Raw genomic sequence first — 288,358 nt, 5'->3', positions numbered from 1 at the left:
GACTTGAATCCTATTCCAAGAAAATAAGATATAAAGACTTTGGTAATACCCTGAGTTTTCCTCATGTTTTCATTCTTGAAAGCAGTGATAAGAACTCAGTCACACTTTTTAAAGTGTTTTACAGTGTTATGATACAGCCTCAACAAACTACTGTGAGTAGGAGCAACTCACACCAAAACAAATGTAACTAAAACCACAAGTGAAACCTACGGTGCAGCCAGATTATAAACCTTTGTATCTTGGATTAAACAAGCCAATTTAGAATGAAATAGATTAGCTTGAAGCACTTGTGCCTAAAACATGACTGAACTGTCTCCAAACAATAGTTAAAAGTTAACAGTAACAGTAAGCACGAGGCAGGCAGCAGGAAACAGGCTGTGCGTTGTGGTAGAAACATTAATACACCATAAGCATCTTTACATCGTAAGTAGTAGCTGCCAATATAAGGTTTAACAATTGTAAATTGGAACTTTAATGCTGAAACATTCACAGTATTACAACTTATTTTCCAAAAAAGTAGGGAACCTTTGACAAAATCTGTGTAATCAAATAGATATTTCAGTAGTTGATAACTCATGAGAATTATTATCAATGTTTTAAAGTTGTGCTTTTCTCTAATGCCTTTATTCAGGTGTGCAGGATCTTTTTACCAAACAAAAGATAGATTTATATGAGATGTTATTTATCATGTTTTTGTTTTTTTTCATTTGATTATTCATTTATTTTCTGATATGAAGGATTTGAATAAATAATGTTAGTGTGACTGTAAAGTCCCTCTGTTTCAATGGCAAGTCAAAGGCATAGATTGAGGGTTAAAGATGTATAAGTCAATAAGAAAAATACCTTTTTTTCTCATTATTACGTGAATAAAATGTCATCATGAGTTTGTGATCTCAGCTGCTTGTGAACATCTTCTTTACTACAGCATGATTCTCACTTTGAAAATGGCCCCCTCCAAGTCATTTTTAGACATGAGACACAGCACGCTCATTGGTTAAAGAGTGGCCATTCTGTCATGCAGACATTGGGCACTCTAGTGTTAATGTTCCCGATGTCCTCATTCAGACCTGCTTGTGAAAGTGACATAAATTGCCACAGTGTGAGAGTGGGTTTTCCATTAGCATGAGACTGGACCGTACATGACGTCAAGTGTTATTTAAAGGACTTTATAAAGTCACAGTTTTCTCACAGCAAGGTGTTGTATTGCAATAACAATTCATATTAGCTTTCCAAGTGTGCAATGAGCAGCTGAAATATTAGATATATAAATCTGAGAATATTACTTTTTTACCTTGACAAAGGTGCTGAGTACAAACTTCTATACAGTGTCTATTTTGTTTTGACATAAAACCAGATTAAGGAAGACCAATGTGAAAGGGGGTTAAGAATAGGATTATAAATTAAGGAATGCTGTGGGGCACGCCTACCTGACTATTGACAAGCATTGCCAATCAGTTTGTGTAGTTTTTTGCGATGTCATGTCAGCTGCATTGAGTGTGACTTCAATGCTTACTTACTTTATTATTTATAATAGAAAACTAAATGTGTGCTTGGGCAAGAATAACTGTAAATAAATAAATAAAAATCTCCAAAAGGTGTAGAGAGATTTGTATTTAATAGCCTGAGAGAAAAATGTGTTAATTTTGGCTGCAGAGACCACTGAAAAAGCCTGAGAGAAAAAATTGTTAATTTTGGCTGCAGAGACCACTGAAAAAGATAACCGGTATGTAGATGATGAAACTGTAACCTAATCTGTGTGCTCCTGTGACAGGCTGACAGGCTGACAGGCTGGAGGTTGTAGGGAGGGGCTTTGGAGTTGAGAGGAGGTTTTGTTCTAATATAAAATGTTATAAAAAACTATAAGATTTATAAGTGTGGGGTCATTTTTCTCTACTGGAATTTGACATAAATTTGATATTTAACATAATTTCCAGGTTATATTATCAATATAAATATGAATGATTCCCAACTCTTGTTGAAGTCACATTTTGCCCTGAGCTCATTTCCCCACATAAGGTCAATTAACTGAAAGTAATCACCTGCTTGGTGGCTGGGAAAGTTGATTGTTGTTCACTAAATCTTATCGCAGTGTGACAAAGAAGCCTCATGTCATAGAGCTAAGTGTTCAGCCTGCTTGTATGTAGTAATTGGTCCTAGAGAGAGGAAAATCCCAGAGACTGAGCCATGGGACACTTAAAGCCCCTCAAGTCCAAAGCTGCCCTGCCCTATACATATTGAACAGTGGAGTCAGGGGGCTAAGAAGATTATGACAATGGGATGAAGAGGCTTTAAGAGCCTTTGTAGCCTCTATGTTGTGTACGTGTCTGTGTGTGTGTGTGTGTGTGTGTGTGTGTGTGTGTGTGTGTGTGTGTGTGTGGTGAGTGGGGGTGTTAGAGGTACACAATGAAAGTTATGGCAGTGCTCAAGCCCTTAAACTGCTTGGCCTTAAAAGGTCTAGTTTTGAGCTTTCAGTGAAAAAGCTGTGTGAAGAGAAGCAAATAAAAAACACAATATACAAAATTGCAAACAAAAGGCTCCTAATTCTAAATGCTGTATAATTATGATGACCTGAAGCAAATGCAGCTTTATCTTCTGTTAAAGTGTAAAAATCCTTCATCTGCCTGCCCTGTTCTGCGAGGGATGGTTTCATGTGTGTTTGTGTGTGTGTGTGTGTGTGCGTGTGTGTGTATGTGTATGTGTGTGTTGAAAGGGACTGAAGCATTGAAATGACATGAAGAGTTATTTGGGCTGTAATGAAGCTGCTTAATGAAATCAGTGCCCTTGAAAGTTCTTCATCAATTCTAGCTCCCTTGCTCACATGCTTGCATTCCACCATTCCGGCCTGTCAGCTAATCCACGTGCAGGACACAATATTAATTAAAGACAGCGTTTCCTGAAGTACTTAAGTGAAGCGCTATCATTGATAATGAGCAGGTTTAAAGGAGTCACATCCCTCCAAAATTACTTTTTAAACCGGCCTTATTAAGCAGAAAATGAGCCCCAAATCAGTCTACAAGCTCCTCATTAAAAGCCACTGATCCTTGGCCACGTGCATGTTCCAGTGGTTTTAATTAGGCTAGTGCAAGATCGTCTGCGACAGGAAGTGCCATTAATCTTGTCTTTTCATCCAGAAGGCGGGGGAGGTGGTGGTGGGAGTAACAGCATGTTGCAGTGTGTTGCTCCAACCCAGGCCCATTGGAGCCTCGAACAGTCCAACAAGCTGAGAATCAGAGGATCAAGCGACATACTTTGTATTGTCCTTTATTTGTGCGGAATCCAGTTGAAGTAATAGAAATACATTGTGGCAAGTGTCCTCTCTTTTATCACTTTGTAATTATATACCAGCCTTGCGGTTTAAGCGCACCATTAGCCTGCATGCACGCACACACACACACACACACACACACACACACTAAAACAGGACGAAACGTATCTTCATTTTGTCTGTGTGTGTTTATGAGTTGCTCTTGCTGTAGAGGATGGTCCCAGCCCTGCCTGTCACACCATCTCCGCATGGAGGATTATGGATGGCCAATTACATCGCTTTTGTCATTAATTAATGAGGATAACGAGCTCCCCCTGCTCCCCACAAAACCATGGTGCTCCTCAGCTGGTACTAAACAGGAAAAGGGGTACTGAGTCTCCTGTGTGTAAGTGTGTGTGTGTATACTTGGATTAGTTATGTTGTGGGTACCTCTGCTTGTTAAGATAGTGACATTGTGAGCAGCAGCCTCTCTCCAATTTATCAAAAATGAGGGTGAAGACTCAGTTTAAGATTACAGTAATGCATTGGGTTTGGCAAGTAGTGGTTAGGGTAAATCTTGAAGAAACTAGTTCACAGTAGTGATTGAAAGAGGACACAGTGTCTGTGTGTGTGTGTGTGTGTGTGTGTGTGTGTGTGTGTGTGTGTGTGTGTGTGTGTCTGTGCGTGCGTGTGCGTGCATGTGTGAGAGATACAGTCAGAGAAAAGGACATACTGAGAGTAGTGTATTTATGTAAGGGAAGGAGTTTACAATGTGTGCAAAAGCCTTAACAGGGAGATGTCTGTTGACCTCAGGGCTCTTGCATGTACAGTACATTAGTCCATTGAGTTGAGGTGTATTTTTGTGTGTGTGTCTGTGTCTATGTCTTTGAATGTTTGCACACCACCAGCCCTGTGTCTGTGAGACCATTACAGAGATTAGGCAGTGCTACCATAACGGATGCCCCTGTTTGTCAGCTCATATCCTCTGTCAAGATGAAACAAGCTAAAAGAGAAAGTGTGAGTGTGATGGGCACGGGGATTTTCGGAGTGTATGGTGGGGGGGGGTTCTGGGAGCAGGATAAACACAGAGGCATGTCAGTTGCAGAAAAAAGGGGGGAATAAAGGTTTTTAACATTGTAAAAGGGGAGCCTAGCTATAACATTAGGTACTTGAGAATCGCGATGGCATGAGATCAGCTGCTCAAACTGCACCTATAAAGGGTAAAAAGGACTGAGGACTGCCTTCATCCAGTGCTGTCTATCCTTCCTCCATCTCCAGTCTCTTCCACCAGGCCCAGTTTGGCCCTGCCACACTGTCTGGGTTCACCATGCATAGTGTCAGGTGCCTTGTGGCGATAGGCAAAACGCTTTGCGTGGCTGCCATGTTTCGAGGGTTTTCAGCCATATGAGCACAAATCACAGGCACACTTACACACAATGCACAAGCACACAGACACATACAAACAGACATCCCCTCTCCACACCCCCTTTGGACATCTGATTAACAAATGAAGGGCCCTGGCCCATCCCGCTGCACTTGCAGCAACGTCGCCCTGAATCACATGGCTCCTCAGAACCAACTGACTCGCCTGCTCATCGCTTCCGACAGGGCGGGGCTGGGAGGGACGACGAAGTGTGATGTCATAGTGAAGCAGAGAAGTTGTGGGGGTCCGTGGGTGGATGGATGTGTTTGGGGGGGGGAATCCTTGCGGAGCCACCGCCGGCAGTTTCTTTTCTTCAGCATGCCACCTCTTCCTCCATGTCATTTGACCTCTTTTTTTTTCTTTTTTACCACCTCTCTCGCACAAACACACATTTGTCTAGGTGTATTGTTTATCTCAGCCACTGCCTTGTGAACCTGGCCAAGAAAAAGGAGAAAAAAGAAAGAAAGGAAAAACAAGTTGTCTGTGCCACTTCCCATCCAAAGCTGTGTTTCTGTGAACAAATTGCAATGAAAAAAAATAGAAATAATCTGAATTTTTTTTTTTTGTTTACCCCTTGGTCCCCAACTGTAAGCATAATCAGAGTTGAAGTATGTTCATTTTCCTCTAAGGCCCCTGTTGTAAGAGCAGTCTGAGTGTGGGGCTGTGTGTGTGAGAGCGATGGAGTGCCGCAATGTGTATCAGACACATGAGCTTGCACATGAAGAGAACTTAATTAGAGAAAACAGTGCTGTCATATGCATTAGGCAGAGGTACACACTTAAGGGCATATGGTTTTAGTGCTATACCATCGGGTTTGAGAAAAGCACACAAACATACCTCAAAGCTCCCAGCCATGCTAATGAAATCACTCCCTTTCTATCCCACTGAGAGCCAACACAAATGTTTACAGACATCACACAGTCTGTCCATACTCCTGCACCACACTGGGCTGTCGTGAGAGTGGCAGAGCACTGACACTAGTGCAGGGTGTTTGTCTGAATAAAAACACTGTCAGCAAGAGACAAAAGGTGAGAACAGGCAGCAAGATGTTAGTCTGTAATAGTTTGTAATGTTGCACTATATGATTTATTCCATGCTATTTAGTATGTATTTGGGCCTCCTGACAATATTGTTATTCAGTAGCTTTGACTGTAAATTTGTATTTTATAAAAACCTTTCAGTGAACAAAAATTAGAAACCATGTGATTGGAATATAATTACAGCTGGAATTCTGCTTATTTCATTGTTTTTGCGTGGAGAGAACAGTAATGATGAAGGTTAAGTGTGTTTGCATTTTTCATAATCTGCATTTCAGGTGATTCCACATTCGGCCACGGTGGAGCGGATCAGTCAGATGCAGCTGAGATATTTGTGTTATATATCTTAAGTAAACACAACTGTCTTTCTCTTCAGTTCAACAACGGCTTTTGATTATTCATTTATTTAATATTGTGTTGTCATGGTGGAGTACTTATTCAGCGTGATTGCTTTTTGATACACATAACAGGCTTTTATTCATCAATTCCCTTGACATATTCAAGCATTGATCTTCTTTTGTATCCAGAAATCTTTTCTAATGATATTGACAAAATATCTTCTCATATGTTTTTTTTAAGCCTTTCTTTTATTATGTGTTGTAAACATTGAGTTTCTGAATAGTTACATCTATTATTATGTCAGATTATAGTCATCTGATATTGCACTGGAACTCAAATACATGAACTCACATTATTTGTTTTCACTAGAAATAAAGTGAATCAAAATCATTCAATTTAACTCTCTCCTCCTGCATGTCAAACGTGTGTCAACACACACATTCACACATTTGGCATTTTGTACCTCTTTCGCTGTTATTAACAAGTATTTGTCTTCATCAGAGAAAATGTAAAAAAGAAAATTTCAACAAAAGTTGTATTTTAAATGTTTCTAGCTGGTAAAATGATCCGAATCATCCTAAATTAGTCTCTGCTGCCTGGTAAAGAGGCCACGGATCACAACTAAATGACCAGCAAAATCACAGATCTGTCGTAATGCATTGATGCAGTCTTCTGCTACCATGTTTACTGACAGCCATTAAGACAATGCAGTGACACAGTAAACCATATATCTGAGCAGCTCGACATCAGAAGCCTATAGGGAGGAAAGTGACCACCCAAGCATCTCTATGGGAAAGCAACTACCTCATTTGTGGTAATTAGGCTGTTCTGAGACTGATGGAGTGCAGGGCTCCAGACCTCACATCATTTTCAGTGTTTGTCACATTTCTTCCCTGCTGCCCTAAGAGTCTTGTGGGGCCTCAGACAAGGCATGTGTCATCAGAGGGCTAATTTATGATGCCATGGGAGTCCTGTTGTTGTGACATGTATCTAAACTGTAAGAAAGTCACTTGGGAGGGCCACTTGGTCAATCCCTGACTGGCATAAACTGACTCGCTGAGTGTAAATATCTGACCTAATATCTCTGATTTGCAACTAAGTTTAAAATGAAAACAGATATTGAATGTGATTATTTCGAAAAAGGGAGAGCATCTGTGACATTAGAAGTAATGGTTTCATAAGGTTTAGCTTATCTAATTCATTTGAAAAGATAGATTGTTGTTAATTACTAAATGATTCACCTTTAAGGACTGGTGGCGATGAACAAAAAGCACATTTACTGGTCTGTTTGACAATGTAATCAATGTGATGTCAAAATGATTCAAATCAATGATACTAATACTCAATGATTATAGAAGAAAATTATTTCCATGTCTCTAGCGTTGATTTGCAGGCTAAGCACTGATCATGATTTATTATTATTATTATTATTTTTTTGTCAAGTCTAAAGAGTGAAATGATAAAAGAAGAGACATAAAATATGTCTCTTCTTAAAATGAAATAAGGGTATGTTCCCCTGACTGGTATTTAAAAAAAAGGTCGACCAAGTGCCGTTTTCCAGGTAAAGGTGTCTACTCTCAGACAAATGTAAATGTAAAGGATTTAACAGACACAAAATATTGCTGCGTTACGATCACTTCACATACAAACCACAAATCTACAACAAACACCCTTCTCCAAACCTGCAAGAAGAAAAAAAATGTCCCCTGTAACGTTCATTGAATTAATTCTCCCAGGGTGACAGGAGCAGAAATCGCGTTAATAGCTGTCCAGCCTATAAGAGCCCGCCAAAGAAGCCTACAATCACCCAAATACCCAGAGACAGGTCGTGGTTGCCCCAGGCGGCTCGTGCGCCCTTCCCCTCAGCGCCACCGACCCCAGTACGTGGCAAACGGGCCCCACCAGCCCCACTGAGCTCGTTGAGACGTATCTTCTCATGTCAGAAGCTTCTCAAGCAAGGAAAGAAAGTTGCCAACTCATTTTTGGAGGCACTCTGAGAGGGTGAAAGAGGGGAAACATTTTAGAAGCGCGAGAGATAGCTCTTTGATATTTACATGATTTTTCCATGGCTACTATTTTAGGTTAATTTGGGCCAAAAAACATAATTATGTCTATGATCAAAGACTATCTGTTTGAAATAATCATTTAACATAAAATAAGTTGCAGCTGTAATCTTAAGTACAATTGTCATGCATTATATGTGTTTGATGTGAAAATGAAGCAAACCGGGTCCGAGCATAGATATGTGTTTTAATTATAAAGACATATAAACAATATATGAAATCCATGTTGCAACACAACCAGAATGCTTATTCAGTTAATAGACTGCAGTTATGTAACCATTAGTATAACCGGGTTTGAAGCAAGAGATTCTTCAAAGTTGTACATTACAATCATGGGAGATGTGCAATAACTTGAACCGAAAACAAACACGTTGTATCAGAAAATAAAACAACACATCAGATTTTCTTTCCCCACATTGATCACGCAGTCAGCCATGGGAATCAATTCAAAATAGCGACATTTGATCGCATTTATTGGCGTTTAGAATTTTTGTGTTATCGTTACTGAATGTTGCATAGATTACAAATGAAAACAGAAGCTTACTATAAAATAAAATAAAAATAGCTAAAGTCATAATTTGGCCATGGCCTGTGGTTTCTGTAAAGCGCCACAGTGACAGGGACGTCATCTTACAATAAGGCCTTAACAGTTTATTTTCTATCGCGTGAGTTAATTCTGGATGTAACACTGTAGTATGTATACTTAACCATATTTTAAGATTATGAATCAGACTAAAATCGTGTCATTTTCCACAGAATAATTTTCAAATTAACTAGAGTGGGAGAGAGAGAGACCAACATGGGTGAAGTACATTTAAAAGTTCAGGAAAGAGAGTTAAATCAAATCAAGGCTTGTCGTTACAATGTTTGAAGAGGCTCGACGGTGCCCCGGAATAAGTAGTGCACTTTTCGGCACAGGTGGCGAGTGCGGAACCCGAGAATGGATAGACGGCAGCCTGTCCAAAGGGCGCCAGAGCAGTGGGGATTGGTGAAGTTATGGTCTGTCCCTGGTTCAGATACGCCACCAGCCGCCTCATTTCCTCCAGAGCCTGAGCCTGCATGAGGATATAGTTCTTGGCCAAGAGAAGAGTGGCTATTTTGGAGAGTTTTCTCACCGAGGGGCTGTGGGCGTATGGAATAACGGCGCGCAGGCCGTCCAGCGCGTCGTTCAGGTCATGCATCCTCCTCCTCTCCCGGGCGTTGATGCTGAGCCGCAGGGACCTCTGCTCCTTGGACTTTTTGGCGAGGGGCCCCCCGGGCTTGTCGTCCCCAAACGAGGAGACTCTCTTACGGGACTCCAATGAGTCGAATGCGTCTTCGTCGTCGCTCGTGTGCTCCCCGCCGCTCTCGTTGGACTTCGTTGTCTGCCCGGAGAGAAAGTCGTTGGTCGGTGTGAGCGGGTACCGGCCGGGACTTCCAGTACCATGGCCAGCGCCAAACCCGAAAGCTGACTGGCCGTAGCGCTGCGTCAGGTCGAGGAGCGCGTCGTTGCTGATTGATTTGAGCAGATTCTCTTCGCTGACATTCATTTTCTCTTCCAGAGCAGGTTCTGACCAGTAATAGTCTACTCTTTCTTGCTGTCCCTTTATCCAAGCTTTTGTTTTGAGAACTGCAGCGTAGTTCTGCCCAAGAGTTGCAGTTTTCTAGGAGTTCCTTTCGCTCCTTTCCTCTGCTTGTGCTGTGACTCTTCAGGAAAGAGGCTGTGAATCCGAAGCAGAGCCTCTACATGCATTCACCTCCTCTGTACACTGCGCTCCCCCCTTGTTGCGCGCATAGCCCACGTTCAACAACACTTCTCTAATTGAGCTCAGCGAGACCAGAGCGCTCGTGTCCCCTTTGTACAGTGGTTTTCCTCTCGCGCGTCTTCCTTGCCCTCCCTCGCCTTGGGCAGATTGTGACTGGCGCTCTGCCCTGCTTGCAAGTTAGTAGGAGCATGCGGCCCGCCGGGATTATCTGTCCGTCCAATCAGGGGGGCGTTTTAATTAACTCGGCAAGAGCGCAGGTCTGCTCCCAGTTTCTTTCATAAAACGACAACTACAACACAGACTAACACAGAGCCACAGGATTGTGTCATACACACCCCCCAGCACCACCACTACCACCGTTTTTAAGGAAATTAACTTAACATGAAACAAGAAGAGGAATCCATGACCTCAACACAAACCTTGACGTGACAGTTGGTCCAGAAATGTAACTTAGAGCTTGAACAAGACTGAGAAAAACAAAGTTTAGATGCGATACGTTCACGAGTGGAGGGGCACGACCAGGGTCCTTAAAGGTTGGGGGTGTGCTCTCCAATTTTCGTTCTGACAGAGGTTTTGCGGTTGAATCTGTACATTGAAACAACGTTTTTAGAACGTTTAATGGCAACAATTACGACTTTTTATCTAAATGATCAAAATGACAGATGAAAATGTATACTCATTCCACATTTGAAAATATTTATTGGGAACTCAATGCTGAAAACCTGAAAATTACGAGCCAAAGTGAGATCATATGTAAAAGCCTAATAAGCCTTTGCTCTACAAACAGTTGCTGAAGTTAAGAAACAGGTAGGCCGACTGTCACCAAAAAGCAACTCAAAAGTGAAATCAAGAGTGCCACCTGCAGTCTAATATAGAGCATTACACGATAATGAAGCCTCAGCTCAATTTTCTAGATACTGTATAAACTTTTTTTTTTGCACTTCTTGATCTTCTTTAGGTAATGGTGCCACCTTGTGGAGGAAGCTTAAAATGTTGTAAAATAAGATAAGATAAGATAGACTTTCATTTAACCCTCAAAAGAGAAGAACAGCACACAGTATTGAAATATCCACCCATCCATTTATTCATGTATATGTATTGGAATATATATTGGAAGTATCAAACAAAATATTGAAGCAATAAAAAGATAGATTGTTTTGTTGCTTTACTTGAAGGTTTGAACTTCATTTGCAGCTAATCTGAAGTTTGACGCAAAAAGGTTGTACCTTCATTTGCAAAGGATGGTTTCACTCTAACTATCTCTTTAATCTTAGTTAAAATGTACCAATATGATCAATATGTAAATTTCATTATCATCATGTATTTAACGAAGTGTTAAAATGTTTTTGCAAATGTTTATTATTTTTATTATTATATTATTAGGTTTATTAGGTTTGAAACAATGTTGTAAAACTGTAATCAGGCCCTTTTATCAAAATTGTCAAAACTTGCTGGTGTTAAATTTATACTAATGACTTGGATTAATAAATAAACGAACATGATCTACATGACTTCTAGTAATTGTCACAAACCTCAAGTCCTTCCCAACATGTTTAACTCTGTTGTTAACCGCTGTTCCCTTGGACACCTCAAATGTACTTTGTGGCAGTTTTTTCATTAAATACTTTGTTGACAGACATCCAGAGTCTGTTTTAGATCAGTTATTATCTCCGAAATGCTCTGCTGTTTTTCAGCAGTTTGATCCCATGACTTCTTCTGTCTTAAAGGAAATAGTCTTGAATATAAGACCTTTTAATTCTCTTCACATTATTGTGCCTAGTATTTTACTTTTAATAAATGCTTCCACTGTCATCAGGCTGTATACCAGCTGCTTTTAAACACACTGCTGTGCAGCCTTTAATCATCAAGGAAATTCTTGATTTAAATGTTCTAGCTAACTAGCTGACATCTAAACTCCCTTTCATGTGAAAAAAGATCGGAAAAAGTTATTTTTAATCAACTTCAGACCTTTTTAGACACTCAGGGAATTATTGAAAAGTTTTGGTGTGGGTTCAAATCCCGCCACAGCACTGAGACAGCTTCTTTTAACTGCTGACTCAACTGTTGTCAGCAAACTGTTGACTCAGGATGCTCTGCTTTTTTAGTTCTTCTGGATTTAACGGTGGTCTTTGACACAGTCAATCACAACATTCTTTTACAGAGACCTGAACATTTTGTTGGTCTTAAAGGCACAGTTTTGTCATGGTTTAAATGTTATTTGTCAGAGACGTTGTTTAATGTATCCGTTGGAGAATACTTCTCTCCCTCATCCCCTATTCCTTGTGGTGTACCTCAAGGGTCAATTTTGGGTCCTACTCTGTTTTCATTATGCTGCCTTTGGGATCAATTTTCAAGATGTACAATATTTCTTTTCATTGTGATGCTGATAACTCCAAATTTATTTCCCTTTTAAATTGGATGTCTTTGTCCCACTGCAGCATCTGTTCAACTGTCTTCAAGATGTCAAAGACTGGTTAACTCTGAACTTTCTCACCTTGAATGAAAACAAGACAAAAACAGATAACTTTGGAACAGATAACAGCTGCACTTGGCCCTCTTGATTTCTCACAGTTTCCCAACTGTGAGAAATCCGGTTTAGATGGTTCCTTTAAACTGGGGAAGCAAGTGACCACAGCAAACAAGTCAAGTTTTTATCAGATACATCTTAATACCAAAGCAAAATCCTATCTGCCTCCAAAAGACCTTAAAAAGCTAATTCATGCATTTATCACCAATTCCTTGGTCTTGAGCACTCGTCGCTCCATCACCTGCAGTAAGTCCAGAATGCTGCTCCACGTATTTTAACAGGTCACAGAAGGCATGATCACATCACTTGAGTTTTAGCAGGTTTACACTGACTGCCTGTCTGTTTTTGTATTGATAACTTTTAAAGTTTTAAATGGTCCGGCACCCAGTTAAAGAGCACTGAGATCATCTAGCCAGCTGCTCTTAATGCAGCCAAGGACCTATTTAAGGGATAGAAAGAGGGTATTGGGCTTCCGCAGTGTTAGCCCCAAAACTCTGGAATAACCTGACACTCAATATTCACACTGCAGAGTCTGTAGAGTCTTTTCAATCCTGTCTGAAAATTATTTTTATTTACCTTGGCTTGAATTAAAGTTCAATTAGAGTCCCATCAGGTCTTTGTTGAGGTGTCTCTTTGTTTTGAATTGTTCTTAGTTGATCTTATTTTAGTTTGTTTTTATGTTTTATTTCGTTTTTAAATGAATGTGTTGGTCAACCTTTGAAATTGACATTGACAGTGACTTAACTGTGTGTTAAGCAGCTGTTCAGATTCTGATTAGTAATATTTTAAAATGGAAACTGATTTTGACACATAGTAATGCATTTATCACATTTATTATTATGTGGCAGTCCAACAGTGAACCCAGCAGGAAGACAGCAAACAAAACATGAAACAGTGAACGTAACTAAGAAAAAGAAACACATGATCAATGGATTTATTTAGAAGAGATCAAAACTCGTCAGTTGTTAAGCTGCAAGAAAGGTGTGATTTCAGACATAAAGCAACTGGACACGGCAGAAATTTGTAGATTCTGGTATCTGTAGAATTTTTTTGACCAAAAGCGAAATAGCTTATACTGAGGAAAAAAGCGTGGACCAATAGATTTTATTTTATTATCACACCAATAGCAACAACAACATAAAGATGGTAGACTTTTTTAATTTGAACCTGTCTAGGAGAAGCTCTGGTTTTAAATGTAACATTCAAGAGACTTGGGAGCAGCTAAATGGAATGAAGATATTTATTTTACTATTTACATTTGTGCCTTTCCCACTGTTGCATGTCAACTCCAAACTACAGTGTAAAACACAACAGGGCATACAGAATTTTGACTGGATTTACATACAGCTTATCATGCTTAGTCATACATGACTTCTCAATTTTGAGGGCAATGGGTAAGCTTTAGATCTGCAAGGTTAATTGATCACAAACTGCAGCATGCAGTTGTTGTTGTGGTTGCAAATGTATCTATCAGTCGTTCACGTTTTATTTTTGATATCTAAAGATTAACACAAGGTTATGTCTTCCAGTGTAGAAACAAGTACATCACACAGCACTACTGTACAGTATAATGTATCCATGTAATGTTTGCTCACCGATACTCACATGTGAACATTTAACACTTTAGCCAGCAGGTGGCAGAAAAGTCCATGAATTGTGAAAAATCTTTAAGATGTTGAAGTTCAACACACTCTGCAAGGCCAATTCACTGTTATCAACTATAATTATTTTTTCTATTTACTGGATAGAGTTGATCACCTCAAAGTTTATAGTTCTAGCATAATCTAAAGAAAGGCTTTAGTTAATGAGATGTACACAAATAAAAATGAAAAAAATGGAAGAAAAAAAAAGGCAACTTGCTAACTTTTAAAGTATAAATTTAGAAATGTATGTAGGGCAAAATGTGATGGTTCAGTTGTACTTGACTTGTACTTTAGCTGACCATCACCTTATTCATGCAGGACGAGGCACTAAAAGCTTCTGATTCACAGAGAATTGAAGAAACACAAAAGTGTCAACCTGCAAACTAATAATACACAATGCTTTAAAAGCCTCTGCGGCAGCCCCATGTCACCATGGCAACTGCAGGCTCAGCTGCTATGCAATTGTGGCACATCACAGTCAGTTGTGAATGTGAACACTGGTCTTGCAATGCAGTACGATAACAGGACCACCATGGGGCAGGAGAGTATTTTCTATTACTCTCTCGCATTTGACAGGAATGACACATTTGAATTCAGACACATATGTATAAATTAACAGACGTGTAGCAGCAAGCACTCATACCATACACGTACTGTGTTAACTCTGCACTGCTGCCCATAAATGTATTTTTTAGCTGTTTGTATCATTCTGCTGTTGATTTAGAGTATTTTGTTTGGGGATGTTTTAAGTTTTAACCAATGCGGAAAGTTATAAAAAGTCTTGATTGTCACTAACATGATGCAGCCTCTATCATAGCCCAACAGGATCCACACATGAGTTTTCTCTTTAGGCTGTCTCTCATATCCTAATTTTCAGCCCTGCTCCCTCTGTCTGACTTACTCCTCCTTTTTTTCTCCCTGTTTCCAACACACACACACACACACACACACACACACACATACACATACAAACATCAAAGTGCTGCTCTGAGTAAAGATGGAACAGGCTCCTTTGATCTCTCCTTGCCGACTCTGATTAATGTGTGGATTTACAGTGCAGACCTACGGGGACCTGGCAGCCTTGACATCCCTCTGCTGCACTGGAATCTATTTTTCTTTGCAAATAAGTACAGCTCTTTATTTTTTTCATTGCCCCAGTCAGGATGCTTTCAGTATAGACATTCATGAAACAAACCAGATGCTCACATTCACTCAACCTTAAGCACCAAGTCTCCTTACTCCCAGACAACATCCTCCATACCTGCGCGATATGAGATTTTGCTTTGCTTTTCATTCTTTCCCCAAATTCAAATAGTTTTATCTTCAGATAGACAGGAAGTTTGTTATTACGAGAGAACTGAGACCAATGTGATATAGTACAGCCAGTCCTGCTTGTCAGTTGCAATTGTGGTACATGTTGGTGTTTTGTGGGAGGATTGCTGATGATGGCGGAGCAAATGTTGGGAAAATCTAACATGGAGCTTCAAAGGAAGTGTTTTCAGAGCACACTTTGTACACTGACTTTTGTTCACTGCTTATTGCACCCACGTTTCATCACAAGCCAAGCCAAAATAAGCAAACAACACTTATGACTTTTCGCTTCACTTTTTTCCCCAGATTCTCCCCCTCATGTCTCCACTCTCTCCAAATCTCTTTCTCTCTCCATTTGGTCTCCCCACACTGCAGTGCGATGCAGATTTTTCACAGGGTGGAGGTGTTTTAGAGATAGGCGGGGTCCCATGAATAATTGTTGAAGATATTTTTACTCTGACCCACTTTAGAGTTCCATTCCTTAAAGGTACCACAGGTCGGATGTGCATTATGTCAAAGTAGAACATTTAATTGCTTCACAAAAAGCAAAACGTGTGGCCTCAATGTGAAAATGCATATTCACATTTAACAATACTATCACAATGACCGTTCACCAGCTTCACTGAAAGATGCCTTGGATTCATCCAAAATGATCCTCTGGAAAGCCAAAGGTGGACTTTCAGCCTTGCGATGCTCCACTTCAAAAGAAGGGAATGGTTTAAAGCACAGGTCTTTACTACGTGTGATAATGAATCAGTCAATCCTCAAACTAAACTGACCTTACTGAATTTAGAGATAGGAAGGAGAGTTGTGTTGCTTTCATGAACCTAATAAAAAAAAGAAATGTGTAGAAGCTACATATACATACAGTCATGAAAAAGCAAGTGCACAATCTATCAATTCTAAGAACGTAATTGAAAAATCATGCGGTCCTTATCAGGTTGTAAAATAGGAGAAGATGGACAGGATAACAGGAAACAGTGGTGGGACCCAATAAATTGTTGAAGTGCAGAAAGTTTCTGTGGCCCCCAACGTAAATCTAATATGCTTATGTGAAATATTACAATGTTATCTAAAAGACAGTACTGACTGGGTTTTACAATATTTCATAACTTCATTGATGAATATCCAAAACCTGGTGATGCAGCACCCCATGACCTCTTTGCCCCTCAACTAAGGATACCTGATAATCTGAAATGCCAACTCTATTCTCTATCTTTTTTTGTCTTCACTCTCTGTTACAACAGTTTTACAATGAGTTTTTATGTTCAGTTGGTCCCATTCATGGAACTAACTAGCCTGGTACTAAAAGCAAATAGTGCCCTTTACATAAGTAAACTGAAGGTCAAATTTTATGCACTGGATTTCATTTTTTGTTTTTGCTATGATAGCATCCTCAGTACGTTGCACTATTGTACATTTTGTTCTTCCTCCACTTACTCTAAAGGTATATGTTTTACATTGATCGAGTAGGTGCATAAATATGTTGTTGCCTGTCATCTGTCAGGCAAAATAAAGAGTAGCTTCAGGTAGCCCAATATGAAATTTGAAATTATATTGAACTAAAACATTTGATCATTTTTAGTGCAATTAACTCAAAAATATCAATCCTTATTTATCTCTAAAGTGAATTATGAATGAAGATCAAGCCTGAATTGACTTTACACTATGTATTCTTTTTTATATAGTTTTTATATACTATCATTTCTCTGCAGGGTATAGTCTAATTTTGTGGGATTCATAGAAACTGCCACTTTGTCATGTGTGATTCATAACAAGACAGTCACTTGAATTTGAATTTGATGACTTGTGAAATATCTCAGGGTGAAAAGTCTGCACTTATTATATATTCTTTGGTTACTACTGGTTTATTCACAGTCCAACATTGAGATTGAACTCAATATTTTTTTTCAAAAATCTCTGAAAGAAAACAGTTTGTGGCAAGTTAGATTTCAAGTTTAAGAATTTTGATTGTCACTAGGCTGATCACAGAGCTTCAACTCTTTTTCTTCCCGCTGCTGCCTCCCACAGCATCTTTATTTTATTCTGTTTCACTTCTTTGTCAAGTTTCATTCTTCATCTCTGTAACAATTTTATGACATTTGTTTGCTGTCAAGATTTAGATTTTAGATAAAAATGTCCAAAAACATAAAAAAAACAAAAAAACATGCTATGAATGCAAAACTGAACTGATGCTTACTGCGTGCATATTTAAAGAGATCTGACAGGTCTTCACCAATTTCCACCTCAGTGCTCTCGTTATCTTGCCTTGCTATTTTTTTTTTCTCCAGTTCGGCTATATTTCTCTCTTTGTCTCTGAGCGCTATAGTTTGTCTTTCTCTCTCAATCTCCCATGCAAGCCCCCCTCGATCCCAACCTTCTTCCCTACATTTCACAATGTGAAAAGTCATTCTGAGTATTCCTTCCAGGGATTTTGTGGACAGGAAGTCCATATTTAATGAAGTGACTCTCTTGTTAAAATGCTTTTAAGTGCTCCTGTGCTGGGCTTCGGGGAGGAGAGGAGGGGAGGAGGGAGCTGAGGCTTTTATTTATTCATTGGGCGGTTCAGTGCCTCTTCCCCGCTTCTGTTCTGTGAAGAAGGGAGAGGATTAGAGGAATGAATCCCCCCCCCCCACCCCCAGCCCAACTCACACACACATGCACAAGCACACACCCGTCTTCCCTTGCTGGCCATGTTCCCTCCCTCGGGGGACACCCCTGCGTCAGTCCACATTAACATCCATCAGAGCATGATGCTCTGGAGGGGGACGAGCCTCTGTCCCACTGAGTCGCACAAACATGCATGAATGCATGTAAGCTTGTGCAAACTCTGGCACACCCACATACACAAATGTGGACAGTAAGTTCTAAAATAGGATGACAGGACAACAGTGGTGGGCCCAATAAATTGGTGAGGTACAGAAAGCTTCTGCTTGTGTGAAATATTACAATGATATTTAAAAGACAGCACTGACTGGCTTCCTGTGCACATACAAGAACATGAACAGAGTGGCAATAGACACAAAAATCAACACAGGTTTGAGTCACGGACTCAGTGTCTCCTTAACCCTACTGCTTTTGCCACCTTGAGCTACACTCAAATACAATTTTGCATATACACTCCATTCAAATTGGACTTAAAGCCCTCCAGCATGTAAGTTACACAAGTGTTGCCATCCCCTACTTGATCAGTAGGTATGGGCATCTGACGACAGTCAGGAAACAGATAAAAGAGAAAAAAAGTCTGAGGAGAAGAGAAAGTTTCTCAGAGTCAAAGCTGAGATGGTGTGCTGTGCTCATTCTTCTCTCTGTGTGAAGTTTTGGGCTGTCTGCTCCCCTTTCGCTTGCAGGGTGGGAGGGGAGCGCAGACTCAGGATAGATGACAGAGGCATATCATTAACCAAGAGTGATTCTACAAGAAATCGCAGACTCCACCAAATCACATTCCTACACACAATGCTGTTATTCTAATGCAAAAAACCACAATGTGAAAAACTGCCCTGATTTGCTGTAGATAATGTCTTTTTTTCTTTTTTTTCCCAGCAGGGATAATTATTATTCCTTAATATTTTCCTCTCAAATTGTTGCGAATGTATGAAAAACATGTTCAGACCTAAAACAGGGTGATATTTGTTACAGCTTGATTAATGTGTCACTGTATGTTTATTTTGTGTGGTGTGTACATGCACATTATTGGTTTGCTTCTCTGTGGTGGTCATGCAGAGGGATGCAGATAGTTTCTAATTCACCACTCTGACCTAGATTCCAAAACCACATCGCCTGCGTCTCACCCTAATTAGTTTCAACATGTATAATGAAACATCGGAATACTAATGCACATCTGTAACCCCATGCTCCTCACTTTTCATGTGAGAGCTTTCCCTTCATCTTCCTCATCTCGGAATAATTCAACATTCACCTGAATTGTAAAAATGCAATTTCTTTTTGCCCTGCTAGCTTAGTTCACACAAACTCGTAATTGGATTCTGCCTATTAATATGAAAGCTTTCGTCTCCCTCATCTTTGGATCTCACATTAGCAATACACATGAACCAACGTCATTTCATGATAAGTCTGAGAAAGAGATGCAGAGGAGGACAGAGAGGACACTTGTTTCATAAGCACTGAGAGCCCGAGTCATGGCAGCACAGTTAGGAAATAGCCTGCTACATAATCAAAGTGTACACATCTGACTGTTTAAGATTCTTCCTTGTGGCAACATTAACTCCCCTGTTTCTCTTCCTGATCAGATGCTGTGTTTTGTGGTGGAGGGGAGATATGAAACTCTGACAGAAAGACGGTGAAAGAGCATGCTCCAACTCAGCAGATTAAAAGAAAAAAGCAATGTTTCTAATCCATAGAAAGAGGTAAAAGAGAGAGAAGCAGAGAATTAGTGCGATGGTCTGCAAAGAGACAGACGGCCTGAGAGAGAGCACCAGATGCTGTGTGGGAGGGTTATTTAATTGATGATATCACACCTCTCTCTCTCTCTCCTGCTTTCTCTTGTTCTCCCTGCTTTCTTCCTCTAACACACACATGCACTTTCACAAGCACAGAGACAGATACATTAACACTTATGTGCACTGTATTTGCTCTGTCACCTTCTTATCCTTGCATGACAAACCACCCACACTTCTTTCTGTTTCCTCCTGCCCACCTTGGACTCCCCGAAGATTTGTGATTCTTGCAGTCTGTGTGAACCCTAAAACAAACCGAATGAGTTGCGTCCGTCAGAGCAACAGCATAATGTTAGGTACCTTTATCTAAGATGATTAAAGATCTGTTGTAGGCTTTTTTGCAAAGCAGAAAACATGCAAAGACTGGAAAAAAAAAACCAAAAAACATTTCGATTGCATGTCTTTTAACTGTGTGCTTTCGGTCATTTGAAAATGTGTAACAGCATCAGTTTGGTTGATACTTTCAAGAGCGGCTTCGATTTATCTTTTTCTCGACATGCAGGTAGGACCTGTTCCACATGCTTCCTGCTAAACTAGAAAAGCCCCAGAAAATGAGTCTCATTAATTAGCTTCTCATTTGTAAATGCAAATGAGCTTAATTAGAAAATAGACTCTCCTTTTGCAGGCTTCAAAGGGAGACAGTGAGGGCTAATCAGGAGGTTTGTTCAGCTGTGGCACTAATGAGACATATTTGGCCAAACGAGGGAGCGATGCCCTAATTTGTTTATGCTAATGGTATGAATCAGTGCTTGTCCTTTTGGTGTATCTTGGAAGGGATCAGTCTCTCAGACATGCACGCCTGTGTGTGAGACCTACCTTTAGGGTTTCATTCAGTGTTGGCAAGGTGGTGCTGTGGCCTTGCTGAATTGTTTCAGTAGGTTAATTGGCTTAATTAGCATAATAGAGATCATTGGGGCTATGACTCAATGTCAAAGTGTGTATGCATTTAAAAGGCCTCTGCATAACTATTGTGCGATTGAAATTGGGTTAATTTACCAAATTTTCTTGCCCTAGACATTATTACAAGAATAAACAGAAATTGTTCAGGTTAAGTCTCAAGTCTGTAGCTTAAGGACACACAATGCAACACCTTCAGACATATAACTCATACCAAAGGTAATCCTCCTCATTACTGTTTTAAGACCCTCAGGAGAGAGTGTAAATCAGATTTTCTGAAGAGACACGTGCCTGTGCTGGTATTTCTATTCTTATTTTGTTGTGTCTCAGGGCTGTAGCCTTTGGGCAAAGCATGTGTGGACAATGACGGCATGTGGCTGGAAGAACTGAAAAACAGCGATTAGATGAAAATCCCCCTCACATACTCCCTCACACAAACAAGGTCGGTAGAAAGTGGACTTTCACATATAAGACAGTGGAACAACAGCTTACAAGGGATTGTGTGGAGGTGTGGATGTGTTTGTTTGTGTTCTAGAACATGACTCCTGTGAAACAGTCAGTAAATGTTGTTTCATTTTTCTGATTTATTGCAGTCCTCCATATGACTGCAGTCTCTGTCACACTTATTACTTATTACTGCAAAGTCTTTTCCGATCTCTCACAAAGACAGATCAAAGGAAACACCAAAAGAGATTGGAATTCTGAGTTTGTTACTGGGGTAAAGTAACTTAAAAAAAGTTGCTCATCAGCTTGTTTTTCCTTTCTTAATTCCAGCAGCACAGGAGAGGAAGGACCAACTTTAAAAGGCTGCTTTTACTAACGACAACAGCCAAGAAGCCTTTAAAGGATAGTCATCCTCTACAACTCTACAGCCTGTATGTTTTGTTAAGATTTCAGATTATACATTAAACACATGTTTTCAACTATACCTCTAACACCAATATGTTTTTTACAACCGCTGCTTACTTGAAATGCAAATATTATTGTCAGGGCAATAAAAATAGTTAGAAAATTACACTATAAGGACTCGGGCTGTGTTTGTCAGCCTTATCCTTCTTTCTTAACCCACTGTTCAGTGTCAACTAAATAGACGACTCACTAAGGTTAATCAATACTCAGCTATCCATGCATTTTGGACAATAATTTGGATGCAAAGGTCCTTCATAAATACGAGATATTGATGTTATTAGTTCATGTCCAATGTATTGTGTGGACTGAAGAGAATATTGTTTCTGTTTGAAAAAATATCATTAACATTTTCCTCCACAAAAAAATGATATAAAACCTTATGACTATCTGTAAGCACCCATATCCTTTATAGGTTACATTGTATCCACCCACACAATCATGGACTTCAGTTGTTACTGCTGTATAAAATAATATTCATTAAGTGTTTTTAGAGCCACAAAATCAAGCTACATTACAATATAGACCATACATTTACTACTTGGATTACTGACATAATAGATATAGTATTGCTTAATATTTTTCAAATAATTCTGAAATCCTGCAATTCAGGCAGAGCAGAGGACAAACCACTACAGAGAGGAGGCATCTGCAAAGTATTGCTATGCTGTCTTAGCATTCTCATTGGGTAAGAAAGTCAAAATGAGCTGTTGATGCTAACATTAGCACAATGTCAGGATTTTAGCTCTAACCACTTTGTCTTTGTTTTTTTTAAACCAACCAGAAAGGCCCTTGGCTGAAAATGCAGCGTTTAGCTGATCTATCAATTTGCTGTATGTCCCAATGTGCAAAAAAAATACCTGTTTATGTTCGTTAATCTTTAATGTTAGTGTCGGGTCTTTGATTATAAGACACTCTCACTTGGGCGACACAGCCAGAGCTGATCAGTTTCCCTGTCAATTCCTTCAGCACTTGTCATTGTGCCACCTATACCTTCCCTCTCTCGGGGCTTTTGGGTAGCAGAGTAAGATATGTTACGAAGAACCTCTACCCTGGCACAAAGGTCATACATGGGTGTAGACAAAGCCCCAACATTAATGGCTGGATGAGCTTGGCAGGACATCCTACACTGCCTGGATCAGAAATTTAAATTTAGCTTGTTCTTACTTCCAAAGCTTTGTCCATGTGAACTTGGGTGCAGTTGTATTCATAGTTAGTCCAGGCTTCCCTGCCTGCTCAGTGTCCCGGTTTTGCATTCTTCTTCAACCTCTACATGGATCTCCCTTCAGAACATCTGGTTTCTCTCACTTACTTTAGCCTTGCCATGGCAAAGTTATTGACACTGCCAATCCCAGCTTCGCTACAGAGCCTACAAAGACATTGTAGCCTCCTTTTACACACTGTTGCGCCACTGGTCAGTACTTACAGTACCTGTTAAACCAAGGTTAACCAACTGCCAAGTTATCCTGCTAATCAGTCTATTCCCTCACAGAGCCGCAGTCCCGCCACAATACTCACATCACGGACCAGAGTAAAACACTCCCTCCGGTTTTGCACGATCAAAGTTCATAACTGTGGATAAACCTCTTACCTTTTACTCACCTGTTCCATCTCTGCTTCCATTTTGTGTCCTGCCTAGCTGGGATTTGATTTTTGATGAGAAAAAGACATATTTGTTAACCTGCTGCTGTTCCTCCTGCCTGACAGAGGCAGTTCAGCCCGCATTGCTGTGCCTTTACACACACCAAGCTGGCGTCGTTGAATCAGCTGAGTGTTAACTGCACTGTTGATTAAAGTGGCACGTTCCACTATGATGGCTTGATGGCCTGTGTAAGCACTCACGAGGCAGGATCGTTTTGCTTCTTTTAGTACCTCCCTGTGCTGGCTCAGAGATGAATCAGCAACTAAATCGACTTTGACCCCTCGTTCTACCCCTGTACTGTCACACATGACACAATGTGCAACGAAGGCACATCATTTGACTTGATAAGGCATATGTGAAAAAGGCGTGTTTCTCAACCTTGCTTCAGTCTGGTCAGCAGCCTTGTATGCCCACCACCTTCTCCCGGTTTCCACTGTAATGCCTGCTTAGGTGACCTACATGTCAGATGAGTCCCTGTGGAGTAGTACCTCTTTTGGTCATGTTACCTTGAATTCTTTCACAAGGCTGAAGATAGGGAGCTGCAGCTTGAAGCTGTGCCCTTTAATTGCAGTGCTGCTGAGGCTCCTGGGAAAGCCCAGGCACCTGTGTAGGAAATTGCAGGTATTGTGTTTAAAGCAGTATAACGCCCAAAATACACAAAAGACAAGTGCATGAACAGCAAATGCAAATGTGAAAAGCCACAACATAAGTATGCAGAAGCAACACCAGTGTATGCCACAATAAAAATTTAAAAGCCAAAGTGGAAAGCATACATCAACATATGCTGAAAATAAAAGGCGAGGACTGTTAACGTCTAATGTACACCTCCTAAGACATATGGAAATTGTGGTTCACTTAAATATAGTGCTATTATTATGTGATTGTCACAAATAAGCAATGTTTCTCAGTGTTTCAGCTCTGCCGTTTAATGTCTGTCCATAGTGGTAGTAGCTATGTCGAAATGTAAGTTACATTAGTACAAAGAGCAGTCAGAGTTTGTACATCCACTAAGGCTGTATTTAAATCAAGGTTGACATGAAATTTAATCGCATCTTTGAAATTCTTGGGCCATGTCCCGGCTGCAGTAAAATGTTCAAGTAAAAAATTGTACCAACTACAACTTCTTTGGCGGTTGTTATTGTTAGGGTGTAATCAATATTTCTCCTACTTGTCAAACTATCCTCTTCCACAGCTGGGGGCAATAAACATATGTTTTATTATCAACATGTGCTTATTCTCATTTGTGTTGTGTTTCGTGTATTTCATGCTATTGTGCGTCTAATTGAAACTGTATATGGGAAAGTTTGTAGGCCTTCAGTTTGATGAGCTCTCCCAGTCAATGTCACTGCAGGTACATGGAAGCAACTACTTACATGCTTACAGTGTAATATCTCGATGATGAGTTTTAATTTCACTTTGTTGCCCTAAGTAGTTTTAAAATCAATGAATGTCTTTTAAAACTAAATTTCAACTTGTAAAATAAAGTTATATTAGCAAAGTGTTATTACCAACACATGGGTGTGGGCTCCCTTGTGGGCTTACGAAATCTGGCTAGAAACCTGAGCATTATAAATGACTGGGTTAATTCTTATCTTATTGCACAAATAATGGCCCGAAACATGGAAATTCGACCAAGAAATTCCTCAGAGTAACTTCATCTTTGAGTAAATGGATTAAAAATTTTGAGCATGTCCTCAGATTTTCTTCTTCTTTTCTTACCAGCAGTCATCTCTAGTCATATTCAATAATAGTTGCATTTGCTTTTGTGTATACTCTACATCCATACATGTGCACGTGCGTGTGAGTGACGGGTTTCTGTCTGCTGTTTAGTTCACTGTTGACTGAGTGTGAGGCCGAGTGAAACGGCAGCGTGGCTGGCCCTCACTGATAACTATGCACAGGCAGAGTCCTGTGCTCCGAGCTTTCATTCAAAACACGCATGCACACAGGCACACGTTAATTAATCCAAAAAATGGAAGGGAAATCGAAGAAACACTGTCTCCACTTTTAATTGGACTGACTGTCGTCCAACCATAAAGACAAAACAAGCTCAATCATTCCCCTCCATCTTGTCGCTTGTTGAATTATTGATAGACAAAGCACACTGCTGTAGAAAATTAAATGAGAAAAAGAGTACAAGGCTCAAATGTGTTTGAATGCAGTGATAAAATTTGACTATTCATAAGTGATGCGTACTGTGGGGATTTTTGTAACAGAGCGAGGAGTTTCTCCATAGTGACGGTGGAGAACTTGAATGTGCCAGACAAGGCAGCTGGTATCATGTTGTTCAAGGACACAATGCTCCAAAAAGAAGGAAAAACAACAGATTTATGATAAGTTGTGACAGAAAAATGGTGTTCATTATTGAGTTGTATTTTAACCTCAAATTAATCTATTAGCCGCCAGCAAATATTGTCTTTATAACATTTTTCCTTTTTGCTCCACCTGATTATTTTCCCTAGTTCAAACACTCAGAATCATCTCTGAGCAGATCTTGCTGAAAGGCTGATAAAAATACATTAGATTGGCTCTTTTCCAACAGCCTCTTTGAGATTTTCTTCAGTAAAGTTAGTGGCATGTGAGCTTTCCATTTCTAGAGGTTTTTGCCCTCTCGTAAGTCAGGGTGACAGGACCCAAAAGGCTCTTTCTCCAAGTTCACTTAACAGTTGTGCTTCTCCAGAATTAGATAAAGTCAAAGTCCATTAGGACTGGCAAAAAATTGCATTACACAGGTGATCTTGAACATGGTGCAATAAATTTGCCATTAAATTCATATTGTTGATATTAATAACATGCTGTTTTATGGACTTTTTTAGTGCCCAGCACCTTAACACAAAAGATCATTGAATTTTTTTACCTCCAATGTTTTGATACCTTTACCATATAATGAGAACTGGGAAATCCCTGAATAGTCTTCTGTGCTTTGACAGTGACAAAACATGTTCAGCCTAAACTTCAAGAGGCCAAATAGAGACCTTGAAATATTCCCCTCATCAATTAATCTCCATTCACTGACACACTGCTTTACTTAGCCAACCATTCAACCTCCTCTGACTGCTATAATTGTCCCAGTTAATTGCTTTTCAACTCTCTTTGATTACAAGGTCGGATCTGAATGGCTGGTGTATATGGCTCAAAGTTGGGTGCTAAACGCCTTTCTCTCCGCCCTCCTTCTTTACCATCCTTCCCCTTATGTCCTTTGCTTTCCCTCCAGTTCTCTGTGGCCCCAAGGTATCTGTGCTGTCAGAGACGTGATTTTCATTTAGCAATTCATCATGGTGATATGCCTTTATAACGATGTCCCATATCTTTGATGTTCTGATAAACCTTTCCATTTTGAAGATAGTCATTGCAAGAAAATAAATTAGTCTTTGTTGGGGAGGCAGTTGATATGTAATCGGTGAAAATTATTTTTACCAGCACAAGAACATTTAGAGGAACATATATATATATATATATATATATATATATGCAAAATATGTTGTATTTAAAAAATAAGTTTATTACCAAACATGACAAATACTGATGTCACTTTTGAGTGAAAACAGCGGAACTGAACAAATGCAAACTGTTACAAGAAATACAGATATATGGATATTACATCTTGAAAATATCTAATAACCATCTCTTAATTTATGGACTGATGAGGACAGTTGAGGAAGCAGAACCTATAATTCTAAAATAGACAAGGCTTCTATGTGTGTGCGGGTGTGTGTGTGTGAGTGTGTTAGTCCTGTGTGTTTTTTCCTCTCCCTCCACAGCTCACATGGAGGCGACAGAGTCCCTCTCATTACAAAACAGCACAGTGCCCAGACAAAGGTTCACACACTGAGGGTGGCGGGTGTTTAAAACCGATAACTAGAGTGGCCTCTCATTTGAATGAGCGTGCTTGTACAGGTCTTAGCATATATTCACACTATTATGCAGACAAACACAAACATAAATATAGGAAAGCATTCATATCCAAATAGATGAAACAACACAAAATGCACGCAGGCATAGGAGGTCAACACTTATATGCATTTATTCAAACAGGCGCACATATGCTTGTCATCCAAAGTCTTGGGTCAAGCAGATAGTGATTACTGGATGACTCCTGAATATGCATTCAAGCTTTGCATTGTCAGCATTGGCTTTTGTTCTTCATGTAGAGAAGAGCCATACAAAGCCTGTCTGACATCAAAGGCGCGCAACAGAAATGGCAAATTGCAAAATACTAAGTGTGGTTATAAGGGACTCTGATGGGGTTGGTTCACAGAAGAATTCAGCAAATTATCAGCGCAGCATTATTTCTGCCCCACTTGAATGTAGTTCTCTCCTCATCTGGCCCTCTCCACGGTTCACACCTGGCTGGTTAAATGTGCCACTGGACCTGCAGATGTCTGCTGCGGGGCAAGCAGGCAATGAGTCAGTCACCACACACACATGCACTTACATATTGAATAGTGAACAGTAAAATGCTGTGTGAGATCATCATACATTTTTTAAAAAGGAAGCCATTAGTTGTGCTCACTGCTATAAACAAATGCTGCTCTCCTTTTGTGATGATCATGTGTTAAAAGTAAGGCTACAGAAATGTTACCTCCTGTTGTGACTAATAACTGCAATCTCTCTGTGTCTTTATCGCACACACTTACAATGACTTGTGTATCTTGCTGTCTCAACATGAAAAGGAATAACAGCAGGGACTCAAAAGGAGGGACTTCAAATCATTTTATGTTCTTGTGCATACAGACATAAGTTACGTCAAATGTAGAAGATTGGGAAGCACTGATTTTTTTTTTTCTATTGGTTGTACTGTCTCTATGCCAGAAAACACCTTGATGTAGGTGGGAGTGGCCCGTTTTTCCAATGACTTCAAGGATGAGGAACATTTACAGGTAGATTTCAGCTCACAAACTGATAATTAGGGAGAAATGAGAGGGAGGAGAACACAGATAAGGAGAAGTGGAGGAGGATAAGGGACGAGGGGAGGAATGCAGAAAAGGAAACCTACCTAAAATATGCATGTCATAATGCATATGTGGGTGACTGATAGGTTTATGTGAAAGCTTCGCTTGATGGGTGCACAAGGAAGGCCTCTAATTGAGCTCTGCTGCCAATCACAAATGCTTGCAAGTGTGTGTGAGTGAGTGTATGGGTGTGCTTATTTTTAGCGTTACATTCCCCCAATGGAGCATTAACCAACATACAGAAGTCTGTGTCTTTGATCATCAGAGTGAAACTGTTCTCTACATGTTGTAATTAGTTTGGTATTCAATGGGAAAGAGAAGAGAGATCAAGCAGCAAACTCAACAGATGAGCGGCGTATTTAACGATCACAGTCAACTATCAATACTCGCCTGCTGCACTGACCATCTACCATTACTTACATTTTTACTACACACACATAGCTAAAGTTTCCTTCTACTTGAGCCCTTGTTGCATATCTTTAGAAGCCTCTGCCATATCTTACATTTAGGCACTGATGTTAATCTCTACTTGAAATGTGAACAACCAAACCAACTGGAAGCACGCTATAAGCTTAATATGGCAGAAACCATTTCTGCACATTTTGATGCCTTTTTGTTCATAAGTCTGTCTCTGAGACATGAAAGTGATCAAAAGACATTGTAGCAAGCCCACAGATTCGTTTTGATGCCAAATCAAGACTTGATTTGAACCTAAAAACATTTAAAAGAGTTTTACTGATGTTTTGCACATATTTCACATTTTGTTCTATAAGTTTTTACTCAAGTTAAACACCTTCGCCTTACATATATTTCTTAGATCTGCATAAAAAGAATCACAATGCAGAGACATATATTGTTTTCACTAATAAAATGCTCTTGACCTCCATTTGAAAAAAATACCTTTCTACTTAACCCTCTTGTTTACCATCCTGCCCTTCCTCCCTCTGCACATCCAAAGTTGCAGCAAATATGGACACAGGCACATGCCCACAGAGGACTAATATCAGTGTCTCCCACCTACCCACCATCCTTTATTATCCCTCTTTTTTCTGTTTCTTTCTCATGAATAAACATCTCTTACATTCACTCTGCGCGGGCATGAAATGGCCACACAGCCCCTGGCACACGCAGGAGTAATGCTCCAATCATTATTCCACTGCAGTGGTCCAACACAAGCATATTTCACCAATCATGTTGCTCTCTCCCCTGGCTTTTGTTTGGATGACTTAAACAAATGATGTGGCATCGAAGAGAGCCAGTGTAGCACAGCTCCCCCTGTTAACACGGCAACCGTTGACACAGACACAGCAAAATTTACATAAGAGTACGCTTGAGCGGTACTGACAATTCCAACAGGGGTCCACAGAATTTTCCCTCTCTTTCTGTGGAGGGTGGGGTTGAGGTTGGGGGTGTAAATGGATGGGTGTTGTGTTATTTTTAGTTCTCCTACTCTTCTCCTTCCTTTCATCCTATTCTCCCTCTCTCTCCTGCTCACTCCAACTGCCAACTCCTCTTTTCTCTGGGGTTTAGACTTGAATTGGAAGTAATGAAAGATGCCCACATGCCATGAGACTGACTGGGCGTTCAGCAATAGAGATGGAGGAAGTCTATTTGCCAGAGCTCTTAAACACATGCAGGACAATGGTGGCATCTAAGAATCGACCCACTTACACATGACTTTGACCTGATAGTGAATGGCCTTATATTCAGTGATAGTAGTACTGCGGATGCAATAGTGTGTACAAATAATTGCCTTTTATATTGACTCCAGTGCTTATTTGTAAGGCATTTTTAGCAGGATTTCTGGAGAATTTCATGACAACATCCTTGCTTAAAAACAATTATTGTTTTCTAACACTGCAAAGGCATTTTGAGGGAAGAGAAGGGTTGTTTGATACATTTAAGAAGGAGAATGCTGCAAATATAGTTGAAGAAGAAGATGATGATCATTAGAAAGATTATTTATCTTTTTACCTCCTTTTATGTTTAAGTTATGTCTGAAAATAGAACTGCTGTTTTCAGAGAAGTTAATCAAGTTGCCCGAGGGGCCGCTGCTCTGTCCTTTTATCTGCTTGTCTCTCCCTACATTTCTCTTAGCTCTAACATTTGCCTTATCGCACGATACATCTAACAGATCTATTTGTGTACTGCTCCCTTTGTTAGAAACTTCTGTCTGAATTCCATGATGTTGCTCTCGTTTGACTTTCACACATTGAGGCAGTAGCTCACAGGAATACAAAACAATGAAAACGGGCAACATCTTCCCAAATGCTTCTGCAAAGCGAGTTTGCTGCTTGGCGTGTGTCCATGCGTGTTTTAATGCATGTGCACAAGCAGCACCGAGATTGCTGAGTCCTTTGGGTGGGTGTGGCACACCACTGTTCAAAGGTTGTCTCCATGGTGATAGATGTGGGTCATCTCCATGACGATGGATTGGAGTCGATGTTGGCCTCCAAGGTCGTGGACCAAGGACAAGATGAGAGTGATTGCAGCCACCCAGACAGGAAATCGAAGAGGAGCACTTCAAGGGGGGGGGGGAGGAAAAAGGTGCAATTTCACAAGCCAAATTACTTCTGGGATGGAGGAGAGAAAAATTATCACAGCAATAACAGCACCAGGGAAGAGAGGCGAGAAGGAGAGGGTGGAGGCGAAGGCAGCGGGAAAGAGGAGGGAGGTCCCAAACAAAAGCTCAATTATCAAAGTCATCAAACATGCATGCTTAGATAAGCAAATAGAGTGACATCCTTTTACCCTGATGGTGTACAAACTTCCCTTCACTGAGATGAATTTTCAGAAGTATCTGTCAGAGTTTTGCTGGGATTTTCTGTGTGCTTTATCAAGCTTGGTTTATTTCTGAGACTGATGCCGGCTGTGACTAGAAAATATTGATTGGATTGTGCAACGTGTTCCGCTGCAGTCCTACTGATTTTTTTTTCTCTTTCTGTTCACTCTTTCTGCCTCTCCTCTGGCTCTCTGGTGAATTCACAGCATTGGTATGTGGAACAACGGCATATCAGTAAATTGTTAACGAGAGCAGGCAGTGAATAAATGATAGCAACAGTTTCAAATTTCTGTCTTGTTCTTCCTGAGCACAGGGTTTCCCCCATTCTCATTCTGTCTCAGTCAGCATGCCCTCCATTTTCTGTGTGTTTGCATGTGTGCGTGTGGTACATGAGTGTCTGTATCGGCAGACTGAGTGCATTGAATCATTAAGTCCACAGTGCCACTGAGCCCATTGCCTCGTTGCACCTAATTAAGCCCCTTTTGTCTCCCATCAATTAACATTGTAATTAAAACTGTTGTGCTTCTGTTTGCCTAGAGTCTGCTGATTCAGGGGAAGTGACACACAAATAGTGATATGCAGGAATTTGGTGAATAAGCACATGCATACACATACATGTTAAGTACACATAACTGCAAATGTGAATATGCCTGAAGTATGCAGTGTGCACACTGTCTCAAGCTTATTTCAGCATCAAATCATCTGGGCCTTTCAGTTTGTTGAAGAGTGTGATAGAACAAGTAGTGCTGATGGAGCTGGGAAATGAGAGCAAGATCTGTTAGAATGTTTGTGTTGGTCCGTGCATGTGTGTGAGTTTGCGCATGTTAACCACTGTTGACTCGTTAGCAGAACCAAGGGATTCACCTCCCAATAATCTCCCACTAATCACCTAATCCTCCATCCCTCAGGTGAACAGACAGGAAAGGAGTACTTGACATAATTGGATGCCTAACAACATGAAACCCACTCAGGCAGCTAAAGAAAAGCACACATATATTATGCTGCACATTAATGTGCATGTATGAACACACAGACAGACAGATAAATGAGAACTACTCCACCCTGTCTCTACCTCTCCTGTCTTTCTTAACACAGAAATATACATTTCACCGAAAAATGTAGAGAAAAATACACCCAATCTTCCTGTTTCCATGGCAACTGACTGTAGAGATGGGGGTATATGAGGCAGCGGGCGGCAAGTGAAATCACTGGAGTGAGAGGCGTACCAGTCTATCACCTCTGGCTCCCTAGAGAAACAACACATCATACTGTACTACTGTACTCATTTCTCTTTCCCTCCTGCCGCATGTATCGCTTCAATTTATAAGAATTTAACTCTACACACACTGACAACCCATTCTCTATGTTGGTTCCGGTTGGTAGCTCATGGCAGAGGATGATAAGGACACCAAACACTTGTTTCAAAAACACTTGTGATTTTATTCAAACATGTTCATGAACTGCCACCCAAACACTCCACCTTTCCCCTTTCCCCCTTCTGTCGGGGGTGACTGCTGCTGCTGCTGGTGGAGGCCAACCTGTTCTTGTGTGCAGTAAAGGATTACAACGGCACACACCATGTGACCTTAATTCCACTCTGCCTGCTTCTACTGTGCTCAGCCAATCAGGATTAAGGATGAGCAGTGTATGTATGTTGCATATATCTGTGTGTCTTTATAAAGAACGTCATGTTTGTCAAGTCTAGCTTTTATACTTGAATAGATGGATTAAGTGAAGGGGGAAAAAAAGTGTACATATGTGTGTGCTTGTGCCATGCCAGCTTGTGTTTTTAAAGAGGCGGTGATAGTATGAATCAGCAGCAGCAGGTTCAGCACCCGCCCCGGCACGTGTCACAGGTTCAGACGGCCTCATTCATCCCCGGCAACCCCCAAAATCCCTCTGCTCCTTCCCCTCACCCACAAGCAGACCTCAACCCGGACACTGCCACCACCATCAGCAGGCTCAGCTGGTGGCGGAGGGAGGAGGAGGGGTGAGCAAAAAAATGGAGTCGTGTTGGGTGGCGCACGCCATTAAGGATCCCTTTTTTTTTTCTCATCGGTTATGTTTCAAAGATTGAGAGGTGTAGCTAAAACAAAAGAAGAAAAAAATGGAAGAAAGTCTGGAAATGTGTACGGGGGGTGGGGGACAGGGTTTGTGCATGTGCATGGGTGTGTGTTGGCGGGGTGTCAATTAGATATGGAGATCAGACAGAATAAGCAGCAGTTTAAACACGAGCATTACATTAGGGGGAGACGTCTAGCTGTTCCTGTCGGTTTGCACCCGCCAGATAAGGGCCACAAAGCTTTGTGTGCGCCTAAGCAAGCGCATGTGTGTTTCTTTGTGTCTGTGACGCAGCAGACGCAACAGACGCAGCACCTTCCCTCATAAGACACCCGCTGTTGTTGGTGACCTCTGGCCTTAACTAAACCTTGACCCTGGCAGAAGGCAACTGATTTACCCAACAAAGACAGACGACACAGCAGAGCCTGAAGCAGGCGCTACACTCTGACCCCCAGCCCTGTAGTCCTGACCCAAACTCTATCTGAAGCCAAACACAACCCACCCTGTCGACACAAGCGCACACGTTCAGATAATGAAGCGGGACCAAAGCTACACTCATCCATCAAAGCAGCAGAAAACCAATAACTTAAAGAAACATACATATGCAAATGAAGCCATCATTATAATTAATATGCCAACAAGCTTAACTGAAATTAGTCTTTTTGAGTAGTTAATGTTCTGTGTGTTGAGGTTGCATATGCAGCATCACAGTTTTCAGAAAAGATGAGCACAAATGAGTGAAATGTATTGGCTCAAAACTGTTTGGAAAATTTGAAAACTTCGACAATTATGGTTAATTTAAAATTTTCATATCGTCTTCCACGTTTGAAAACACACAGCAATTTATTCACAGGCATACAAAAAACACATAAAAATGATGTACTCCATTTGTCATTCTCTACACAGAATAAACCATCTCCTTTGACGTGACTGATCATATGTCTTGGGGTTTAAACCAAACCCATTGTTTGTTTTACATACAAGCGATCTGAAAAACATTCCGAAAGGTTGTAGCTTAGATGACGTGTGGTGTAATTTGATTACCTTAAGTTTTCTAAAAACATTTGTTGTTCATTTTGTTCAATTTAAAAAGAGATTTAACTAGACATACAGGACATGAAGAATATTGTAAAAGAAAGCAAAGCTGTTAGATATCATTTACCTATTTGTTTGTTTATCTGTTTACCAGGCCATTATTAAAAGACTGTATGTATTTCACAATACATGTCAGAGTTGTCCCACCTCTTGATTGTGAGGTATTTAATACATAAAGTATGTGGCCATGTCATGCTTTATAACTTTACATAGTATCTGGTTATATTTCTGAGTCATGTGAAGTAAATGTGTCTGGTGTCTGAACTCTGAATGTGTGTCTGTAACAGATGGTGTGTACATGTGTGTTTCCTACAAAGTCTGGCAGTAGCACCTTGTCGCTCTGTGGTGCATCTTGCCAACTGCTTTCAGCACTTTCCAATCGGACCTGTTCTTGCTTTTATTACCAGACTTTCAGTATCTTTTCTTTGTTCCCATCTTAAAATAAAATAAAGAGCTTCATTAAGTGTAATTTTTGTTTATTTCAGTGACTTTGACTTAAATTTGACTTAAACAATAGGTAAGAGTGGATTCTACCCATTATACTTTTCCTTAACGTCTTTGTTAAGGAGGACCTATTATGCATATTTCTAGCTTTCCATTGTTACTCTGGGACTCCACTTGAGTCTCTTTGTCTATTTTATTTTGGATGTTTATGCTGTCTCTCAGTGAATCGTTTGTCTGAAATAGCGCCAGTCTATTCAAAGCCACAAATCGTTTTTTGCCTCTTTCTTCAAATTTTTCTTTGTCGAAGCCTTTACATATGCGCCCATCTCAATCACTTGCCGATCTGGAGGGTTTGATAGCAAACTGTAAAACTGTACTGTATAATTTTTGGATTGCAACTTCTAAGTCCCATGCAATCATGTTTCAGTGCAAAACCAATGCAGTGTGTGAAAGAGAATGACATGAACATCCAGAGGAACACATTGTAGTTTACACCAGGGCTACAATTAGTTTGGTAAATATTGCACTCATTATATCTTAATTGTGTGACAAAACATATGGTTTTGTGAAAATGTGTTCAGGCATTTACCCAGAAGACCAGAATTTGAATATGTGGGCATGGTGTGCCATGAGCATTTGATCATACAAAGAAATATGTTATGAGCCAATGTTTTTTTCAGATTGTGTTATATATCATTTGAAATCACAGGTCTGTTATGTTTTCTTTTTCTTTTTCTTTTTTTTTTTAAACTAATTTTTAATTTTTAATTTAGAAAGTGGATCATACAAAACAACATGCAAACAGTGCAAATCAGGGTGTGAAATTATCTTTAATGGTGGGAGAAAGATGCATCTGAATAAAATACGTGATCGCTGAATGCATGACTAATATGTGTTACAAAACAAGAAAGGAATATTTTCAATATTACTGTTAGTGTTTCCTCCAGACTACAGATAGAGATCTATTCCAAAACATATTTGAAATTAAAACCCTGCCATGTCATGGACGCCACAACTCGACATGTAATGACAGGAAAAATGATAGTGTCCTTTATTGCTCTTGTTCAGTGATATTTAATAACTGTCCTAACCAGGCTTGTAGAAATGACAAACACAAGAGGTTTGACATTTCCAGATCATTTTCTCACACAGAGGCATGGAGAGTGTGAGAGAAAAAGAGAAAAAGAGATAGATAGATAGATAGATAGATAGATAGATAGATAGATAGATAGATAGATAGATAGATAGATAGATAGATAGATAGATAGATAGATAGATAGATAGATAGATAGATAGATAGATAGATAGATAGATAGATAGATAGAGAGTAATCTAAAACAGATCCTACTTCAAAATGTGTGTGAAATTGTAAAAAAGGGAGTTGAGGATAATAAGAAGGAACTTACAAAAAAGACCCTTCGCACTTCTGAAAACCTGTGAAAGTTCTAAATCATGAGTGTTTTGTGAGGAAGCTACGCACACAGATTCAATTTCATAAAAGCAGAAAATGGGAAATCCAGCTGATAAGCCACAGCACTGCAGAACTCTTTCTGGCATCACTTTGGTACCATCAGGGGCTGACTTCAAACAGCTAAACAATACTGATTTTACACCTGTCATGGATGTTTTCCACCCCCAAATTAAACTTTTGCTGTCAGCTATCACAACTATCACTGCTGCTGTTTATGTCACAAATAATCCAAAAGATTTTTTTTTTCAAAATAGCAAAAAGCCTTTTATAATTTTAATGTGCAAGAACAAATATTGCATTGATTTGTCAAGGACGGACCGGATTATCAAAAGATTAAATGTGGATTTCCACCACATATCTTCCACAGCTTCCTCTCTCTTGTCTGTATGCATACTTTGTCTGCAGGTTCTCATGCTGCTGCTGCTGCTGCTGCTGCTGCTGCTGGGGTGGGAGCAGTGGGGTGGGTGACAGGGCAGCATCCGTGCACAGACAGACACAACCTCTCCTGGGCTGATGTTACTGACGCTTTTTGCTTTTGGAGACACGCACTGATGAGCCCTGCCTTAAAGCACCACTGCAGCCATGAAGTGTGTGTGTGTGTTTAAACTGTCAGTGAGGGAAAGTAAGGCAAGGCAAGGCAATTTTATTTATAGAGCACAATTCATACACAGGGCAATTCAAAGTGCAAAGTAACAAAGTACATCAATATTTTTTGAAAAATGATATGCAAGCAGTATCATGTTTATCATCACTGTACAATTTATTGCTACAAATGTGCAAACAATAGAAAATATCAATGATTGTGAGTACAAGTTTAGATGTATTTGTACCTAAAACGTACTTTTAACTCCACCACAGTTTGTATCTTGATTCAAGATTCAAGATTCAAAAAGCTTTATTTATCCCGAGGGAAATTGCCGTGCAACAGTTAAGGTACAAGGGGGAAAGTACAAAAGTAAAATAAAATAAGATAAAAATTAAATAAAATAAAATAAAGCTAACATTAAATATCATAAGTAACTAAATACAATACTGCATGTGCAATGTGCAAATTAGCAGCCACAATAAAAAAACAGTATATGCAACAAAGTGAACTTGAGAAAGTGACATTGCATAAAGTGGTATTGGATAAAGTGACATTTGGCCTCAGAACGTAGCGTTTCCACTGAACCTCTCTCGCCCTGAGGAGGATTAATTAAACAGTCTGATGGCCACAAGCAGAAATGACTTCCTCTGGCGTTCAGTCTGTTGCTGAAGGTGCTTCTGCACAAGGTTAAGGGTGAGTGAGGGTGAGTGTTGTTGTCCAGGATACTATGCAGTTTACACAGCATCCTCCTCCTCTCAGACACCACACGCAAAGAGTCAAGCTGGACCCCCAGGACGGAGCCAACCTTCCTGATGATCTTGTTGATCTTGTTGGCGTCTGCTACCCTCAGCCTGCTGCCCCAGTGCACCAAAACCAAAGAAGATGGCACTGGCTACCACCAACTGGTAGAACATCCTCAGCATGATGTTACATACATCGAAGGACCGGAGCCTCCTCAGGAAATAGAACTGGCTCTGACCCTTCTTGTACACAGCCTCTGTGTTCTTGGCCCAGTTCAGTTTATTGTCCAGGTGTACTCCAAGTACTCCTGGGTAATCCTGGACCACTTCCACAGTCTCACTGTTGATGGAAATGGGTGTGGGGGCAGATTTCCTCCTGGTCTTAAGATGCAGATGGTTAGTCTCACACCACCCGCCGAAGGAGTCCACAACACCCCTGTACTCCTCCTCCCTCCCCTCACTGACACAGCCAACAATTGCAGAGTTGTCCGAGAACTTCTGCAGGTGGCTGGACTCAGAGTTGAACTGGAAGTTAGAGGTTTACATGGTGAACAGAAAAGGGGAGAGAACAGTTCCCTGTGGGACCCCTGTGCTGCTGACCACAGTTTCAAACACACAGTCCTGCAGTCTGACATACTGAGGACGACCTGTCAGATAGTCTGTGATCCAGGAAACTAAGGAGGGGTCCACCTGCATCGCCGTCAGCCTACTCCCCAGCAAGGCAGGCCGGATGGTGTTGAACGCACTGGAGAAATAAAAAAACATGATTCTCACAGTGCTTCCCAGTTTGTGCAAGTGGGAACAGGCACGGTGGAGAAGGACGATGATGGCGTCCTCCACTCCAAGTCTCGGCTGGTAGGCAAACTGAAGACGATCCAGTGATGAGCTGACCTGGGGCCGAAGAAGTGACAGGACCAGCCTCTCCAGGGACTTCATCAGGTGGGACGTCACACCACCAGTCTGTAGTCATTGGAGGTGCTGGGACGTGCCTTCTTTGGTATACTGGAACCAGGCAGGATGTCTTCCACAGCACAGAGACCCTCTCCAGACTCAGGCTCAGGTTGAAGATGTGTTGCAAGACTCCACTCAGCTGGGCTGCACATGTTTTGAGGACCCTTGGGCTGTTGTTTAAATAGATTTGGGACAGTAACAACAAAATACAGACCAGAAAGAAGAAATAAATCATCTCAAAATTAATAAGGTGGATTAGCAACAGCTCAGTAAACTATTTTGGGATAAAAAGAAAGAAAGATCTTTCAGAGGTAAGGATGAGGAGGGGTCTCTGTGAAAGAGTGTGTAGGTACAAAGTTCAGCAAGTTAAGAACAACATTGCTTAATGTAGAATTACAGGGAACCTGATAATATAATCATCTACGGTTATGCTGCATAGAAAAAAAAACAAATTCATGCTATCAGCGAGTGTCAGGGAGCCCTCAAGCAGCACTGAATTAAAAACAGACATGATTGTGTTGTGGAAATCACTGTGTTGTAGGCACACCTCTGAAAAACGTATCAGATCATCATTTCATCTGTAAATGCAAATTCTACCTCTACAATGTGAAGAAAATCTGTAGACTTTACATAAACAAGATGCTGAAAACTTCCATGTTCGGTTTGAGCTCAACCGTCCTGTGGTCGTAATGATCAAATCAAATCGAGGACATGCGTCCTCCAGGCTGATCAGGAGAGGGGCCATTATGCTTCTTATCAACGGGCAGTGTATGGTATGTCGGTGCATTAGTAAAGATGACATGACCTTGGCTGATCTAACCGAAAACATTTGAAACATTATGGAAAATCATTATGAAAAGGCCATGTCAACCAAAAAAGTTGAAGAGGAGTTCTCAACAGTTCAAATCAACAGAAATAACAGTTCTCTAACAGCATGTACAGTCTGTATTTTTGTATGCAGTAGTACAACTGCCTAATGCAAACTTGAACTCTAAATGTGGTATTTTAACTTTTAGGAGAATGTAATCATGTCTGCTTTCACTTAAGACACTAAAGTCTTCCAACAACAGGCTGCTGTAGCTTCAGAATAAACACGGACCACTCAGTGCAGACATTTGCACAAAAAGGTGCCTCTTTAAAGATCATTAACCTCACTAGAGAATGAGAGGTGGAGCTGTAGGTGAGGTGAGATATGGCAGCAACAGTGAGCAGCAAAGATAGGAGGACATTAGGGTCAAATGGAGAAAAGAGACGATGGATACAATGCCGCAGGGTCTTGGCAATGCCTCCTTTTAATGACATTACAGTGGAAAAGAACAAGTGGCAATGAGCGACACCGTCATTAACCTCTGGCTGGGCTATAAATCAACAACAGTTCATGCAAATTAGGCCAATTCCCCTCGATCTGCCTCCAAAGGCCTTGCTAAGACTATGCCATTATAAATCACAGGGGAAGAAGACACACACACAAACACACATATATAAATACATATAGAGAGCATGGACACATTTTTATTGGTAGTGTTCTACAGAGAGTCATATCAGCAAAAAGAATGAAATTTTCCGGCTTGCCCTTGGTGATTCATACATATTTTCATCATGCCTGCTTATTACAGATAGCTTTTGATTCTGTCTGGGGGCTCAAAGAATTAACATTTCTTGTACCCTTGTTATATTAGAGGGGAGAAAAAGAGAGGAGAAACTTTCTCAATAAAGATGACATAGGTTATGCAATTTTAGATTCATTTGCACAGAGCAGTTCTGGGGACTGATTTTATGCAAATATGAAAGCAAACACCACAACAAAGGCTGATTTCAACAGAAGCCAAAAATAACCACAAATAGAATACTCTAATTCACTGTGAATATTCTCCGGATTCTCACAGATATATCATTTTTGCACATCATCCATCGGCGCTGTTTCGTAAATATTTTGATGGAAATGTTCAGCTACATTTGGACTGGGTAAACTGTGTGTCCTTCCATGGCAGTGTGGGGCGAGGGATGGACAGCTGCCGTCTCTCTGTGGTCGTCTGTTGGAAAGAGTACACATTGCACGTCACTCGGAAAGGTAACACATACGGCAGTATGTCCCTGCCATCTGTCACGAGAGCCTCACACAGGACAAAGGAGAGCCAGTCTGCCGAGATGGCAACATGGCCCCAGCCAACTATTGTCCTTCAGGCTTGTGGGTGAATGTAGGGCCCCTTATCATCAGGCCTCGCTGAAGTGAAAAAGCCTGGCTATGGGCAGCATTGTTCATCACACATACACAAAGCAAAATGGGCCAAACAGCATTTTATTATATTCTTGAAGAATGCATTTTTACTTTTACAAATAAAGGTGTTCTCACTGTGGTCCAGTTTGATTTGGCCCTAATTTCAATACTCTCCATTTTTATTCATATCTTTTGAGTGACACCTCAGATACACACACTCATGTGAGAACACACCCACATCCAGTGAAGCATCCTACTGATAAGGCCCCAAGCTTAGAGGACATGGTCGATTTTCCATTTTTGAATTTTGAAATGAAGTGTCACAGCATTCGTAGCATCACTTCAAGCTGTCCTAATCCAAACCTCTGTCCTCCATTTCCACAAGCATTCTCCTCAATCCTCAAAGCACTACAGATCCTCCAAAACTCTCATCTTTTCCTATATCGATCCCTCAGAAAAAAAGAAAAAATAAGGCCAAAACTTCCAAAACGGCAAAAAAATCTTTTCCTGTATCAACCCTCAAAAGGAAAAAATAGGAAACATGAAGGTCGTGAAACTGTCTGAAATAGAAGACGAATCAAGAGAAGGATTCATGCATGTTGAAATCTAAGGAAGAATTTTGAATTTTATATGTTTTGCTCTGGAAAGAACATATATGGATAACTAGTCTCACTGCACTAGTTGGTCCAGGATGCAAAAAAATTGCCATTGATCATTAAAGGCTCAAAAATTATAAAGATTTACATCACTTTCTGGGCTCCATAATTATACATTTTGTATTACTTGAAACTTTTAAAAAATTGATAGTACGCAACTATAACACATACAAAAATGCTTATAAGTCATGGTTAGGTATTATCATCATGTCATGTCTCACCATTTCTGCTTTAAACAAACAACAGGCAACATAAACCGTTACCATCTCCTATTTTCTGCACTACCTATATCTAGGTATATATAGGTATATACCTATACCTATTCATTTGTGGACAAATGTACCTGTAATACATTTTGGCATTTTTTTGTGAGAGTGGACTGGGATAACGTGATGTCATACTATGTTTCTGTGAGTTTCTGGCTATTGTGGATTTATTCATAAGATGTTTGGATATTTGTCTTTCAAGAGCAATCATTTGCCAGTGTACTGGTAAGAGCCATTGGATTCTTTTTTATTTTTTTTCTTATAGCAACAAAAATTTGTGATTAACATTGCAGCCAAGTTACACATCTGCAGAGACATCCGTAGTTATTTTTTAGTAGGACTTTAACACCCCAAACCCCAACAAATCTACTCATATTAGAGCTGTGAGACTAAATTAACACATGACTGTCTCTGGACTGTTTGAATTGTTGCTCAGCTGTGGCTCAGAAACAGAGAATAAATTAAAAGAAAAATAACTCAAATTGATGGAAACATGAAGTAACCAAACTGTCAAACCTTTGGCACCACTTAGTAAGAAGCTGTAGAAAATGCTATTGTGAAAGGGGGCGGTTGGTAAGGGGAGAGGTTACGGTGTAGCTGAATGGACGAGCTTCTGAAATGGTCAGGGTATAACCCCCATGTTAGTTCCCAGCTCCCTTTGGGCAAGGTGGTTCCTTCATGTTTTCAACTATATGTTTCCAATCAAACAGATTGGTCTTGAGGCCCCATTTGACACAAGGGGGCCAAGTGTTGCTTCAAATCCTGGTTGGCCAACTGGCAGCCTCTCTGAAAAATCTATTTCAATTACCATAAGAGTCTTGGCTTGTATCCATTCAACCTATTTTTTTAATGGAGTATGCATGTAACATCTTGTACAAATCACCTATAGAAATAGCCTTTTTCATCATTGTTGTTTTTCATACACTTTGCATGTCTTTACCAGACTCTGCGGATTCACTTGTGTGTCTTTGCGTGAGTGTGATTATTTAAAAAAGACAGCCGATCATATGTGCAATGCATTTCTGCCCCTGTGGCTGAGGTGTTTTGGGAAAGTCGGTGAAAGGAAAAAGTCAAGAAAGTCGAAGAACATGTTAACCGCTGCGGCAGTATGTGTTGAAATTTCACACAAGCCACAGTGATATCAATAAAGCGACCACAATTGTGCATTAGAAGCTGGAGAGCAGACACAAGTCATATCTCTGTTTTCCTTTGAGGCAGTGGGGAAGAGGATGGGGGCGAGAGGAAGACAGAGGAAGAGCTCGAAGGAGTGGGAAGATAGACAAAAGTGTAACTATTGCTTGTTTGTGTTTGTGTGTTTAACACAGACATAGGATGAGTCATCAGCCAGTAATATGTCTCTTGCAGCATAGTTTTATGAACATATTTCTTCGATAAATGGCTCTGATTCTTATGCAGAGTCTTAAACAAACGGGAATGATTTAAAGTTTTTTAATCAGGTAGGAACTTGACAATATGGGAATGACTCTTGCTGTAAATTCATTAGGCCATTTATAAAATATTCTCAAAGTCCCAGGATGGGGTTTATGACTTACTGGAGCCACTGCGACTGTGAATGCTGATATTTTTGGGGGAGAGGGTAGAGGAAAAAAAAAAAAAAATGTAATATATAAATGAAAAGTGAATAACAAAGTGTTGGATGTCAGATTCTATATTGATGCAAACACATATGAAAGCACACAAACACTTTGTGGAAGAAAAATTACTTTTATGGATTTTGAGGTTACGGCATAATGAGTGATTATTCTGGAGATTTCTGGTGGCCCTACAGCTTTAAATAGTGTGTTTTTGGATATTCCAACTGTACCATGTGCTGGTCGTCCAAGAGAGTTCTGTTTAATTTCCTTTTTTATATTGGCACAGAGAAGCTACATGATGCAGTCAGTCATGATCACGTACAGGAAGTTAGAGGTCTTGGTAAGTTAAAATGGGTTTTGTAACTATCACAGCTACGGAATTTATAATCCGAGTCAGTGTATGTACATTTTTAAGATTTGTACATTTTACTGTAAAATATAACTGCAACTACATTTTTTTTCTAAATATGTGTTAAACCCCCAAACATAGCCATCCCCCAAAAAGAGACAGCTCAAGTTTTTTTGCCATGCTCAAGATGTATGTAAACTTCTAACAGGCACTGTATGATTAAGAAAATTAGACATTAATATGATCCATGTTTGCCCATGTTTCAGTCCCTCAAATTTAGTAGAAAGCCAGATGGAATTCTCTAAAGATGGAATGAAGGCAGCTGAACACACATTGAAATAAGTTAATGTATTCATGATTCATGTTTGTGTATGCTCTCATCAGAAATCAATATTGAAACTGCACAGAGGGTAGAAAACAGACAGCTCACTGATGGCTTGGTAGAGGCCTTCACACGGTTGTTATCTGGTGTGTTCTCACTTCACCCCTGTGGGAAGTGAGAACAAACTCAAACTTTGGACTTGTACACGTGTATAAGAGCGTCATATAAGAGGTGAAGGGCAAATTCGTGCCCTCCCAGGACAGGTTGTGTGATTCCCAGACAATGGGTTTGTTTCCTAGACTGTATGACAAAGTCTAGCATCTAAGTAATCTTCTCCTGTAAAAATAGTTGGACAACCACTAGGACAGTTGTGGTGTTTATTGTTGAATGGGTGTGTGTGTGTTTGTCCATCTATCTAGTATTTCTGATTAGTATGCTTAGACCATGAGGCTTCTCTGACAGTGGGGCCTCTGAGAGCAGCAGTACCATGAATTCTTTAGCTTGCGCTTGCATGTACCCTTCCACTCATCACGCCTGAGAGGACAAGTCCACACAACAGGAGACAAAAAGACACACACATGTATATAAAGCTGAATTTGGTGCATACACTGATGCCTTCCAGCTAACTCTGGCATTAACTGAAGGTCCCTATGGCCCACATGCAAACACAGGCTGCATTTAACCATCTCATGGGCTCACTCAACACATTTCCTTTTGACACAGAAGGGACAACAAACATAACCATGTATGACATACACATACACATACACACACACACACACACACACACACACACACACACACACACACACACACACACCAAAACAATCTAAGGGAATTTTCTATCTCTTCTTCTCCCTTTCTCTCTCCCTCTGCCTGTGGAGAACACTGGCAGGAATCAGGGAGAAGAGCAGCGTTGCTAGGCGACAGGTTGTGGTTGCCATGGTGAATTTAAGTGGAACAGCTGGTCCAATCAGCATAAAGTGCGGGCAGGCAGGGGCAGAGCCAGCGAAGCTCATGCCAACGCAGACAGACAGGAAGAAGAGGCTGCTGAGGCATGCAGGAAAAAGAGGAGAGGAGGATAAAGTAGGCTAATAGGTAAAATGAATGTTAAAAGGACTAAAAATGGAGGAAAAAGAAGTACAAGGTCAGGAAGACAAGACCAGGCTTAATGAGAAAAAAAAAGCCAGGCTGGTAGATGAATATATCTAAAGAAATAGTTGGATAACAGACACAGATTAAAGAAGTACAAAAATAGGTTTGCACATCTACTTAGATGGATTCATGAAGTTAGGAATCCATTCTTTCAGAGATTATTCTTCCCATAAGAGCAACAACAAACAGCAAATGAATCTCATTAAATGTGCTGTAGGTTTGTTTGAGAGAGCAGTATCACACCTAATGCAGCGGCCACAGTAATCAAAACCAAATCGAACACGTTTGATGGCACAGCACAAACTGCAATATGAGAAAACAACACAGGCACCATTAGAGGCAGCTAATGACAAAGTGGTGATGAGATGCTGATAATGATAATGGGGTGGGAAAATGTGTGGATGTGGGGGGATTTGTGATTAATGGAGCATTTGTTAAAAAAAAAAAAAAAAAAAATCAAATGTGGCTTTGGGAGGGTGAGAAGTTTACATGTGTTTGCTGCGATCCAAAAGTTTTCTGTCAAGTGCAATCAACAGCTATGAGAGATCAATACGTCGTGTTAAGGCAGGGGTAGGAGTACTAAAGGTGAGATCTAATTAACGTGTAACAATTTTTGTGTATTTGTGGATGCTGTTGTTTACATCATGCTTGTGTCACCCTGTCATTGCTGATAGGTGGTAATGTTGTACTTTGAGAAATGCGCAACATTTACAGCTCAATTAAAGTTTTTGTTTTTTAAAAAAGGACATAAAAGGCTCTACACACAAACTAAAACTGGAGAGTTTATAGCAAGTATCAGCAAGACCTAACAACTGTTCCCTGGAGTCTGTTATGTCTGATTTTGCTTATCTGGTCAGTGTTCAGGAAATGTCCATTTCCAGGTCCTTGCTGGACTGCTGTCTGATACTTTATCTGTTATTGGTTTCACAGTTTATCAGGTTTCTGAAACTGAAACCTGAGCAGTCACACAAACGCATACATTCATACAAAACATTTTGCAAGCAGTGTTGATGTCTGTGCACACAAGCACTTGCATATATTTACTGCAGAATCCAAACTACAACTGTGCCCTTAAGTTCATCAGGTGAAAAAAAACAACACAAAGATGTGGTAAGATTGAAAGCTATCTTCAGTATTGCACTTATTCACGGGGGACCTCTGTGCTCTGGACACAGATAGAGGGACACACATGTCTTTTTCAAGGAAGACACTCTCGGATCGTCTCGTATGAGCGAGCACAGAGGGGAGTGAGATGAACACAGGCTGCCACTGCTGTAACCAATCATGGCAGTCACTTATCTTGCTTCTTTCCCTCAAAAGCAACATTACATTGCAGATATTGTCATTTTTTAAAAAATGCACTTTTTGTCACTGAGAATAAAAATTTAAACATGAAAAGCAAAAGATAATTCCAATGTGTTTACAATTCAGTCTTTCAATTCACTACAGACAGAGTGATACCACAGAACTGACAGCATATATGGTTGATAATAAAAAAAATATTTCTTTCAGAGTGGTAAAATATGTAAAGCAACATTTAGGTGCCACTGGTTGGTTTAAAAAAAAAATCTTTATTTCCTGGTCCAGCTCACAAGATGTCCATTCAGACAAAGCTCTCACTCGGTCACACCTTTCTCCTGTCACTTACACAAAGCATGCTGGGAGGCATGGTTTCCAGGGCGACCGAGAGGCACCTTTCCTTGACGACGGTTCAGAATGCAGAGATGGAAGACATTAGCTTGCACCTCAGGTGTGGCAATATTGGTGCCTATAGCTTGACCATGAGCAGCACAAAGCAACCGTGATCACTTCACCCACAAAGAATAAGTGAGTTAAACAAAAAGCAGCAAAAATATACAAAAAAAATAATAATAACAGGCATAGACAAAGCAAAAAAAAAAACTGCTTCTTGATGAACTTTGTAGTTTTAGGTCTTGATGCTTGTTAGGAAACTCTAAAGTGGTGTCACAGAGGACATACTGGGAATTGAAGCATATCTCTTGGTATCCTCTCAGTGCTAAATGAACTAAGCAGCTTCACACATATAGTGTGAATTAAAATTTCACACACGCTTTCTGTCTCAAAAGACCCTCGCACACTGTCCTAAATATGAAATAACACACTCCGCAATCCCCCACCTCTAGGCTCCAAAATACATCTTCAAAGAAAACCCTCAATCTGCTTAGCACATTTCACACTGTACACACAAATGCTCACACACGATGGTCATAGCTCCACACAAGCATGCACAAAAAAATATATTCAGACACACAGCACACAGATCAATGCAATAAATGGGCAACTTTGTGATTTCGTGTTGCGTTCAGTGCAGGCCAGAGCCATGAAATCCATGTACAGAAGACTTGGGTAGAGACGGGTGTGTTGTCTGAATGAAAAGCACGCTGAATACCGGAAGAAGTCAACAGTCACTGACATATCTCAACGGAAACACACGGACGACCGGACAGCAAAAGGGAGAAGAAAACCGGTGTGTGTTTTTAGGTGTATGTGTTTGTGTGAGAGAGTAGGAGAGAAGGAGAGAAGGAGAGAAGGAGATTGAGTGCATAGAGAATTGAGAGCAGTTAGTAGTGTTTCCCCCTCGGCTGAGGCATTAACAAGCCTATAATGGACCCTCTTTAAAAGCCGACCAGGATCTCCTCCAAAACTAACTGATTTAGAGTGGCCCGGGCCCCCATGGGCAGTGGCCAAGTCCCCCTCTGTCCCTCCCCAGCACAGCTATAGCCAACCCCCGGTGGCAGGCAGCACAGACACACATTGTGTTTGTCTACTGAACCACAAGCAATAGCAGTTTATAACACAATAAAACACCATGAGGAGGCATTAATTGGATATAATAGCCAGGGAATGATTTTGATGATTTAACACCTTTTCTCCAAGACGAGTACATAAAAGGGAGAGAAAAGGAGGAGAGGAATAAAAGGGAATTAGAAAAAGACTTACACACCATTTCTAACTTTGATTCCAAATGGCAGGCTGACTCAAGCCCATGCACACAAATACAGAGGGCATAAATACAGATGTGAACACGTACTCACAAACAAGTGCACATATCACGCATATGAATTTTATAATGGCCTGGGGTCAGTGAAATGCAGGGCAAGTTAAATGCATATGATTTCAATTTATGATCGTGAAAAATAAGTGTGTACGCCATTTTCAAATATAACTATTTCAGCCAATGAATGCATAGATGGAGGTACAGTAAAAGTAATCAATCTAACAAGTGAATCACAGGGAAAAATCTTAAAAGTGTTATCGATGCTACAATAAAATTAAATTACTGTAATTTTCCTGTTTTGTGTACATTCACAACCTTCTAACTGGTCATACCAATCAGTCCATCACAGATCCAGCTGATGTTGATGAGATATGACAGGAAGACAGGGTGAAAAATAACCACACAGACATAGCCTCTTTATCACTCATCAATATTTCAATGTCAGCGTTTTATTAACAATACAAGGATTAGAAAAATAACAGACTCCGTATTCTTGCTGCAGATTAAGCCTAAGACCTGCTCGCTAACCCTTGAAGCTATTCCTCAACCTTATCTCTCATGCCGTTCCTCCCTCGCGTCCCTGTCTTTTCTTTCCACATAGAGTTAAAAAGGAGCAAGGGCCTTGCACGTATGTACATAATTGGCACTTTACTGTCATATCAAATTCATATCAGCGCAGGGTCTTAGTCTGGGAAGAACAATGAGGGCCAGACAAAAGCGTAGCTCCGTGTTCTGAGAGTCGCCCTGATAACCGCAGCATAGACCGGTCAATAAAACCAATCATCTCTAATCTTCTTATGGGGGACTAAACAGTTCCCCCAGATACTCCACAATACCCACAAGACAGAATGTGCACTGCACTGCACCAGCATAAGCACAGCATCAACAGAGAGGAAAACAATGGCTGAACCGTAACCTCAGTGTACGACTTCATCAGCTTTATCTGCAGCAGCATTAGTGTCAGCTAAGTTCCTTAGGATATGAAATCAGGTCATGTTTATGGGATTTATAGAGGCATGGGGAAAAAACGCGTGTGATAATTTCACCTATGATGAGCAGTTTTGCAAAATGCATTTCTATGAGTAATGTCTCAATAAAAACAAATATCTAACGTATTCAACAATTAATCTTCTCGAAGGGGCTGGGGAATTTTTAGTACTCTGTAGGTAACTCCCCCTCGTATTCTTTGCTTTCAGATTCTGTTGTGACGAATGATGTACAGAAACATCTACATCCCCCGGACTCCGTTCTGCTATTTGTTTGAAAGCAACTACTGCAACACAAAAAAAGATATGGTTAAATGCCAGCAGAAATTTCTTTTAGCATTAAGCCTACGCAATTTAAAAAAACTTCCATTCTGATGTTAAGTGCTACAGTAATTCTACTATTTTGGTTACTTTGACTATAAATTCAATACTTTGATAGATATAATCATACAAAATGTTGTGAGGTTATGTTTTGTTTAATTTCTAAAACCCTCATCCATCAGCCTGTCAGAGATTCCCCGGACTTGAATACAGCTGTATGCAAAACCTCCCTGATGCCCCAACGCCCAAACCTCTCTACTGTGAACTACCCAATCTGGAATAAAAAAAAAAGAAAAAGGTGGGGGGATGGGAGAGGTCATAGGGTGATGCTGTATGGTTACTGTAATTTAATCATTCCCAACCAAAAATTCATGGGGAAAATTTCAACGATATGAAATGGTTATAAGATATATTAGACACGGTGCACTGACAAAGGCAAAATATTTATAAAACCCAAAGAAAATAATTGCAGGAACAATACGAATCCAGCAAATTTGCAAAGAAACAAAACTAAACAAAAAACTTCTATGAACGATTTCTAGTGCCATGCTTAAATATCCCACATATGCATGTCACTATGTCTCACTCTGTCCATTTATCTTTTCTTCATCTTTCTCAATCTCCATCTCTGTTCCCCCTCTTTCTCTCCCTAATGATGTTTGGCAGTGGTGCGGGTTAATTGCAGGGTTAACTGACAGCGTTGAGGAGCAGTGTGCTGTGAATATGAGACGAAAGTGAGGTTTAGTCACAGTATTTGCAAGGGAAGGCTGTGTATGAGTTCACTGAATTGTTGCAGGTTTGCATGCTGTGAGTGTCATCTGCTGCGTATGAATGGGCATCAGTAAGAGCAATGCTTTGAAGGGAGGGTAAGCGTGTGCCTTTGTTTTCATATGAACGGCTGACACAGAAGATTTGAGTGCAACTCACCTCAGCACTGTTGTCACCTCTGCCCTCTGCGTCAAAAGGAAGCAGAAAAAAATGTCTGCTGCCACAGAGTAACATTTAATGGAATTTGGCTTGGGCTAATAATGAACATCAGTTAATGTTACCTGTTTTGCAGTGTGTCCTGTCCAGTAGTCTATTTTGTTTCCAGTGCCCTGACTGTTCAGGCTGAAGTACGTGACTTAGAAACAGCTGTAGGCCAGGAGCAAGATTTATAAATTTATAGCAAATATGTGTATTTTAAAATCTTATTGCCATATGGACACAACATTGCACCACTGCTATATCAGTCTTTACCCCACAGTACAAAACATGAAATACATCATTCACACACTTTTTTAAAGAAGCAATAATCCAATACTTCTACCTTTTTGGTGAAACCACAGAAGACACAAAGATGTCCACATACGGGCACAGTCCTTCAAGGACAGGCAGATCAATGCAAACAGCTCATGACATTTATCAGATAGAGTCAAGGACCTCTACATTAGTGCTGACGTTCACCTCGCTAGTCAAGTGACCCAGTATTATTGATAAGGAGTCCGCAAAGAAAGAGACAAATACAATTTATCAATCGACAAAACATCCAAATGAGGAATTGTCAGTGTTTATGAAATGATAAGTTGAGGAACTGAACTTTCAAAACATGACAAAAGGGTGTTTGCATGAGACGTTGGTCTGGCTTTGTAACACTGAAAGCGACACTCCATCAGTCCATCTCTCAACAAATGTGCAGTGTAATGATAAAATGATAAACAGTGACAGGTAGGATTGTGAGAGTGTCAGGGTTGTGTAGAGAAAATTAAAACAAAGACGATATGCATAGAGACAACCTGCTATGGAAACACATAAACCTTTAGCTGTTGTGTAAATATTAACAAATATCATATATATATATATATATATATATATATATACACACTTATGTATATACATATGTGTGTGTGTGTGTGTGTATGTGTAGATATTAAATAAAATTAATAAGAATAAAATGAAATAAAAATTAAGACGATAATATTTCTAACTCAAAAATGATTAGTAAGTAATAAACTATGTGAAACTGATTAATTTTACTTTATTGCTAAAATAGATTGCCACACCTTAATTTAATTAGCGATTATATTCTATTATTCAATCAAATTTAATTTAATTTATATAGCGCCAAATCACAAACAGATGAGATGTAATGTTACTTCAAGATACAGTCCAAAATTATCATGACGATTAATGATATTTCATGTAACATTGGGGACACAATCAAAAGTAAATAGAAAAGTTTACAATGTATACTGACACATAATGGACTCAATTGTATAGGAGCACAATTGACGTGATTGGTCATACCGAGGGGTATAAATTAACGATTAATACCACCATTTCAGTCGGACGACTGGGGTAGCACTTCTGCGTCCATACGAGCTCAACCGTTACCACGTGGACCTCAGCAGCATTACTGAGGGCTCAAAACATAAAAGTGGTTTATCCCTGGAGCAGGTGCAACATGCTGCAGATAAAACACATCAAAGATTCTTCCAGCTCCGGCTAAACTCACCTGTCTGCGGTCTTAGCATGTGTTTACAGAAGTTGGCAATAGCCGACTTGCGTGGTTTAATATTGGCCAGTGTTTGCGGTATCTTGCCATATATTACCATTTCTCCTTGGAGTGGCCCCTTGCATTCAAATCAGCGGCCGGCTGCCTGATCGCAGAGGACAGCTTACTAGGCCCCTTGAATTGTTCACCATGAACAATGGATTCCTTTGTCAACGTGTTTCTCTTTCTCTCGGTGGACAATACTAGAGGGTCCTTCTGGCTCTCTGCACTTAAGAAATGTTTGCAAAGTTACACCTCTTTATATGGCTCTCAAAACAAGTAGCAGCGCCAATATAAAAGTCTGGGAGGTTTTGGGGGGGGAATGCATCGGATATTCGTTTATTTTCTCTTTGATTAAGTTCCGCCACTGTTTTACTTGATATTTCCTGCATTTAGGGATGGCTTCGCAGCAATTATTTGTCTCGTTTCCACTGGCCCCGCTCATTCATTTTGCTAATACTTGAGCAAAAAAAAAAAAAAAAAAAAAGTTTGCCAAATTGATTTAAAACAGCAAAAATAGAAACACAAAACCAACGTGAATGTAAATTTTATTGAAAATTGGTTGAGAGAATTTGTTTATAGTAAAAAAAAAACAGTGTATGCACTTTAACGCAATACTTGTAACTAACGTACACAACTATAAAAGAAACCAAGTAAAGCATAAATTCTTACGAGCTTTCTGTCTATCTGATCAGAGTGGTTTATCTTGACTTTGTAGCTCTCTTTACTGAGTTAGACGAGAGTTCGGTTATAAATATGAGCTGTGTGCGCATAACGAGCTCATAGTGCAGAGCTGCCCACCGGGCTCTAGCTCTGACCTCTCCCTCCTCCTAATGAATGGGCCCATAAGCAGATGCCCAGCTGTGCCTATTCGGGCCTTCAACAGCATTTCGGAAATCAGTATGATTTTCCTGGGAAACTTGTCTCTTTGGATCGTGACAATTTCACTCTGTTTCACCTGGACTTTGATGGACGATTATTATTTTCAATTATTACTGCTATCGTCATTATTTTCAATAAGACATTAGGCTACATTGAATTAATTTGAAAATGTTGTTTGGATGTAGGGTGCTTACACGACACTGAAACACAACGGCACGTAGAAAAAAAAAGAAATCACAATTTTCGAAAGAAATATTTGAATGACTCCCTTTTTTTTATTGGGTCGGTGCTCATTGTTTGTACAGTTTATGTAAAGTTTCATTAAGAGATTTAAGAACGTGTTTAGCAAAGCTTGCAAATGCACTGCCCGAAATAGCCTAAATCGTATAGAATATATTTCCATGTTGTGAATTTGCGCTTGAGAATAACCTGTGTTTGGTTCTCTGCCTCTTTGTGCGCATCGCCATGTACATTATTTGTCTGCACGAACTTTATGAAAACAGTGCAAATGTGTTACTTGGCATGCACACCGCGGTGAGCGGAGACAATGCTTTGCACCTTAGGCTACATCTCACCTGATTCCAACCTTCTTGGGAAATCTCGCTGCACCTGCTGCAGGCATGTAGGGTCTGGATCTCATAAAGACCGGCACGGGGAAATGACCAACATAAAACATCTTTCTTTTTTCTAAATGTTGGTAACTTCACAATCAATGTTTCTTTATGTAATTCAAATGCACAGGGGACAAAAAAATTCCCAGCATCCCTCATAAATCCAGGGGCCGCATCTAGCACAACTGGGGCCGACTCTCCTCTCTCTTTTGTTGGGGCTTTTGTGGGGGGCTGCGTGTTGGGATTGGGGGTGTAATGAGGGGGCTGCGACCCCCCGATGGGGGTGCATTTGCTGTCCAAAGACCGTTAGACAGTGGCTGAATGAATGGGGCCTGAATGTCATTGTAATGCACAGGGACAACTCCCCCTTCATTCAGCTTAAGATGTGGAGGCCGCGCTGCTCGGCTGAGGGAGAGACGAGGAGAGAGAAAAAACAACTGCAATTCAACTCACAATCTCTCTTTCTCTCTGGCTCATCGTGCATGTGGAGAGACGCGGAGGGTATCTTTGCTTAAGTTTGAGTGTTTAGCTGCCGCATACGCATATTTTCTTTTTTGTTGTTGTTGTTGTTGTTTTTAGCACAGATGAAAGCCTCCGGTTGGACAAAATGGAGAAAAGATATGATGGAGCCACAGTATGGTGCATAACTGGAGGATGCCAGCAACGACGAGAGTAAGACACTGAACAAAGGATTTTGAATCCAAGCCGGTGTGGATTTATCAGTACAGGCTATATTTGGAAAGAGGACGCATCTCCTGTAGCAGCTGGTCGCGGTGCAGCATGGGTTATTGCATGCTTCTCCACTTTGGCAGCAGGAACCAACAGACTTCCAGGCCTAACAAATGACTTGCATTAATGTAAATGCAGTATAAGCCGTATTGAGATGCAGATTGCTACGGGGGCTGAAACGAGCCAATATTCATGCTTGCTGAAATAGTTAATAATTGCATTTGTTTGGGGGGTTAAAAACGTATTTGTGATTGTATGGACTCAGGTATTGAGAGCAAAGAGCAGAGGTTTTCATCCTAAACACCGCCAACGGTTCCTCCTCTCCATCTCTTTGTTCAGCCAACAGTGGGAGGTAGGCACAAGCCAAGAAGAGGGAAACATTTGTAAAATCCAATTACATTTTCTTCCGGGATAGAGATCAATAGGACATAATTGGAACGATGTCTACATACGCAACATTAAAAACATTAAGATTCACTGCAGTTTAAAGAGGTCTTATCTGTTTAAGAAGTACCTCATGAAAACAATTATAAAGGTGTAAACAAACAAATTGTTCTTGAACCAAAGTGCCGGCAAAAAATCTCGTTGAATACATAGTCTACAAAAAAATGTGTCTACCAAGCAAAAAGTTACATCTAAAACTAACAATCTTAAAATAAGAACTAGAATCACGACAATAGACAAGTCACAAACAGGAAAACTATCCACTTTCAGCTTTTGAAAAAGAAAAAAAATAATGCATCTTAGACAGATGACAAATACACACCAAAATGGCAAACAACCTATTATGTCAACACCTCTTTATCAAACACCTTCCGGTGATAATAGGAGACTACATATACCGACAATCATTTATCACACAATCAGTTCGCAAGTAGTTGTGCACAGTGCATCATATAGGCCTATGTATTCAGGTAGGTTGCACAACTGGAGCACATATGTACTCTAATCTATGAGAAGTGCCAGTTATGCTCAATATTTAGTAGCTTGATATAGTATGCAGCACCCTGTAATGGTGGCCGTGACCCTCTGGGATCATAGGCCACAGATCTTAGAGAAAGAACCGTGAACATAGTCACAGTTCTGTTTAGCAAATTGACAAACGTGCAGCAGATATGGATTTATATACATATATATACATGTGTATATAAATGTATGTGTGCGTGTGTGTGTGTACATGTATGCACTGTACACATATATACTGTACATTTAGTTTTAAAGGGAAAAGGACCCTATGCTGATGCGAGCCTGAACGAGGAATATCGCATAATTGACATGCTTGCAACACGCTCTTCAGAAAACTGATGCTTAATTTGCAAAATACTAATGCTCTTCATTTTGTCTAATCTAAGCGTATAGGCCAGTGGAGTGTGCTTTTGGCTTTGGAGGCTAGTAAAACTTTGTTCTGTGCGTTGGATAATTAGGCTTGTCTCATAATGATAAAAGCGCAGGTCACAGCTGAGCCTGTTCACCTTATTATTTATTACCAGCCCCCACTTGAAGCGGGTAAAATGCTTTTGGCAGGCAAAACCTTCAAGAAGTCCAGGTATACACAAGCCAGGTTGCAACTCCAATGTCTTTTTTCCTTCTTCTTCTTCTTCTTCTTCTTTTCTTTTTCTACATCGTGGTAACTCGTTAATTCCAACCTTCGGCTTCTACAGAGCTATTATATGTAAGCTTAAAAGTGTAGGCTGCACCGAAGCATGACTGCATGACGCGTTGCAGAAAGTCGGGTCGGTGGTTTCAAGGACGTTTGGGGCTGATGAGGATTTGGTTTTAATGGGGGGGATGTGGTGGTTGTGTTGGGAGGGTGGCTTGGGCCCTGGGCCATGACGTCATTGTGCGCCCATGTAATCCTCTTGCGCTGAAGTCCAATCAGCAGAGACTGGCAATTGTCTAGGATGGGAAGAGAGGGGCGCTCTAATCTGGGAGACAGAGGATCACACAGCCCGCAAAAGAGGAGAGCGAGAGAGGGGGGTATACATCCTGAGCTGGATTCTGCTTGAAATGGGTCCGATTAAAGACCTGAAACCGAACGGAACCGACTAACTGTCGTTGAAGAAAGGACCATATTGAAGACGAATGCGCTATTTCCCCACTTTACGGAGGAAAACCAACCTCCGGACTGCACCAGCTGTAGGCACATGCTAGAGTGCTGTAGGAGAACGACTTGGGTTTTGAAGATATACACTAGCCTAACGTAAAACTAGCCTTCTGTAGTGTCAGCTGCATGAGGGGAGAGGAGGCATCGCGCGTTTTGTCCGAGGGCGTTGATCGTGGACAAGTTGAGGAACTGCATTCAAGACATGTTAAATGGAACATACAGTGCTCTTCGCATGGGATGTATGACTTGAGACAAATAGCCTGGCGACGCTGTGCCATCGTTGCTTTCTTTGCCCGTTCATTCTTGTCTTTGTGTTTTGGATCAGGCTCTTGTAGTAAACTGAGCGCTTTTGGGGGAAGGACAATGCGAGAGGATGCGTAGTTTGAGCTGTCCCCCTCTGTGGTAACCTGCCAAGAGATGCGTAAAGGCGCACAACCACCGAATCAAAGATTAGAGTGTTTGCAGATGGCATGCTCGGGTTTTGCAGGTTCAAGCTTGCTCTACATCCTTTAAATACGGGCCGTATACTGATTGGGGTTTTTATGTCGAGCTGTTGGCGCAGTGTTATCAATATTTATTTGCGTGGGTTCCTTAGAGGCGCGGGAGACGAATGTGGCGGCTCACATTATTGCTGATGTAGGCTTTAAATCGGCTTTATATTGGAGTGTCCGATTGAGTGTTTGTGTGCGTGCGCGCGTGATTGTGTTGCAAATCGGCTTTGGTTTTGTGTGCGTGTGTGTATGCACGCCCGAGAGCGCGCACGGAAACGGGAGCTGTAGGCTACTTAAATCGCAGGCATGCAGTCTTAACATCCTCCTTGACGGAAGATGCTGGGGTTCGAGCGTGCGGAAGTCAGAGAGGGTTAGGAGCTGCTCGCTGGGCTTCATCCTGCTCCATCAGCAGGGTGAGAAGGCGACTTCTTAAAGGGTTGTCACTCTGCGTGTTCACAGCGGACCTTGATTTAATGTCCATACAATTAAGGCACGCGGTGAATGCCAAGAGAGGAATCTACACAGCATCATGCTTCGCATTTTATTCCATCGTGATTTCATCAGGCCACAGGCTTTCGTTGACCCTTAATACCAGCGAAACAAGGCCCTGACTGCCAATTCCAGCAGCATAAAGCTCACGGTTGTTCTGTCACTCAAGTCCGCTTGTGTGCGCGCACGCGGAAGCAAGTGCAGCTTATGCCTGCAAATGTACCCATTTGTGTGTGTGTGTGTGTGTGTGTGTGTGTGTATGTGTGTGTGTGTGTGTGTGTGTGTGTGTGTGTGTGTGTGTGTGTGTGTGTGTGTGTGTGTTTCTTGGACTGGATGGACGCAATGCGTAAGTGTATTACAGGCTACAGTAGTATGCAATTACTCAAGTCCAGTGAACGTTAATTTCACGTCTGTTGTCAGAAATCCTGATTTTAAATTTCGGTTTTGTCACTTAATGTGTAAGCGGAGAGGTGACAAGAAAGGTTTAGAAAACTAGACTCCTGCACACCGGGATTGGTGGTTCATCTCGAGGTTTTACAAGAACATCCTCGGGAATAATTTCAATGTATGGCCTTATTTTTTTGTGTAATACTTAAGCTACAATCAGTTTATTGGCAGGTGTAACACAAAACATAAAAAAAAAAATAAATAGAAGCGAGTCAATTATCGAAAATATGGGGTCAAATTATAAGAAATATATATAGAAAAAAATATACAGACTAAATGACCAAATGTAGAACCCAACTGAAAGAGAGGATTAATGGCTTTGATCCACCTACAATTTCAACCCAAACCAGCTATGGTAACTAAAATGGTTCCATTATCAGGCAAAAATGGTGGCAAACTTATATCTTTTGTAGCCTGTGCGATCGTTTCTATGGTCTGCTCCCGTCCTTTTTTTTCGACAATTTGAAAGGTTTTTACCAAATGTAAGGCCACCGTTAAGGTGCTTGGTTTGACATTTTGTCATCCATTTAAGTAGGCCAGCAGTTCCTGTTCGCCACATCCTCACTGTGTGGCTCAAACCTCAGGCCCACAGAAGAAGCTGAAGAGCCATGATGGGATACAAACTGACAACGGCCGCAGTGTAGGCTATATTCTGTTGGAGTGCACATATAGAACTATAAGTGATTTAATGCCACCTACAGGCGTCCTTCTGAAAGCGCAGCGTTGAAGCTTTAGACCACTGAAGGCCATGGCGATGAATACTAAATTACATAATATCAATATGCTTGAAAAATTATTACTTTTTAGACTTGTTCGGATTTAACCATTTTTTTTTTTAAATTGTTATCATGATATACTGGCATATCATGCCTACGGAATTGAGTCCCTTCTAAATGTTTTGCGGGTTTTTTGGGGGAGAAACCATAGATCAGGAAGTTGGATTTAACAAGAAACTCAAAGTCTACACATATGTCTAAAATGACCTATATTAGTTTCGAACCAAAGGTTCAACCAAATGAACCATAGATACATCATTAGTTCATCTAACGTCTCTACCCATAACTCAATAACATACTTTCTTGAAAATGACACACTATTCAATGAAAACTGAAAACAATTCATTATTCAATATATTCATGTTTCAATGAATATTTGAAATTATTTTGTGATGAAGTTGTCAGGCAAAACTGTGCATCTGATTTTTGCGAGCACTTGGTTTGGATTAGTCGACGCTGCACAGAGCACCAAATCAACGAGTCCACAGAGAACGTACATGTTTGGCCATTATCTGTCCGAGTTTTCATATCTGCTTTGTAATCATGTGAGAATTAGAATAAAGTCTGAGCTGCAATAAAGTGTCTTCTTGTATTTGTGATTATTTTTCAAAAGATGTGTTTCGGCAGTGCGTGAAACCGGAGTTGATGGGAATCATGTAATTGTACGACTGATCTGACAGATCAGGAGTCCTGTGACATACATTCGTGCCATTAAACGTCCATGTGTATCTGTAGTCAACCTAGCCCGCACGAAAATCCTTGTGCGACATAAAAAAAAATCTTTAAAAATGAATGCAGGATAAAAGAAAATTTCAATCTCCTTTTCTCTCTCTCTCTCTCTCTCTCTTTTCAATAAAAGATCATTTTGCATATTTTCTTCGGAAAGTTTTCTTTACCTCATTTTATTTATCCAAACATCAGTTCCTCCCAGTCAGGAAATCAGCACCACGGAGAGCTCCTGTCAAGGAACGTAAAGGAAATCTATTGTGGATGAATTATGAGTTATATCAATCAGTGTTGAATACCAAAACAGTCCTTCATTTTCGGTGCCTAAATCAAGCTTCTCCTAACCAGCAAACGGATTCAAAACGTTTTGAGGTCAGGTCTACGGTTTGATATTCTTTATTTAAAGTTACAATGACAACTAAAATTTTCAAAAACTACTTTATAAATCGTTAGTCCTGACAACCGCAAGCACTCACACCCATGCACTCCTGTAATTGGAAACAGATGTTTTTCTAACAAGTTCAGTATTTACAGACAGTTTAAAGAGCTGGAAAAAAAGGAAACATTTAGAAAACATTACAGTAACGCCCTGCAGAGCCTCCTCTCTTTGTACGGGATTACTTGGGTGTTTGTTAGGTACTCAAAATGAGAATTCATGAAATCAAGACAAAGTAATTTCTGAACGGAGAGTTTATTAAGGCTTGATTTCTTCTATAAAGAAAAACCAATATAGATACTTTGAACAAGGTACGTCCACTACAACTGTGGCCTATAAGATAATCAGTTTATTATTTCATGTCATTGATCCTTTTGTGGTTGTTGACTTTCATGGCTGACCTGATGTCCCTCTTGCAGCAAGCATTTTTTCTCTCTCTCTCTCTTTACAGTTATCATTAACGTGCAGATAAGCCCTGTGCTAAAATCACAACCAGTTCATGCTTCCTGAGGCAAAAAACGGCTGTGGCTGCGACACAGTCTTCAGTGACATCTTTTAGCTTCTCACCTCCACCCTCACTCTACGCTGCATGTAGAGAGGGTGGAGTTAATGAAGGCAAACGTCCGGGGCGTCCACCGTATTGCTTGATCAGCCTAGCTATTGGTTAGTGCAGGTAAAAACAGGAGATGAAGAAGCAAGGCTACTGGTTAGAGGTCAGCTCTCTTTCATTACAGGGCACACACTGGCCAGGTAAGAATACAATGCAGCTTCGCACATCTGGAAATACTTCTGTGAGGCATGAAGTTCATACTCGGGTGCCCTCAGCAAAGTGCATCATTTACGCCATTTCACCATTACAATGGGGTAAAGACAGATCATAGAATATACATTGTCTAACATAACCTGAAAATACTAACATCTAGTCCAGGCCACATTACCTAAACAGGTTTCAGTTCATATAGTTCAAACAGAAAATTGTGAATTGGAATATGAAGACTGAATTTAGTTCATGTGAGGCTACAACAAACTTTTAACTCTTACTCAAAGACACAAATGAGACACCCTTGAAACAAAAGGCAGCCATGACTATTAGCAGTATTTCTCTCTGCTAAACAATACACAAATCTCCTAGGTAACAACCTCAAAATAAACAAGGGGAGAGACACCACTGATCTCAGATGCTGCATTCTGGCTTTAAATGTTCCAAAATGAGTGAGACACAAACAGGGACACCCTACTTTTTAAACCGTTAAACAAAAGCAATGTCACCTTAAAAGAGGGCTGCAAGGAGAACACTTTTATCATCTCCAGCAGATTTACTGTATCACAGCTTGCCCCGAATGAGCAAAACATCACTTACTGATGGTAGTTGATCATCTTTTTTTTTCTTTTTCTTTCCTTTTTACTCCTCTTAACATACTTCAGAACTTACTGTATCATAATCAACAGTTTCAGGCAAAAACAAACTATAGGTGCAACAACCAAAAAACACACAGAAACCACATTTCATTCTTATTATTTTCTTACTTGATAGTAAATCAGTTACATTAATTTTAAGGTTATACATTTTAGGCTTTCTCCATGAATATATAGGCTCCTACGTTAAAGCTTAGCATTACGACCAACATGACAGACTTAGCAAAATCAAATTAAAGAAACAAAAAAACAAAACAAAACAGAGGATTAAGACAGAATGATGGTGAATGGACAAATATGTGAAACTTCCCCCTTTTTTTTGTGGAACAGAAAAAGCAACAACAACAAATCGTTCAACTTAGCAGTGACACGTCATTACATAATTGTGACAAAGCAATTTAAAATGATGGATGCGACAATTCTCAGACTGGGTTGTGTACACAAGCAGAATCTCCTGATGAAACGTACAAAAGACCCCTTCAGGACAAACATTTAAAGAAAAAAAAAAAAAAAAAGGAAAAAATACGTGTGGGGGGGTGTGAAAGGTGTCAATAGTACAATTTTTTTTATTTAAATGGTGCGAGTTCTGGTAGTGGAGGATACATCCGTTATCTCTTTCCCAGAAGCCTTAGCAAATCCTCCCCTGAAATGTCTCGAGTCCCGTGTGCGACTTCACACTATCCCTGATTTCTCCAGCAGTGTCACTGTTTGAGCAGTTCTTTTGAGAAGTCATCAATAATTAGAAAAAAAACCCAAAAAAAACAAGAAACTAAAACATTAAGGCTCCAGAAAACAGGTTTCTGAAATGAACATTGTCAGTAGTAAGCCAAAAAAATAGAGACTTTGTCGATTTGAATGAAAAATAGATAAACCACTGAAGTTTTAGTATCACACAGTTCCAAGTCTGACAATTGCCTTTGGGATCCTCCAACCCTGTTGGCACGGTTAAATCTATGAAACATGGCAATGTTGCCCCCGAATGGACAAAAAGGGGCAGGACACATCTGTTCCTGATTGTACTGAAATATAAAGTGGCAGATTTTTTATTTTTTTCCCCCTCCATGTTGCAGTCAAACCCTGATTCAATTGGAAATAGGAGGGGATGGGGGCAAGAGAGAGAAAGCCAGTCTGGTGAGAGAAGAGTATGTGATGGAACGGGAAGAAAAGTATGTTAAAAAACAACAAAAAAAAAAAAAAAAAAAAAAAAAAAGAAATACAGAGTGTGGTGGCCACTAGGTAATACATTTAATCAGCTTGTTATCCCTGCACAAGAATTGGTGGTGGATGGGGCAAAAAAGCACAAGTCACAATGGCAGAGATTCACCAGGATTAAATAGAAAACAAAAATGAAGGGCTTCGTTGCATTTTCATATTCTTCTGTCTTTGAATCAAGTCCTAGTGTAACTGTTGATCAAGCCAAGGATCAATGTCTTCTATTGTTTATTCCTGTTTTGGCGCTCCTGTTTGAAAAAAACAACAACAAAAAAACATAAAATTAAATTAGACATAATTTTTTTTTTACAAATCATCACAGAAGAGTGCAAAACTTCTTGAGGTCTATCTATTTCTAACAGTGATCAGATACCAGATATGGTGAGAGTTCTTCTTTAAACAGCACAAGAAAAAGCAATCATCAATAAGATGTAATACTCTTTGGAAGGTCAACGCCCTATCAAGAAAATATGGAAGTTGAATTACCTGATCCAACCGAGAGCGGTTCTGTATCTGAGCAGGTTCAAAGGTCTGTCAAAGGAACGAATAAGAGACAGAAAATCTGTTAACCTCCTAACAAATCAGATACAAACCAGCAGTCAAATGGTGCCTACAACAGAAATTGAAATATTGGGCATGGAACTACCACTGTACACCCAGTTTCATTTACTGATGAGTTGATTGGACACACCTTGCGCACCTCCTCCTCTTCTTCCTGCCTCTTCTCATAATGAGAGAAATCATCAAAGATGGAGGTGGTATGTTTGTAGGTGGCAATGATCTTGAGCACTTGTTTGGCCTTCTCCAGAGGAACCTCCTGTGTGTCACGGGAGTTGGTCACTGGCTTGTTGTCGTTGTTCTCCAGGCGGATGTGGCGCAGCTGGCTATTAGGCACGTCCTTAACAAACAACCAGCCCACATCAAATTTGCCCTTCCACTTGTCCTGTGCCCAAACACCAGCACTGGTCCCATAGTCCACTGGCGAACGCATTTCTGCCACGCCGCAGAAGTGACCACTGCCATTGACACTGAAAAGCAGATACACAGGACCTTTCCCATTCATAGCCCGGAAGGCTGAGTCCAGCCGCTTGTTGCCATGTTCCGTGCTGCACCAGATGGAGTACTTGATGGAGCGATGAATATCATCCTCAGAGTAGCTCTTAATGATGAAAACACGACCATTCTTGAGGTTCCATTCAAAGTCCTTGGGGTTGTAGCTATGGGAGGCACGCAGCTTTTCCAGCACTGGGTGGGACTCCCCACCAGGCCCCTGATTAGCAGACATTTGGGGGCCATTGTTCCCACCACAAACCACACCCATCACTCCACTCCCATCATGGCCAGGGCCACCCTGCCCATAACCTTGGTTGCGGTTGCGTGGTGCAACCCAACGGGTCTGGGGTTGTGGGGGCTGGGTGTGATTTTGGTAGGGCTGAGGTGGTGGCTGATGATGCTGGTGATGGAGGGGCTGGGGCTGTAAGGCCATAGGTTGCATCTGGGGTTGAACTAGGGACTGGGGAGGAGGGGGTTGCATGGGGCCTTGAGGTGGCATGGCATGAGGCAGGCCAAGAGGCTGCTGCTGTTGCTGCAGTGGGGCTGTGGCTACTTTAGTCACTGGGCCCTTGTCCCAGGTCCCAATGTTCATGTTGTGTTTGATAGGGGGTGGGGGAAGCGCTCCCCCTGGATTGGGCATCCCTGGCTTCACCTTAGCTTTCAGCTGCTGTGGTTTGGCAGGCTTGCTGGCAATGGCTGCCCAGGAGGTGGGTTTAGGTGGAGGCATTCCTATAGGTGTGGCTCCATTTCCTGTGGCTGCCACTGCCGGTCCACCAATCACAGATCCCACAGCCTTGACTCCCGAACCCTGACCAGGGACATCTCCTCCGATCTTCAACCCAACCATACCTTGCTCCAAGCTGTTCATACCAGGGGCCTTGTTTAGGGTGTCATTGTGAAAGCCTGTCTGACCATCAGGCACGAGAGTGCCTCCCAGAGAGCTGGGAGGATAGCTATAGCTGCCACCATAAGCTGAACTTTGAGTCTGCTGGCCCTGGGAGCCACTTGTGCCCCAAGCAGAGAAGGCAGGGTTTTCAGGGAAAAAGTTAAACCTGTGCGGGTAGATACTGCTTCCCAGGCCCCCTGGTTGGCCAAACACTGTGTCGGGCATGAAGTGATGGTCTCCGTTACTCAAAGGTCCATAGGGTGTGAGGTATGGAATAGGAGGGTCCCCACCTGTGGACCAGGGAGCTTCACTTAGGGGGTATGGAAATCCAATGGAAGGAGCATAGTAGCTGGACAGGTAAGGATCTGTGATGGACTGGTAGCTGTTGTTCTGGATGAATATGGAGACACAAAAATTGCAAGTGACTTGATTAAAAAACGAAACAGTAAAAGAAATTAAACTATTCCAATTGTACTTCATGTTATGTACGTCAGGATTATTGTTTCAGATTATGCTTAATAGTGGAACACAGTCTACTGCTCAGAACAGAAGTCTGACCGTTTCATAGATAACTGCACAGTTGCACTATTGTGGCACCAGATAAACAATATTCTTACAAACAATGTTGGAAAAGTAGTAGACTTTACCTGAGTTGATTGACTAGTGAGGTATGGCTCAAAGTCATTGTCATGGACAGTCTCCTTCTGATGCAGTGAACCATTTTGCACTGCAAAGATAACAAAAAAAATACATATAAGAACATTTTAATTACTTGTTTGAGTGTCAAAGTTATATTTAGGAGAAACAGTAATGGCTGTTTAGATTTTTAGTTGTGGTGCAATACCAATAAAGAATATTGCATTTTTAAGGATAACTATGTAGTTATTTAAAGCCACTGAACTATTTCAGTCATATTATTTCACAATACAATAGTTTGTGTCACCATTATATAAATGTATATTAAGACAGACTGACTGAAGGATTCATAGAATACTAATCTCACAGGTAAAGTATTTTAACTTATTTTTTTCTCGTCTCAAATGGTTTCCCAAAAAAATTTGTCAGTCATGTTCGACATTTGGTCCTGCAGACTGTCGTTATTCTGGAGGAGAATCAGCCTTTGGCCTGCCGCTAGACAGAGCTGAAGGAGAAGAATACTTGTCTGTCACTCCACCAATCCTACAACATAGAGGATGCCACGACTCTAACATCACAACAAATGCTAATGTTGACAAGGAAAGATGAACTATCAGTAAAGGTGGTGACAGGACTGAGAAAAGCTCTCAAGAATTCTATTTGCCAATTCAATTTTTAAAGTGGTACCCCACATATTTTGGGTCAGAAAAACTCAAAATCCGAGACACAGTGAGTGGCTATCAGTTTCTGCAGTTTGCTCTTTGAGATGAACAGAGGCCGTGGTTTTGTTTTAAAGCACCAGTACACCAGAGCTACAAGGAATTCTGATTGTTACAAGATTCAGTGGAATATGACATGATAGTCCAGTTTCCCTTTGTACCACTGCATGTACATTGATCCCTAACATACAAGTGTTTGTCTAAAATGTTGATAGAGAAAATATGCCATAAAATTGAGAATCTCAACAGCATCTCATTTTCCTCCTTGACTGCCTGTCAGACTCATCAACTTACGCCAGACAAACTTCCACAGGAAAAAAAAAAACATATATAGTTGTTATTGTAACTTAAATTCTGACACGGCATTATTCATTGACAAAAATGAACAAAATAAAAATATATGTGTATAACCTGTAGAGGAAAAACTAAGTCTTGAGCAGCAACGTTTAACAACTTGTCATAATGGATACCATCATTCTAAACACTGGTGTTGATTCATAAATCTGGGCCATAACTCTTATTGTAAATAAACCAAAATCAAACAGATTTCTTCAATTCTGACCTCCCTTTCTCAACAGCTTTAATGACTCGTCCAACACCCACCTTTAGATGCTTGTCCCTTTGATCTCTGCATCCATGTTGCATCAGAAAAAAGAAAAGACATAGTTATAATCAGACATTTCACATGCAGTTTGAGGATTAAGTGAAACCCATAATGTTACCTATTTATTGCCCAAAAGTTGTACGGAAAGACTACTTATAGGTAAGAGGCATTGCAAAACTTTTATCAAACGTTACTGAACAGTGAAAGGTATAAATGCTTACAAATAGCTGGTGGTGCTGCACATTATTTCCTCAATTACGCAATTCAGTGCAAAACTAATGTCAATTAACCAGCCACTGCTCGCATTAATTCACGCACAACTTTGCTATCTAACGTAGCTACCTTAAAATGGCCTTCTAAACGCTAACAGTGTTTATACAGCTTTTATCCAAGTTCCTCACTATAAAGTCCAAATACTTTTGTCGGTAAACACATTACAAGACATTTTAGTAGAAGTTACTATTCACAATCTAAGTTAGCTTGAGCCCTTATGTAAATCTGTTTACGTTAACTAGCTTTAGGTTTCACGTACTCAGCCATAGGTTTGGACTTTATTTTTCTGCAACGAACATTACAAAACACATCATTTCTGCAACAGATGCGTGTGACAACGCGATGTATTCTGAGGAATCAATGCCATCTTACTTACAGGTCCACAAAAACCTTTATCAATTTCACGGAATGTAGCCAACTTGCTAGCTGCATTCACCGGCCAACGCTAGTGGCTAGCTAGCACCTCCGAGGAATAGCCTTAGCCCAATAAATCGTTAACGTTAGCTAGTAGCTAGCAGGCTCTACATTTTCGAGATAAGTCATTCTTCATACCTGAGGGTCAATGCTTGTGGCAGACATAATTCATCAAGCAAGTCCCTGGATTTTCACGGAGCCTGAGCTTGAGACTGAATTTCACCCCCCGTGATTTGGAAGCAAGTTCACAGCTCAGTTGCAGTTAGCTATATGGCTAGCAGTTGTAGCGCAGGCTCAGCTGAGTATTTTCCGCTGTGTGGACGTATCCCAACTTCCACAGTTCAAGTCAGTCGCCTCGGATACTGTGTCCCAAAGCAGTAAAGTCCTTGTTAAGGTTTTCAGGGCTACGATATGTGTCACCGAGTGGTACCCGTGGGATCTCGAATATTTCTGTCTTCAGTCGCCTCTTACTTAGTCTTTTTTTATTCCACAGAGAGAGCCCTCCTCGGTTACGTTAAAGCCCTGTACACTTCCCCAATGGCTGCTCCATCCGGGCTCTGAGCCACTGCTGTAGTTCACGTCGCTCCCCGCCGGGTGGCAAAAGTTTTAGCATCTTCAACTGAATATAGGAAAGGGCTCTATTTTATTAAAGCAAAAATAGGATAAGGCTAACTCACGAAGGCTGGTAAAGCTAAACAACTTAATATTTCAACCTCTACTACATCAGCGTGATGAGACTGAGGTGTAAAACACACAGAGGAGGACAAAACTACAAAACCAAATAACACAAGTTGGAATAATGTAACAATGTAACAGGAAAATATTTAACGACAAAACAACATCTCAGAAATGACAACTGAACCAAAAGTCGCGAAATTTGATTTAAAAAAAATCCATACAAAGACAAAGCACAGCAATAAAACGCCAAAGATTTCACAAAACAAAAAATAATACAGTTCACAAGCCCCCCAAAACACACCCCAAACACACAATTTCAGCAAAAACAACATTTCAGAAGAACATAACATGTTAGACAACACATAAAAACAGGAAACAGCATTTGTGAAATAAGACGAACAAATTTCCTGAAGGGCTGTTTAGTATTGTGTTTTCTGAAATCTTCTATTCTCTCGTCACGTTTTCTGAAAGGTGGTGTGTTAGTTTTCATTGCTGTTTTTTTTTTTTTTAGAAAATATTGATGCATTTTCTGAAATGCTGTATTTTCTATTTCCAGAGGAATTTGTTTTGAGAATGCTGTGTTTTGCTTTTTGATTCATTCTTGCTGTACATTAGTGCTGTTTTCTGTAGTATCTGTGGGTGTAAATGGGGCAAACGAGGTGTCAGTAGACTGTTTGTTGTATCTGCAAGGCCACCTAGATCTGACAGTTTAGTTCAGCTCAGTTCTCATGAGAGACTGGCTGAAATCTAAAAGATGACATGGGGTACAATAAAGCCACAGTACACATCAATGAGATCCCTCGTGTGCCTAGTATCTGGCCTAATTTCAGATGTTTTATGGGAGGCAAAAATGACAGATACAGGCTCTGACACCTGTATCTTGTCTTGTGAGTCGTTTAGTGCCATGCCTGCGACATCAGATTAAAACTAAATGCAGATCAACTCTTATGTCATTGTAATTTCAGAATGCCTTTGCATACATCTTCAGATGGTTAAATGTTTTCAAAGTCTGAGGGAATAAGCTTCCTCCAGGTTGTTAGCTTACTTTTGTTAATTTTGCTCAGTTCCAGGGTGTTTATAGATTCATTGTTGTATTCAGAATCCCATAGATACTGAAAAAGATAGCCTGTTTAATTCTAACCAAAATAGATTTTGACAATGGTGAATGCTTAAAATAACAAAAATAACAATAGCTAAGTATATGGCCATTTCCCAAAACTTTAAAAACAAATCAAATCATAGCTATTAGACCTGGTCTCTTTTCCTTAGCTAATAATATTGTTCTCCTCTTTTATTCACCATGCCTCCCTGAATCTTCCTCCTCTCAGGGCCACAAACTGTAACCTGGTAAACATTGCTTCCATTTCACCACTAGGTGGTAGCAAAGAAACAAAAAAAAAATATAAAAAAACACTCAAACTCAACTAAATATGGAACTTCTTTCTGTACATGGCATACATAAGTATCTATGCATACCATTAATACGGACAGTTATTGGCAGATTAAATCTTTTTATCTGTAAAACCAACACTAACAGAACAGATTTAATTTCCTATCATTTGCCAGTTTTTATTTTTACTTGGCTTCTTTAGCTGGCTATTTATGATTTTAACATCCTAAACTTGGCAAACCATGAAAGTATTACAGCTACTATACAAATTGAGACTTCGTAAATATTGAAATGCACCTAACCAATACCAAACTCAAACATAACAATGATATTTTTTCTTACAATTTTATAGAAGACCACTCAATTTATTATTATTAAGTGGCATTTTTTAGGCATTTTCAACCTAAAGTTCAAGTGTGAAATCTACTAAATAAAACTTTCTCTCATGTACTCTATGAACATCTATTGTGAACCAGCTGTTTCACAGCTGTTGGTTTTAAATTTTTCTTCTTGCCCAATTTGATTTTGAACTATTCTGTAAAATCCATTTAAGAGTCACATTCTTTAGTAGGCTATTGTGTGCTTCAGAAATGATTTACCTTCTTTTTTCTAAGAGGTGGAGCAACATAGCATTTTCAGGCTGTCATTCATTCAAGGATCAATGAGCAAACATTCTGGCAGTTGGGGGATTTTCTGGAAAGCAATCTCTTGTAGGCTGCTGTGCAGGCCCCCACACCTGATCATATTATTTCAGCTGTTGTTCAGCACTCACCTTCAGTGTGCGCTCCACTATGGACCGCAAAAGGAATGACTGCCACAGGACACAAAGGGAGAGGAAAGTCCACATGCTGCAGAATGATGGATGACAGGATAACTACGCTGCGAATCCTTGAGGAGCCTCAGATGAGAGTTGAAGGCGAGAGACTTCGAACTTTTCAGCACTGGCCAGGAGATGCTCCTGTCACGTGTGGAGACCTGGCCAAAGCAGGCTTTTTCTTTTTAGGCCCTGGAGACAAAGTTCAGTGTTTCTGCTGTGGAGGAGTTCTAAGATACTGGGTACACGGGGACAGCCCAGCTGCTGAGCATAAGCGGCATTTCCCTACTTGCAGTTTCATACTGGGTCAAGCGGTTGGGAATATTCCACTCCAAGCAGGCTCCTCGGACTCTGTGGATGGACAGCTTGTAAGCCAGCTTCAGAGGATGACTATGGATGACCAGGGAACAGCTGGACAGGCAGTGTACCCTGAGATGGAAACGCAGGATTCTCGGCTCACTACTTTCCACAACTGGCCCACTGAGGCCTCGGTCCAGCCAGACGCCCTTGCCAGAGCAGGATTTTTCTACACAGGTTTTCTACACTCAATGTCTTACTATAAAAATGAAAACATTTATACTCTGTTCAGCAATATTTGAGTGTCCATGTTTCATGGAAATATTCAGCATGGACCCGGTCACAGCTAGAGTGGTCTACTCTATGTGAGAGAGTTCATGCTACAATTGTCCAGCTGAGTCATGATGTTGTGGACAGAACAACCTGGACAAAGCTGGGGCTGCTAAAGGAGTATAGCTTCAGGCAATACACAGTGTGGGCACTATATTATAAAACATTATGCAAACCAATTCAAAATGAAATATTCTTACCAGTTTTTTGGGATGTAGCATCTCATTGAGACAGTGTCAGAGAAAGGTTAGTTAATCGTTGTTGCTATTCTTTTTACTGCTTAGCCCCTATAACTTCTTTTTTTTTCTTCTCTCACTTTGAAAATTGGACAAAATTGCAGCTTAAAAGGTTTCTCTGTGTTTGCTTGAGAAGCTGCTAAGATTCATTGGGTCTGTGTCATCACAGCCTTTTTATATTAATCATTTATTCTATCTCAGGTCACGGCGACAACGTCAAATGCTTCTTCTGTGATGGAGGGCTGAGGAACTGGGAGCCAGGTGATGACCCCTGGCAGGAACATGCCAAATGGTTTCCACGGTAACATTTGGACTTTCACAGGAAGATCACCAATGCATTGCAAAATTTAAATTTCGTTATATAGATTAAGGTGCAAATGTCATCAAATCCACCAGAAATCTGAGAAATTCCAAAGTACTTCTGAGATAAGAGTCACAATCTCCACAGGGAGCCTTGTTCTTAGTACCACAGAGTTACTTCGGGCTCAGATGAAGAGGCACAAGCAAATATGAATGCAAATTCTATACCAGCTAAATACTTAAAACACTGTGAACAGGTTTAGCTGTGTGAACCAATGTTGTCTTAAGGATAAATAGGGCTCACAGCATATATTGATTTGATTTGGAGTTTTTGATATACAGTGATTTATATCGCATCATCTTCTCAACAAAAACTCTACTGACATTATTTCCCACAGCATGTTTTTACTTTTAGATTTTGGAGTTAAAAGTTGGCACAATTCATCATCTGTACATGTGTACTGTTCATGCACTGTAGCTCTATAAAGCCGTCTGTTTGTATTTGTCAGATGTGAGTTTTTAATCCAGTCGAGAGGGCAGGAGTACATCAGCAACATACAAGATGCTCATTTCCAGATGGGTGACACTATGGTAAGACCCTTATTCCTTATATCTGCTTAGGATAAAATCTATTTGGAATATTGAAGGCATTATAACCACACATTAATGGATGTCAGTTTTTAAATTCTGCACTTAAATCATTCATGTCTTTGAAGGCAAATTAAAGCAAAACACTTGTTTTCCCAGGGAGGATCACAGACTTCCACGGGAAGAGATATTGGGTCCAGAAATGGTACGTCAGATACAATTCAAACATCACAACAAACATTATTCCTACCAGGTAGCCATGACAAACAATACAGTGGCCTTTTTCTTTGATGCAAGTAATTATCATTGTATATTCTGTACTTAGAATAAAAGAGTGCACATGCCTTCTTGTTTTCAAGGAAAATGGGAAAGGATGAACAAATATGTTGAATTGTGCTGCGGGTTGCACAAATGGAGAAAATTCAAATATGTAAACCCCTGATGGAATTACTCTTCGCTCAATCAGGGAGCACAAATGATAGATTTAATGGATGAAAGCATACCTGGCATGAGCTCTAGCTAAAACCTCAAATTAGCCACTGGACAGATCCTATTTGGAAGATAGCAGGTCTATTCCTTTTGTTTGTGAGGCTGCTGAAAATGAAATTATTTGATGTTCAATTACCTGAGTTGCTACTTAGCAAACACTATGAAAACTGGCAATTATCCTGTAGAGTAATTGAAGCACAGTTGTTCTCTGTTTCATACATACAGAAGACAACTGTGGTTTGAAATTTCTAATATATTGACATACAAAGGTAATCTTCAAGATTTGTCAAACATTCTCCCACTTCTGTTCTACACTGTACACTGTCTGGTGCTTTACATTGAAACTGGCTGCCTTTATCTGTCTCACGTCTCTATTCTTCGTATCCTCCAGATGTGGTCGGAGGTCTGGGAGTTTCATCGGCCATGCTTTCTCCTGTGGTACAAACTGCGATCCAGATGGGCTTTGAAGCCAGCCTGGTGGAGAGTCTGGTCCAGTCCAAGTACCTCTTGACTGGCCAGTACTACACATCTGTATCTGACCTGGTAACTGATGTGCTGCAAGCTGAGGAGGAGGACAGACATACGGGGCCAAACAGCAGAGGTAACAGCAAGTGCGGGAAAGGAACCGTGAATAAGTACTGTGTTGTAGTACTGTTGTTGAGTATTTGTATTGTACATGTACATGAGTTGTATATTTCTGCTTCTCTCTACTTCTGCTCCACTACTGTTCAGATGAGCAAACATTCCTCTATTGAATAGGTCCTCATTTTTCTGCTACAGTTTACATAAAATTAACTATGCTAAAGATTAAAACAGGTATCACACTACTTTACAATGTAAGCCTCTACAAAAATGATCTCAATGTGCCTTGACTTGTCTGAGATGGGAGTTGTTATTACTTACAGGGAATATTAGGTCAGATTGTTCTATAGTTTTTGAGATTTTTCTTACTTTCTTACTCCTTGAACCGTCCCAAAACCCATCAGATTTAATTTGCTACCCATCAGAGGAGGCCTACCCCTCATATGCTAGCATTAAAAAGATTGGGCACCCCCAGTCTATTGTCTGTCGCTGTGAATACTTTAGTGAGGAAACTGAAGAAAACATAATGGAAAGGCATAATGTTGACACAGAAATGGCAGTGAACAGAAATAGTGGATGGTGAGTTCAGTTCTAGAAGAACATAAACGAGAGAACGGCTTGATAGTTCGCTTAAAAAAAGATCATCAGGCCCTCAGTGATCTGCACATATACTACCTTTATGGATGACAAATCAGAGGAAAACATTTTTGATTTTTTTTTTTGAGTTCTCACCACAAAACTCTGTGTCAAAAGATTGCAAATGAAAACCTAAACAAGCTTGATGCAGTTTGGGAAAAAGTCTTATCAATTAGTAGACTTACAATAGAACTTTCAGGTTACATTAAGCAAAGGTATGTTTAATGAAAAAAGTATGTTTAATCTAATGTGAAGACATCTATAAGTTCTATATAAGAAACTGAAGAGAATCAACTGACACAACTCTAAGCTGGCTTTAAAAAGCCGTTAACATGATGTCTTATAATCACTGACCATGCAGAGATTCGAAAGCTTTTGCTCTGTGCCTTTTATTTATCTATTTATTTATTCTGAAACTTCTAAGGATGGAAATAAAATAATCACGCATAAGATATCAAAGCAATGTGTCATCATTTTGATGTCTCTTGGAAATCTTGTTCTCGCCAAGTGTCAGAACAACAGATGTTTTGGCCAGTGAGGCTCAAACTCATGTAAAGTAGTGAATGTTAGTCTCAGATTGACCATCTACTGCATTAAACTGTTTCTTGCATTAGAAATGAATCGATAATAACAAATAAATTATATGTCATACCAGTCAGAGCCAGTCCTGTGCAGAACCAGTTTCACTTCTTGAAAAACAATTTTCTTAAAACTTTAAAATCCCCATCTTTATTTGCAATATTGCATTTTTGCATCATTGGACTGATGTTTCTGTACTTTTACTCAATAAAGCATCTAAATATATTTCTTTCTACACCAATGACCGCTAAACCTAAAATTTTTCACAAGAGATCTATTGAAATTCAAACTGCCGAAACATAAGTACAGTTATGCTTTGGGAAGAGTTGTTTCTCTTGTTTCTGTGAGATAACAATTGTTCACCCACACTTTTGCGTTGCAATGGATGTCTGAGTTCATAAGTCTGATGATTATCGTTTGTGTGCTTCAGAGCCAGAGATGAGGCAGGGCTCCAGTGCAGGAAATGCGAGGACACAGACACCCGTCCGACAGAAAGGTCAGTGTTCTTGTAAAAAAAACCAAAAAACTTTTCATTTGGAAACTGTGAAAAAAATCGTTGCTGTATTCTGCAGTAACCAAGATTCAGTAAGAGTACATAGCTTGAACAAATAAGACATTCTTTGATTTTGTTTTCTTTAAACAGTGGTGGACCCCAGTCCTGAGGAGCTGCTAAGGCAGCTGCAGGAAGAGAGGACCTGTAAAGTGTGCATGGACAAGCTGGTGTCCATCGTCTTCATCCCCTGTGGTCACCTGGTGGTTTGTGGTGACTGTGCTGCCAGCCTGCGTCACTGCCCGATCTGCAGAGCTGTCATCAGAGGCAGCGTTCGTGCTTTTATGTCTTAAGGTTGTAGTGAAACTACACCCTTGTACAGGTGTTGCATGAATGCTCTTTAGTTCCCACTTACCTCAATTTCCCCTAAACTGAATAAAATATAGAGTGCCGACTGCTTGTTTGTCATATCTTGCGGAGTTTTTTTTTCTATAATAAACTAGTTAAAGTTCCATTTGTGCACTGTCATCATTAGACTTCGGTATTTATTGTTACAGTAACACACAGGATCAGTAAAAGAGCATGTTCTTTTATTAACAAACACATATTTACATGAACACAAAGCACACTTCTGGATAAATAAGGTTACACCATCAGGTCACATGGGATTGGAGCAATAGGGGTGAGAAAAAAGGAAGAGAAAAAAAAAATCCTTTCCACTTCCAATACACAGAAGAAAGAATTATCTCCAAAGAGGTAAGATCGTTAAGTACAAACAGCCATAACAGGTTAACTAATACCACTGACCAGGGTTTAGGAAAAGCCTGTATTGCACTGAGAGGAAGACTAGTTTACACATTTTAGTAGCATGTTACTACTTATACTGATGATGCAACAATAGGTGGTGGTTTTCTTTTTTAGTCCTGTTAACTAGCAAGGAAGAAGAAGTTTAAATTATGATAATGACATCTGAAGTATTGCATCTCTTCTGCAAATATGTAACCAATGAAATCCAAACAGTTCACTTCATCACACTGAAGTAAGCCAGCTGAAGTGGTCAGGTGGATTTCAATATCATCACAGTTTGGCAAACTGTCTGGCAGTGACGTCCACTTAATTTCACAGGGGAACTTGACACTCACGCAGTATGTGTAGATGCTGACAACAGACAAAAATAACTAAAAAACTAAACAAACAAAAAGCAGTTCCTGTGTGCATTTTTCTTTCGATAAAATGATACATTGAAAATGGTATACCAACAGTTCTCTGGATTCATATTCAAACTGACGAATGTGGAGTGAACTAACTGAATGACTTCTCCATAGGAACACTCATTTAAGATGTACTATCTGCAAACAAAAAAATGGCTTCAAGACAAAAAAGTATGGAGATTTCTGTAGGGGTTGGTAGAAGCTTTGCACATTGTACATGAACACTCTGAACAAGAGAGGGCAGTAGTAATTCACATAAGCAGTAAGGCAACAGAGGATCTGACAATATCTGACTTAGTCCTGATAGTTTCAACATGAACAAAAAAGAAAAAGTGCTACCTACCTGTTTAAGATACATGACCCATGTGTATACCTTTGCAGAGAAAAGGTTATAATGATGCTGGGTCGGAATAAAAGACATCAGAGTATGACACAAGTCACCAGAAGCTTTCAGTTACAGTTTGACCGGCTTACATACAGCCAGTTAAAGACACCAGTTTTATGTTTTTTTGTTTTTTTCATCATCTAATGCTATACATATAATTACAATATAAACCTTGTTAAAAACATGCTACAATCAAACACAGCTGAGGCTATCACCATTTAAAGAAATCAATTCAAACTGATGATCTGACAGGAGACAAAGCTCTGATCCATTCAGGTACAGGTGTGCTGCTTCTACACTTAATACCCATATAGCTTGCACATTGTAGCGTTCAACTGGAAAAGTACAATAACTTTCATTGTTTTCAAGTTAAAAATATGCCGTGTAACCTTTTGTTAAATGATGGCCCTTGCCGGATCTTTCAGCTGATGGGGGAGAAGACTTGAAGTGAAACCAAAGCTTTCATGTCATCTGCTAACACAAACGCCTGACACTTCAGAAATACTGACTTTGCTGCTGGTAAAAATAATCACAAAAATAAGACTCCAGACATAAAAGTAACACTTGCATGCCATTCCTTGTTTTTGAACACCTCTCGCAGACTAACTCTCTTTTGCATTCTTGATCATTCACATTTCAAACTCTGCATTTCAATTATTTATATTTTCTATTTTTGGCAGATGCCCCTGTAGGTTTGGTGCTTTTGTTTCCTCCCCACCCTCTACCTCTACACTCCCCTGCCTCTTCCTGCTTAGCTTCTGTATTTTTGCACACAGATCCTAAAGTAAACAGGCAGCACACAATAGCTCATTCCACAGACTCCACTGTAATTCAGCCCCACGGCCAAGATCTGAACCAAACCAGTAATAATATGCTAAATCAGAGTCATCTAAGAGAAAGTACCACATACTTGGAATGTTGGGCACTCTGTGATTACATATGCAATGTATATATTAGCTATACATGTTCTATGCCGTTATTACACAGTATTAGCCCATGGTCAAAATTCACAGCGAGAAAAGGAATGATTTTCCTGTAAAAACAAAAATACACACTTTGTTACGCTGTAATTCCCCCTGTTACCAAATCCCGTCACAATGGACTCTGACTGAGAAATGTTGGGTTTTCTAGGCAGCAAACCAGAAAATAACATGTTGGAAATACTGAAATCAAAAAGGGGAGCAATGTCTGGTGTGCTGATATACAGTGCTATGTTTGTGTGTAAACAGCTATTTTGGCTCCGTGGGAATTTGATGCATCACCTCCTTCGCTGGATGTTTTTCTATTTACGTAGACCTGAAGAGGACAGAAAAATTAAAAGAGAGGGCAGAGGATTAGCAACTCCTAGTTCCTCATACACACACACACACACACACACACACGAAGAGTATTTAGGATATAACTCTGTATATTGAGACAAAAACTTCCTCCATCCTATTAGAGACAGAGCTGATTAAACTGTCATGAAGCTAATGAAATATTCATTTCATATTGGCTGAGAGTTATTACATGACATCACAGGCTCATTGTTATTCTGTATAAGTTAATTGAATAATCCAATTTTAGACACAATTTTGTATGTTTTTCTTATTTAAATGTGCAACCTGTAAATTCTTGTGTTGTGGACACACACATAATGCACAAATAGTCCCTTCAGTGGACTAATAGCATGTTTTAGCACTTAATTTCCCAATTGAATCTAAGTATCAAATGTATCTATCCAGACACCAACCAAGCCACTCCACTAACTTTATTAACCAATTGTGTGTTATAACTTGCTGGATTAATATCCTGAAAAATATACAAAAAAAATAAAACACACATACATATGGGGTGAATATGCAAGAACTTCTAAAGAAAACAAATGTTTTCATAAATTGTTTGACATATATACAAATGTTCACACGAACCTGCTCTCACAAACACATTTTAAATGCGGAAGGGACAAACATATACGGGGACTGGATGCAATACTTACAGGTACATGGGCTTTAGGGGGAGATGAGATGGTTTCTCATTGACATGGTAGAGTGGGAATGGATCAAATCCACCAATAAAATCAACTGAAAACAAAAAATTAAAGACATGATTTATGGAGTAAATCAAAAGATGGATAAAACACAAGAAGATATTGAAGTAATTGAAAGGTAACATGAATGGTGTTCCAAAAAAGGAAATAAAACATGAATGGGGAATGAAATGGGAATAAAAGCATCAAACAGTGGTAGCAGATGTGATGCAGATTTTGAAAGGAAGGCAGCTTGCCAAGAACAGTTCACGCTTCAAGTCTTTTCTTAGTTTGAACTTTTTTAAGTTTGAAAAAGTGCATAAAAGAAAAGGAAAAAAACAAAAAAACATCCTTGCTTGATAAGCTTTATTCATCTGTGCATCTGCCTAGAGCCAATGGGAAAGCTTGGGAACAGGTTAAAGCTTGCCAGCTGTCAAAATAGCCTAAGCCTTTTTATCGCTCAGGAACAGAGGCGACCTTCAGCAACCAAACAAATGTCCAGCCCTTTCTGTTTATTTTCTCACTTAAGAATTCACTCTTGGCAGGGTGCAGATGTGCCCACAATTGTCATGTGATGCGAGAGCGAGCGAAGGACACATGGGTAGTGATATTTCTAAGATGGAAGAAAAGGCTAGCAGCCTTTGAGGAGACACAATGGGAAAGCTGGAGAGAGGCGAGAAAGAAAGGGGAGGATAGGGTGCGTCACGCTTGTCGGTCTGACTGACTGGGGCTGAGCAGATTAAGTTGAAGGAGTGCATGAGAAAGAGGACAGTGTGTCCAGGACCTGCAAGTCTCCTGTAAACATCATAAGGGGAGGAAAAGGAAAAACTGAGACCAAACCCGATTCAGTAGGAAAAGACACACAAATACCAAAAAGATCTGTTACTTGCTGGGAGCCAACAGCTGTGGGGAAAAATATACCCAAGCCATCCATGGAAACTACTGTAAATCGGCTCCATCCTGATAAGAAGAGGCAGGGATGGTCTGCTGAATACTGATAGTCGCAGGATGAGTGCAGGGCGCCAGGAGGGGTTGTGCTGTGCTGCCCTTTTCCTCTGACCCTGCCCTGCTTTCCTGGGATTCACTGTTATCCATAACACACGCCACCCACACACACTCAAGGCCTCTCCCGTTCCATAACTGTAAAAAACATTTTCTCATCACAAGCAGGTGGGGATCCATACCCCGCTATGACAAACTATGGTGAGGAATACAGTTAGATGATGATGATAGTTGCCATTTTTAGATACACTCAGTGGGGTTACATGGCACTGACAGGATCAGATAATTGGCTAAATTATAATAAGATTGAGTTATTAAGTGCATGTATACACCTTAATCTGACAAGAAATTGGATCGGATCGGATTACTCGCGATCGGATTAAGACCCCGAGATGACTCGGTTGAAAGTTAAATTAAACGTGTTTGCAGACGGGTGAAGCACGTGGTGAATTAGACTTTGCGTTCTGCGTATGCTTGAGATTTTTTCCCGGGGTCATGAACCGGAAGTCGGAAGAGACAATATTGCAATTGTTGTCGCCATCAGAAAGAAAGAAACAATGCGATGGAGAATGCGCCGTTGTGCAATAAGCATGCTCACCACAAACGAAATGTAGAGGGACATACCTTCATCTTGCTCTTCATTCGCCATTTTCTCAAATGCCTGAGTTTTATTCGATTCATTCACGCTGATCCATCCATCAGTCTGACAATCGAAGACTTTAGTTCAGAGTGTCATATCATGACAACTGCTGAATGCATTCGATTTGCAGATATTAAACGGCTAGCCGATGGGGAATCCCCTGATTTATTATCTTGCGCTAAAAACAGGTCAACTTTTCCACACATGGGCTAATTATTGTCATGCATCTTGTTCATAATTCACAGAACTACCAGTCTTCAGGTTTGAAAATCTGAGCCGCTGATGCTCATGTGCCACCAGCTGTTTCTTGAGTGTGTCAAAACATTTTTCAGCACCTTGTCAAATGCTGCAGCTCTGATCGCCATCCCCAAAGCAGAGTAGCCAGTGCCTTGTTTAACCTTTTATCTATTAATTACTACATGCATTGCTTTGACCCTGACCCCTAACATTGATCTGTTAAGCAGGTCAATGAACCTGAATGGCTGAATGACTGAGGAAAATGGTGAAAATATGCATGAGACTGTGTATTTAACAGTAAAAACAGAGCCTTTTGAAAACTAAAGACATGTCAGTTGATGTTAAAGATTGCACAATCATGTGCTTTACTTTTTGGGAGATGTTAAGACTGAAGAAACCTACGACTATCATGCAACAATTAGAAAAAGAAAGTTGCAAGATCAAGTGGTTTGTTATTCTGAAAAGATAGTTTACACACTTTTCCGATCTTTGTCAACAAGCTCTTAAAAAGATCTGAAAACCAACAACATGATATATAGATAAGGGCAGTAGAAACCTATTTTTGCAGATGATTGGTATTTGTCACTCTCTAAAAAAATCTGATTTTCCCTTGTGAGGACACATGCAACGAAGGAAGAGTATGCAGGTCAGTTGTTAAGGCATCTATATGTTGCGGGGAGTAATGTAAGATGCTTGTGTTTCAGTTCAAGTGAAACTGGTTCATATCAGAGGACCTGTTCTGAATTGGTGTGCACTACTCTGCTGCAACTCTCACCATATGAGTGTCTGGTTTGGAGAGCTGACACTGAAATGAAACACAGGCCACAAGATAAAGGGAAAAAAAAGTGGGGAGGGTAAAGTGGGGCTGATGAGTAAAGAGCACAGCTAGGTGAAGACCAAGAAAAACAAACGAGAGACGGTGCACGGATAAAGACAGCAAGCAAGATAAGGGCAGACAGATAGTTCAAGACTTCATAGCCTGTCTGTTTAGCTGGCTCTGCATGTCTGCATCTCAGTTCTCACACACCATTATGCAGCCATCATTGCAACAGGGACTACTCATTTACTTTAAAGACCGGTTGAGCTGTTTTATGCTTTGTTATTTTGCAAATGAAAAGTATTTGATTGAGAGTCTATTTAAAGTTAGTTATGCAGGCAGGCATGAGAGAAGGAAAAAGATAGATCAAGAAAATCTTCAGAAAATTTGTTTACAAGAATAATGTTGTCAACATGCTATTTGTCTAACAGTAACTTGCACCACCTGCATTATATTCTTTATACTTTGTGAATAACTCGTATTACAAACTGGGCAAAAAATAACTGTCTGTGTACATTTAAACTTCTATTATACAGAGTAGATGTGAAGTTAGGAATGCTTTAAAAGATGCTGCTGCTGCTGCTGCTGCTGATGATCTGTATCTAAAATACATCTCCATACTAATGTGTGATGGATAAGACGATACTTCGCAGCATTAGCGATGCTAATTATTCTGACTTCATTTCCAGCTCAACTTACAGAAATGAATCCCAAACTTGAAAGCACCCTCATCGTGCTTTACTGCTGCCTGCAGACACTTATCCCTGAATCTGTTCCCAGCCCTTCAGCAATCAAACAGTCTTCTGTTAGAGCCAAATATTCAAATTCAGTCCAGAACATCTGCACTTGCTTTTTATTGGTTTCACTGTTTTCTCGGCCAACCAACACTGTTTCTCTGTGCCCCTGCATAATAGCTTGGACAGCACATACAGAAACACCAATCCACTGTACATTTTCTAATTTGGTTGAAGGAGAATGGCCAGCTTTTACCTTGGCGCTCTGCTCACATTTGACACAGTGTTAACCCATCCACCCATTTTCTATACCCCCTTAATCCAATTCAGGTTTTCTTTTTAAATTCGACTGACACATGGCAACTTTTCAGCATGGCTTCGTTCTTTGGTTGTTTTATTAGCCAACACATAATATATTTGCCAAACTGTTGGTTGGCTAGCACAAGTCCCAAATCTTCACTCTCTTACATCATTTTTGGCCTTTAAGTTTCCCAAAGTCTAACCAACCCAGTTAGGGCTCATGATCATATTGTAAACAAAACTTTACATTTTGAAATCTTGGCAAAATGGCTTTGTAGCTGCTTGAGACCTAGGGAAGATGGGCTCTTTCATGTTATGTCTTGGCCTCTCCTCGGTAAACATAATGTTCATCCATCAATCCATCCATACAGTTGCTCTGTCTGCTCTAGAGGATTTTCTGCAGATGTGACTCAGCACGGCGACAGTATAATTAGCCGACACGCTAAAGAGAGCTTATCCCAGTGCTAGGCAGCTAACTCCATGACCTACTTTGCAAAGAGGATTTTCCCCACCACTCACTCTGTCTGTGTCTGCTCACCACTGATAACTGTACAACAAATTCATATACACAAGTACACACAACACCTACACCCAAACAGTCAGTCACACACGAATAGGCTATGTGCAGAACACATGTACGAGCAAGTGCATGTACATAGACTCATGCACTCGCTAAGTGACAGAGGGAGACAGAGTTGCATCAAAAGGGAGATTGCGCACACACAAACTTACTCACAGTATAAGTAATAAGGCCTGAAATCCTTGTCAGACCCTGAGCTGCTGGTATATGATGCTTGTTATTCTTCACATTGTGTCTTGGCCTCTTGCGAGTTTGAGTGAATGTGTGTGTGTGTGTGTTTCATTTTGTCATTCTGTACACAAGTTTGAGCACTTGTGTCTGACTCCAACTTCTCCCTAGAGACTGAGACCGTGCACACCGTGAGAGGAATTCCCGTTTTATCTCCTTATTCGTGAGAAGCTCGTAGTGTCTCATGTTGCTTGTTCCTGCACATTGCCTCATCTCTTCTTTCTCTACTTGCTCCCAATAAACCTCTCATCTGCTCCCCTCGTGTACTCTTCCTCTCATCTTTCTCCTTCCCATCTTTCTGTCCCTCCTGAGAATTCCTTCTACCTTTCTTCTCTTAGTGCGGTGCAATCAGCCGTGGAAGTTATTGACCAGCAAGGTGCTTAATGAGGCTGATAAAACAAGTGACCAGAGACCTGTAACTTTTTACAAGCACACTTCATTAAGGCTTGGAAGCTAGAGATAGGAAAACAGACAGAAATTGGATTCAGATACAAGAACATTTCATCTTCCTGTTAGGAAATCTGCAGTTGAACGGTAGCAAATAAAAGAGAGATGTAGAGAAAAGTAGGAGGAGAGATTCTGAGGCAGCCAGGCAGTTCAATGTGGCAGTTCAAATTTTCTTTAATGTACACATCAAATGAGAGGAGAAAATGAGAGCAGATATGTGCCTTAGCTGGTTTTGTATGGGGTGTATGTGCCGGTGCACCTGTGTCTGAACAAATATATGTAAAAGAAATGGGCTGATTACAATAACAAAGAGCTAGCACTTGGGTGCAGTGTAGCAGCCTTTCACTTTGGCACAGCCCGTATCAGAGAAGAGCTGCAGGATAATTAAAACCAATAAAAATCACACCACCTTCTACTTTCACCCAAAGCTTTCGTTGTTCCTCGTTTGTTTTTTTTCATCCTTGCAATTGAGAGTGGTCATTTTAAAGAAATGCAGTCCAAAAAAATCTCACGGAGAATGAGTGGAGCTCAGTCACTAAAAAACAAAAAGAACTGAACGTAAGGAAAAGTATTTTTTTCTAGTTGACTGAAATGCTGTTGCCTTCAAGGATTACTGCAGAGTCACTGGTGATTAAATGGTACCCTCCAAAGCTGAGGGGGGTGGGGCAGCTGGGTGGTGATGCTAAGCACTCACAACCAGTGAGTCTCTGGTATGTGACCACCTAAGAACTGCCTGGACCTCTGTAATACTGGTCTGCAGAATACACACAGGAGGAAACCACATCCCAATTCTCTCAAATTACAAGAGTCTGCTGTTTAAGATGCAATTAGTGCATGCAATGTGTTGTTCAAAACTCTATTTTCAGATCCAAATAAAGCTTGGCTGTCACAGGAAAATAGCCAGGCTCCTGACACTTGATAACTACTATTTTACAGGGAGTATGAATAAGCTGGTACACTGGGGAGCCACATATCATCCTAACTAATCCTTACTGAGTGCCTGTCCGTTCAGCCTTTATTTAATTACCTCAAGCCAAGGCCTTGGCCTCCATGTCCATGTCTAAAATCCAGGGTAAAGTAAGATTCATGTGCATGTGGGCATACCAATGCAACCTGGAGAGTCACTGCTGCACAAATCAGATATTTATGACTACCACTGACCCTTGAGATCAGCTGTTTCCTGACCTCTGATTGGCTAACCTCCAGCAGTACCTCTGCCCTGCTGTCTGTGAGGTCAGGAGCTCAGTCATTTATCACAAGTGTCCGTCTCTGGTTTCCTCATCTTCTCCCATGACTCATTCTATGGTCACCCCTGCTGTTATTTCCCACACCCTTCCCTTAGAATTTGCCTATCAATGCATGACAGGGTTAGAATGAGAGAAAGTCTAGTCGCGATCGTCTGACTTTATATTAAAGGACTAACACAGACCAAAGTGCAGAGTGCAAAAGGAGCTGGCAACACACGAGAGAGACGCTTCAGAGAGAGAATCTACATGTTTTAGAAGCTCTACAAGGGAGATGTGCACGTGTTTGTGAACAAGAGAGCGATGGAGGTGTAGCCCTGGAGTATAAAAGCACAGCACCCACCCAACTCTGGCAACAGACAGCTGTAGGAGCAAAACATGGGGCACATGTAGAAAAGAAGGTGAGAAAAGTAAAAGCCAAAGTACATAAAAAGGGTTTTACAGCAACAATAGAAAGTGAGGTGGAGGAATGCTTTACAAGTGTTAATGTGAAAGAACAAAAAAATGAGAATGGGCTGATGGATGTGTGGAAAAGGAATAAATGGACCCTTTGGTAATGGTGGGGAAAAGGAGTGAGAGGACTCAGCTGGTGTGGGGGAGGAAAGACGAGGGAGTCAGGGGCCAGATGAAGCAATAAGAGTGTGGGGTGTGACAGGAAAAGAGGGAGATGAGGAAAGATGCAGCTCTATTCTCCTCAACTCAGGCCTTTTTCAACTCAGTCAATGTATCTGGGTGTGATTCATGCTTTGTTGCAGAGCTCCTTTTCAAGAATAAGTATGTGTTTGTGTGTGTTTTAAGTCACTCACAGCTGTCCTCCTCCTCAGTGATAGCACTGACAACATAGCAGGCGTACACGAAGCCGAGGAGCTGTGAACACAAGCAGACAAGAGAGGTTAGACTCCACAGAACTGACAATGTGCAGTTAGACAGCTGTGTGCTTTCTCTGCTGGACAATAAGACAACATGAGAGGGGAAATGTGTGTGTTCTCTTCCATTGGGTGGATGATGTGACACACAGAACTTCAGTTGAGACAATTCAGTGGATAACTGATTTAAAAAAAAAAAAAAAAAAAACTGCCAACATGTTTAATAACCCAAGTAATGACTCAAAGACATTGATTTGATTGAATGCCATTTTCAGTTTTCTAATGAAGATGTCATCATTTGTAATGAAAAATTTAAATGAAATCTAATTTTTTCCAAAAAAAAAATAATCAGTCATCCCATTAATGAACAAATCAAATTTGTATCTTGCGAAATTGGTAATTTATATGATGCAACCAGAGATAGTTATCATATATACTACACTTCTACTCAGCTCTGTTTTAGTTCAGAACTTTACTGTCCAAACTCACTCTCACTGCACTTCGGGACCAGAGAAACATTTTCATATTTCTCCTAACTGTTGAAGGAAGTACCACCATTTTTGTGCCCAAACTGCAGGAAGTGAACACAATAACAGCTCCTAGAACCTTTGTTTTATGAAAATTTCTTTATTTCCTTCTTAGGTACACTCCCTGCATATAAGGAACCATGAGTGATTTAGTGTGAGGCAACTGTATTATGCATGCACAATTATGAGCCACATGAGTATTCTAAGCTTACAATTATTTCTATGCACATTTTACAAATTCAAACGATACAGACTTGATTACTTATAGAATGTGTTCATTTCTAGTAGATGTGCACTTATGTCATCATGGATGGCGTGGTGTAAAGTCATCAACACATCCTGTTCAGCTGAGTACAATTATCAGCCTAAATTCCACATGTACAATAAGTCAATTGAGAAATTGAACTGACATTGAGGAATCCAAATTGCCTTTGGGATGGATGCAATGTTCTAAGGTGTGAACTCAAGATCAAATGTTGTGTAAATTCAATTCAACTTTATCCCTTTTCAAGTGTAACCCAAAGTGCTTTACAGAGCAAAACAACAGCCAAGGCAAAAAGATGAATATTAGAAACAAAATACATTAAGACCTCTCTATAAAAGCAAATAAATTGGCAATAAAAGCAAAAAGTGAAAACTAATAGGCTCTTTCAAAAATGTAAGTTTTACGTTTGTTTTAAAAGCAGAGTGTGTGTGTCCCGCAGCCAAGCTGTTGCGAAGGAGAGGAGACTTCAGTAACTGTCTCCCATTCTCGTCCTGGGAAGAAGAGGTAGACCTGATATTAAAAGTGAAATGTTCTTATGGGACAGTAGGTTATAATGAGACATTTCAGATAGGTTAAAGTTTGGCCAGTAAGGGCTTTGCATGCAATGAGACGGATGTTGAATTCTTCTCTAAACTTTACAAAGAAACAGTGGAGAGAGGCCAAAAGTGCAATCACTCTTGTCAGTAATTTGTTTAATGTTGTGGTGCAGTCAGATAGACCTAATAACTGAGAGCTGTGCACACTTATATGTCATATATAAGTGTAAAGGGTATATGTATATTTATGTATATATATCAAATTATTTGCATACGTATCACTGTATAACTGAGAAATACAAAACTCAGTTTTTCTTTGGTGAACATTCATGTAGTTTAATAAAAATTAGGATTGACACAGAGCATTTTATTTGTTCAACTATAAAATGAACTCCAGTGAACACAATCTGACTAATAGCAGCACAAGTTCATACTGACATATGGGTGCAGCACCATAAACTGCCATTTAAAAACTCATTTAGAAAGTGGGAAGGCATTAGTTGCTTAAACAACAGCTCTAGCCTTTAAAGTGGAACAAAGCAGAGACAAATGCTGACAGAAAGATCCAGGCTTTATTAAGCTCACAGACTGTAGTGTGTTAAAGAGTTTCTCTGTGCTTCAGTGTAGGATGAGGCTTGGGTGCTGGAGGGTTCATACGGTAGATGCTTATATGAAAAAACAGACCAGAAAGTGACAAGTCAAGCACACAAGCATGAGGAGGACACACATGTGGGCAAACACACAGCACTGAGAATAGCCCATGGCAATGGCAGATGGCTGCCATCGACTCAGAAACAGACACAGTGAGTCCCTCCACCCATCCATCCATCATCTGGCCCTCTGCCACACCAATTAAAGCAGCGTCGAACACACTGCCCTCCTCAAACACAGGGTTCACAAACACAGAGCCCAAAGAGGTAATGACTGTCTGATGATGACAATTTATATAACATTCACTGAATTTAAACTTTGCTTGTTCCATGTAATCATACAGAAAAGAGAACAAAGACAGTGTACACTACTAAGACATTTGGTTTTTACTCCATTTTCCAAGTGCACAATCTACAAAATTAATCTGATGTAGATTAAATATTTTATTCATGAATGAAACACAGTTGTCATATCTGGTAAAAAGAGAATGTTTCTGCCTGTGTGGGTCAGCTAAGATACACGGGTCTTCTTTCTACCTCTCACACTGGATTTTTCTTCTCCAATATCTAATTGCTGCTCTCAACCCATCCATTACAGTGGCAGTGAAATGGAGGTGAATTAGCATATGTATAAAGCCAGTGTCAAACACAAGATGGTGTTAACAGCAGGGGCATACCCTGTTTTGCCACTGTATTGTGTCTCTGTGTGTGTTCATTCCTGTATTTCCTATGCGTTAATATTAATGCATGAGCACACTTTTGTTAAATTTTTAGGGAGAAGCCTGAGGTTGACTCAAACATTGCATAGATAAAAGGGGGCAGCTTGAGCCTTTGTGTAGCATATACAGAGTACAAAAAGGGACATTTATTAGACGTCAACCTTTTTAAGTCGGGCATTGGGCCACACCTAGCTGCCAGATTCATCCATTTCATTGCTTTTGCAGGTGATAAATATCCTTCTAACACGGCTAAACACACTGCTGTTGTAACGTTGTGTATTCCCCATTAGCCTCGATCCTTCTTTATTTTATTATGAAAGAAGAAAACACTATAGGAGGTCATTTTGAAAATAACAACGATGCAGCATTGACAGGAAGTTAAAATAAAGCTGAACGTAACCAGGTTTTTGCAGAAAAAGCTGAAAATAATTTGGCCAATCTAATACAGAAATGAGCAGTTTCCTGGTCGCTGCCATTGTAATGTGTTCGGACAATTTTAGTCTTAACCCTTTTTAAGGTCGTCTCTAATGGTATCATCAAATGCTGACCAGTATTTTATGTGGTTGCTATGAAAGCAAAAGGAGGAAGCTCTTCATCAGTTTAACAACTGTCCTGTGCATAGAAACATCCATCCATTTTCCATACCCTCTTCATCCTATTCAGGGTCGCATGGGGGCTGGAGCCCATCGAAGCTGTCATTAGGCGAGTGGCAGGGTACACCCTGGACAGTTGGACAGTCCATCAAAGCGCCAACACAGAAACAAACAGGACAAACAACCATGCACCAATCACCATTTAACCTAACATACATGTTTTTGGACTGTGGGAGGAGGCCAGAGTACCCACAGTGAACCCACACATGCACAGGGAGACCATTTAAACCGATCCAATGTTTGCCAAGATTTAGCTGTCACACAGGTGGACTTACTTTGACTCTAGAATTCTTTGTTGCAGCTGGTCTTGTAGCTGCCCAAATCATCAGCACTGCGCTTGACAGATGGTATGAGGTGTTTTTGCTGGTATGCACTGTGATGCTGCACATTATGACCAAACATTTCCACTTTGGTCTCGTCTGTGCAAAGGCAACTACACACTGCAATTTTTTAAGCCAATATGCACTTGTTACCTTAAAGTCAACTGTAATAAAGTCTTTCCGCCACTATGACACTTTTCAGCAAAGGTAGGTTGCCAGTTCCAACACAAAGAATACAAATGCTGCAAAGAAATTCTTAGTCAATGTGGCAGTATTTAGGAACCGCTTTACTGATCGTCAATAAAGGGAACAGCTAGTAAAGTGTGCCTGTCAAAGGTCAGCCACAGGAAATCACTTTTATCTCTTATTCTCCTGCTTATGAATGCCGACAGTTAGAAATTTATCGTCATGCTCTGGGAGCTAATAAGATCAGAAAAGTCTCCACTTGGTGGCATTTTGCTGGAAGGGGCAGCCAATATAGGTCAATGTCCTCAATAACAAGTGACAATTCCAATAATCTATAGCTGCATAGTAAGTGCCCTGAACTGAAGATAATGAAATTACTTTCTTTAACACTCCCTCTCTCTTTAAGATATACATACACACACACTTGCACATATCCCTCCATGCTTTATTCACTGAGGTCCCCCTGTCACTGCAAGAGTTCATGGATCATTTTAGAAATGAATGTCATATTAATTAAGCTCATAAAGCCCCCGCATGTCCTTAGTGACTTATACTCAGCCCATCTATAAGGACACAATCACAGTAAGGCCAACTCATTTAGCTGCCAATCATTTTCATTTTTTCCCTTCCATTCGGAATTCTATGTATTAGTCACTTTGTCAACACAGGTCACAACTTTACTGTCACTCTGCAATCTACAAACCTCCTCAGTTGTCTTTCTGTCCAACATTTTGTGCTTTCCAGTTTAGATTCTGTTTTCTGCACCACTTTCCTCTTTGTTTCCTAAATTATGGGCCAGTAGGAATAAACAAAAAGCATCCATCCATTTTCTATACCCGCTTAATCCAACTCAGGGTCACGGGGGAGCTGGAGCCTATCCCAGCTGTCATTGGGCGAGAGGCGGGGGACACCCTGGACAGGTCATCAGTCCATCACAGAGCCACACATAGACAAACGAGATACACAACCATCCACGCTTATACTTACTCCTAGGGACAATTTAGAGTCACCAATTAACATGCATGTTTTTGGATGGTAGGAGGAAGCCGGAGGACCTGGAGAGAACCCACGCATACACGGGGAGAACATGCGAACTCCACACAGAAAGGCCCCAGCCGGGATTCAAACCAGGAACCCTCTTACTGTGAGGCGACGGTGCTAACCACCACACCACTGTGCAGCCAATGAGCAAAATCCTCACAATCAAATATATAATCAAGCACAATAAAACGTTAATTGCTGGCGGGATACTGGAAAAAAAAAACAAAGAAGTTATCTACTAGTTTGAAACTTCAGTTATAATTTATAATGCTGAAGGGAAACTAGAAAAGATATTTGCAATAGTTCAGCTTAATTTGTGCTTCTGCCCAAAGATAATGAGGCCAAAAAGAAGTTGAAGTCTCAGGCACGTATGTGTGAGTGAGAAGAGGGTTGGCTGCTGAGCTAGAAAAAAGGGTTACGTGTATTTGCATAGGCTAATGAAGGTCAGGTTTATGCTGAGTGTGCCTGCCAAATAAGACACATTACCACCTTTGACAATGCACACTCATTAATAACCATCAATCCGCTGGATATGTTGCATATCTTATGTTCTGTGCTGTCATCATAGATAAAAACTGGAAGCAAGGGAGACAGTAAAATAGTTGGATCTTTAAATCTTGAGCTATATTATTTTGCATATAAAAAGGAAAATAATTTTGACATGATTTATACTATATATCACAGCCAGATATGGCTGTGAATGACGGAACAAAACCACCATCCCTCTTTGCCACCAGCATGGCACAATATCTTGTCATTACAGTGGCTCAATGTGAAGAGATGCGAACAGCAGCTTTTTGGATTAACATATTTGTAGGTTTAGATCTGATCAATATTAAAATCAATTCATTTCACATTGAACCCCTTTATGAGATTATATGAGACGAGCAGAAGACTAAAACCATGTGACATTGATTTTTTTTAAGACACTAATCGTTACTTGCAGTCTTAGACAAATAATTTTTTAGTGTTATATCTGTCTGTCTTTTCAGCATTCTGGAGATGTCTACAGCCAAGTGGCCTCTGCATTAGTGTGTAGCGACGGATATCTGAGTCGATCTACAAGCTAATTAACACAGTATTGATTAGGGCTCAGCGTCAGGAGAAAACTCACTGGATGCACTATAATGAATGGAATTTTAGGTAAAAATATGGAAGAAAAGGGGAGGAAGGGACTCAGAGAGAGAGGGATGTTGTAGATGTCCTGTAGGTTAATTACACGGGACTTTTCCACCAGGCAATAAAGGTGCATGCATCAAATGCAGAAAATGAGATGTGTGTGTTTGTGCGTAGGCAGCTGCATGTTTAATGATAAATCATGATGAGGCAGAGACTGCTGAGACCACATCCACCTGTTCTTCTCTAACCCCCCCATCTAAATAGCAGGCCCACAAAGAACAGGGCTATACAGAGCCATGCATTTAAGACCACATGGGTTTGTTAGGTATTATTGGTGCTAATTTGCATCTACCATGTAAAAAAAATAAATAAATAAAAATAGCACACTAATATCACTCACAAGCTGTGCAAAGACGTAATTCATCTAATTTCTCATGCAGTACTACAGAGGATTTCACATGAGGTTTAAGTGAGTGAGTGAAGTGGACAAAAATGAAGCTCTCTGGGTCAATAAACTGATAGACTGAAGAAAAAACAAGATGGTAAATAAAACAACTGGTACATATTCAAAAAGAAAAAAAGAATGCACCAGAGAAGGGCTACTCCTCGAGACTTCAACTTTTTATTTAGTTCCTTCTTCTTCTTCTTCTTGCTTCCTCACAGGTGAATAAAAAAAAGCCAAACATTATATCAAAAATAATATTATAAACATTCATTTACTTCTTATGAGATTAACAATTAAAGCTGTCAATAGGGTGCCGGTTAGCTCAATGGGTTGAGCAGGCGTCCCATATGCAGAGGCTTAAGCTCCTTGACGCAGCCGTCCCCGTTTTGAGTCCCAGCTTTCCCGGCCTTTGCTGCATGTCCTTCCTTTTACTCTCTGCCCCATTTCCTGTCAAGCAACATTTGAATAAATCTTTCAGCAACTAGTGCTGAAAAATCCTTAAAAACAATTAAAGCTGTCTGAAAAGACAGCCTTTAAAGCATAATAGCAGGCAGTCTTGTTTTCGTGATACTGCATAGCCTGACACCAAACTCTGAGGTCCACTGGAGACTAATTCTCCCCCTCTAGTCTTGAGGTCTTTCACTTAAGCTCCCTGTTTTGGAAAGCAGCCCTAATTACTGCTCACAAGTCCATCAAAAGTCTCCAAATCCTAAAATCTTACAATGCAGTGTCAATGCTGACAAAGTGGTGCTTGATGCTGTTATTAAGCCAGACAACGCACAGCTATTTACTGATTCGGGACAAATTATTGTACCATTATCCTCCAGGTGGCTCACCCTGCAGCATACATAAAAACATATATTCATTCACAAACATATATTCATCCGCACCAGCGATAATTGTTCAACATTAGAGTTTGAAAATACAGCATGGACTCATCAAGGAGAGAACTCTGACCTCTTGAATGGATGGTAGCTTGGGCGAGGGGTTGTGTTGTTTTCATGCTGCTGAACTCAGTAAACCTCAACAACTTCAAAACAAGAACCAACCCTGTGGGCAAGCAAACCCTCAAGCAGTAATCACAGGGGTCAGCCCGCACTGAGCAGATACCCTCTGTAATTAACCCAGAGGGCGTTTTTAATCTCTTACACGCTCCAGCCACTGGTGCTAAACAAGTCCCACTTTAACACAGACAGCAGGGAGATTTGACAGAAAAAGGAGGCAAAGCGACAGTGAGTGAGAAAGGCAGAGAGAGAAAAAATGCACATCATCACTTAATGTCATTTAGGTTGTTGGGAATTTGACAAAGATGAAGGTCAAAAAGAGTGTAATCTGGGTATGAAAAAAAGACAGGAAGACAGACCGAGCTGAGAGACTGTGACAGGAGGAAACGGAAAAAAAAAGGAAATGAGCAATGGAAAGAGAGAGTGATGCAAACTGCATTTTCTCCCATTATCAGCTTCCGCCCAAAGCAGGTTTTCAGGGAATAAATGTGCAAAAGAAGAAAGCAATCCCTGTGGCAGCAATTCCTAAATCAAACAATACTTCTGTGTGAGCACCTTCTTTGACTGTTGGCTTACAAGCTCAGTGGGTCTGACAACCACCTGACATGCTTCACTGCTCCTTTTAGCATGTAAGAGTTACTTCTACAGATGTAAACTCAGAAGTATCACATCTTGCACCAGTTTTCTTCTTCTCACATACTATTCTTTCTGACAACCCTCCATCTCACCAGAGATGTGTCCTTTGATTCAACTGTTTTATTTAACAGTGAAAGCAGCACATACTACAGGAAGAAAGGATGATGATAAGAGGATGAAGGGAAGAAAAAAAGACAGCTACATGTTCTGCTTTCTATATTGATAGGACATTAAGTTATAATTGCAACATGGGTTAACAAAAAAACAGAGCTATTAAAATGTGCGGATTCAGCGAAGGAAATGAAAAAATAGAGGGGGAAAGATTAAAAAAAAATTTCCCTCAGTGCCTCAGTGATAAATTAATAATACAGTATACCAGTTTGAAAACGATGCTTCTGCTTCAAGCTCATCCTTTAAATTTTAAGGTTACTTTTTGCTTGAAAGATGCCGGGGGCAGGATGAAGCAACAAAACAGGTCTGACTTCAGTACATCTAAAGCTTCATTTCTGAGTCATTTCCTTCTAGGCTGTAACAAATCTCAGCAGATGGATGACAGAAATGTCTCCATTACTGGCGGATGGATACACATTTTTCATCTCATTGAAACATGGGCCTTGGAGCCCAAACTCAATATTTAACGGCCCTTTTTCTGTAACCTTGAATCCCCTTCAATAAGACAACGAGACACTTCCCTTTCTTCAGTTTCTTGACATTTATACCTTAACATCTCTCCTGTCCATCCATTTCCCTTAGTAAATGTCAGTGCTAAGTTGTTAACCCTTTCCTTATTATGCATCAAATTGGCCAGACAGCAACTACTTGGTCATTATCATCTCTGACATCATTAGACAGAGAATAACCCAGTTACATCTCTTGTGTAACTGGGTTATTATCCGAAAGGGTTCACTTTAACCCCAAACAATGATTTTACAAGTACCTTTCTCTTTGATAAAGCTTATAGTATACTTTACATTGCACATGCTCTCCTTTGGCTTCCTCTTGTACAGTGTTCTATTGGTCAGCTGGTAAGCCTCATTCTTTTTTCCACACAGTTTTCTTCTGAAACCTCCTATTGTTTAGGTGTGCCACCCTTTGTCAGTTTTGGCCATGTTGTCTGATGAGGGAATGTTGCTGCACTGTTCTACACATGTCTATAACTACATAAGTCTGTAAGTGACTTTGCGCAGTTGGGATAGTTCTATATCTGCATTATTTTTGCATGTGATTGGAGCTGATATCACTTCAAAGTTGGTGGCTTCCGCTGGAGTGCAGACACAAATTAGCATGACACATTCACTGCTGACAAGAACATTGCTCAATGCCAAGAGAAAGAGCTGCACTCACTACACATTTCTCAGTTAAAATCAGCCTTATTCCAAACAAAATGTATGCAAAATATGAATGCCATTCAGGAAAGCACCCATCAATGCCTTCATGCACAACACTGGCAATCTTGCATCTACTGGTCACAGCTATGATATTGAATAAAATGAGAATAAAATGAAAATTAACTAAATTAAAAATATTTTAGCTATCCCAACATATTTCATATCATTATATTATACGAATTAACATAATTAAATACATTTATATCATCACTGGTAAAGGCCATTTATGGCCTGACAAAGCAAGTGCTCTTCCTCTTTTCAACCAGAAAAGGAAAACGACAAACCAAAACATTTATGAACACAACAAAGTTCTATTATCTTTGTGCTCCAATTTCAGCCTGAGAGGAAGCTAGTATACAAGGGAAATGATGTCACAACTGACTCTGGAAGTGCAGCACCAGTTTCTTTTCTCCTGAAGGGAGCTGCTCTCATGGAGTCACATTTGAATGGTTGGCTGAACAATACCATGTCAAATGTAGGCAAACGGGTGCTGCAATCTCCTTATATGGAGGAGTAGAAGTCCAAGCGTGGCAAACCGTAAACCAATACATTGCCAATAGTGAAAGGGGCTAATGAGTATTGAAGCTGTAAAGTGAGGTCAGTCATTTTATTACCCTTTCTCCAGGGGGGTGATGGGATGAATAATACAATTCAGTGATTCTCACCACTGGGTCCCTCTGAAAGCACGCAGTTAACCAAATTCATAGTGCTTTCCCAGGTTTGAATTATTCCACGAATAAACCAACTGGTGTCTCTTTTGCTTTTTCGCTTATTGCCACCTACTCTACATGTAGAAACATGACACAGACTGACTGTCAGTGACTGTGATAATAGGTGGAATGCGTATGTACCTTGAAATGGAGTCTAACTGTATGAGAATGTAACTATGGATACATGTGCCATTGTGCACATCTGAACCCAAGAATCTAATGCTTTGGCACCCAACACGTGTGGGTCTTGTTGTTCATATGTGTGAGTGTGCAAATATGCATGCTGACAGGATGTAAGTTTCTGATGTATTGATAGTGACTTGTATAAACAGGATAATAACAGTCCTTCCTATGTTTAAGGAACCTGTTAGCACCTGGGATGTCTTCGTGTAAGGCAGACAAAACAACAGATCGATTTTTTTCATTCAACCTCCAGGGGCGAAGGAAGGGAGGCAGAGTTAGACAAAGCACCAGAAGAACATGGGAATATCCTGTGAGGAGAACTTTAAGGGAAAACATCACCTTCCTTTCCATCATGTTCACCTCTCATGTACATAAACCCCACAGCCTGTAATATGACTGAGTTCCTGTGATATAAGCACATATACTTTCTGTGCAGTATCCTCATTGAATGTGCCAGTGCTTTCCTCACATGGATACTGGTAACTTGTACTCACAGCAACAAGAATCTGCGTGCTGCTATGCATGACCTCGATGTACTGGTAGTCCATGAGGCAGCCCATGACAGTGATGTAGGATTGGCTCTCTGTGGTGTGGACCCCTGGAGCCTGTGGCATCTCTCTCCTCACACAACCTGGACCATGTTCGCGCCACCAGGAGTGATGGGCTGAGATGTTAAATGTCAGCAGGTCGCTGTCCTGGAACAGAAAAAAAGAACAAAAAAGACAACAACATTAACTTTTATGCATATTCATTTATTCTTCATGAAGGATATCTAGAACACGATATATATAGAATATAATTGGAACCAAATGTTGCATCACACCACAGGTTTTTTAAGATGTAAAGGTCTTTATCCTGAAAACTTGAAAGATACTGGATGCTTTTCTCATGGCTGCGCTCCTTTGCTCAAAGAGTTGGTTCATCTATTTTCAGACAGTGTTTGCATGGCTTTTGTTTCATTAGCATTTTGTTCGAAACAGTGCAAACACCAGCATTCTCATATCTCACACCAGATAGACAGAACGAATACCCCTTTCATTATCATTCATTTGTTTGTTAGCATGTTAACATCAATTTGCAATAATCACCCACTCCAGCTGAGATTGATGGAAATTGTATTTGGGGGTGTTTAGTGCGACCAGATGTTCTCGCTTTGCAGTAACAATCCCCTTATTCAGTGGCTTGTCCCCAACTGGAGCCGTTCCCAGACCCTATGATCAGCCCATTAGAAAGACCAGGCGGCGGAGCCTTCTGGTGGCACCTAGACTACCTACTCCACTCATCCCAGCTGTAAAGAAAATTGCAGAAGAAAACTCAGCCAGAGGCTAGCAAATATAATGGAATCGTCAACATCCCTCTAAATGCCTCTTCAAGTCAGGTGGAGTGGAAAAGACAGAGAGGACAAAGAAATGATAGGGAGATGATTACTGATGGGGTTATGGAATATAGTTTGAGATCTATAACTTACTCTACAACTAGAGTGTGGTGTGCATGTGGACAATGAATAAACTGTACTTTCTGATTTAGTTTTCAATAGGATTTTGGACATTTTAAGCAACATGACTGTTGAACTAATAATGTCCCCAGCTGTAATTTGTGGTAGTTTTTTCTTTTCTTTTTTGTATTTGGTCATAATTTTGAGACTTAAAGAAAGATTATTTTGATTCATCCAACTGTGGTCATGCACATCTGAGCCATGGCAAAGCATTTCACTGATGAACCTTGAAATTCAACCCTTGGCTGGCAATAGTGGTGCAGTTCATTATTTTGTACTGTAAAATTTCAGTGCAGTCCATCAAAAAGTTATACTTATTGAGATACTAATTTTCTACTAATAACACAAGTAGTGGTGGGTATCAATGTACATTGGAAAGTTGCATTTAAAATGTCTGTTTTTTTAGGGAAAAATTACAAATGCCACTTATGAAAACTCTTCACGAGATATTGTTGTCGATATGCTAAATATGTGTTTTCATAGCTGCGGGCACTATAATAGGAATTTCAGATCTTCAGTCTTTTAGGTTATGGACAAAAGTCTCCATAGACAGATATATCGATAGAAACTACATAGCTGGAAAAGTGAAATTCAAAATATTTTGGGAGGGACAACACGTGCAAATAATAGAGCACGACGTGCATTAGTCTCACCCAACAGTTTTGCTGTGATGTTTTATGCTTCGAAGCTAAAAGATGCCCCACAGATGCAATGCTAATTTTGGAGCCAGCTTTTAAAACATGTCACTCGTGTCGTGCACACCATATTGAGATTTATGTTGGGCACAGACTTATGGGCCCTGCGTACAGCTGCACTGAAGCTCATGCCAATCAATACCACAATACAGCAATCTAACCCTGCATCTGCCCCTCAGTGACAAGACATGCATTATTAACAAAACCGAGTGCTGTCAGGAAACATCTGATTCCTAACAACCCCCACTCACAAAAACGGATCAACAACCCATACACAATGACAAAGATAGCAACTACTTACAATAAGATATCTTTGCCATCAACATAAAAGTATACAATAGGAGACAAAATAATCATATTATCCCCGTTCTTTTCTTGCTAATGACCTATATTCACTCTCTGTCTCTTTCTTTCTTTGCCACATTTGTCACACAAAGTCACAAAAACAAGGACAGTTGAAGGTCAGTGTAGGACTGCAAGGACTAATGACTTGACAGATGCTTTTGATTGATGCTGCGAGCCAGGGAAACCATCTCAATCCAAGCTGTAGCTGCACTTGTGACTGCGGTACGTCTGGAGTCGATATTGAAGAGGCTTGAGGCAACTTAATGTCAGCAGTGGTATTGTTATACTCACTCACACCCCAAAGCATGAATCAATCTCTTCACATCATAGATTCAAGCTGGGTTTACTGATAATAGTTCAACTATTTTATTTCAATTAAGTCAGTGCATGTTTGGGAAAAAAATCCTATCTTGGGAGTCATAAAAAATAAGGTAAACAAAGCTAAACATCTCTTTGATTAGAATCTTTTTAACAACAACTTCTTATTTCTGAAACACAGAGATTAAAAAAAAATATGTCTGTGTGATCACAGTGGGGAACACAACTGAGTGTAAGTGGACATTGAAGTCCTTTCAGATTCTGGTGACAGCCTTGTAACTAAAAAGTTAAATTTCATTAAGAGATGCACACATACTGGTTGCTCATTAATTGAGGGGCTGGAAAGACTGTGCTCTGCGTGGTTCTATGTGGTTCTGTAAACTTCAAAACCTTCAGTCTTCAGTCACACTGCAAATGAAGCTGGAAATTATTTTTGACTACATCCAAACTAGTGTGGATGAAAATATACTAAGATTGAAATCCATACTATCTTTTTCAGATTGTTATTCAAAAAGTTCTGAACAACACAACATTCATTTTCTTGCATACAGAAACTTAGTTGGTCTAGCTTCACTAATGCTTTAACCTCGCTTGTGTTTTTACATCTAAAAACAAAATTCTATTTTTCCTTTGGAACATATTTTTCCTTTCGTCAGCTAATATAGTTTACAAACCCAACCTGATAACCCAAGTAATACAGGCAAACCCCTGCAGATTTACTCTGAGAAGCTCTGAGGCTCTCAAATGAACATATATACAGGTCAATGACAAAACCTGTTTTTCATGATCAGTGTTCAGTTTTCAATTGAAATAAAAGATCAGTGCAGATTCATGTCATCAACTCTCTTATTGTCCAACTAGTTGTAGGGTCCACTCCGCAATAGTGTTTGGATTTGACTGAATTATATCTAATTCATTTCAATCCTTTCACATCTAAACCAGATATGTTTAGGCAATTTCAGGTATCATTACTTATACAGGTTTAATCTCTGCTATCTAGATAAAGTAGTATCTGCTTTGTGCAACATTTTATACGTTGTTCTCTGCTTCTACCAAAAGAGATAAGAAAAAATGAAACTTTTAGAAGATTTGTAATAAAAAAAAATTGTAAAAGTAAATTGTTTTTTAGAAAACCAACACAACCAAAATGGTAAAAAAAAAAGAAAAAATAAGAAGCAATATCGCACACTATATCACACAAGCCAAAAGTCTCCATGTCTGCAGTCACTGCATGCACAGTGTGAGAGAGAATGAATAAAAAGAGGGGCAATGTATCAAACTGTTTAAAACAGAGGTGTGTGCAGAGTAGCAGGCGTCTATCTGTCTTGCACTGTGGGGGAGGGGATAAAGGATCAATCGGAGGTGACAGAGCATGTGGCATTTGACTCCCTGACAACCTGCCCCCTCACTCTGAGGGCCTGGCTCACACACACCCTACAGTACGTTCCTGTCAACATCTATCAAGGTGAGCCAGAAAGAATGACTTGACTTTGTTTTATGACATAATGTGTTGGGGGTCCTCACATAAGACTATGTGTCAAGTTTGGCCGTGAATGTGTGTATGGGGTGTATATGTGTGTGTACGCTCCATCAGCCAGCTTTCCTCCTGGCCACCATATGCAGAGCTCGGAGGCCAAGCTGGGTCCATCTGTCGGGTTAATGCCCAGCCTCAGCCCCAAGCAGCTGGCCCCTACAAGCCTCATTATTCTAGCAGGAACCACGCAGGAACACACAACCCCACACATATATCATATATACACACACACACACTCAACGCACATTGAATTATGCAGTGGACGACAGACACACTTGATGGAGCCAAGGACTATCACAAAATGACAAAGTTGCTATAGCCTGGAAAGGTGTTTCTGAAACTCATTTTGGCCGTGTGAGCAGGTGTCAGATAAATCCATCTACATGAATCCATTATTCTCTGTGGTCAGCATGGAGTTAGGCAAGGCAGTCATCAATAAAAAAAGCCAAGGAATAAAACAGTGAGAAATTGAATATGGATAATGTTAGTAGTTATTGAGAGGTGACAGTCGTAACACTGGCCCTTGTCTGGAACAGCAGGAGAGCCAAAGAGAATTAAAAGTGTTAATGTACGTGCATCACATAGAGCTAAGGGGGATTGTTCCTGATTATTACCCAATAAGTTTTAAGTTTGCTCTTGGAACTAAACAGAGGGCGTGACTGTCCTCCACAGGTCAACAGAAACACCCGAAAAAAAACGTTCTTCAAGGCCAAATTATAAATCTCTTGTTGCAGCTGTGAGTGTATGTGTGAGCTGCATAGGTTCCCAAAGTTAGTGAGTGATTTATTGTCCAGTGTTTGGTTTGTTCTGTGTGCTTATGTCACAAATTCATTACACTGCAAATGGTTGGATTTTCACACCAAGATATTTCTGTTTGATGCACACTGAAAAAAACCTGATGATTGACGGATTACGGCGATCATGCATGTTACGTAGTGACAAAGCTGAATAAAACTTGTTTATGTTCATACACTGTAAAACATTTTTATCGGCACAGCTGGGTGTGATTGAAAAATAAAAAAAACTGGCACAAAGCCAGGATTAAGCTGAATACTTTCCAGGAAAACATAAACTGTGAACTTGAGGCATTTTTCCGGGACAAAAACAGGCAGAAACGTAACCTGTCCATATAGAAAATTTCTTTGAAGGTATCAGCGAAAAGGAGAAGAATTCCTGTATTTTGAGTTGCAGTATTTTTCCATGAGAACAGTTTTCTCCATGTTAAAGATGGTAGCGTCCAGCTCACTTGACAAGATCTGTTTGTTTTTCAACTGTATGGGTCATCATCAGGCGACATTTCCTTGGTTAGTAGTAGCAGTAGATGTAATGCTTTTATACCCACACTTGCATAATTTGTGCATATATTTTGGACAGGAGTTCACTCTTGACAAGAACCATGTCTAAAATGCCCTGCTCTTCAAATTCAGAGGACACTTGGAAGTTAGGATAGGCATTAGGATCATTTCTGAGGCTATATTATCGGTTTTCATCTGTCATGACAGGCTTCTTGATGCCTCCAAAGACAACTGTGGTGTTATTAACAAGGCTCTTGGACACAATATAAATCAGACTTTACTCCCCAAATAGCATACATCCGTGACCTTAGAAAGAGTGTTCATCATAGTACAGACAAACCCTCTTGACTCAGCTGGCACATGCATGATGTAAGTTTCAGAGAAAAGAACACAGAAATTTTGAAACTCTTACCTTGGACAGGCCTCCTACATCCAGGTAGAAACAGATGACGAAAACATTCCAGGCTACCCAGAGTGCGGCCCATACCGTGTACTTCAAGACAAACATACAGCAAATTAGCTCAGGGGAAACTACTGTACGGTACAGAAAATAACAGCTACTTCATAAATTGAAAGCTTAACGAATAAGCTCTTAAACAAAGTAAAGCCAGAGGCCAGTGTACATGGATTACATGGAAACCCCACACTAATGTATAAATATGAAAAACTCCCTTTTACAAAGATTCCAGTAAGTTCAGCAGGTCTGTTTGAGCCCTGCGGGTGCTGCGGGTTTTTAAACTGCTGAGGCTGAATAAAGTTCATGACTCAATCGTTTAGAAAATTGTACAGTCAGACAGCCAACTGCTGACAGACAGAGTGGTACTGGGTGGTATTCACTGACAGAGTCATCAGAGTGAAGGTTGTGAAATCTTCTGACTTACATTGACATGTGTGTTTAAAATGTCAGAGGAAGAGCGGAGGGCAAAGCAGCAGCTCCATAAAAACATACATGTTGAATCATGAAACCCTTCAGCTTGCACTCTCCCATTTTCCACTTGACACGAGACAATAGCTTTAACTTCACCTCCTTCCTCTCTTCTATTCAACTCCTGCTTCCTCTGTTTTTTTCATCTTATCCTGTGTGGCTTCCTTTATGATTCTTTATCTCCCTAGTCTCTCTTTATTTACTGTTTTTTTCCTTCGCTCCAATTTCATTCTCGCCCCCACAACCTGCCTTGAACATTGCCATCTGCACATTCTTACAATGCTGCTCAAAATAGGCTTTTAATGTCTCAGATAAATGTTATGGTGTCAAATAAAAACTGAGATGCTTAAAAGCATATTTCTAAAGTTCCATGTGCACAGCAGGCAGCACATGCTTTTCTTTCTGCTGCAAAGAATGACCTTCTCTGTCCAGAAACTTCAAGCCAAGTATAAATCTGATGAGCTCCTTAAGCCCCTCCAAGACCCCACCCCCTTTAATTAGCTCTAATTACCATGGGATTAGAGTGATTTAAGGGTGTCGCACAATGAACAAAAGAGTGCAGCACAGTTTTCAATTAGAGAGGAAAAACAGCATGTCCGATCTGCAGTGCTGTATGCACTAATATAGAGGGCTGAGGGAGAAGCGATGTGTGACTGCCTAACGAAATCAGTTTGAGGAACAGGTTGTTTTTTCAAGAAAACGCACAGTCAAATATGATTTAAGATATGTGTACTCACCACTATAATGTAGCGTGGCCGGTACTGGATGGTGCCAAAGAGGCCGAGGATTACAATGATGATGTGGACGAAGTTAGCAAGAATCGGGGCCCATTGGTAACCGAGGAAGTCAAACACCTGTCTTTCTAAAGCAAACACCTAAAGAATAAAAAAAAAAGAAAAGAAAAAGAGGTTAAGAACATAAATTGAAACCAAGCAGCTTCTCCAGCAGCAGCGGTGAACTGCAAGGATGTTACTAGTGCTTCACAAGCAAGAACCAGGTCACTCAAAGAGCACGGTCCTGTCCTAATCGTAACAGAAGTGATTCACGTCTTCACCACAATTTAATGGGTTCTTCCTTTGGTCATTCTCCACCTAATTTCACAAAATTCTGATGGTCAGTTTTTGTATTATCCGACTCAAATGCAAGTAGCACTGAATTATACCTCCACCTTTCTCTCCACCGCTTGGCAGAGAACATATAGCAACATGTTGACACTAAAGACAGACCAATTAATGAGTCAGCCAATTATTTGCCATTGAAATAATTGGTGTTGGCTCTGATAAACAAAACATGAAAGCAGACAAAGCTGCACTGCAGGCGTCTTTTGTGTGAACATGTTAGGTAGGTGATAAACTACAATGCAGACAGCGATCAGAATAGATCTGCTTAAGCAACGCAATTACACACTGAATTACATAATTCAGACATAACAGAGTTAAATCATTAAAGTGAAGTAAATCGAAATACATTTGTTGATGTAATTAGATTGTATTTTATCTGATGCAAAAACAACAAAAAAAAAGATATGAAAATAGTATCGGACATGGGATGTGTTGCTGTCTAAATCATTGACATAAGCATTGGCCACTGAAAAACATGCATTTATCAACCACTCCTGGCATGGTCACATCAAACCTGTTATCATTCTCATATGATATAATTCTGCCATCCTGTGAAAGACGATGACGTCGACATCCATCAATCCATCCATTTTCTATACCCGCTTAATCCAATTCAGGGTCGCTGAGGGCTGGAGCCTATCCCAGCTACCATTGGGTGAAAGGCAGGGTACACCATTCATCACAAGTTTAGCGTCAACATATGAAATATTAATAGCTGAAGCAAATTCTGCTTTATGAACAAGCTCCAAGGTCCATATTAGGCAGGTAGGATAAGACAAAAATAATTTGTTCAAGAAACACAGATTAGATACCCATATGAAAAAGAGGCCTTTTCATTTTGTTTAGCCAGGACAAAGCATCTTACATTGAGTCCTGTAAGACACAAATGTCTTTTTAGTTTCACTGTCCATCTGTTTTTGGTTTGGTTGAAGCACATAATCTGGTTTAATTTATGCAACAAGGTTTGGTAAGGGTTAGTAAAACGTTCATAGTTTAGCTTACAATGAACTCTTTCATAACATGAATCTTAACATGACACTAAAAGTAATGTGCATTGCAGTCTAAAACCAATGGACCTTGACCAAATGGATTTTTGTCATTGAGGGACGTGTTAAAAACGCAGAGCGACAGTAAAAAGTGAACATTTAGATGCACTGATGAAGACAGTTGAAGATTAGTGTGCACGTCACAACTGGCGACTGATCCGATATTGAGGCACTCCATGTGTGAGTTGTGTGATTGTTTAGCTTTCAACAGTGGGAGCACCTGGAGGGGAAGACTAGAAGTTTTATAAAACAAGCAATGACAGATTTATCGATTCGACCCCTGCTGAGCTTAAGAGGAGATCACTATTTCCAATCCTCCTGCCAACGGCTACCAAGAATGAAAATGCTCTGGGAATTTTATGAGAGGTAAGGGCCTTCCTTATTAATACCACAGGAGCGGGCTTAGGTACTTAGAAAATATGTGTTCACCAACAACATGTTGACACACACACATACACACACACATGCATAAGCAGAGGTAAACACCCTGCAACGAACAGTCAAATTTCTCACTTCCCAGTGCTCACTCACCCTTTCCAATCATCTATAATGATTAGAGACAGATGTCTTTTTACATAATGGAGATTGATGTAATCTTTTATTAAGCAATACATGAATTCAGTTTCTATCTCCATTTCTTCCATCCTAGATATTTGTGAACAACATTTTGTGTACCAGCAGAAAACACAAAAAAGTCATTTGAACTTGTAACACTTCGAGTCCAAATTTGCATTGGCTCAATTAGAATTCCATTTGGAAAGAATACACGCAAAGGGTGTGAAACATTTAATTAATATTCAATGGCCAATCCAATTCCATTTCGTTCCAGTGTGAGCGCCTGTGTCTGTGTGTGTGTGTGTGTGTGTGTGTGTGTTCGCATGTGTCTCAAGAAACAAGCGTTTCGGGTGTGTGTTGACATGTCATTTACAGCCAAACGTTTGAAGATGGATGAGGAAGGGATGTCACTGCTGCTATGAAAGGAACACACCACTGAGCACATTCACACAAACACACACGCATCACTCACAGCGGAGGCTGCTCACCCTAACGTAATGGAAATGTTACCAGCAACTTGATGGGAAGTAGTGACAGGCAGGGTAGGGAGATGATCAAATGGTGAGCGATAATTAAAAATGAACCCTTCGTTACGTAAAGGGCAAAGGTAATAACTCCACAGGCGGGCGTGTGAAGCGACAAAGGATAAGGTCTGTGAGCTACGACACCGCTTTATCAATTCAATGTCAAGAAATGTCTTTGCCATGAAAAAATAACGCCGTTTACGATGAAAAACGAAAACAAGGCGAAGTGACATGAGACAAAACAAAAGGTGGATGTAGAATTTATTGAAACATCATAGGCAAATCGGTGCAAAAAAAAAGCCTGAAAGGAAACACATGAATGACATATCCTTAGATTAAAAAGAATACCCCTCCTCCCTCTCTTTTAATAAGAATACATCTCCTCCCTCTCTCCGTCTATCCCCTGGATAGAAAAAGGACTTAAGTAAATGAATTAAGTTGAAAGAGTTATACATCTTCTGGTCATGTGCAGGTCACAGTTAGAGAGAGTTCAATAAAATCTATGTAGGAGGACATCAACAAAGATGAGATGGAGCTACGGGGACGAGTTAATTGTTTTTTTGGGGGCGGTGACGAAAGGTCTGATCCCTTTAAAGTGATAACATTAGTGGAGTTTAGATCATCTAGATGAAGAGAAAATAATATTTTTTTTTTACTCAGTTTAATTCTTTATTTCTTTTCTTGCATTAGCCCTTCCTCTTGACAGAAAGTGTGAGAAAACAGAGTATGGTAATAAGATGAGCAATTAAGTTCAGCATCCAGGGACTAACCCGGGAACTTACTCCTGTTTGCACCCCATGTGGTATGCAGTATGACCACTCAGACATTGAGTCGTCCTAGCTATTCTTTCAAGACATAATGTGACATTTCAAAAACAAACTATATGAATCAGAATTCAGAATCAGAATTCGTTTTTATTGCCATTGTTAGTGAACAGTGTTCACTAACTAGGAATTTGCTGTGGCGTAAGGTGCAAACATGTAACATAGGGTATAATGATAAAAAATAAAGAATAAAAATATATGTATATAAAATGTACAAGGTGTGTACAACAATACACAGTAACCAATATACAGAGCAAAAACATATTGATGTAGTTTTAGATTATTATAGAACATTTCACCTACAAGGAGCAACGGATATGTGAAAGAGGCTAAAGATGCAAGGACAGCCTTCGCTGAGTCCAACAGCCTCTGGAAATAAGTCAGCTATCCTTGTAGTGATGCAAACCAAGCTCTGACTCAGGCTACAAAGAGACTGAATGATGTGTAGCAAAGGGCCTTTTACACCATACCCCCAAAGCACCCCCCCCCAAACTGTGAGCTTTCTCTAACTCTATAAAATACACGAAGACTGGTTGTGTAAAAGACATCCTCTATTAAAGAGCTGGGGAAGGAGCAAACATGACAAAATGAATTAGCATCATGTTAGTATCATGTTGTGGACGATGAGGCTTAAAACTTATAATGTCTCCTTTAAACAGCTTTTATTCTATTTGGTAAAAGAAATGTAAATAGCATTTTTACCTGGGTTTACTTGGTTAAATTTCAACATTACAGTGACAAAAAGCCTGGAAGTGTGGAGACATTACTTGTACTTTCTCAGCAAAATAGCATAAAAAAGTATATTGTCTCATCTATCCAATGCACACACCTCAAATCCCATGCTGTATTCAGTAAATACATCTATTCCTTCCTCTGAAATATTTCCCCCAATCATTGAGTTAAAGATATGTATAGGTATGAGAAATGTGAGCATGTGTGGCCATAAATGTGTGTTCTCTCCACTGAGATGCTGCAGTAAGCCTATCACGTACGCTGCTAACTCAATAATCCACCAAGATGACAACAATCAATCAAAGATAGAAAGGCCTCTGCCCACCCAGACACACATGCAGGCGCACACCATCACCCACATGGCACAATTAGCCCACAACTCATAGGAAGAGAGTTACTGGAGAGTGGGGCGGAATTTGATCAAAAGATACCAATGCTCTTCCAGGAATAGTGAGCTGGCTACATAACGGCCCGTAAAAGCTTCCAACTGACCTCCGGCAAGCACAAATGACTCCCTCTAGAGTGACGGAATCTCTTAGTGTGTGTTGTGTAGTGTAGTGTATATGTGGACAAGTATGCTGCCACAAATATGACTCCTCCCACCATAAATACTGAGCAATTAAGGGACAAGTATGGCAGCAGGATGCAACAAGCCCTGTTTGCCCCTTACTTTTGCACATCCTTCATTCTCTCTCCACTCACTCTCGATGGTTTTTTTCTTAATTTTCTTTCTTATGGCTCTCCAAAACCATCATCTGCTTTGCGCTTCAGTCTTATGATCCAAGAATAGGATGACAAAGCTCCATTCAGCTTCTTCTGATGTTAGCTGGTGTATATACTCAGGTGTGTATGAAAAAACAAGCAGGGCATTAAAGAATAAACACGTGGACACTTTTTATATGAAAATATCAAAGGTTAATAATTTTCCAAAATGAAGTCCCAAAACATTTCACCACCTTCTTGAACACCATAAGGCAAAAGAGAATGAGCCGCGTGTAAGAGGGATGAGATGATCGGAGCGCATGGTTCTTGAGAAAAAAAACATTTGATCTACATCGTTTGAGAGCTAATTAAGACGTCCCATGTATGCACAAGATAAGAAGCTGAAATCCAGGAAAAATCATTTGCTTTGCCTAAGCATCCAACCTAGATTTCAGGCAGAGACCAGAAAAATGCAGCAGACTGTGTTGCCAGGAGTTTGTTATGTGCAGAGTTAGGAAGGGTTTGTGATGAGATGTTAGCGTGTGATTCTTTCCTGGAGCGAGAGAATAGAGGTGACCCTCTCATTTCCGCACCTCGTCACCTTAGCCTCCAGATATTATAAATCACATCAGTGTTTCTCTTTCTCTGTGTGTCTTCTGTGAAATGTCTGCTAGTTACACATTACTGGATGTGTCATCGGGATGTGTGCAAGTGTGTGTGTGTGTGTGTGTGTGTGTGTGTGTGTGTGTGTGTCAATTCTATTTGACTTTAGGCTGCATGAGTCAGTATCAACTAAGTTAAGGTCTTTAACTTTGATGAGTCAAGCAAAATAGGACAAAGATGAGTAGCAGGACATGTAAAGGATGAATTGAAAACAACTGGACCTCCTTCTTTGGCTTTCTATAGCTTCACTAAAGGGTTTTAATTGCTTTTCCTTATATAAAACATACTGTATTAGCCAGTAAGGCAATTTTTTTTTGCAAAATCCAAATGATCACTTCTGGTCATGCCTGTCTTGCCGGTATGTTGCTGCCTGCCGGTAGATACTTGGTTGGGAGGGGGTTAACAAGAAGACATACAATCTAAAAAACAACTTTAAACTGCACAAGCTATGAGTGTTTTCTCAGGCTTTCTTTTTTGCATCCTTTGTTTCTTTTTGTAAAATACTTCTAATTTTGGCAAATTTATCCGAAAAGGAACACTTCTGATGCAAAGATGAGAATCTTCGTACATATAGGCTTTTTAGATCCATCCATCCAATTTCTAAGCCCGCTTAATCTAATTCAGGGTTGCGGGAGGCTGGAGTCCATCCTAGCCGCCAGAGGGCGAGATGAAAGGAACACCTTGGACAGACCGCAAGCCCGTCACAGGGTCAACTCAGAGACAAACGAGACAAACAAACATGCACACGCCTTCTTAAGGTTGATTTTGAATCACCAGTTACCCTTACATGCGTGCTTTTGGACAGTGGGAGGAAGCTGGTGTACCTGGAGAGAACCCACGCATGCACAGGGAAAAGAGGCAAACCCCAGACAGAAAGGGCCCAGCCAGAGTTTAAACCAGAAACCTTCTTGCTGTGAGGCGACCACCATACAGCCCTACAGCCTTTTTCACACACTGGAAAATGTCCAGAGAATTAGATTTAGATTACAATTTAGATGTTATGGATCTCTGTAGACATATGCAAAGGTGACAATTGATCTAGGTGGAAGGGGCAACATCAAAATTTTGTAGGGGACATTTTAAGACTTTAAAAGAAAAACTCCCAGAAATTTAAACATTTCAGTACATGTGACACATATGCAAAGTAAGGTTGTTTTAGAGCATTGTTAAAAACCATTTGTCACAAAGAAGAAGAGCGAAGAGAACAGCAGTCTCAAAAGGGCCTTTTTTTTTTTTTTTTACCAATCTCTGCTTGGGTTCAAATAAAGAGGAAGAGACAGTCAGCATGGTTACATGCACAGTTGAGTCAAACTTCACGGTGATTTTGTCTGATGAGGCTGCAGGTATAAAATGCAAGTTGACAACAACAGGCTGCTTTTCAGCCACAATCTCTGACACGTTAAGCTTTATGAAAAAAAACACGTGAGTGAGGGCAGCTTAATTGGGCATTTCGCTGTTTTGATGTACACTCATGCTTTAATGCTTTAACAAAAAGATGGAACTATGGAGCAGGTAAAGCACGTCTAAGCCTATTTGAGTCTGAGTGCACACATGCAGGGGTAAATCAAGCTACATCTGCATTATCTCAGTGTGTTAGCCCAGTTTTCAGAAGCTAGAGTCCATATGATTTTTGTTGGACAAACGTGTTTACATGTATTTCAAAAGTCCAGTCATTTGTGTTTTTCTTATGTGATGTAAATGTGTACAGTAATAGATACAACCAGTAACAGTAGCTAAATGGCGAGCAAGCCTCAGCTTTTTTGTCCCACGCTTTGCTCTGGCTTGTCTGTACTCTGTGAGTACAGAAAGTAAAGCATTTCGTAAAAAACTTTCTACAATCCTAGTTTTTCACCTCGAGCCAGGGTAAAGTTATTATACCCTGGTGAATGCCTGGTTCTCGTGAAACTGTAACTAATGGTGCCAATCTCAGTTTGTGTGTGATGGGATGTGTGTGGGGCTTTTATAGGGCACACGGGGAGTTGGATAGATATACAGCCCTTGGTGTTGCTTGGTAGTGCTTGCCCAAGCAGTGCTGACACAAGGATTAAGAGGCGGGGTGCTTTAAAAGCCACTTTCTTCTTCTTCGCTGAAATATGGTCTTCAAAGGGAAACACACATCAGCTATAGTCCCCTTAAAGTACCTCTTGCAGTGAATGGTGATGCTAAACAGACACTGAAAGAAGAGCTGGCTGTTTTTTTGCTGGCCGGTGAAGTTACCATCCAAAGCAAATTAATAAAACAGCTCTTTATTTAAGAGAAAATATGTTCAACTTCCATTGTTCTTAATGCTTAAAGCAAACTAATCTGTCACTGCTTTCTGCACACAAAAAAAACAAGAACGCTACCACAAGAACAAGAACTTAAAAAACTTTAATTTATGGTCTGTCTTGTGTTGTAAAGTTATCTTGGTTACAGCTGCTTTAAAAGCTTGAAAAATCCTCCGTAGTCAGTTATGATTTTCAGCACAGTTGATTGTAGATGATTGCACCTTTAGTTCATTTGAGTCTAATAAGTCTAGTTGAATGGAGCTCCCTTTTCTCAGTGTTAGTCTCATAATTGTTTGCATCGATGGGTAGGTGAACGTCCACTAAGGTCCACGTGTTGTGGTTTTAATTTTCGCGAAAATGCGAAACCACGAGCTAATGTCCATGTACCCTCCAATTTGTTGCTTCTGTGCCACACTTTGTTACAAGTATATGCAAAAAATAAGCAACAAACAAGAAATTAGGTAGAAATGAAAAAGAGGCTATGCAGAGAGGTCTTTTTCTACCCCTTGCTTTGCAGTTTTTATTTAAGGTAGACTAATCCACCGATTCTGGTTACAGTTTGCATACAGAGCATCTTAACTCGGACCCTCGGCCCCTACACAAGATAGAACAACAGCCAAGCTAGAGTGGGTGAAAGTTAACAACCACTCATTGTACACAGCAGTAAATCAGAGAAATAAAACATAATGACCAATTCTTTCACAGCAGTTATACAGCACAAATAACAGGACCAAACCTCTGCATACTCCTACACAGTCCTATGGGAAACTGCTGCAACAAAAGGTTTTACACGGAAATTGCTATTCTTCTGAGTGAGCTCGAATATGTGTGCACCACACATGCAAACAGAAAAGGAGAGCAGAGAAGAGGTAGGAGACAGAATTTCGACTCATTGCCACCTTTCTCTATTTCTCAGACCTGCACTAGTTGACGGGTAGACACTATTTACGCATTTCGCAAAATAAGAAACAAAAAGTTAAATATAGGCAGATGGCTCTGCACATGTGGGGAAACGAACCATCATACACTTGTAACGTATCATAAGAGACCACTGTCCGGACACACTTTTCTGGGAGTTTATAGTGGGGATGCACACGGCAAAAAGACAGCTGGCTCAATGGCCGCAGACTGACTGACCAGCTGGAAAACACAGAAAACGCTTCCAAATGGACTATACCAACGGATTCAGAATGAAATCGTTTTTTTCCTTTTTTTTTAATTTCTACAAAGTTAAGAAAAGAGAGCCAAATGAATCTCTCCCATTCAAAGAGACAACTGGAATCCAGAATGGTCTGTGAAACTGCATCACAGTTTTTACATTTGATGGAAAAACGTGTAACAATACTTCTTTTGGCCTTCAAGACTACATTGAAGTAACAATAGCAGGTCTATTCTGAGAGTGAAAATTGTGAAGAAAATAACATTAAAAGTCTGCTCTAAATATGTTCAAATTTAGTGTGTTATTGATGTTTTGATAAATGGTTAAATTTCACCTGTAAGCTGTCATTTTTATCCTGCCTCCCTGATTCTCAAGTCAAATGTTTTCCCAATGTTGTGAATATTGAAAGTTAAAAGAAAAAAGCTCACGAGTCACGATTGTGGTCACATGCAACATGGGCTGCACAGTGGATTCTATACAACAATTTCATCCATAATTACAGTTGTCATCACAAAAGTATGAATAAATTTTAAAAAACAGTTTATATAAACCGCTCTATATATAGCCAGGATGTCAACTTGGAACTTGGATACCTTCATTTTTCGACAAATCCCTCTTTATAGTACAACCAGGAATCCAGACTTTTGTATGCTTTCAGGCTTTGAATTAGCATATATATGAATTTTGCCAGTGTAGAAATGAGGAAAGCTCAATTTCTGGTTAATGTCCATGGCGCACGCATTCTTTGGAAGGTCTTGGGTCTTGTTGGTTGAGACCAACAAGCTTTAATTTAAGATGATACTCCTTTGCTCTACTCCAAATCACACACAAATAGTGTGTTTAATGTTTTTGACACTCAAGACCAAACAAGACTAACAAAACTCGAGAGAATCCTCTGCCTAACACATTTATCCAGCAAGTGCTACTCCTTGCAGGAACTTTGTTGCTCTTTGTATACATTAATATGTTTGGGGCTGAAAAAAACCTTTGACTGACCAAAGAGGATATGCAGACATCTACAGTTTCCCCTCAAATCACTCTAAATACAATGGGTTATGGAAGATAGGACATTTTTTGCTAGAAATTCTAAAAAAGTGAATAGATTGAACACATCAGGTACCAGTGAGAAAACATCCAGACTGCACTGATGATGCTCTGAGATGTGAGCACTCTGAATTGGTCGGGCCAAATATGCCAACAGCCTTTCAGCAGTGTGAACTGAAATGTATCCTTTGCCACATTGAGGGACTGCCTATTTAACTGATGCACCTCCCAGCAATTGACAAGCAACAGTGTATTTGGTGTTAGTTTGGATACACACAGTTATTATAAGCACTGTTCACAATTTGTTAGGCAGTGTCTGAATAAGGCAGTGTTTGTGTTAAATCCCATTAACAGCTCTCCTGTCAACAATGTGAGCAATGAGCCGGTTCCAGTGGTTTACTGAGCTATGTGATTGCTGGAAGATGAGGTTTTGCAAAACACTAGCTGCACTTTGACCTTTGATTATTGCAAACAGAGAAATGTGCCTGTGGATTTGAATACAGTCTGAGGTGCGGTCAAACCATGAATCATGAATGGTCAATGGATATGCAGGTGCACATGGATTCCAATGCCAGCTGGGATCTGACGCACTTCGAGTCATTCTTTCAGGAAAACAAAAGTCACATTTGGGCTCCACAGCCATTCTATGGCTTCAAGTAATATTTTGACAGTTGGCTACAATGTCAAACCTGGCTACATCTACCTGGGTCTGACTGCTTCATTTTCCCAATTTTCTGGACAAAATGGGCCTGGCAGCATCTAAAGAATTTTGCAAAAACTTCAACAAGATGATGAATTAAGGTTTCAAACAGTATGGTTACATGTCTGACTTCAGTCAACATTTACATTTCTTCGACATTTATCTGCAAAAGTGGCAACGTTTACGTGTTTGAAAGATGCTTTACTGGAGGTAGTACCTCTCATGCTTGGGATTCGAACCCCAGTCACCCAAATGAAAGGTGGCAATTGCTCACTTTGTGATGGAAAATGGGGGACAGCAGCAGGTTCCGTTACATCCCAACACATTTAAACAAAAGCATATCAGCTAACATTAAAAAAAATGGAAATCCACAAATAAAGAAGCAGAAATGAACACACGCACAGATTTTTCCCAGGAGCGACAAAAAGAAAAAAGCAGGACAAGAACCATTAAAACCCAAACACTGCAACAATGGAGAGGATGGAGGCTAAACGACAAAACGAGAGCAGCTCAAATCAGCCAATCCCCCCCCCCCCCCCCCCCCCCCCCCCGTCCCAGATTAAACAAAGAGCTGTGAAGGTTTCACCCCAATTAAGAAGTAGGCAATTTAGCTGCAACAGAAAAAATATTCTCATCAAGACTATGCTGGCAAGAACAGCAAACAGCTGTCAGCAGTTTGCATCATTCTGCTCTACTCTCCATAATTAAGTCACTAATGTTGCTCTTTTCATCATAATGCCATCACTCTTAATCTTTTATCCACCATAGAGGAAGTTGTGCTGAGTGCATTCCAGCTGTCCGACCATTTGATCACCTCAACACGTTTAGATCAAAAACAAGTGCGCTGCTTGTAAGACAAGAACTGTGCTCTAAAATTTGTTTGAGGAGAATATGCATCGCATCCTTTCAGCTGAGTGTGATCTGTCAAGATATTCATCCCAGCTGTGGAGCTCCCGAAGCAATTTATTCATTGCCACACTATAACAAATGACACCACTGGAACCATTGAAATGGAAAGAGAGAAATGGGCTTGCAAATAGTTCTAGTTTTATCTCCATTATGGTTTAATATGGCAATGTCACTGATGTGGAACACACGGAGTCACGCTAACACGAGCCTGTGCCTGGATGGGAACATGCACTGGCTCACATTTGCCAGCCCAAGGTTTTCACTATAACCACAATATTAATGATGTGTTAAATTGAAGACACTGAAATGGTGAACAGTTGTAAAAGGGGCCTTTTGGGAAACACACATATTATCATAAACCGACATGCATGTCAAAACAGTTGGGAAGGTTGAAAGAAAAAAGGAAGCAAGATCTTGCATGAAAGCTTACATGGTGGCATTAATCTGTTAAATGAGTGATCTCAGATAAAGTTGCTGAAAAAAATATTTCTAATGCAGTTGATGCCACATAAATGTAAGTATTGGTATTCTTAGTTTCTTAGTCAGTTGACAGTTGCCCTGAGCGCATGATGTAGCCCAATGTTTGTTGCTATCTAACCCCAAGAGTTCCCCTACCAGCACTTGTCTCACTTCCAAGCATGCCAGCTCACATTTGCATCATGCATTCCCAAGTCTCCTCCTGACAAGATATTTTTTTTCTTTTACCTGCAGGTTTTTTTTCAGCATCTTCTTGTGTATGTTAACATCACTCTGGTAACAAAGCACCAGAAAGAGGGGCATGGAAAATAAATGGAAAAGAGGGGTAAAAGGAAGTGAAACATGGAGATCTCAGGTCTCCAGAGTCCTGTTCATAATTAGTCCAGAATGAGAGCATCAGCCACCACCCAACCCCCACTTTCTCTCCCCACTTCCACCCACCTTTCTATCCTACCTCATCCAAATCTCCAGTGAGTCTTAGAAATCAAATGGCAATCAATAATTCAAACATATTCCAACCTGCAATTTCAGCAGGGGGAGAAAATGAGGAAGAGGGTGGGTGGAAGGGTGGACTAAAACAAAATGGGAAGAAGGGGACACCGTACAGTTTTTTTGTATTTGCACATTCATTACACGTTCATGTGTTGGCCCCCCATGCCCTGAATACCTGAATATCCAAGTTACAATGAGCACACAGGTGAGATAATGAAAAACAGGAGCTCCAAAAGTAGGAGATGTGAGTGTGAATTTATTAAAGAGTCACCTTGCCCTGTGGCTCAAAGTAAGCTGTTTAATCATCTTCTTTTGATGGGGCATCTAAGGCCAGACATGACCTGTCAGAATCTGCTCTTCCGTGGATGAGGGTCGTTCAGGCGAAGCAATCAACGCAGCCTGGACTGAGAACAGAATCAGCAGCGAACACCAGGGGTCCATTTGACAGCTGAAGCAAAGCACTGGCTAATTATGGTAACCTGCATGACCTTCAAAAAAAAAAAAAAGAAAAAAGAATAGGAACCTGGAGACAGTGTAAGACGAGGTCATTTCTGAGATCATCAAAGCTTTCTTAGCCAACAATAATCACAAACTCCTGTCTTCTGCCCTCCATACCACCTCAGGATATATAATAAACAGGCCACCATCTCAAGCCTCATGTTTAAGGGTTTGGGAGACTAATATTCCATCTTATATATTTTCCCAAAAAAGAGAGATACACAGACACAAGGTCAAAGCAAAAATGTCTTATTTTTCAGTTTGCTGGTTTCAGTAGTAGTTTGATTTTACCAGCTGACTTAATTCCATTGAGCTTGTTTGTTTAGGCATAAAAGGCTGCAATGAATAGATGGTTCATACCTGGAACACTTTTTTTGTAGGTGATACTGCCTTCCAACAGTGACTCTCCAGACACACACCATTTGGCAAGTTAGGTTGGCTTTTAATCACTGTTAACATAAAATTGTCCCAACAGCAATTTAAAGTGAATTAATCTTAATAGGTACTCATAAGTTGTGGCCAAATTTCTATCCATTATGATGCCCTTGAAGGTGTCAGCATGCTTGCCATCATGTCTGTATAAACTGCTGCAACAGTGCCTCGGGACGTGGAGTAAAATACTCCAATCTACAGCTTTACTTCTGGTTTTATCTTTCTAGGAAATGAAGGCCAAGCGATGCCATTAATAATGGAGTTTTGATACTCCACATAAAATTGGTTTATCTAGAAAGTTATTTTTGACTTCTGACTTTGATTTGTTGTTAATTTCTATTGAGATAAAAAGGCTTCATATGGGGAAACTTGGCTTTATAGCCTCATAGTGTTCATCAGAGCCCGCTATGTAACAGTTATCGATTAATGATTATCAAACAATTATGAGTTGCCTTTGGCTTAAGCCTGATTTGTACTTCAGCAAAAAAAATAAACGATAAACGCTTGCGTGGTTGTGAGAATTTAAATCTGTGTAATCATGTGCCTGCAGTACTCAGCAAACAATCCTAGGCAGTCACAGAGGAAGCATTTTGGAGGTACAGCTAAATAAGATATCCAGCCCTTTGAATTTGTTTAATCTGGATGTAGAAAACTCAGAGTGGAATAACTGATGCTTAATCTCTGGGAGACCCATAACATTCCTGTGTGGGATTTTATTGACTCACAGAGCTGCACACCCCAGAGGCTTCACTAGCCAGGAAAAATATATACACTCGTGTCCTTTTCATTTTACATTTGAAATAAGCCAACTCTTGTGAGATGAACTTCAATTCAATTTACAAAAATGGTTCATCAAAACGGGAACATTTAATAAAAATCGTGCTGGCTCTTTGCATGAAAAATACTTTTGTGTGAAATAAAGATTACTTTGTTTACTATGGAACAGAAGCGAAGGTTCAAGCGTGAAAAAAAAACAGAGAACATGGAACACAAGAAACAAAAGGCAGGTGCCAAATGAATAAGACGAAAAAGGCAAAAATCTCTGAAACGGTTTAATTTATAATTCTTCTCCTTCGAAAATCTCCTTTTCCCTATCCTCCCTTCCTCAGCTCCTGGGTTTTCATTCCCACGGGCAAAGTGTGAGGCAGACTTCGGCTCCGGTTTCAGCCGATGGAATGACTGAGTACTTTATTGCTTTTGTCTTAAAGGCAAATTTACAGTTCAAAGTGCAACTCTAGTGTTAAAATTTGAGATTAAAAGTGGTCTGTTTCACCATCCTCTTGTCTTAAAACACGTTTTTGATCAGAGGGGTCACAGATCGACTTTTAATGTAAAAAGTTTAAAAAAAAAATTTGTTTCAACAGTACTGACCCTAACCTCATGCTTGGATAATAACAAACACCGGTTTGCAGTATAACTGATACCACAACTGAAATTTGATGAGTTTTTCACAATTTGACCAAAAGACTGAAGCATCACAGTAGCACATGTAAACTAGATGTTAGGAACTTGTGCTTTGAACAGCAGTCTTCACATGCATTTGATTAGCGCTCAACTAAAGCAAGACATTATGGTTAAACTGCATATTCAGGCAGTAATGGTGATGATAAAGTTATGTTATGAATATCATCAAGGCTTGATTAGAGTTGGTTTATTTTCTTTATTTCGAGCGGGTAAACATCATATGTTCAAACTAAATTAGGAAGTTACATATTACAATTACACACATAATATTACACATAAAAGGATGTGGAAAAGAAGAAAAAAAAAACTCAGACTTTAATTTTCTCTTTGACCACAGAATACCTCTAAGATGACAGTTAGACCCAAAATGTACTTTGGTTTACAGGAGTCATACTTAACTTGTCAAGGACAGATCACATCCTCGAAACACTGGGTGGCAATTTCTTTACAGTATTTCCAGCCCACCACACTGACTTTCTGATTTTCCTTCAATCAATGACAACAAAATAGTAGTTGCTCATTTTAACCCCAGTGCAATGAGTACTTTGGTAGACCATATTGGAAAATATGGAAACTAGTCTTAGCTATTTACAATCACTGCAGAGCTTTGAAATCGAGAAAACAGCATATGGCAACACAGGAAGTGTCGCCAAGCGATTGTGAGGTCTGACTTTTTCTGGATGAACAATTTTGTGATGCAAATGTATTACTCTTTTGAACGCATATTGTTTTGAGAAGCAAAACGCTTTATTTTTTAAACCCCAGCCAACTAGCCGGACTACCTTTGTCAACGCTAAATGTCAAAAGAGGCGAACTATCCCTTTAACACACTACATTTTTGCTTCATGAAAGTTTTAGCTTTGCACAAAGCAAGAGGCCATATGGCACACAGTTACACTACACACACACACATACAGAAACACAAACATATATATATATATATACAGTATATAATCAGAACTCTTCAAAAATTACATACTAGTACTGCTTCAATGAAATCCACTCTTCCCAGACAAGCTTAAAAAGCACAACACAAATTATCATTGGTATTCAGAGAACACTTCTACCTTATGGGGAGTCCACCTCTGCATAGTACACCTTTGTCAAACACAGACAGACACCTAACTCTGCTTCCACTTGGATTATTACAATAGGTATACTATCTTAGTCTGCCACATAAGTGCAAGCCAATGCAAGAAGTAAGAAAAAAAATGTGTTTTTGCCCACAGTGATATGAATCATATGATGAACAAGCTTTATGAAAACTTAAGAGCGGGCCCAGAGAGGCAAAGACAAAGAACAAAAGGAAGAGATAAAAGAGCTGTGACCATCCACTCTATTCCTGCTGGCCTATCTCTTCCATCAACCTGGCAGTGCCAAGGAAACACGGTTCATTATCATTGATCACACCACACTCCAGGTTCACGCATGCGGTCTGAGGAAGTTGCACACCCCCTCCACAAAACACCTACCAAACAAGTTTCCCTGAACAGATGTCTGCAGCATCTGTGACTAGTAAAATTGAAATACTGTAGCTCTTGCCAAGAGCAGCTTTGATATTTATCTAGTCACCATGTTATGATGTATCACCTCCACTGAGAAGTGGCGAGGAACAACAGAATTATACAGTAGCAGTAGCACACACACAGCACTTTGTTCCAGCTGTAGTAATTACTCTTAATAACAGCTGTGTGATGCATTAACATCAAAGCTATGGACCAAGACCTGTAGCACGTGCGCCTCTGAGAGCGCGAGGACATGTAGATTGGTAAGGGGGGAAAAACAGCATGTTGATATACGTCAAGCATCTCCAGGCTCATGAATATGCAGAAGGGAATTTGCATGTTTGTGCTTTCATAAAGCAAATGAGTTTGTAGAGAAAACAGACATGATGTGATGCCTGCCAAGGGACAGCGCTGCGCTTCTGTGCTAAAACTTTCTTGAAAGCTCTTTGGTTGAACTGGGTCTTCTTCAATGAATTATTTACAAAATATTGTCCACCTATATTATGAGGAGGATAAAGAAAAAGTAGGCAGTAGTCAGAGATAACTCGCAATTACTTTGCAATTATTTACATAATCCTCTTGCACTCTGTCCTTTAAATACATTTAATACTTAATACCAGATTTTCTCACTACACCGAAGCTTTAACATCTTTCTTCACTTGTGAGCGCTTTGGATGAAAACATCTGTTAAATTACTAAAAACATACAATTCAAGTCTTGGTTTTTAAGGGTGAAGATGAGATAAGACTCCGAAGTGCACCTTGTGTCTCGGCTGTGGGTCACGTCATTGGAAGCACTTTGCCCTGTATGGGCACAAATCAAAGCCAAAAAATGTAGATTAGTTATGTCTCAAATAAGCGGAAGGGTTAGAGATCACTAACCAGCCCTATAAGATGAAGACCCAAACAAAAGCCGCCGCCTCAAAGAGAATAACCGAGGGAGGTCTTTGAGTTTCTGTCCATTGGACAGTGCTGTAATTATTCTTTTATGACAGCATTCTTTGGCCACGTTTCTTGGGCCATTTCCATTGGCTCGGTTTCTTCTCCAGAACTAGAAACATCTATGTTTTCAATCATGTGAGTTAAATTGTTGTTATATAACAAGTAACTTGCAAATTACCATCTTCCTTATGTGGACAAACACCTAAAAGAATGGCAAAACCCCCCGGAAGTAAGCAACATTTTCCAATGCAATACTTCAAACTACACATAAAACAATACTTGAAGGGACCACGATTACTGCAACAACATGGGCACCTTTTTCTTCTCGCCTATGACCACGCAAAACTCCTTTAGGCTCCTTTTTGTTAAGCTCATGTTATCAGAGCCCCACTTGTTCCCTTTACACAAAAGCTGTAATCTTTACCCAGCATCAAATCTACTAACCTATAACTCACAGAACAGAATGCGCAGCTGTGACTGTGGGTGTGTCGCAGAGTGCGAAGGGGTGCCTGAAATAGTGCATGTGTGTCTATGAGGTTACATCCATCTGTGCAACCAGCAATGCATTTTCAGGGTCAGCAATGGGCACATTAGCCTTGCTCAGCGTGATTATGTGTGCAGGTGTGTGCGTCTGTCTGCCCTTTCAAGAAAAACCGCCATGACCACTGAAGAGACCCCCCTCATCTCTCAGCTTCTGTTCATGGAGCCACACTAACCATCGGCGCCATTAAGGACAACGTCCTTGTCATGGCCAGTTGCTGACATTCACAAAACTTCTGTATTTGACCAATGAAAAGGCTCCCACTCCAGGGTCAGCTCTAGGTCAACACCTCAAACGTCCGACCCGTTGAGACAAAAAAAAAATGAGCTTCCCTGCGTCTCCGAGTACAAACAAATCATTACGCAGACAGGGCTTCCAGCCAGCGCTTGCTACTCTCTGGGGCTGATCAAGGTTCTGACAACCATCCAGCCCTACTGTCTGCAATAGTTAGGCTGTAAAGGGATGAGGCAACAGAGGTATTTCGATCAATACAGGCTCATTATCTGTTGCCTTCTGTCCCAGAGAGATGAGTCCCACCGCTCGGGCCGTTGATGAGGAGAGCGCACCACAATTCAATTAGGGAATGGCCGAGATGCCAAAGGAGGTTTGATCAAAGCACTCTGTCTGGCTAATTAGCACACACAGCGGTTCACAAGGGCTATTTTTACATCTGAGGAGGAGAGGGTGTTGTTTTGTTAATGGTAGTTTTATCCTGTAATGGACTGGGAATAACCTGGCTCATTGTCAATGCATAGGTTTAAGCCAGGAGAGAGCTGGGTTCCCTTCGGCGGCTCTACACACGCGCACATGTATATTTATGGCGACATGAACACACATACACACAGATGACCCTACGAAAGGTCACACAAGGTTAAATGCAACCTCTCTTTGCAGGTTAAACTCATCAGCGGGGAGGTGTGTGCGCTTGTAAGTGTGTGTGTGGCTCCAGACAGGAAGTGTCAGGTCATCAGGGGAAAGTGCCGGGGGAAAATGAAGCTGTTTGCAGAAGTCTCCGGGGACTTTTTAGGCAACCGGCTGACAGCTTTATAAACCTCATAACAAACGGTCGACCCCTTCCTCTCTAATGAGGCAGAAAGGTCTGAAGCCTGCAAAAGAAAAAAACAGGTGTGTGGCTCAAGTGGGTTCATAGCCCTCTGTATTCAAAATAGCGAGTGTTTGTGTTTCACCAGAGTGACACAAAATTTTAGCAGCACATCATGGTGGCCAAATCCATTCAGACACAAGTGTGCTTTCGGTCATGCACTTCACCATCCGATGCATTTGTCAGGTCAAATAGGTCCATACGTCTAACACCTGGTTCAGGATACTGGATCAGGTGAAGACGTCCTCTTACATCATGTGACATTGCAACTAGCCCCGAACTACTCAAAATACTGTTAAATTTGTGAAATTTTCAAAGGTTTTGTCTACTGAGCTGACATGTATAATTTTGAACTGATCTAATCTTATCTTAAACAGAATTGGGTTGAAAAATGTGATCTACACAAAATCATGAGATTTTTTGCAACTAACCAATAATTTTCTACCTAAACGGAGAATACGCCCCCAAAATCCCCACAAGTTTTCATTTTCTAGCTAACATATTTGTATTCCATATAGTACAGATATAGCTCTATCAGATCCAGATGTGGTTTGGTCGAATCAACACCATTTTGTCAAGGCCAGATTTTTACGAATAGAATTTGTTGTTTAACTTAAAGAATTGATTTATCTTTAGGTTTGGTGAGCACAAGTGTGACTAAGCCTAAAAAGCACCCAGTTAAACTCAATGCAAATGTGTATGTGTGAATTAAAACCACTGGGAATTTTGACATTTTTAGCTGTGATATTCATTCATGAACATTTATGTAGCAGAAACTATTCACTTGATGTTGCATGTGTAAGGTGTTGTTGATATTCAAAACACATTTAAACTATTTCTTTAGCTTATCCTTTGCAAAATTTTGTTAGTAATTCTAAAAAGAATAAACCAACGGAGCATGGACAGACCAAGCTGAAAGATAAACCCAGTAGGGACAAACAAACTCTCTTGATCGATCTTAAAATCTAAGGGGAAGGGCAATGAAAGGCCATCCAAGTCACTTTCAACTACTGTTGAAATCCATTTAAATGCCAGCGAAGAACTGATACGAATGCTTGTTTTATATTTCTTTCGATCTCAAAGGTTGCATTGCTCCCTTAATTGTAAAAAGTGACATTTACTTGAGGGATTATGGTGTGGGCAAGCTCAGTTTTAATACCATCATAAATAACGCTGTCACAGTCTGTCAAGTAAGCTTTACTCGAGGATAGTGGAAAAGGCAAGCTGCCCTGTGAGAGAGTGGAAAGCATCATCTCAGACTGCATGGTTACCATCTGTAAAATGTCACAGGCGACACGTCACGGATCAGAACTAGAAGTGCTCCGTGAACCCGTGAACCTGAGGGGAGTTTAGTTTTCACTGGACCAGCATGCCCTGCGATACAGCTGGTTTAAGTTCTTGATAAAGAAATATCTCCAAGCTTAAAACATAGAATTAAATCATGTTTGAGCAGATGTCTTAGAGGTCTCAAATCAACTGTGCCGCAGGTGCGACAGGAATTTGGACACAGACTGATGACTGGAGAAAGACTGAAGCTGTCTGTTGATAGCTTCAGCTCATGCTCCGTATGGGAACACAATACTCAGAGGAGAAGATCCACAAATTTCCAGATGCACGTCTATCCAGCATCTCACCGTTACCGCCCAATACTGTCTGTCAGTGTGCACAGCTTCAGGCTGCTGGCTTTGAGTTGAGGTTCTCTGTTTTAGCAGACCAGCATATTTCTATGGAAGTAGTGAACTTCAAACAACACTGCTTCGTTCTTTCTAAAACAAAATCCTAAAATCCAGGATTAGAATTTCTATTCATACAGGAATTCAGAAAGAAGAGGGGGTGTAAAATGAGAATTTGAAAACGTGCTTTTTGAGTAAACTTGCAGGATGTAGGCTATACTGATACTTCTTTTCTATCAAGCTGCCAGCGTTTGATTTATATTGATTTGTAAAGTATTCCAAAACCCCTTCGCTTTCACAGCAGCATTATCCGAGTTGAAACTTTTAAAACAAAAACGGATCAACTCACCAACTGTAAAGTGCAAATAAAGATGAGTGTGCATCGTCCGCTGCAGCAGCCCATTGTGTCAGCAGTGAAAACACGGCGACTCTAAAGGACTTTGAATCGAGTCAGGAGAGCTTTCGATGTGCCTTTCCAGACTCAGTCCTGATCCAAGCACCGGCTTCGTCCCATTGTCCTGCTGTTTGTCAGTCTGTCGTCTCCTCAGTGAGCCTCCAAAACAGCTACTCGGGTCCTTCGCTGCTCTGGATGTGTTTGTTTACCTCCGCTCTAACCAACCGGTCGCACTTGAGGTGACTGGCTGGGAGGATGGGTGCAATCCGGTGTGTAAAAAGGAGGAGGAGGGGGAGGAGTAGTGGGAGGGAGGTGGTCGCGGTGGTCGCGGTGTGGTGGGAGGGTTTAGGCTACTCAAGCGGAGTTGAGATGAGGCTGACTGGGGTTTCTAGAGACAGTATACGGCGTGACAGTCGAGAAAGTGCTTTTTGATAAGAGATGCTTCAAAGGGAGGTGATTCATTAATAACCTTGCTGTTGGAAAACCTACAAGTTACGTTTCATTTATAGGTAGGCTTAAAGATGTTGCAAGAATTTGGACACATGTCTCTGCAAAAGATGGTTCATGATTTGGTTAAAAACATTTTAAAATAAAAGTCACCATTTTATGACTTTTTTTTTAGCTGGGGCACGTATGAGAACTTGAAGAGAGACACCGAGTTAAATTGTTCAATTCTGCGTTTAAGGATGCTGCGGCCGATGGAGAAAGGGCGCCATCTGGTGGCCGTAAGATGACATACACACTGACACGTTTTTACAATACCTCACACCTTCATACTGGGGGCATTATTCTAAAATGTGAGCAAATTTCTATCTACACAATTCGTTTACGAAGGTTTTACAATGTGTGCTAATGTAGTTAAAGCTAATGATTCATATAAGTCCCTATAATAAGGGAAACGCCTATAAAATAGGCATTTAATCTTATTCAGGCAATTATCTAGTTAAATAGCCATGTTTGGGGTTTTTTTTTGTTTCTTTTTTAGCGTTACTCAATTTTACTACGAGTTTCCTCAAAGAAAACTTCCAATTTAAGCTTCTCGACATGATTTAAAATGGAAAAGACGTTAAAAGCAAGCCTCCCATCCTCCTCCTCCTCCTCTTTGGGAACGCGCGGAGGCTGGTCCACCTCTCCACCTCACCAGCTTGATAAATCTTTTAAGCCTCGGCGGACTGAGTGGGGGAACACTTCACATCTCATTTCATCACACACTCCTCCGTTCTTTTTCTGTTTTAAAGTGCCGCTTCTCTTCCACCTCCGCCGTCCCATACGCCGCCCTACCCACCTGAGGAGCTCCTCCCCCATCGCCCAAAATAACCGCTGGGTTTTAACGGAAAGCTGGCACGCGCTGGACATTTTTATAATGAAAAAAAAAAAAAAAAGAAGACACATGAATAAACAAAATAAGCCCGTCTTTCATCTGGAGAGTTAACAATCTGGAAAAAAAAAAGCATCGCGTCATGATGAATCCCATCATGAACCCTTGCATGCTCGTCGAAATGTATTGTATATACAGCAGTCATTGTTAAAAAAAAAAAAAAAAAAAAAACAGACAGGCACAGTGTTACATAATATGTGCATAGTTGCACCTTGCTGAGGATTTGACTCGCATTTTTCCCCATACTGCGGATCTGTAACTGTTTACATTCAGATATTGGATCAACATGTTTTAGTTCAGCCTTTTAAGTGGATCCTCTTACTGGCAAAAGGATTCCAGCTCGTGACTCATTTACTTGAAGCATCTCCATAGATAAGAGTTTACTTTATCCGCTGACGTGTAGGCGTATCTGTCTATAATGCAGCATTTTATGACAAAAATCGTTTTTTTTTACAAAATGTTATATTTTTTAGAAAGCCATTCATCTTAGCTGCCTGTCTGTGAATGATGTGGATTGGAACAAAGCCTCGCTATCCACTCGACTGAATAAAAACTGCATTTGATTGCATGCTGTTTGTCGTGTTTAAACTTGACACGTTAAACTAGGATAGACACCGACAAACATATTAGTGGCTGACCCACGCTTTTCGCATGCGTGAAGCTCACTCGCTCACAGCTGCATTTCTTATGAGAACGTCTGAATGTGTGCCAAAGGGCTGTCTGCTTGTGTGTGAGTTGGTGGTCGAGTGAAAGAAAGTGAGACTGAGATATGATGGAGGATCTGCTATATGTTCCTCGTTTTGAGCACTTCTTTAACACTTCTCTATCTCCTTACTCAGTGTGTGTGTGTGTGTGTGTGTGTGTGTGTGTGTGTGTGTGTGTGTGTGTGTGTGTGTCGACCACTTCTTTCATGACAAGGGTGGCCCTCCGGGGATGCTGTTCTCCACAAAGACACTAATGTGAAGTGACAGGACAGCCAGTGGTGCGCAGCTCGGAGAGAACCCGCATTGTGGAGGAGACCCAAGAGTCTGGCTCATAGTGGACAACAATAGAAAAAAAAAAAAACTCAAAAGGACAGGGCTTTTCTCTCTTTGAAAGAGTCTTCGGTTGTCACTTCTGCTCCCCACGCTCGTCGTCTTTCTCCCGATTTTTCTTTTCACACGTTTCAGCGCTAAAACACACCAGTCAAAACTCCTCGTGCTGACACATTCAAGAGAAATCCGTTTCATGATAATCAAACAGCCGGTTTGTCATTCCTGAGCCTGGGATATGACAGCAAAACAAATTCTATCCCTTCACACATAGGAGCTCAAATGGCTCAGTGTGCCAAATGCATCATGGCCCAGCTGCAGTAGATGATGGCATTATTCAGGCTGGAACTTGTCTCGGGGGTAACCGCTTCGGTTAATAAAAACAACGCGGGGTGTTTTGCATTGGTGCAACTAAAGTCTATTGTGTTACATAATAAATCACAACCAAAATGAGCTGCTCCGTTCAGCTTCTTGGGACATTCATCAACACCAACTTGCCTACATTGCTGGAAATTGCAGTCACCATTGGCCGTTCAACAAGCACGAGTGCCTTCTTTATTTAAGCCCATGCTCATGAAACTTTAACGGTGCACACATGCCTTTTAAGGCAGAGTCTCGTCTGATTTTTGTCCTGTATTTTGCTTTGAAAAAGTTTTAGCTTCGAAGAATTAGTACATAGGGTATTATGCGAAGCATGTCAATAATCCATAATTGGATTATGCTTTTGTGAATAAATGTCGGTCCCCAGAATAATTTTCGAACAGTTTGTGTTACTCTAAGTGTGACCGCTTGGAGGCACTCTCTGTGAGGTCGGCTTTGATTGAACGGTGCCGTCACAGGTGCGTCAAGGCAAACGCACAACGGAGACCACAGGAAATCAGGTGCATTTATTTCAGAATAAAAATCATACATTCGGGTGATCGGCGTGTTTGAGAGGTTATGGCAGGAAATGTACAGATTTGTTCATGATTGGAGCATTCATCCATGTTGCACGTGCTGCGTCATTGCCATGGGAGACACTTAAGATAACCGAGCCTTTGTTGGCTGTCATCAACTGTGCTTTTTCCCTGCTGTGCCAATTAAAATGATAAACGAGCCACTGGAGCCACTTCCCAGTTACCAACATTTTCAAATGTAATTTAACTTGGTTTGGTCAACAACAAATTTAGCTGTAATCTTGTTATCAATCGCTGTTACTTGCTGTCAACATGGCTTGAAATAAATTCAAATCAAGTTGTGTGTAAACTTATGTTTACAGTATCGCCGTCCACTTTTGCAGTGGGAATTGCTTTGACATTGTCAGATTTCTTGTCTTGAGATTTCTCAGAATTTTGACTTCAAGGATTCTGTCTTAGTGTCTCGGTGCTTCTTAAAGTCAAGAAGGACCCTTAACAGCTATAGGCTAGTTCCATGTCATGAAATATATTCAAAGCACTTCTCTTGTCCCAGTGAACAGGTTCGAAGGACTTTATTCCTTTGTTTTGTTAAATGTCAATGATGCATCTGTGTATGCTTTTCCTTCTAAAAACATATATAGGTCAATCCCTTGTGCACATATAAATGACACAGAGACCAGACTGGTCAATGTCTGTGCAATTTGCATTTGAGCATTCAAGCCCAATATGCATGTATGTTACTATCTTAATGGGTCCCCTCAAATGATGGCAAAGTACAAATTGACAAAATGAATGGCTGTTAGGTCGCCCGTTAACTCAAAAATTTGAATGAGCATTTCTAAATGTTGACTTAATATCTCTAAGTTTTGACTGTGCGTCTCAAAATGAGTTTAAAAATGTCCATGTCCAAATCTTTGATTACCAACTGTGAAACTGAGGCCTGAATTTTTCAATTAATCTTTTTTCATGCGCTTATTTCGTAAACCTGCCTTTTGGGGGCTAAACATGAGTAATCCCCCCAATAGGCGGGTAGAATTGTGTTTAATTTTGAAAGTGTTTGCCGGAAATCAAGGGTCTATTGCGTCTGCCTCGACATCGTTTTAGTCACATGGTGCTGCCTTACCAAGAGCTGATGGAGCCAGATGAAAAAGGCAGGAGGCGAGCCCCTCCGGTTGCGCGTCAGCATCCCCTCAAATAGAAATCTTCTGTCACTTCTGCACCGCACACTGGGAGACGAACGACTGCAACCCCGAAACAACAATTAAAAGCAAATCCCATTTGGCATTCAGCGATTTTTGTTCACATGATGCTAAAGAAGAAGAGTAAGGGGAGGCTGTGAGGAGGCTGGAGCGTAACGAAGAATGATAGTGAGGTTCAAGGCGCGCTGTCCCAGGAGAACTCATCTGAAGAGCTGGCCGTGAGACACCGGGATGCTCCTCTAACACCCCGGGGGCGAGTGAGTACACTGCACCCGATCTCTGCCTCCTTTATCCTCACTTTGGCGACATCTGGACAGTTTTTGACAGCTCAGAATGCTTGTCCCTCTAAATCGCCCTTGAATTAAGCCGCGCTACATCGATCCCACCTGTCTGATCAATCATTCATAGGCTTCTTAGAAAAGGGCACATAACCAGTGGGTCAACGATGTGTGAAAGTGGCCTTGTTAATTTGACAAATTGTGCATTTTCAGCCTGCACTCACCGGTGAATTACTGTAAAGCATGCACGCATCAGGCTTGAATGCCGTGCAGGGCATTCCGGTGGATGATTTGCGGGATCGATCATGTCTCTTTAAAGTTTTGATTAGAGTGAACATGTGTTGCACACAGCGGTCACAGCGGCTAATTAAAAAAAGCATTTGTAGGCGCTCTCCTATCACAGGAACTCATCATTAATCCAATGATGGCCTGGAGGGCGTGGGTTGCTGTACTGATTATAAGAGGGAGGCACCAGTCCTGCCTACACACTTGGGTTTATTAATTATGGAATCAGAACAAATTTACTCATACTTTTATGAGCACAAGAGAATGTACGCAAAACAGAGAATACCTTGACCTAATATGAGTTTATTTTTCACCATTCCTTGGTGAGATGGAATATGGCTCTATAAAAACCACATAGGCTTTAGATCTTCACCTTAACATACATTTAACTTAAATTCAGACTGTCACTGTTGGTATGATACGACCATAGGCTACAAAGTGCTGCACCTACTTATCTGATTCAGTCTTTAATGATTTTCTCACCTGGAATAAACTACAGAGTGGATGGCATGCTGTGCTGCTACATGTGTGGGTGTGAGTAGAACTTCTACATTAGGTCCAGTGCATGCAGATGAATGAAATCCACTTACTATGCTGCTAGGCTTCCCATCTCCAGTGTGAATGTGTGTGTGTGGTTCACCTCATTACACTCATTGTGTTGACTTAAGCAGGAGGGTCACCCCTGAGGCCCGTTCTCCTGGCTCACTGAGGAGTGATGCCCTGAATTACAGCTAGACTCGGAGGTGGGAGAGGCATTTTGGCTCTCGTTGTCAAGTTCACGGTTGTTATTTCGACTGAAGCATCATGTATGAATGTGGTGTGCAGTATATTTCCTCGCACAGATAAGTCAGTACATCACAAAATCATCAGTATGAGGCTGCTCCCCACTCACCACATGTCCGTTTTATTGAGAGGTGCTTAACTCTTGGATCTGGTCTTTTTCAAATTTGCAAAGGAGCTCTGGCTCTGGTTCAAATCATGGGCAAGTTTGCTGCCTGTCAACGTACACTTTGTACAAGAGCCCTCTTTTACACTTGTTTTTTTTCTACAAACATGCAAAAAGACTCTCTCCCTTAGAGTCTGTGTGCTACATTTCACCGTAGGGTTTTTCAATATTCACCCTTTGTATGTATTAAACATCTAGCATGTCGAACTGCGAATGCGGAGCCGAGCACTTTAAGGCAGAGTCAGCTTTCTGTTGAGGGTGACAGAACAGTCAGATGGCCCCCACGGGGCAGAGAACAATTCCTGCTGCTGATGCTGATGCACCCAAGGCGACAGGACTGGAGCGCTTCTTGCTCCCCAACCCATCCACCCTCCATCCTATCATCCCTTCCCACCTTTATCTCACAGAAGTGAAAATCACACTCTCTTCTGGTTCAGTTGCACACCTGCACTGTGGCGTCTGTGCTCTTTCTATCTTCCTTTCGTCTCCCTTGCATGCATGCATTCTTACACATATGAGGCACATGCACTCTTTCATAAACACGCATGCAGACATGTGCCCTAAGGAGAAAAATGTACGAGTGGCTGTTTCGGTCATAAATCAAACCTACACTCACACACAGCCTCATATTTTCAAATACAGTAGATGCTATTCATACTACCTCCTTACATCTACAGCCATGATTTCATATACTCATTATCGCAATTACACACACTACACTTCTCTATAACACGTATACATTGTGTTGGTGCTTTATTAGGTCCACTTATACAGCACAATCTAACAGATCAATACAGTTCATCTGCCATAAAGTGTGCCTGATGGGAGTGGTCTGTCTCCATGCAGAGAGCCCAAAAGCTCACTGAGTGGTTTGATAGTTATGAAAATCATCTGAATCATATGATATGTTCACAGTCACCGAACCTCCACCCAGCTGAAAGCGTATGGGTGATTTTGTGCTCACAAGTTTGACAGTGGTCTTCACCACCTGCATCAAAACACCAACGAAGAGAATATCTTTCAAGGTGCATTAAAGCATTTCACACAATTCACTTTACGTTTGGGTCTTTAAAAAAAAATTACTCAGCTGCATGTATGTTTTAACATTGAATTTGTGGTGGTGACTTTCATTTTTTTCATTGGATTACATTAAATTCAAAGGCGTTTGCTGACATTTGACCCCCTTGTATGTGAAACAAATAAGAAAAAAAACAACTTCTCTGTATGGTGTAGTTAACTGCAACACCTTCACCAATAATCTCAATATTAAGCATATAAGTAGATAATAAAAACATGAAGCTATGTAATCAAAATGCACAGATAGAATGTAAAGCGTGGCTGCCGCATTGAGCTGCATGAGACTGCATCGTTGCACTCCTGGAAGCAGCCACAGATATCCTGCACTTTTTCATACAGACCATCACAGTGTGTCTCACAACCAGCATTGATACATCTTACACATGCAGCTGTAAGCTCATATCATACTTTAAACATATTCAGACTGAAACTGAGACAAAGTTAGGAGGCGGTGAGTTAGAACTGGGGTTACTGCTCAGTCTGAGATGAATGTGAGCTGTCACACAAGTGCACTCATTGACTCACTAAAGGCTTAACAAATTGCCAATGTGTTCCTTGCTGATAGATAGATAGATAGATAGATAGATAGATAGATAGATAGATAGATAGATAGATAGATGGATTTTCTAGTGTTTTCCTATCACCATTTCCACCACTTTTTGGAATCCCTTCTTCCGCCATGTTTTAATTACAGCTCATCTCAAATTGCTTAACTTTTAATATGCAACCGACTACATTTTAGTGAGTGTCTATTTGAAATGGATTGCCTCACATGGTACAGCATAGGGGTTTAAAAAAAGCCAAATGAAAGCGTACATCCCAATCATTCAGAGGAGGCCTTTTGTCAGATCTGGAGCAAAAAAAATAACAAGAGTTAAATGAGCAAAAAAAACAACAACAGACAATTAAAGAAATCAGTCATTAACCACAGACAACTGCCACCTAAAATGTCACAATCATGACAGGTAATGACTGCATATGTCAGATTATATATATATATATATATATGAGAGTGTGATTAAAGTATAAATACTGTAGCACTCCGCTTTACAGCCCTGAAAATACGAAGTGCTGAAGGTTTCTGTAGATATTCAGTCAAAGTGTCTTGCTAGTGTTCGAACAGAACTTTATTAGTTTTAAGTTGTTCTCAAATGTTATTTTTGCCATAAACGTCTTCTAAAAATTCCTCTGGCTTTTTGTGAGCCAATCATAAACTGAGAATAGAACTGCTTTTCTGCTCGGTTAAACTACATAAACACTCTCTTACACACTCATAATTCCCACCCCATGCACAGCCATCTTTACTCACATAATCATTCCTTCATACTCAGTCCCAATACACACAGAAACGCAATTATAGTCTTCCCCTCACACTACCATGGTCTGCATATGCTTAGGCTTTATATTGCCAATCTGACTCACTCACACATGTTATAATTCTCTCTTCAAAAAAATGTAGCTCCGTGTCATGCAAGCTTTCATTTTATAGCAAAACAGAGAACAGAGCAGCTCAGAGTTATTGAGGGTTTTGAAGATGTCAGTCATTGTCCGTGGTCTTAGGTTGTTTGTAAAAGGTGCAAAAGTGTGATGAGATGAGATCACAGATCACAAAGTAAATGGTCCGTGAATGCTTAAAGTGTGTATGTGCACATGAATGTCAGCTGTTTGCATAATAGCTCAGGGATTGGGTGGCTGTAGATTGGCCAGTCAGCCAGACAGATGTGCCCTGGCCAGGACTTGGAGCGTGGGACTTCAAACTGGCCTGCCACCCAGCATTAGTGCCATGGATCTGTGACCAAAGGACTCAAGACAGCAAAACCCACTGTGCGCATGAAATGCTCTCAATTATTCATTCCCTTGTATAGAGCAATAAAACAGAATATACATTCAAAGAAAGAAGGCCTTTCAGTTTTAGCAGGCGTTGCTTCTCTTCTACTAAGCACTGCGTATAAAGTCTCTCACAAGCAAATGTGTCGCCTGTCCACATTTGAATCACAAATTGTTGAGTTTGGTATTTGTTGTCTCACTGTGCACTCAATACATTTCAATACAAGCTCGCTGTGGCAATTGCCTGCCATTAGGACAGGAGCACTGCAATTCATAATTATTGATTCATGTCTCTGCAGTATTTCAGCGTAATTTCCCTGAACACAACTACATACAGAAGCAAAAACAATGAATAAAGGCAGTGATTTACATAGATATGTTATTATCTTCCCATTTGTCTACTTGTAATGTACTCGTAGTACAAGAAAAAGAGATAATTTGTTTACTGAGAATGTTGTAGCTTTGTTATTTCATGTTCAGCAGTTTAAAAAAAAAATCCACATCCTCTGCTTCCATTTGAAAGCCCACCGTATGGTCTGAGGTGTTAAGTCCTGTACTGTGGCTTTAGCCAGCTGTTGGTGCTTTATTAACTCAAACTTTAGTCGGCACACTCAACCCACAGGTGCTCATCAGGTAAAGGAGGAGGGACCCCAGGCAGATTGCTGCAGCCTGGATTTTTTTTTGCATGTAGGGTCTATATTTATGTAAGTTGTGGAGTTCTAGTCATCAGAGCATTTTGCTTTACTTTTCGTAAGTTTGAACGTTTCTGCTGCTCTGAAATATAAATACTAATACTAATAACTCTGTAAAGCTTAAATGGAGATTGGCAGGTAAAATAAAGCCATTTCCAAAATGTGCTCCACTTTTTGCTATGAGTCTGCCAGTTTGTGCACTCCGAATGAAAATCCCAAACTTTATTATCAATTTCAGATTTAACTTGCAAAGCAGGATAAGCAAATGTCTTACTGGGCACGTGATGGAATGCTTATAGCAGATGGCTAGAAGAGTATTTTAGATTGTGAAAATGGCGAAACCAAGTCTTCATAAATACTATCTGTCTTTTACTTTTGTAAAGATGACCAAGTTTGTCATATTTTAAAAATCAGATGCCTAACTGTGTGGCTGAAACATAATTATATACATGATGTACAAGCTATGGCTAGTTTGCTACTGGCCAGTCTTTGGGTTATATCAGATTTTGTTCAGCAGTAAGGTTTAAAACTTAAAAAAAAGTCAGTAGCTGCAGATGCACATGCTAACCAGCGAATGTTCTCTCTAATTGTGCTTTATCTAAGTAATCATTTTGGACTTTATGTACCTCTGCAGAGTGTAGTGTGCAAACCGACTGTTGTATAATACAAAAACTAAATCTCTTTATATATTTATTGGCTTAAGGAAATCTGACTTGCATTGACCTTTTCCATCTCTGTGAATACAGTGTTCTCGTCGTTCTAAGTTTTCTGCTGTCTGTTGCTGAATTGCTCCACTCAATGTTCAAGGTTTCCTTGAAGAAGCCTCCCAGCTACAGTTCAGCTCAAGGAGAGGAGACTGTTTTGTTTTTCATACTTGAACTAGGAGCATGTCACTCACTGTGGGTGGAGAATGGTTTCTACCAAAAACAGTTTAATCTGCACAATCGGAGCAAAGTTTCAGGATCTCAGTAGCAGGGCTGTGCTAATCTGTCACTTTGCTTTGTGTTTTATGCTACTTCCGCATTTTGTACAAAAAAAAGCTGCCTGTTCTTGCTGAAGAAAAGGGTGCATGTTATATATATATAATTTAATGCTCTAAATTAAGGGGCCAAACCAGTCACATGCTGGCTGCAGATGTATTTCTGCAGATTTTTCTTCACACTTCACCGCAAACTTAATGCTGTTAGTCAATGGCTTCTTGCCACATGGAGTTACATTGATTATGTTGTGGTATTCCAAACCTTTTGTGAACAAATATCTCAGAAAGAAATAGTAAAGAAGTAACTATGGCTGCACAGATATTTAATAAAAATGTGTTCTGAAAATTAAAGCAGTAAAGTTCTTCAAATCAGTTTGTGGGACTAAATGTGTGTTATTAGTTGGTGATGTAGTGATCATCAAGCCGGTCATACTGTACATTAGGATGTAAGTGAGGACAAGTTGCAGCATTTAATTCATACACTTTGACCGTGTTTGTATGTTTCTGTACCTTCCTAAGCCATCTGTCTTAGTATTTATGTGTCTCTGTATTTGTATGTATATAGAATGCATGCAGTTGTATGTTTTGCTCCATGAGGACAAAACATACAACCCATCTCACAGCTATAAATGTCCCTGCTTGTTAGAGACACAGACTGGGGAAGCACAGCGTGGGCTGGTGCGCGAGTTCACCTTTGCAGCCTTTGCAGTAGCTGTTCATTGATTCCTCTGAAAGTTGCTCAGGTGTTGCCGATGGAAGATCAGCTTCTGCCCTCAAAAAGATGACAGTGGCTGTCATGCTGACTGCTATGCTTATTTATTCATTAACAGGCAGGTTGCCCCTCAGCTCTGCTCCACCAGAGGATGGGTCCCACTTGTTTCACCTCCTGAGGTTTAAGATAGCGGCATGTTTGGTTTCAGATCTGTCCTGGGTGTGCATGATCACGAAATGCAGCCACAGAAGCGCCTGCCTCACCCTGTGCTTACCGTGAATGAAAGAGACTGGGGACAGTGAGTGCTGGAAGAAGAATGAAGGGTGTAGTCGAGTGCTCAAGGGACTACGGCAAGATAGATCCCTTATTGATTGGTTTAGTAAGAGAATCCTCAAGCTTTTAGTGGTGCTGCTTAATAAGAGCGGCTTGTGGAAAGAGAGATCACATCATCTGAACTCCACTCCAGAGGCTTCCTTCAGCTTTAAAAGAGACATATTATGCTCTTTTTTTTTTTAACGAGTTGACACAATTTCCCGAGGCCTTGTTAAAACGTATGGGACATGCTTTGATTGAAATATCACTCAGTTGAAGCACAACAGCTGACTTCTCACCCCCATTGACACAACACTCCTCAGACCAGGCTGTTTTAGGGACGGGTAAGTGAGCAGCTATTCACTCCACCTCTTACTCCACCCTTCTCTTGATGGAAGGTGGAGTAAATAAGTATTGCTATATCTACAAATTATATTGACGTCTGCAAATCATTATGCTTGAAGGCCAAATTCTTCACTCATGCCAATAAACGACACAGGCGATGCACTGAGGGATGGCGTACCAGGACACAGGTAATGCCCCTTAGAGTTGTTGCAATGCTGAAAGCTTCGTGAAACACCTTATCCGCACATTTGCAAGTTGTCTGAACACAACCTTTCAACTAGAGAACATTCAATTAACAAAGCAACATCATAATAATCATGTTAATATTTCAGAAAGTGACAATGACAACTCCCTGGAAGTTACAGTACATCAACTTAATTAATTAGTTAGTGCTAGCTAGAGCTAAGTGGCAAAAAGATTTATAAAAAACCCTTTCCAAATGATTTCTCAAATACTTATAATACAGTCTATTACAGAGAGTGGGAACGGATAACTCCATTCAGCACAGTTTATTCAACAGTCCACGGTTGTGTTGGCCCAAGTTAGTAAAACTGTTCAATGGAAAGCAGTTGCTAAACATACAGTCTTTACTAACTAGATGCATGCTGCTCAGCACAGCTGACCACAGAACATTTTGATACAATGCTGGTTTCATTGTTGTAGTGGGTTAAACACAAGCAAACGAGGGCAGTCCACAAAGGTCAAAGTGATTTTTTCTCATTTAAAGAATAGTTCACAGCTAAATCAAAACATAATCAGTCTGTTTGAATTGTGGTTTCTTTCTCTTAGGAGTTAGAAATGTCTATTTACACAAAAATATAAAATGCATTAACACTTTCTGTATGAAGTCATTCAGAGAGGACTGCTCAGTTCCTTAACGTTCAGCACACTATCACATGTGATCTTTGTCAATCATAGCAGTATACAGCCATAACAGGATCACACAGAGGGAATCTTCACACCTTGCAGTTGGTTTGTGTGCATGTCTTCTTAAGTGTGGTTTTCGTTAAACTGACAAAGTCTTTTTTTTTTTTGCTTTGCGTGCCGTATCCGTTTAACTCGGGGTTAAGTCTCGAGCCTGGCTTCAGAGAAACACTGAGCTATTTCAGGAGGCTGCAGATTGTGTATAAGCGAGGAAGCGAAGTGACACAACTGGGGTTGAGATTTCTTGGTGTCTGAAAAGCTAGAAAATATCTTTATTTAGTACTGTGCTCCCCCGACACCTTGCAGATTGCACAGAGCCATCATCAGATAATGGGGGAGCTACGGAAGTAAGCTGCACATGAAAGCCTGAAGATGAACAGCCACTTTACTGAAAACAACTCTTTTACATTTAATTCTAAAATGACATTTCTAATCAGGAAGACTGCTTTCTGTATACTTTGGTTCATTTTAGATTTTGTGGAACTTGCACAAAAATATACATATTTATGTCATCCCGCTGACATCTTAGTATATAGATTATCAAATTTGAAGATTGTTAGGAGCAAATGAAACTTTGAAGAATGTGGAACACGCACTACTTTGTGCGTGTATATTATTGATAAAAGGGCTGGGACTATTTTAGGCTGTTTTTTGATGATTAAATTTCATTATTTATGTATTCACCTCCACATGAAAGGGAGCGGTCCCAAGTGGTCTCTGTCTTTTTCTAGCTCACATACTTTCCCTCTTTTTCATGTCCACACACGCATACACACAAATCCAGTTGTCTGGCCATCAATTTTGTTATAGCCATCATCACTTGTTTTCAATTGATGGGTGATCTTCACGCTTCTTCATCCTTTGAGCTAATGCACAAACTTCAATGTGGGTCAACACATTTGTGTGACAGTGCAGTTCATTTTTGTTTGTTATGTGATTGCACTTGCTTGATGAAGCACCTGCTGCCAACCTCCCCCCCCCCCCCAAAACACACAAGCACATGCACTCAAACTGACATTGTTCACGCACTCGTCTGATCAACAGCAAGTTGTTTCTGTCAGCATGGCGGCTGCCATGAAATCTCTGTTAACCCAATTAACCAAACACAAACTAAATTAGCAGAACCCCAGCACTGTGTTAACCTGACTGACTGTGGCTCACACTTATATTGCGCCGGCATTAAACATGCGAGGCCAGCAGGTCAGACATCAGTGAAATCACAATTCGTTTCATTAAGTTCTTCCATGCGGATCTGTAATTATGGTGATCCTGCTTCTAAATTTTTGTGCAGTGAATTAAAAAACAGGTGTCCATCATGTGAAATCTAAAATTATATTTACCGTCTACATTGTGGGCTGTGTTTGGTTCAGTGTTTCACGTCATTTACAGCTGCAGACAACACATGTTCTCCTTCTTTCAGTCCTCCATCTTGTAATGTTATATTATTAACAGTAACTTTGAGGGGACAAACCAAATTCATTAAAAAAACATTTGAGCTCTGTCAGATCTACTATCGTAGATGTACTGAAACCATGTACTGTTTCAAACTTTTGACACTCTCACAGATGGATATGTCTGTGTGTGTGTGTGTGTGTGTGTGTGTGTGTGTGTGCATTTGTGTGGGTGTGCAAAGGGAACACTGTCACACAGTTGCACACAGGCTCAGAGCCAGAGGTCACTCCAAAACATTTTGAAAAAGCAATTTTTATTTATGTTGTCTTTAAATAAGAAAAAAAGCTCATTTATTTTTACTGAATAATATTCAGCAAAAAACCCAAAAGAACTCAATATAATAACTAGCTATAACTTTGACCCCAGACCATGCCTTGCAAACTGCTGGTTAACTTGTCCTCGTAATGCGAGCTAGCTTCACATTTATTCAGTTCCTCAGTTCCTCCCACCTTGCAATTCCATTCAATTCAATTCAAATTCAAAATACTTTATTAATCCCCGAGGGGGAAATTACAACAAGTAGTTGCAAGTAGTCAGACAGTACACACAGGCTGTCTGACTTTATCTTTCTGAGACTGTGGATGGCACTCTGGCGATTTCCAGCCATGCCACTTATGGTCCATCTCACTCGTTATATGACAATATTAACAAAGTAAAAAAATGCATTTTGAATGGAGAGTGAATTTAGAATAACCATGTGTTTTTCTTATGCAGCTGAAGTACTAATACCCAGTATAATATGTTGTTGGTAATATCACTCATCTAGGAAAATGACATGATTTAAGTATATTTCCTTCCTAAAAGTTAGGAATCTCAGCTTTAAACACCTCATATCATTTCAGTCTAGCAGCAGGCATTTCAGCTGGATAAAATTAGTCATCTGTGACTTTTCTACAGTATCGGGGGCTGTGAGTAGTGTAATGGATGAGCAGGCGTAGTAACTTGGCAGCAGCTTTGCGAGAGTGGAGGTGTATGGTAGGTGGCCTTGGACAAGAAGTGTAAAGAAAGGCAGCATGACTCACCAAGAGAGGAGCCTGCATACTCCATTGACTAGCAACCCACAGAGCTCTCTCTGCTGTGTCCTCTCCATCTGCGGTGCTGTGTAGGATAGTCAGAGAGAGCAGGAGAGTGATGGGAAGCATGTATGTAGGTTAGCATTTTAGAATACACCTGAAGTAATGGTTTTTCCATAAGCTGCCATTGTTGAGGCTGACCTGGCTTTTAAAACTGAATCCAATCGATGGCTTCCGCGTCTTAGACTGGGAGGAGCAGGGGAGGCTCTCTGTGTCTGCACTGCAATGATAACACTGCTCAATGGGCACTAACCACCTTTCAAATGGAAATGGAGCATCCAGTGAAATTAGACACAGCCATCTGGATGATACTCAGAAGAGTTCAGTGAATGGAAGATGGTAACACAATGGTTGAGGGTGTGTCACGCTTTGACTTTGTTGTGTCAGAGCTTCGTTTTTGCAGAACATTTGAGGTTCGCGTTTCGCTTTCATCAGGACCTGATCACATGTGCACACCCAAAAACACACTAACTGAAGTTGTGTTGCACATTGAACCCTTTAAGATTTGATGCACGCTTGCAAGTGCATAGACCGCAGGGACCAAACCGCAGGGATGTGTGCGACAGCATGCTAACTTACAGTATACGCACTGTGTCTCCCCTTCTTTCTCCAAATATCCATATCTCTGACTCCCTCTGTCTCATCTTATCTTGCTTGTAAACACATGTGCACCCAGATAAACTCAGGCTAAAGGGGTGGAGTCATAAATTGCTGACACAGAAAGTGAGTGGTATGATCAGGCTGAGTACTGGCTCAATCCTGCAACACCCCCTCAGGGAATGGTTTAAAATAAATCACTCATAGATTCTGCTGACCCTAAAGATTAAACTGGGGGAGTGCGTGCAAGTGATCTCTCCAAATGTCATTTGTTTGCATATGTGCATCGCTTTGTTTGTGCATTCTGCCTGTCTATGAGTGTTACAGACTGTAAAGGTGTTGAAAAGATCTGCTGGATGGGTGCGCTGTGGTAAATGGTTGCATGGAAGTGTTGACATGTGTAACTGTTCCAATTGGCTCAGCGGAGTTGTCCTCAGGGAAATAAAGGCAGCGGCACAGACAGAGATAGACAGCCACTGATAAAGAGTTACGTGCCTGTCCTATATGTGGACATTATCACATGGTTTTTAGCAAGGATTGATGAAAGGAGAGGCAAACAACGGGCAAAATGTGCAGATAAGGGAAATAATGCCTTATTAAAAAAAAAGTTTTTGTGTGTGAGTGATGTAAAACTGTGATTGTAAACATGACAGCTTTGTCTTTGTCTTTGTTTTTTTAAATGTACAGTACGCATGTACATACGTGGACAAAATGTCTGTGTAAATTGATGTCTGTGGTATAGGCTATGTTTATGCAGTGTGTTTGCTCAGGACTTTCCAGGGCTCCACATGGTGTCAGGGGTGATAAACGGACTCTAGGGGCAGCACTCAGCAGCTGTTTGTGGACTTAGAGCAGCAGACACTGAACCATGGCCTTCACACTCTACTGTTTAAAGGTCTGTGGGCGAGTCGGAGTGTGACAATAAACTCAATGTTTAACGTAAAATAAAAGCGCTATGTTGTGTTTTCTAACCTATCCTGGTTGCCTCAGTCTCATGTGTGCTTTTGGTCTACTTGCTATTCTCTTTGCCAAAGCACAAATGAAATCAGAGCTGTTTCTCTTTCATTAGCTCCAGGTCTAGGATGGAGTTGTGCGTGTGTTGTATTGCTCAAACATGTAGTTATAACTGCCTCTGGTTTAGGCTGAAACCATTTGCTGTGTCCTGCAGAGGTCACTGTATCTGAGGTAAGATTTAAATTAATTTATTTTTTTTAGGTTATAAAGTCCATTTAGACCGCTTTCTAAAATGTTTAGTGTTCAAACGTGTATGTTCTTTTTGAAGGCAATGATTACAAAGGGAAACACGATGGGTTTGCCAACAATTTATAAAAAAATAATGACATGTATAATCAGACCTGTCCTCACCACAAATCAACTGTACACCAATACTGTACGTTTCACAAATTGTTGTTACTGCAGTATGTTTAAAGAACACGAAGGGGCGAATATGCTATGATATAATATTTAGATTCCTAACATTTACTCAACTAGTGAACCTTTTAGGAGATGTATTTGGTCAAGATGAGGTTTTCAGGTTGGAAATAAAGTAGCAGGGAGAGGGTTTCTGACTTGGTGTGGTTTATTGGTGGAATAAGTTCCATTATCAGTGTCATGTGTTTAATTATCAGACCAATAAGATAATTTTTTCATTTGTAGTGTAATCATTGACTTGTACAGCAGAGAAACTTTATACTATAATTTTTTAATATTTTTACTGTGATCATTAAGACAAAACATGGGTCAGAGTGGTAGTTATTAATCCATGCCCCTGCTGACTACATTTACTACAGATTGGAGATGTGAGCAGCATTGTACACATAACAGATTATCACAGAAAGACACAGTAGAAATGCACACAAAATTTCAAGAAACATAAAATGGCAACGTGGCAAATGTTGAGATTAAATATGACCTCTGTGATGTTACAGATGATGCAACAGTTTAGATAACATGGCTGTGACAGAGGCCATGCTCTAGAACAGTGTTTCTCAATTCCGGTCCTCAAGTACCACTGCCCTGCATGTTTTCGATGTTTCCCTCCTCCAGCACACCTGATTCAAATGAATGGCTCCTGATCAGGCCACTGCACTGAGTTGATCATTTGAATCAGGTGTGCTGGAGGAGGGAACATCGAAAACATGCAGGGCAGTGGTACTTGAGGACCGGAATTGAGAAACACTGCTCTAGAAGAACCCAGAAAACAGACTAAAAAGGCCTTGCGTCAAGATTGCACAAGGTGCTTAAAAAGCTTCCTGTGCAGAAAGGGTTGAGCACAGCTGAGTTTCAGTTTTGCAGGTAATTCAGAAAGTCTTTCTCTTTGTAACCATTGATTTAGCTCAAGAGGATTGGAAGGTGCGCAGTTGGCTTAGAGAGAAGATAAGGGAACTAATTCCCTGCCTCTTCTCCCTCTACTCTTTGATCCTCACCTCCCGCTTCATATCGCTTTGATTGCTATGTTTATGACAGCTTCTTTCCCTTTTCTCCTCTTGCCTCTTTTCTCTTTCACCGTGTGGTGTGGCGTGTCAGCAGTTCATCTTCTGTTGAAGGTGTTCTCACACGTGTGCACACACCCAGGCTCAAACGCAGGCATGCAAGTGGAACTCGCGCACGCACACACATTCAGAGCAAGACACACCCGCCTCCATCTTTACAAAAGTGAGTGCACCAGCATCAGCGATGAATAATTGAGTTATCTGGCTCCGTGCAGAAATAGCAATCTCTCCACATAAGTGTGAAAACATCACTTGCCATCAGAGACCTGGGAGCTGGTGCTACCATGTGGGTCTACACATGTACTGTGTGCACGCTTCTGTTTGCAGTCATACTTGTATGACATTTGTGAGATTTTATTTCTTCTCTTTTTTTTTAAAAGAAAATTGGAGGGTGCGTAATCTTGAGGTCCTCTGGTGTTGCAACGAGTTTGTGACATTTGCGGATCTAAGCTACATACTGACAGCTTTACACATCTAAACGTCTGTTCAATGAAAATAAGAAACAAATGGAGTCCACCTGTCCGCCGTAACAACATTAATTTAAAGTAAACACAAGAAACTTGTGCTAAAGAATAAATGGACCAGACTCAGTGAATAATTCCCTATACTCCCTATATAGATCAGTGAGCAGTGCTGACCAACATGTCTTTGGGGTCATCAGGTGGGAACCTCCTTTCATCAGTGTTTTGTCTAGTTGGGCCTACGACACCTCCAGGAGGCTAGACAGTGATCACTGGCGTCCCAGAGTCACTCCCCTAATGCCAGCCAACACTGCTCCTCACACCACAACAACCATCTTTTTTTTTCACAACCACAAGCTATCCCAGCCTCTCACCAACTGCACACCAGTCATAGCGGGGTGGGGATGCAAACCCTGGTTCGGGTAGGGGGTAGAAATAGATGAGGTAAAGATAAGTAGGAATGGGATTCAAACCCTGGTTCGGGTAGGGGGTAATGAAAGTATAGAGGGTGCCAGAAGTGGAGGCAGGGAAAGACACACTAGCAGATTTAGCAGACAAACTCACCTAAACAGTCCTTAAATCTCTAAAAATGCCAGCAAAAACAAGGCCATACAGGCCAACTCACCTAAAATGGCCGCCTGGTTTCAAAAGGCTCAAATGGGCCACACCCTCCACAATGAATTGTGATTAACTGGATGCAATAATTGATTTGTCTGCAAGTAGATTCTTGACCACGTGTCTCTGCAGTAGTTCTGAGCCCTACTTGAGCATAGAATTTTACACTTTACTTAGCCTGAAGTGTAAAAATGTGTGTTAAATTACAGTATAGTAAATAGTCAATTCATTTGTTACAGTTGTACGGTTTAATTGAATCCAGCATAATAGGTCTGCAATGATTTGAACCTTTTTTGGACTTCTTATTTACTCTGATGACACAGTTTGGATTTAAAAGTTGCAATTTTGGCAGCCATAGTTAATGGGATCACAATGTAGCTCCACAGAGAACTTATTAGAAAATTACTTGTATCTCCTTTTATGTAATATTAGACTTGACCTCAAAGTCAGCGTAATCCCTACATGTACTATAGTGTGCTAAGGTATAATATTGCATTTTCAATACTACATATAGGGTGAAACCTATTTTTACATCTCTGCAGATTATCATAGTCATTTAAATCCTCATAGTGTCACTGGTAGAGCTTATGCATTCCGTCTGTCTCTATAAAGACTGACCTGATGTAGATCAGCTACGAGACCGAGCATACACCCTTCATTTGAGTGACCCCCCAGGAGCCCTCTGAAGTGATCCAATGGTGACGCGACCAAGCTGAGGGAGCAAAATCACAGGAAACTGACAAATAAGGCCAAATCTGACAGGCGAATCCTCAGAGCAGCTCTACAGTCTGACAGATCTGTCAGCAGAGGAGCACGAGCCAACGCCCCTCACAGCAGCACCTTTCATTAATACTGTTTCACAAGTAATTACAGTTAAAAATTCTCCCATTGTTGAAAAAGTGTGAAACAATGAAGATTACATCACAAATTAGAGATTATTAAGAGGGATGTTAAAGTACAGTGTAAGAGCCATAAGCCAGAAAATATAGAATGTGGAAAAAATATGTACAATTTATAGTTGCAGTTTATATTTTATTTAATTCTTATTTCATGTCATTGTGTAATTACTAATTTCAAGAAAATGATTATTGATATAAAAAATGTTGGATGACGCTCCCTAGAGTGACGTAACTGAGAACGTGCAGCCAGTTTATTCAGAGCTGCGTTAGGCACGGGAGCATATAGTTTTCTTACCGTGCGGCAAGTGATTTTGTAACCTTTTTATTTTCTAAGTAAAGACACCTAAACCTTCAGAACTTGTCATGTCGTGCGCGTGAAGAAATTACTGTGTCTGCAGCTCTAAGTGGTATTTGGAAATTCAAGAAAGAAAGTGCCACTACATACAGTATTAATCTAAAGAGGCGTTTAGTGCACATGAAAAAATGGCCTGTTGGTCCTGAGTGTGGTGCAGTAACGGGGGCCTGGGGGGTAACCAACCAGCTGTTCGGTCTAGAAGCTCACAGGTCTGTTATGAAGAGACAGCAGCAGATTAAACAGCAATCCTTCTGATCCAGCCCACACACTTACCCTCCCCTCTCACACACACCCACATTTATTACGGTGCCACTACGAGTGACCGCTTTATTTTCAGCTGGGCTGTAATGTTGAAGAGATCTGGTCCTTGCAAGTGACAGCTGTCCGCTATCGTGGGTACCAAACCTGGACGGGCCGGGGCATGGAGGCAGGGTTAGACAGACGCAAATGTGCAGGGTTCAATCTGGGGCAGGCTGTCCCAGGATGGGCAGCCTCAGCAGCTGCCAGCGTGGAAAGGGTTGACTGGCAGAGATGCTGTGAATGATCCTTACATTGTCGAGGCTCGTGAGATAGCAAGACATGATGGCAGAGCAGAGCAAAAATGTGTGTTCCATGCTTTTGCTGGCATTTATGCTGCAGCATCTAAGACGAAGACTTAGCCAAAGTGTGCAGCGTAGCGTCCAGCTAAAAGAGCCAATCCTCGTGCCCCGGGTCTTTGCTCCCTCTGTGTTTACCACAGAGTTAAGAGTCTTTAGTTTTGAAATCGTCTTTTAATTAATCTGCTCTTTGCAGACAAATTCAAAGCTGGAAATATTATAACATGCAGGGAGAAGTCTCCCCAGATCATCTAAAATCCTGTTTGGATGTTTCACCACATTGCAGCTGAGAGACTTAGCCATTCCTGCTCCCTCTTTTCTGCATCTGTCTCACTCCTTCTTTTGTTTCAGTGATTCCAGTCTCTCTCTCTTCTCTCCTTTTTTTCTGACATTCTCGCTTCGACTTCGTTTTCTCAAGTCTGCCCATCTCTCTCTCGCTTCTTGTCTTTTTGGTGCCAGCTGGGGGATTGGGAGGGCTCCTCCAAATTGGCACACAGATGAATAATGCATCTAAGGCAAAAGCAGAGAGCTGGGGTTGGATATATCTGTCTGTCAGACTTTCTCTTTGTATAACAGTTACTTAGGTGGTTCATCTGATACTTCAGAGGAGAAAAAAATGTGTGTCGCTCTCCGCCCTGCTTCCCATTCACTTTTAAGTCAGTAATTAACTCATTTCTTCCAAATAAATGTGAGCATGCAGAGTCACAGAGCACTGTGGGTATCGTGCAGCTCGCACAGTGACACATGGTGTGAAAGATTTTTGGATTCTGGGACTTTTCTCAACAAGGCTCCTAGTTTTTGATATACAACACACATACATTATGCATGTGGGTTGTTCTGATTTCATTTGATTCTCTGTCGCTGTTTGCATGATTTTGTGTTTGTGTTTTTTTTCTTGCTATATTCAAACTGCAGTGGTAAAAAAAGCAAACTGCACTCGCGAGCATAAACTCAAGGAAGAAGCATCATTAAAGTAATGAGCAGGAAGTTAGCACTGAAGTCAACCATAAACAGAGAGAAAGAGCTGGAAAGAGGGAAAGAGAGATGCTCAATCCCATAAGGATAAATCTTAATCCTGAATGGCGCTTCTGACTCATTCTGGTTAATTAAGTCGAGTCAAGTGAGAGGAAAATGGGGTCTTGCCTTCACTGAGTGTGTAGGATCAGCAGTACACTGCATTTGTGGCTTATGAGGTCTCTCGCTGGAACTGTCCTCTGTGCGCTCAGAAAGCAGAGGTAGAACAAACTGTATCCAGTCTGTTCCACCTGTTTTTATTAGCTTGACCTGCACAGCCTTTTTATATGCAGGAAATGTTACACACACCTCCCATTAGGTCTTGAATTTACTTACACATTGTGTATGTGGCCCTGTTCAGCATTGGGTTTCAAGCTACATAGGCTAACAGTTTCATTTATCATACTTTATCATTTAGCCCGCATTTATGGTGCATGCTATTTGCACTGCACATCCGGCACTATACACACACACGCAAACACACACCTACACACAAATAGCCACATGTACATCCCAAAACTTAGAGAAAGAAAGAAATCTGTTGAGCAACCTTTGGGGTTTTCTTTGTTGTTTTATGGTGGAAAGATTTCGCTATGTGACAAAAGGATGAGGCAAACAATTGAAATGTCAAAATCCTGTGAAACTAAAAATAAGACTAGAAAAAGGTTGCCCTTTGAGAACATCTTAGGCACTCTGTTGTGTGTGGAACTGATAAAACAAATAGTTCTCTGTACCCCACAGCTGCCGAAGTAGAGCTGCAAACTGGCCTCTTCTGAGAATAGAAGGGTGGATTTTTCTAAACATTGATAAAATATTAAAGTGCTCCTAATATTATAGTTGTTTTTCTAACCCATCATTATGACTAATAAATATGGCAGACAAACAAGTAGAGTGTAAATGACCCAAAATAGCATTAGAATTGCATAACCGGTACGACTATAGTCATTATATGCAGCTTATTTACATATCTATTCCACTCTGTTTGTGGAGTTAATAGAAATGAAAATTTTGCAGATGGTAATCGCCAAATGTTTTATTCTATGACCATAACCTTAAGAAGGGTCTCTCTATTTGGAGTTTGCCCAATCTCCCTGAGCCAGCATGGTTTTGAGGTGCCCCAGATTCCCTCTAAAGTCCAAAAACGAGCACGTTAGGTTCGATAGTGATTCTAAATTGGCAATAGTTGTCACTTTGTATTGACCTAATGTTGACAAGTCCTGGATGTTTTTCTCCTCTTGCCTAATGTCAGCTGAGATAAGCTCCAGTCAGCCACAACACCCACCTGGACAAAGCAGGAAGTAGATTGATGGATGGACAACTGTTAGGTTAAAGAGATTAGTTTATTCTAATTCTTTATTCTAAAATTGTAATGAAAAAACACATCGCCCAGGGCTAGTATTTGTGCTTTTTATCCAACAGAACCAGTTTGGTTCTTGTTCCACCACAAGTTCTGTTCAGAGGCCACAAAAACAGTCTGTAGTGAACCTGTCCATTTTAACTGCAGCACTAGTCCCAAACAAGTGGCAACCTTAGTATCTGAAAAAGAACACTTAAAGTACAAATACCAAAAAAAAAAATGAAGCGCATTGAAGTGAGTTGTTAAAGCTTACAGCAGAAATAAAAGTATTTACTGCCTGTTACAAAAACCAGCTTGGGGCTTTAGCTGAATTTCCTCCTCATGACAATTACATTTTTATGTACATCATCCACTTTGCATTTAGGCTTAAATATTTGCTGTATGTGATGCGGGACCCATTACTAACATATCTTTGGTGTTTGGTTTCTCAGTTAGATGTGTCATTTCTGGTACCAAAAAACAAGATTGTAACAGTTACTTGACAAACTCAAAGCTTGAGAAGTTCCCACCACACACCAGGGGGTGACATGACAGCATCTTCCTCCATCTGACTAAGTTTTGCATGCAGATTGCTTCATAAAGTGTTTTGAATTCAACTGAAATTGAATCTCTTTTGATGACCAGGCAACATGTTTTTTCTTTTTCAATTTATTTTTGTAGTTTTCCGTGAAAATACTTTCTTTTCTTTTTTTCTGAACCAGCCTGCTTGTGATTGAAACACACAGAACAGTAAATGAGATATAAGTCTGCTCAAAAAGACTGAAGCTACTCAAAAAGATATTTTTATTTTTTAGATTGTATGTAAGATGAAAATGGTCTCTGTGACATCATCCATAGGTTTTCGTCAATTTGTAAAACTCAACTTTGACATTTGGCTTTTGCCCTCTTATTTTGAAGTCAGAAGTGACCTGATTTGGACAAGTAGAGTGGACCGGGTAGAAATACTTTAAACCTTTAAATCATTAAGCTACTAACAAGATTATGATTTAACGGAAAAAAAAATATTGATTTATAATTTCATGAGAAAAGTTGATGCTTTTTGTTTGATCGTCTGTTGGAGCCAGAAATGTTTCGGAGACATTTTTATGCAACCATCAGTGGAATTGCACTGAATGCCGCCTTTCATTGGTCTATCTTTTTGGAACTGGTGTTGAAGTTTTTAGATATATTTTGAAGTTTTTGAAGAAAAAAATTTCAAGAAATGTGCCTGGTCTGGCTTTGCGTAGTTGAATAGTCACTTATAGCTCATGTGATTCGTAGATAATGTGGATATAAATTATTACCTCCCATTAAGAGAAGGATGCGTCCAAGAGCTTTTAGCAGACTCCAAATCATATTTGTTCTGCTAATGAGATTAGAGTGTTAGTCCGGGACAAATAGCTCAGCAGGTTGTGCTCACTTGATGTGACTGCTTGTAACAGGTCACTTTGGGAAAGGCATTAAATTGCAAACTGAATTTTCAAGTGCCCGTGCAAAGTCTTTTTCTCCAGGGTGTGTGGGCGTGTGGGGCTTAGAAAAAGGATGTGCAGTGGATGGCAGAAATGTCATCAGGTTAAGCTGCACCCCCTTTGCCTCACTCCCTTTCCCATTTTACCTCTCTGTCTCCATCGCTGCGTGTTGTTATTCACGGTGCAGCGGTGTCCCGCGGGGCCACAGATCACCATGGATATGATGTGATTTCTTGTCTTATCATGTGTGCTGCACTATGTGGCCCTGATTAACTTGCAATTTTTGGAGGAGATGTTGTCCTCTATACTCTCCTCTGTCCTTCTATTACTGCCATTTCTGTCCATCACGGATTATGTGTACATCGATGACCTGTCTTCAGATAGCGTGACTGATTGATTTTGAAGTGAGGTGTAAAAAGGGCACGGCTGTTTTACAGGTTGATATTACTTACAGATCAGTGGTGAGGAGGAGATGTACCGTAAGTGAAAATATTTCATTGTACCAGTTCAGCACTGTTAACCTTGAACTAATGTCTTTACTGATTGATCACAAGTGGTGCAAAAAACACACTTGCACTTATACACAGCGATCCTCCCACCTCAAAACTCCATTGTAGCTGTTGATAATAATCAGTTAGATGGATTTGTACTAATGTGATGACTGAGACTGAAAGCTGTGCTCAGGATGATGGCAAAAAGTCTGGCTACAATTAGGAAAATTGCACTGATGGTGGCTTTGGTTATCCAAAGTGTATTTATATAGTGAGTGCAGGCAGCTTTGACTAAAAGATGCAAGGTACAGTGATCAAGACTTGTGTCGTGACAGTGGAAAAATATGCACACAGCGCCACCAGAAAAGTCAAGTCTGACATGTGATATGATGACTCAAGGAAATAAGCATTGCTGAACATTATATGGTCCTGGGAAAAATACTGTGAATCATCTTAGCACACTAAGGTTTTATGAATCAACCCATGATAAAAAAATTCAAAAATCACATGGTCCTTACAGGTCTTAAAGCCAGGTAAATACAACCTTATGAACAACAACACATGATATATTCCACCCTGCAAGGGCGTAATTTTGGGTAGGGACGTGACTCAGGGTCTCCGCAGATCCTTAAAAAGTATTAAAAAGTCTTAAATAAAAAATACTTTTTTTAAGGTCTTAAAATGTCTTAAATTTCGCCGATTTTCGAAGAGTGGCATTAAATTTCATCTGGGCGAAATGAAAGAAAGATATGTCTGGAGAGACGATTTTCTATCGCTCTGTGCACAATAATGGCGACTGCTGACGTTTTGTGTGTGCGCCAGTACTTCCGGTGAAAACTTCCGGTGATTTGACAGCTAGCGCGTCAGGTTAGGGCCAGTGGCCGTAAACAAAGGTTAACTTATAGCCGAGAAGAAAGATGATAATATAACGTAGCTAAAAAGACTAGCTTTCTTCAGTAGCCTAATGCTTACCGATTTAGCAAGCCTAGCAGCCTCGTTGCTAATGCTAGCCGCAGTAACGTTACCAACCATACCCGACGTCAAGGAGTTGGCTGAGCAGGGGCAAGATTATGGGGCTGGCAGAGTTAACTTCATAATGGGTGAGTGCAGGTTTCATTCACTTGTTTTCATTCTTTCACAGGATTGATTTACTTCATTGGTTTATCCGATTGCTGGCCGCCGAGCCATTATGTGTCTGGGTTTGTGTAGGTTACTGATCATGGTTGTTAGCAGTTGATAGTCAGGTTGTGTGATGTGTGTGAGAGTGTGTATTTTTTCTATGGGTACATGCCATTGACTGTATGAGCGGTCTGTGCTCGTTTTTATTTATTTGATTAGATTGGAGACACTTGTCGTGTGGTTTATGCAATGCAAAGTCACTGTCCATAGTCTGTGCTTCACGTGAGTTGTCCAAAGTTCTGGTTTAAGTTCACTTGGGTAGTAAAATCGTTTTGCTAGTTGTAAAAGCACAGTAGACATAACTCGAAAATTAGGTTCAATTATGGATTTATTTTGCTCAGAGCCTCAGACAAACAGACAGACAAATGGCAGCGAAAACACACTCCTTCGCAGAGGTGTGACAATTGGGTACGATTGTCCTGTAGTGTGTGGTGTTCCCTTGTGCGTTCAAATCTTATGCGATCATGTTGACACAGATTCAGTATCACTGAAGCACACATTTCACACTGGACTTTTTCTCAACACCGAACAGCCTAGAGTGTAGTTTTTATATATATTTTTGCCGTGGTAATGGTCTTAATTTTTATTCTTAGAGGTCTTAAAAAGGTCTTAAAAGTCATTAAATTTGTTGATTAAAAAATGTGTAGATACCCTGCATTATATGAGTTACATTACATAACACTTAGCTGACTTTTGTTATCCAAAGCGACTTATAAGAACACATTATTGGTTACAGTCTCTGGAGCAATGTTGGGTTAGTTGTTTTGCTCAAGGTCACTCCAGTCATGGATGGGGATGTAAACAGAGGTAGCCTAATCGTGGGATTTGAGCCTGCAACCCTGTGATTTAAAGACCAACTCCCTAAACATTAGGATGGCTCGTTAATATATAGCATCTGCATGCCATTAACTTATGATTGGTAATGCAAAAAAAAAAAAAAAACTGTCGTGGAGCACTTTTGTGTCCCCACCAATGTCAAAATCAAAGTTACTCCCTTGCCACCCTGTCATTGTCTGCTTAACGAAAACTAAAACAAAATTGCAGAAGCATTGTGTTAAAAACCAAGTTAACCCTTAACTGTTTCCAGGAACTAAGAGGGTAAGTAGCAGCCAGATGTTGCTGATCAAATGCACTTGATAAACAGATCGCCGACAAGCGTGAGCACCTCTATGAAAGCAGACATTTTAGCAGTTTGTTGGTCTGGATCATTCAGATGAGTATCAACACTTTATTGGAAAGAAAGAAATATATCAGAAATGATCTTAGATAAGCAATTGTTGCGGGCCATTAACTTCGGAAGGCTTAAAAGGCAATTTAGTTTTTTATCCCAGAAGGTGGCGTCCCAGTAAATTCAGCCCCAAGTCAGACTGTGCAAAACTCAGGGAAATTGCAAAAAACCCCAATAGATACATCTCAGGCTCTACAGACATCAGTTAGCATGTTAAATGTTGAAGTTCATGACAAAACAATTAGAAAAAATACTGAGAGAGCATTGTTTGAACGGGTTGTAAGAACAAAGCCTCTTCTTTCCAAAAAAAGAACATGGCAACACATCTTAGGTTTACAATGCTGCATCTGAACAAACCACAAGACGTCTTGAACAATGTCAGCACAAACGCCATATATACCAGCTGTCAAGCACGGTGGTGGAGGGGTGACGATTTGTGCTTGTTTTGTAGACACAGTACCTGGGCACCTTGCAGTCATTGAGTAGACCATTAAATCCTCTTTATTTTAAAGTATTCCAGAGTCAAATATGAGCCCATCTGTCCAACAGCCAAAGCTTGGTTGAAACTGGGTCACGCAACAGGACAATGATCCCAAACACAGCAGCAAATCTACGACAGAATGGCTGTCCGGATTTGTAAAACCTTAGAAATGAAAGTGTACTTTATTTTCCCCATAACTGTAAATGCTAAAAAATAGAATTTTGAAAAAAAAAAAAAAAAACAGGTTTGTATGTTTCTACATCTTTAATGCAGTTGTGCTTTATGTAGTAACAGCACATATTGAAAAGGTGTCACACAAATAACCATGAACAGATTTTTTTTTCTCTCACTAACCTGGAGTGTTATTTTGCCATGCAGATGGTTACAGTTTCACAATCAAAGGTTTTGAGATATCCATCTCTAAAAATAAAAAAAAACAGTGTGTATACCGTCTACACCTGTTATCATGACTGTTTCATAATACCCGAAAAAAAAAATTGTGCTCTGTAAGTGGGTACTGACAATTAAACCTTGAGACTATCTCAGGCAGCTATTAGCCAGGTTCAAATCTAAATGTAGATCCAATTTCTGGGAAATTAGCAAGACAGTTTGAACAAGTGCTTGTTTTCAAGCAATACCCTTGTGTAAATAATGAGCCAGGTCTCACTCTGTCTGGGTCATATTCTGCTGTTTTGTCCGGATTAATCAAAGCATCAAGTGGACTCCAGCATCCCTTTTCAATGCAGCAGATAAACTTAGTGAAATGGTATATTGCTGCATCACTATCTGACACAGTGGATTATGGTAATAAAACATTATACTTTCAAGCAACACTGAAAACCAAAGCCAAACAGTGTATTAATGAAAACAAGAAACAGCTCAAAGGTGGTCTCACATGCAGGTCTTGTGTTTTGGGGTGCCATTGACTTCTCTTCACCCACATCCAACCTCATAAGGACCATGTCACTTGTTTATAAGTAAATACTCTACATTGGCGCTAAAGGCATTTACTGCATCTTAAAATAAGGTAAAACTTCCAAGGTCCTTTTTAATTTGGAGGCTTGAGGGCATCCATGCTAACGCTGTGGTCTTTTATTTTCTGTGCAGCTACTCAGTTGGATTCAAGTGTGGCCTCTGGGCTGCTCCAAATTGGTGATATTGTTCTCTGTTAGCCATTTCTTGACCACTTCTGTCATATTTAACGTCCATCACTGGATAAGGTCAAGTTTGTTCTGTGCACTGTTGGCATTTCTGTCAAAATAAACTCAGCATCATTAGAACTGTATTACATTTACAGATGAAAACATCAAGGAATATAACCTGGGGAGCTGCCTAAACAGCATGTATACCATCAGTTTTTTATTTATTTTGCTTTTCTTTTTTTGACGGTAAACCATACAATGCCATTCTCTTAGAGTCCTAAATCACAAGTCTTTTTCTTAGTAATCCATAGGCTGACAGAAGCTGTGCATGTTTCATATATTTAATTGTTAAAAAAAATTTAAAGCAAAAAAAACGATTATCTTAACTGAGAAAGCTTTTACTTTCATCTGCCTTAGTGTGATAATGATGTTGCTCTTAATAATAAAAGAAGTTTGTCAATCAAAAGTCAACCTTTTGAATTTTATGAGAGAGCTTTACTGTGCACAAGAGCAGCTGTACATATTTCTCTAATTTTAGATGACTGTAGGGAATCACCTGTGAAATGCTGGGATTAACCTTAATATACTTTGTGCTCAGCCTTCTCAAAGCTATCCAGTTTATGCTTTGCACAGCGTTTGGCTCCCTTCGATCTGTGGTCAGTATTGTTCGGCTGCTCTGCCCGTCAAGTTAAAGCTAAGCTACACCGTCAGTGAGCCAAAATCTTATGACTACTGAGATCAAAGATAGCAAAACAATGTAAATACAAATGTTAATGCCATCCCAAAAATGTAATTTAATCAGGTTAGGTCTATTTTTAAACACAAAAAAATGTCCTACTTTTGAAGTAGTGCTGCTGGATCTCAGTGAGATATTTCATAGTTAAAAGAATTGCTCATAAAAAAGCTGCTTGGTAATGATTGTTCATATCCATAACTAATTGAAGCAATGAGCAATGAAACAGTGTAGTATGCCTCCATTTGCACAGGGAAACCAACATTAAGTTACTAAGATTAGTTGAATAATGATACCAGGAACATTCTACCTTATTTGTTGTTGTTTCTTTTATTCAAATATGACATGTTTGTCAGAATATAAGGAAAATGCTGCTGTTCAAACCCAGATCTGAACAGCATGGACATACGTTAGGCCTCTGTTTGCCTCAAAAACAGTTCTCTTGCACATGAAAACCGGATTTTCTAGCCAATAGTCTATTTTAAGCAAATGAAAGTAGAGTCTATAATTAGCTTTAGTTGAGCAGCTACTGAAAAAAAACAAGAACAAAAAAGACAAGACCGTAGAGTCTGCCTGCAGCTATCACCCCACTCGTACTCGTTTTTGAGGTCTGCTTTGCAAAGCTAAAAGTTTGCTGTTAGATTTGTAACACAAAAAAATCTAGCATTTTATGGTGTGTGTGTGTGTGTGTGTGTGTGTGTGTGTGTGCGTGTGTGTGCGCCAGTGTGTTTTGGTTTGTGTTGTTATCTCTGAGGAAACCTTCCACCTTGTGGTTATGCTGCACTGCTGCATCCTGCTTTCTTCAGCTGCGTGCATCCGCCCCTCAGTGTGTCTGTGCAACACTCACTTTGACCTCATTATCAACGCCATTACCACCAGTATTAGAAACTGTGCTCTTCATCATCACTGGCATCTTCATCACAATCGCCAGCAGCACCAGACATCACTTGTGCTATCACCACCGTTGTCATCATTCTCAATATGCTGTTATTATCGCCATCGTCATTTTACCCATAATGTTCTGAAATGAAGATAGATGCTGAAATAAGCACTGTTCCACCCTAACTGTATGTCACTGCCGAGCGTGCTGCAGGGGCGCAGCGCTTCTCACAGAAACCACCTCTCCTCGCCCTCAGTCTTGTTCACCACTTCGTGTACTGTTGGGCATGCTGCCAGACATGTGCTCCCATCTTGCATCGTGTGTTGCTGGCAGTTCGGAAACGTACCCCATGTATGTATTTCACCCCTGAATATTTCAGAATGGGGCTGACAAAACAAAGGCAGAATCTGAACGCTGATGACCTCCTTCTCCTTGCCTCGTTCTGTTTTTTTTTTCTTCCTTTCGCTCTGTTCCCCCCGCCTGGGCTCATCTCCCTGCTTTTTCTCCCACTGTCTTCGAAGTCTCATCCATATCTTTCCTCTCTTCCCTTCCTCCCTGTTTTCGGTTTCTTTCTTCCTCATTCCTCCTCATGTTTTGAGTTTGCCCCCATCTCTCTCTGTCCTCCCCCGTTTTCTTGCATCCTCTCCCGCCTTTCTCTGCTTTCATCCCGCTCACTTGCTCCAGTGTCTGATCACCTCTCCCTTACCCTTCGCTTTCATTCACTGCCTTCCTCTCATTTTCCATCACTCCTCTGTGATGTACTCCTGCATGTGCCTTCCTGTCTGTCTCTTCCATATAGGGCTGTCTGAGGCCTCTGCTCTGCTAATTCATTCGCCGTGCATCGCCTCACATATCTGCAGGGTCAGGCAGACAGACATAGAGGGAGAGAAGGGGAGGAGATCAAGAGGAAGAGAGAGGGACAAAAAAAATGAGGACATGAAAAAAATAAGATGCAGTTTTATCTCCAAGAAACAGAGCAAGAGCCAGATCCTGTGGTGGTATATTCCACAATCTCTCACCAACAAACACAACATATACAGCTGTATACAGCGTGTCATGACCTGCGTCTGGGCTGGGCACTGCTTGCTTTGTCAGTGCACTTTTTCTCTAATCTAATACTTTAATCACATTGCTGCCATTGTCTCTGTTTCCGATGGAATGCACAGCATATGTAACAGACACTTGTGTGTGTTGTTGTGCCTCTGGGAACTGAATGGGGCAGAGAGGGCCAGTATTTAATACCGCTACAAACATCTTTGCTGATAAGCCTGGAATAATGAGCAAAGTCAGTTTCAGTAAACTTGAATGTTGACATTAATGTCAAGTGGCATTTTGGATGCTGTACTCCAGGAACTGGCTGCTGCAGATTTTGTAAGTATTTTATCATCTAGGTTTGTATGTAGATCATGGCAAAGTTGGTGTAATTCTAGCTTGCTGACAAAACTTTTACAAGACAGATGAGATATGACCAATTTAGACTAATTAGTATAAGAGGTCATGTCAAGAAGGGGTCAAATATCTGCACAAGATCAGTTTTATCGATCAATCAAATAAATGCGGAATTGGAAAAATACAGTTAATGTCTGTAATTCTTGTCTGAATGACCAAGTAGCCGTTGTTAGGTTAACATTAGTAACTTTTCTCACTAATTCTAAACCACACTTAACCTTCATGTGACCCACAACTGCACAGAAAGTTTTATTGTTTTAGAGTTTTGAGATTTTCTTTTTTTAGTTGGAAGCTAAAAATGTAGAAATGATAGTAGTTTTTTTTATGCACTTTGTACTTTAAACACCATTCTTCTTAATAGTTTTTTTTAACTACACATAACAGTGATACCGGGTTAAGTAAATTCCCAAGGACACTGACGTTGTTATTGATGGTAACTGATCAAACCACCAACCTTCCTATTACCGTCCCAGAGGCAACACATAGATTAACTATACCATAGCCAGGCTGCGGATAATAGAATATTTCCCTTTAAAATATACAGTTGCTAGAATATGACGATCTTAAAGTAAAGATTCTTCATTTCACTATCATATCATCCATCATTTTATATTTTGTTTAGTATTTCGGGATTTACTGTAGAATATTTGCTATGTAACTAAAGTATCAATTATATGAAGGCTAGCTGCAAATTCAACATGGCAGACTCACCAGGTGTTGGCAATCGCTCATCAACCATCCAGATCCACATATAAGGTGCTCCTTCCTGGGCTCTACCTGTTCGTCAGCAAGCTGCATCCCACCACCTCCCCCCCATCTCCACCCGATGTCTCAAGTCCTCGACATCTCCTTCCTTCGTATGACTCCGCCGCCAGGTTCGGGTCCCAAGGGGGGGAAGATATTCAGCATCTATCTCCCTATGCCGGACTTGCAAGCTCACAGCGGTTCAGCGTGCATGTCCTCCGCCGGGGCCCGAGCACCAAAGAAATCTTGACAATAAACCTTGCAATTGTCTCCCTATCTCTCCGTGTGAGTCTCTCCAGGTTGAAATACCAATAGTAAAGTTTTCTATAATAAATTGCTGTAAACTTACTGTGTCTTTAAAACAGCAAGTATCTTACGGTACATGATATTCATCCCTTGGATGTTAATTAATTGTTAATGATGTCAATTAACCAATCTCAGTAGATTCCTGTAATTTATCAGGACAAAAATATATTTTCTGTAGCCCCCAAGCACACACCCACTCTATGCCGAGGAACGAAGGGTAACCGATGACGAGTCGACTTCTGTTTGTCGTGCAGTAATCTGCAGTTGTTGGTGTGAAGTTCCAGCATTGTAACAACACCTGTGGACACTGAAATGTTCTGCATGTTGTGTCGCAGTTCGTTGTTGTTTGCTCTGTTGTGTCCACACTTTGGATGCTCAGCTTTTATTTTATTTGCCTTCATGTGTGATTAGTGAGGCTCAGACATCGTGAGCGCAGTGGATCGCTGGATTAGTGATGACTTGTTAGCCCAGCTGGGTAAATGTAAGGAGTTGCACTATCTCTGAGGAAACGTTGGAATAAGAGGCAGATTAAACCACTGAGCAAACCTGATTTATGAATATTCTGGCACTGATGCATCCTAACACACTGCATGTAGAAACCTACAAGGTTTTTGATGATGTAGTCTGTGTAGTCAAATCTATCTACACTAATCCAGTAGTGTAGGAAAGGCATGGAAATCTCCTCAGAGTTAAACCTATCTGACACGGATGAGAATGATGTGTGTATGTTGGAAAGGTGGTTGTGGAAGGGTTGTATACCCTTGTGTGTCAGAGAAGACTGGTAGTACAATTCTGTTCTTTATGTAGTGCAACTACTACTAACCATTACAAGTGCAATTACCACATTATGTACCACTATTAGAAAAATGAAAAATCTTGTTGTCGGTATTGAGTCTTCTTCTGACTGGAGAGCGTTTTGGCCACCGTTGAAGTATAGCAATAGCGAGTCTGGTTCTACCATCCATGCTCTTGGGAGCTCATTTGGTTTTTCCTTTTAAACTAACACAAGAACCCCTCTGGCTGGTCAAAGGAATATTGCGGTATCATTTGATCTTTTTTTAACAGCAAAGAGTGTGATGATGAACGCTTTTTGGCATGCTGATACCTGCTGCCTTGTAAGGTGTTCTATTTTTTTGTGCATTGTTCGAGTGAGTCAGAAATAGAAACTGATATGTCAAAAAGAGACAGTGACAAAAAGCAAGAGACAAGCCAGGCGCACACACAATTTTCTCAGCAAGCTCCATGCAGCATTTTTTTCAGCTTCTTCTTATCCCTCATGTCACTCACATGTTATGCCTCTTTAATTTCTTCTTTTATTGTCCTGTATCTTCACAGGTTTCCCTGATCAGACAGTCTGAGTTGCTGTGTTGGAGCTTGAGTGAAACGTAAAGGAGTGAGAAAAAGAGAGTTGGTGTCATGGCAGACGAAGAACAAACTTCAGAGGACACTACCTACAAAAACCTGCTGCTCCTGGGGGCCATCGCAGCAGCCTCTGCCTTTGTGGTCACAATCTTTATTGTCCTTGTCTGCGTAGGCTGCCAAAGGTAAGACTGTCATGTGATTTGCAGTGATCAAAAATTGGGATTTGGACTGAATTTTATAAAAAAAGAGAGAGAGACAACAGCCAGTTGTATCTTCTCTGCCAAATGCTCTCCCTGCCCTCCCTTATCCCTTATCCCTCTCATCATCCACTCCCTCTTTTATGTCTCCACTTCTTCTGAACTCTTCTCCTCCCTTCTTTCTCTTCCCTCCTTCCATCCTCTCCATCTCTTTTATCCCCTGCTCTAGGCAGAGTGGCAGTAATGAATGTTAATGGCTGCGAGTGTCAGATCAGATGAAATGATGCTTACAGGGTACTGAGGAGGAGGCAGGCTAGCATCAGAGCAGCCTCACGTCATCCCTCTCAAGCAAACTCCTCAGCAGACAAAAGCAGTGGGACACCCTACGGTTTAAAGAGGATCACACTCTGAGCCAGGGGAGAGCAATGGAACAGCCTATGTATCTGTTTTTTTTTTTTTTCTTACCCCCAGAACCCTCAGGGACCAATCACAGGCCGTGCTGTGGCTTTGTTGCCATGGGATACAGAGATAAGGATGTAGAGAAATGTCAAGCCAGCTTATGTCATAGAAATAAAACAACACTGCTGTTCCAATCTAAAGAATAATATAGAGTTTAAGCTCTCTGCTGGATGTTGCCGAATGTTTAATCATTTGCCAGTCCAAATCCACTTTTTCATGTCCAAATACCAATCCTACCATTATTTATTTTACAAAGAAGCCACTGCAATGTATTTAGAACTAATTATTGTAATTACAACCATTTTCTGACTTTGTGCCCTATTGTCATATTTGTATATGAAACCCCCTCCTGTATCATATCGTTATAAAAATCTACAGGGGAGCTCCATCTTGCTAGAGGAGACAATATCTTGCTCCACTAACATGGATCTGACACAATATTTCAAGCTTCTTGCATAATAAGATGACACGCCTCCTGCACCTGTTTGCAAAACAGAGATGCTATTTATTGCCACATTGTGTTTTGCAGCGCAGCACTAAGATCTCAAGCGTTGCAGATCCTCACCCTCCAAAGCGAGAGAAAAGAGACGAGGGGGTAGAGCAGTTCTCACATTGCCGAACAGCTTTTGTCTTCTTACTTCATCTCATTGCTCTTGCACCATATCAACTGTTTCCTGTGGCTACAGCCACCTCAAGGGATCGACAGTCATGCATAACATTTATCTAGATACATTTGTTTCACAGGGTTCAACCCAGAGGAAAGCAACATATAGCTAACTGAAAAGAATTATTGTAAGTTTTATTGTATTTATCTTGAAAAATGAAAGAAATCCACTGAAGGTCATCTTCGCTTCGACAAAATCCTGAGTCACGCTCTATTCACTGTGTGACTGGGCTTTTGTTATCAACCAAGGACTTTTGTGCCCTAACCAGAGTTGGATGCTGATAGAATCTATCTGCTCTGAGTGTGTGTATTTTCTCTTTCTGTCCACCGGCTCCTGTTGACCTTCCTCACTTTGATGTCGTGTTAGAAAAGGCAAGAGCAAGCATCCCCCAGCTGGAGACAAAGGGACATCTGTAAATATGGTGAGACGTGCTTTCATTTGAGTCCCTCATCCCCCTGTTCTCCCTGCCTCCCTCCCTGTCTCCAGCTACTTCTGCCCTTTTCCTTCTGAGCTGTTTGTGTTCACAGATGCACATGCATGTGTTTGCATGCTTTATACCTCCATTAACAAGTCTGTTTGTGTGCGACAGCAGGGTACGCTTCGGCATCCGAAACTGAACTCCATGAGTAAATCTGACACCAGACTGGATGAGATCAATCGCTTTCCCTGCAATGGAAACTGTAAGTGGTGACTAACGGCTTCTATGTGATAATAAATTATAGACTCCTCTGAGCTGTTACACTTTATCAGGCATGTCCCCTCCAACGCTTTCTTACTTTCCCTCCTCCTCCTCCCACCTGTCTCTGTGCAGCTGTTAGTAAGAGCCGTCCAGCCAGTATGGACCTCCTACTCCTTCACAGTCGGCGTTCCCAAACAGACCTGAGGCCCTCCCATGGACGCCAACTCCCTCAGATCCCCACCAGTCCACAAGAATCTTGCCAAGGGGAAGGAGGGGACACAGCTGGCAATGGAGGAGGAGGTGGAGGAGGGGATGCTAGAGACCACACCTACACCGAGGTGGGCTTGCGCAAAAACCCCACCCCCACCCACTACTTGGACGACGGCCTGTATGAAAGTGTAGGTGTCCGAGAAGGTGATGCAGGCCCACAGGTTCCCTCTGCTCCTGTAACCACCTCTGCCAGCACCCCAGCCGCAGTCAGAGCAGCTCAGAGCCCCTCAGCTCCCGCTAACGGAGCTCGTAATGGAAATGGGCACGGGAACGTACGTACATACGCATGTTAAAAACACACATCGAATTTTTAAAGTGGAACTTAATTGTCGGTCGCACACAGTCACACACAGTCACACAGTCATACAGTTAATGTAGCAGCTTTAACGACTATGTACATATTTTTTAATGACATGTACCATTGGCTTGTTGGTAGGTCTTAAGCGCATAAGTTTCACCTGTTGGACTAATTGAGTTGGACTTGCTCAGGATGCTTTGTTTCAATGATTTTTGTGCTTTTGGATTTGTGCCTGTACTTTGGTGGGGACATACGGACATATTCATTTAAAATCTTGTGTTGTCATGTTTTTTGTTTGTTTTGTTTGTTTTTCCTCTCAGGGTGGCAGATTGAATGGCAGAGGGAATGGCACCATTAACGGAACCATGACAGGAAAAGGTAATGGGACGAGTGGAGTAAACAGGTCCCCTTTGTCCTCTGTCAACTCCCTGGTCATTCAAGATCCATCTGCTGCGGAGTATGCTTCCATACGGAAGTTTAAAAAGGTATTCGTAGACATGCATTTTCTTATCAAAGTTATTTCAGCGCTGTCTTGAAGAAGGGATATTAGTAGTCTGTAAAAGAGTGGGGCATTGGGATTGCTACAATATGCAGCAGTTCATCTCATGAAATAGACCTGACAATAAACAAAAGTTTGGGGTGAAATATTAGATAGGTTGCTAATGTGAATTTTAACGATCCAAATTACAGCACTAACACAAAAAAAATTAAAAATTCAATTCCAAGTACTTTTGTTTGCTGTTTTGTTTTCGGAAAGCTTTGAGTAAAACGTCTTCAATCATGATGTATAACCTCCAGGTTGACAAGTTAAACAGGAAGGAGAATAACGGCGCTGACAGCCAGTCAGACAGCCAATCGAGCGTGAGTGATTCACCCTCTGCTGGTCCTCCTCCTCTCCATCGCAGTCAGGAGTTTCCACGCAAACCTCTGGAGCCATTTCACCTGCACTCCTTCCCAAAGGTACAACCATCATGCTCTGTAATAACCTTATCTGTCATATATTTCCAAGCCAGTAACATTTCCCAACTGTAAACTTGTCTACATACCACTAGAGGGAGCTACCCACTAACAAACAAGTATTTATGTTTGGCCTAAAACATTCATTCATTTTTACTCACTTAATGTCACATCATTTTACTTATTACAACACTAATTGTTCAACCTTCATAGCTCATTTTCTTATGTATTTTTATTCTTATACTTTAATTTTTCATTGACATGAAATAGTTGAACATGCCAACTGAGATGGGAAAAACACAAAAGCAATCCAAAGTGGGAAATAGAGGGAAATTGTCAGGAAGATGATCAGCCCTTTGATGGCACACATCTTTCATACATGTTTATGTAGCATAAAACAGAACAGACTGAGAAGGGTGTTTACTTAGTTTCATCTTTTCTGCTGAAGCCAACCTAAGCTGGTGACCTGCACTTTTAATCTATGCATGCTTGATAGTATGTGGGTGTGCGCGTGTGTGTGTGCGTGCGTGCGTGTGTGTGTGTGCATGCAAGTTTTTGCATGCAGGTGTCTCTTCCGCCCCTTTGCACTGTGCAGCGCAGCGCAATATTAGAGTAAAGAGTCGAAGGATGGATTATGTAAGGTCTTGGCAGGCTGCCCAGCTGCCTGTGTGTTTTTTTTATATGCGTGTGTGTGTGTGTGTGTGTGTGTGTGTGTGTGTGTATGTGTGTCTGTTCCTGTTGAATCTATCAGCAAGTCTGCCTAGAAAAAGCTAACAGGTAGCCAGAAGCCAGTGTCAGGATAAACATTGTGCACATATTGAAGCCATTTACTCTGCCCCGGCTATTATTACCCACTCTCAGTGAACAGGAGGAACGTATAAAAGTTTAATCATCCTCGGTCTCATATGCACACGCCACTTTGTGTGTTTTAATTGGTTACCAATTGGTCTTGCTCACCAGAAGTTATAAAAAATGTTTGCAAGAGCGGTTCCTTGTATTACTTCCATGTGTGTGTCCTGTGCTTTGTGTGTGGGTGTCACACACAGCACAGATCAGTTATGGTGTTCACATAATTTCATGTAAAGAATCGGTTCAGCTTTACCATGTCAGTCAACATTCGCAGGAAGGTCCTATTTGTTTTATCAAATACCCATATTCCTATCCGCCTTCTCTCTTGCCTAAAATCTTGCTGAAATGATTTCTGTCGGCAGAGTTAAATTAAGCATTGACTGGGTCTGCTCGTCTGTCAGCAGGATATCTTTGAGTGAGCAGATTTGCATAAAACCCCGAACAGTTGGTCACAGGGAGGAACTAAAGAGCTAGCTTTGTTTTTTTTTTATTTTACACGAGTACAGCACAAGCCATTGTGTCGTATAATGTTGTTTTTAAAAGTTCATTTTGAAAAGAATTACTTAACTATTTTTTAAGTGTGCTGATTTATTTGTTTTGATGTTAATAATGAAAGCTGCATTTGAAAGCAAAATTAAAACAAAGTAAAAAAAGCCACATCATTTACCATCTGTAGAATTATATTTTTGTGAGGAGAAAAATGTCTGAAAATAATGGTGGCTTCAGCAGCACTGATTGAATTTAATGAAAGCAGTTGACATTGATCCCACAGCGCAGGTGAGTGACCTTCAAAACCCTTTTCCCCGTTTCTCGCTATGACTCGCACTTATTCTCCCACGCTGTGTGACATTGTCACATCTTCGACGAGACAAACAACGAGAGGTGCTGAATGATCCTTTTTAATGATGCAATTTACTTTTGCACTGAGGTTCACAGATCACACCCTAATTGCAAAACTTTCCTGAGCTCCTGTGATTTTTGTTCATCAGGAGGCGGTGTTCATCGGCAATGGAGAGCAGTATATCTGGAAGCCTCCGGAGGAGGATGACATCATCACCTTGCACCCACCTCCACTGCGTGCAGATAACGGACAGGGGCATCCATTGCCCCCATCTGCAAAAGAGGTAGTATGCGTGTGCACATTTGCATGTTTGTGTGGTGGTAGCAGGGGGTAGGAAAAATTTAAGTGGGTGTGCCTAGCAAGACGCCAAGGAGACGGATACACTGACAGGTCTCGGTTGACTGCTGTGTTTACCGGTGGGGGCAACAATTTGATTGGTCACGCCTTCATAAAGCCGCTGCTCCGTGACCTGCCTGTCATACAAGGTTTCTGCTTACAGAAAGAGGTTGCGTTACATGGATCCAGCACCCCCACCGCTTGCCTGAACCTTGACCCCAATCTCCCAGCCCCCCACTCATCTGTCTGCCTTCAACGTACATCCAGACAGATCAAACATCGGCATCACCTGCTGCTTAATGTTAATCGTCGCTCAGCCCTGGTGAGGCTGTTTGTTAAAGGTTTGCTGTTTTTTGGTTTGCATGATCAGCCCAAGCAGATAGAACGTGATCAGCCCTGACCAAGCCACAAACTGACCTATATATACATATATATATGGCAGTGCAAGCCCGGTAGTGAGAAGGGGAAGTCTGCACTCCCCAATCATGTCACATACTCATATGTGCTTCCACATGGAGCGATTTCACCCCCACTTCTCCACTCACAACCTCCTCTCTGTATTTGCACTCTGCTCCACCCAGAGTAACGGACTGAGAGGGCTATAAACAGTTAAGAACTTTTGTCATGCCAGGGGGTCAGGGTCAGTCAGTCTGAGTAGGGCAGTTGTCCCTGAAATAGACCGCTGTCTAATATTAGTGTTCACTTCTCTTTTTCTTTATCCACCTCATCTAGTATCGAAGTCGGAATTTTGACACAAAATCTGACACACGATTTAATATCATGGTGTTGCTCAAATAAGAGATAATCTCGATGAGTAGAACATGAAAGTATTTTTTGGTATGTTCTGGGAAATGTGTAAAAGTAGCAGAGCAGCAGTTCTGACAAGTTTTAAGCTGCTGGGAGTTTCTTGTCTAAGCCAATGTTGAGTAAAAGAATTTGGTTGCTGTACTTGGAGATTAAGGAGTTAAGTCTCTGCAGTTCAGAGCCAGGTAAACTCCCCCTCTGCAAATCCAAGTGGTACACAGAGCAATTGGCCTTTACTTTATTCCTCAATCTCTCATTTTACTTTTTTCTCTCTTTCTTTCTTTCTTTCTTTCTTTCTTTCTTTCTTTCTTTCTTTCTTTCTTTCTTTCTTTCTTTCTTTCTTTCTTTCTTTCTTTCTTTCTTTCTATCTTCTGTTTCCCTTTTTTTGTCTTTTAATAACTTTCTTCTCCCCGCCAGTTGTTGTGTTTTTCCGTTCAAGAGTTTGTTGTTGCCCTAACATGCCCCTGTACTCTGCAGTTTGTCAGTTGCAGCCGTCAAAAGGTGTTGAATTTCCACTCCCAACTGGCTCCCTCTCCCTCTGCCCCACTCCCTTTGTGGCTATTAAGAGGCGTGCCTTCCCCAACCAATCACATTGCATAAAGCATGTCTTACCAGATGAATGTCAACTACTAGAAAACTGTTTAGGAAAATAGTGCAGTATTTGCTATTCAAAAAGTTGATTATAAACAGATATATCAGTTGCTCTGTTTTCCACTGATAGTGTATGCAGAAAGTGTTACTTATTGAAGCCTTGGCCTAAGCCGAGAGCTAAAAACAAAACATAGAGAAGTACGTGGTGTGTGTGTGTGTGTGTGGGGGGGGGGGGGAACATTCAATGGCAGGCTTCCTAAACAGCTGTAGCTCAGTTTTGAAATCCCCATCATCTTGTGACTTCCTTCCTCTGTTGCACAAAGCTACACATTCTGTGTGCACACTCACACTGCACTTTGTCTGCACACACTTACAGCATACGCCAGGGTCTTTGTTTATCCAAAAAGGTCACACAAGAGATTTGTGGGGGCAGGGCATGTGTGGCCTATCAGATCACTCTTTGACAGAAGGAGAGAAATTAAGGGTAAGAGATATTCACTGACCAAGCCTTTTTCCCCAGCATTGTGCTTGACATATAATGCAAGGCGAGCACATACAAACATTAAGAGTCTTGTTGACTGTCTCTATGCTCCTGCGCTTCAGGTTTTTGGGAGAATGACAAAAACCAGGTTAATCAGTGTGTGACAGAGAGAGTTTGCATAGCTAGTGTTTCTCAGGGCCCGTAGAGCAGAGCTGCTGGTCTGGGTGTGAACATGGAAGGTAAACAAAACCATGTCCCACAATCCTCTGCTCTTGTGCTCCTCTTGAGGAATTTTGACATAGAAATACCAGAGGTCACAGCACTGGTTTATCAGAATTCCTCACAAGACTTCACACATACATTTCAGTTGTGAGTCCTAGATATCACTCTAAGCAAGCATGCACATACAGAAGTATGTGTTAATGAATAAGATGCATTCATACACCTCCGGTGCATGCTGTTCTAAATACATGGAGGTGTGCAGAATCCATTCGTGAATGCTGCACTTTTTTCCTAGCTCAGCAAGTTGGCTGTCATCCAGATCTTTAACACCATACCCTGCTGTTTTGTTGCCAAATCAGTTGTGGTGAAATTTTAACAGGTTCATCCACTGCAAAGCTAACTCTGTCTCAGCCTAGAACTCAACGGACTGATTACACAGTTTACACTCTCTTATCCTTCCTGGTCAAAATAGGTCAGGTTACAGCACAGAGCATGCTCTGTTAACACATGTGCAAACTGCTGTGGATAAACACACACACAAGCTATGCTCATCCCGTTATTTGCACACAACAAATTAACAGTATTTTACATTTATTCTCATGATCATATATTGTAATTGTATTACTTTAAAACACGAAGATCTCATAACTAACTCTTAGACTTGACACTTGTGAAACATGACTGGGAGACTGTTGATTTAAGTCTGAATGCAGTGCAGCATGTACAGGCTATATATTGGTTGTAGTAATAAACATTCTCCCATATAAACAAGGCAGTGAACAGAACCTCTCACTAATAAATGAGAGGATAGAGTGGGGCTGTACTTCAGTGTTATAAACTCATTAAATGACACCATACTCTGCTCTCCTCCTGTGTGTGTTCTCAGATTGCAGACACTTACTCCATCGTATGTCATACCCAGAAAAAGAAACCCCCTATCGAGCACAACGGAGCAAAGACCCTCCCGCGCTCCTTTGGTGGGGAGAGGGGAAACCAGAGTTCTCGAGGCCGCGGTAGAGGTGTCCAAGGCCAGGCACGGTCCCAGGAGGAGCCCTGCTATGAGCCGGTAGGAGACAGGTCATGGTCCTCTCCAGTCACTGAGCCAGACCCTGCGTACGCTACTATCGATGCGCACCGGAAACGTGAGCAGGGGGGAACCAATAACAGCTCAGGTGGAGGCAGTGCCACTCTGAAGAAAAAGAAGCAGATGCCACAGCAGCAGCAGCAGCAGCAGCAGGCAGCACCGACGGCACCTCAAGGCTCAGGACCCACCGCCCCTCCTGCTAGAAGCCTCCCTGGTGGGGAAAACTTCTATGAGACCATCAGTGATGTAAAACAAGGGGGAACCAGCTCCAGCACTACCACCATTTTCACGTTCAATGATGGGATGGAGATGTATGTCACTGGCCTGTAGCACACTGGTAGGCAGAGAAGGCCCAGAATCCACCGGAACAGATTCCAGGAGTCTTCCTGTTCACCTGCCTTCAGTTTGCTGTACATAGACAAAAGGCAGGCTCACTATATTCAATTAACGCAAGGATCCATTTTGTGTTGACATCAGGTACAAACAGGGTCTTAATCCAGGTTCAGACTTTCTTTGATTGGTCTGTACTTCAGAACCAGCCTAAGCCTAGTCCAGCCTAAATATGGACCAAATACATTTTAACAAAAATGGCAAAAAAAGAAAAGAAAAAATACTGGAATATACATCAATGTTCTGTGTGACTGGCCATATTCACCTGTTTGTGCATCGTTTTCCATAATATCTTTATTTTTATAAGAACACTGTACTCTGAGGAGTATGTGGTGTAACTCACAGACTGAGAAAAACACACCTTGAATATATATATATATAAAAAAAGAAACGTGCATGCATTGTGCAAACTCACGCAAAAATACACATGAAAATAGACAGAAATAGCAATGAAAAGGAATATTTAAGGAGTTTGAGATATCCATACAAACACACGCCCCATCTTTGAGGGACTTGAGTAACACAAGCACATATATGTCACAGAAATTTGTGGCGCTTTGCTCTCCCTAAACAAACATGAAACAGGTTTGCAGTGCGCGCTGACCTGTTGCCTGGCAGACAGCATTGTGGTGCTTTGTTCAAACATAGGTCTATAATTTGCAACCTGCTCAAACACAGAAGTAAATGAAGATTATTGTCTTCATCCCACAAATCTTCACCAGTGTGCCCCAAGCTCAGTAGCAGTTATTAGTAACAGGAGTCACAATACCAACAAAACATGACTTTGACTAGATGTAACCTTCACTTGAATTACGATAAAGTTAAATTAATCCAAGATAAAGATAAAGTTAAAAATCCACACTCAAATTTGACAAACATCTGTAGCCAGAGGCATGTTGACACACCCCAACACCCCCCCACGCACACTCATATATTTGGCAGAGTCATACAAGGTGAAGTGATAAGGTCAGGGGCAGTGAGTAGCTTGTGCAAGAATTTCCCCAGAGTGATGTTTCACAATATTAGATCTTAACTGTATTAAAGGGATAAATGAGAGAGATTTTTTTTTTAAAAATTAAGGAAGCGAAAAATTGTCCAAAACAATACAGGATCACCATTCCGTGCAGTTAATATTTTGTGCCCTCTGAAGACTGCAAAAATCTGATTTTATGACCGTTGCAATTTTGCACTCGACAGCTGCAGAGCTCAATTGTGCTTTTGCGTGCTGTAAAGAGTGTATCCGAGCTCAGTTCTGATTCAGTTTCTGGATTCAAGTCAAAACCAGAGCTCCTCATAGCTCACCAGACTTAGGTCTGGTTTTTGAAATAGTAACAGAAGTTTCTGACTCCAAAGAAAATAAAGAGCTTTGCATAAAAATTACCACTGAGTGTCCTTTGGAAAGTTGCCCCTCTCCTTTTCCCCAACCTCGTCTCCAGCCTCTGTACTGAATTCTTTTCCATTATAAACAACATCTTTCCCATGTAGCTTTGGGAGACATTAAAAAAAGAAAGAACACAGGAAGAACAAACATTTGGGACTTAATATACGAGCATAAAGGCAAGAGTTGAGGAGGGATACAAAGTGCTCACTTACTGTGAAACAAACTTGCATAGAAAAGTCGGGATTAGAAAGGTTAGTAACATAACTTTAGAAGTGCTACTGTGTCAGAAAGTATGTAAGAACAAATGCACACTGTACTTTAATGCACTGTTTATTTTTTATCTTGCCTAACGATGATACCGTTGGTTAAATAGCTCACACCACTGCCATAAAAAACAGTATGTTTATGTTGTTGATGCAATTTTTCCTGCTTGATCAATTAAGTGCATGCTTTAATATGTGGAGATGAAAACAGATTTTGTGGTACTTAATTTATCTCTAGTTACTCCTTTCTGTTGTACTTTTTGCCATGTGATGCAAAGGCATTCAGTTTTTCCAAAGCAACCACTCTGAGGAATAGGGAACAGAGAGTAATAGAGAGGAACTGCTGCGAGAATATGGCAGGGCATTGTGTTTTTGTCTGCTCTGGGGGAGCAAGAAAAAGTGTTAGAGTTTTGGTGGAAAGTGCACAGCTAGTATAATGTTGGAATAGGATCACTGCAAGTGGACACAGACTCAAAGGACCCCCCCCCCTCATCTGTTTCCGTGCTCACATAAACACACTGCAGCATCCAGGCATTGCAAATTCCAGTTTAGGGGAGGAAGCACATTTTGCTTCCACTTGGTCAGCCTGTGCATGTACTCCCACCTTCAGCTGTATCCATCTTCCAGTAACCAACACAGCCCTTTCTTTTCTTTGCTTCACCTTTCTCCTGCACTGTACAGCAGAGGGCCCTTTGATGTCCAGTTCTGAGGGACTCAGGGAGTAGTATGTGGGTCGAGGAGGGGGCAGAGGCAGTGGGTCAGACCAACCCCGGCCTGATATCAGCAATGCACCAACGACTTAACTACTGTCTGATATGAGAAATGGGCAACAGCTGAGATGCTTAACAAGCTTTGAGGCTTCACTTGAACAGTGTGTACTGGAAATTGCTGTCACACTCTATCCTTTTTCTATGGCTGTCGCCTAATGTGTCACATTTTCTTTATCCTGAGAGAAAGCACTGGTCTGATATGCTTTTTTGAACGCTGTTACACACTGACTGAGACAGATGTTCACTGCACAAATAGTATGACGATGTAAATGTGTAATATACTCTGTTGCTCTTCTGATGTTGTTCCATTGTAACATACAGTATACAGTATATTTGTTGACAAAAATGAGATGGTTATCACAGACACATTGTACTTTGTGGATGCAAAATGTTTCATGCTTTCCATGCGGATACAGATGCTGTTTGTTAATTGTCTTAAGATATAATTACGGGCCAATACTGCTGTGACAGCTGTAGCCAATGTCGTATGTTCTTAAAGCACAGGGTTTAGTTTAAAAATGATGAATATAATTAAATATAGTTTGACGGTGCAGATATGCAAAAGATTGTAATGTTTTATATTACCCTTCATAAAATATTAAAGTGAGTTTTTACTTTTCTAATAAAGTTGCACATTATAACATGTTTGCTTTGCCCGTAGTCTTATTACTTTGTAAAGGCTCCCAAACTAAGCAGCACCACAGTTTAGTTCCTGCTTTGAAGCACCATCACGTCAACAATCCCAGCCTCCAATAATGCAGCTTGCGATAAAAGGTGTTAAGCAAGAAAGTAGAAACTGCCATGTGTTCTGTATCTTTTATCAACAGGTGTTATTCAGTGATGTTTATGAATTCAGACTCTCCACCAATTTTGTCTAGAGAAGGATGTTGAACTGAGATCCTGCTTGGGATACTTGCCTGCTCTATTCCCAAAGCATGCTATCTAAGGGAGGTAAGCAAATTAAAAATATTTAGGATTATGTAAAGTGGGTGAAACTTTATGCAGTTACCCGTATAATGTAGTCCTTTGGGGGAAAAAACAACCGCACAATTTATTGAAGACAAGATCATAAACCATCAAATTGACAGAAATCAAGCATGATAATAATGACTCCACTCCATTTCCTTGAATTGCATTGTTTTGGACAAGGATCTATGACGTTATATAAATAAAAAGGCTTTTAATTAACTATTAGGGGGAAAACAACGCGTTCATTCGATAATAACCCGCTTTAAAAGTGTAGTTCATACGTCATACTTCGTGGTCCTCTAAATCGTCGTATGATTTGCAGAAACGTAAATGCGCAGTTTGCATCTGAGGCCTGCATGTTATTTTTCCTGTGCTCACGCCCTCGCCTGGCTGGCAGAGCCGGCTTGTCGTAGACAGACACCGGCCGGTAAACTGTAGGGCACGCCCCCTCCTCTCTTCCTCCCACATTACTTGGATTAGGAAAAAAACATGACTGACACGGTTAAAAGAACCAATCAGATGCTGTCTCGCCGTGGATGCGTGCCAAAGTGTAATGTTTATGTACTCATCGGACCAATAGGATTGCGGCAGAGGGGGCGTGGCATTGGTTTGGAGGAAAGAGGCAAAACAATCTTTTATCCTCCGAACCGGGCGGCTTTTTGGATATGCGTGGTAGCTGTGGTGGCGGCGGTGGTAGAAAACTTTATATATAGTCTAGAATAGAAGTAAAACAAAACAAAACAGACAGTTCCTATCAACTCGCGACAATCTTGATAAATGTATCTAATTCCAGCAATTTGCACTAAGATCTATAAAAAGCCGGTTTTCTCTCTTTAGTCTCCAGTCGCACTGTCTGAATATGGAGTCTAAATATATTTTCGAGAAGTCGTCGGTTGGGACAAGGGTCGGCGGTGCGGATTTTAACTGCCGGGTAGGCCGCTCTGTGCTCCGCGACACCCGGGTCCCCATGATGGAAAAAAGCAGCTCCATGCCGGCGTACACACAGGGGCCTGTCCTTTACACATTTGTAATGGACGGTGGCTTAACGGCGGAGGTTAAAAACGAGAGAACCCCGTCCAAGGGAAACGGGGTACCGCCGGGTGGTCGAATATTGCAGGACATGGAAAAAGTAAGTGCTGTTTAGATGGTGTGCGCACGACTCTATTAGCCGTCAAAAGTCGTCTGTACACCCAAGTAACTACACAGACAATGTCGAGCAAGAAGGGTTAACCTGTCATGTTGCTGCATACTTTTAAGTTTGACAGTTTACGCCGCTTGCCTGCGCCGCTCGTGCGTTTTAACGGTAGCAACTGCGATGCTGACACGAGAACTACTGTTGCAGGCCTAATGTTGTTTTAAATAGTTTATTTGGTCATGACAGTACAACTGACTTATAAAAGCGTCAATCATTTCACCCAACTGTTGAAACGCGTAGTCCTAAGTTTCTGCGTCTATCATACCCGCTTTAAATGGCGGCTCATTTTATGTGCAAAGTTTACAGAAAAAGGGGGGCAGGGACTCCAAACTACAAGCGACAAGCCCTACCCCTCCCCCCACCACTTCAGGGTGGAGCTACAACGTGGGCTTCCTGGCTGCAAAACAGGGCCCGCCTCAGACGCTACAGAATTAATGTACTTGGTCAGACGGATGTGATGATGTGCATGTTTCAGCTGTTTGTCTCGCAGCAGCATTTTGTTCTCATCACACTTTGACGTTACGGTACATAGGTGTCTTCCTGTGTCATTTTCAGCAAGTATTGGTATCTCGATGGAGCGTGTAATGAGATCATGTCATATTTGTCCCTGCAGCATTGAATACGTGTAGATGGTGGATTTCCACACGCTTCATATATATATATATATATATATATATATATCAACAGTTTATTTATGTAGTTAATCGCTGTAACTGTTATTATTTGTTGGCAGATGCCTCCTCTTGAGCATGGAGTCACTGTAAGAAGGGGTGGGGAAGAGGCATAGGTGATATGGGGAAAAGATCTTGAGTGAAATATGTTAAATTAATATACTTCATGTAGGCCAACCAGGCTACATGCTACATGCATTTCTCCCACAAAAAAATTGGTTTTGGTCCCAATTTATTTTTGCTTACTCGATCATTGTCAATGATTGATTTTTTTTTTTTTTTTTTAAGAAAGAAAAATGTGTTAAAGGTTGGAGTGAACAGTTTTTTTTAGGGGACATGCAAGAAAATATTTGTAAAATGCTTTTTTTTGTGACTGTACACCTGAATGATAGTCTTCTTCAGAGTTGAAAGTTTTTAAAAAAAAATTATTTATTATTATTCTTTTAGAAAGACTAATGGCCAGTTGGCAGAAAATTAATTTGCAAGTGTTTTGATGAGTATAGTTTTTTTTCTCACAAAAATTCCAATTATTCCCCGATTTTTAATTTCAGATGTGAAGTGCCCTCCTTCTTCTTTGCTATACTTTGTGACAACGGATAAACGTTGTCTGGCTGTTGGACAGACGAACACTGCTTGAAACTGTTACTACTTATGCTGTATGTGTAATTAAGAAGTAGGATTTTAGCATTCTTCAAGTTGAGGGGAAAGAACAATAATCTTTTTGTGCTAAATCAAATCTTAATATTAAAATGATGTGCTACTCAACGTATTATTTCGAATGTAGTCTTACTCCTAACAGGCTGTGTAATGATAGACTGACATACGTGGGCTTTTTGTTTCATTCTCTAGACTGGCCTCGGGGACCAAAGGGACAGTGGTTCCACTGGGATCCTGAAGAGGGCCAGTCCAACTCCCTGTCCAGGCGTAAATGGACAGTTGCCAGGCAGCTACATGCATTTGGACATCAGAAACCCAGGAAAACAGGCAGAGCTGGCCAGCAACTTCAGAGCAGCACAAGGGCAGAATGTACCGCAGGCAGAGAGACAACCCCACCCCTCCTCCCACATCCCTGTCCCCAGAAACAGGTATGGAGACGCCGGTGACATTTACAGCCATGGACTTCTCCGTCTTCAGTGTTATTCCTTGGGTGTTGTGCTTAAGTGAAAGTCACATCCGCTTTATGTAATTTAGGGATTTGATATGATTCAGAATTTGACTTTGCATCTCAACACAAACTTTGGGCGCATGTGTAATCAGTCCATGTGAATCTGGTGCACACAAACTGTCAGACCCATTTTCATGTGCATAGTTCTTGTGTCTATTAACCCTGAGCCAGAGGATCATTTGGCACTGAAATTGTGGTCATGAAAGCAATCAGTGCAGGCAGTTTTTCTACTCAACTCTGACTTTTCTTCCTTAAAGTCCTAACTAGAAGAGGAGTTCACCATCTGGCTACAACTGTACAGTGGTTTGTGCATGGATGGTGTGGGGGCGTACTGGTTAACTGACCGCATGTTTGGTTTTCAATCCAGAACAGTTTCGAAACACTGCGCCTTAAGAGAGCCAGAGCTTGCAACGAGGGCCAGGATTGCTCAATAACTTGACCAAAGGAAAAAGAGGAGGATGGAATATTTTTTTTTACCGATAAGTCGGATAACTACATTTGGGAAAGTTTTTACAAGTCAGATAGCTGTGTGCTGACTGTTTGAAACCCTAATGCTATCTTTGTTGACCTACTTTTGACAGACGAGGCTAGCTGATGTATTATGTGCTGGCTGTATGTCAGGCAGGAAGATGAACTTGAGTGTTTTGTTCGCGGTGCAGTTTGCTTTTGCTACGACTGTTTCACATCGTTTCCAGGCGCAGTAGCGTACATGATCTTCTGAGGGTAAACTCCACGAGTATACAAACTGTTTCCCACAGAGTGAGCAGAGCATGCATCCAGAGCCAAGCCTTGTGCGCTGATGAGTGATTATGTAACAATAAAGAGGACTGGGAGAGGCTGGACACGGTGCCCAAGAACCATTAACCACTTCTTACTCAGCTTTTGGTTACTGTCTATGTCAAGTAAGCGCCTGTCTGTCAGGCACACCTAAGCAAAATGCCTGGTGGCGGTTCAGTACAGAGTAAAAACACAGTAAGCACGGAGTGAGCTCGGCAGTGGGTGGGGTTTTCAAACACCACACTCGGGGGTTTAAACACCACACTCCTCCACTTCCTTCTCTCAACACATGAATTTCACGTGCTGCTGGTCATGAAGGTTGTGAGTGAAAGACTCAGGGATGCAACCGATGATGCTCTGAAACCAGAAGGTTCTCCGGTCTGCTTCTTTGTGAGGGTGTGTTTGAAAATGAATTTGTGAGAGTATACTTTCTTAGTCACTCAGATTTGAGAGTTCTCTTTCTTCTGCACGTCGATGGCTATCTGGCCCCGCTGATACCACAGTAAAAACAAAATTCTGAGTTGACATGACACGGGCTGAAGGAGGTTGCATAACATTATATAACCACGTGGTCATATTAGTGACACCTGCATTGATCTTTCAGATTAACTGCCTGCTTTTACCTTGCACACATTTGCGTTTGTTTTGCAAATGGTGAAAGGCGCTTTCGTCTCTAACAACCCAACAGCTTTCTGAGCTTTCATTCACCTATCTGGTTCACTGCATTGGCACCTGAAGCACCCTCCAAGAATGTTGCAAACTTTTCAGTTGTTTGGTGTGTAAAAACCGATTGAAATCATGAAAAACTATTATTAAAAACTTACCAGGGGCCCAAAAAGATGTTTGTTGTTGGCCAAAAAGTCCAAAACCCAAGATGGAAACGCCACTGGACATACTAGTCCCAGTTAATGTTTTGTAAACTAAGCAAACTGGTGAAAAAATGAATTCACAACAGTTGCGGACTGTTTTTCTGTTTGATAAATTATTATTTATTGAATTATCTGACCCATTCTAATTCTAATAATGCTTGCTAAAGTTTCTCGGGCTCGTTCCAGCTCTGTCTGTTTACCAGATGTGTGCAATGTTGTATTATTCACAAATTATGAGAGCAGCTTGTAAAGAGGCTCTAGTTGCCACATACATCCATTTAGCACAAAGTTGGTTTGGATTGTTTTTATTGAGTAACAGACTTGTGCCACAATGTGGGACTCTTATTTTTCAAGCAGTGGAAACACTGAGGGGATTGTGCTTGAAATCCCACTGAGCATACATGTATCTGCGTATGTGGGTGTGTCCAACAGTGCATTCTGTAGCAAAACCCTTTATTTTCATTTGCACCCCAACAGCTCAGTTGATGCCATCACCGAGCCACTGGATTAAATGTGTTTAAAGGGCCGTTATTGCTCTGCTCTCTGTGTGTTTTACACGTGTGGCTTTGTCCGTTGCGTTTTGCTTCTTTTGTACAACTTAGTACTTTTACACCTCGGTTTTGTTGGTTTGCAAATGCTGCAAAGTAGGTCAGTATCCCTTAGGCAAGCCTGGGCAAAGATCTCTCAGGATGAACGAGGAGGAGCCAATACACCCACTCACTCACATGTGTGCATTCATTGAAAGACAGTAAAAGCTGGAGAACATAATTAAACACTCCCGCTTTGTCAACTGCACCTCTATGCGTGCCCCTCTGTCGCGTCTCCTTATATTGTTTGATCAAGTCTTTCTTTCACCCACACCCTAAAGCATTCGACCGGTCAGTACTTATCAGCGTGGGATCCAGTAAACTGATAACGGAACAAATATCAGTTAGAACGAGCCAAAGGAAGGAAGAAAACAAAAAAAAAAAAGGGAGAGAGAGGTCTGACGAAATAAAGAGAGGAGGGGACACTTTGTTTTTATGTGAAAAGCTTTTCTCTTATCTGCTCTTGGTCAGATACACTGTCACCATAGTTGGCGAGCGTGAATGGAAAACACTGAATCGGCATAAACAAGAAGTGGGGTGGGGGGGCTTTGTTTTTTAACATAATTACTGACCAGCATTTGACTCCCGTTTGCAAAAGACCAAGCAAGCGGCCAGGATGTAGTCAAGTCCACCACCTTTCAAACCCGCCTCCCGATCCCTTCCCCGCCAGTCCTCTGCTCACAAAGGAGACATTACAGTCAGTTGTTGAAGGTCAGAGTCAAAGGAGCAGCTACCCACCCCCCACTCCGTTCTGGTCTGGGATGTCTAACCCACATCCAGACTGCTGACATTGCCCCCTGAGTGAAGAGCAGTCCGCTGCTTTTCAGGTGGTTGCTTTTAAGCATTTGCCATAACCATTTCACATGTCAGATTATTGGTTGAAAAATGACTTTGGAGTTCGGTGCTACGTTTTCATCCGTTCTTTTACTCTTTATTTATTTATTTTCAGACTGCGAGAGGTTAAAGCTTTGGCTCTGACAGGCAGGGGTGAAGGGTCATCCCCAGTGAATGGAGTTATGCGGCAGGGGGAGGGGGTCAGATCAGGATGCAAACAGGCATCTGGCATGTCTGGTAGGTCAACCGCAGGATCTGGGTTATGAGCTGCGCAGACGATTTATAACCGCAGTAGATAGCAGACGGCTCATTGTTTGAACACTGACGCTTTATTATCTCCCGACTAAGAGGTGTCCTATACCTTTTTTTTTTTTTTTCTTTTAAATCAAATCTGTGTTTTCAGGGTCAGCTTTGTGGCGAGCTTTAAATCAATCGTTATTTTACGCTAATTATGACCCCTTGAAGGAGAGCCAGCTATTGGGCGAAATACGTGCTCCGTTTCCTTGTTTCTATGTGCGTGTGTGTGTGTGTGTTTACAGAAGTCCAGTTAATAGTGTGATGCAGCGGAGGAGAAGGCCAAATCTTCAGTTTCATAAGTCAGGAGGAGGGAAGGACGCACGAAAGAATGTTTTCTGAAAATGGCGCGTTGTTGCAACAGTACTGTTCAAAAGACAAAGTTAGAAGTAGTTCCAGTGAATAATGCATCAGTTGTATGCAGATTTTTGTGTGCACTGGTTTATGCTGCTTAATGTTTATTTCTGCATCCTTAGCGGGATGCCTTAAGGAATAAGAAATAAAAAAAAGAGCAACACTTATCACAGGGGAAGGAAACTCCTGTTGCGCAGGTCAGGCGCTGAAGCAGTAAAATGCTTTATCGTCCGTTCAGCCACACTGATCGTTACTCACATAAGGCCTCCTGTTCTGCCTCAGTAGCATTTAGAGTCAACTGTCATTCCTTCTCCCGAGTCACTCTTTCTATCCTACTACCCAACTAACTCCTCATGCCAACCAGCAGCTGTCGTGCACCGTTTCCTCCCCAGTCCAGCTTCTGCTGCCATTCCTTTATTCCATCCCTCCCTTGACTTTTCTTTATCTATCACGCAATTATTACCACTCCCTTAATATCCCTACCAGCTGGTTCTTGAGTTAGTGGCATGCCTGTAAACACACTGCAACAAGACTTACAGTGAAGTTTGCTCTCATTTGGGTCTTTGTTTTTCCTCCTTCATGTGTTTTACCTGTTCCATATGTCCTACTTTCCTTTTTTCTTGGCCTTTTGCCCTCTTTACTTTTGTCTGAAGGAGGACCAAATCCTCCTGAGATCCACAGAAAGTGAAGCTCCCATCGCACAATATTGCATCTCTCAACAGAAGGATTTATTCCACATTCTTATAAGGGATTGTGGAATTTTTGATTTTTTTTTTTAATCCAACACCTTTATCGTACAATTCGTGGGTTATTGTTCAGAATCCACGACCTTTCGATGCCCATCCATTTATAAGTTTGTCTCTGGAATGTTTCGTGTTTCTTTTTCACAGAAATTGCAAACCGTGACGCTGACACAAGCCATGGGTTACTTTTTGATTTAGATGTTGACCAAGTTCAAGAGGTTTATTGATCTTAAAATCATACAGACTAATAAGATAACGGAATGTATGATTTAAATGTACATTGATGTTGATTAAGCTAGCCTACCTATTTAGTTATTTAGTGTAGATGATTAATCAGCGTAACACAACAAGGACATTTTCTGAATGCTCGGTTTAATGTTCGTATGCACTAACAAACAACTTTCAAAACTGGACCCTTGGCTGCTGATGTTACCGCTGTGTGTGACATAGTCTATTGTGCCTCCTGCCGAGGACACCATTGAGCCTAGATTAGGTTAATTTAATTTGAAACCGGTCAATTGCAGCGAGTCCGATATGCATTTGCTATGAATCGTCATTTCAGAAGTTCGCTTGAAATTCGCTTTGGAACTGGATGAAAATCCATCTTGTGATTGTTTTCAAAATTCATCGTAAGCTCTGAGTTTCAGGGGTTTTGCTTTCTCATGCTCTCACTACATTTCTAGATAATATCCTCACATGGGAGAAAAAAAAAAAAAGAAAAAAAAAAATGCTTTTCACAACCCGATCATAAGTCATCCGGGTCTGATGACAGGGGGGTGGAATTCAGTCCAGAGTGCAAACAGAGAGACTACTACGCCTTCCACACTGCGACTTGCAGAACCGGTCAGTTTTAGTTGTTTTGTGTTTTTGTATGAAGATTTAGTGCTTATTGCCTTTACATATTCTCTTGGCTGCTTTTATTTAGTTTTATATGTCTATCATTCAGTTCTGTCAACAGCCTTAGCGTCCCTCTCATCTGCTCCACCATTCCCAATTCTTTATTGTCTTGCTTTGTCACCCAGTAACCAATGAAATGCCACGGTCACCTGCTCCTTACTGTGGCAGCGTTGCACATGGACAATCATATCAAGCTGCAAGCTCTCTTACTGCATCCTGGAAAGCTTCAGCTGTCTGTGATCTCACTTGTAATTAAAGAATTATTGACATCCCAATCATTTGGTTTAGTTGTGAAAAAGCTGAAATGAACTTCTTTCATTCCAACTAATTTTATGTTGATACAGTTAAGTAGTGTGGCAATTAACTTCAAAAAGCCAGAGTCTTAAAGGGATTCAGTAAAAATCAAAGTATGACGCAAAAGCCTGAAACCATCGCATAGATTAAACATCTTCCCTACAGCTAGAAACGACTTAAATTAACTTGAAATACATTTCAAAGATCTAGCTGAATAAACAAATTTACACCAAAAAAAAGCATGCCACACCCAAGCTGCAAAAACCAGTGGGTCCAGTTCCTCATAAGGTCCTAGAAACCCTCTATACTGTGTGTGTGTGTGTGTGTGTGTGTGTGTGTGTGTGTGTGTGTGTGTGTGTGTGCTTAGACACGATTGTCCTTAGAATAAGGCTTTTGTGGGCCAGGATAATGACTTATCCTCGTGAGCTTGAACAAAAGATGCCAAAAGACAAGATGAGCAATCTAGCATCTGCACAAGTGAACAGGCTTGTGTGTTTCCCTTTTTATTCTTTATCCAATTTCTTTCTTTTCTCTCTCTCTCTCTCTCTCTACCTAAAACTCAAACACACACACACAAATTCACACAACGGTCCTTATTGGGACATTGTATTGTCCATCCATTGCGGACTGCCTAAATGATATTTTGCTGCATTAGGACTGGGCTTTGGTCTCCTTGAGGACTACTGGTTTACACAGGAAAAGGTTCTAATAAGAAACAAATAAGCACGCACACATAAAATGCCTTCTGAGGTGGCAGTGAGATAGTCAGATAGATAGATTTGCCAGTAGCGCAGTTGTCTTCTCACCTTCTGGCCATTGCATCACGTGTGAAGATGTTTGCTACGCCCTTTTGAGCCAGTCGGCAGTACAGAAGACCCTGACACATTTTCAGTGATTTTTTTTTTTTTTTTTTTTTTTGTTACCTCGACAAACGACAACGATGGATTTGAATGAAAGCAGTTAGGATTCGATTTGAAACGTTTATTCCCATTTCATTTCAAGGGGTTTAACAAAACTCGTGCATTTGCCTATTAGGTATTACAGTTATATGACCCTAAAGAGTCTTAAGGTTGATTTAAAAAGTCTTACATAACACACGTACATAAAAAAAAATAAATAAAATAAATTTGATTGCCCCAAATTTAGAAGGGATTAGTCTTTGAAGTCCTGTCACTGCCAGAATATCTGGCATACAGTGCGTGTCTGTGCGTTTAGAACACACTCCGATTCAGGAGACGCAGACAAGTGAAGTGAGTTGAGCACTTGTTAACGACGGCGTTTTGACGCTGAGATCCCATCAGCCCCTAGCCAACAAGATGGATAAACTGCTTCTCCTCGACAGAATGAATATGGACTGTAACAACTCCCTTTTGCCCTGGGCCCAGTGAGCACTCACCAGACATCAGTGCCCTTTCCAGACATGTAATGCACTCCTCAGTCTCTTACAGCGATGGCATTCAGTTATTCAGACCAGTCACTTTCGCGTCAGTGTTTCTCGCACTTCGTTCAGACATTGCCATGAAAGTGACAGAAGAGCCACAGTGCGCACGTGGTGTTAGACATTCGCATGAGATTGCACGATAAATCAAACGAGGCACCTCACTGAGGTCCTCCTTTTGTTACAGTATTCACACAATTGTGCCTTGGTGGTTGTGGGAAATATACTGGAGCTAGATGAAAGCAGCTTAAACATATTTTCTGTTTTCATTCTATTGAACAGTCCCTGTTAAAATCAGGAGGGTTTGATTGGTTTGTGATCTTTTCAGCGGTGCACACACCGCTTCCACTGTCGCTGCTTGGTTTTTAAGCTCTAGCAGCAGTTCAGACACTTCTGATCAGTAGTTTTCTTCTCTTTTGGGGGAAAAGAAAAGACCAGGTCCTGCAGCTACTTATCTTACGTTAATCCATAGAGGATGAAAATGCTGTTGTTTATTCATGCAGTTATACAGTCTGTTGGATTCTTCTCGACAGCTGGTCAGAAGCCAAATTATTCCGTGTCTCAACTGGTACGTAAATGTCAGAAGGTCTGACCTGTTCAGATTGCCATTGCAAAATGTTAAAAAAAATGCAACAGGGGGCTAATTCACTCACGACACAGACAAATTCAGTCGCCGTCCGATTAATGGAAAGTGACGCATGTCTGAATGGGGCTTAAATTTCTCATGCCTCTCTTACCCTAACCGTCCCACAGATTTTAGGCTCTGATCGCTGTCAGGATCATCTGCTCCCAAGTTGCTGACAGGAACTAAAATCTACTAAGCCTTTGGTCAAGGCTTTAATGACACGGAGCAATGAGCAAAAGCTGGAATTACAGGCCTGCTTTGACTGCACTGATTGGAGTCTACACTGACAATGTTTAAATCCAGGCTGAAAATAGTTCTATTTAGCTGTGCATATGACACCTGAAAGTATTTTATCTGCACTCTTTGCTTTTTAATTAATTAATGATTATTTTAATGGGTTTTTAATTTCTTTATTTTATTTTTTATTTCTTTTTAATGATTTTATGTAGCTGTGAAGCACTTTGAATTGCCCTGTGTATGAATTGTGCTCTATAAATAAAATTGCCTTGCCTTGCCTTACCTACATAGAAAAATACACTGTTACACTCAACATCTGTTTTTGGGAGAATGTGCGTGTCGCCTTAAAGCTTTTGCACGTACAACAACAATAAACCCTGGTTCACAGGAAACTGCAGACTACCTTGTCAGGTCAGCGACCTTGTCGTCATAATGAGTGAAACTCAGCATTTCATGATGGCTTTGGATTCCAGGTTTCAGGCACTCCGTGACTATAAAGTATTTGCATCTGTGCGTTCCAAATTGAATCTTCGTTTCAAAATGGTTCATTTGTTCAACGACATTGTAGTCTGGGAAAATGTGGCATTATTTATAAATGGCTGTAAAATAGTTATTGAAATAGTTCCATAAAACCTCTTGAATTCCACTTAAATGTCCACACTTTAACTCCTATCATGACCGTTTCATTTGAAGTCCAAAAGACTGTCACTGTCTAAATACTTATGGACCCAGCTACATGAGGTCACTTCCATTTAAAAAAAAAAAAAAAAAAAGTGACTTCTTTTTTTTTTTTTTTTTTTTTTTTTTTTCATAAATATGATTTTCAGCTGGTTATTCTTTGTATACACACTGGACTCCGCTGACTGCTGCCAAGATAAGGTGGAGATTTCCATCAAGGGGAGGGTTACAAAGTATCCCTGCTTAACCTTAGTGGTGGCGGCTTCCAGCACCAACATGCCATTGCACAAAGCACTGAGTGTGTGCGAAGCTGTTCACTCAGGTGCAGAGCAGAGAACCGATCACCGTCCAAATTACCTCAATAACGCTCAGAGCTTTTCCGGAGCATGGGAGTACTTAGAGGTTTTCATACACTGTTTACTCTCACTGTCCACTGATCAACTGCATATCCGCCCACACTGGATTTTCCTCCAAAGATCCAAATGGTCACATTTTTTTCCTTGTTGTTCCTTGTTGCTCAGATACAATGGACGGTAGTGTAGTCTCTCCAAGCATGGCATATTTAATGAAATTTGCCTTGTTTGTGACTTTCAAACCGAGCGCAAAGATCATCTCCAACAGCCCGGCGACCGACAACGTTTGCTGATGAGATCTGATCCGCTAGAATCCAGTCTGAACCAAGAATCAACATCCTTGGTCTCAGCAGGTTGTATTTACGCTGCACTTTGTTCACCATGCTGTCATTACATCATGAGGAACAGAAGGAAAAGCCAGTCCAGAAGAAATGCAACAACAAAATGTAGTTTTTTTCCTACTTGTTCTATTTTCCACTGTAGCCTTTATATCAGTTTATCACTTTATTTTGCTCTCATATACCTGATAGTCACAGAAAGACTCTAAAGTACACAAAGATTTTCTAGATTTTTCTTTTATTTGCGGCCTTCCTCGTATGTTTAACACATTAGAAATAAGTCGGATTTTACCCGTTGAAAGCTTTGATATCGTATCGCATATTGAGATGACAAGAAATAGAAAAAAGATGTCGGTAGTCGTGTGGGACTTAAACCTTAGAAGTATCTACTTGAGGTGCCAAGTATGTCAAAGTATGCATTCCCTGCATGTAAGCCCGAATGATGTGATACTTTGGTCTTTCTGAAATTTGGTCAGATTCAAGTCTCATTAGCTTGTCAGAAGGCTCCAGTCTGCTGTCCAGACAGCATTACCCTGCCCAATCATTTATGTCCTTTATTCCAAGTTAATTTCCTGATGTTTTAATGAACAATACTTCAAGGAGTACTACAAGGATAAAGTACCACAGCCATCTTTGCACCCATGTTCAGAGAGGCCGGTCTTAGAGCTCTTCGACCAGATGTGACTCTTTTGGTACATACACAGCTTTGTGCTTCCATGCAGATGTAAATTTTGACTAAAATCACACTCAGTACCTTCCAAACCACACTATACCACATGAGAAGGCATACGCTGCGCAGCCTCACAGTGACACACACCCCAGACCAAGCTCACGCTGCCAGGCACCAGATTGAAAGATAAACGCTTGTAAAATCGGCACTAAAAATCGGCACTTTTATTAGTTCTGTTATCAGTTCAGCCACGGATGGGGATCGTGGTGAGTCAGACCTTGAACTAACCCGGTTATACACCAACTAGTTATTGCCTTTTACGGAATCATTGTCCTGAAAGAATATAGTCGATTCACTGGGCTTTTATATCCTTTGAACCCTGGGGTCGATGTAATGAGGGGTACTTCTCTGTGCTGCTGACAACGGAGCCGTTTGCATGCGAAGCTCGCTTAATGCTGTGACTGTGACATCAGAGCTGTACAGCTGCACAACTCACCGAATGGCATCATTTCAGACCTTGCCAGGTCCAAAGTAAAATTGGTCTTTCATGTCTTTGAGTTTCTGAGTCGATGGTCACTTTAGATATCCAAATATATGCCCTGAAGCACAGACGGAGAGATCTTATTTCCATAATGCGTGTGTCCCCTGTAAGACTGATATTGAATATTATTCCAACTTCAATCCTTCAACAATTTCTTGCAACATTTACACAGACCCTTAGATTAAGTTTGACAGTTAATTTCTAATCTGTGTTTTTGAGCGGGAGTTGCTGAAACAATCTTAAACAAGGGTCCACTTACTGGCCCTGAGCTCGCTCGTGTGTATTTGATACACGGACACTTTAGCCCCACAAGACGTGAGTTTTTCTGGGTCAGAGCTTTGTCTGGCAAGCTCTCCCTTCTCCGTATTTGTTTGGATCTGGCCTTGTTTGAAAGTTGAGCAACTCTCTCAAGGGGACTGACCAAATGCATCAATTTAGCAGTCGTTCTGGTCCAATTTAGTTAAATAGAATAATAGAAAACCTTACATTGACCCAGAGTCGGGGTGTAAACCTGCGACCTCAGTCAGTCACAGGTTTCTGCCTCTCAGCTGTTGTCTGGAGGGCAGACACTCAGTTTTATCATCTCTCCAGTGTCTCCATGATGTGCTCTTATTGCTTCCATTTATCTTCTAAGTATCTCTTCACTGGCATTGTGGGATGGAATAGTTGGAATATTCCTTTCCTTATTCTCAGTGGTGTACCTGCCTTCTCTTTTATGAGAAGGCATTATGGTTTGGACAGATTTGAATGGATTTTTAGACACAAGGTCAAAAGATTGCTCAGACTTTTTTTTATAATGTTTTTTTTTATACTAGTCTCACTGCCTAGTGCAGCAAGGCAGGGCCTGTGAGGGGTTGAGGCTGTGATGATATTTTGTTAATTAAGAACTGGAGCAGTATCATAAGATTAAAGGTGCACTCACCTCTGAGCTGCTCATCATAAGAGTCAAACGTGCCCTTAAACCGCTTGTTAAACTCACAAAGAGGTGATTTACTGCGCAGATAGAGCCTACGAGAAAGTTATCAACCGTTTCTTGTTAGCATACCATTTGTAAACGGCGCTGACTAACAATGACAGATTAATAGTTCATATTGATTTAGTACAGTGAACGATTTCCATGTTCTAATGAAGCTCATTTTTGAAGCACGAGGGCCTCAAGTTCACCTCAGCGTTAGTCGGTTGCATCAGGAGTTTGGAATCTGTTAGCCAGCTGATATCGTTCTAAATATTTCTGCAGCAGGGCTACTCGGCACGGGACAAATATTTTCTGTTTTTTGACTATTTATGCTACTGTTATGGGCAGATTTACCTGTAACTCGAATTCTTGAAACAATAGGAGGCTCCAGGTTGTAGCTCCTCCCCAGCCTGGGACTATGCGTTCCTCTTCTTCCACCTCATCAGTTAGTATATTTTAATCAAGACACTTTTGAAGGCAAGTAAGTGATTCACAATCATTATTCGTTTCATTTTACTAATGGTCATTTGAGAAACAGAGTAAATTATTTCCAGTGCTTAACGGCATGTCTTGTCCTGTGAATATATAGTAATGACATATACTGTATGTATAATATATAGTTTTGTACGGACCCATCCACTGCTAAAGCTGTGTAAGAATCGAGTGTTCTGTTACAAAATGCATTACTTTACTATCATAAACACTTTCAACCAGCCGCGGCCGCTGTATTTGGGCAGGATGGGCAGAGCCCCGCCTTCCACACCCCAACCTTTCTTTTATAGATAAAATATAGATAATTATAAATTATAGATAAAATATTTATTTCAACTTCAATCAGAGTGGGAATCGTATTACACCATATTGTGGCTTGTGACGGACTTTGCGAGTGGAATCTGTTTTTATTTTCGCTGAAATATAGCCTACCTTCAGTGTGGCTGCTTAACGTTAGATCTATGGCCACTGGCCAGGGCAGATGCCTGGTCTGCTCTCAGCTAAGCCCGGCCCCGCCGAACTCTCGAGCACATTCTACCAATCAGAATCACTGTAGGCCCCTACGTAGCATAATATCATGTTACATTTAGCGCGCCTGTATAGATGCTATTGGGGCAGGTGTATGATCTGCCCTGGACATGGAAAGGACTCAAAGGGTTTAAGAAATATTACTCCGCCCATCTAGCCAGTGGGAACTTCAGTGCCGCCAAATTCCCCTACAAACTTGTTGGATAAAACGCATAACTATGTCAGATTTGATGAAGGATATTGGCTGTTTAATCCGGATTCACGTTTGTGGTAGGTAAAGATTTTACTTTATAGTTGCTATCTTACAAAGTTTAAGTGGTTGTGAACGAAGTCTTTGCAAAATGGGAAACTGGGAGTGATTTAATGAAATATCTTAGCTTGATGAGCAAAGCAATGTTGAGACAGTAAACAATGTGTTGACAGCTTCGTACATGTACAGTAGGTTACTTGTCTGCTAGCTTAGGTTGGAGCACTGTCGGCGTGTGTGACATGAAGCATTTTTCGGGAAAGGCAAAAAAACACGAGTCCAGCAAGGCGCATCTGAATTGTGCCATGAAATTAGCCATGCAATGCTTTGCGACAAGTTTCCCTCTAATTGAAATGTAGGCAGTATTAATTCCTTTCACAAACTTTCTCTTCGCTCATTTTCACGTGGCTTTTGTGTTTGTTTTATGGCAGACTTTTATGCGAGTGCGCCCCCCCCCCGCATATGGTTGCTCATAGACTATTGGCCTATTGCGAATGCTCCATAAAAGCTTGCATTTTGATAACGCAGATCATCTGCCCCGCCTATTTTCCAGACGACGAGCCGCTACTGCTTTCAACACAGCAGCCTTCAAAGAATGAAGAGCAAAGGTTTTATAGCTTTGTAATGATTAACTGGAGGCTTTTGTACTTCCTTTTTTCCAAGCTCCAGTTTCCTCACTTTTTCTTTCTAGAGAAACAAAAAAAAGATACTGCTCGCTTTGTTTTAATGGCCGGAGTCTTTGTTGGTTTGATGGTGCCCTACAGATATTTGGCTTCATGAGCGTAAGCAGAGCAGACTGGCTTTGGAGCAGCATTGGTTTGCTTTCACAAAACACAGGAAACCAGGCAAAGGCCTGCTCTGGCTTGTGGTGGCAGTGAGCAAATCTCGGAAGCAGTCGAGAGTGGGAATAAGAAATAAAGAACGAGGAACAAAATATGAGCGCGAGTGCTGCAGAGAGGAAACCAATCGCAGCTCAAGGCTCTCCTCCATTTTCATGTGTCCAATTGTCATATTTCTATCTATCTTCTCCTTTTTCTAGTTTAAGTTGAGTTGACGTAAGCTGAGACGACTTAGATGAATTGTGCTCTCTGCCTAACTGGAACATCGACGTATCAAACTAGAGGTTCATTTCTTGGCTGTGTGATTAATAAGACTCAAGCCAAGAGGGGGAGTTTGGTTTATTCAGGCGCTTGAGAATTTCATTTGAATGAATATCAAGAGAAGGAGAATGTGAAGAAGGAAAATATTACAGCCATTTGGTTGACTCATGTGTCTCAACACTAGTGAAGAATGACATGCGTTTTGATAAAGAAGGTATGTTTTCAGAGGGATGGGTCATCTTTTTTCGTCCCTCGTAGGGCAAAAAAGGAAAAATTGGGGATGAAAACTAAAGCCACTAGCAAAAGACTACCCAGCATTCCTATAGCAACGGCATAGCTTGTAGAGAGTCGTGGCAAAAGTTGCTATAGTTACCAGTCAAACTTTTTGCATGATGTGACAGCGAGGGAATCAAGTATGGCACCTTTTTCAGCCCATAGACACAACAATTAGAAATGTCTAGTAGACCATTGCTTAATTGTACATGTGTCACTAAATGAATGAATGATCCACTTTGATTTTTGGATGTCGTGGCCTAAAGTGGGGCATAACTTATCCCGAAGACATTTTTACCCTTTAATGTCCTCACTGAGAGAAATTCCAACATGTTTTCCTTTTTCTTTAGTTGCAGTGACAGCTCAGGCAGGTGTACTTCCACAAATTTGAAAATAACTCACAGTACTGCTTTGAAAAGATTTGCTTTACAAAATGACAGCGCGCTCCATTAAAGGGTTAAAGTTGGGCAGAGCTAAATGTGCCACCCGTCTTTAAGTCCCTAAACCAATAGCCGGTGTAATTTGTGGGTTTCACACTGCAGACGTAATAACCTGCACTTAACCTCATATCTACCTATTTTCACAAGGTATGTGTATGGGATGCAAGTCGGGTAGTGTGTCACCAGGCATTTAATTGGTTTTGCTGTGTCGACATTTTTCTCACAGAGGAACGTGAGAATGATCTTGAGATGGCATGTGCAAACCATTGAATAACTCTTATTAATTGAGGTTTGACATGTGAGGCCTCTGCTACAGTAAAATCAAAAAAAAAAAAAAAAGTGTATGTAAATAAGCAGTTTATGACATATTAAAAATGACACCACAGAGGGAATCATGCCTTTTGCTCCATGTGTATCCCCTATTATTTGCCCGAAACAAAGCTGATGTTTGTCCTTGTCCCCTAAGGCCACAGGCTGCATTCTAGGATCAAGAGATGGAAAGAGAGGGCTTTTTGTACTAGGACTGAATAGCCATTACAGTCACAACCCACGTTAAAAAGACACAGATCTGGCCTAGCAACCTCTCCCTCCCCATGGGGGACTTGCATAAGGGGCTACATGTGCACAGACAGATGAGTAAATTCTAAAGATGCATGCACAGGCATTTGTGTAAAGTGACAACACCATTTGATGGCAACCCACATGTCCATGTCAAAGTTATATATGTGGTCACTTTTAGAATGCATCCTAAATGGAGAAGATGATATACAGCATATAGAAATGTGAAACAGGACAGTTAGAAGGAGACGGAGTGGACCGAGGCAGGGGATCAGAGCTGCAGACATGGTTGCTTTTGTTGGGTCAGGAGTAGACAATTTACTGTCAGTCATTACCATCTGCTGGCAACAAGGCAGGGAGATGGAAGGAGGAGCAGAGGACATTACAAAATACTGAGGAGTGGAGGTAAGATGATGGAGGACATTGCAAGATTGAGAGTAGGTGAGACAGTCATCAGGACTCTACAGCATACAGGCTTTCATCACTGGCCTGGTCAGTTCTAATGGCCTCAGTAGTCATAACGTTTTCCCTAACATACAGTTTGATCCGTTTCTTTACTTTATATGTGTGCATTTAAATAGTTTTTTTTTAAAAGCTTTTATCTTCTGCATATCTTTCTTTTGTTATGATTTAAGATGACGCGCAGTCACTCATTTATATCAACAGGCCACAGGCAAAACTGTTTTTACAATATTCTTTGCTTTGTCCGTGTCATCCTTTCTAACTTTGAGCTGATGAAGACGATTGACGCAAACGTGAAACCAGCCCTCCTGCATGCTTTACATACAGAAACACACAAACACCCTGATGCCTGTTTTTGGGGATTGTGCTGGTCACATAATTACTTTGCATGAATACGTGCTATTTATAGCAACTGCCACTGAGCCAAGTAGATGACGAGGGATTATAGTTGGTGGTGTTCAGTCCCAGTGGAAGCTAGAGCTGTTTTCACACATGAACACCGGAGATGTTCAGGATAATTTGGTTCGATCCTTTTACAGCAGGAGATGCGTTCTCGGGGCTGGAGGCAGGGGGATTGCTTGTCTGGAAGAGGCAGCGTATGATGCAGAATTTACAATAATTGGGAGCGAGCAAAATGTAGCATCAGCAGAAAGGACAGAATCTCACCTGCACGCATGCTCTCCCACACAATGGCAGCAAATGCCCCGGAATATTTGCATAATATTTGTCCCAGGTTTTTTCAGGGGGCAGGATGGAAAATCGCGGCAAGAAGTCCAGAGCCAATTTGCGTCCTCTCATGACACACATCTCTAGAACCTGTTGTTTTGAACTGATACTCAAAACAATGAAATCTTAGTGCTGCCCAGCCCCATCCTTTCTTTCTGTCCCTTTTTCTGGTGATCTAAAACTATTTTCATCCAAGTGGCCAGCGTGATGCAGCTTTATTTCCTGGAAAAAAAGACAACAACGCATCTTGTGTGTCGTCTATGGCTTCAGAAAATATTCTTCGAAATCTTGTCTTCTCTGAGAACTACTGTTACTGTTTGGGTTTGGAAGATTGTTGTTAATGTTCAAAGCTTCCACAAAAAGCCGTTTATAGGAGAGGAAGTGTGAGGAGTCTTACACGCTCGTAAAAAGCTCTTAAAAACTGAGCATTGGCTTTGCCAAAAAGAGGGAATACAAAAAAAAAGACTTGAATCGAAAATGTTGAAACTTAGAACGGAAGAATGAGGCAGATCCATGGCCAGAAATTAATAAATTAAATAATAAAGACTCTAAAACGCACAGTAATGTAATCAAATTGAGGAGCTAGAGGGAGCTTGCAGCACCCAGAACAGCAAAGATCGATAAGACAATTGATCCGGTGTCCTGTACTTTCACTTAACAACATATCAGCCAAACTGTCCCAGGTTATGAATTATTCTGACTTATAGAGATTTCTCCTTACGCACCAAGACAATGTACTTTCTACATTTCTTTTTTTGTAATATTGGATTAATAAATGCTACTGTTATTGTGGAACTATTTGTCCATGCAGAGTATAACTGTGTTGTGAATCCATCTCTATCCATACTCCAGATGTTCTTTTATACCCAAACATGTTAGTGATGTTTCCCAGGGGTCAGCTAATTTTCTCTTTGGGGACATTGAAATGGTTAATTGATGAGATTTTTTTTTTTTTTTTTTTTGCATTTCTGTAAATATGTTGTGCGAAACGTTAACTCTGGAACGTTTAAGTATTAGCAGATCGCTGCGTTCAGGCTTCTCGTCCCAATCTACAGTCCATCCCGACTTTTTTTTTGGACTCTTGTTTCTAGATAAAAAGCAGAAAAACAGAAGAACGGCACATTTCACACGGTGTTGGATTTCAAGTTGTTTTCAGGTTTTATTCATTTTGTGGCAGTCGGCTCGAATGTTAAGTGGGCTTGTTCAGAGTGCAGTGTGTGTGTGCTGTAAACCAGGCAGATCCTGGGGGTTTCTGTTAATCCGGTAACTAGAGCAGAGGTGGTGTGTTAAATATAGAGGGAAGGCCCTGTTGCCTTCCCAGCAACAGCAAAGAGCTCACTATCATGGGTGGCGGTGCCAAGCAGTAACTTGCCAGCATCACCACACCATTTGCAGTATCAAAGTCCAAATGTCCTCACAGGACCTCCTGTACAAAACTACTGTGCTACAAGTTTTCTTCTGTATCTGTATCCAACTGTACCTAGCAAGAAATTCTGCCTTGACTCATGATAACTTGGTAAGCCTCGGATGAAGTGGTGGTCATCTACAAACCTTACCTGTTCATAGATGCACACATGACAGGGCACACATTACTTTCCAACTTTTCCCACTCTGAGCTTGTTGTTGCTACTTGCTTCTTGGCTTGGCTCAAAGCAATACGCTTTGTATGGGCCTGGGCCTGGCTTGTTGACTTTAGCTGGCCCATGTGTTGCGCTTTGCCAGAGAGGAGTGTTCTTGGCCCAGTCAAGGCCTATGCAAACTGAGGGAGGGAGGGGAGGGAGGAAGGTAAGAGTGTCTGTGGGTGTGAGAGACTAAGTGTATGGTTCTGTTTGTGCTTCTACTTAAATGTGCTGAATTCTACACGGACACACACACACACACACACACACACACACACACACACACACTTGGATACAGTAAAACAGGGTGAAGGCTTCCCACTTTAGGTATAGTACATGTCTCATAAAACGCATTTGTCAGTGACGGTGCTTGTAAATTTAACAGCTTTAGGTAAGAATGGTGTCCCTGCACCTCGTAAAATCCCATTTTTAGCACACGTTTAGCACATATTATGGCGCATGTTAATGCGACTGACATATTTATAGTGCCATCATTAAATTTACTGCCTGCTATACATGTACCACGGATGTACTGCTCTTGTAAAAATCCACACTCGTGGGGGTCAAAAACCAAAACCCAACCCCACTACCCTCCCACACGCACACACACATACATGTACCACACACACACACACACACACACACACATACATACATGACACACACACATACATACATGTGCCACACACAGACAGCCCTTGTTGATGGCAATCTCTGCTCTTCATTTACTTCTTTGTGGGCACCAAGTAAAGGCATGCCCGGTTGAACTTCGTGCAAAATAAAGCCTCTTCAAGGAAAATGAAGATAGATTAACCAGGTACCATTGTTGTTCTGCTCCTTTTCCCTGTCCTCCACTCCCACCAAGTTTAAAAACGCCATAGCTATTTTACGGGCGGGCGAGAGGCGATAGAGAGAGCAGCGGGCTGCGTCGTTTAGACTATCTGCACGCGCTTATGCGCTCATCGGTCTACAGTGATGTACAACAATGGTGGGGCTGTTATCAATCTGGGCAGGTTTTATGATGGCAGAATGTGGCAGCCATCTGGTGTAAACACTGATATCAAACTCAGTCTGACTGAAAAGTAGATATGTTTCACTGCGTCACTGTACAAGTCAATCTGCAGTTGGCCCCTTTGTGAAAAAATGTGGAAAACATGCCTATGTGTTGTTTTGCTCATCACACGTGCACACTCATGCACCCACAAAAGGCTGCACCAGCTGTTGTGAAACGATGGAGTGTGGAGTATCACAAGTGTTCTGGGAAGCTGAGGAAGGAAAATGCTCAATGTCAGGAAATCAGGCTGGATTGGATGGAGTATTATTGGGGTCTTGTGTGTTTACACGCATGTGCGTGTTAGAGAGGGATATGAAAGTTTGAATTATCCCTGACTTCAGCTAATAGGCAAGTTGTCCTTCCAGTTTTTTTTTTTTGTTGTCCTCTTATCTGTGTCACTAATGCACACATAGACTCAGCAAAAAAAAGAGACAGGCATGACTCTTGGTGATACACTATTAGTTTCACACACCATAACTAGACCCAAGGAGCGGGAGCAGGACTCTTAACGCATATTTAATAGAAATTAAAAGCGCCATTTCTTTACCTCCTCAGTCTAGCTGATAACATGTGGTCTATGCTGGCAATAAGATGAAAACAAACGGCCTAGAAATGTTATTAAGAAACAGACAGAGGTCCATAAATCATAAGTGCGTCCCTGGTTGGCCCCGCTTAGTGCTGGAAACAAGGCTAATGACTGAAACAGGACACGACTAATCTTGTTATCTCTTTATCTCATGTCCAGACTGTTTGTGTGTGTTCATGTGTATGTCTGTGGTATGAATATGTGTGTTACCCGCCTCTCTTCCGGCCGTTTTAGCTGCGGTGTGGATATTATTATTTGCTTACCCTGATTTTCTCCCTGTTGGTATTTTATAATTATGCATAAATGTTCTGCCAAGTGCCCGTATTGCCTTCGCTCCTCACGAACACACAGACGAGCACTTGACCCTTGTTTTGAGATCTTGGAGAGTAACACCAAAACTTTTTTTTGTTTTTTTTGTGCAGAGACTGTATGTCTCTGAGAGAATTTTTCCATATCTGGTGCATTCCGTTGTGATCTGTTTGCTCCCAATCCACCACATTCTCATCGGTGTGGAGACTCGGCCACTTTTATAACTTTTATAACTTTTATAACCTAGAAAGAAGTGACTTTTGTTTGTGCCTGTGTGCGCAGGTACACGCAGGCTTGCTGATTTAAAGCGCACTTCTGTACATGTTCATGGACTCCAGAGTGAAGTTTTGAGTTGTGTGTGTGTGTGTGTGTGTGTGTGTGTGTGTGTGTGCACGCACGCACTGAGGCTCACTGTGGAACTCTGCCAGGGCTTAGGGCTTGGCTGAGAGAATGCCTCAAACCAGTTTACTCTGGTTGTGTAGTGGAGAAGTCTGGGGGCGGGACAAGGACCTCTTAAAGCTCCAGGCTCTGTTTTTCTTAGTCTCTAACTGATTTTTGTGCATTTGGATTTGTATGTATTACATACATGGCTCATACGCACCCCACCTCACTGCTTTTTTTCACGACTTAACGTGAAAGTTTAAATCGGTTCATGTGTGCACAAATGAGGGGGTGACTTCTTGGCCCTGCCTTAAATAATTTCCCCACACATTTCCCTTTCAAGGACAGAAACAACAGTGGTGAAGATTGCCAAGTAGAAGCAACTGAGAGCATCGGTGTGTGCGAGGCAGATGCGTTGGTTGGCATTTGCAGGATGATTCAGGTGGCTGTTCTGTGACCGTTTTATTTGCAGGGTGCAGGAGCACGCTCCTTGAGCTCGCAGTGCATGTGCAATGCACGTACGTGAGGGCTGTCACTTCAGGTGAGCAATGCGATTTAAGATGAGAGTGGACAGCTCAGCATGGGGCATACTGAGCAGGAAGGGAAGAGAAAGCAAAAGTTTCACAAACCGCGCAGAAGCACACCACAAAGCACTTTCACTTTTTTTCATTACATCCTCGTATACACACACAGGCACATAAATTCAAACAGCGAGTTGTTTCAGACGACTCATGGAATTGTTCGTCTCTCTCTGCTTTTGCAACTTCTTCGGTTTGTTTCATTTTTCCAGTTTTCATCCCTTTTGACATTTTGCGAGGTTGCAGGCTTTAAAAGTGACTTTAAAGGTTTAAAACACTCTGATGCACAGTGAAACAAACAGCTGTGTAATACCGTAAACAAAGTCGGTGTTTTTCTCCTAATGCTCTTAATCTCTGTGTGTTTTTCTGTTTTTTTTTTTTTCTTTCCAGGAAGCCTTCAGGACATGCTGATAAGGAGGTGATGGCTGCCACTGTCCTTACCTCACTGTCCACATCCCCATTGGTGCTCTACCCTTCCTCTGCATCCACAGGTAACACCGCTGCCTCCTCAGCTCCTCTCAGAAAGGCACCCACGGCACTCTAAGTGGGAGCTGCTCCATTAAACACTGACTCATCCACTGTGTTAAAGAAATCGTGGCCATTTACTTTGAATCATGCCGATGCTTACTCACTGTCAGCTCTGTGAAGCTGAGGAGAGTATACATTGCAAATCACATGATGTTAGTTTACCTTGACACAGACTGAACTGCTGAGTAAATGTGCTAACCTGTGTTACACAGTGGAAGAGTTGTGCAGTGTTATTAACACCATTCTCTTATCTTCAGATACATGCATGTTTAGCCAAGCCCCAGGATGTTAATGGTAGCTGTTGAGACCCGACTATCACCACAGTTCTTTTATTTGCTTCCAGAATTGCTGTGGCTGCTATTACCATGCCAACTCTGCCAGGCAGTCAGTTTTTTTATATTTCTTTTCATCTCAGTATTAAAGAGAAGCAGCACAAAGAAATTTGTTTCCCAGGAACGAACAGTTTGACAAAGCTGTATTAATTGGTACAAAGTAGAAGAAAATCAAGCTTTGGAAGCTTTTGTTGTAGAATTTGGCATTGATTACAGCTTATCAGGGGATGCCGTTAGTTTCTGAGGGGCTAGGCTTTATCGAATGCTTACGTGACACCAGATATTGCAGAAACGAGATGTCGTTTGATATCTCGCAGCTTGGTGGAGCTTTATGAACATGTCTGTGAAAGGTTGCCGTATGTGAAAATCTAGGGCTCCTTTTTTCCCCTTTTTTTATGTATATCCCCAACAGTTTTTATGTTTTATGCAGAAAAGTTTTATACATAACATAACATTTTTAACACAACCATAAACAATACAGCTAAGAAATCAAGAAGTCAAACTGCAGCAGGGTGACACCAAACTCTTTGAGCCGGCAATCTGGAACACTGTTTATCTAACTTTAGCTTTTATTTCCACATTATTAGCCGTGCAATAACATTGTCCCTCCAAAGGCTCGTGCTATTTGCGTTTTCCTCTCCCCTTTCGATTCTGATGTGTTCGTGTCACAGCTGACTGCACGCTTACCTCGCCATGTATCTGTTCTTCTTAGTCACACAAGTTTTTCATCATGGCATGCAAAATTGTGATGATGAAGCTGCTTGGTGATAGCACAGAGTGACGGCAGACCCATGGTCTGCAGAGAGGCTTGCACATCGGTCGGAGAAGAAAGACAGTAGAGACTCTCACATTGAGCCCAATTGAAATGATTCCACTCGTATAACAGAGCGGAGTAGAGCCACAGTCAGAAATGACAAAAAGAACTGGGCAGAGCTGCATTAAAAACACGGATTTGTGTGATTTTTATTACCTTGGAATTAGCAGTTTGAATTCATAGAGTTGCAGGTTTGGCCCCTCCGCCATGTCGCATCACCCTGTTACTCCAGGAGCTCAGAATGGACAAAACAAGCTGTGACTTTAGATCACGCGTTTGTGTTTTTCACCGCCACGTCACCTTTTTCTTTAAAATGACCGGAAAAGTGAGCAATTCAGTTGATTGGAATTCTGTTTTCGCCAAAACGTGTCGCAACATCCCACGCATTTGGCATTTAATCAGCGCCCGCAGACAGACTTTGAGGGTTTGTGACATGTTCTATATAACACCAATCTCAACACTCTCCTTTCAAATCCTGCGTTAAAAAAAAAAAAAAAAAAAAATCCAATCTCTTCATGTATGATTTCTGTAGGTTGACATTAAAAGTTACGCTTTGGGGATTAGTTATCCCCATATTTGGAGCTTAGATGGGTCTGGTCATTGTGGTGACACGCAGTCCACTCCAGCGTCTTTGTAATTCCAACAAAATTACACTCGATCTTTAGACGCATTCTTATGTGTTTTACATATTCATATGACTTGGGATTAAAGCTGCAGTCGGCAGGTTTTCAAAATTGCGAGTCTAAAGTCGGAAAATTCGAACTGATACAACTTTCAGGTCCCTCCCCCAACCTCTAACAAGCTCCGAATCGCCCCCCAAACCCCTCCCCCTCTGTGGACGAGGTTGTGCACGTGAGTTCACACCAGTGTGAGCGCACACAAGCTGCGGGCAGACTCACGCTCAGCAGCGTGTGCACAAGCTGTGATTGACAGGTAGGATTCCTCCACCCTAACTTGATTGGTTAAAAACAGCCGGGAGCGCTCGGTTTTTGCAAGCATGATTACAGGCTTCAGAGGGAGCTACAGATTTCGTTATTTTTCCTAAACAGCCTATTTAATATTCTACTTCCAGAATCCCATGACAGTTCAAGCTAATATGACTAAAAAAAAGTTGCCGACCGCAGCTTTAAGCTCCATCTTTTTCTGTAGGCAGTAGTTATTAGTTTAAAGCGATTCATACTCAACATACAGTAAATGAAGCTGTGCTCCATGTTGGGGTTTTTATTTTTATTTGTTTGTGATCCAATATTTAACAAAATAACATAGTACATTGTAGGATAAATTATATGTATAATGTATTTACTAAAATACTTGGAGGTATTTGACTTTATTATTGATTTAATAGCCTAGAATTGGCTCAGGACTGTCCCAACATTATCATGCCAATAATAATTTCATTTTGGGTCATTTTTTTAAATGATGCATACTTAAAATCATGTTCAGGATTTGTTCTTCACTTCTGTTATTGTAGACTGTCTTCAAATGTCAAGCATCCGTATAAAACTAACTCTATCTCCAACTTTTATCTGCAGTCCCGGAGCCAGTCAACAAGACTTGGAAAGAGGTGCTGTCTGCCAGCTACAGCAGTTCAACCAGTGGCAATTGGAGCTGGGATGCCAGTGACCAGTCAGTGCCCTCCACACCGTCCCCACCACTTACCAACGACGCCAACAAGAACTTCCCGCTCTCATCCCAGGGTGATGATGTCAGTGAGGATGCAACAGAGAGCACGCACTTTATGTTTGAGGACCCCATACCCCGGAAGCGAAAGGTGAAAACCAACACTGTTACCCCGGAGAAACGTAAATAAACCAAAAGGAGTTTTTTTTTTTTTTTTTTTTTTTTTTAATCTTTTTAGACCAATCGTATTTAAAACATCAATATTAGATAGACATAGTGACTTTGTAGAACACAAGAAAACAGTTAGACATAAAGGCAGTCACTCTCTGCTTGTGTAGATGATGGATGAAGTATTGTCTTTCTCTTTCCTTCCTCTCATTTTGGTTCTGTACTGTTTTCACTGTCGGGAAGCTTTCCAAACACGTTTCAGTCCTGTCAGCGGAAGAGGTGGGAAGGTTTATGAAGAATGGAGGAGAGGAGCTGGATGGGGGAGGGATGAGGTATGGGGTTAAAGGGATGAATAAAAATGAGGGCAGAGTGTGCATGGAAGGAAAGGAAAAACCGATGCAGGCAGCAGCAGGAGAAGAAATGAATCTCAATATTTCCTCCAGCCATGTACTCGTATACTACTACATGTGGGAGTTTTCAAATCAATGTCCCTGGAGTGTGTGTGTATGTACATACATACAAGCTTGTGTGTTATTAGTGCTGTATTACACCTCCTGAAGTTTTGCGGTGTGGGTGACACATATGCAGATTGGATTTACTGTGGGTCGGTCCATTTCCACCGGCATCCATCTCTATACGATCCATCAGTGCAGCAGCAAAGGAAATCCTAGATAACCCATAAATTATGATGAAGAAAGACTGCTGCAGCGGTTGGAGAAGATAAGATGTTCCTTAGAAAACCAGCAAAAGGAATTGTGTTTGAGTGACGTAGTTACTGTGCAATAGCTAATTTATTGCTACCCGTCGCTGTGTATTTCACTTGTGATGAAATGATGAGACCTTTCTTTAGTAGAAAGTGCAAAAGTTCTGCTGGCCTGTTGACATTGTGCTTTGTGGGCACAATGATCCATGTGTCAAGAAAAACGGTGGCTTTACTACAGCTTTTTAAAGTATTTATGTGCAGCTGTCCACTGAATTGTAGGCAGTCTGATTTTACTACAGGCGGCGAGTTAAGAGGATTATTAGACGTGGCAATCAGAGGTCTTACTGTAAATATGTTAAGATGCAAGAAGAAAAGCTTAGAGAATTAAGTGATTTGTGATTGTTAGTGGGATTAAAAACTAGCTTTGCGATGGACTTTTCATTGTTGTTTTAAACGGCACATAGGCAAACAGGGATTTAGCCAGCACTACTTGGGGAGTTAATAGCATGTTGCAGTAAAGTATAATGAGAGAAAGTGATAAAAACACGTTCTCTGGCTCTCCCGCTCCTCTTTCTTCCCTTTTCCTTGTTGAATGGATAATGAAAGTGCACACACCCACTGTCTTTCATTAGCAGCGGTGCAGGTCCCGGCCTGCTCAAAGCGACAGCTGCCAGCCCCTGACATGTGAAAAATGAAATGAAATATAACCACATGTACCCTGTCCATCCATCTCCTCACGCCTTGCTTATGAATCAAGCAGGGCTGTCCTGTGTTTTTATGTTAAATGGGATCTCAGCACGATTGGACATGATTCAAGGCATCTCAATTTTTGGGAGAGGCCTCATATCATGCGTTTAACAATATAGGCACCTTTGGCCTTTACCCCCCCTCCACCCCCATCACTGAAATGTTCCCAGTGCAATAGATCCTCACGCCAACCCTCAGCATGTGAAAATAGCAAGGAGAGACCAAAATAGTGCATTTGTTTTCATCACCCACACTGGTTTCATTGTCTCCTCTTCGCCGCTCTTGTTTTCTTTCTTTCTTTTTTTCCTTTTACTTTGTAAGTGTCTATATCGTGTCATAATGGGTTACTATTTTTGGAGTCTTGCTGCTCTAATTACTCTTTAATGAGGAGTGTAAGTGGAGTTACTCTCCATGTCTCACAGAGCCCCTTCTTTTTGTTTTATGTTAATTTTTTCCTTCTGTCAGGGCTGACATCTGATATTTGACTGTTGATGAGTTGATACTGTGCAGATATCTCAGGAACGTTGAGAACTCTGACCTCGTTGTTGGAACGTGTTAAATTTGCAGAGTTCAGCTGTCTTTTAACTTGGTTTTGGTAAATGCTTTCTTCCAGAACTCTATGAAGGTGATGTTTAAGTGCTTGTGGAAGAACTGTGAAAAGGTCCTCAGCACTTCCTCAGGGATCCAGCGACATATTCGCACCGTCCACCTGGGGTGAGTTGTTTACAGCGTAGCATCACTGAGCACACACACCTCCAACGGCTCTTCAGCACTCCTATTTGGTTTCTGTTTGACCATTTGTTAGAAAATAGGATCCCATCTTGTAGCAACACTGTAAAGTGTTCTGAACACACCGCTTCTTGTGTATTTTCTCGTGTTCTGCTTCATTGTGCGTACCTTGCGCTTCGGTTTTCCTTCTTGCTGAATTCCTACACATACCCACACACACTTGAACAAACAATAGGCAAACGGACCTTGGTTCAGGAATAGTTCCTGGAATAACTTTGAGGGAGCATCTCAGTTCCCAGTTTTGAACACAAACATGTAATAATGTTGGAGAGCTTGAGGCTTTTGCATTTGAGAAATGGGCAACAGTTCCAAAAGAGATATGTCAGAAGGTTGTCAGAAAATACCAGACGACACCAAATAATACTGTTAGAGGTTGTTGGACACTGGTGGTGTTTTTTTTTTTTTTTTTTTGTATGTCACTGCATAGTGTTCATTAAAGACAATTCACCTAATCCCCCATACCAGGAACACACATAGGCCTACTTATTTATAGCAACCTCCACTGAATCAGGTACACGCCTTTTATCATTCAGTTAAAAGTCCATTTTGTTTCATTGACATCAGAAATAGTCTTTGTTTGTGTTTCTATAGTTTCCTAACTTTGTTGATGATTTGTTAATCTCTCACTGAAAGTTAGGAGACATCCAGGGTTAACTTTAGTGTCATAATAAAGGACCAGGTGTAAAGTTTTTGTCAGTTAGTCCCTTGGCTTTGTAATTGAGGAACCCACACAAAGGCTTTTACTGCCCCCTGCTGTTGGAAAAAGCAAACAGGTTTCCTTTTAGTGTTACACAGTAATATTGCTGTGGTATACCGAGGGCTGTATTTTAAAACAGTGGCTCATAATTCTTTTCATTACCTCTGAATACTGTTTGATTGGGTGTCTCCCTGCAGGCGAAACAGTGATTCGGACTACAGCGATGGAGAGGAGGACTTTTACTACTCAGAGATTGAAGTCAACATGGATAGCCTAACAGAGGGCTTGTCCAGTCTCACACCTACCTCCCCCACCACAGCTGGCCCTCCGCCCATCTTCCCTCCAACGCTCAGTGATGTCCCTCACTCTGAGCACATCATCATGAATGGTTTGCAGAACCATGCCCCTTCACTGCTCAGTCAATCAGCTCCCTCCACACTCTGCCACATCCGCACTGACCATGCCTACCAGGTAATTCACACAGTGCACAAGTCAAAGCGCGGACACACGCACAGTTTAAGTGTGGAAGTTAAGTGTGCTGTTGTAGAGCCGTTGAACAGAAGATAAAACACTAAAGAGTCTGTGTGTAACTCATCCAGGATTCACTTATCATGTGGATTTTGCAGAGGCGCTCTATCAGATCTGTGCATTATGGGAGTAGTTAACGTGGTGAAACAGCAAAACTTTCTCGCAAATACTAGTGTACGAAAAGCGAGGCCAGATAAATGTTTTCTATTTTTTTTTTTCATTACATTAGAAGTAAAGAAGAAGAAAAATGTAGGCATGAGATTCAGCTCTTCTTAAATTCCTGATTCCAAAACCTTATTGGAACAGTTTAGCGGTATCTGGGTTTCCATGCTTCTTCCCTCGTCCCCACCTCATCCTTCCTCCTTTCATCCCTCTTCTCACTGCATCAGTTCATGCACACGCCTTATTTATTTGGGCTTGCTGGTAAAATGAAATGGTCCCGGCTGAAAGAACGCGTTTGGTGATAGTATGAATCTTTGAAATATTATGAATTGAATTGTGTCCTTTGTAGTGGTCTCAGGTAGAACTGAACTCTCAGCGGCCATGACAGCAAGAAATACAAATACAAATATGTATGCTATGCATATGCAGGGAACCTACAGTAACTACTTCTTAAGTTAATTTCCTCTGTATTATGACGTATGCTTAGTTTTCTGTTTAGTACTTGAAAAGTTCTTTCTGCTATGCTATTAATTTAAAGGCACATTTCAGGTTCAAAGCTGGAGAAATGTCCTCCATACTAACTGTCCAATCCATTTCTACTGTATTCTCCTCTTATCTGTTTCTCTCTGCACATTTCCTGTCCCTTTTTGTATCTGTTGTGTCCTCTCCTGGCTGTGTGGGGTGGTTGTCCATGTTCCAGGCCACCGCTCCAGTGAGTATCCCAGTGGGTCCTGAGCTGGCTGGGATAGGCAGTGGTAATGGGATCGGGCCTGGAACTGGAACTGGAAATGACATCAGTGTGTCGTGGCAGTCCCCTCCTGTCATTTTTAAAGGCATCCCGGTGAGTGAGGCTTTGTCTCACGGCTTGTTATCTCAGTCGTCTCTCCTCTCGTGCTGTTTTCACTTGCAGCCATTTGAGCTTTTTTTTTTTGCCACTCCTCTCTCTCCCTCATGGAGCAGCAAATAGTCCAGCGAAATCTATGCTGCACACGCTGTAACACCCGCAGGCACAGAACAGTGGAAAGATTTACACCCCAATCAAATGAATTCAAAATCAATAAAAGAGCGACAGTTCAACCACATCATCGACAGGGGGAAAATAAATAAAAATCTGTTGACTTTTATTCGTATATTTTTTGTGGACACTACAGTGACACTTTTTAAGTGCTATAAAGTGTATGTTGTTGTGTAATTTATGTAGTCGTCATAGTCTAAAAACCTACAGGAAGGATTTAACCTGACCGTCTGCTCCCAAAAACTAGTTCCCTCAGCGTTGTGATGCAGGGAACTGTAGGGCGCACATGTACTAATGTCTGAACTGCAGCAGTGCACAGCTGGATGCAATCTGTGTCACCGGGATAACTGTCTGCCGGTTTGCTGACTGCAGAGGGAGCTTCTCGAAGTTGCACAGTTTAGAGCTCCGCATGGTGAAGTTGGGACTCTTGGTATTTAAAGCCAACAAGGAATTTACTGCCAGTAATGTAGCGCAGGCACATTCAACAATAGCTGGGGAAGAAAGAAGGAATGCATTCCAACAATCGAAGCGTCTTTATATTATGTGCAATAATTCAATGCTGAGCCGAGGTTTTTCATTTGAGCCACCCCACCGATGGTTTACAATGGTAGAAGTTCCATCAGTGACAGTGTAGGCTTTTCTTATCGAGACAGAATGAAGGTTGCGTCTTTCTGTGTTTTTCAGCCGGTATTATGAGGTCTTTATGAGCAGCAAACTGTATATATTGGTCATTTCTCTCTTTTCGGCTGTGTTTCAGAGTAGACCCGACTCTGTGTCAGTATATTATTGACACAGTACTGTTTTCCCTTTCTTTTTTTTTGCAGGGCCCTGTGACTCATGTTCGCACTGTGAGCATCGGCGAAAAGCGGCAGCCGGCGGCCAGCACACACACCACTGTTAAGAACCACACTTTGATAACGCCGGCACCTAAATCAACACCAGGAACCAGGTAGGCAGCAGTCATTTGCTTTGTGATCGTGTTAAGGCTGATAGACTATTGTGGTTCAGTCAAGAAAGTGGGGTCTGTAGAGCTCACGTTATCTCAAGCAGTCAAATATTTGGTAATGCTGAAATGTGTTTTTATTTATTCATTCATTTATTTCTTTAATTTATTTTCTTTCTCAGTCCCCTTTCCCTAGGAATAGTTTTCCTGTAAAAGTATACAGTGAGCCGGATGGTTTTCATTGCCATCCATTATAAAATGATTGACATAATTATCTTTGTAACAGTGTAATATAGTAAAGGTGTACTGATGATGGACTGTAAATAAAGTCATAAAGTGGTGGTGGGTGGCAATTAGTTTTAGAAATCCTAACGGTCTGATCATTTGAAACAGCTGTTTGCGTAGGTGTTTGCATCACTCTGCGTTGTGAGTCTCACAAGGTCAGATGTGAAAAAGATTTTCAGTCTTACTGCATTTGCATCACAAATGTACCGTCTTCTTCTTATTTATTTTAGAGGAAATGCTCATGGGGGTGCTTCCCGTTCGTGCTCATGTCCACATATAGTCACCTTTGAGTGAAATGTACATATCTATGTGCTTTTGTCCATGTGGGCGTCTGGGTGTCTGTGTGCATGCCCTTACACTGTCACATCTGCTGTTTCCAAGGAAACCCCGAGGGGAGGCTAAGAAGTGCCGAAAGGTGTACGGCATGGAGAAGAGAGACATGTGGTGCACAGCCTGTCGCTGGAAAAAAGCCTGTCAGAGATTCACCGACTAATCCAGATTCCCTTCCCCGGTCTCAAAGATGAGCTCCTCCTTACTCGGAGCAACAGCGAGGTGGACTTTTCCACTGAGGACATGAGGGCAGATTTCTTAACCGCAGAGTTCTCAGTGCTGTTTCCTGCGGGCCTGCAGGGTGGGATGGGGGTTCATCGTCTCTTATTTCCAAACACAATGAGAGGATTAAAAACTTTGTGGGTCAAAAACACAACATAACATTTTTGCAGGTTTTAAGACTTTTTTTCTAAGACTGAGACATTTTCACACTCAGTAAAATAGGGATAAAAGAAACCTTCTAATTAGATTCTGAACCTGATGATTAGATCCTGTTTTTTTTTTTTCTCACCTGCTTCGGCTCAAGGCAAAGTTTGAAGACTACAGATCAGCTTTTCGATTTCATCTGTTCATTGTAGGAGCATCATGTAAACTACTGTTTATGATGTGGGTCGCGACTCTCTTTGGAGGTTCAAGGGTTAAAAACGGATGTGCTCAGTAAGACCTCTGTTGTATATCTGCGTCACTGTTTAAGGGACATCAAACATACCAAATGCCAACCGTTTCGGTGTAAAGCTCCAACGTCATCGTCTTCTGCAGTCTTACTGGATATCAGCTGCATGTTTGAACACATATTGTACAATATCAGTCAACTCGTTAATGAAGCTAACTCTGAACAGTGTGCCATACTAGACGCACAAAAGCCTTCACACCAAGTGGTACAAAGAGTTTTTCCCGTTGGCGTTCCAAAATGTTTTTTGCGGCGTGTGCGCGTCATCTGAAATATATTTCACTTTCTTGTTCACTCTACCTTTTCACTAGAGATATGCACCTTGAAAAAAGAAAAAGGAAAAAAAAAAAGTCATCTTTTAGAGTATCACTGTAACCCCAGTATGCCTGAGAGAGTGGATAACTATTTCTTCTGTAGTTTATTGTCTGCATTGAGTTGCTGAAGCAGCTCGCAGTTGCATTGTGCAATCAGAGCAACGATGGCATTTAATATTTTCTTTCTTGCTTTCAGGTCGTCATTGAGTCTTGAGGCAGAAAGGCTATTTTTTTCCTTTTTTTTTTTTTTTTTTCCCTTTTGACAACATGTTCTTAAAGAGATTGTTTACCACAACGATATATGAATGATAACGGCCCTTTGAAATTTTAACTTAACAGTCTGACTGAACTTAATTGTGTTTGTGGGCGATATAACATAGAGATTGTAACCCCAGCAATCATTACCTGGCGTAAGTCGGGGCAGTTTTAATTCATCTCTTACCCTTTTAAATGCAGAGGTCGCTCTGTAGTCTTTGGAATAATTAGCATTAACTAGCTTTGTTTTACTCGTAGATATCAGACCTAACGGGGCCCAAGGTGGCCCTATGTTTTAAAAGAAGTGTTTTGTTGGGAATTCATATTTTCCATGACCAGGTGTGCAAACCACTTGGGACTCTGCAATTACTTATGCGGTCCTATACGTACTACCTTTTGGGTCGGCTGTGCCAGCTCTTCCCAGGCACTGTCGGTCATGTAATCGGTCTACAATACGTTATAGAGGTGTGGAAAAAAGCCGATTCTTCTAAAAAAAACAAAACAATTTTTCCTCTGCCCCGTTGTCTGGTTTGGTGTTTTGTATTTTTTTTTTTTTAAATGGAGATTTAATTCTGAATGGAGCACGACTACTGTTTCAACAACACATCGTCAGTAGTCGACAGTCTAAGCCCAGTCCACATGCCTGTTTAGTGTTTGATCCACCTGGTGATTTGTGACCTCTGCTTCACGATGACGGGACTAACCGACATCGAGGTGCATGTGTAGTGGGGGCAGTCAGCCGCAAAGGGGACCCAGTGGGCCCCCGGCAGATCTGCCAGGCTGACAGCATTTTACGTTACACAGGCCCCAAGTCCACACCAAAGCACAAAGCAAGAATTTCCTCGAGTCCTTCAGAGCTATTTTTTAAACTGAATGCTGACTTATGTGCGTGGACTTAACATGTTTTACCAAAATGGAGTCTTACTTTTTTTTTTTTTTTTTAGAAAAGGTTGTAGTGAAAAAAGGAGGCCAATATTTCCAAGCTGTAGAAAAATACAATTGGTAGTAGATTATAGATAGTTAGATGCTTTGAGTAAAAAGCTGGGGTTTTTTTGGTAATATTTGCCTTTTTAAGTATTAAATTTTGAAAGCCCTTTTATTACCCGTTTCTTTATATTGAAAGAGATGTAAAACACGGAGGAAGAAAGAACAGCAATTATCTTATATTTAAAAAAAAAGAAACACCCTTTCCTCCTCAAAGGTTGAAACTGTATATATCCAAAAGGTAAAGCACCTATTATTGGCATACTGACATGGATAGATTATGATGTGATTTAATTCTTATATTATTAATAAAAGTAGATCCCCAGAGCAATTTTAACTGTATTTTACCCTCAATATTAACTTTGTCAGAGTTGACTCAATTGATTCTGAGCTTTAAATTAGTTGAATAAAAGACAATACTGTCTTTTTTCAATTTTCTTTTTCTTAATTTGTTTAATTCTAACCAGATTCCTGGAAACCATCATAACAGTCAAAAATATTTATTTCTATTGCCCAAAATATCAAATTGCCCTCAAAGGGCTTTAATCTGTAGAAATGATGATGCCCCCTACACGTAGAGCCTCGATTCAGACGTAGCAAAATGGGGAAAAAAAAACAAACAAAAAAAAACATTGACATGTAACCAAGTCATGACAAAAGTTGTATATTTTTTTGAAGAGATTCATACTTGTGTTGTACGTTAAGCGCTTTTCATCACAGATTCTGCCGCGTGTGCTCTGCTCTCTTAAGTGTTCCAGACAGTGGCCTGACCTGACATCAGTAGCAGCGTATGACAAACACAGAGTGCCTGTCCTCTCCTTAGTGAGTGGGCCATCCCTGAGCAGGCTCCTGGACTGATAGTACGGTGCAGCCTCAGAACTTTGTCGCCACCCGCCCGGCGTCGCAGGGTAGGCGCTGGCTGCCGTTGGGCGACAAGTTATCACTTCTCGATTAAGTCTAATGCATGAAGACGGTGGCTCATAACAAACAAATGGTATTTCATTGAGTTCCTGTTCGAAAAGACTCCCTGTTTGTTTCAGCAGCATCCCAGATAAGCTAGGTCAGCAGGCCTCTTCCAGTCCGAAACTTCACAAAGTGCCAATGAAAAGGTAACGGAAAAGGTATACTGACCTTATGTAATTGCACTACGCTGCACTGCGCATAGACATGTTTTTATAAATGGACGTTTTATATACACAAATTTTTAAGTGAAAGGGTATTTTGTTTCGGGGGGGGCTATCGTCACTGCCCGTTGGGAAAAAAAATGGGGTGTCAGGGACAGGGGTCAAGAACCTCCGGGGTTCCCCATTATTGGCAAGTGATCTTAACAGTTAATGTCTCGCTCTCCGTGTCAGATGTTGTACTAAACACGGCGGTGCTGGCAGTTTAAGGCATGTGGTACAGGAAGTGCAATGTGGTACTCGGTGGTATTCAGTCACTTTGCCTTTCCTTGGATGAGTGCCAAGGGCTGAAAGCAGAGCCTGCCTTAACGCAGTGATGGGGAAAACACCCGTGCATAGCTACACATTATCACTTCGATAATAGAAGATGCTTTACAGTGTTTCATTGCCTGGAGTTTCTTTTTTTTTTTTTTTTCCACATTGCTCACACACTTTTTAATCCATAAAGCTCAGCTTTGTGCTTCCTTTGATTTAAAATATAAAAAACTAAAAAGTTCCTGCTTTTTTTTTTAATATTTTACTGAGCTGAGGTATTATATGTGTGCATACTGTTATTAGTGCTGGATACCACTTTGAAGTATGTTACATTTGATTTGAACGTTGATGCAGTGTCAAATTGCCACCCATCGGGCCTCTTCCTTTTCATTGTAAGCACCAGCAGGGTTGGAGGCCAGAGCTTTGGCTAGCAGAGAACGGGGCCCATGGAAAGCAAATGGGCGCCATGTTCTCCAGCAATTGTTCCAAAAAAACAAAAAAAACAAAAAAAAAAAAAAGTTTCCTGTTCCATCTTTTTTTCACGCTGCACTCACCTGGCCTGAGACAATCATGTACCTCAGGCTGTATCGTTAAGAGCCTGGACCGTGGTCAGGAAAAGAAAGGAAGACAGAAAAAAAACGTAGGTATAAAACATCTCTTGTGCACAGGTTGTGAGAGCTTTCTGATTGCTGTGCAGCTAAATATTAGCAATTACAGCTTTTACCTGCAAAGTGATGGGTGGAACAACGTTAACCGTTGGTGGGTGTGCAGGGAAACCGTAGACGGAAAACTAGACACGCAGTGACGATATAGATTAATTTGCTTTTTCAGGGCTTTCTTTTACATAAGGCAAGATATATAGAGATCCGTGAGGCTTTTTCACATGTTTTGTTTGGTGTATCTCTGTTTATATGAAAAGGTGATGATGGTGAACTTATTTTGATGTATGTTGTAGCTTAGAGGCAAAGGGGAGAAAAAGACAACCTGTTGAATGTATCTCTTATAAAAAGAATTGAAAAAGAAAAAAAACAGTCTTTTGTTTTGTAGTGGTTGCCGGCTAGTTTGAATGGCATGTTGTGAACTTGTAGTGTGTCCTGATTTTTGGTATCAAACTTCTCAACCCACGTGGACAGCTGTCGCCACTCTGCTGAATCATACAGAATAATACAACCTTGCAGTATTGCTTTACTATCTTACTTTGTGCAATGAGATGCTTTACAGTGGAACAAGAACTTTCTTTTTTTGGTGACATCTGGGCTATTTGGCTCATCCTGTCGCTGTTCGTCTCTCACCCTGCCAAATGGTCATTTCTTTTGACTACGTGTGGTTGTTGTCATGGATGTTGTTTGTGGTTGTGACATTAGGTTTCTGTTTGGCAGGATAACTTTCAGCCTTTGACTACCTTGGAAATTGTTACCTTGTGAAAATCTTTATCCTGCCCTGCACATTCCAACATGCTTTTAGTTTCTAACACTTGCTTACCATTTCCCTGTCACCACAGCAAATAGTCTCCAGTCACAGCGCCATTTTCTGTTCTTGTTGTCCAGCTTTACTGTGGTCCCACCCAAGCCTTTACCCAGCATATTAAGCTAAACTAAACCCTTGAAATGTGCATAAAAAAAAGCCTTTTGTTGTTTTTTTTCTTTCTCCAAATATGTCAAAAAATTAATGTGCTGTTTTATTGAATGTCGAGTGTTCATTTGTGCGTAAAACAGCAGCAGCAAAGCCAATAGATCTCCTTCCAAATCAATGTATTGCATTGCAATGGCAGCTCCACTCTTCTTCTCCTGTTTTTGTATCGTCTGTCCAGCCATTTACCCAGTCTGTCACTTCTTTCATTTGATGACCATTTCCTCTGCTGTTGTGTTTTTACTGAGCCTTACGCTGGCTGGTGTGAAAACCAACCTTCGCTTTTTTTTTTTTCTCCCATTGATTGATTGTCTGGTTGAGTTTGAGATTGTTTTGCATGTCTAGCATCGCTCATTGTTTTCCTATTGTTTTTCTTTCTTTCTCTTTTCTTTTTATATATATATATATATATATATATATATATATATTTATAAATTTATAAAGGAGATGCAACACTGAAGGGTTTTATGTGTTAGATTCCCCCTCCCAGTATCCAGCAACTCGAGGCTGATGTCCATTGTTTTCCTCTTACGGGAAAAATACTCAGCGCAGCCTGACACACCCACCCAGTGCTGTGGGAAATGTGACGTCAGTCTCGGGTCATAACTGGAGGGCAACGTTCCCCTTGTGTGTGGGCTCGGCCGCTGGTCCTCATCAGCAGTTCCACAGACATGGAGGAAGCACTTTCTGAGAGGTGGTGCACTCAAGGAGTATTTGTGTGAATGTCACGCCTTTGACTAGTGCTTGAAAAGATGGATGACCATGTATGATGCTGATAATGTGATCTATGTGATGTAATGTGACGGAAAGAAAATAAACCTGAATGGAAGAAGTCTGCTAACTAATTCTTTATCTTTAAAATAAACATGGGTGGTGGGGGTGAGTTGACCACTTGATGTCCTTTTAGTGACAAATCTTACAAACAAAGAAGTAAAGAAATAGGAGATAACTGGAGTAGATGAATTCCTGTTAGCTTTCTTTGACTTGTCTGTTGCACCCTCTTGTGGACATTAGGAGCTTTGACAGCCCCAACCGCTTCCCAACAAGGCGCAAGAAAATAAAGAGGCCCGGCACACATTGGTCACTTCTTTACAGCAGCAATTTCGAAAATTTATTGAGACTGATTGGTTTTTGCAAATAATAGTTAAGCTAATTCTTCCACTAAACATGAAGTCAGAAAGAGGCTTGGACGGCCGGTGGGCCTGACCCAACATCAAAACAGGAGGCTCATGGTTGACTGTAAAAATGTTTTGTGGTCAGTACTATCAACCAAAAAATAAAATGAAAATAATAATCTGCACAAGAGCACTTAAATCTGCCCAAAACAAAAGCGGTGTGAAAAAACAGGACAGGTTTTTTTTTTTTTTTGATTATTTAGCACATTTTGTTACAAACACAGGATTATGATAATAATCAATATAAAGTCAGTATCATATTGAACAATATTCCCAATGAAAATAATCAAACCTCAAGCTTCAAGTAAGACCTTTTACAAATCAAAGACCCTCTGAAACTTGAGAGAGAAAATAAATAATATATAATAGTAATATAAATTCATATATATGAAGGTATACACACCACACTCTTAGTAGAAGAACAAAATCTAAAGTAAAAAGCGCCAAATTTGAAATATAGTATAATATAGATATACCCATATCTATGGCTTCATGATTTGCACGTGAGGATCAAGCTATACAGGCTAAAATGAGGATTGCAATTTGTACACGTCTAAGAATACCCATATTCATCTGCAGTAGAGCAAATGGTTCCAGTTTTGCATTGTGTGGAATGAGACAGTTGTGTGCAGATGCCGAAGATGTCGCTTTGGTATGACAAAATGAACACAGGCATGCAGTTAAGACCACAGAATCAGGGCACAAAAGGTCACCAACACACTGTGGGGAAGGAGAATCTGGTCGCCCATCTTGATTTGTCTCATTGAAGTACTGTCTTCAAAAACATTTCGCACCTCCAATCTGATCAGTCGCATCTCTGTAATCTCTATCCATCGATACAAATATCCACTCATCTCTCAGAAACACACTCTTACAAGCACGCGGGTGAAATGTCATTGAGGCACATATCGAGGGGTTGATGGCAGACGTTTTCCTGAAGTACAACCCAGAATGAGGAAGTGGACATACAGTACAGGTTGTGAGAAGAGCGCAGGGCCGGGGACTCGCACATACATCCAGATGTCTCTCAGTGGCCATAACACCGCCACAAGACAGAGATTTGTCACTGATCATGGGCTCCTTCCACACCCACTATTGACATTCATAAAAAAATTCTATCCCATTGTCTTTCGTTTCTTTTCTTTTTTCTTTTTTTCCAAAAGTACAACTATTTGAATAATGGGTCAAACAAAAAACACAATAAATAACAAATAAAGATGCCGGACGTGAAGAAAGCATCACAAATTGTACTGAGAGTTTTTTTTCGACAGGGGTTGATGGGAAGTGCAGTTAATGGCACCTGTAGCAGAGAGGCTTCACGTGTGCGACCGGCACTGGCAACAACTTGTTTCCCAGAGTTACTGCTGCAGCACTCGCTTCCCTTTTTTCTTTTTTCCCTTTAAAAATGAAGTCAGGCCAGTAAAACACCAGCCAGGAGATATACAGAATGTAGGCTCAACACACTACTCTCTGAGAGAAGCGCTTTGCGTACACACCGCCTCACTACTTGATTGTGTGTCATTCGAGCCGCGAGCCAGTAGAAACCAAAGATGAAAATAATCTGCCTGGTTTTTAAGATGCAGTCTTCAATATCTAGCCGGTCCTCTCACGCAGCCCTTCATAATCACAATAATAAAAAATAACATGTGCACTTCATCAAACTGTGACAAATAGTGACAGGCTCAAAAATAAAAACAACCCAACAACAAAACAGTTTACCACAACAAGAAATCTAAAAGCACCTGCACACATAGATTGTGAAACAAAATCACTTCATGTATACAATGTACTAGATTATTTTTGGTTCGATATGAATCAATTAGTGTACATTAGTGATGCAAAAGCATGTGCGATATATGTTTTAATCAATATCTAACAGAGAAGTGGGACGGTGAGTGTGTTTTCCCCGTTGGTAAAAAAGCTAATACGACAGAAAAAGCGTAAACTGGCACAATAAAAGGTTGATAAAAGCCCCATGGCTTGCTGTCCACAACAAGGCAAAGTATAAAAGCTTTTTTTGTCTTGTACAAGATATGAAACATTAAAAAAAAAGGAAAAAAGAAACACACCATAAAGCTTAGCATCCAGCACTTAATAATAATTCATAATAGTAACATCAACAACAGTAATCATAGTTCTGATATTCATAATAATAAAGACATGTCATTGGCCTCTTTTGAATTGTCAACAACTTTGCCAAAAAACACGGAAATAATCTTTAAAATCAACGTAGAACTTTTTTGGACTCTGGACACTCATTCTTGCATACAAACAGCCATCCTGTTCCAAGCGACACACACAGAAAGAGGAGGGAATGACTTTTCAAAAATCAGGAATCCACAAACAAGTTTTTCAATAAATAACAAATTGATATTACACTCTCTACAAATACTGAAACTGTGAATTTCAAGCACAACTGTGATCCCTTTTTTTTTTTTTTTTTTTAACCTTACAAATCCGGAAAAAGGTAAAACACCAAAAGAAAGATTAACCATGGAAAGAGTCTGCATATTCTGTATCCAGAAACTGGAATTACATGAATAACTAAGGAGGAACAAAAACAAAAACAAAAACAAAAAACTGAATAAAGGCAGCTCCTTCTCAGGTGTGAGAGACTTGGCTCTCAGGTCCTTTCATCGCAACCTCCAGTGTGAGAGACACTGAACCAGAGACAGATAGCCCAATTAGTGTAGGATAGGTCCACTGTGTGTTTGGTTTCTAAAACACAAAAGCAGACACTAATGTCTACTTTGCGTATTAGTACATTTGAAAGTAATGAATTGTAAAAGGATTGTTCAGTCTCTCTGTCTCTCTCTGGCCCTAACAGCCTTTGTCTCTCTTTTAAATTCCAAGAATCACATATGTACATTTGTCAAATCTCCGGTATCTGATGGAATGGATTGATAGAAACCAGGTGGTGAACTTAAGTAAAGAAAATATTAAGGACCCCACTGAAAGGCATAGGCTATATCAACAGCAATCTGCACAAAGATTCAGTGATTTCTGTATGTTCTGATAACAGTCAAGAGGACATAAAGTATATCCTTAAAGGTAGGTGCGGTCACCGAGTTGTTTAGATAAGTAAAGATCAGATTAAAAATGTAAACCACCGGTTCAGGGCTTTTGATAGAAGTCAGTTGTAATTAAAGTGCAAGTCTGTGGCAGTAGGACTCTGCATCATCAATGTGCCATTGGGCTTCCCAGTCCCCTGACACTCATATCTTTGCAATAGATTTAGAATCTCCCTTCACTTATGGAGACACTTTCCCCAGAAAACACAACAGCCGAGGAGGGACCAAGACACTCGTCTTCCAGGCTGTTTCCCTACTCTGTCTGTGATCCTTGGTTTCCATGGTGATTGTGATGGCAAACATACAAAGTTGCAGTCTAGCGTCGACCGTATCCTTGGCAGCATCCTCGTTGGTTCTCATTGCAACAGAGTAGAAAACTGCAGGACTATGGCCTGAACCCTCAAGAAAAAGAAACACAAAAACACTGCATCTGAAGTAAAGGAGGTAAGCAGAAAAAGCCTTGCACTCTCGCCATCTCTTCATCGCTCTTCTTCTATGGCAATCAAGGTTTAGAAAAGCGTCTATTGTGTGTGTTTGTGTGTTGAGTGTTACTCAGAATGTTATTAGATCATTGTCGTGCATCACCCTACAGCATTTCCATTCAAAGGAGAAGGCCTGTCCACTGTGGGACGAATGGGTAAAGAGAGCAGACGAATCTGCCTGAGAGATCGCAAGAGATCTTCAGAGATTGGTTGGCAAGCCACTAACAGGAGCCTGACAGGTTCTAGGAGATCCAGGCAAAGTCCCTCTCACTCCCATTCTGCTGCTCCCCCTCCTGAGCCGAGGAATCACTCTCCTCTTTCTCATTGTCCAGTGCTCCATGTGCCTCAGCGGCCAACCCTGAGTCCTTCCACTTCCCCCCTTCTTCCTCTCCTTCTGCTAAGATTTCCCCGTCCCCTTCGACCATCATCTCCTCCTCCCCTTCTCCATCACCGTCACACTCCGCCTGGTCATCGTGGAAACGATCCCCAGGATACAGCTCCTCCTCAGGAGAGATGTCTCCACCCACCTCACCGTTGTGGTCCAGCAGTGCGGCCATTCCCCGGCCAGAGCAGTCAGCACAGACGCCATGACGACGGGAGCCATGTTTTATTCCGACGCTGGCTGCTGACATAAAGACGCGGCTGCACACTTTACACACATATTTCTTGTCTTTGCTGTGGACCTGTGGGATGAAAAACACATCATTTCACAATTATAATTTATACTCTTTTTTAAATGAGGTGTTAATCACTGCCCTCTAGAGGTGACTGCTTGGCTGCACTCACCAGTGTGTGCCTCTTCATGTGCTCCCTTCTGGTGAACTTCTTACCACAGATTTCACAGGGGTAGGGCCTCTCACCGGTGTGGGAGCGCATGTGCCTCTTAAGGATACACTGGTGCATAGCAGAGAAACTGCAGTAGGGGCACTTGAACTTTTTGCGGATCACTGTGAAGTCATTCACTGCAAGGACAGAAAGGAGGGGAGGAGAGAAGGAACAGAGAAGGAAAAAGATTAGTGTTGACTGACACTCATTTAGATAAACCAAGACGTTTCTTTTCAGTTATTGCATTTAATTAGCAACACGGGCTAGAAATGTACCATCAATTCCCAGGGTCATCCCAATCCCAGTCAAAGCTACAGTTGCCCTGGCAACAGCTCTTCCTCCATAGTAAAGCAATAAAGGCATAGAGATACTGTAAACACATGATACAACAGTCAGTCTGCCTTAGTTACTCCAGAAGGTCTCTACCGTGAAAGACAAAAAAAACACAGACGGAAAGGCAAACACAGACATGACAAGAAAAAGAAAAAGACTTGCACAGAGGGAGGGAAATAAAATCACACAAAGCAGGGCACACGGCATATGACTGAAAGATCTGAACTGGGTTTCTGAGTAGAAAAAAGACTGCACACAAGTGCAGCACATAAAGGAGGGGTTAAACGCACACAAAAGGGTTAAAGGGTGATACAAAATAATTACCTTTATCTGCTAATCGACTTCTGCTTTGATTAAACGTTTGACAGCACAGCAAAAAAAAAGAGTGCAAGTACAGATGAACTGCACAACAGAGTCTGACATCCAGATTTTATAATATTCTCGGGAATGTATGTGTTCACATATCACATCAGAAAAAAAAGAGCTGCAGCACGTTTTTTTTTTAACATTTTCAATTCTAGTTTAATCACAGCATAAAATCTACAAGCAGAGTTCCAATCTGTTTTTTTTTTAAAAAGTACAGATCTCTAAACAGTACATGGGTTTCAGTGATAAATTATTTATTCTAGCATTATATTTCTTTCAGTACTTACAACACTTAATGAGACTTGAAAATACCACACAACAGACAGACAGTTACTTTCCATTTCTCTTCAATGACTAGCTCTACAGAGTTCCTGATTAGTTCCTGACTTCCCTGAGCCTGCCAGTCTGTTTCAGCTTCTGGCTGGGACAGAGTGTGCTACCTGACAATGGGATTTTGTGAAGCTTTTGGCATTTGGGAGCTCCCTGTGTGTATGTTGTTCACACACACCAGCAAGGGAACAGATTTCTAATGGACACAAGGTTTGCTTTTATGAGGTGCATGGAGTTTACAGTTCAATGTGCTGGAGTGAATTTTGGAGGTAACCACAAGTGGATGCCTTCTCTTTGGGTATAGTGTTCACATAATGGGTGAACACAATAAACCTTTCTAAATGAATTGGACCAAGACAATATCTTGTTGGGTTTACGCCTGCTGTAGCTGGAAATTTTGGCAGAAACTGGTGTGAATTTACATTTGCGGTTATTTTCAAGCCTGTTAAGCCCTGCTCTCGCTTGTCGAGATCCTCCTCTTGACACAGTCCTCACCACCTCCCGTATTATTCTCCTGCGTTTTCCCACTTGTCCCGCTCGATCCCCTAATTTCTGCCCTGAGCTCACAACCACACCATTATCGCTCTGCAGCTGGGACATCACCAAGCTCATCTGGTTTAAAGGGCATCTGCCCCACTGTCCCCACTTCCTCTTCAGATGTGGGGTCAGAGGTTAAGAGGGGCCGGAGCCAAGAAGGACCAATTACTGCCCAGCTCCTGCCTCTCTCAGCCACTATAAGACTTACAGATCTGGGACAGAGAAGATGGTCAAAGAAAAGAGAAAATATGACACCACCCAACCCCCATCTGAGCTGCTTCTGGCCTATTGTTTTAGCAGGCTTTGTCTCGTTGGGCACATCCCTTCCATCTGTACTGATCTGACAGTTCTGATTGAAAGAAGTCATGTCAGACTGTTGACTGAAGACAAGCTTTTGTGTGTCCAGTGGATATGGATCTGGCACAGAATTCCTTTCTCCTTTTATCATAAGCTATTTAAAGTTCTCGTAAGACAATTCTAAATATTTGAGGTGCAGCGGTCCTCGTCTTTATTCTGTTGTCACAATGCAATGCTGCAAAGTTCCTGCAGGTGGTGTGGTTGTGTGGGCTGTGAGGCACAGTAACGCCTGACAGGTACAAACTCTCTTTGAATGCCTTTGTGCATGTGATGCAGGAGTGGACACAAAGATTAAGATCTCTCTGCCAAAAAAGTTTAAAAAAAAGTTTAGTCATGCTGGTGACTGGCGACAGAGAGCCAGACAAGTGGTTTAGTTCGAGGGGGTGGAAAGACACCCCGTCTCTCCATTCGGCACTGCAGTGTAAAGTAATTCACCTGGTTATGGTGCCAGTCAGTGCTCACTAAAACTATTCACAGGTTGTAAAACATCACATATAATTTCAGTCGAGAGAGATTATTTTTTGCATAGCAATTGTGCATTTGTGACCCATATGGTGTCAGTATGAAATAAGTCGTCTCTTTACACAATAATAATGAAATGTAATTTAACAAACTGTATAAAAAGTGTCCCACAGTTTTGTTCTTAAAATAAGTTAGTCCATCGTGAGTGCAATAACACCACAATGCATTTTTTTGGCATGTACGTTAAACACAAATGAAGGTAAACTGCTCACTCATGGGTAAAACAAATGGGTTTGAGTGAATTTACAGGCCTTTGACGTCAATATTGCCATTATGATTTTCAACTTTCATGTGTTGAGTCAGCCGCCACAGTGGGTCTGTAAGCCCACCCTGAGACATTTCCAATCCACTGCTGCCACCCAGTATAGCTCCTGGCACCAACCCCACCTGGCAGCACACTTTAACATGTGTTGCCAGGTTTTTCTGGGTGCTAAAAGCCTTGGCACAGGCCGGGCAGGTGTACCCCCTCTCTTTGGAGTGCACAGATGACAGGTGCCTGTGCAGGTCTGTGCGGTCTCTGAAGTGTTTCAGGCAGTAAACACACTGCATCAGCTTCTTCTTGTAGTGGATGGTCTTCTCGTGTCGATCTGCGTTGGATTTGAGCGTGAAGCTGGCCGGGCACTGAGAGCAGAAGTAGCGTGCTGACGTAGGCTCACCCATGGCGGAGCGGAAGAAAGACTGGTTGAAGTGGAGAGGCTGGGATTGTGACTGGTGACGAGGCTGGATAGGTTGGTTGAGTGGACCCTGCATGCTTGGCCAGTCCAGGGACAAGGCCATCAGAGACAGGGTGTGATGGTACTCGTGTTCCCTGAGATGCTCCAGGCTGCTGAACAGCCGTTTGCACAGGGAGCAGGCAAACCCCTGTGAGGGCCAGGCACCGTGCTCTGGCAGACCTCTCTCCCGTGATCCAGCATCATCACCCACCACCAGCAGCCCGTTAGTTCCTCTGCCAGCCATGGACACTGGCGCAGGCACTGTCAAGCCTCCAGTACAGCTCCCTCCGCCCATCTGATCCTTCTCAACAGGAGATTGGTCACCTTCCAAGGCTGAGGGGGATGAGGGCAAAAGTTTTAGAAACAGTGAATAAAAAACTCTTTAAGTTACAAAGAAATGACATTAACTTTTAAAACATACCTGTGCTGCACTCTTTGATGTCTTCTTTGTCTTTTATGTCTTCCTGGAAGCACAAAACATCCCGTTATGTCACACACATGTACTTATACAATCTGTATGGAATGTTGTTTTGGCATGCAAGAGACAGGAAGGTGGGACAAGCTGTGAAGGCAACTTTTTTTACATGCAAGATGCAAATATAAAAACATGACAACAGAAAAGTAAAAAAAAAAAAGAGGACAAACAAGATCATAATTAGTTAGTTTGAGACAAATTTGAGATTAGAGAGCAAACACAAGAAAAAGTAGATAGATGACAGTTGAGGATGCTACAGCTCTCAGATGGGACACAGAATGAGCAGTTAGGTTGATCTACAATGTTAATAATCTTTTCTGCAAGATGCTCGCACAACCCCTTGGATGTCAGGAAGGTGCATCAAACACCTGTTCCCACTCTTACCTCCCCTCTACACCCCAGCTAAGCTCTACCCCTCCTCTATCCTGTGCTCCTGCCATTCCTTCCCCCTCGCCCACTTTCTCAGCCCCTCCAGTCCTCCTCCTCCTCTCTAAGAACAGAACACCCTGCTCTGGGGAAACAGATGGCTTGTCCGTAGAGATGGGGAGGCTTGTTGGGAGGCAGGTCCACTGAAATCAAATGCTGCTCCTAAATGCTCGCAGCATACACACAGAAACTGGCAGAAAATTCACATCTACACATGCGTTCACAGACACAAACACACACCGGGCAGAACAAACAATTTCCTGAGCCGCAAGAGCAAACCTCTCGTTGTCTACTAGTATTGATTCTACTCAGTCTCATCACACTACCTTGGCTGGTATCTGCCATCTCTAAGCACATGCTGCCATTGTGACTAGATGTGCTATCTCTGATGTAACCACTATAAACTGCATTACCGCTAATGCTACGCAAAGACTCCTGACTTTAGGGCGAATTCGGGTCTAGCTATATTAAAAGATTGTCTGAGAGGCAAGAGTGCAGAGTGACGACAAACTGAAAGAAAAGGAAAACAAATAAAGCCTAAAGAAAAGAAAGGCAAACAAAAAAACAGATAGCGTTGCTTCTCCAGTGCAGCAGGAAATATGCCAGATTCCACAAAGAGAATGAGATACAGAGAGGGGTTGAGCAATGATGTGCTTGTGTGTAAAGAAAAAAAAAAAAAAAAAAGCACTGGAATGATGAAAAATAACCCCATTAACCCCCACTTTTTCGAGCAAAAAATACTAGCCAGTATCTCCCACACCACATCATTGGTTACTTTTTACTTTCCTTCACCACTCAACCCCTCTTAGTGTGTGTGTGTAGAGGCAGGAGGAAGCTGCCCCCTGGATGCTTAACTCCACTCCCTGTTACAAAATGTGACGAAAGGAGCGGTACCCAGAGAGCAGCCTCCGCCCTGGAGCTAAGCCAGGCCCAGTGAGCTTACCTCAGGCAATGTGGAGGGTTCCAGGCCCTTAGGGGCCTCTTCCACTTCCATCTCCAATTCTTCTGAGTGCAGTAGGGGTGCCCCAGCCCGCAGACCGGGGGCCTCCAGGGGCCGGCGCTCAGAAGGGTGCTGTGACGTGGGTGGAGTGGGTGGGCAGTATGCTGACGTTGACAGGAGTGGTGGTGATGGTGGAGGATGAGGAGGAAGAAGAGGAAGAGGAGAAGAGGAGCCAGCGCCCTGTTTGTTATGAATAGTGGCCCCTGTGGCCCCTGGCCGAAGTGTGCTGCAGTAGTTGTTGGAGCGGAGCCCTGAGGAGCACAGGAAACGAGTCTCACCCACCCACTCACGTACAACTGCAACTCTGCTAGCAGCTGGCCACCAGAACACAACGGGAGAGAGTGGGCAGGGGGGCAAGCAGAGGCTGCCAGTGCTACGCTATCAAACACTGTGGAGAGGGGGAGGAAGAAAAACTCTGAAGTTTCACTTTCCACCAGCCAAGGGGAAAGGGTTAGGGCTTCTCTTCTCTATTTCTCTCTCTTTATTTTTTTTTCCTTTCGCTCCTCTGCTCTCCTTCTCCTTCCACCCACATGCGTGCACCAAGGATGGCAGCGTGTGTGTTTTGTGAGAGAATGTACAAAGTTGTGTGAGCAGTAAAATGCATATAAGTAGAGGGCTTGAGGATCCTCTGTAGCGTGGAGGGAAATAGTTTTGGAGAGGAGCCATCTTGCAGCTCAAGTCAGGATTTTTTTTTTGTTTTGTTTTGTTTTTTGTTCACGCAGGGGAAAGTACGACTACATGGACCATGTAAGATGTTTACCAGCAACAAGTCAAGGCAAGCGGGATGAAGAATTTTTGATTTCTTACAGATCGCTTATCTTCCCATTTTACTTACACAGAAGCTTTTCTGCTTCTTTAATATCACCATTAGCTAGTACTGAGATAGAAATTCTGCTCTTTCTTATCTGTTTCTTATTACTTTGATTCAAAGAGTGCACTCAGGAGAGAGTACAGTTCATTGCAATTTGTCTACGACAGTGTGTGAGTGTGGGCAGCATTTTGGGGAATGTCTCCAGAGTAATGCAGTGGGTTAGCCATTCATTGCCCTCCTCTGCGTAACGGACAGAATCACACATCCGTGAGGCTTGACCGTGGACGGATTCCTGGAATGTGAAACTACCACGCCCAATGCTCCCCACTCCCATTTACTGAGAACACACACAAATGTTGAACTCCCTATCTCTTCTTCGACAGCCCAATAGTGACATGATGAACTGCATGAAGGGCAAGGAAGAAGTGGAGACAAAGAGTAAAGGCATGTGCAACAGGTGAGGGGGAGCAGCTCATTAACTAATGGTGCTCTGGCAGTAGACACCTGTCAGGAAAGGATCTTCACGGGATAACTACTTTAGTTGGGTTTAAACAGTTTCGGTTCCAATCTCTCGCAGAAGTGCAGCATAAAAATATATATTTTGCAATTATGCCTCACTGTAAAGAATCTAAATAAAGGCCAGCTGAGTCACAGCTTAGAAACAAGAAGGAACAAAAAAAAAAGAAAGAAAGAAAACGTTTTTGATGCAGAAAAGGCTTCGGCTACTGTAAAATAAATGGTTTTCTATTTCCTTCAGCTGTGACTAAAAGGGGGTCAGTATGTGGTCTAGACTTAGAGGGATATTACCTTATGGTGACCTACCAGTTACTTTCACCAAATGACCTCAAACTTCATAAGTCTGTGAAGAATAAATTGGATCAGATTGAGGTTCTCTATGGCAAAAAGGCTTATTGACATATTTATAGCAATGAGCTCTGGACAATTTTATTCTCCTTCAATGGTAAATGTACCTGTAGTACTGTACATTATTGGTTTTATGTGACTAAATTCCATAGGGAATATACTGCACTACATTTATTCGAGAGAGCTTGCATACAGTGCTGAGTTACGTAGCTACTTAGAAAATAAGTCTACACTACATCAGATAATAAATTGAACGAGTCTGATTCAAGCCATGTGGGCCTCTAACATCTTACAAAAAAGATGAGTGCAGCCGGGATCACATTTAAGATTATAAAGTCAAAAGCTAAACCAAAATTGATCTTTCCCTCTAAACTTCTTACTTGGTTTCATTAGAAAAAAGGAAAAATGTTGCAGACCAACAGATTTGTGTATCAGACTTTGTTTCTCTTCTTTCCCCTCTAATTAATCACTATTCATCTGGTGTCCCTTTATACAACATTGAGTGTTTCAAACTATCACCTCCATCTACTACAACAGTAATACACTTCTTACACTCTTGCCTCAGTATTGATAATCTGATGATGTGATTTAACAAAACTACAAATTCTTTTGTACTTTTATATATTGGCAAGTATAATATTTTTTTTTCCTAAATGAGCTTTTGTTTAGATTGAGTGTTTTTAGTTCTGCATTTGAAAAAATAAGTTGAAAATCCAGGCTTTTTGGTGCTTTACATTCCCAGCAGTAACCAAAGGTTAATATATCAGTTGCATTAGATGACTGGACCAAAGTTATGTTCTGTCATCGATACCCTTACAATAACTTTTCCTGCACTTCCAGTCCTCTTGCATTTAAAAAGCTGAGCAGAGGCTACATCATTGCTATGCAGGATTCACAATTTGGATGAAATCAAGTCACTGAAATAAATACATTCAGAAAATCTCTGTAGAGTAGCTATGGATCCACCAGGTTGCATTGTACAGGGTGAGTCAATTTTCAAAAGTAGACGGGAAGTGATGAGAGCTGTATGATCTGTATAGTTAATTGGATGTTCTTTACAGCCATACACGGTGGCAGCGTGGGCAGGTGGTGGTCCTACAAAACCCATTGTTAGACACCAACTGTGTGACGCACAGAAGAGTAGTGGGGCTAAATCCCAATGATCTTAATTGGATTTTGGAGTGATTGACATACAGACTGGTTCCACTGTATTTTTGGCATTCTACAGGGGGATGAACTTTATGACCCTTGCAAAGGATAGCAGAGACAGGGGTGGTACATTTGAACTGCATGCCCGGTCAACAAGGTGGAAGTTGGATCATGTAGACTTGTGACATGTAAGAGATAAAGGAGTATAAAGCAGTGTAGAACATTAATACTCTGTTTACTCTAAAAATATTTAGAAGAAGGAACCTGTTTTTTTTAAACAGTCATCTACACAGAAAAGTAAGAGAGACAGGAAGAGGATACAGAGTGAGACACACAAGCTCTGTGTCAAGGCCTTTTGCTGATGTTCAGTGGTCCCTCTTGAATTGGGCCAGGTGACCTTGCTCTACCTCCTCTCTGCCTAGATCAATACTTTCCCAGGATTTTAAAGCAACATGCTTTGATGCTCCCCAGCAGAAGTAAAAGAGGGGGAAAGAGCCAAGAGTGAGACAAATAAGAAGGAACTGCAAAAGCCGTCCAGGAGAGGAGGGAGAGTGTGAGGGATGAGTGTTAAGGAGGGGTGAAGGAGAAATAGATAGAGGGAAGGAGGGAGGGATGGTCAGGAGGGAAAATGGACAGGCAGGATGTTAAGCAGGGGTGAAGGAGAAGCAGGGAGAACAGGAGAAGGGGAAAAAGGGCTGAACTAAGGGAGGAAAGGAGGGATGGAACAGTGATCTGTCAAACCAGGCAGACTTCTCCTCCGCCCAGTAATCTGAGGTACAGTGTTTGTTTATTCTCTGTCCTCATTTAGACACAGGGACAGACCTGGGGTGGGAGGGGAGGTTGTTGGCCATCTCGACAAGCCCATTTCCCCAACCCCTATTGTGCAGAGAATACAAAATAGGGTTTGGCTAACCAAAAACCCTCCCTGAGGTTTCTTTGGTGACAACTGAAATACTGACATAGGGCTCATTCAACACGATTCTTTATGCAGAGAGCAAATGATTAACATTCTCTGAATTCTCTTATTCATATAGTCAAGGCTGACTGTATCTGTTGAGTCTGAGTGTGTATCAAAAAGCCTCTTCTCTTTTCTGATGCTGTCTATCCGTGCTGTGACAGCATCTAATTCTCCTCTTTAAGCCAACAGAAACATCTCAATCCCACACACTTAACACTTACACAAAAGGGGTGATGGGATGTGATGTGTGTGTGCGTGTGTGAGTGCGTGTGATTGCAAACGTGTGTTTTGGTCTATTCAGGCTTTTATATTGTAGGTGAGTGGGGCTCAACTCAATAGACATGACTGGGCTCAGAGTTGTACCCTTCCACTGCTTTTCTTCTGCTCACAAATACAGGCAGAACTCGGGACAAAAGATCCAATTACTTGCCAGTAAAAGCAAAAGAAACAAACCCACAAGTTGAACACAGAAAATGTGCCCACGCGGACCTGGACTCGAGCAAATATATGCTCACACACGAGAATGCACACATGTACACACACTGACATTTTAACACCCTCACTCAGAGGCAAAAAAACTAACTGAATCTAAAATCTCTTGTTTCAGGCTAATTAAGCCCAAATTCAGCAGTTTATTAATTCATTATTAATATCAATAGATCAAAAATGCTTTATTCAACAATTTGAGCAGGATTTAAGTGGAATATTTTGCTGATAGTTTCTTTTACCACTGATATGCAGAAAAAAAATGTGGCTTTACCAAGGAAAATAATGATGTTAAATGCATCACAAATATACAAACAAAATGTGGTAGATATACCTGAAACTCCACTTTTTGTTGCTCTAATAGGGCTTATCTTCAGCATTTATTCAGAAAATTGAAAAAAATAGACAATCCAACATCTGAAGGAGCTTTCAATAACCTGCACATGTTAATTTTATGGCTTAGTGGAGCAATTTCAGTAAGTAAATGTCTAAACTGCTGTTCTGCTGTTCTCTATTGTTATTTTGATGCTGTGGAATACAGCTGTAGACCCACTGCTATGCACAAAGAAACTCTCACATAAAACCAAAGAAATTTTGTCAAGACAGCTAGACTGAGCCCAGCAAAATGTTCTCTCACTGAGTCACTGCTGAGCAGTCATCACTTGTATTGCCACACGAACTGGTTCCACTCTCAAGTCGCGTACGCACATATACGCAGTTATTCCAATACGCTGGCTGATGAGCGCAAACACGGCTGCAGTAGGCACTCATAACTGCGCGCTGCATCACATGAGACCACATATGCAGGTATTCAGAGATACATGAGAAGATTTAAATTTGTGTTAGTCTGAGTCATGCGATAGATCAGGATGTGTGGCTCAGTTGTGTGTAACAACCAGTCTGAGCACTATTTCAGTAAATGGCTACTTACAAGACAGGGAGTGTCCTCCTTTGGGCAGGTACTCATACAGCAAGGGGTTATCTTCTCCCATCATCTCAGCCCGCAGTGACAGCAGGCTGTTCTTACTCATCAGTGCTGCCTTCAGGTTGGCCACAGATGAGATACCTCCAGCTCCTCCGCCAGCCTCCTCCGATTCGTTGGTGCCCAGGAAACCGGGCTCTGTGGTGAGAGCCTCTTCCTGTTTGAGGAAGAAGTCGAGACGTTCACCGCGGCTGTCTGAGCTGTTGGGTTCGGTCACGTCTGCCCCTGAAGAGAAATGAAATATAAAATATTATCTTAAAGTAACTCAAGCAGATATTTCTGGTTTTATGTCTCAAACCTTCTCACAAAGCACTACCGTACTTAATTTGAGGTATGACATGCTTCTCTATAGGCTTGAAAATCCTGTCACTCTACACAAAAGGGATTAAAAAGGGTACTCAAACAACACAAAACCCTTACAATGTGCTTGTAAAGTTGTCACTTTTTCACATTTAAGGGGTTTCACCTGACAGTAATAACAGCTTGAATGAAAATACAAAAAGTAACCCAGCATATTAAAGCCCTTTTCTTCAGACCTCTCAGCCAAGTCATCGTTTACACGCAGTGTTCTCAGCAGCGGCTACCAACACGTCACGGCTCTGATTCATCTCCCTCCTTCCTTGACTCCCTAACATACCTCATCATTACCAGTCAACAAAAATACAGGGAGATCATAAAGAGACAGTGAGAGAGAGAGCAAAGGCAGACACAGACGTGGTGTGAGTGTGTGTGTTTAGCCATCAGTCGCTGAAAGCGCAGAGAAACTGTCAGCAGTAGACATGTTGCCGGAGGTTCCACTGTAGATCTACAAGACTGTCAGACCACACTGCTGACGACAGCTCCGCTCTGCTCAGAACTAGAACACCCAACACACACACACTCACAAGCCCACTTTCATTGCCTGTTAATTGACATTTAACTGATGACAGGTTGCTTTCTCGAACAAAGACTCAGAAAAAAAAACACACACCAGCCGCATCACTGGATTAAAGTCTTTGAAACAATAGCTTGTCTACAACCAAAGCAAACACACACAGACTTTTGAACATCAGCACAGTCTTGCCTTAAAGGGGGAGTGTATAATTATGTGTGACTATTCTAGACAGAAACCTTCTGATACCCTAATATATACAGTAAGGGCCATTCCATAATTACCAATGCAGTGACGGCTGAAATCACACTTTAAGCTTAAGGGGGGAAACAAAGTGAAGAAAGATACTAGGTTGATTCAGGGGCATGCAGAACAGAAAAGGAAAGGAAAGTAAAGAAGAGACACAAAGTTAAAAACATAAAATGGGAGCAAGAAAACAAAGTTGTCCATTTTGACTACAGTCAGGTGGGGCTAAGTGCCTCCTGTGCACTCTACTGCAGAGGGAGTCAAGGTGACAGAACAGAAACGGTAGTTTTCCTCCACGTCTAGAATACCGATGGGTATAGGCTTCTCACACCCTTTTAACTCACACACACTGTCAGTCATTTCTCATGCTTAGTATTGATAATAATCACAGAGATCTCATGGATACATGTTCTGTATGTGCTGTTGCATGTACGTACATAGATCTGAACTGTGTAGAGATATGAATGAGATATTGAGGATTGGAGAAGGAGATGGGGTGTGACAGATGGGAACGAGACACATAAGAAGTAGTCAGCAATCACCCAACAACTAGACACATCGAATATCAGAAAAAGGGGGATTAAGTTGGAGAAGAATGAGGAGAAGGAAAGACAGGGTGGAAAGAGAACGAAAGATAAAGAAAAAAAAGGCAGGGGAGTAAAGAAGCGGGGGTGCGGAGCAGTGGAGGAAGCACAGAAGATAGACACAAAAAACACACATGCATGCATCCACACACAACCAGCTCGACTCTCTCTTTCTCACACACACGTACACACGTACACACACACAAACACACACAAAGTTAATTAAGGAGGGGGTGTAGGGGTTGGCGCAAGGGGCATGAGGTGCAGGAATTCATTAGAGCGCTGCCCCCTCCTTCAGTGGGCAGCCCAGCAGCCACAGGAGTCAATCAATAACATAGATCTGCTGTTGGCCAACAACAACAACAACAACACACACACACACACACACACACACACATAAATACGTATATGGAGCGAAAAGAGACAGACAAATGAAAGGAGAGGAAGGAAAGGGGGGAGAGAAAAGAACAGCATCTCTGACCCCCATCTCCCTCCACTCATCTGTTCATTGGGTGAGTGAATGACCTCTGACCACTTTTCCAAGCATCTTCAGGACATGTACACGTCTACAGATGGAACATGTCCACCCTCCTTGTAGTTATAGAGTAACAATACTTCAGTCGCACCGTGCTCTGCAGATTAAATAGCAGAGAAGGGAGAAGTGGTCAGTCAAACTTCTGTGTGGTGAAAAAATGTGTGGAATTCATGTGTTTTACATTGTAGCAAATGACTGACTGCGCCACTCTGATGTGCGTTAAACAGTTCCTGTTTTCTGTGGACAGATCCACATATCCAAGGCTAAGCGTAAGATATTAGAAATTAGTATTCAGCTGACCGCAAACAGGCTTTCGCACCACATAATCAGAATAAACTACATAATCCCCCTTCACTTATGTAAGCTTTATTGGGCGTGCGTAGAGGATGTTTTTTCCTTAAACCTCAGCCTGTTCTGACAGATAAAATCATTTACCACACCAGAAACAGTCGCACCTAATCCAAAACATGCAGCTTATGGATTTCATCATACGTTCGCTTGGTTTGGTTGAGGATTTATAGACACACACATTGTGATGTCTTTCAAAGGCAATAGGTTTATCCCGATTTTTAGAGACACAGTGGTTACATCATTCATTTGTGCACATATGCTCAATGTTAACATACCGGTTGTCATGAGACAACGTATGAATTTCAATAGCAAAGAATATTCCTTTGAACCACATGGTCAGATACAGAAAAACAATGGCATTTTCCTCGTATTTTTTTTCCCCCTCCTTTCTTCTTCCTTTACAGTGAAGGGAATTTTCATTTTCCCCTTCATAAAAGAGTCCGAATAATTTAGATTTCTGCTTTCTGAAGAGATCCTCCGTTTAATTTGGTTGCCATGGTAGCCAGGCACCCTTGGCTTCAACATTTATGCTAAATAAAACCCCCTTTTAAAAGGAGAGACAAATATGTAGAAATGGTGGTTCTCTTTGTTCATGTGTGTTTGCGTGAGTTTGTGTGTGTGTGTGTGTGCACGCGCGTGCGTGTTTGTGTGAGCGATGCTGCAAGCTATGTTGGAGCTTGAGTGTGAAAAAGATGGAATGAGACTTTGAATAAAGGACGCGTGTTGAGCTGTACTTTAAATGCGTTGTGAGGAATACTGCGTTTATCTTCCACTGAGAGAGTGACGGCCAATGGCTGGACGATACAGTTTTATATGCTGTGGTTGGAGAGCTGCACTGTATATCTCAGTGACGTGCACGTGTGTGTGCATGCGTGTGTGTATTTCACGAGGGGAGTCATGTTATTAGAGTGCGCACTTTGACGCAGTAAAAAGGAGGCGAGAGAAGGCCTGAAAAGGGAGGAAAGGGTCAGCTGACCCAGTTTGACCTCTGATCCTCTGTTCTGTTTGTGTGTAGCGAGTTGTGCGACTGTGTGTATATCTCTTTGTACAAATGAAACTGAATGCTGTTGTGTGAGGGAGATTCCATTTTTACGAAAACACAGGTTTTGACAGATAAACACTGGGAAAAAAAAATGATACACATCCACTTCTTTCTCAAAACCATGACCTGGCTGATTATGGACGCACTCCTCCAACACCTCGAGTCACACACACACACACACACACACACATACACATATACACGCTCTCAAACAGCTCACCGCGCCTTCAAATCAACAGAGACAGTAGCCAAACACAATGAAGAGAAAAAGTCCAGGGTGGTTAAGCAATGAGTTACTGAGGCTTGTCGACCACAAGAGAGCTGTCAGGGAAGAGAGTGGAGCTAGTGTGCATGTTTGAGTGTGGCAGAGTGCAAACAAAGGAGGAAGACTCTAACTGTGTATTCTTGTGTGTATATGTGTGTGTGTGTTTGTGTGTGACAGTGATAGACATAGAAAGAAGCCTTGCCCCAAGTCGGTCCGGTTAATGGCTCGGCCAGCCTGAGGTTGAAAAGGACGAGGCATTACAAGAGCCATGTTGTTAAAAAAACTCCTCCACTTGCTGTGTTGTATACGCCAAATAGCTTTACGGCATCATGCTTCAGAACGAGAAGTCTTCACCTTTTAACACAAACAGCTCCATACAATGAACGTGTGATTGGTGCGTGTTTGTCCTCGAGTGGACAAAGAGGGGAGGTGAAACTTGCTTCCTCAGCATGCCAGAGTTTGAGAGGGTAAAAAAGTAATTTCAGCTGAGAAGGGGGAGTGAGGCACTAAAACAGCTCAAGAATTCAGAGGCAATTTAAAAAGCAGTGTGGGAGAGGGGAATGAAAAAAATGCTGGGTTAAAAAGGAGGGAGGATGGAAAGTAAAAGAGGCTGTTATTCTCTCTCCCTCTGTTGTTTTTTAGGGACTAGCCGGGCCACAACCTCCTGGAGAGATAGGGAAGGGTGGGTGGTGGTGGTAGTGGTGGTGGTGGTGGGGTGTGTGTGGATAGAGAGGGCAAGCATAAATCAAGCAGAGCCTGAAGGCTTTAGAGGAGGGAGGGACAGAGGGAAGAGAGTGGTAAAGGACAGGGTAGAGGGAGATGATGGTGCTGGTAGTGATGGTGGTACTGCTGGGGGCTTGGAAGAAAAGAGTGTGGGTGGAGGGGAGGAGAGGAGAGGATTGCATGAGTGGTGGGGTGAGAGGTGGAAGGTGGGGTGATGGAGTGTGGGTGGGTGGGTGAGCGAAAAGGAGGCAAGTAGAGGTGAGGGGGAGGTTACAGAGGCTGTGGGAGGATAGTTATGGTGGGGGTGAATGAGCGGGGTATATAAGAGAGGACTTCTACTGTTACGCTGCTAAATTTGAAGCTGCTTCCTTCGCTCTGCATTCAAATCCTCTTTCACATTAAAACAGCAGTGCTAAAGGGTGTCATAGAACATAATTTCACTATGTGAAAGTAACAGGCTATAGTTACCGCATCACGTTGCTCAGAGATACATTTCCGTAACTCATATAATTTACTCATTTTTTTTAAAGGGTGGTTACACCACAAAGGTTGGCGTTAGATTGGATCAGCAGGAGAACTGCTCTGCTGTGTTTGATCATTAGTTGTAACTATCTGGGTGTAGACATAAGCAGACTAAAAACCAATGCTAGTGCTTTTTTATTTCGTCATATTTTTACTTTACTACATATTTACAGGGAAATGACGTAGGTGCTTATATTTCACCGTATTTGTACATAATTGTTACTTACTCGTTAATTTCCTAATCATGATTCATATAGAAAAAGCAGGAGGAGCTTAAAAGATACAGAGTAAGGATTTATTATTGATTAAATGGTATTTAGAAGTAGAACTTAAATGCAGAATTTTGGATAGTTTGTTGTCTTTTTGAGCTAAAAAGTTTAAAAACTTTGAAACCATATTACTTTTAAGTGGGCACAAAGACCTCCTGAGACTATTTGTGCTTTACCTGACAGAGAAACAACTAAGTGAAACAATCAGAAATAGATCATCACTGTGACTATTATACACCAATTCAAAGTGGCGCAGCTAAATTCATTGACACATCTTTAGGCCTTCTGTAGGTGTCACGCTCACAATTAACATGCTATTCTATCTATCTCTAATTAGACATCATTACTGTGTGAGCCTGTTCATGTCCTCCTTGGCAGTTTATATTCAGAATATAAATGTTTTCTGTCTGAGCGATCTGAGAAAACCACTGGTGGTCACATGAGAACCCCAAACTCTAACTCCTAAACAAACTGAGCCCAAACCAAAAGTAAAACCAATCTTGGGGCCCAGAAACATAGCACTTATATCTAGGTAAAAACTGATCAGATTGCATCCCTCTTGGAGACTGTTTATCTATTTATCTAAGAAACTATTCAGTGGAGGAAAAGCTAGAAATTTGCCTTCACGTACATGCATGTGCGGTCATTCCGCCAGAGTAAACAAAGAACACTTGAGTAGGAAATACGAGGCAAAATGAAGGAGAAAGGCTGTGCCTCGAAAGAGCATCGACACTACAACTTTAAGGTCAGGTAGATTTGAGGATTGTACTACATTTCATTTGATATGGAGTGACTCAAGAAAAAACTCAATGTATATACCTGCTAGTGCTGGTCAGTAATTTTGATTGATCCTAAAGCAAAAATGTAAGTTCATATAAATGGATTTGAACCCCTGACCCCTGTTTCAAACCACTTCTCTTTCAGAGTGGTTTTCATTCCAACAGAGGTGGTTAAATAAGAGAGGACTGCACAGCAAATGAGCCACAAGAGTCACCTGTTCAGATTCATTTTTTGGTGCGATTCATTTCAAATGAACCTATTCCCCATTTAAATACTAGTGTGACCAGCTATTTTATGCACAACGAACACACAAAGTGCCCAAATATGTGAACGTGCAACCATTGCACCATATGTCGAAGCATAAAAGTGTTTAAAAGAAATTGGAGCCTTAAGCTGCTTCCATAATAACAACATATTTATCTTAAAGCAGTGCTTTAAAACAAAAACAATCTTAATACAGCCAGGCGTTTTAGCAACTTTTAATAAAATCCCTGTGCTTACTCTCAAGCTTGAAAACACATATACGACATGACCGTTTACACTTTGAATGTGCATGAATGCAATAAGACGGAATAGGAGGGTTGGTTGCTTTGTTGTAGAGAGACCTTGGATCGACGATGAACTGTTACTAAAAGTGCCACATATGAGGCGTTGATGAGGGTTGAAATAACAGACGTGATAATATTTTAGAGCCATACCGGGAGCTCTGAAACCGCAGCAGAAAAAAAAAAAAGGAGCACAACACATTAAGTGGGATAAAATTACAAGAGGTTATGTAGGCCTCGTTGCAATATTTTGGTTAACTATTTTACAAAAAGTGTGTGCCAGTCCTGGCTGTCCATGCTAACACATGATGCTGACATTTTCCAATAGAAATTGAGACAGCAGCTCTTTTAAAAATGTATGTCTTAGGAATTCTAATCCGCTGGAATAATGTGGACACAGGCATAAATATAGCAAAACTAATGTGTCTTAAAACAAACCCTTATTAGTGTGGACAGGGACCGCTAAGCTTTAGGAAAATAATGATGCTATTATGGTTGAAAGCTGTGTTGCAGATAGCAAATTTCTGTTGCCTGGAACCCTCTCTGTGTTGTTTTACCTAATTGATTTTATATTGAAGAATTGTAGAAGTGTCATCGTTAGTATTTGAGTATATTTCACCTTCATAAAAAGTAGTCTCTCAGAGCAGAAGAAGAAACACTACTGTTTACCTGCTTTTTGGTGGCCCTCAATTTGATTTTCATATTTGTTCAGTAGTCTGAAAAACTTAGACAAAAAACATATATGAATTACAGAAACGTATTGTTATTTCTGCGAGGGTGTTACAGAAAGCAGAAGGCGATAGAACTTCACAGATGCTTCTGTTGATCTACAGTTTTTGTCGATGAAAATGTTGATGCACATTTTCAAAATTAGCCACCTTGCTGTGGACGAAGAATGAAGTGAGCAAGTGAATGAGGGAAGGAAGGGAGGGGAAGAAGAGCGGGTGAGTGCGTGGGGGATGGAGGATTGCAGGGCTCAAGGTAATCTGGGGAGTTAATGCAGCTTAGAGGGACTGAGAGGAGTGGGAGGGAGGCAGAGAGAGGCAGAGAGGGGGAGTGATGGCAGTTAGAGGAAAAGAATATAAAAATAATAGGGTCAGCAGGGAAAGAGAGGGAGAGAGGAATAAATGAAGATGTATCAGAAACAAAAGCCAAAGCAACCAAGGGAGGGAGGAGAAGAGAGAGGGGAGCGTAAAAGCTAGAGAGATAGGAGCGTGGAGGGGGAGAAGAGGCGGTAGAGTGAGTGTGTGAGATAAAGAGTGGGCTAATGAAAGGTAGGGTGAGGCTGAGCGAGTCGGCGGGTAGGAGGAAAGTCAAAAAAGAAAAAACGACAGCAAGCGGGGGAGAGGTCTGTATGGGGAAAGAATGCTGGGTGGGGAAGGAAGGCAGACACGCAGGGCTTTGTGCTGTGAGCAAAAAGAGACAGATCGCGAGATTGAGAGAGAAAAAGAGAAGTTATGTCTTGGCTTTATGCGCAGAGGGAGGACCTGGTGAACGAGCCCGAAAGTCCGTCCAGCCTTCTCCAGGGTCATTGTGAGGGTGAGGTTGGACAGAGGCAGGAAGAGAGAAGGGAAAATGGAAAGTAGAGGAGGAAAACGACAAAGGCTCTGGGTGGGGATGCTGCACCGAGCCTGTGGGTTAATAGTGTGTGTGTGTGTTAACACACTCTTCAACTCACACTGACTGACCATCTGAAAAGCTTAAGGCTAACTACCTAGCTGGAATTGCTTCTTTACTGCTCTCTGGAAAGTAAATTAACTGCTTAATGAGCAAACAAAGTGAGCAAATGTCAATTTTTTTCCAGTGTGATCAGATATTCTGGATCAGATCATGGAACTTTAAATCAGATAAAGTCGTTTGTATTAACGCAACAGAACGAACTTGGTAAGCTATATGCGTACAGTTTCCAACTGATGAAAATGAGGAAGGAGTGTTCCCTGGTATTATGCAACAGAGGAGGCTTTACACTGCTTGGCTGAAAAATTTGCATCACCCCTGGCCTTTCTTTCCACTCCTGAGGCAACAAACACAGCGTGCAACACTCCATAACTGTTATCCTGGAACCGGTTAACTTAAACAGCTGCAGCTAGGTCCTGCTTGAGGCAACTACTCAATTTGCTCAACAACTACTGTAGAGTATGCCACATACAGGCTGCACACAGGGCCTCCTTTTACTGGGGTGTCAAAACTTGAGTACATTAATGTAAGTGTTGTCAGGGTAATTAAGTGTAATACGACTAACACCTGCTAGGCGGTGGCTTAAAAAAAGTTTTACTGACAAACCAAAGGTGTTCGCTGTCTTACATTATCTCCCTCGCCTGCTCAATAGTTCAGAGTGCAACTTTTCTGACAGCACCAACAGGTGATCTCATCATAGTTCTCTTCTCCTCAAAACGCAGACAAAGCTGCTCACAGCCACCACTTTATTTTCAAAGTTGCTTCACCTGCTTGAGGTCCAGTCGAGTCTTGTCACATTGATTCTGTGTTGGATTATGTAGACGTGAACTCCATAGCACATTCTGACATCTCTTTTGTTAAACATAGTTGAGAGTAACTGTACATTTATGTGCAAACATATATAAAGAGCTGTTAACAGCACCAGAATTATCTTGCTGGTGTCTTGCCAAGTCACCAAAGAGGAATATAGCCCATAATTTGTCATCAGGCCAAGGAGATAACGGCCCACAGTCTGACATAGTAAGACTAAACCCCTGGTTTTCCTGTCCACACATCAAAGTAAGTGAAAATCTTCACACTGGAAGGACTTTTTTTTAAAGTTTGGGCATGTAGTAAATCAATCTAAAGTTATCTAAAGACCCGTGTTCATATGTACAGGGCTTTAGTGTACTTTCCACCATGTGCCCGTCTGTATCAGAAACAGAACACTTTTTCTGAATAGTTTTTAAGCAGTGATATGAATAAAATCTTGAAAACATTATTGCTTGCTCTGGACTGTGTAAAGTCATACTTTCTAAATATTTGCTAGTTTAACCTTCTTTCACCATTGCAGTGATGACAGCAATTTTCTTGAAAGAAGCAATCATTTTTCCCCAAAAAATTTGTGCCAGAAAAGCAGGATATACCAGATAAAATTTAGATTTGATATGTATTTTCACATGAAATTGGTTTGAATGATCATACTAAGTTGAAATATATTTAAAGTATTTCAACCCCCCCAATTGGGTTGCCTGACAAATGTACAAAAACACAACACACTAACTTTTACTGCAATCATACGCTAGATTCACAACAGGCAGCAGAAAGTAGGCGACCAGTACAAAAGGTTCCTCCACAAGCAGCCAGTGTCACTGTGCTCCATCCACACAGGGACACAAAGTGAGAAGCAGGGGGTGTTACGTGTTCTCTAGAGAGCATGAGTGTGCTGTTGGGGTGCCTGGTGGCCAGAAAGGCTTTTGCCCCTCTTCCATCTCTTTGCTCATCTCTTCCATCTCCTAACATTAAGACTGTGCCTCTCTGTGCTTGTATCCTTGGCAACCTGCCTCCAACAATGGAGCGAGCTCTGGCCTCAGCATGGGAGGAGTATGGTGCCATGGAGAGGAAAAGCAGGGGCGAGCGAGATGGAAAACTGGCAGAGCAGCTGAGTAAAAAGGCAGAGTGAGGGGACAGGACACAGTGTTTGTCATGCACAGACGCGTAGGTCAAAATCAAGGAACAGAGGGTTAAACAGGAGAAAGAACCCAAAGATACGAGACGTAGATGAGCATGGCAAACCTGCGTTAGCTGCAAGCTCAGAGTTTATGGATCAGTGGAGATCTGTGTTAATCTTGAGATTGTAAAAGTAGAATTTATCTTAAGATCAAACAGAAAAGTACAGAGTTTGACCCTCAGACAAGTCCATGAGTCTCTCAGAGGTTCAAAGCCAACAGTGAATAAAACTGAAAATCCCATCATCAGAATTTTTGTTGCTGCAAACAAGCACTAATTGTGTAGTTTTTATTTATGTTCCCACATGATTTAAAACTTTACAAATCCATGAAAGTGATTCTTGTGTTTTACTACCTCATGACTCATTAAAACCTCTAACACTGAACACTGAAACTGATTTTGCACAGTAAATCTAAAACTGGCCAGGGTTGTTCTGCATTTGAAGATCATGTGAAACCACTTGCTAGTGCAGAATTAACAGAGCATGTTCTTCCTATGATAATCTGAATATATATAAGAGGTAAGAACGGCAGAGAACATCGAGTGGACAGATCGGAGACGAGAGCAAGGGCAGCCTGTGTATAGAGGACTGTGTTAATTTTTTCTCCCCCCACTGCAGCCGAGCTGAGCCATTGAGATTAATTGCTTATGATCAAATCAGCAGAAGCTGTGCAAATTAAAGAGTGGGCCACCCTAACCCCCCTCCACCCCCCTCCTCACCTCCACAACATCTCCCACCCTCCCCCGAGCCAGGCTCAGTGGACAGTGTGTGAGACGAGTCGCAGCGCTTATTCAAGCCTACAAATGTGTCATTTCCTCTTTCCCCAGAGACGAATGCAGAGCGCAGAAAGGGCTCAAAATGGAGCAAGGGGTCGGTCAAATAGTGCAGGCGTATTGACACAGGACACACAGCATCACCATTGCACACACACACACACACACACACACACACACAGTCAGTGCCCTGAGCAGAACTGCTGATAGCTCACCCAGTTTCTCAAAACTGCTCCTCTCCCTGTTTCCCTCTCACTCTCTGACTCTCTTATTAAGAAGCCATTAGAAAGATGGGCAGCGAGAGACCACATGACCCCTTCCTGACCCCGTAATACCTCCCTGAGAGGGAGGGAGGGATGGGGGGAAAAGGGGAAGATAAAACAGAGATAGAGTAAAAAGGGTGAAAGGGGGAAAGATAAAAAAAAGAAAGTGAACAAAAAAAAACACCACAGGTTCAGTGGCAAATGAGCTGCAGAAACATCTGAAATTACACAAACACATTTTTCCCTGAATGTAAAATATCCAGAGAAAGAATCGGGTCATCCTTTCCAATGCAGTTTTTGTGACATGAAGGGTTGCACAAAAGGGTGAAGCCATGTTTTGAACTTGTATTTGCGCCTGTAAAAAGTTACATTATATCAATACAATGGCAGATCAGATTGTCACCTGCTGTAAGGAAATATTTTACAACTCCTTGAGGCCTACATGCTGTTTTCAGTGGAAGGATACAGATGAGAATGCAATCGCTAGAGAAGGTCCGTAGGAGTCTGAATGGAAGAGAGAGGTAGAGAGGCGTGTGATAAGTATGCAGTGACTTAAGGAGAAGGGGATAATTTGGGAGTGGAGGGGAAGACGGCTAGGCTGCTTCCTTAGTCGGACACAGGAATGTAGAGCGGGCGGATCCCAATGTGTGTGTGTTTCTATGTGTACTTGTGCCAGACAGGAATCCCTAACCCCCACAGACTCCGGCTCCACTTATCAAGGCCCAAACAGAGGGGTATGGAGGGGGAGAGAGGGGAGAGGGGTCTGGGTGTCCCGTGCTATCAAATCCACCTTTAACCCCATTCGCTCCCTTTTGACTTTCTTGTATGGCACACACAGTTTTACACACAGGAACACACAAAACCTTGAGGCTGGATGTCTCGGAGGCCAGATGAACTATGGGAAGGCCAGAGAGTCACAAAAAAAAACTGCCAGGGCCACAGTTACACAATTACAATAACACAATACTCTCTATCTCTTTGTACCCACCTCCAACACACACATTTTTACGCATTCATATAAAACTTAGAACACTGAAACAAACAACAGAATAACTGTTTTACGCCCACATTTCCTGTTATCTTGTTTCCATTTTACTCTGAATTCATTAGGGCCACATAAGATGTTTTTCCTCTCTCAGGTCACATGTATTCTTTACTGGGGAGTAAGTTCCGCTGTGCTCCTGTTGGAGGTCTCACCTGACATGAGCCCATCACCCACTTCACATTCAGAGATGCTGATATATAAGGAAGAAGAGTGTGGGCTGAAGAAACGTAGAGAGGGTGGAGATGAGATTAAATGGATCAGATGAGGTTATTCTTTGTATGCTGCTGGAGTACAAGGGTATTAAAGTGGAAAGAGGTGCAGTGATGGAAACAATGAGGAGTCTGGGCAGGCAGGTGATCTGGGGAAAAGGGGGTTGGGGAGCAAAAGGAGACGAGGGAACAATGGAAAGTTCTGCCTCTTTTTATATAACTATCTGAAAAGACAATGAGCTGAGGACATAGTGGGCCAGAATTTTTGGCAAAATTGCTGCTGCAACAGAAGAAATTTTTTAAAGTTAATCAGGACAACCCCTTTCACGTTAATTGGTTACTTGATTCATTGTAAATACATCTATACTTAGAAGCAGTAAAACTGGCCTCTCGAAACGTTGCAGTCTCTGTGTATTCATTAGCAAGGATATACTCTTTATTCATCTCTGCAGCTATCATCAGTGTTTACATGTGAAACAAGTTGTTCGGTAGCGAGTTATGTTTAAAATAAATCTGTATCTTTATCTTAACGACCGTCTGTTTGATAAATTCCCAAAGAGTTGGAATGCTAAGTAAAATGTAAATAAAAACACAATCCAATGATTTGCACTTCTCATAAACCATCGTTCTTTTCAAAACAGAGCAAAACATATGAAATGTTGAAAGTGAGACATCTCACTTTTCCCATTAAAAATGTTGTCTGTGCTCTTTTGTGAATAAATCATTAGTTCATGAGAATTGCAAATAATGCACTCTGTTTTTTATTCATATTTTTCACAGCTTTTGTGGAATTAGAGTTGCACTTCAAACATGGTGAACTAATTTAGATGACTCGTCATCATATTTTGGTAAACGTAAAACGTTCTCACAACAATAATCACGCAGGATCTGGCTGCTTGTGAGTCAAGCCTTAGCCATTGCTGTTGTTAAAGCAAATCCACTGTGATATCTACTCTTACCTCACAGATAATGTCATATTTACGGTGCTTTATTTGTGTTATTTGTGACGCCACCCTCCTCTGTGACAATGGAGTAAAGGTAACATGCCTGTTACAGCAGGTACATGAATTAAAATCAAACAAAGAAGGTCTTAAAATGTACGTGAATTTATTAGCTGCAAATAACAAGGTACTGCATCACCTGAATTTATGAGTATTCCTTTCCTTTTCTGTTGGCAGAGAATGAAGGTGTGTGTGGCACAGATGTGCTGATCACTAGCTTTTTATGGTCCTCACAACCACATGCCTCTATCCGCCCTTTACCTAAAAATGCAACGCAAACATTAAAACACATAAAGGGGTGTGTTTCTGTAAAGGATACTTTTGCATGAGTTCATTTGTTGCTTTGTCTGAGTACATGTATACATGCACATTTAAAGTACCTGCACTTAATCAGACTGACCATAGTACCCTAACTGCTGAGCTGACGTGCAGAAATAATAGATTTCAACTGGTTTACTGATAAGTAGAAAAAGTGCACTATAGTAGTAGCTCCTATCGACTTAAACTCATCTTAAAATGTACAAACAGACTGTGTATGGCCATAAATGGTGAATTGGGATAGTATTAGATTAATTCCAAAGAAATTGAAAGATTTAGATTTACATTGTTGCAGATCGAACTCTCCACTGAACAATTGTGACTTGTGCATACACATCTGAGGAGTTTTGTTTCGGAAGGAGATCCTTTTTCTTTGCTACAGACACCTTTTACATATCATGCACTCCTAAGTTTCAAAGACTTTGTCATACTGAGTCGAGATGCTCAAAAGTCCTTTGATCAAGTTAGATGTCCATTTTTTGTAGGTGTAAACCTTCTTTGAGTGTATGCTAACCTCAAATCACTATCCCTTCAATTTTAACTTTAATGATTCTTTTTTTTTTTACCCTGTTTTGGGTGTTACGGCGTTGCAGGGGTAAAACAAATTGAAGCCAATAAAAGATGGTGATTACGAACTACTGAGTCTTTTTTTGCTTTTACAAAATTAGCTCTGTATTCAAAGCTATCTTTCTTTATCTTCTAGATAAATTCAGAGATGACATTCAGTTGTGGAGGAGAACCCCAGCTTGATAATTGGGGTAAATACTGAGTATAATTATTTCCTATTTATGAAACTAAAATGTCATAGAATAAAAAATAACCCTTTTGTAAGTACAGATCACAATAATACCCATAATACCCACCACCATAACAATCTAGAAACAGCTGTCAAGACACATCTTACTTAGAACACTTTCTTTCTTCCACATCTTTTTTTCCCATCTAACTTAGAAAGAACCCTTACCACGAGGAAAGAACTAATAATACATCTGTAAAAAGGGTGTGTTCTACATAGATAAAATATTTGCATCTTTCACAAGCATCAACAGAATGTGGCTTGGTGAAAAATCAATCTTTCAATTCATCCAAATTAGAAATTACAAAAACTTTCCTAGAATGAGGGCCCAGACAGGTTGAATGAGATGGGTTTCCAAATGGGTTTGTAGGGTCAGATCGCCAAACAAAAGCCAAGATAAAACTGAGGGTATAATTTTTGGGTCTAAATATAAAAAGACACGAACATTCATCCATCCATCCCTTTTTATATACTTGCTTAATTCAGTTCATGGGGCGGGGAGCTGGAGCCTATCCCAGCTGTCATTGGGCAAGAAGCTGAGTGTACCCTGGACGAGTCACCGGTCCATCACAGGGCCACACAGAGAAACAAACATGCACGCTTCCAATTACTCTTAGGGTCAATTTAAAATCACCAATTACCTTAACATGCATGCTTTGGACAGTGGGAGGAAGGACCCGGAGAGAACCCACGCATGCAAAGAAAGAACATGCAAACTCCACACAGTAAGGCCCCAGCTAGGATTCCAACCAAGAACCCTCTTGCTGTGAGGTGACAGTGTTAACCACCACACCACATGCAGCTCACCGTTTAAAGTGGTTTAAGATCATTCAAAGAATATGTAATTCCAAATAAAACATCTTGCTTTTTTTCAGTTGTTGCATTGCTTTTGTATCAAAATGCAACGCTACAAGATTCACAATTTCTTTTTGGAATCTAAAACTGGCACAACAAATACTTACTGGCCTTTGCTATTATGACGGCAAAAAATCATTGTGAAGTAAGATGTCCAAACAGTGTAACTGTTGAATACAGGAGTGGTGGGCACACATCACTGCAAGAGAATCCAATTTATCCAACAACAAGAGACAGAATCTTAACTACAGAATGAGGTGTGGATGAGGGTGCGGATGGGGAAGATAAGAGCAGAGTGTGGGGCTGGTTGTGTGTTAGATGCCTTGTGGTTTTCTTTAATATATATTATAAACTTTGCTTGTAATGTGATAAATGACAAATTTTATGACAAAATATCATTATTAAAGCTATCATTATGATGTTTTCTTTTTCTTTTTTTTCCAACTCAATATACAAAGACTTGAAACTGAAGTTTAAAAGGTATAAACATCTTCTCCGATGTTGTTCTTAATCTAAACTAATAATTGAAGGAAGTTTGTGTGAGTAATTTTTTTTTAGGAATGAACTAAAATGCTTCAACTGCTGCAACCTCAGAGTGGTTCACCAAAATTAGCCGTTGGCAGCTTTTGTTTTAGTGATCTGCACTAAAACAATTGTGACAATGGAGTATTTTTTGCGCTTTTTTAAACCTATAGCTGGAAGTTCCGTTTTTTAACAAGCAAATAAACAGACAGACCCTACTGATGAGGAGGAAGTTTAACCCACCCACAGTCTTGCCTTTATTTGAAGCCCATGTAGTCAATGTGAAACCACGCACACACACAGTGTATACAAGAAGTGGCTGTAGCTCCAGCGTACGAGATGAGTGAAAACAGAAGTGACAGTGTGAACTGACAGGATGGTAAAGAAGGTCCAAACAGACTGAGGGAAGGAGGGATAGAGGAGAGAAGGAGGGTACAAATCGTTGTGAAGGACAGATAGTGGCTTCCAGGACTGTCTTCAGCATCTCTGTAACTATCAAACCCGAAAAAGAACCGCACGCAAACACACACACGTACACAGCCCAAGCCATAATTGTCCCCTGTGGTGATTTTGGCCTCTCCCTCCTAGTTTCTCATTGCTGTTGGCCAACTCTTCTGTATCTTTAACACTTTCTTTTTTTCCTCTTTGGACGGCGAAGAGGAGGGGTGGGGGCTGTCACAAAGGAAGGAATGAGGGATGAAGGAGAGAGAAAGGTCTAAAGGAAGGAGGTGTGGAGGGGTGTGACAGCGGAAAGGGGGAATGAAGGGAGAAGAGAGAATGAATGTGTAAGAGGAAGGGAGACTTTGCCCTCCAGCGGGAACACTCCCACGATTGTGTGCATACGTGTGTATGTGTGTGCACGCGTGGTGTTTGTGTGTGTGCTGTATCACGGCCAAACCGACACACCCACAGGCTGTAGACCTCTATATCCTGTTCGGGTTGTCCGTTTGTCCAAACATCATGCACCCCCCTCCACTTCCTTGTCGTTCCCCTTTTCTAACTGGTCTGACGGGGGTAGAGGCGGGCGAGGGAGTGGGTACAGTAAATAGAACAAAGCCACCTTTCTAAAATAAACAGCCTGGGGAAGAGGAACTTCAGGTTGACTGAAAATGAGAGAGAACAGAGATGTAACTCAAGGCTACTTTATTATTATAAGGTCAAACTCTTCTCCAAAGTTACTGTTTCTGCTGCTTCCTGTCCATCAGTATGCCGCTGTGTATGTCTACCTACCTTTCTCTCATATACACGTTTACCCAGTTTCAATATCTCAGTTGCTTACTCTTAGTGAATTCGGGCTTCAGTGTGACACATAAGCCTGAGCTAGCAGTGCTGTCAGGCTCACGGCTACAGAGCCCATTACTGGCTATCAGATCACTACAGGAGTGGGAGAAAGGCATCGGAGTTCACATCACATCACATCTCATATCTCTAAAAGAGGAGCCCAGTCATTGATTCACTATTGAAGAGGGGAAGGAGCTGTTTTCATTTTTGAAAGGCACCTTGTTTAAAGCAAGAGTTTTAAGCAAGAGTTTTAGATTCCCAGGCATTCAAAATTTGTCATGATTCCAGGTTTATGGAGACAAAGATCACCACAGAATGAAGGTTTCTCTAGTCTAGAGAGAACCTGAGAGGATCCAACAATGAATTTCAACTTAACATCATTTTATGTATCCTTTCCCCTGAATCAACTTGTAACTATTCACATTTACCATGCAATGCCCTAACAACTGCCCAGAGGGAGAGACATCACATAATGCAAAGACACATGAGCTAAAGCTTGTGTCAAAATTCATTCAGACCAACTTGCACATCATTGATAACGTATAAAGGTCCTCAAATCTACTGAGAAATCATTGAGTATTTAATTATGTTATCAATGCAAGTTGTTGTTGTGCACAGCATTGATATGTATCAATCTGCCAAAATCTAAACAGATGTAAAAATGATTTAACTATAGCAGAAGTGTACCAACATAGCCATTGGTTTTTACTTGTTAAAAATCTTGAGTTGTATATTCGATGGCTCTCTCAGTTCTTGGGAAGCAGGAATGACCATATTTGGACAAGAGGGTGGTGTTTGAGATTGAAGCTTTAAATATGAATAGACATAAGCCTCGTTCCCACCATGCAGTCCGGTACGGGTCGGGTCGCTTTGGGGTCAGCTTGCGTTCCCATTGTACAAAGGGGTGGGCGGAGTGCGTGCCGAAGCGTAAATAGCAAATAACAGCAAATAACAAATAACATCCATAATTTGGAACCACCTCCAAGCTTCTTCAGCTTAATGCGACACTGGCTCGCGGTCCGGTTGAAACCACTCTCTGCCATTTTTGTGGCAATAAGCTGGAAAACTTTTTCGTTTCGCACAGCACCATCGAGCTCCCACTGCACAGCCTCCTCACCAACAACGGAGAGCAGAGCCTGGAACCGGTCCTGTGTGCTAGGTACCCCATGCAGAAGGGTTACGAAAATGGTAACGGTACGGTACGGTACGCTTTCGTGGTAGTGGAAACACTGAAATAAGCGAACCGTTCCGACCCGATCCGTACCGGACTGCATAGTGGGAACACGCCAAAAGATACCATTCTTTAAGGCCAAATCTCTACTTTATTATGGAATATTACAAAACAAAAGACAAACAGTCTGTTGATGATATTAATGGCCTTTGTGTTTGACAATTAAAGGTGATTCTATTTGAATTGAGGTTTATGGACAAGTGATGTTTGTATGTAATTGCATTTAGAGGTATTTTGTCATTGGCTTCATGTCAGACCCAGTTATTGATTATTAAACTGTGCTCACGGTTTTGCAGTCCTTACGCATGGATTATTATTCCAAAATTGAGACCACAGTTTAATAATCCGTGCGGACAGTTTTCCAATGTCTTTTCTTTTTTTTTTCCCCTGATGAACAGATCCGTAAGGATCAATTGATGATGGAGGGGAAAAAAGTTCAGATATCCTGCTGATGGTGCCCAAACCTTTTGCTCACATTAAAGACATCTAATTAGAGCATGTTTGCAAAGCAAAAGTTTTATTACTGAAAAGAAAATAACCTGAATATGTTCCATCCTTAATGTGAAAGGGAATGTGTTTCAGCAAGAAGAAGGTCAATGGCCTGAAGGCATCGTCACCTTCTCTAAACGATGAGCAATAACATGAATAATCGAAGTTGATCAAGGAGGATCTAGACTGTTTGTTCTTATACTTGAAGTTTTAAGCATGTGTGTGTTTAATTTGGAAAGTCAATCAAACCCATGAATACATTTGTACATGGATATTTCTGGTATGCAATGAAATTGAATTGTGTGCTGATGTCTAGAAGCTGGGTTTTAACTGTGGGGGTACTGCTGTTCAACCACAAAAACCTTCTGACCCACCCACCGATGCATCGTGCCAAAAGGACATCCTGTCAGAAAGCATTCTGCAAAATTCGAGTCTTACCCTGAGCGATCGATGCCAAGAAGTGTGTTTGTGTGTGCAGAGTTAGCCATATACAGCTAAAACTGAAACGATGAGATTACACCGTAATACATATATTCTTATTCAATATTTGCAGGAATGTGTCTAAATACTTGCCTCTCACTTAGTGGGTGAGAACATGCAGTATGTGTGTGGGCCGTGGCTGACTTAAGCACACACATGGGCCCAACCCAGGTGCACTCAAGGTGGGATGGCTAATCTTTACCCCCCCCCAACACGCACACACAATCCTTTTCCTCCTCCTCTTGTACACCCAGCAATCCTTCTCCAGCCTGTTCCAGGGGCAGGAGGTAGGGAGGTGGGGGGTGCTGACGTTTTGGAAAACAGCCATGGTCAAGAGTGGGGAGGGGGCAGCTTCCGGTCCACAATAGTTCTTTTAAAGCCAAGGAATTATAAATAGAACAGGTGTCATTATTGAGAACTGCTGCGGGAGAAAAAGACAGACAGCAAGAGTGTGAAAAATTGTGTGAATGTCTGTGCCATGTAGTCTGAGCCATGGTGGAAAGAGAGAGAAGGCTTTTTTTTTTTTTTTGCTGGTGGACTGCCCATAATGTCCAACAGGATGTGAGGTCATATGACAAAGATGGCTGGTGGGTGGTGAGAAATGATTGGTTACCACAGAGATAATGGAACTTTCTCTTCTTTTTTTGATTTTTGAAATGGGACAGAAGAGGGGGCTCACGTGTGAGAGCGAAAAAGGTGGAGAATCAGTACTGCAGTCTCCTGTCACATTTCCCCGAAGGACTAAAAGGCATACGAAATATGAGGGGGGTAAATGAGTTTATGGATGTGTGGTAGCAGGGGACAAAAAGGGGAAGCAGATGATGGAGGTGGTAGGGGAAACTGCAGGAGGTGGGGTGAGATGGCTACAAAAGTCAATAGGAAAGGGCAGAAATCATCTAGGCAGTCAGGGGACAAAGAGGCACAGCAAATAGGGGTGGGGGACACAGAATGAGGCACAGAGAGAGGCCTGGAGTACAAAGACAGTGAAAGACAGAGCTGATAATAGACTGACGTGGCTGACTGACTGAGGTGTAAAGTGAGAAAGATGAAGCATTAGCCTTAGAAAAACCCAGAGAACGACACAATCAGAGAGGATCCAATACAGGAAGAGAGGCCTCGATATAATGTCGTATTTTAACCCATTGCATGTCAAAAACCGAGCCATGAGGACAGGGGTTAAAAATTAAGTCCACACGCTGAAATATTAAATCTATTTTGGTTTTTAATGAAGGAGAAGAAGTGAATTAAAGAGGAAATATGAGAGTAGATTATTAAACCAAGAGCAAGGAGGGAAGAGAGAAAATGTGGAGAAGTGTGTGCGGTGGGATGGGGTTGAAATCTGTTCACGGTGTTTTAAATATTAAACCTATTTCAAGTTTAATGAAGTGCAAATACTGTGGGGAGAGTCTTAACTGGAATACAGAGCGAAACGGGGCGAAAGGGGGATCTGATTCATTATTTCAAGTGTTCACCTTTAGACTGCAGGGACTTAGGGAGGGCAGCACAGGGAGAAAACCAGAAAAAGTTCATGCGGAATATAGAGGGCAGAGCACCTGTCTGTGGGCCCCAGGTGAGTTCAGGAGGCTCCAATGCTTGAGAAGGTGGAGACCTACACTCAAACAAGTCAAAACATGCACTGTTAGCTGCAACGCTCCTGAGCATGCATGCGGGAACAAACAGGACATGGTTCTACAGAAATTTTTTTATTTTTTTTTCAGTATGTGTTTGTGGGCATGCATGTGTTTGTGTTAGCGAGTGTGTATGCAGTGGTTGAGGAGGGGAACTCTAAGGCCACAGAGCGGAGAGGAAGAGAGTCAGATAAAGACGTTGGATTTCAAAAAAGATTCTCGATGTAATCAATGTGCAACAGCTAGAGGGAAATGGAAAGAACAGCCCACGTGTGATTGAACTGTTCACGTCTACATAATCAGATGCTCTAAGCTTTGTGCGTGTGAGTGTGTGTATCACACTGGCCATGTACCGGATTGCCAAAATCCCCCAAGCTGCCACTAAAGGTCACCATGTGTGTGTGTGTGTGTGTGTGTCTGTGCGTGTGCGTGTGTGTGCTTTAATACCAGCAAGAAAACACAAACAAAAGTTATTTCCAGTGCTGTTATTATTTGGAAATAAAGATCAAGCTGGCGTTTTCCCCAAGAATAATGGTGGTAGGAAAGAAAGCAATTATTAACTTGTGCTTTACCATGCTCTCAGTTTGAGAGGGAAGAATGAGCTCTGCCTCTTAAATTACAAATCCATCTTTTGAAGAAGTCACACCTTCATTATTAAATTGTTAAGAACATACAAAGTGATAGGGAAGTTTTCAAATGGCAAACTAGAAAATAAGGCCAAAATGTGTAAGTAAAAATACTTAGTCACATAGAATTATTTCCTCATATCATGCTTCAACTTTTTCACTGTGCCTTGAGATAGATCATAAATATATGGTACTTGTATACATACTTGCACTTTACGGTGTAAAATATATGTCCACAAACTTTCGTTCTTTTTGTATTTAATCTAGTATCTAGAGGAAAGTTGTAGGGTAAAAGCATTTAAAGGAACATCTGACATGAATGGGTTATCATAATAATTAGTGAGCTTCAGTTCCTCATGTAAAATTGGTCCTAAAAGAGTTTTAATCGACATAGGAAAGTAAAAAAAAATTATATGCCTTTCAGACAGATGCAAAACTCTTATTGATTTGCTCAATTAACTGTTGCTTGAATTTTGGGATGGGAGCACCAGACAATCAAGCAGTGTATTGCATATTAATAAATAGTCACGAGTTTAAGCATCGAGATTGGGCCAATAAATGACTGAAAGAGGGGCCACTTATGCACAAAAATACTGAGACATTAGCCAATGCAGGATGAAGGAGGGCTATAAGTATTAGTTGCTATCTTTCTGTTCAGATCAAAGTTGTACTGAGAATCAACTCCTGGACACGCTGTCACTGTCTAACATATTTCTTCAAGACGTAATGAGAGGCCACATGGAGATCATGATCTTTTTGCGTCTTTTCGCAAGACTTCGCTGTTAGCCAACAAAGGCCTAAAAATTGAACTAATAATGAACAGACCACTTCCTTACCTGACTTAAATCCTGTTGAGAGCTTTTGAAACTCCTTTCAAATGTGACATTCTAGAAGATTGTGGAATTTTTCAAAATGGAAAAAGCAAAAGCTGTAGAGAAATAACTGAAGAAAAAGCAATAAAGAAATAGAAAAAGCAAAAGCAAAAGCAATGAGGGAAAGAATAATATTAATATTAATAAATAACAAATAGATTTCAAAATTGACTCAATATCCTTTTTTTCCTATTCTTTATTACCACTTATAGATTTAACTATATCATCTCTTTCTTCTTTATCTATATTATTATATTATTATACATTATTTCATTAATTCCTCTTTATATTTCCTCATTCATTTACTTATTTTTTAAAATGATCAATTAAAAGAGTTTGGACGTTTTTTTTTGTGTTTTTTGTAGCTCTCCTATACCTTTTCCTTACCTACTGCAACTTAAGTGAGGCACTTAAAGGAGTGTTTTATTTGACATTTTGTACTGAATGTTCGTTGATATTACTCCGCCACCGCTAAGAAAATAGTTCGAGCATGAACGAGCTGCCAAATAAAACACGACAGAAGCAACTTTTCGCAACGAAATTTGATATGGATTACCAGTGCACACCAGTAACCACTCCGGTGAGTTGATGATTTTGAAAACGGACGTTTATGGTGCTTTTACGGACCTTTTTGTACATGCACATGACTTGCCATTCTGAAGCAGGTTGAGATTAATCAAAATTAAGCAAATACCGGAGACAGCAGTAAAATTCAAAAAAGCGGTGAGGGGGGTTCTAAAACATTGCAGACGACTCATAAAAAAGGCTTAATGTTGAAAATACCGCAGTTCTCCTTTAATCATTATTTTTTATCATTATTATTATTATTACTTCATTATTTTTAATAACTATGTTTTCATGTACTGACAAAACTGTCTTCTCATTAGTTCAGGTTTGAGGTTCATTAACTTTTTGGACTGAGTAAGAAGAGTAATAGGGAATTAAATCCATAATATATCAAATTCAGCATAAAGTGCACGTCTTACAGTTCTGAAGCTGTTTGGTCACAATCAGCATCCCCAAAGCAAAAACTATTCATTTCTTTTAGAAGTTACCAAAGCAGCAGGGGTCAAACTAAAAATAACTTTAAGCAATTATTTAACGTGACAGGAAATAAGCAAGCAGAAGTATAGGCTTTTTAAAACTCTTCCTCAAAAATATGTCACCCCCAATATTTTTTGTGGAGAAAAATATGCATATGAGCAGTTTGCTGGAATGCAAGTAGTACAGAGATCTTTCCCACTTTACATGTGAGATCTCAAACATTTGTGTCAGCAGACAAGGTGAGCCTCAGAAATAAGATCAAGCATTTGCAAACAAGAGGAAAGACAGAGCTTAGTGGCCTCAATAATGACATCCAGTGAACACAGCAGATGTTTGCAAGAGAAGGGGATCTAAAGAAAACAAATCCTAATTCCTGCGGTGTTTTTTTGTCAACATGGCACATTCATACAGATGCTTTAATGACTGTGTGCTAATACTCTGAGCCTTTACACACCCATATAGTATCCTTATATTACAGAAAAATCCAGTGAAATTCTCCAACAAGCAGTCCCTGTGTTGTATAAATTATAAGCGTTTCTAATAGAAAAGCATGGACACTGATTACAGATGAAAGAGAGGGAGAGAGAGACAGAGTATAGGCAATTCTCATCAATAAAGAATGAAGCAATTAAGCTAATCTCAGACTGAAGGTGCCCTTTCTCCTTAATACCTACCAGAGCCCTTCGTGGAAACTAACAACTGGACTCCATGGAACGCCAGCTGCACCACAAACTTGCAGCTCCATCAGGGCTGCAGTAGATTTAGCCACGTGTAGCTTTTCAATGTGCAGAGTAAATGCTGTTACAGGGTGTATTTTGAGTCCCAAAAACAGCAGCCTCACGTGGGAATCAAACTTGAGTCTCCAAAACAGAAGTATTGCAACTTATTCCACTTCTAGCCCTCCTGCCTCCTGATATAGCTGTTTGTAAATCGTTTACAAGGCAGGGCTTTCGCTTGGCGTCAAATGCTGGATTGATACGCCAAAGAACACCTTGTGGGTGTTTCAGATATCTTACAGAGGGGCAGGATTTGATGTCCTTGGAACGAGATCAGGTTGAATATAGTGGCTGCTTGCCTACTGCTTTGGCATTCATTACTGCTGTGTATTCAAATGTGATCACTCACAATGTCAAGAACGCAGCAACAGACATGCCACAGTCATATCATCAAAATAATGCAGAGTGGACTATCTATTGGTATGTCTATTGGGATATTGCAGCACTCATAGTAACATTCAGGATGAAATAAATCTTATTCTATGTGATATCCAGGTCTTCTATTAGAGATAATCAGCATGAAATCCAAACTGTCATACCTATTGAGCATATTTTTCATGCCTAACTTCATCCATCCATGTTCTATACCTGCTTAATCCAATTCACAACTCCATCACAGGGCTACACAGAGACAAACTACCAAGCACACTCACACTCACTCACTTCTAGGGACAATTTAGAATCACCAGTCAACCTGACATGCTTTTTTTTTTTGTTGGATGGCGGAAGGAAGCCGGAGTACCTAGAAAGAGCACACGCACGGGGAGAATATGCAAACGCCACACAGAAAGGCCCCGGCCAGGATTTGAACCAGAAACCCTCTTGCAGTGAGGTGGCGGTGCTAACGACACCAACACCTCATGGCTTACTTGCCAACTATAACTTGCATTTCTGATTTCATATGCTTTTGAATTTCAGACAGTAGTCCTGAGTATTCTTATTCATTTTCCTAACAGTATTATACTTGGAAATTGGATCACTTTCTAAGTCTTCGGCCCTTCTGCTTGACAGCATGCGTGGTTCAGATCCTTGACTACAGGTGACAAAATCCTGGACTTAAGGAGACTTATGGCTTAAGGACACTAGCTCTCATAAGCTCACTAAAAGAATTGTGTGTATTTTTTACCCTGAGTTAGTCAAAATGATAGATCTAATAGACTTCACATTGTACAAGTAAAGGAGATCTACCACTGCCAAAATATCACACCACTTCCTGTACAGACCAATAATGACCTCATTAAGCCTGTTCAACAATCCCCTAAACCTTTATAAAGTAACAAGACACCACCCGCTACAAACTGGCTCAGTACTGAAACCTATCCTCATATACATTACAACTCTTAAACCCCGAATGGTAACATGATGTTTTACAGCTAAATATCAAGGTATCCCTCTGAAGGAGACCTGCTTCTCCCATTCTCTCCCATTTTGAGCTCAGTCCCAAAACCCAGTAGAAAGTGAAGACCAATGGTTGCCTTTTGGCTAACACCAGGTGAGTCTACACCAGCAGCAACACTAGACTTCCTCTAACCTTTTGGTGAGAAAACACTTCTGTTATTCAAGGCAAGACTTAAACTCTACCCTCCACCAGCACCATGGAACTGGCCAATAGGCTTAATACCATTTACTTAATAAGTGTATGTGAATATGTATGAGTGTGTGTGACTCTGAAGCTCAAGACAAGATGTACTTAGACACAGTAATAAGGTCTGACAGCAGGTCAGATAATCTGGGACTGAGGACATGTGGAGAAGACAAACCATCATAAGCCCAAAAGGATGCTCTCCAATTTCTTTTCCTTCTTGTTCCTCTGTTTTTCTGTTCTCTCTCATTACCCCGCTAATCTAACACTCTTCCTTTTTTCTTCCCCTCACCCTTTCCAGAAGGTCCTTCCCTAAACCCCAGAGAGAAGGGGAGGAGCCTGGGATGGTGAGGACGCGCTGGTAATCCGTGCGGTGACCCAGGTCAATTCAATTATCCTGTTTTCTTTCGCTGCGCGACGCGTGTGCCCATTTCACAGCCAACTCCCTTAATGCGCGCAGGATTAGCTTCTCTTACTTTTAATGATCTACCTATCGACGCCTTGGGACCCACAACGCACACACAAGCAAACACACACAGGTAAGTTTTTCAAGTATGACTTTTAGTCTAAAGGATTTCACTACACATTTCTCCAAACCTGAGGATCAAGAGAGAAATGTCAAAACAAATATGTTTTTCTGAGCATATGCATTTGCTTGTTTATGTGGGAGTACAGCTTACAGGAGCTCCAGTATGAAGAGGATTGTATTATCCATCCGCATTTACCCAGGCTCCACCTCACACCTTCAAGATTTGAGATAATCATCTTAGGCCTAACACGTTAGTGTATAAGCTCACTAATCTCAACCCCTAAGGAGGAAAAGAGGTCAATTCCGAGAAGTAAACTGTGTGGCTGGCTGAGTTACTCATCTAACCTCATAGTATTCAGTACTACTGAATACAGTTAAGTCTAGGCACGTGAGTTCAAAGAGGTCAGCAATGCAGTTTGACTGCTCCCATCTGATCTTCTAAAAGATGAATTAGACTTTGCCACAGTTAGGTGTTGAGACGACAGTTTCGTCCAATTATCTAACCTAATCTTATTATCTCACCAGTCAGTAAGTAATTACATGACTTGATAACTAACTAATAGGGGTCAAGCATTGCAAAACTGTAGCAACTCCAGGAAACTCTGAAAGCTTAAAGTCATCAAATCAGCACTGCATCCCAAGATAGAAATCTTTTATTTCAACCTGCCTCCCTCTTTCCAAGTACTCCACCTGCGATTGTGACATTATATAATATAACTGATTATATAATAATCCAATTTGCGATAAACACTACTTTGACAAGAATACATGTAGTTTCCTTTTACAGACAGTTCATAGTGTGAGGAGCTATATTTGCCTTACCTAGGATGTCCTGCCCATTGTAGTTCCATCCAGTGACACCCAACATGGAGGGCAGAGGAGATCCAGGCCGACTGTCCCTCTCCCTGTCCCTGTCCCGCTCCCGTTCCCAGTTCCTCTCAGCCTGCTGGGTAATATGTCTGACTGTGTCCTTGTTCTTCCTGTTCTTCCTCCGCCCTGACCCTAACAGAGGTTGCCAGGGCCCTTCTCCACCCGCTCCACCAGCTCCTCCGGCCCCTTGCTCTACCTGGCTTTGGGCTGGCCCCTTGGGAGTATCCCTTGGATGAGAAGAGGAAGCAGGGGAGACCTGTTCCTCTTTGACGCTGACAGGCCTATAGTCATGTGGCCAGGCGGGCTGAGAGTCATGGCAGGCTTCCTCCTGGCTCTCATGGCTCTTGGGGGGTTCTTGGTCCTCCTTTCCATACGTGCTGCCTCCCTCGTGGCAGCTGGCGATGGCTGAGTCCCCAGAAGAGTTGGCTGGGCTGGTGCGGCGTGCCAGCCAAGGGGAGGTGCTCCGACCAGACATGATGGAGGCCAAGGCTTCAGAAGCCATGCCCACTATCCCACCTCCTCCTCCTCCTAAACTTGCTCCTGGAACAGCCCCTGCACCTGTGATGCCCACTCCTCCTCCAGCCCCTCCAACTCCTCCACCTCCTCCTAAACCTGCAGCAACAGCTCCCATTTCAAAGTCTGCCAACTCGTCAGCCATCTCAGAGCGGATGCTGATGTCCAGTGCAGCCTTGATGAAGCTGTGGCAGGCCTGGACAATATCTGTCATCTGCAGGTAGCTGGCAGCTGACATGACCTCGATCACGTTCTTACTGGTGAGAGCGAGGTGTGCCGAGTACATGAAGTCCAGGATGGCTTTGAAGCCTGTTGCTGTAACGATGTCCAGGTGAGTGACAGTAGTCTGATGGTGAGGCTCTGACCCTTTTTTAACCTGTGGGATGTGGAGAAAGAGCATTTACAGCAGGGGTTTCTTGTATATTTGTTCATTCTGAATAGGCATAAAACTTGTTTTTTCTTTAATTATCGTGCTTTGTCTACTCAAGAAGACTTGTGTGTTGTACAAAAAAAAGAGTACAACCAAATTACCTGAGCTTTCTTTGCAAGTAAGGTCACTTACCTGGCAGTAAAGAGTTTTGAAATAGCGTGAGGAGCCCAGAAGGACATTCTTATGGGCCTTGAAGATTTTTCCGTCCACAATGACACAGGCGTCACAGAGGATGCCGTGCTGCCTCTGCTCATTTAGCTCTCTGAGGAGCTGACGGTAGTGAGATGAGATCTCCATGTCCTCCTTCCTGTTGTTCATCTGTGTTGCTGAACAAAAGCCTCTCCTCCAAACATCTGCTGGCAAATAAAAGAGGACAACCAGGCAATCAGCTATGGATGAAGCATGTATCAAAATGTTGTCAATATCATATACAAGATGGACGTTTAATTACTGCAAGTTTTCAGCTATGCGCATCAGCCGAAATGTAAAGTATGGCAGCTATGAAATTGAAGTCTTTCTGTAAATGTTTGAAAACAAGAATAGAAACAGTCAGTTTATATGGCTGATGGCTCACCGCAAACCCTGAATGTTTTCATTTTAATGTAAGATGGGAAAAATAAGTTGATTTAACTGAACCACTCTAAAGATGAACCAGGGTATGGATGTCAGCAATGACTGTGGCAGAAAAACAAAGACATCAATAGAAGCCACGTCTCAGCCGCTGTAGTTTGATGTCTAAAAAAAGCCCAGTAACAAATAATAAAAGATCTCTGCTTTTAAACCACGTCTGACAGGTGCGTGTGTGTGCGTGAGACAGAGAGTGTGCATGCTCATTAAAAATGGCAGTTAAAAAGTGTAACACTGTCGCTAAACACCTCATTTAGTACAGACCACTTTACCTTTACCTTTATAGATTAAAAAAAGCCTAGTTTTCTTCTTCTCTTTTTTTTAGGACTATGATACATCCATTTGTCTAGTTCAGAAGCAAGTTCGTTCTTAAACCTTCACCTCAGCGTTTCTTATCTTGCACACATCAGTCTAGGTTGTGAACACAAGATTTTTGTGCAAACCACAAAGAAAGGAACCTTAATGGCAATTGAGGAGCAGCTCAACTGTCAGAAAATGAAGACCCAACTTGCAGTAATCACTGACATGAGTCACGGAACAGGAATAATGCCAAATGTTATAAGCACTCTTGCAAAACGAACTCTCACAATTTGATGTCAGGCAGCAGAGTTACTTTTTTACCATTTTTTTTTCGATACAAACACATATTGATTTCAGATTCAAGTGGGGTTTTGCCTGAGAGCAGATAAAACATATGTTTTTCATACATGACGCACTGTGGGCTCGCACTTTAGAGAAGGACTGCAAGTTAAGGGATGCAGGAAAAGGCCACTGCTAAAGGAGAGCGGAGCGAGACAAAGGAAGACGGGAACATCGCTATGTTAACTCATGCAAGGAGGTGGCAGAAAAACACAGTGGAACCACGCAAGCCCCTGCAAACACAAACAAGCACGCACATTCTCAGATGTAGAAGAAGACACACACACTCAGACAGTACATTAGCCAGAGCATTAGCAGCCGCCGCTCCCGCTCTTGTCTCGGTGAGGACTAAATCGCAGGGACGCAGAGTGTTACCAAACGCAGCAGTGATTTGTTTTGGGAACGCCACAGCTGTCAGCTCTCGTGGGCCACTCTGAGAGATGACAGCTCGGGTTGGCCAAGGTGACAGCAGCGTTTGCTCGGGGGCCGGCACACTTCAGGTCATGTTTAGCAAAGCTCTGCTCAACCTGATGGCTTGTAAGATCAGATAAATCCACAGTGTCTCCCACGTCCACTTCGACAAACACACCTCCTACGAACAGCAGTGGACAAGTCGATCAAGTGATTGTGACAAGTGCTGAAGCCTCACTTATTCAAGAAAAAAAAAAAACTATCAATGCATGGCTAGCTCAGAATCTTTCACTTTGATTGGTGTTTCTTTAAGTCAAAGAACACTCTGAAAGGGAAAAGAAAGTTGAAAATGAATGCAGAATAGCAGTGTCCCTCAAAGTCTCAAAAAGCAACTTTTGACGCAAATGTTTTTCATCCTCCAGCTCACACTTTTGATAGAAAAAATCCATTGGCAGTCTAACCTTGAGATATTATTTCCTTTCTGCATTGCTCTGATAGAGGTATTGAGAGTTTTCACCTCTCACCTTGGAAACAAATCGAGCTGTTTTAAAGGCACCGCAACTGCACTCCTCTTTCTGCTCCTCTTCTCTCACGGCCACTCACACATTCAGTTGTAAAGGCCACTGTATAAGATAGGCTCCTTCTCAGAGCCACATAAAAAACACAAAAGCAGTCATGTATTCAGAGGCATATTACTCCTATTCTTCATTTTCTTCAAGTCAATGTGGATGGTGAAATAAAGGGTCACTGTAGCCTACAGCCCAGGCAGGTCCATTGGAGACATGTATCTCTTGGTAGCTCAGGAGATGATAAAGACAAGCGGCTATGTATCAAGACCATCATCTCTCAAGTGTTGCATTTAGGGTCTAGCTCTCTGTTTCTCCTCCTGCCATTTTCAAAAGCCCAGAATCAAGATGACGAGCTCTCAAATGAGGAAGTAAAATGCAAATAACAGCCAGAGGAATTCAATCTGCAAACAGAAATGGTGAATAACAAAAATCCCTCAAAGACCTCCCGTGTTATCTGGTAAGATATTCATCTCTGAAATTTTTGTTTCTCCCCCAATGCCATTTAAGAGAATGGAATTCTATCTGAGGAACTCACAGAACTCGCAGAATTAAGCCATGCCAAACCCTGGTGGCAGCTTCTTAAAAGTGAATTTCATGTTTTTACTTTTCTTTATGAACAATAATCATTTCTGCCCTTTCAGGTTCAGAATTTTGATTGGACAAAAGACATTTTAGGACATCACTCGGGACTTTGAAAGTAAAGGCTTTTTAATTCTTTAACAATTCTATGAACAAGATGACTGAGCGTGAACTGAAAATAAATTCAGATTAGCGGAGAAAAGTTCTGATTAAAAATATATTAAAATAATGCACAGAAAGAGATGTCGGACATGCATGTAATCTTTTTGGGTGAATTTTGTTGAACTCACAATCCAGTTTTGAACTATCTTTATTTGTATAATTAGGACTAAAAATAACTAATTCATAGTCCTAATTTCCCATCTTTCAAGGTCTATATGATTAATAGGGACTACCATTTGGATTCACTCCAGTAACAAGATAGAACACTACAACCAGCTGCAATGTAATCAAGGGGGTTATTTTTCATATCAAAAGTAGAACAGCTTGCTTTTGCTGCCATACTTCTCTGTTTTTGTGTGCACTGACACCCAGGGCCTACACTACCAAGTAGGATTTGTGGCTTAGCGAAGTAACTTCAGGCTCGGTTTAAATTTTCTTGAAGGTAGTTTAGTTATTACTGCACCAAGGCAGCTTGTGGTGGAATCTTACCTCCAGAGCAGCCTTATCTTTAAAATAAGAGATCAATACAAGCCAAACGCATAGTCTCCAGGCATACGAAACAAACTCAGACAACTGCAATTACCTGCTTGAAAGTTTTTTTGTTTTTTCTTTATTTGGTGCAGAGAGATTTTTAAACAGGTATCTGACATGGCTGAATAATGCATATGCAACACTGTCACTGAATACAATAAAATATTGCAAATATAGTCCGATTCACTTGCGTAATAATGATAAGGCAGTGATATTCATAAGTCTGGTAATTTCGGACTTTAGGAGAGAGCTGGGGCATCCAGAGAAAACCCATGAAACCAAGGTGGAACACGCAAACGGCACGCCGAGAGGCTCCAGTTGAGATTCAAATTTTCAGAATTTACGGTTATAGTTTGTTGTGAGAAATATGCAGCTCAAGATCCATGATTGTTAGTGGTCATCTGGTGATGACGACACTTGTACAAGAGCATACTAAAAGTCAGAGTCACCAGATTGAGTTGATAACCAGTGTTTTGACACTACTCAGTGAGATTTTGATCTTTAAGATTAGCGAAGCCACGTGACCAAACAATATCCTCTGTAAATAAATTTAACTATAGTTAATAAAGTTAAATTCCCTCAATTAATGATAATAATGATGATAAGTTATCTTATAGTACATATATATAATAACTTAAAGTTATCCTTATCAGAAATCATATTCTGCAACAGTGTGCAGGATATACAAATTCCACCCCTTCTAAGTGATCTGCTGGGGCTGTGACTGAGAGCAGCATATTAATGTCGGGTAGCACCGCACTGAAATCAATCATGCCTCTTCTGGTAGTTGAAGAAGAGTCAGTCCTCTTGTTTGAGTGAGTGTTGTTTCAGAGAAGACTTCAGTTACATATCTATATCTGTAGGTGTACTCTCCATAATGTTGTAAACACTTGTAATAACAATCCAAACATGTCAGTTATAGTATTCTTGCAAAATATTGGTTTTGCTCCGAAGATTTATGTCGATATAAACCTTTAACATCCCACTGTGAGCCCAAGGCTAAAGATACCAGAATTTTAATTTAATCTATTGTAGATATTATTATTTCAATATGATGATAAAGTGCAGCACTGCACTCTGAAACAGGTTTCTGAATGGGTATGAAAACATTTTCATCAGTTATGCAAGCAAACTTATATGTGAATGTGATTGCACCCAAGTTAAATGATGCCTCAAATTTAACAAAAGCAATGATCAGTGGAGGGTAAAACAACAGCAGGGACTGAGAGAAAAAAAGAAAATGGTCTAATCAGATTTATTGCTTCAACAGACTCAGAGACTTTAATGGAGTGCGCTTTGACCTCCAAACTCTTTGCTTGCCTAATTGGTTTGTTTAATTTTGGCATGTCCAATTCCCTCCAGTCAGAGACCCCTTTTGCAGAGGAAGCAATCCCAAGCTACCCCTACCACATGAACACCATTCCAGCCTTTTCTTCTCTTCTGAGAGCTACTCCATTTTACCCCATGAGTTAAGGCCATCAGCAGGTCCAAAGCCCATTCCTTCCTCCATGTATGCCTCAAATCCTTGATTTAAAGCATGCTTTTGTCCTGAAATGTATATTTGACACAAGATGGGAAAGTAAGGGAAAATGAACTTGTCAAACAATCCGCTACAGAAGCAGAGAGCAACAGAGGATTGCGTCTAAAGCATTAGCAGTCTCACCAAGGTTACAGAAACTAAAGTCTGCTTGAAGCATGTCACACAGAACAAAAAAAAAATCTTTTCATCCCTCGATAAAATCATACTGCAAAAAGAAAGAAAAGAAAGTAAGGAAAAAGTCATCGGGAGACAGGCTGACAGTCTGAGCGCTTATCTGTGGTCAGAAGCGATTGTTTCAGTAAAGGATGCCAACAGAGCTCCTACACCCTGTCACCCTTCTGAGGCCAAATCAAAAGTGACTGTCCTCCTTAACCCCTCCTTTCTTCACATTCCCACACACATTGATGAGCCCTGTTCACCTCCAAACACGCACGCACGCACATCCAGTCCCCGCCCATAAATACACAAACAAACGCCATAACTAAAAACACCCATATTCACGCGCTTAGCAGAGCCGACATTGCATCACGCCCGGTTTGTCCTGGTCACATCACAGCAAAGTCACTTTAGGCCCCAGCCAGACAGCTAAAGAGATGAGACGTGTGATGGAGTGAGAGAATGGGGCTTCATCCTTCCTGTGTTTCTCTTAATGCAGCCTGTCCCTCCGAGCCACTTCTCTGCCTCCTTGACCGCACAGGACCGAGGAGAGACGGAGTGCAAGGTCCTTCTGGATCAAATGCAGAGTGATACTTTGTTTAATACAGAGCTTTCAGAGCAGCATAATGCCAAGATTTCACAAAGTATTCTGACACTGTGCTGGATGAGAATGTTAGAACACGTGAAGCCTTTTCCCACAGTTTGTGATTACACAACATGTTTTAGCAGATAAAACTCGCTTGTAGTACTCTGGCACTTCTGTTGATTCACTCTTCATTAACATTCTTGTTAATAGGTACAAGGTTTAACCGCCTTCAAATCCTTTATGTGACTGTTAGCACTATCAGACAGTTCCATACACTTTTAGTTACATTTATTTTACATTTACTGAAATAAGGGATTTCCAGCTGATCCGCTCAAATTATCATGGAAAACCAGGATGGTCTGCTGGTTGGAAAACTGCCACGCTCAGCTATTCACTCTACATTTAAATGATGGCCCTCCGCTCAACAAATGTAACATTATTTGATAAAAATTAGTTTGGCCTGACAGGGTGATCACAGAAGCTACAAAACCCCTCATTTGAGTCATTTGATAAATATTCTATCCATTAATAGATATGAGGTATAACTCTAGACTGACAACATTTAAAAACAGTTTTTCAAGTGCAGACAGAGCTTGCTCTTAAAAGTAAGTGTTTGCAAAGCAAAAATGCATTTGTCGATGTCTAAATGTAAGATTTTTGATCCTTGCATGTCTAGACTATTTATGTCTAGACAATTTTTTTTTTCTTAACAAGGACAATAGTTAACGTAAGAAGGGATAACTCAAACTTTCATTGCTGACAGCAATTTTTCTCAGTCAGCCATAACGACTTTTTAATAAACACATAGTTCATCTCAGAAGTTTAGTTTTTAAGTTCTGGTGCGATCACATCACAGTCGGCAGTGCTGCTAATACAACAACTCTGACAAACCAAAGATAAAACATCATTGTGGCACCAAGCTGAAGACAGATCCTGTTAACAAAGAGCAGCTTCACGTAGAGGCACATTTAAAGAGAGACACAATTCGTTTTGGAGGCGGCGGTAACCAAATTTTTTTTCAAAAAGATCAAACTCGCATGGGTCAGGTAGTGCAGCCTGCTGTCATGACATTGCCTGTTATTACCAAGCCAAGACATGTCACGTGTCATCTCTTTGCGTTTAGTATTTTTTCTATTTTTGTGTGTTATTGCACACTATGCACTGTGAAGAGGTGACACGCTGCCACTAACGTTTACCCTAACACGTAAAAAGTTCCAGAAGTAGCAAGCTGCTTCTATGCAATTACATTAACATATGTTGTGTTTTGAGCAAGTTTTTCCTTAATATAAAAGTATATCAATCAAAAGCCACAGTGATTCACTACAGGATATTGTGTCAGTGTCATGTATTGCCTCGCCTATGCATGGAAACACCCTGTTGCTAAATCTGCACCAGGGGAGGGGATAATACTATAATAGACTTTTTAATACAACTAAACAGGTTTAATATAACATAAATTTTTCACAGAAACCATTTCAAAGGATCTAATTCTCCCGAAAATCATTCAATCTTGTCATAAACCTAACCAAGTAACTTGCATCCTAAAACTGTCACATTAAGTTAAATGAAAGTTGCAAAACTAGCTGAGAAAAACTCAAAGTAAAAGAAATATTGGTCCTACACAGGCGTCAAACTCAACCGCCTGTGTGAAAGAAAGGCACTGGGTTTTTGCCATCCTAATGAGGATTATTGTTGCTGTGTCAGGAAACAGTCTCATATATGACACGATTCATGTTAGTGTACTGCAAAACTGGACACCCACATGTTCTCCTGTAGTGAACTGGCTGATCTATTACACACTTTTCTGTCATATCTCGATGAATAGAAAGAGTATATGTATATATTGTCACGTATTTTCTATTCATAACAGATGACATATAGGCTTGCCATCTGACTGTGCTTACCTTAAGAGCTTCAGTTGTCTAAACAATGGGATAAAGCTGTGTTAAATCTATAATCCGTATTATTCCCTCACTCAATCAGTTCAGCTAATTTGAACATAAATATCAACGTGTTAGCGCTGAAGTACTCCTTTGAACATCCTTCCCATTATCATGGAATAATTTTGGAAAACGAGTAAGGACTATACAATGAAAACTGGACAGTTTAAAGAGGCAAATGAATGTTAGAGGACATCAAGGTAGGATGCAGCAGAAATAAACGTATTTCATATTAAGAGTATTGTTTACAATTAAAAGAATCCCTGACATTTTATGCTAAAATCTATCAGACTAATCAGACAAAGGGTTCTGTTTATCTGCAAGTGCAACTTCTTTGAACAAAGTGAGAGGAAAATATGCTGAAATTGTGGTCTTTAAAAACCTGGCAGTGCGATAGAGGACAGCTATTACTTTCCCAAGTAAAACCGACTACTCCCTCTACTTCAACAACAACAAAATAGTTCTATTAGATTTCAAGGTTTACCGCTATTATTTTCAGTCTAAACCTGAATGAGTGATGAATGTTACTGATGTTCACTGAACACACATGAAGCCCATGAAAGGCTTTTATGAACGGGGAAAGAGGATATGCAGAGACAGTGCAAGGTGAAGAGTCATGCGTGAGAAAAAGAGAAAAAAAAAACTGTAAAAAAAAAAAAAAGAGAGAGAAGAGCAAAGAACGAAGAGCAGAGAATCAAATGCAGCAAAGACTGATAGAGACGGAAGACAGTAAGAGGGGGAGACAGGAAGAGAGGGGAGAGTGACTCAGGCAGCCAATATTTTTTAAACAGCTTTGCTTCCACTCAACTGGGCATCAAGGCCATTATCCCGGGGTTAATCCCCAATCCGACGGAGCTGGCAGCCTTCCGGGACAAGCCAGGGTGGCAGTCCATCAACAAAGCAGGCACATACAAAAATAACACACACATACTCAACCGCATGCACATGACAGACACAGGAAGGCAGGCAGGCTGCAATTAAAGCAAAATAACACAACAAAGCAATTCAGCGTAAATGGGTTGTTCTTAAATTCTTTGTTGTTTCATTTTCTGTTGAGATTAAACTATTGTTCATGTCTGTCTCCGACTTCTTTACATCGCCCTGTATGTATTCGAGTTTCCCTTGTTTCTTTTATCACACACCCTCCATCTGTCCACCTTCCCTTCACCAGCTCTAATCACGCCACATTTTGCACCTCCACCTCACTCTCCATTTTCTCTGTCCGCTCTCTGTTTGTCTGGCAAGCATCCAAGGAGCCAAGGTGGAGGAAGAGATTGACTCAAAGAAGGATAGCCATGTCATGTGGAGAGGGACCAAAGAGGATCCAGGAGGCTTAGAGAGACTTAGCGCTACTCCCTTCATCCTTTGCTCTGTCCTCCTCGGGTCCCAACCTGCATCCACCACCCAAAAATAAAACCTGGATCCTTCTCATTAACACCTGAAGAGGTCCGTACAGCTATTTTTTGCACATTTCCACATTCAGACCACCCGCCAAAAGCCACTGTAATCACCCAGATACAGCTTAAGACAGCAGCGTGACACTTCTGCAGCACCCTGTCCCGTCACCTTTAACCGCAGGTGTTAAGCTCATAGTGATCTTATGGAAATCCAGCCATAGTAAGGATGGACTGGGATCATCCAGGAATGACCGTAAAAGAGGTGTGACTAGACATGATGGCTGTTGATGTCCTTCAGCCTGAACGCTAATGACCAAGTTTCAACGCCAATTTGACATGCAAACTGTTAGTGTTTCTTTTTTTACATAAAAGATGCAGCTGAGCTGACCATCTCTCCTTTGTCTCTTTCTTCCTTCTTTGCACTTTTGTTTCTGTGTGTGTGGGCACATATGTGAATGTGCAGTTTCTGGGCTATCTTTCTCTCTAGGCCCCTAAGCCTGCTATGTCTCCCATGGTAACTCCCTGACTGACTAACCCGGGGCTTAGCCTAAATTCGCTCTCTATTAAAAGCTGTGAAATGCAAATAATGAAACATCTCATTACCACTGTCGGAGAACCCAAAATGAAAGGAGGGGAAGGGGAGGGGGGGCGACTGTAAAACAACGAAAGAGAGCTGTACGGGAGGGAGGGAAGGTGAGAGGACAGGGAGAAAAGAGCCAGAGCTGGAAATAAAGGAGTGGAACCAGGAGAGGAAAGAATGGGAGACAAAAGGGGAAGGGAGGATGTGAGGGGGAGAAAGGATGGCAACAGAGAATCTTTTGTTTGATGCATGTTGTCATTAACATAGAGAGTGGCTTGGACTAGCCACCTATGCAGAAAGGGAGGTGGAGCCCTGATAGCAGTAGGTGTTATCTCTTTCATACTTTATTTTAAAACAGACCATTAGCTTTGCTGAATGACATGCTAATGTATAAAGGGATCATACGTTACTCTGTTTTATTTAGTCTTAACTGCTTCATCATTGATAAAAATTAAAATAACACCTGCTAATCAAAAACGCATGGTGGCGTGCTCTCGTAATTCCTCAGGTACAAGTACAATGTGTCTAAAAAGGCTGCTTCTAGAACACTATCTCTGAAATACATGGAAGTGAAATCAACAAAAGGAAGTGTCTGCATTTACTTCTGCAGGTGGGAGGAGACGGGTGGTGCTGGAGAGGGGAGTTTCATGTAAGGATGACCACATCACCTTGTGTGGTGCTCTGGTTCAAAACCCCGGTTTCATCACTGCAACAGTCCCATCCGCTGATGTACAAACCCCTGATATCATGAGGGAATTCATGGGAGGTGGAGTTTTAAGGTGTGACACGGTCTTGTAGTAGGGTGAGTTCCTGACTTCTGGGAACTCAGTGTGTTGTGTAGGAGTTTTGTTCTGGTTACATATAGGTCACAGATACTTTTTTATCAATTGATTTTTTTTTTTATGCCAAACCTGAGAGCAAGCTCCTGATGGCTGTTTTAAACCAACCCACTGCTTTCTCCACAGAAAGATTTTCTCTCATTGTGCTTTGGCAATCCTTTCTCTGACAGCTCTCATGACGACGATGACTAAATTGTGTAAATATATAGCTATTTTTTATGAGCTTCTTCATATCTCTGAAATTCCGACTCTCAGAAAAACAGATCAAATGGCTGTGACTTATAAAAGCTTAATTGAAAAAATATGACACATAATTATTTGTAAGTCTGTGTGCTTGTCATTTAGAGGAAATCTATTTAGTAAAACACTGCATCAGACCTCTGAAACAACTAAACTAGGCCCGACCCTCTTTTAGGTGTAAGATAAATTCTACCCCAGGTAACTATAGAGCAAACAAAGTATACATAAGCTTGGAAGCTATGCTTCTCCTTGGTTGCTTGTACAATCACACTGTTGGCCATGTAAAGGTCCATAGCTGAAATACTTTTTGAGGAAAATTCACAAAGACAAGCTTGATTTCCAACTCTGACAACATGATATTTTTTGCCCATTAATGAGTAGAAGAATTAGGAAAAAAATTCTAAATACGAAAATTATAACTTTCTTTAAATCCACTCTGATGCCCAAGGCTGTATTTTTCTTGTTTTGTGTAATTTGAGAAATCTCAGTTCTGTTTTGAAAAGCACTAAAGGGTTTTGTGTCCAAAGGGACAACGACAAGACAAGGCCGTGGACTGGTACAGAACTTTAGCACCTTTACTGTTCTTTCTCTCACTGTAAGCACGCGCGCGCGTGTGTGTGTGCGTGCGTTTGGTTGTCCAGACCCTTTCATAGGTCTCATCACAAAACCTGTCACAGCAAAAAAGCAACCTGTCACGACTCAGCAAGACACGACTGTACATGACTGTACCACAAAGAACACAAGCAGCCTGTTCCCGAGCTGTTAAAACAGTCACCAGCTCCAAAGGTCTTAAACAAGAACATACACACATACACACACACAGACCAAGTGAACAGTATGGAGGAAATGAAACAAAGGGTTGCAGAGGGAAGAAGATGTAAAAAAAAAAAACTGATATAGTACAAACATACCAGTCCCTAGGGAATAAATGTCTGAACTGTCTGCAGACTGAAAGCTAATTGTTGTTTGTTAAAATGTGTGGTTTCTGAATGTGAAGTGAATGACTGAGTGATGGTGAGTCACTGCTGGTGGCCAGTCGCTATCTGGTGCCGAGGCGGGTGTCCAGAGAGTGTGTCTTTGTGTGTGCAAGGGTAACTCAGTGTGACTGTTGCTCTGTCAGACAGCAAACAGAGGCATCTTTCTCAAATCCACACCGGGCAGCAGCTTACAATGAACTCATGCACGGAGGGGAGCGAAAAAGCCGCAGCTTAAGTGTGTACTCACAAGTTCAACAGGCACACCCTGCGTCCCCCCCTGAGCAAATATTAAGAGGGACTTTACTCCCAGCTAATCTAATTCACAAACACTCAAGAGGGCAGACAAAACACGTAAAACCTTATTTTACTTTATCAACTTATTCAATAAACAAGACTCACTTTGAACAAATGTTTCCCCAATCTACAGCACAACAACGGAGCAGCACAGAGATTTACATATAGATAGAAAGGCATTTAGAAAAGTACACTTGGATATAATAGCCCGAGGCTATGTTGTCACTCATCAAGCTGATCAAAAAGCAGCTACGATTCAACACTGATGAATATTGGAGCGCTTCTACAAATCTGTCCTTCAACGAAAGAAAAAAGGAGGTGAGATAAAGGGAGAGAAATCAAGGGGAGAGGAGAAAAAGCTTCTAAATATAGAAAGGCTTGCATTTTGGAGTCAGAAAAGAGACAGCGAAGGGTAATAAAGAGAGGGAGACAGGAGATGCCAAAGCAAAAGAAGGAGAGGAAGAGAAATGAGAAGCAGATAGGAAAGGAGAGGACGATGGAAGAAAAGTAGCCCCAAGGCTGCAAGAAAAAAGAAACAGAATAGAGGTGTTGCTTAGTGGACTTCCGTAGAACTGGACATGGAGGCATGACCGAGTTCAATAAACTGCACAGTGTATCACTACAGGTGTTCATCAATACTTAATGTCAATACTGAGGGTCTACCCCTTCAGTGATCTTTTCAGCAGTTTCAACAAACTGGCTGCGGCCCTTCAGCTGACTGAATTCTAAGAGTAATCAGCGAAGATGCAAAATCATTAAAGGTCGTTGTCTTCTTTGTTTCTGTACCCTGTTGTCATTGACTGTGCACGGGGGAATTTAAGTGATTTAATGATCACACCTCTAAAGCAAAAGACAAGAAAAAAAAAAGAAAAAAACCTGCTTTAACGTCAAGTTTCAAGTAAAGTTTCTTGTGCTGACCTGCTTAAAGGAGATTTGCATCTCGGCTGCTTTGCTCGAGGCTGCCATGTTGACTGTGACTGACGAAGAGCGAGGTGCGATCAGACAAGCGCCTCACCTGAATCCTCAAGTCTCAGTTGTGACTTCTCTTTGTGTCATCCAACACCCCCTACCTCTCCATATCTGAGAAGATTTACTTGAACGTGCATTGACAAATGACTGTCACCTGTTGACTAGCATCAGCACCTGCTGTGGCTTGCAGGCTTTATGAACTATTGCTGCTGTTTTTTCCTGCCAGACATGGAAAAAACTGCAAACCAACCTATGGAAGTAGTGGGAGAAACACAATCAGAGAGGGAGACAAAGGACCTCTGTATAAACTTTCTTGATGGCGCCCCACGTTGCTACAAACTACAACTACCAAGGGAAACCTAATTTTGAAGAAGTCACACATTCCCACATCGTGAGGCAGTGCCGGTATCAGGTGTCTGTCCAAAACCACCAATCAAACTCCCCACCCCCTTTGTGACACACACCAGCGCACACACCACAACAACCAGGGGAGAAGAAGGGGGTGAGACAGAAGACAGGGGGGGAGTGCGGGAGGGAGTTAGAGGAGCAGGGGTGAAAAACAGAGTAAAACAGAGGAGGGCACGGGAAATAACCGGCCAGAGACAAAAGCAGGCAGAATGACAATGAGTGAAAAGAGGAAGAGCAGGGAGGAAGAAAAAGAGAGGATGAGATGAGGTGAAAAGCACACAGCTTACTGTGCACATTTGTGGAGCAGGAGGAGAACAAAAAGGCAGTAACAATGACACTTCCATGTGTATGCATATGTGCGTGCACGCTTGTGTGTGCAGGAGCAGCATTGGAGAGAAACCGAAAAAGGGATGTGAACCTACTCACTTCTGTTGGTGTGAGGATCACCTCTCTGGTTCATAAAGGGAACTGCACTGACACAGAGGAGCTCGTAAAACCTCCAGCAACAATGACAAATATATATCTTAAAGTCCATATAATAATACACAGAGGATATTTTATTTATTTATTTTTTTACCTTCACAACCCTTTCTGACCTAACAGAAAACTTTTTCTAACTTGGACAGCTTGTCTTGACGGACTAGGCTGCATGAGCAATACGTTTTTGTGCCTTTGGAAGAAAAATGGACCCTGCATCTGTTGTTAGCTGCTGTATTAACAGGATGTATAAATACAAGCTATAGGGTCAAGGGGAAGGATAAAAATGAGAAAGGGAACAGGGAGAGGGTAAAAATGAGAAAGAGGAGGAGAGGAAGGGTAAAAATGAAAAATGGAGTAGGGGAGGCCACAGGAGGCACCTGGCCCACTTACAGTAGAGGAGGGGGTGGTGGAGGAGGAGAGGTAGAAGATTAAGGAGTGGGAGGGAAAAACAGAAGGAAGAAAAGAAGACAGAGGAGAAATGTAGCAGAGGGAAAGGATGAGGGGGGAAAGCAAGGGAGGCTGGGACAGAGCAGAGGGCACATGGACAATGGAATGGAGGGGTGATGGAAAAGGTGAGGGGAGAAAAGGATGTGAGATAAAAAGGCAAGTAAAAAAACAGATGAAATAATGAAAAGGGCAGAGGAGGAGGTGAAAGCAGGAGAGACAGAGAAAAAAGCGGGGGGGCTGGAGAAGAAGAGGTGGCCTTGTGATGCTGAGAAAGGAGGTGGTGTGTGCGTGAATAGAGTGAATGTTTGTCTCTTTGTGTATGTGTCCGTGTAGGTGTCTAAAATTATGACGAAAAACTAACACCTCACCCGAAGAATGAATAACAGACCACAACAGGCCAATGTAGGTTCAATCTCCTCTCCCCAGCACAGTCGAGCAGCCTGCCTATACCACTAATATCCCACTAATACCACCCACAGTCCTCGCTCCACCTCACATCAATGAATATTTCATGTCCTGATGGCACTTTTAAAGCAAAAACTAATTAGCAAATCCAAGTTGATCTGGCATTAGTCATATCAGGCCAATTAAAAGCCCAGTCCTACTGTACATGTTAATGGCAGCGAAGTGGAATAATTGTATGTTGAGCAGGGGAGAGAATGTTAAACAGGCCTTGTTAGCAGCACTTTAGCACTCTAGCCCAGAGTCCATGGTTGGATTACAAAACTCTACAAAGTAGAATAATGTTCATCAGAAACACACACATATAAAGAGCCACACGCACATCTTTGCAAACTCTGTCCATTAATTAGAGTGTCGCCATCAATTCCATGGGGTCAGGTCTGATACTTATGGCTAAAGAAGAGAAACAGTGCCAGGGAAAATGTCGGTTTTATGCTTTAGTTGTAATATCAAAAAGGGATCCAAATGTTGGCAGAAACTAACAGGTCAGATGTTATGGAGTGTTAGTGGGAGAAAGCTATTCCCTGTTCCACACGGTGCCTCTGCGGTCGGTGCCAGCTGACTCAAGGTTGTAGAGATGATATTTGTGGGGTATTTGATTAGAGAAAGGTGCTGGTTTGTATCTCAGTCTTTCCAAACTTTCCCTCTGTGTGTTATTTTAAATGCACAAGTTTAGATTGAGACAGACTGCCCTGACCCACACAGACTAAACTGTGCTGCACAAAAGAGCGACAGAATAACAAGGGCTACAGCTCTTTTGGAGTGGATGTCTGTTTCATCAACCCCCCCCCCCCCCTCCTCCCTTTTCTCCCTCTTTTTCTTCCTCCCTCTGCCTCCCCAGTCTCGTTCTCTCACCTGAGCTTTGATATGGAAATCTCTCGCCAGCCAGACCCCGAGGGTAGTTGACTGTTTCTAAAGATGTATTTGCCCAAAGACGCTCAATTTCTCATCAAATGTTCACACTGTGTGTATGAAAAAACTCTTTCACTGGGAAAATAACAACTAACTACCACGTACTTACGAGGCCCTCGACAAAAGGGCTGACAACCTGTTTGCATAGTAGAGAGAATCGGATTCTAACTATATTGTGGATGGAACATTATAGTGTGTGTGTGTGTGCTTGTGAAGACTCTCCTTTGCCACTAGTTTACCTGTGTTGCCAATTAATCATTCTGCACCTAACCAGCACATCTACAACACAGAGTCCAATAAAGTGGCAACTTGAACTGCTGAAGAGCGGAAAAAAAAACAAAACACAAAATATGTTGAAGCTTGTTAGTAATGTACAAATGTGGAAAAACAAAAAAGTGGGATTAAATAGTGTCATAAAATAATGGAAATCGTGTGAAAAAAAATAATCAGTCCCATGTCAACTCATTACGAAAGAATCATGGTATCAGTGGTTAAAGTTTCAGATGGTGCTCCTGCATGAATCATTGTTTTGCAAATCAACGTGTGATCTTTGGAAGATTTTTGAACACCGGGGCATAAATGTACATTTAAAATGAAATTACTGATGCTTCTTAGTTTAATGCCAGCTGATTCAAATACTGGGAGGTGCCCTCCTCCACCTCCCAGGAGGCTCCATAAGATGGTATTACTTACAAGTGTGATGACTAAATCTGCATTTGGAGGTGGAGGAGATAGTAGCAGCATTTGTGAGCTACTGAACGTTCCCCTGAGCAGACGTTTCCAACTGTTGTTTTACTTTTATTTCATACTAGCTAGTTTCATACAATGTTATGTCTTTTTGGGCAGCAAATAGTAGTTCATTAGGTTTACATTTTTATCTAAGTTTAATTGAGTTTTTCTTCCAGTCTATCAACAAGCCCTCCAATTGAAACAGAAAAAATATAATTAATGTTTTCATACCCTTTAGTATGACCCATAACAGTGTCCTGTAAAGTATATTGTCCCAAACAAGCTGCAAAAGGAAAATGCAACTTATACGTGCAGGCATCGTGCTCAAGTCTTATGAATAGCAAGCCACCACAAAGTCCTCATAAGGTTTGCATTTGTGTGTGTTTGTACACTACCGGTAAAACAATTACCGGTAGTGTACAAGTCATCGGTTCACTTGTTGCATTTTTGTCTCGACATCGTCTGAACAAGTGAAAACAAAAGACAACATGAAACCATCAATTAGAAAATGCTTTGAAAATCCAGTTAATTACTCATATTGCTAATAAGTATAGCATGATGATGAGGTATCAGTTGGAAAGAGCCTCTCTGCCCCGCATTTCCAAATAAGAGAAGCACACCCTGGTGAAAGCACACAGAGTGAAATCCCTCATCTGTTTTCTCAGGAATGTGCGATCCAAAAGGTGTTTTGCAATATCAAACACTTCCTTGAAACAAAATTTGAAGAAAAAAAAAAACTTTTTGAGAAAAAAAAAATCTTTCTCAACAATTATCTTTAGCTACGCTAACGCAACACTTCTGTTTCAGGACTTTTGACTATTTCTCTGAAAATCAAAAATGTACACCTCCAACTCAATACGTAGGGGCCAAATAGAAAAGTTATAGAAGTGAGTGGACTTATTGTTTCCAATGACCTCATATTGCATTGTAACGAGTGCACACATGCACACACATAAAACATTCATACCTAAGTGAAAAGACAAATGGGGTGCTGGGGATCATTTCCTTATGTGTGGTCTGGTGAGGGGGTGGCTTTAAAAACTCACCTGCTCTCTCTGCTGGGGGGGAGGATGAGCATGTCAGATAGGTGGATGAGAAGCCAGCTGCTACACACATACACACACATCCCCCACAGCATCTGTGTAACCCCATGGGGATTAGGAACACCTGTATTCAGCACTGCACAATGAGCCATAGAAGCAGTTAAGCTAAAGGGCCTTGGGAGTTATTAGAGGGATGGGGGATGGAGTCGCTTTAGATCCGGGGTTAACGTGTGTCTCAAAAAAAAATATACGTGAGAATGAAAATATTTGGGATGCAGCAGATAGACAGAGTTGTTAGAAAGCTCAGGAGAGATATGGTGTGTCATGTAAGATGTGTGTATATGAGTGTAAATGATTCATTCCGCAGAAAGTTGGCCAAACAGGTGTTCTCATTAACAAGGGAGCACTGAGGGGTGGTCAAGATGAGAGAACTGACAGAGACAGATGAATGGAGCTTACTTACAGGGAACAAATGTCTTTATGAAGCTTTCGTCTCTTTCTCTGTTTCGAAAGTGCAGTAAATGAAACGCTGCACAGTGTTATCATGATGTCTGCGTGAGCACACATACTGTTGCGAGGGCGCTACATCCCCAAGGCTTGTGTGGCTGAAGGCTAAAGCTCAAGACTAACCTTCTACCACACAGTTCAGCCCACAACCTTTCATGGGAGCACAGAGTACCACCTACACACAACAGCAGGCTTACACACTCACAGCAAGGAGGCAAGTGCGGAGCTTCAAACCTGTCTCCCACCAAAAACCAAGCCCCTCCATCGCATTTTCTCAGTCTCTCTTCACACCTAACCAAAACTAGCTCCACACCAAGTGTGTGGATAACATCCAGTGCAACAGTCTCCACCACCTTCGACAAACCGCCACACACTTTGGCCTCAACCGTGCAAAAGAGAGGAGAGTGAATTAAACTCGATAATCTCATTTAATCAACTTCAAAAGTCCATTCATGAGAGATGACGCAAGAGGAGAGTGCTTCAAATCCTGCTCTGCAATCCCACAAGCACACGCGCAGCTAATATTTTTTCCATCTTTCAGCCGATCTCGCCTACACTCCTCCTCCACTCATCCTTGAAGCTGTTGTCTTGGTCTGTATTATATTTTCCCCGTGGAACACACAGATGGAGGTGCAGACGCGCGCACACACACACACACACTGCTGTTCTTGTAATCATAGTACTACACAGCCCCAGCTCAGTGGTGCAGGAAGGGGGCAGACCCACAGATACAAGGCTCTCTGGAAGATAGTCTGAGAGGTGATAGTGTGCACTGCAAGTACATTTGTTCTAATGCCTTGGTAGTCGAGGATTATGGGCATTAAAAGCAGATAAATTAGCTTTCTCCAGCTCATGACAGCATGCACCCATGCACACCAACACACAGACACACACAAAAAAACAAGACTATGGTAATTGAATAACTGTATAAAGGACTTGGGAGGGTTTATCATATCAAGTCCCAACCCTTAACTCTGTAGTTGAAAGGAGGAAAACAACCAGACAAATCCAGAGAGGCCTAAGACAATTTGGAAAAATGGCTTGATGGTCTCTTAATCTCAGAGATCCTGTTAGTAGATTTCAAATTGAGGGAAAGGTCTAAATCTTATAGCTGTAGTCTTAGTTAAGGCTGTAATGCCCAATGTGTGCTTTAAACAAGAGTAAAAAACGGTTCTATCACAAATAACTAAACATCTATATATAGCAGATCTGAAACAGAAGGAGAATCTACTAAATATGTAATTGGTAAATGTTTTAAGTAAGTATATGTGTTCTCAGCTGACTTTTCAATTAGCTGTCATCTGATAGGATTCTTCATGAAATGTCAATTTGAAGAACCTGCCCAGAAAAAAATCCAAGTGATAATCTAAGTTTACTTCAAATTGAAGAAAAGTTTTGGGGGAACTCAGTCAGCAAAAGGTGACACAGACAGGACATGTCTTTTTCTTCATGCAACTTGGGTGAGCACTCACCTGGCTGTGGCTTCCGAAGGTGCGCCACAGACAGGCACGCGCTGACATCCACCTACAGAGCGCGAGTGAAGTGGGGTTGCTCCCCTCTAACGTCGTAGAAAATGGAGGAAGACGGATCTGACCGGCATGAAAGGGCAGACAGCGCAGGAGTCGGGCTGAAAAGCGGCGAGGGAGCGTCGGTCACCGATAAACAGAAAACACTTTTTTTTTTTTTTAACTCTTTTTAACTGTCAACACGGATCAGATGATGATCAGCTGTACAACGGCTCTGTCTGTCTTATCTGATAGCTACTCTGTGGGGTTGGGTGTTGACGCAGCAGAAAATTCCAGCTGGCGAAATCCCCCTTTCGGAGATTAATCGAGGGGAGAAGGAAGAGGGTTTAAGCCCCTGTCTTCCAACCGTTGAGCGTTTTCTTTCTGAATCGGCTGTAACGAGCATCACCTGTATTTTTTCTGTGGCACGACCATGTGTGCGTGACAATTTCCCCCCTCAGCCAGTGTGACAGTGGGTTGTCATGCTTTTCAAAACTTTGCAAGGATCCACTGGTTCCATCAAAGTCGTTCAGCTGATGGGGAACCCAACACCACTGCATGAGTAATAGAGCCGATCGCAATGTGGGATGTTGCCTCTGTGATTTAATCATAGAGGATGAATTAGTTGAAAGTGGGTGACACTCATTTAAAGACGCGGTGCAAACTCAAAATGCGCGCTTTAGACATCACGAAGTGTTTTCAAAATGTTCAATTGAATCCGCTAAGAATGAATTACTTCCAATCGCTAAACCACTTTGGTTACTTCGCTAATTGAAACACGTTTTTTTTTCAGACACATCATGTGTGAAGCGTACAATGTGTGTGCCCATTTTGAGGGGTGACAGCTCCTCCAAATATCAAGGCGCGATAGGCAGCTGAATGTCACGTATGGAACAGGTAGGCGTACTTTCAGACAGCAGCCTGCTCACTCGGTCGGGTACGTCGCTGTCAAAATACACTCGTGCTCTTGGTTAACATGATGCCAACGGACAGAGATGATAAAGCGGTGGAACAAACAGCCAGGCCTCCATATAGTAGCCACAATCGCGAAGAGTTATAATGTGATGTGTCCAACCTGTGCGCCCAACAACTATCAGCTGTAGACGCGATGTCTCCGTGAGGTAGAGAAACTAATTGTTGACATGATATGAAGCCGTGGATATCTAGCGAGACGTGCCGCGTCTGAATGAAATCTCCAACCTGTTCGCATGTCGGGCAGCGAGGCTGAATGCTGTCAGAAGGACCGCGAGTGGTAGGAGGAAGTCAGACATACCTGTTACCCCATGGGGTCTGGTCGTGGACGCGGTGTCGGTCCTTCGGAGTCCAATCTGATGTGACAGCCTGCGAGAAGAAAGGAGGGGATGTCCAAAGCGCGAGGTTCAGTCCCTCCTCTCTTCTGTGTGCTTTTTGTTGAGTGTTATTCCCCGATTTCTCCAACTCCCCGCTCTTCTTCCTCCACCAGCCCCTTTTTCTTTCTCTCTTTCCCTCCCCTGTTTTTCCGTGTCTTGGTATCAGGAGCCTCCCCCTCCTCCTTCTCTCCTCCTCCTCTTCTGTGCATGTCTATCTCTCTCTTCCTCTCCCTCCGTCTCTCTCTATCTCATCCCCCCAACACACACACGCACGCACACACGCAAACACACGCACGCAATCTTTTTCTGGGCAGTCAGGAAATGAGACAATGTTAACGCACACACTGTGTAGCTTATATCTGATGTGAGATGAGTAGTTCTCTTATCAAACAAAATCATTTTGGTTAATAGCTATGATCATAATAGTAATAATAGTAATGATAATGATAATAATAATAATAATATTGATAATAATCTATGTTATGTTGTAAGTAGTGGGATTATGAGTCCTGCAAGACTCACGAAATTTCTGGTTTGCGCGTCTGTTGCCATAGGACTCAGTCATTACCAGGGGTTCACTGTAACTTACACCCCCTTGTGGCAACAGCAAGAAAATACAGGCAGTCCCATTAAAAAAAAGACATACTTTTACAGTTTGACAAAGGCTGGAAAACACCTATGAGAACCATGTGATGTGCAACATACAAGCCTTTTTTTCCCCCAAAACTTTGGGGTAACTCCACTTCAGCCCGACCTTTTCTTTTCACAAACATTGGATTTTCCTTATAGTTTGTTTTGAAGCCTATGTGGGTTTAACACTTGAAAAAAGGCGTAGGAGAGTTCTGTGTGACATGTTTTGCACTTCCTGTTATTATACCTTACAGGGCTCTTTCTACAATGTCAGAGTCATCGTGGACGTAACTGATCAAACACTCAGAGGTGGAAGAAACCCAGAACATGACAGACCTCCAAGTATCAGGTCAGGATTGTAGAAATACTTACAAGTAAAACCCATGCAAATGTAAAAGTAGAGGGTAGATATTTTCAGCAGAGTAAATTTCAGTTGAACTAGATGTGAAATGGTCCCTATGACTTGTATGTAAATATGTGTGACCTCAGATTGTTAATACTGATGCAACACTGAATCATTTGACAGTGGCAGCTGAAAGAGGCAGGGCTGCTTTACATTGTTATCTACCCGTAGTTGTGAAGTCCAGCCATCCCTCTTAAGAGATGAGGTCCAGTTAAACCTGGAGGCCGTGAGATCATAGGTGGACCACAGTTGATGAATGGTGCTGGAGTCCAAGCTTCATTCACCTCATTCACCTTCATGTGCCTCATTCACATGGCCTGAAGTTTCTCAGGTGTTCACTGACTTTTTTCTAATTTGGCACTTATCACTGTTGGCCGAGTGATTGGATTTCTGCTGGGTTTTTCTAACAAAATTTATTACATGACTTTCAGACCAAACCTGCACCTTATGATGTAGTTCCCCTAAAGCTCCAGAAAACAATCAGTATTTCTTCACAGATACAAACAAAAAAATTAGGCCGATTTCTAAACTCAAAACAATGACGGGGGGGAGACAGAATGAAATGATCTGCAAATGATTCAAATCCTTTATTTAATCAAAATATAACACAAAAGCAGCAAAGCAAACGTAAAACTGAATTTGTATTCTTTTGTGAAAAAGGCATGTTCAATTCCAGCAGCAAGACATTCCAAACAAGCTGGAACAAGGGGAAAACGACTGGGAAGGTTGTGTAATGGTAAAGAAAAATAAAAGCAAGCAATAAAAGCAATAAAGATAAGGATAGAACAACCACTCAGCTTGGTAAATAGTTCAGAAATTTTGTCTGAGAAATTTAAATGAATGAAAATGACTGCATGGGCTCGGAACCACTGTAAACTTGTCGGTGAACAAAAGTGGAAGTAAATGCAAGTAAAAACTCTACTGTGCAAAGAAAGTGTTATGGCTAAAAGCCATATTTCCTCTAAAAATATCTAACCAGCACTAATCAAAAGTTTGGAGATATTTTCCCATTAATTTCGAATTTATATATTATTTTATATCTGGTTAGTTCTGTTTACTACAGTTTTTCTTTCATACATCAAGTATAGTAAATATATTTCAAGGTTCTACAATGATTGAGTAAAATTAATCTTGCTCTCTACAAGCCAGTATACTGTATATTGACACAAAGAAGAATCTTCCAAAGCTTTCGCACAACTCGAAATCAAACGTACAGTTACTTCTCACAGTCCTAAATGACTCTTTGTAGATTTATTCATTTATTTTAGAATACAGAACTTTATTAAAGTTTTCATGACAAATGAAAAACAATGAGGTTTTGAACCTACAGTGTCAGGAGTTGTTAGAGTCCATTTGTGTGAGTATGCACTTTGTGTGTAAAAGTGGTGAAGGGGAACTTGTTTCTTAAGAAATAAGAATCTACAAGCTGTGACCAGGAATCGTTGTATGTTTGAGGAAGTGGAATACTTTTACGGGGAAGAGAGCGGGTGGCACTGCAGAACATGTGTGTGTGTGTGTGTGTGTGTGTGTGTGTGTGTGTGTGTGTGTTTTCTTGTATGTGTGTGGGGGCGAGAGAGATGTGTAGCATGACACAGTAGGGGGTTGAGCTGCGCCTCCATCAGGCTGGGTATAACAGTGAATGTCAGGCCATGTGGATTAAGGCTGCAGTACTGTAATGTCCAAACACATCTTTCTTTCTCTCACACACAAACACACACACACGATTCCTCCCTCAGAGAAGGGTTTGCAAACACAATCCCTGCCCAAAACAAGCTGCTTTGCTCAAAGCTGTGTTCCCTTGTGCCAGCGTGGCCTTCCAATCCGCCTGACACGACAAGCATGACCTGAGTACGATGGTCTCTGTCTCTTGTGCTTTCTCCTGCTCTGCCTGCTTATGAATGGGTTTAGGCGTCCTTGGGCCATTACACACGCATTAACCCCCAAGAACACTCATCATGACAATCCATTCAGGACACAGAGTTGCAGTGTGAGGGTGAAGCAGGTTCTTTGCATTGCGTTACCTTTTGCTTGTGGGCGTGTGGATGTGTTGCGGTCTTTAACAGTTCTGGAAAGACGTTTATGTTCTGTTGACATGAATATAATAAGAGAAAAGGGGCCATTGGTTATCTCTTTAAAGTTATTTTTGTGGAGCAGAATCCAATGTGTAATTTACACGCAGGATGCTGGGAGCACCAAGAAATGTTAACAAATCAATGCCATTTTTTTTATTATGATATGAAAAACATACATGCATCTAAAAAGAGAAATAAAACAGAGAAAAACAAATAATAAAAAGGGTCACCTTAAGGTGGATTTGCCTCATTAACTCATCTGAACTCTAAAAGGGGGGAAAAAAGCATGCTGTAGCTCTACACTGCGTGTCCATTTATCAGACTAATTACATTCCTCTGTGTTAATTTAGCTGTTGAGCAAGTACAAAGCCGAATGTTTAACAACTGTTCAGATAGTTTTCACTTTCTCTAGAAATAAGTGTGCACCCAGTTTTTAAGCAACTATAATCACAATTTTCTGACAGGTGTATCACAACAAAAAGAAGAAAACGCTGTAAATATTACTTTGTTATCAGTTTTTAGTCACAAATAATTAATGACAACACTGTAGACTTTTCAGAAACATTCCACACACCATTATAGCCATCCTTCGATTCATTCAGAAAGGCCCACAATTCCTCAGTTGAGATTAAGTCAGCTGAGAGAGAGTGAGTGAGGTTGGTCAGTACTTCTTTGTAATGGCTAGCTAAACAGAGGATCACATGGATAATAGTGCTCCATCACAAACATCCAACCACTCCACTTGGAATATCTTGGCTGAACCCAGTCTCACCAGAATACGTCATTTGTTCACATGTCCAAAAAGATTTTAATGTCAAATGTCAACGTCATCATGTAGCAAGCCGTAGCAAGACTTTGTATGTCGACATTATCACACTGTGAGATGTTAGCTTAATCTCTGTAGGGAAATGAGTGATGAAAGCATAGTCATGGTATAGTTCTGAGTGTTTTATTCTAAAACTACAAAATGTAGTGCTACGATCCAACATTACATATGACACGTTCTGTTACAAGATCACGTTGCATGACTTTAATGAAAGCTTGTGATTTAGCACTGCTAGAGGACAATATCGTCTAGAAACTTGCAGCAGATGTGGAAGTCGATTTTAAGTCCATTCTCAACCTGAAAAGGTTTAACTGGTTCTTCCTTGAAGAAAGCATCTCATACTAGCCCTTCTATACCATCCTGGTACCATCCTGATGTAAATGAGTTCCCTTGGTCTCTAATTTCCAGTGTTCGACATAAGCAGATTTGTCAACCCAAGGTTCAGTCATCCAACTCTGCTGAAATCCAGCTCCGCCCACATGTAATTCCACTGGTTAGAGTTTAGGTTAGTGGGCAGGTATAGGGGTTAGTGGGTGGGGTTTCTAAAGTAAGAAGAATAACAACTTGGATGTGCACAGAGTTGTGTGGTCCAACTCCACTTTCTGGCAGTTCACACTGAGAGGCTATTCATTTCAGGTGGCCTAAAAACTTTGCAAACCTAAAATATGCAAATAAATAATGATAAGGTCATATACTCACTTTTCTAATAATTGTGAACACAGTGTAAATGACGGTTGTTTTATTACCCTTATCATATCTAACATTGTTTATTTTTTACTTCAGTCATTTAGTCATATCTAATTTATGTTGGATATCATCATGATTGAAGCTACACAGAGTAGAAAAATGTGTCCTTTTAAGGCAACTTGCAATTTAATGCTGAGAAATCCAAAACAACGTTTAGGACAACTTTTTGAAGTCAATCATTAATTTTCTCTCTGAACGTGGCATTGTAATTGGTCACGTTGAATTTGACGGCAAAAAGGAAAGAAAAAAAATCTACAACTGTCATAAAAATAGCACAAGGCATTTTCAAAGCCTCATCCACAAACCTTCATTATCAATTTACAGAGGAGAACAGCTGTGTGCCGCTCGTACCATCCTAGCGCTGCTTGTATAGACGTCAGGGCCTGCGGCTGAAAGAACACTATCTCCACCAGGTGCAGGCCGGGGATGGGGGAAGGCCTCACAAAGAAATATTTGGCACAAGGTGTGAGACAACAATATGTGTGAAAGGTGCAGCTCAGTGATACTCAAATCAGTATTGGGAAACGACAAGGCTTATATAAAGAGTCGTCCCTCAGAGAGAAAGAGCAAATTAAGAGTATTGGAACAAAGTCCGTTTGAGGTGGGAGGGAAGAAAAAAAGGAAAGGATTTGAAGGGAATGAGGAAAGGAAGGAGGTAGGAAAGAAATCAAAAGAATAAGCAGATATCTGAAAGAGAGTGGAAATGAATGAGCTACAATGAAGTATGACACTAGGAAAAGCAGAATGAATCGAGGTTATTGGATTTAAAGGATGTATAATCATCTGGAGGATACAGAGAATGTGTTTGTGCTCACTGCCCACACATTTTGTTCCTGTGTGAAGGCAATGTGCAGGAGTGGTGAGGGGACTGGAGCTGTTCACACCACTGCCTGTCCTTGTGTCACCCATAGGACTTCCTGTCCTCCCTGCAGCCGCAGGCCTTCATGTCTATTGTATGTATTTGATGAAAGGATGCCTCTGGATGTGGCTGCAGACAGCGTGTTTACCACCATTTACACTATGGTGTTCTTGGAGACGACTTACTCCTGGCTGACCTTACTGTGTCCAATGGCATATATAGACAAATACAATTTTAGGGCAGGAAAGAAGGAATAGGCAGTTTTCCATTCATGTTCATTCTAACCCTGCAGGCCATTCTACTTTAGGGGCAATCAGATCTATGCTGCTTATCATTTTCTTGTTCTTTGTTTAAAAAAAAAAAAAAACTCTCTCCGTCTCCATCTTCCTACAGTCTCAATCTGCATGTCTACCCTCTTGATCCCTTTCTCCACTCACCTACCCCCTCCAAATCTCATTTACTCCATTGGAAATAGCAGAAAAAAATAGAGAGGAGGAGGAGTACAAAACGACCTTCTCATCCCTGAAGCAAGAACATCTTCTTATTGTGGAGGTCACCGTCTCAGCTCTGCCCCACGCTCTGAACACTACTCTGCTTGTTTTAATGATGTGCAGAGTGGAGGGAGAAGCAAGGAGAGATAGGCAAACTAGCATAGTATCAGAGAGGAAGAGAGAGAAGAGGAAGGAGAAGAAGGAGAAGGAGAAGGGGGAGTGGATGGAGATCGGAGGATCGGGCTATTTTTTTCTACCGACTCCGCTCACCCCCACCCCCCTTCTCTCTCTCCTTCCCTCCCCCTCTTCAGTGCAGGAAGTGCATCTCTCTTTCCACATCCATCTTGAAAGGTTCTTCTAAGCTGTCTAACCTCTCAGCAATATTATATATTATTGCATGCCTCAACCCACACTGCAACCTGGGTTGCTATGCTACAATAATATGACCTCTCATCTCTTCTCCTCCACTACATTTCCTTTCTTGCTGCTTCGTCTTGTTTCAGCGGAGAGGCAGGGGAAGGGGTTAACAACAGTATCCCTCGTTCGGCTTCTCCCCATCAGGACTCTCTGTCTCTTTAATGACCTTCTTGAGCTTACTGCTGCAGCTTGATTTGACCCTGCAGACCATGTAGGGTCATGACCCCTATTCCACACCACAACAAATTATCTGCAACCCTTATGGAAGAGCTAGGATCCTTCTATCTATCTATCTATCTATCTATCTATCTATCTATCTATCTATCTATCTATCTATCTATCTATCTATCTATCTATCTATCTATCTATCTATCAATCTATCTATCTATCTATCTATCTATCTATCTATCTATCTATCTATCTATCTATCTATCTATCTATCTATCTATCTATCTATCTATCTATCTCTGAATAGTTTAATCTCAAACCAATGCTCCACACGATATGAAACATTTAAGGTGTACAAAGTGGCATATAAAGTGCAGCATTCTTGAAACATGAAATGCTGTTGAGTGAAAGTACTCACATAAAGTAAAAGCATATAATAATGGTTCTAAAGTTACATTAGTCAAGATGTACTGATATTGTAGACTGATACAGATATGGACTGGTATGAATAGCTGGTTCTGAAATATTCAACCCAAATCATCTCTCACAGCCAAAATTCTGTGTTACATCATCCATCTCCAATCCCTTCCTCCTCCTCGTTCTCTCCCTCTGCCATCCTCCTCTTTCTCTCTTATCTCTGCTGGCCCCGTCTCTTGGGGGTCGTTCGTTTTTGTCATAATCACCTTGGAGATTGGGGACCGGTGCCCATGGCAGAGCTGAGCTGAGCTGAGCGGAGGAGAGGAGGAGGAAAGAGGATGATAGATAGAAAGAGAGAAAGTGAGAAAGAGATGGGGAGAGGCAGTGTTAAGATGAACAGTGGAGGACAGTTTTGCGGGGGGTGGGGGTGGGGGTGACGGCTTGTCTGGCTCAGCCCCGGCTAATGTGAGGGGACAGCCTTGGCTTTGCCTTAACCACACTCGCGCCGTGAATGCCAGGCAAAGCGGGGTGGAGAGAATAGACGGATGAAACGCTCTCCTTTTCAGCGCTGCCTTCTCCCGCCCGCACTGACTGCATTCGGAGGCGCGTGGGGCCCCGATGTCACACCCTGTAGGTGTTTAAGCAGCTTACTTACACCGACGAGAGAAAGAGATGAGGCAGTAGAAGACAGGGAGACAGAAAGGGAGAAGAAGCTGCAGTGAGCGCGAGAGAGGGAGAATGGGGAAGAGTCAGAAGAAGATGGGGGCGGAGGTCACGGTTGTAGGAGGCAATAATGTGCAAGTATCCTAGTTCGACTGTCTTTGCAACATTGGTGGAGGACATTCATCCAACATATACCAGTGCAGTCTGTATATTTCTAGGTGTGACAATTAGTCAAAGACAAAGACGAAGAGGCAAAGTTATATCAGGATGAGAAGATAAGAGTTTTTTTATCCAGCCACACCCCGCTGCTTTGCACTCTTCCATAAGTAGAAGATGACTTAGAAGGCGTGGGATGCGCCGGTCAGGAACTGGTTTGAGCAGGAGCAGGAGCCAGGGGGTAGCAGTGTGTGCTGCATGAGTTTCAAAAATCCTGTCTTGCTTTGTATGTGTGTATGTGTGTTCCGACCTGTGACAGTGTCACTGAGGTGTGAGGGGATGATGATGATGATGATGATGACATAGAGGGAGTTTAGCATGGGGGCAGGGAGCAATCCTCACGAGGAGAGCTTTTACATCCATAAGAATAGGCACACGCACAGACAAGAGTGGGGTCAAAGGGCGACGGCTGGACAAAGACAGCTCACACCAACAAATGTGTTTGACATTGTTTTCCTGTTCTTTTTCTCCACAAGCTGCTCTCACTGTTTTAACTTGTGTTTCTGTGTTCTCAGCAGCCTTTTTGTTGATGCACGCTGGGTAGGTTCTCAGACACTCCCTCCTCAGGTCACTGGCTCTGTTTGTCCTAGTCCTCCTTTCTTCCCTCCTTCCCCTCTCAAACTCCTCTTAGCCTCTCCTCCTCGCCTGACCAGTTCCTCTAATTTGGTTTCACTTTTTTTTTCCGTATCCCATCTCCTCTCCCTTCAGCTATTTGGGGGTAAAGTACAGCCCCTCCTGTGTGCTGTGTTTGTATTTGTGCAAGTGTACTGCATGTGTGTGTGCTCGCGCTTGTATGTAAATCCCCTAAAGTACCCAAGGTTTATAACAGCCCAGTCCTTCCTCAAAATGATTATTTCACGCAGACAACCTTTTGGAAAACAAATCCCTCACAACACTCAAATGTCACATGTAAACATGCCACATATGGGTTTATGACATGTGCACCAAACACAAGAACACAAAAGGATGAAAAAGGCGAATGTATAAAAGCTGATCTTCAGACTGCAGTCCAATTTTTTACATGTAAGGTGCACCAGAATGTTTGTGCATGCATGTGTGTTTTGTTGAACAGAAAGATGGAGAGAAACTTAGCTCAACGTGTAGTTAGAGCTTACATTAAATTGAGACATTTTAGAAAGCAGGAGACAAGCGCAAACACACAGATCAAAGACGTTTGAGCGTTACCGTTCTCTGGGGAAAACGGAGATAGAGGGGGAGAGAAAGAGGATGTTAGTGGAGGTGAATAGTAACCCCAATCAATATGCCATCCAAGAACAGCTCGAGCCAGAGACGGAGAAACAGAAAGAGAGAAAAAGGCAAAGAGGGAGAAAGTGGGTCAAATAATGAGGCGAAAGGGTAAGCGAAGTGGCAGAGGGAAGAAGAGAAAGATGGACGGAACGCAGAGGTCAACAGAGAGAGGAAACAGCATGAATGAGAGAGTGTCACAAGCTCCTGACCTGTGCTGACCCCTTATCCCACAGGACTCGAAGAGCTCAGGCCAGTGGAGGGGTGAGGCCTTGTGGGAGGTTTGGAAAGGGAGGAGGTGATATTGATGTGACAAAAAGATTGGGGGAAGGGAGATGGTGTGCGGAAGAGGGTAAGGACAAAGAGTCCGAGGACAGTGGACAGGCACTTTTGTCCTCCCAACAATCAAGAACAATATGGAACTGCAAACTCAAATATTTCATTCACTTTTATACTCCTTTTCCAGTGGTTAATGGTAACTTGGTATATTCATTGTACTTAGTGAAGTGCAGTACTTAAGTACAGTTTTCACATATATTACTTGAGTATTTTCAATTTACACCATTTTGTACTACACTCGGGGGCATTATATTGTATCTTTCATTCCACTACAACTTCAGTTTCTTTTAAGATGAAGATGAATACACCAAAGTTTAATGTAGTTTAAAAAGTCTTTTGACTCGTCTGTTTGTCGTCTATTTGACTTTTGATGGCTAATTGCAATCAGTTTGTTGCCTCACATTTCGCACTAAAGTTTTTTTCAGTAAATTCTCTTAAGATTCAGTGTGTGGCTTTTGAAATAGAACCAGTCATCCTTCAGTTCAACGCATGTTATGTTATGAGTTATATGAAAATTGATGTGTGGAGTTTGTACATTCTTTGTATGTTCTCCCTGTGCCAGTGTGGGTTTTCTCCAGGTACTCCGGTTTCCTCCCACAGTCCAAAAACATGCAAGTGAGGTTAGCTGGTGAATCGTAATTGACTGTAGGTGTGAGTATGAGTGTGCATGGATGCTAGTTTTGTTTGTCTCTGGTTACATGGCACTGAAAGGATAGGATTATTGGCTAAATTAAAATAAGACTGAGTTATTAAGTTCATGTAGACACCTCAATCGGACAAGAAATTGGATCAGATCGGATTAAGACCCTGAGATAACTCGGTTGAAAGTCAAATTAAATGTGCATGTAGACGGGTGAAGCACGTGGTAAATTAGACTTTGCGTTCTGCGCATGATCGAGATTTTTTCCCAGGTTCGTGAACTGGAAGTCGGAAGAGACGATATTACTGCTGTGGTCGCCGTCGTCTGAAAGAAACAAACAACGTGATGGAGAATGCGCCATTGTGCATCGCGTTTGTGCAATAAGCGGCTCATCACAAACGAAATGTAGAGGGACGTAGCTTCATCTTGGTCTTCGTTCGCCATTTTCTCGAATACCTGAGTTTGTTGTTATTGTTGTTGGTGGTGAAGCAGTCAACCGGAAGTGGCTCTATTAGCAATAGTTGAAATGGGTACAGCGCCACCTATCGTATCGGAGTATGACACGCTTTGTGCCTATGATTCGATTCATTCACCGCCATATATCCAAGGATAATTACCCTTGCTCAAATAAGGAGCAACTCAGTCTTATTGTAATTTAGCCAATAATCCGATTCTTTCAATGCCATGTAACTGATAGATTGGCAACTTCTCCAAGGTGTACCCTCCTTTTCACCCAGTGACAGATAAGATAGTATCCAGTCCCCCGTGACCCTATGTTGGATTAAACGGGTATAAAAAATGGATAGACTGGATGGAAAGATTAACTGCCTTGAGTCATCATGAAGATCCTAAAATGTCCAGATATAGATTGTGAACTAGTTTGTGCCAGGTTAACTGAACATTTGTTTTAAAATGCTAAAACCCTGTAGAAAGACTTTTATCCTCAATAGGATAATCTCATAACCCTATTTTGAAGAAGTTTATTTTTTGGAAGAGGGACCAGACGTAATTGCAGGAGACCGATACTTTAGATTCTGTACTTAAATTTTGACATGTGCAGTATAATAAGCAAAGGTGTACTTGTTAGAATTAGAATGGATTAATCTCTGCTTCCGTCCATGGCCCTTGTGCGTGCTGGCTTCCTGTTTGGGCTCTCTGGGACAGTTGAATAGTGTGGAGTCATCAGTAATGTTATCGGTGACACTTTTGTTTTATTTGCAGGGAAAGACAGGCATTAACAAAATGAAGCACGATACTGTATTTTGCCCAATTAAAACCTGAATAAACCATTACTCCTCCCCTAGATTGCATCACATTTACTGATGTTCCTCTTTAGCAAAATCTGGTTGGTGTATGTACACAACCAGTCAGAGACTGTTTATACGAAACATCACTCCAATGTTGATACCTGGTGTCATCACTGTAAGGAAAAAAAAAGTAATACAGAAATTTAGTGCTGCAATCTGTATCACTGTTGGATCTATGGTGGAAAGCAAAATCAATGCAACTCAACCAGAATTAGCACATTTTTCATTCCACACATTCCTCTTCCCTCTCAAAACCTGCCTTCTCCATTACACACAATGCAACCCAATTGCCAGCAGCTTAGTCATTGATTTGGGAGTCAACCTCGAGCCGATAGCCTCAAGCAGAGATGAGGAGCAGACTATAGAGGTCTGGTAAGCTTACTGTTCTCCCCAGATCTTTTTTTTTTTTTCTTTTTAACTTTAAAACTTCACCCCAAGTCAAAAGGGAATCACTTCAGGCAGATATATTTTTTTTGCACATCCCCTGGAGCCACAAAAGACACATGCAGCAGCACTCGCCAAAAGCTGTAAATAAACAGCTTGTAAATCGAGTACCAGTTTAAGAGCCTTTTCGATGTAACCGTTTAATTCTTGTTGGGCACTTGCATGTTGCACTGTTGTGTCTATTTAATACATAGGAAATACGTGATACAAAGGAAATCTTCGCAATGACAGTGATAAAGACTGAGTTTTGTCATTTTGAGCTACATGCATGAAATACAGGAGTCAGGATTTCATTTTCAGTATACCGAGCAATACCTGTAATAAGTGTTATTTAAAATGCATAGTTTAAAATGCTCAAAATACATAGTTAAATAGTCCCCCCCCCCCACCACACACACACACACACACACAAATCATTACGGTGCCATTATGTAGATTAACTCCTTCTGATCAGTACTCTGACCAGTGGGAATCATTTTAAGAATACTGTCTTACTCGAAAACATATGAGGTAGAATGAATATGGTAGATTCTGGCTCAAGGTGGATGATGGATGAATACAGAACATGAGGTTTTAAAACAGCGGTTCAAAAAAAACAATGGCTCATAGATACAGTCTATAGTAGGGATGTGATAATGTTCTGATCAACGTTCATACCAACATTGTTAGGAGTTGACACTTGAGGGAAAGTAACCAATAGCCTGGTCAATCACATGTTTTATTGTCTGTTTTATTTGGGTTCCGGTAGAGGAAATCAACAGATATTCATTCTTCAGCGGCATCTGAGTTTAACCTGAAGGGTGGTATTGTCACCATAATAGTTATATGAGGCATCTTGAAAGCACATATGGCCAATAGAAAGTTGTACAACAAGAGAGGTGTTGGTCCACAGAAGAACCCCAGTGGAGCTGATGAAGACATTATATAATCTATACGTTTCAAATAAATCAGACTGTGTATCTGTCCTTCACCTATCTCAACAGTTAGTTCAGTGAGAGTATAGTCCAGAGTATTACAAACTCAGCAAGTTTGAGAGGTGGCCATGACTTGAGAAAGTTTGCCTGTGCCAGGCAAAACCATAATAGGAAAAGTTAAGCCTCTTAAGCTTGATTTGTGACCTCACAGATGATATCACTAGATC

At 41.2% G+C, this 288,358-nt stretch overlaps 7 protein-coding genes across 16 annotated transcripts; 3 read left to right on the top strand and 4 right to left on the bottom strand.

The window, feature by feature from the left end:
* Window positions 1–8,295: 8,295 nt before the first annotated feature.
* On the bottom strand, window positions 8,296–9,978 carry bhlhe23 (basic helix-loop-helix family, member e23). The gene has a single exon (XM_075475705.1). It carries the CDS (start codon window positions 9,633–9,635, stop codon window positions 8,952–8,954), a length of 684 nt encoding a protein of 227 aa, XP_075331820.1. The 5' UTR covers window positions 9,636–9,978; the 3' UTR covers window positions 8,296–8,951.
* Window positions 9,979–59,663: 49,685 nt separating this feature from the next.
* Window positions 59,664–67,193, bottom strand: LOC142389709 (YTH domain-containing family protein 1-like). The gene is made up of 6 exons (XM_075474692.1): window positions 66,779–67,193; window positions 65,953–65,977; window positions 64,642–64,721; window positions 62,747–64,384; window positions 62,542–62,586; window positions 59,664–62,303 (listed from the first exon to the last, which is right to left on the bottom strand). Exons 1-6 carry the CDS (start codon window positions 66,803–66,805, stop codon window positions 62,277–62,279), a joined length of 1,842 nt encoding a protein of 613 aa, XP_075330807.1. The 5' UTR covers window positions 66,806–67,193; the 3' UTR covers window positions 59,664–62,276.
* birc7 (baculoviral IAP repeat containing 7) lies at window positions 67,086–74,402 on the top strand. The gene is made up of 8 exons (XM_075474693.1): window positions 67,086–67,251; window positions 69,445–70,056; window positions 70,587–70,686; window positions 71,195–71,276; window positions 71,433–71,478; window positions 72,154–72,363; window positions 73,990–74,055; window positions 74,203–74,402. Exons 2-8 carry the CDS (start codon window positions 69,516–69,518, stop codon window positions 74,400–74,402), a joined length of 1,245 nt encoding a protein of 414 aa, XP_075330808.1. The 5' UTR covers window positions 67,086–67,251; window positions 69,445–69,515.
* Window positions 74,403–74,618: 216 nt separating this feature from the next.
* On the bottom strand, window positions 74,619–123,840 carry nkain4 (sodium/potassium transporting ATPase interacting 4). 3 transcript variants are annotated; one of them, XM_075474689.1, is made up of 7 exons: window positions 123,458–123,840; window positions 102,475–102,612; window positions 101,225–101,305; window positions 95,625–95,825; window positions 84,689–84,749; window positions 77,624–77,708; window positions 74,619–76,941 (listed from the first exon to the last, which is right to left on the bottom strand). In XM_075474689.1, the coding sequence occupies exons 1-7, from the start codon at window positions 123,509–123,511 to the stop codon at window positions 76,932–76,934; spliced, it is 630 nt and encodes a 209-aa protein (XP_075330804.1). In that variant the 5' UTR covers window positions 123,512–123,840; the 3' UTR covers window positions 74,619–76,931. The 3 variants fall into 3 exon arrangements, with proteins under 3 accessions (XP_075330804.1, XP_075330806.1, XP_075330805.1); XM_075474691.1 differs by lacking the exon at window positions 77,624–77,708; XM_075474690.1 differs by lacking the exon at window positions 74,619–76,941 and having other exon boundaries at window positions 77,620–77,708.
* Window positions 123,841–127,940: 4,100 nt separating this feature from the next.
* LOC142389707 (uncharacterized) lies at window positions 127,941–170,919 on the top strand. Of its 4 annotated transcripts, none has more exons than XM_075474686.1 (9): window positions 127,941–128,263; window positions 158,711–158,919; window positions 160,425–160,479; window positions 160,651–160,738; window positions 160,870–161,279; window positions 161,626–161,790; window positions 162,104–162,265; window positions 164,101–164,235; window positions 167,273–170,919. In XM_075474686.1, the coding sequence occupies exons 2-9, from the start codon at window positions 158,792–158,794 to the stop codon at window positions 167,798–167,800; spliced, it is 1,671 nt and encodes a 556-aa protein (XP_075330801.1). In that variant the 5' UTR covers window positions 127,941–128,263; window positions 158,711–158,791; the 3' UTR covers window positions 167,801–170,919. The 4 variants fall into 4 exon arrangements, with proteins under 4 accessions (XP_075330801.1, XP_075330800.1, XP_075330803.1 ...); XM_075474685.1 differs by having other exon boundaries at window positions 160,648–160,738; XM_075474688.1 differs by lacking the exon at window positions 127,941–128,263 and having other exon boundaries at window positions 158,830–158,919; window positions 159,164–160,479.
* Window positions 170,920–171,871: 952 nt separating this feature from the next.
* On the top strand, window positions 171,872–210,892 carry slc2a4rg (SLC2A4 regulator). 2 transcript variants are annotated; one of them, XM_075474683.1, is made up of 9 exons: window positions 171,872–172,372; window positions 173,959–174,194; window positions 195,502–195,602; window positions 198,318–198,556; window positions 200,637–200,737; window positions 201,707–201,980; window positions 202,900–203,040; window positions 204,039–204,163; window positions 204,824–210,892. In XM_075474683.1, exons 1-9 carry the CDS (start codon window positions 172,103–172,105, stop codon window positions 204,933–204,935), a joined length of 1,599 nt encoding a protein of 532 aa, XP_075330798.1. In that variant the 5' UTR covers window positions 171,872–172,102; the 3' UTR covers window positions 204,936–210,892. The 2 variants fall into 2 exon arrangements, with proteins under 2 accessions (XP_075330798.1, XP_075330799.1); XM_075474684.1 differs by lacking the exon at window positions 202,900–203,040.
* Window positions 210,893–211,141: 249 nt separating this feature from the next.
* zbtb46 (zinc finger and BTB domain containing 46) lies at window positions 211,142–275,549 on the bottom strand. 4 transcript variants are annotated; one of them, XM_075474679.1, is made up of 7 exons: window positions 275,258–275,549; window positions 254,588–254,811; window positions 253,465–254,401; window positions 225,872–226,147; window positions 220,616–220,923; window positions 219,193–219,235; window positions 216,067–219,104 (listed from the first exon to the last, which is right to left on the bottom strand). In XM_075474679.1, exons 2-7 carry the CDS (start codon window positions 254,771–254,773, stop codon window positions 218,302–218,304), a joined length of 2,553 nt encoding a protein of 850 aa, XP_075330794.1. In that variant the 5' UTR covers window positions 254,774–254,811; window positions 275,258–275,549; the 3' UTR covers window positions 216,067–218,301. The 4 variants fall into 4 exon arrangements, with proteins under 4 accessions (XP_075330797.1, XP_075330794.1, XP_075330793.1 ...); XM_075474678.1 differs by having other exon boundaries at window positions 254,588–254,808; XM_075474681.1 differs by lacking the exon at window positions 275,258–275,549 and adding an exon at window positions 273,952–274,354.
* Between the last annotated feature and the right edge of the window lie 12,809 nt (window positions 275,550–288,358).

Source organism: Odontesthes bonariensis, chromosome 10, assembly GCF_027942865.1.
Source record: "Odontesthes bonariensis isolate fOdoBon6 chromosome 10, fOdoBon6.hap1, whole genome shotgun sequence".
NCBI classification, from domain to species: domain Eukaryota; kingdom Metazoa; phylum Chordata; class Actinopteri; order Atheriniformes; family Atherinopsidae; genus Odontesthes; species Odontesthes bonariensis.
Note: the sequence above shows the minus strand (reverse complement) of the source record. Positions and strands in the feature narration are given on the sequence as shown.

Excerpts from the sequence above, each read along its gene's own strand:
- bhlhe23 (XM_075475705.1), bottom strand. The coding sequence starts at position 9,635 with ATGAATGTCAGCGAAGAGAATCTGCTCAAATCAATCAGCAACGACGCG.
- LOC142389709 (XM_075474692.1), bottom strand. The coding sequence starts at position 66,805 with ATGTCTGCCACAAGCATTGACCCTCAG. Across the intron at positions 64,722-65,952 it reads AAAGGGACAAGCATCTAAAG|TGCAAAATGGTTCACTGCAT; the intron begins GTGGGTGTTGGA and ends TTATCTTTGCAG. Across the intron at positions 62,587-62,746 it reads AAGAGGAGGAGGTGCGCAAG|ACCTTTGAACCTGCTCAGAT; the intron begins GTGTGTCCAATC and ends TTCCTTTGACAG.
- birc7 (XM_075474693.1), top strand. The coding sequence starts at position 69,516 with ATGACTGCCACAGGACACAAAGGGAGAGGAAAGTCCACATGCTGCAGA. Across the intron at positions 70,057-70,586 it reads AGCAGGATTTTTCTACACAG|GTCACGGCGACAACGTCAAA; the intron begins GTTTTCTACACT and ends ATTCTATCTCAG. Across the intron at positions 70,687-71,194 it reads CATGCCAAATGGTTTCCACG|ATGTGAGTTTTTAATCCAGT; the intron begins GTAACATTTGGA and ends TGTATTTGTCAG.
- nkain4 (XM_075474689.1), bottom strand. The coding sequence starts at position 123,511 with ATGGGCTGCTGCAGCGGACGATGCACACTCATCTTTATTTGCACTTTA. Across the intron at positions 102,613-123,457 it reads TTATTTGCACTTTACAGTTG|GTGTTTGCTTTAGAAAGACA; the intron begins GTGAGTTGATCC and ends TTTATTCTTTAG. Across the intron at positions 77,709-84,688 it reads CACTGAGGAGGAGGACAGCT|TTGATTTTATTGGTGGATTT; the intron begins GTGAGTGACTTA and ends TTTTGTTTTCAG.
- LOC142389707 (XM_075474685.1), top strand. The coding sequence starts at position 158,792 with ATGGCAGACGAAGAACAAACTTCAGAGGACACTACCTACAAAAACCTG. Across the intron at positions 160,480-160,647 it reads AAGGGACATCTGTAAATATG|CAGGGTACGCTTCGGCATCC; the intron begins GTGAGACGTGCT and ends TGTGTGCGACAG. Across the intron at positions 161,791-162,103 it reads CCATACGGAAGTTTAAAAAG|GTTGACAAGTTAAACAGGAA; the intron begins GTATTCGTAGAC and ends TATAACCTCCAG.
- slc2a4rg (XM_075474683.1), top strand. The coding sequence starts at position 172,103 with ATGGAGTCTAAATATATTTTCGAGAAGTCGTCGGTTGGGACAAGGGTC. Across the intron at positions 195,603-198,317 it reads CCCTTCCTCTGCATCCACAG|TCCCGGAGCCAGTCAACAAG; the intron begins GTAACACCGCTG and ends TTTTATCTGCAG. Across the intron at positions 200,738-201,706 it reads ATTCGCACCGTCCACCTGGG|GCGAAACAGTGATTCGGACT; the intron begins GTGAGTTGTTTA and ends GTCTCCCTGCAG.
- zbtb46 (XM_075474679.1), bottom strand. The coding sequence starts at position 254,773 with ATGAACAACAGGAAGGAGGACATGGAGATCTCATCTCACTACCGTCAG. Across the intron at positions 220,924-225,871 it reads AGGAGGACACTCCCTGTCTT|GGCTCCGCTCCAACAACTAC; the intron begins GTAAGTAGCCAT and ends TGTGCTCCTCAG. Across the intron at positions 219,105-219,192 it reads CATCAAAGAGTGCAGCACAG|CCTTGGAAGGTGACCAATCT; the intron begins GTATGTTTTAAA and ends CATCCCCCTCAG.